The 288,358-nt window shown below is 42.0% G+C and overlaps 2 protein-coding genes across 3 annotated transcripts; both read right to left on the bottom strand.

The window, feature by feature from the left end:
* Window positions 1-3,102: 3,102 nt before the first annotated feature.
* On the bottom strand, window positions 3,103-42,645 carry LOC126457608 (erlin-1-like). Of its 2 annotated transcripts, none has more exons than XM_050094058.1 (8): window positions 42,359-42,645; window positions 40,454-40,574; window positions 21,067-21,147; window positions 5,924-6,032; window positions 5,281-5,387; window positions 4,380-4,531; window positions 4,092-4,273; window positions 3,103-3,844 (listed from the first exon to the last, which is right to left on the bottom strand). In XM_050094058.1, exons 2-8 carry the CDS (start codon window positions 40,559-40,561, stop codon window positions 3,603-3,605), a joined length of 981 nt encoding a protein of 326 aa, XP_049950015.1. In that variant the 5' UTR covers window positions 40,562-40,574; window positions 42,359-42,645; the 3' UTR covers window positions 3,103-3,602. The 2 variants fall into 2 exon arrangements, with proteins under 2 accessions (XP_049950015.1, XP_049950016.1); XM_050094059.1 differs by lacking the exon at window positions 42,359-42,645 and adding an exon at window positions 42,026-42,218.
* A 125,453-nt stretch (window positions 42,646-168,098) lies between these two features.
* Window positions 168,099-287,588, bottom strand: LOC126456250 (SET domain-containing protein SmydA-8-like). The gene is made up of 9 exons (XM_050092002.1): window positions 287,262-287,588; window positions 237,732-237,907; window positions 213,257-213,461; window positions 205,512-205,712; window positions 198,502-198,771; window positions 193,131-193,285; window positions 190,659-190,803; window positions 190,442-190,559; window positions 168,099-171,766 (listed from the first exon to the last, which is right to left on the bottom strand). The coding sequence occupies exons 1-9, from the start codon at window positions 287,268-287,270 to the stop codon at window positions 171,474-171,476; spliced, it is 1,572 nt and encodes a 523-aa protein (XP_049947959.1). The 5' UTR covers window positions 287,271-287,588; the 3' UTR covers window positions 168,099-171,473.
* Between the last annotated feature and the right edge of the window lie 770 nt (window positions 287,589-288,358).

The following is a 288,358-nucleotide window of genomic DNA, read 5'->3' as shown; positions in this document are numbered from 1 at the left end:
TCAATAGTTTACGCCGGGAAAGCCTACAGTCAAATGTACTTATTTTGTTAGTGCATGCCTGCAATAACCAAGCCAAGGCGACAAGTGTCCCTGGGTGGTTATAGGATCGAAGTAAGAGTACAGCTGATTTAAAGAACAAAATGAAACTATCAAAACTCTCTAACATTCTGTATTACTAACTGAAGAACCGAATTTGGAAAGATGAAATTAAGTTTACAGGCACGTATTAGGGTATCTTGGCAAGAGTAAAAATGAAATAAATGTTAAAATTACAGAGTTGCAATCAAGATGTTAACTTTCAAGAGTTACATGACAAGGTACATGAATAGTGCAATATAGTAAAAATATGGTTAATGAATAATTTCTTGATATAAATGACATAAATAAAATGTTAACAATTGACGAAAGAGTAATTTGAAATAGTAAAACAGCAAATCCCAGACACAAAATCGAGGTTGACTATACTACAACAAACCAAAGAATCGGATTTAACAGTTATTCCCCATCTCCTGCCCACTCAGACAGACATGGGGAGAAATTCCATAAAATCTGGGACATGCTCAAGAAAACTAAGTAAGAGAGAAATAAGCAGCAGCTAGTGGGTGGTAGTGGATTGTAAGGTGAGAAATTGCAACTAGGAAATAGAACAAGTTTTTCCAAACAATTTTGCGAGTTCAAACCAGAGGGAGAAGTACACCTGTCATCATTTTTTGAGTGTATTTTCTGGGCCATTGGCTAAACATTGGGATCATTCAAGAAAAATTCCCCTTATTGTGTCATGCATTCTATGTTCTATAGATGTGTTTTATTTACTAAGTGTTGTTGAACAGCATGATAGGAAGTAAAGGCTTAAGACTAGCATACTGCCCAAATCCTGGCAGTAGATATGTTGAGTGCACTGAATCATTAAAGATACGGTACACTTGAAATCCCACTTTTTGGACAGCTTAAAAAAGTTGAAGCCACACTTGGAAAAGTGTACCGAGTTAAAACGGAACTATGCTAAAAAACAGAAAAATTCCCAAAATAATATGTTTTTCTATCTTTTCTACGGACTTAATGAATGTCCCTTATAATGTCTGCAGATTCATAAGTAAGAAAAAAGGGTTGCTCTATGTGACTCCGTAAGTACGCTAGGACATACATTACGAAAGTCCATCACAGGCTTTCTTAAAATGACCATCTCCTTTAGTCAGCTTCTGACTATCCATCACCACCCACGGTAATTCTAAAGGGAACTGCAAGCGAGTGCACTAGTCATAACGAACAACTCACTCACCAGTCAAAATGCATCCATTGACCACCTCCAGCTATCATGAAACGTGTAGGCATTGGGTCGTTTAGATGCCATCAACACAAGGATGTATTACGGGTACCTCAATTTAGGGAAAACCAGCACTGCAACAGCGAACTGCTGCTGGCAGATTGTAATAGCAGATACATCAGCATCAGGCTACTGCAAATCAATTGAACTTCAATGCTGTGCTACAACAACAACAACAACAACAACAACAGGAGAGCAGCAAATCCATCTAGAATGACCTTGTTACGGGATATATGTCACCACCATCCCACGTATCTATGCTCACTGAACAAAGACTAGTGTGGGTGTAAGAACACTGCCGTTGGGCAGTTTAAGCATGTGGAAAGCTCACTTGGACTGACGATTTGTGGTATACATCAGATACATGGCACAGTACAAAACATCAAAAACCATGAGGTGATTCCTCTGTTTGCCAACAGGATGTCATTCAGGTAGGTGGTGTAAGTATCCTCATATGGGAATGTTTGAAAGGGATAAAATGGGGCACCTGGTACCTCTGCCAGTGTCTTTAATTGGAAAACAATACAGGAAATTCTGTGAAATAATGTGTATCTTTTTTCTTACAGCAACCAATTAGTGTCCTGTACCTTCAGCAAAATAAGGCCTCATCTCATTAATCACTATTATAATATTAATAGTGTGCCTTATGGATTACATGTTTATTTTTGTGGTGAGTACTGTTTTAAGAGGTAATGGGGAACATCTGACATTCACACTCCAACAATGGTGTACGTGAAGAGTGAAAATCTCCACTGCATAATCATTTGCAGTAATGTTTTTTAGGTGCACAGCAACTCTGCCAGATGTAATTGTGTTTGGATTATACCACTTTCCTATAGAGACAACTTTCGAATACAAAGGATTTCTTGTTGGGAAAAATTTAACATGGAAGGCGCTATTAAACCATGTTGTTCAGAAATGTGAGGCTACCATCAAAACTGCGATGATGGAATCTGGATTGGGATTGAATATCAACACAGCATATGCTTTATTGGGCTATGATACATCCAGTCACGGATTTCAAGTCTGATGCTACAGACTTATCTGAGACAGCTGCCTTGACAAATGGAAACACAAAGTTGAGAGTGTGTTGCAGAGCTTCCCACCCTAATAATGAATTATTTGTCGAAACATTGATCTTCCAATTTATCTACCTCAGTACCAGTTTTCTTTCAATAAAGAGCTGAGGCAAATCATTCTTTATCTTTTAAATTTGTCCATAAAGCTACCAAGTCACAAGGCAACTATTCCTAATTAAATGTTAAAAATTCCAAATCTTATAATTTTTGTGTAGGGCTTCATCAGAATAACTGTACAATGCATTGGCATTACTCAGCAGCAGTTTAGACTTACAAAAAAAAGTGCATATATTAAAGACTGCAGATTAAGATAGGCTCCAAAATATTCAAACACTTTAGGACTGGAAACTTTCAAAGAGCTAATATTCCTATGTGTTATCTAGTTTAAACACTACTAAAAAGTAAACAGGTCCCTCACGTGTATTACTTTGGCAACTCTTCTTATTCTTCTGTGTCTCTCCATTTCACCAATTATTAGTTTACTATAAAAAGGGCAGGTTTGTTCAAAACATTACTCATTTTTATGTACCAGTACTATTTTTAGTGACAAATCTTCATAATTAGTTCACCGACATCGTCTAAATGCTTCAGACAACTTACCCTCTGAGCCTGTATAACCCAGAAGGGTGTTGAGCAAGTTGCTGAAATAAATTAGTTCCTGGTGATACATATTAATGGTGGTAAATTATACTAAATAGCTACAAAATTTAAAATTATTTTTATTTTTATCAACAAGTTTGTCTATTACTCAAAAACTGAGGAAAAACAGAACAACAATGTATTTTGTGTGATTTCGAAAGGGCAATCAAATGCAGAATGACAAAGAAACAATACAAACTGCCATTCACAACTTTCTAATGACTCAGCTGTTCTGTCAATAAATACTGCATTTACTAAAAAAAAAGGTAATTTATGTGTAAAGGATATAAAACAGAGTATCTATAAATCTCAGAAGGCACAAGAACTTTCACCTACCCTGTTTTAAGAACAGGTTTAACAAATGCTAACAGTCTGAAGCCATAAAGAGTGATATAAAATTTGTTCCTCTCCTGTACTCAAACTCCAGTCACAAACACACACAGAGATTCACACACATTTCAATCTCACAGATATAACTGGGCACAAAAATGTTTAGAAAATTCTCACATGTTGATATGATCAGGAACTATACTCTCTGTTCACAATGTGTTGAAGGCAAATCATTCGTTGGGAACCGTTTTATGAATGTTATCCGTATCATCACTATTCCGGCAGCCACCATGAACAAACATATCAGGAATCTCTGATCCATAATAAATTTTGTTGTTATGACTTATAGAGTCATATTTTTTCAGTTCTAGATATTCTTTTGTTAAGAGTAATTTATTGGCTTCTGCTTGCTTGTGCAGATTGTAAAATTCTGCATCTGCAATACTCTTCTGTTTTGCTAGATGCATTTCATCTGGAAAAAAGAAAAAAAAGGAAAATTTACTGTTTGAGAAGATATTACTCTAAGAGACTTGATTTTTCTACTTGCATCTGTAAAAACAAAGTAAATAATCTCATTATTAGAAACTTTGTGTGCCATGATTGGTTTTCCATTATTGTTTGGAGTAATATGAAGGACAGTCTATGCAATTTATTACTGAAAGAGCTTTTAACAGAAATACAATCTAATAATTGACAGTTTATAACAGAACATAGCAAACCTTCAATCTGCGACATTCTTTGAAGAGATTCTTTTTCCATGATTTTCTGTTCAAACTGAATTTTTGCTACAACTGCTTCTTTTTCTGCATCTATGATAGCTTTCTTCCGCTCTGTCTCTGCATCTTTTTCTACTACTTTTTGACGTTGAACAGCAATTAAAAGTTTAGTCTTTTCTGCTTCCCTGCAAATTAAGCATTTCACATGCAATTTGTATACAATGAAAATTTAATAATTTAATACATAAACATATCTTGTAGTTATAAACTACATTACTTTCACATACGTACATGAGTTCATAATTTTTCCTAATTGCTTCTGGAATTTTTGGCTTGGTAACACGCACAGCTTGAATAAATAACCCAGGTGCCATTTCATTCAAATCTCTCTGTAGAGCAACTTTCAAGTTCTCATCAATTTGATCAAACAGATCAATATATACCTAAAAATAAAACAGAAGAGATACTGCTGAGTAACTTTCATATTACGAAATGCACACAAATACTTCACTGAAGGTGAATTTCGTATTTATTCTTCCATTTGTCAGTTAATAAAAATCTTTCCTATGCTACTGTTTCTCCAAACATGAGACAGTGCATTAGGTACATTGTCATTTAACAATGATCAATAAGCAGCTTCATGGAGTGTAAATACAAATGAATGACATATGATTTAGTATTAGTGTCTAAAATGTTTTCTCACATGATAATCTAAGTACAACAGTACATATGATAAATTGTGTTACTGTTATTGTCTTCAATCCGAAAACTGGTTTTATGCAATTTTCCACATTATTCTACCCCGTGCAAGCCTCTTCGTCTGCGAATACCTACAGCAACCTACATCCTTGCTTTTGTTGATGTTCATCTTGTATCCTCCTTTCTAGACGCTGTCCACTGCATTCAACGGCTCTTCCAAGTTCTTCGCTGTCTTTGACATAACGGTATCGTCATTGGACAACCTCAAAGTTTTGTATGTTCTCCCTGAACTTTACTTCCTTCATTATTTTTTTTCCTTTACGGCTTGTTTAATGTAGAGATTGATATACAAATAGAAAATCCATAAGAGTGCAATCCTTTCGTAGTCTGTTACTTCTTTCTTGCAGCTAAGTGTTAAGTGTGTTTAAGAATTGTGTTAGGTCACAAAAACTGAAGCTTACAAAGGAAAAGCAAACAATCAATAAAAACAAACCTCTTGTAAACTGTGAACACTGCAGAACTGATTCAGTTCATGATGTACTTTATTGAAGATTAACGTCTTATCATAATCAGCAGTGTAATTTTTTACAATATCATATACTGAAAAAGAAAGACAGGAAGAAAACAGTTTAGTTTCATTATGCAAAATTTTTTAAAGGAGTAATGACATCTTAAAAGCACTAAACATTGCTATTCAAATTTAATAGATGTTATTCAGTCTGCTTAAACAAAGGACAAATAATTAGAACAGGGAACTGGATCTTAAACATCAAGATATTTAGTACTGCATAGTGGAACAGGTACAATATGGGACACCAGTGTTTCTGGGCCAAATACCCAGATGGACATTTAACTTACAGGTATAATTGCATACAAGAACTGGAACGCAGACAAACTTGCCAAGTGGGCACATTTGAAGAGTCAATAAATTTGTTCCATGATTATCCTATCTGTTTATTTTTTTTGCAGTACAAATAACTGTCTGGAAAATTTATGTCATTACTGAATTTGAAGAGAAGCAAGAAAATAATTTGAAAAATTTGAAGAGAAGCGGAAAAATAATGTTAGCATTCCACAAACACAGCATTCAAATTCATAAAAAATAAAGGATAGCCATAGTCAGAGGATGTACTTACCACTAGAGGCACTAAGAATATTAACAACTTCTATTCGATCAAAATATATCATGACACCACCACTGGTACCACATGGTACATTTTTTACCTCATCAGTTTGAAGAGTAACCTGCAAAACATCATACTGAATTAACAATCATAACCAGTATAAAGGATTTCTTTCTTAGCAGAAATGTTTACCTACATTCATAGCAAAATAGAATGTCAGCAAAATACACCAAACAACATCACACAAAAAAGGCGGCAAACTGCAGAGCTTCTACTAAAGCCACAACCAGAGGTAGCGGGTGGGACTAAAATGTATCAGTATAGTAAATAGGAAAGAAAAAGTGCTACGATGAGGCAATTGTAAGAGTGGTATAAGGTATCCACAGACATCATTAATGAAATTAGGAATAAAAATATGACTTATAGACAAAAAATACAAAATTATTATTTATGAACAAAGAATGACAGGAATGGTTGTTAAAAATAATTCCCACAAACACAATGCCTAGTGGGTTTGTTTGAACAGCAACCTGGATCCATTATATGAATGTGTATGCACAATGTGAAACATCTAATTACTTCCAGCTCTTTCTGATTCCGAGCTGTTTGAGCAGCAGCTACAAACTAGTAATATGTGGTTGGCAACCGACAGAGATAGTGTGATTTTCCACAAACTGCTTCATATTGCTAGTCTCACGCATGAGCATAGTTACTATTTCATCTCATTCTTTGACTTCTTTACTGCAAGTAATTCTGTTTGTACCTGGTGTAGAGACCTTTAAGTGGACTAATTCTGATATTTTAAATTCATTTTTAGATTTTATTTTGTGTTAAAGGAAAATTCTCCAATAAAGTTCATTTTCTTATGGTAGCCTATAAGAATAGAAACATTTGGGGTATTCAGTTGATGGAAAAGTGAACTTTACCACAGATTTTACACATCCTTGCAGAACTTAACAATATACAAAATTGGCAATGTGCACTGCAAAATTTTACCATCTGTAAGTCAGTGTTCAATTACACAAACTATATCAAGAGTTACGAGTTTCACGTTTCAGGGTCTTGTCTTTGGTTGGCCACACTAGTCTTTCCTCTGCAAAGACTATTTACTTCTGTGTGTAACTCCCCTGCCACTTCATGTATTTTATCTTCACTACCTTCAGGATTCTGACGAGCGTATTCCAGTCAACACTGGCAAAATTTTTATCTACTTTTGGTTATTTTAATTTTAAAGCATTTTTTAATATGTCATTTCTGGTCTGTTCCGTATCAGACTTACAACTGCTTTTAAACTAACTTACTGATACTTCCTGGCAGATTAAAACTGTGTGCCCGACCGAGACTCGAACTCGGGACCTTTGCCTTTCGCGGGCAAGTGCTCTACCAACTGAGCTACCGAAGCACGACTCACGCCCGGTACTCACAGCTTTACTTCTGCCAGTACCTCGTCTCCTACCTTCCAAACTTTACAGAAGCTCTCCTGCGAAACTTGCAGAACTAGCACTCCTGAAAGAAAGGATATTCATTCTGGTAACTTACTGATGATCTAGAAACTTTTAACATAGCTGAGAACTGGATGACAACGCATATTAAAACCGTTTGGAGTGTGGCAGAGGATACTTTGTGTTCCACTGCCATTTCCTCCTTTTCCTGTTCCACTGGTGGACGTTTTGTAAGAAGAACGATTCTTGATAAGCCTCTGTGAGCGCTTTAATCTCTCCAATTTTTACCTTCACAGTATTTTCAAAAGATATATGTAATAGAAAGCACTATACTGGTTACCTCAAGTGAAGGGGGAAAATAATCTGAAATTCACCCCACACCTGTCACAAAATCTTCAAAATGTTTGACATCAATGGACTAAACATTATAAAGTAATTTCTCCTAGACCCACACAGATCGCTACCACCATACTGATAGTCCTCAAAATTTGTGACTGAATTGTTATAGTTATGAAAATACTCTTAATATTCAAAATATAAAAAGTGGGATGCATACAATATACAATTGATGTCACGAATAGCTAGCCTCCTCATTATCTCCCCGCCCCACATTTCTTGCTTTGAATCTTTCTAGTACTTTCATAGCCATTAAAAATTCAGTCACAAATTTTTAGAACTGTCAGTACGGGGTTAGGAAACTATACTGGACTAGGAGAAAGAGAGGTGGTCTCTGGAATAACAACTGAAATGTACTCATATCAAACCACGGAGCATCAGAAGCTTCAAATACTTCAGCAACCAAATTTCAGTCAGATATAAATAAAATACTGTAGCTTCAGACTATATGATGTGATAGCGCGGTAAGTAAAAATTACTGACCGATTTGGATTTCACTTAAGTCGTTATACCAGAGAATGCCTCAATTATTTTATACTTTTTAGACCTATTTAAAAACATGGTGTATTAAAACCGATTTTTATTTAAATAATTATTTGCCTTTAAAAAGCAGACACTAATGTCATTATGTTGGTTCCTTTCCATAGCCTCATTTGGGTTATTACAGAAAGACATAAATTTAACCTTAGTACTTTTTCTCTGTGGAAAGATTTGTTATTGCCTCACAGCATAAATTAAATTTATTTTTTAAAGATTCAAATATGAGTGACACACTGTGTACACAGTGTATCTGTAGCATCTAGTCAGTAATAATAACGAAGAATGTAAGAAAATAAGAATGTGCTTTCTGTATTCATTTGTATTTGATTCAAATAGTCAGTAGGTTTCTGCACTGGGATGCAATGGATGACTAATGCTGCTGGTAACTAAAAGCAAAATAGTCACTATAATTTTCCCAATGAGGCATTATTGTAATATCTTTCAGTTACGTTGTTAATAACCATTACTCATGTCTTTCCGGAGAATACCTAATATAATCAAGATTGCTCTAAGACAAACTTAACAATGGTATTTTGTTTTTCATTTGTGTGCATGTACAATAGGAATTACTGTATTGGAGTTTTCTAATGGCTGTAACCTCTGTGTATCAAACGTAAATTTTTATTTGTAGGACGCACAATGTTTCAAGAACTGAACGTTCATTTCACTGTCCACCAATACATTCTCATACAAAAGAACTGCTCGAAAAACTGAATTATGCAACTAGAAATAAATTTTGCTTCGTGTGTTCATCAACTTATAAGTAACTGCTGCTGCGCATGAGAAACAAATGAATACCTCTGCATGATTTGGAGCGTTCCTTGTGGCACAAGATTGCTAAAATGTTTGAGTAGCATAGAAATCTTTAACTGTTCCTGACCATTTATGCACAGAAGAATCAACTTACAAATGTCAACCGTTATCAGTAATTTGATGCTTGAATAAACACTGTACTTTGAAGGTAATGGAATACACAGGAACAATTTGAGTGTAGCAGCCTACTGTAGATACATCAAGTGACAAGCACAAGTGACTTAGAATAGATGGTAAGCAACTTCAGCAACAAGGATGTCATAGAAGTGTGTACACATCTCCTGCCACATTTCTGAACTATTGTACAGTTTTCGGATATACCACAATTCACACGAAATGCTAATGACTGGCTGCAGGATTTTCTAACTGTAAAGTAAAGTGCACTGTGTTGAACTTCAAAAATAATTAGAACTCTGAAATATCTAAGAAGTAATTCCTTTTTTAAGTGTCTTGTCTACCGTAAACAACAATAGTTTTTTTGGCTGTCACAAATACAGCTACACAGCATAATATGAAGATAATAACAAATTCAAACTGAAGTATCTGGTAGGTTACCAAATCTTATTATAACTCAATTAGTAATTTATATACAGACTGAATGGGTAAGTATTAGAACATGTACAAAGCTTTAAACACCTCAGAAGCAAGAAAGAAACTAGCTGGAAGAGCAGCATAGAAATTAAAAATAAACTAGCAATGGTGAAAGAGGTATTTTATAAGAAAAGGAGAAGTTCCTGCAGCAACATGGACAAAGATTTTGAGGAAAAGGCTAATAAAATGTTTTGTATAGAGTGTCTTCCTGATGCTCAAATGTTGTCATTGAGGAAGGAAGATAGAGCATGGCTTGAGACTTCTGGAATATGGACATGGCAAAGGGTAGAAAGAATAAGTTGGATGGATAAAGTGAAAAATGAAGAGGTACTGAGAAGAGTGGGAGAGCAAACACAATTACTAGGTGTAATAAGAAGGAAACAAAACTGGATTGGACATATATTAAGAAACAAGGAGCTGCTTATAATTTTATAAGAAGTCTTAGAAGTGTACATGTAAGGAGGTGAGAGAGGAAGAGATTTCAGATCCTGGATGATGTGATGCATGGCAACACATATACCAACATTAGTTTCAACTGATGATGATGATGATTATGATGATATTATAATGTCCTTGAAACATTTTAAAATGTGGTATAAGTAAATGGCTAAACATAATGGAACAAATGCATTACATGACAGACAAGACAAACTCTTTAAGTTTTTCTTTTAATGTGGAGCTGGCAAGTTAGCTTGGAGAACTGTAGACAGGTGTGCTACTGATCAGAATTGCTGAAATGGTGGTGAACCAGGCAGAGAAAGCACTATTGTAAATCATTAGTGAATGTCCCAAGAGATTTCTGCAGCAAGTTTCACATGATACTACCAGTTTACAATAGCACAGTGAAGTGGTGCATAAAATTCAAGGATAGTTGTTCAGGTGTTGCAAAACATGAGGGCTGACTGGCCATCAGAACCGGCAGCTGACTGTGTTAGGAACGTCAGTGTGGGAAGTCCCACAATGTCTACCTACTGAGCTAGCACAAAACTGACCATCCCTCAACCAACAACTTGAAAATCCTGTGAGGTGATTTTGAGTTAAGATCACAAATTACAGCTCCTGCAAACCATAAAGCATGACGACAAACTGTACTCTCTGTATTTCTACATTTATATACAGAACCATCATGAAAATGATAACTTCACAAGCAAATTAATCTCCAATGTCAAAGACACTTCATCTTTAGGAAAAGAGCAATCAACACACCATATGCATATGGCAGACAAAGAATTCACGTATTCTGTGTCATGTCCACTAATACAGTCTATGGACCTCCTTCACTGAGACAATAGTCAACGGTGGCATCTGTCTTGACCACTGCAGTTGTGGCTTATACCATAACTTAGAACTGATAGCAGGGCTTTCATGTTTCAACACCATGGTGAGCGTCCATATTTCTACTATTGCATACGAGATTATCTGGATGACATGTTACCACATCTCTGGATATGTCGTGTTGCAGCTCAAGTGGGCACTATAGTCACTGGACTTGACATCGTCCAATATTTTCTAGCAATTTACATCAAGGATACTGTTTATGTTTCACCTGTGCCAAAAAAAACCCCAAGAATTATGAAATTGCGTAACAACAGCAATTCTTAGCATCATTCCTGATATGCTGTGTTGAGTATGGGCAAAACTGCTCCACTGATTAAATGCGTGTCATCTGACAAAGGGTGAACACACAGAATATTTATGAACAGTGTAAAAAAACTGAGGCAATATTATGAAAAGAAAAGTTGCTACTCACTGTACAGCAAAGATGCTGAATCACAGGTAGGAACAAAAAGAGACTGTCACAAATAAGCTTTTGGACAATGAGGTCTCTGTCGAAAATAGGTGCACGCACACCCACGTGCAAGCACACCCACCCATGTGCACTCTCGGGAGCATGTGCACAAATGCAGACAGTCAGCTTGTTGGTTGTCATGCCCACATGGAATGCAGCACAGTGTTTCCAGCTTAGCTTTTAGATCACATGACTAGTTTCACAGGCAGCCCTGCATTTGGTGAAATAGCTGATGTTTGTGACCAGAATGGAGTGGGTGGTGGTGGGAGAATGTATGAGACAGGTCTTGCATCTAGGTCTATTACAGGGATATAAGCCAGGAGGTAAGGGGTTAGGAGTAAGGGTTGTGTAGGGATGGGCAAGTATATTGTGTAGGTTCAGTGGACTACAGAATACCACTGTGGGAGGGGCGTGAAGGCTAGTGGCCACGACATTTCTCATTTCAGGGTGCGACAAGAAGCTGAAACCCTGGAGGAGAATGTAATTCAGTTTCTCCAGTTCTGGGTGGTACTGAGTTACGAGGGGAATGCTCTGTGGCCAGACAGACTTTGGGAGGTGGTGGGAGACTGAAAAGATAAGGCACAGGAGATTTAATTTTTACAAGGTTGGGAAGATAATTACTGTCAGTAAAGGCTTCAGTGAGACCCTTGGTATATTTCTGAAGGGACCGCTTGTCACTGTAGATGCGAAGACCATGGATGGCTAGGCTGTACGGAAGGGACTTCTTGGTATGGAAAAGATGGAAGCTGTCGAAGTGGAGATATTGCTGGTGGTTAGTAGAGTTAATATGGACATAGGTACTAATGTAGCCATCTTTGAGGTCGAGATCATTGAGGAAGGTGGCTTGTTGGGTTGAGTAGGACCAGGTGAAGCAAATGGGGGAGAAGTTGTTGAGGTTCTGGAGGGATGTGGATAAGGTGTCCTCACCCTCAATCCATATCGCAAAAATGTATAAATGAATTTGAACCAGGTGAAGGGTTAGAATTCTGGTTGTTCAGGAAGGCTTCCTATATATGGTCTGTGAATAGCTTGGCACAGGACAGTGCCATGCGAGTGCTCACAGCCATACCCCGGATTTGTTTGTAGATAATGCCTTCAAAGGAGAAGTAACTGTGGGTGAGGATGTAGCTGGTCATGGTGACTACGAAGGGAGTTTTCAGTTTGGATTCTGTCATGCATTGGGAAAGGTAGTGTTGAATAACGGTAAGGCCATGGGCATTAGGGATGTTAGTGTAAAGAGAGATGGCATAAATAGTGACAAGTAGGGCACCATGTGGTAAATGGACAATAACTGCGGAGAGTCAGTGGAGGAAATGGTTGGTGTCTTTTATATAGTAGAGTAGGTTCTGAGTAATAGGTTGAGAGCAGAGATTCTCTCAGTAGGGGAACAGTAACTAGCCAAATGGGGGATCGTGGGTGATTGGGTTCATCAACTTGAGGAAGTACGTAGAAGGTAGGAGTGTGGGAAGTGGTAGGGGTGAGCAGAGAGATGGACTCCGAGGAGAGGTTCTGGGATGGGCCTAAGGTTTTGGGGAGTGACTGGAGGTCCTGCTGAATTTCTAGAACGGGGTCACTGTGACAATGTTATATACTTGTCCATCCCTACACAACCCCTGCTCCCAACCCCTTACCTCCTGGCTCATATTCCTGTAATATGACCTAGATGGAAAACGTGTCTCATACATCCTCCCACCACCACCATCTACTCCAGTTTGGTCACAAACATCACCTACCCCATCAAAGGCAGGGCTACCTGTGAAACCAGTCATGTGATCTACAAGCTAAGCTGCAAACACTGTGCTGCGTTCTATATGGGCATGACAACGGACAAGCTGTCTGTCCACATGAACGGCCAATGACAAACTGTGGCCAAGAAACAACTGGATCACCCACCTGCAAAGCATGTCACCCACCATGACATTCTTCACATCAATGACTACTTCACAGCTTCTGCCATCTGGATCCTTCTCATCAATACCAGCTTTCCTGAATTGTGCACACAGGAACTCTCCCTGCAATATATCCTACGTTTTACCATAACCCTCCTCGACTCAACCTTTGTTAGTCATTGTCTCTCCCATACACCCTCTTCCATGTTCTCATTCCAGCACTACACGGCATTCATTCCACCAAGGTGCCCAGTCTTTTTACTTCTCTCCTTTCTCCCCCCCCCCTCCCCATCTCTACCCTGCCCTCCGTCTAACCTCCCTACTGCACCTAGCTGCCCTACCCTCTCTTCACCTCGTCCCTACACACTCCCCAGCTGCCACTCGCAGTGTGGCTTTAGCAGCCAGAGACTGCAGTTTTGTGTGTGTGTGTGTGTGTGTGTGTGTGTGTGTGTGTGTGTGTGTGTGTGTGTGTGTGTGCGCGCGCGCATATATTTTCAACAAAGGCTTGGACGAAAGCTTATTTGTGACTAATTTTGTTGTGCCTATCTGTTACTCAACATCTCCACTATATGGTGAGTAGCATCTTTTATTTTTACATTCTATCCTGGATTTTCCATTGTTCAAAAAACTGAGAGTTTGTCTTCCACATATTGTATCATTGTTCTCCGCTATTTACCTGTACTGATTTTTTCAAAATTTTCCATGGACTTTATAATTACCCTGTGTAATTTATGTAAGTGAATTTCATTTAACACAAAATTTTTTAAAAATGTCATTGTTTCCCCTGAAGAGGTATGCGGAAGTTGACTTCACGTTGAAATGGCGAGCCATTTTCTCTACTTAAACATGTGTAACTGCACAATAAGCAAAAGTCGCCGACTCCTTTTAGCAACACGTTACTGAGTGTGGTATCTGGCTCTGGTGGTGACCTGTTTTAAATGGATCAATGTACTCTCAGTATAACTGTGACACAACAAGACATGAAACGCCCAGTAGCTGCATGAAAGGGATGGTGTCCCTTGAATATGAAATTTCCATGAGCAGTCTTGCTACAATTCTGGTTGTTTTCTTCAGACTGCTTCACGCAAACACCACACAACTTCCAGGTATATGAGTGTGCAGACTTTCTCGACGAATTTCATATATGAAGTCTTCACGGGTTGTCAGGCGAGTAGCGTCATCTCTTCCAGGTAGTACTCCTCACTGACTACAACAATAACTCATGTTGCACTGTCCCATTGTAATCAAAGAAAACAGTGAGTAGAACCTTCACATATAATTGAACTTTCCCAATTTTTTTCATTTTTGGTTCATCAGGCAGTTTCCTTTGGGATGATTGGGCTATGGTTTCAATGTCATAACCACATACCCTCATTTCATCACCTATTATAACCTTCTTTGCAAGTTCTGGATCGTTGACAATTTCGTTCAGCAATTCCCAAGCAATGTCGATGCAACGTCATTTTTGGTCGAAATTCAACAATTTTGGAACATATTTTGCTGCTACATGTTTCATATTTAAAACATTTGGGGAAAAAAAATTGTTTGGCATGAGCCAAATGATACTCCAACGTCATCAGCAACTTCTCTGGTGGTGATTCAGCAATTGTCCAGAACGACTTTTCTTTACTTCTTCCACATTGTCATCAGTAACTGAGGTGCTAGGGAGGCCAAGGCATTCGTCAACTTCAATGTCTTCTCGAAACTCTTTGAAATATTTATACCATTCACAAACACTTAGTCTTATTCACAGTAGTTTCACCAATAGCCACAGTCATGATTTTGAATGTGGTGCTGCACTGTATTCAATTTTCTAAGCAAAATTTAATGCAAAGTCTTTCATCCACGTTTTTTGAAAGTAAATGTCATCCCGTATCTGCACAGGGTCAGCATGTTAATCTGGATATGGCAATGTTAGTGCTACACTGTGAAACACTGCCCGTGACTAGTGTTATCCCAGAAGGAAGTGTCAGAATGTTTTTGGAAATGTTTGTGTATCATGTACCACAGGTGAACCATGTGTACCAGCCTAGTACAGTATTCCCTTTGTCAAACGTGGAAAACGGCCAAAAGACTGCATCCATGCTAACTGGCGCACCAGCCCTTGTTAATCCGCTGGACAGATTTAAGCTGGTCAGGGATACCTCCTTGAATCCCAGAAGTGACATGCTAACAAATGCAGCTATCTGAGTGGGTTATGGAACTACAATGACTACTTATTAAAACACTATAAGTCACTTTTCCTTCAATACTGGTGACTCATCACCAACTACAACTAAAATGGGATTTTGTCTTAAGATTAAAAACTGAGCAGTAGAGTTCACTTCAAAATTAAGTTACCGTCTATTCTGACAAAAAGTTTAATACTCTAGGGGCCCCAAGAGTGATTTTTGGTGATACTGCTGCAACTGTAAGAACCAATTTATCCTTGATTTATTATATTTGTCCGACATTGGTTTAAGTCGTATATTACATAATTAGACCTCTGATTCATTTGTTAAAAAATATAAAAAAGATAAAAAACTTCTTGGATTGCTGGCAGGACCCACTTGGTACACTACATTAAATATTTTGATTTCTCTTTTTGTTATTTTTCATAATGTTAATGTCATAAATTTTCAAAAATACCCCACAAGCGAATCTCAGACCATTACGTTCTTGAGATGTTGGACGAATGTGATCTCAGGGACCTGAATGATGTCTCGAGTGAACCTGATGAGGACTTCATTTCAGAACAAGATGTTTCAGAACTGGAAGATAACCTTTAAGTGAATTCAGAAGAAAGTGATAAAGCTAATGAAAATTCTGATGAAGGACGCGAGTTTACAGCAAAATCAGGAGGAAAATGAACATGTTCAGTTTTCCCAGTGATTCGCTGTTTCCAATATGACACTGTAAAAGGATTTCCCAGGATCGCACACGCAAGTGATCTTGCTCTCACAATGTCCAAAGATTTCAACAGTTCTTTGATGGCCAAACTGTAGATGCCAGATGCACGTTCACCAATCATGTACTGTTTGGCATTACAATGCAGATAATGCTCTCAACAGAATGATAATTTGGACGGATGTAAATTCTATCAAACAGAGCATCTTTTTGGTGTGCTACTGATGGCTATGTTCTTTGCTGCTGAAAAGAAGCAATTTCTGAAATGTGAAAAACAGATTAAAACATTAGTCTTGGAGTTTTTAAAACATTTGTCTCTCAGTTTTACTGCTGCCATGGCACGGAATCAATTTGCACGTGTTCTTCAGTTTATTAGGTTTGACAATAAAGCAATACATCCATTATGCTTATTTAATTTAAATACAACCTTAGGAATACAAAGAATCTAATCTGAGTAAACTTCTACACCTCTATGTTGAGAAATGCAGGAAAAAGGGGGGGGGGGGGGGTGTTTGGCAGCAAGAAGACACCAGCTTTGTAAACAATATTGACTACTTAGGCTTTTATGTTAAGGGTTAAATATGAATTACCATGCAAATTTCACAGCTCAGACTGCACCTCTGACTGCCATACAGTAATTTATGAAGCCATAAAAATTCGTTGTGTGTTTTCAACCAAGTTATTTCTCTCTAATAGTACAACATACTTGCAAAAAATAATCTTTCAAAATAATACGAAGAACAATGTGTGGGCTTAAGAGTCATAATGACATATCTAGAAAATTTTATATTTTTGACATATCGGCTTTACTACTGTCTTAATGTTAAAGCTGGGAACTGTTGATTGAATGTTAACACTCTCCAAGAACCATGAGATATCACAATTATCAGCAATTTGGATTTGGTGGTAGTAGTGATAGTGTTTCTAATGTACCAAATTTCTTTTGCCTTCATCTCAAAACATGCATTTTGTAGATGACTCTTAATCCCTGAATGTTAAGTACATAAATTACTTTTTTGTACACGGTACTGAATGATTCTCCTGCTACAACCATCTATTGCATGTTGTTATTGTTGTTGTTGTTGTTGTTGTCTTCAGTCCTGAGACTGGTTTGATGCAGCTCTCCATGCTACTCTATCCTGTGCAAGCTGCTTCATCTCCCAGTACCTACTGCAGCCTACATCCTTCTGAATCTGCTTAGTGTATTCATCTCTTGGTCTCCCTCTACGATTTTTACCCTCCACGCTGCCCTCCAGTACTAAATTGGTGATCCCTTGATGCCCCAGAACATGTCCTACCAACCGATCCCTTCTTCTAGTCAAGTTGTACCACAAACTCCTCTTCTCCCCAATTCTATTCAATACCTCATCATTAGTTATGTGATCTACCCATCTAATCTTCAGCATTCTTCTGTAGCACCACATTTCGAAAGCTTCTATTCTCTTCTTGTCTAAACTATTTATCATCCATGTTTCACTTCCATACATGGCTACACTCCATACAAATACTTGCAGAAACGACTTCCTCACACTTAAATCTATACTCGATGTTAACAAATTTCTCTTCTTCAGAAATGCTTTCTTTGCCATTGCCAGTCTACATTTTATATCCTCTCTACTTCGACCATCATCAGTTATTTTACTCCCTAAATAGCAGAACTCCTTTACTACTTTAAGTGTCTCATTTCCTAATCTAATTCCCTCAGCATCACCCAACTTAATTTGTCTACATTCCATTATCCTCGTTTTGCTTTTGTTGACGTTGATCTTATACCCTCCTTTCAAGACACTGTCCAATCAGTTCAACTGCTCTTCCAAGTCCTTTGCTGTGTCTGACAGAATTACAATGTCATCGGCGAACCTCAAAGTTTTTATTTCTTCTCCATGGATTTTAATACCTACTCCGAATTTTTCTTTTGTTTCCTTTATTGCTTGCTCAATATACAGATTGAATAACATCGGGGATAGGCTACAACCCTGTCTCACTCCCTTCGCAACCACTGCTTCCCTTTCATACCCCTCGACTCTTATAACTGCCATCTGTTTTCCGTACAAATTGTAAATAGCCTTTCGCTCCCTGTATTTTACCCCTGCCACCTTCAGAATTTGAAAGAGAGTATTCCAGTCAACATTGTCAAAAGCTTTCTCTAAGTCTACAAATGCTAGAAATGTAGGTTTGCCTTTCCTTAATCTTTCTTCTAAGATAAGTCGTAGGGTCAGTATTGTGCCTCACGTGTTCCAACATTTCTACGGAATCCAAACTGATCTTCCCCGATGTCGGCTTCTACTTTCCATTCGTCTGTAAAGAATTCGCGTTAGTACTTTGCAGCTGTGACTTATTAAACTGATAGTTCGGTAATTTTCACATCTGTCAACACCTGCTTTCTTTGGGATTGGAATTATTATATTTTTCTTGAAGTCTGAGGGAATTTCGCAAGTCTCATACATATTGCTCACCAGATGGTAGAGTTTTGTCAGGACTGGCTCTCCAAAGGCTGTCAGTAGTTCTAATGGAATGTTGTCTACTCCCAGGGCCTTGTTTCGACTTAGGTATTTCAGTGCTCTGTCAAACTCTTCATGCAGTATCATATCTTCCATTTCATCTTCATCTACCTCCTCTTCCATTTCCATAATATTGTCCTCAAGAACATCGCACCTGTATAGACCCTCTATATACTCCTTCCACCTTTCTGCTTTCCCTTCTTTGCTTAGAATTGGATTTCCATCTGAGCTCTTGATATTCATGCAAGTGGTTCTCTTATCTCTAAAGGTCTCTTTAATTTTCCTGTAGGCAGTATCTATCTTACCCCTCATGAGGTAAGCCTCTACATCCTTACATTTGTCCTCTAGCCATCCCTGCTTAGCCATTTTGCACTTCCTGTCGATCTCATTTTTGAGACGTTTGTTTTCCTTTTTGCCTGCTTCACGTACTGCATTTTTGTATTTTCTCCTTTCATCAATTAAATTCAATATCCCTTCTGTTACCCAAGGATTTCTACTAGCCCTCGTCTTTTTACCTACTTGATCCTCTGCTGCCTTCACTATTTCATTCCTCAAAGCTACCCACTCTTCTTCTACTGTATTTCTTTCTCCCATTCCTGTCAATTGTTCCCTTATGCTCTCCCTGAAACTCTGTACAACCTCTGGTTTAGTCAGTTTATCCAGGTCCCATCTCCTTAAATTACCACCTTTTTGCAGTTTCTTCAGATTTAATCTACAGTTCATAACCAATAGATTGTGGCTAGAGTCCACATCTGCCCCTGGAAATGTCTTACAATTTAAAATCTGGTTCCTAAATCTCTGTCTTACCATTATATAATCTACCTGAAACCTTTTAGTGTCTCCAGGGTTCTTCCATGCATACAACCTTCTTTCACGATTCTTGAACCGAGCGTTAGCTGTGATTAAATTATGCTCTGTGCAAAATTCTACCAGGCAGCTTCCTCTTTCATTTCTTAGCCCTAATCCATATTCACTCACAATGTTTCCTTCTCTTCCTTTTCCTACTGTCAAATCCCAGTCACCCATGACTATTAAATTTTTGTCTCCCTTCACTACCTGAATAATTTCTTTTACCTCATCATACATTTCATCAATTTCATCATCATCTGCAGAGCTAGTTGTCATATAAACTTTTACTACTGTAGTAGGTTTGGGCTTCGTGTCTATCTTGGCCACAATAATGCGTTCACTATGCTGTTTTATAGTAGCTTACCCGCACTCCTATTTTTTTTATTCATTATTAAATCTACTCCTGCATTACCCCTATTTGATTTTGTATTTATAACCCTGTATTCACCTGACCAAAAGTCTTGTTCCTCCTGCCACCAAACTTAACTAATTCCCACTATATCTAACTTTAACCTATCTATTTCTATTGCAAATTATTTTAAATGAGTGGAAAATAACATAGTTGGAAAAAAAAGCGACAAGGTTTGCCCACAAGTTAAGGTACTGTTACAATGTTTCGAGTCTCTCTTATAATTAATTATCTGTAGAGACACTGTGCTTACTTGCAGAAAAAAAAAGTTTCATAAAAAATCCACATGACAAATATTTTTTGACAAGTTGGATAGAAGCATACTGCTCTGTGAATTCCTCAATTCCAAATTGTTTAACATGTGGAACAACACTTACACCAATACTCTGCATGAAGAAAGGTGATCCACGACAGCTGGCAGTGCTATTTGCAATTTCCAAGCATGAGGTGCAAAAAGCTGCAGCCAGTACTGTCCAAAAGCCATGACTGCCTACAACAGCAGCAACACTGAGGGATCATTACCAAATCACACAACACATTTTTTTTTTTTTGTAGTATGCATGGGAAACAGATGTGCCAAGCCCATTTTACCTTTTAGGGGTGCAACTAACGCTTTCCTGTCAATTACAGTTGATTATCTATAACATTTAAAAGCCTCCTAGTAAGAGACCCCTCTGGCCACAGAAAATAATTGTTACTTTTGAATCTCTCCTCACATGATTCTACATGATTGATGTGTATGCATTCTTACAAGGGGACATTATGGACTATTCCTATTATTTCAAATGAAATGTATTAATATTTGTTTTTAAAGCCTCTCATTTCAGCTTTGAATACAAAACTAAACATATACATATTAATGCACAATTTATGCCATTAGCAGCTGATAAAATCCATTAAATACACAAATGCAAACAAACTTAAAGTATGTTTGATTAACTTATATTCTGTTAAATTATTTTTGTAGGTGTTTTGAAGATAATTATTTCAAGTGTGGACAATTAAAAAATTAAACAGTTCATAAATTATTGTTTGATGCTTCATGCCTACCTGTACTGCTCGAAACGATGTTATGAATGGTATCATCATATGAAATCCTGGCTGGCTTACATTGCTCAGCAATGCACCACCCTGCAAAATGATGGGTAACCTGCTTAAAATAACAACTACAAAATATTACAACCTAAGTAATGCAGAAGATACAATTAAATATGGTTTGAATCAGAAAATGTACACTGAAGATAAAAATTTAGTTACAAAACAAACAAGAACATGAAAGGCATAAAAAACATGAAATTATTGTGGTATAAACTACAGATGGGGGAAGGCAAAAATACAGAAGAAAGTATAAAAGTAAGAACAGAAGTTTTTAGCAGTAACTCAAGAAAAGCATAAATAAATGCTGACCTGGCAAAGTAACAGGAAAAGTGAGGAATGTGGCAGCAGGGTAACAACTGGAGACCTTTCACACTCAGTGGTGATAGAAAAAGAGTGGCTAAATACCACTTCCCCACCAATGAAGCCCTCTTTATGGAAGAATTTACCTACATCATGGTAGCGTAACAACACATTATTAGCAGGGTAAAAAAGAAAAAAGGGATTATTCATATGCAGAGCAGCCGCTTACAGGATTTACAAGTTGGAAAAAAGAAAGCAGTAAATCACTGTCATTCACCCTAGCAGATGTGAACAAAGCATATTGTCGGCAAAGAAACAATACTGCGTAACAGACAAATTATCGATTTCGCATTTTTCAGTCAGTTTGAAAACAGCTAAGGTCATACGTGCCTGTGTCAGAACCACAGAAAATGAAGATGAAACAAGTTAAAAGCAACTACACTTTAAGCACAATCTACGGAACGAAAGACAGCTAAAAACAGGGACTAGGAGAAAGGTCCATAAAACACGCTGTACAGACAATGGATGTCCTGAACTAAAGATTAAATGTCCTTTGCCCTATTGCTACAAAGGATAAAAAGTTGCTGACAGACAGCAACACAGAAATCATCGGCGGGAATAGATCAACTAGCTGGCAAAATAGGACTGCAGCCTTGGCAGCAGTGCCAGTAGCCTCATTCCCCATTGCTGGGGACCACGGACCCACATAAACATAACAGTGGCTCCATCAAGAGTGAGCATATGGAAGCTATCTTTACTGGACCAGTTGCACTTAAGGGATTGGTGGTGTACAGCACACAGAGGCTCTGAAGGGCACAGAGAGTAGGAGCAAATGACAATTGAAAAGCCTGTGTCACCGTATGTACAGCATGGCTCGATACAGGGCGAAGAGCTGCGCTCCAAATACTGAGCAGTGTTCCAGAAGACAATGCTGAAAATCATAGCAGCAAATGACAAATACAAATCCTCCACTAAGGTCAGTCCGAGAGTCATCAGTGTACACAAAGGTACTACAGCAACATTCTGTGCGAAGGTCGAGAAACTTAGGGCAATAGAGTGAGTCTGGAGTAGTGTCCTTAGAAATGAATGAAATCCAAGGTGAACATGGGCTGCCGCACACAGCCAAGGTGGTGAAGGGTTCACGCCCACTGGGAAAGTGGCAGGTAGCTTGAAATCAAGTTGCTAGAGCAATAGCCGAAAGTGAACTCCAGGAGGTAACACAGAAGAGGGACGCGCACAATACTGGCAGTCAAAGGAGTCATTGAAAGAGGCAGCATAGGATGGGTGGCCAGGCATGGCAGAAACAGCATGCTTATCCACTGAGGAGAACATCACATCGGTATGACGGCAGTAGTTCACAGCTTCTGCATGCACACACACAACCAGGCCAGTGTAAAATGTGCTAGTGGCCAAACGGAGGCAAAGATGGTGGGTTCTATTGAGACAGCATAATATGGACAGACGTGCATATGCAGAAACAAAACATCGGTACTCTATTTTCGAATGGACAAGAGATCGGTAGAAACGGAGGAGGTTGATCTGATCTGCTTCCTAGGAAGTACTGCCGAGGACACACATGACAATAAGGGACCAGGTACAGCAGGCAGTCAGGTAAGAAGTGGGAGGACCAAGAAAGTTTCTTAACAAGCATGAGCCCCAGGAATTTTGTAGTTTCGACAAACGGAAGAGCAACATGTCCAAGATGTAAAGACGATGGAAGCAACCAATTGCGTCACCAGAAACTCATACAAACAGTTTTGTCAGTGGAAAAGTGAAAACCATTGTTGAGGCTCCATGAATAAAGATGACCGAGACAATGCTGAAGATGCTGCACAAAGACAAGACCATGGAGAACTGCAACAGACCGCAAAATTGTTGACAAAAAGAGAGCGAGACATACCTGGTGGGAGCCAGGCCATAATAGAGTTAATGGCGATAGCAAGGAGGACAACACTCAGGATGGAACCATGAGGCACACCGTTTTCCTGGATAAAGATATCTGAGAAGGCAGAACCAACATAGACCATGAAAACTCGGTCTTTTAAAAATTCCTGGAGGAAACAGGGCGGGTTGCCATGAAAGTCCCACATGTAGTAGAGAGTACGGAGGACACCAGTCCTCCAGCAGGTGTCATAGGCTTTCTCCAAATAAAAAAACACGGCCACAGTCTGGTATTTCCGCAGAAAACCATTCATGATATGGGTTGACAAAATGAAGAGATGGCCAACTGCATAACGGCGTGCTCAAATTCACATTGTGCGGTGGTTAGTAAATTGCAAGACTCGAGCCACCATGCCAGCCGGGCATGAATAACACATTCCATCACCTTGCAAACACAGCTTAAGAGAGAAATGGGGCAGTACCTAGAAGGAAGGTGTTTGTCCTTACCCAGCTTAGGTATGGGTATGACCTTGGCTTCACACCAACGTATGGGAAACGTGCCCTCTGCCAAGATGCAATTGTATATGTGAAGGAGAAAGAGCTTGCCCGCAAGAGAAAGGTGCTGCAACATCTGCATGTGAACATTGTTCTTCCTTGGAGCTGAGGATCGGGACGAAGTGAGAGCACGGTTTAGTTCCCTCACAGTAAAAGTGGCAGCAGCACTTACAATTCTGAGAAGATTAAGGGTAGCACCCACACCTCCTCCACTTGTTTCCAATCGAGAAAGGCAGGGTGATAGTGGGTGGAGCTCTAAATCTCTGCAAAATAGCGGCCCAAGGTGTTGGAGACAGCAACAGAGCCGACCGTGACATCATCTGCTACGGTCAGGCCGGAAATTGGGGAATGGATCTTGGTCCTAGAGAGCCATCGGAGGTTGGCCCACACGACAGAAGAGGGAGTGGAACTGTTAAAAGAACTAGTGAATGAAATCCAGCTAGCTTTTTTGATATCCTGAAGAACACGACAACACTATGCATGCAACTGTTTGTAATGAATACAGTTCGACATCATAGGATGACAGTTAAAAATGCGGAGAGCACGTCTCCACGTGCGAACTGTGTCATGATATGCCTCAGTCCATCAAGAGTCTGCGACATGGTGTGGTAATGATGAAGTGCGAGGAATGGAATGTTCTGCGAAGGTAAGGATAATGTTCGTATGGTATTCTACCTGGTCATGGTTGGTTGGTCGGTTTAAAGAGGGGGGCGAGGGAAGGGTCCAAACTGCTAGATCATTGAATTCCACAAGAGAAAGAATTTAAAAAAAACGACACTCACAGCACAAAACTGGGAGACAGGAAAAACGACAAGAACGGCAGAAGGGCAACAAACACTACAGTGAACAAAATGGGGCAGGAAAACCAAAGAGTGACGCAAGAGACAGGCAGAAGAAATTAAAACAAGAGAGCCAATGGCTGGCAGATCATGAGAATAAAAAGGATAAGCCAGTCACTCAGCAACACACTAAAGCCTCCAGAATAAAAGCACTAGGGTGGAGGACACAGAGGGGCAAATGACATGTGCTAAAACTTAAATAGAATGATAAAACCAACTCTCACACATAAAACATAAAACTAAAGCACCCGATGAGGCATCGTCAGCTAAAATTAATGGTAAAGAGTCTAGTAACTAAAGATTTCATTGCAGGGCAGCCGAAGTAAGACAGCGCAACAGAATAGGGCCACTTTCAACCGGGCACCACACCGACACTGAGGTGGGTCTTCACGGTGCAGGAGATAGCTGTGGGTCACCCAAGCAGGGCTAATGCGGAGCCGGCAGGGAACCGTAGAGTCCCTGTGAGAGGCCCTCATGGAGGACTTCCACACATTCATAGTGTCCTTAATGGCATGCAGTTTGTCGTGCATACCAAAGTTATGCCATTCCATCTCCCAAAGACGAAGAACCTTGTGGTGTAATAATGAATGCAGGTCAGTTACGGGGATGCCGATCTCCAGAAGCGGTTTCCATGTAGCCTGTTTGGACAGCCTGTCAGCAAGTTCATTTCCTGGGATTGCGATGTGACCTGGAGTCCAGAGAAACACCACTGAATGACTGGACCATTCCAGGGCACGGACTCCTGGATGGTCGCTACCAAAGGATGGTGAGGGTATCACTGATCGATAGCCTGTAGGCTGCTTAAGGAGTCAGTACAGAAAAGGAACGATTCGCCAGGGCACGAACGGATGTGCTGAAGAGCACGAAATATGACCACCAGCACTGCAGTGAAAACACTGCAGCCATCTGGCCAGGAGTGCTGTTCAATATGTCCTCTATGAACATAGACGAAACCAACGTGACCATCAGCCATCGGTGTAAACCACTTCAGAGTCCTGGGACATATCAAGAATAGAGAGGAAGTGACAAAGGAGAGCTGCGGGATTAACTGAGCCCTCAGGGCCATGCGGAAGGTCCAGACAGAGCTTCGGCCTAGGTTTACACCATGAAGGTGTATGTGAATGGATCTTGAGTAGAGGTGGTAAAGGGAAGACTCCAGTTCAGACAGAAGGGATTGGATGCAAACCGCAATTTTAAGCCCTGACCTGGGCCGCCAATGTGGGAGATGAACCGCCATGGTTGGGAAAAGGAGAAGTAATTTGGATGCTCGTGAGAGCTATGAATGTGTGCAATGTAGCTGGAGAGCAGTTTTGCATGTCTGATCTGCAATGGAGGGTCTCCAGCCTCCACCAGTATGCTGCTCACCAGACTTGTCCTAAAAGCTCTGTCACTAGTCTAACTCCATAATAGTGCACTGGATTGAGTAAACGTAATGCTGAGGGGTACCGCCAAACCATAAGCCAGACTCCCATAGTCAAGGCGGGATTTGACAAGGGCTCTGTAGAGCTGCAGCAGCGCAGAGCAATTTGCATCGCAGTTGGTGTTGCTCACACAGCGGAGGGCACTGAGATGCTGCCAGTACTTCCACTTATGCTGACGCAAATGAGGAAGCCAAGTCAATCGAGCATTGAAAACCAGTTCTAACAATCGATATGTCTCCACTAACGTGAGTGGATCATCATTAAGGTAAAGTTTTGGTTCCAGATGAGTGTTAGAACACCGACAGAAGTGCATGACACGTGACTTTGCAGCTGAAAACTGGAACCCGTGGGCTACAGCCCATGACTACGCCTTGTGGATGGCTCCCTATAGGCGCTGCTCAGCAACACCAGTACTGAAGGAGCAGTACGGAATGCAGAAGTCGTCCACATACAGAGAAGGTGAGACTGACGATCATACAGCTGCTGCTAGACCATTGATAGCCACTAAAAATAAGAGAGAGACTCAATATGGAGCTCTGCAGGACTCCATTCTCCTGGATACGGGGGAACTATGACCCTGACGGAAGCTGCCCTGACATGGAGCCAACACATCTGCTGCCTTACCATACATTCTCACAGCTTACAAAGAATGTGGGTGACTCTGATGGGCCAATAGCTATCCACATCAAGAGGGTTTTTACTAGGTTTGAGCACTGGAATGATGGTGCTCTCCCACCATTGCAATGGAAAGATGCCATCGTACCAGACCCGGTTGAAGATGACGAGATGTCGCTTGTAGTCCAATGAGAGATGTTTCATCATCTAACTGTGGATCCGATCTGGACTAGAGGCTGTGTTGGGGGCAATGTGCAAGGGCGCTGAGGAGCTCCCAGTCTATAAACGCAGCATTATAGGGTTCACTGTGACATTCAGTGAATGGGAAGACTTTCCACTGTCTGAGGGTGCGAAAGGCTGGGGAGTAATTCTCTGATGCAGAGGCTCAAGCATAGAGCTCAGCAAAGTGCTTGGCAACTGCATTGGTGTCCGTAGATAACACACCATTGATGTTAATGCCAGGGACACCTGTCCGTCTGTCACCCAAAAACACGTCTCGTCTTCGTCCAGACTTGGGAAGGGGACGTATGGCACCCAATGGTCAACACATACCTCTCCCAATACTCCTGTTTCCGTCTTTTTATAAGCTCGTGAACGTGGGCACGGATCTGTTTAAAGGCTGTTAGATACTCCAGGGAAGGGTGCCACTTGTGTCACTGTAAAGCCTGCCTACACTCTTTAATGGCCTCAGCAATTTCTGGCAACCACTAAGCTACTATTTTTCACCAGAGCAATTTCAGGCAACCACCAAGGTATTGTCTTTCACCGGGGGCACCCTAAGGAACAAGGGATCGCATTTTCCGTCACAGAAACAATCGTCCTGGTGACTTGCTCAACCACCACATTGATGTTACCATGTGGGGGACATTCAACAGTGACAACAGACATGAAAGCTTCCCAGTCTGCTTTGTTTAAAGTCCATCTGTTTAGGCGTCCATGAGCATGATGCCAGGGGAGTGACAGGAAGGTGGGGAAATGTCACTACTGCACAAGTCATTGTGGGCTCTCCACTGGACAGATGGGTTAAGTCCTGGGCTGAAAATTGATAAATCAATGGTCAAGTAAGTACCATCAGCCACACTGAAATGTGTGGGGGGCCTTAGTATTTAAGAGGTAGAGATCAAACTGAGACAGTAAAATTTCGACTTCTCTACCTCGGCCAGTAAGCATGGTGCCTCCCCACAACGGGTTATGGGTGTTAAAATCTCCCAAAAATAGGAAAGGCTTAGGGAGTTGAATCAGTGCAGCCAATACATTCAGGGGTACTGTGCCATCTGGAGGAAGATATACGTTGCAGACTGTTTTTTCCTGTGTTGTTCTTATCCTGACAGCAACAGCTTCAAAAGGAGTTTGAAGGGGCACAGGTTCACTACATGCCGAGTTCAGGACATAGACGCAAACTCTATCTGACTCCCTATTATATTCTCTACAGTTCTCGTAATATCCCCTACAGCCACGGAGGGCAGGGGGTCCGCATTGCCGGGAACCAGATTTCCTGGAAGGCAATGTAGAAAGCAGGTTTGAAGCTTAACAGTTGCCGCAGCTCAGCCAGGTGGTGGAAAAAACTGCAGCAATTCCACTGGAGGACGATGTTATCGTGAGGCTGGGAAGGTATGAAGTGCGCAAGGAGGCAGGTTATGCCTCAGAGTCACCTGCTGCCACCGACTGAGTATTTGTTTCCATTTCTATTGCGGATGAGGCATCAGTGAGAGCCAGGTCCTCAGGGGAAGCTAAGATCTCCACCTCATCCTGAGACACAGAATTGGTAGGCAGTGGCAGTGTTGGGGCTACCGGAGGGTCCTATGTCTTAGCAGTCTTCTTCTTGGCAGTGTTGAGTCTACTGGAGGGTCCTGTTTCTTAGCAGTCTTCTTCTTGGATTGCTTGCCCTCTTGCTTCTCTTTAGGGTCTTGCTGGAAGGGTTTCTCCGAAGTAGCTTCAGGCATGGAGGAAGACTGAAGCTCTTCACCCAGCAGCGCTTGGCTCCTTTAGCCACTGGCAAGTACCTGCTGTGGCATTAGTGGAGACCTTGGAAGAGAGGATTCCAAGGGACCCCTTCCACACGAGAAGCTGGAGGAGGCTACTGCTTCTCCAACTGGGGGGGGGGGGGGGGGGGGGAGGGGACCAATGTCCCCTGGGTTATGGGGACATTGCTCGTGAAGTAGGTGCTTTGGGAGCAACGGAAGAAGATTTGACCCCTACCGTCAAGGTGGGGGTTGGTGAATCCTGGAGAAAAGGCACAATGGTTTACTATCTGAGAAATTATAAGGGAAAACATCTTTATGCACGAAATGTTTCTCAATACTCTTGGCATTAAAGAATGGACAGTGAGATACTGGCTGGATAATGCCACACATGGGATGAGCCAACATTCCCAAATAAAACAAATGAAGAAGAAAGATGAGAAAAACTTTGTAAAAGAATTTCTGGACTGCCTTCCAAAACTGGCATCACATTAGTGCAGGAACTTAGCTTATTCTCCCCCAAGAAAGACCAGTGCAATTTGTGTTGTAATTACAGGCTTAGAAACTTGAGTGAAGATATTTGAAAACAGCACATACAATGGAAAGATCAGCAAGGTTGCAGAAAGATCTAGTTAAGTAAGAGTCCCAGCACAAGCTCTGCATAATCTACACTATGGACTAACAGGTCATTAGAGTAGCACCACTTTCGCAGGCAAGTGCAATTTATTATACAACAAAATTGACTTTCCATAACTTTATGATGTGTAATTTAGAAAGTCATGATGCAGTGTGTTACTGGTTTGATGAAACACAAGGTAAATTGGTAGCATCAAGTTTTGCCTTATCTATCGTGGACACGCTTTCCAAAACAATTAAGGAAAATCTTGTCCCAGTCATTTTGTATTCTGACGGCTGCACAAATCAGAACAGAAATGAGATATTATCAAAAGCTCTTAAGATCAGCAATTGATTCAAGAGTATTGATTACATAAAAGTTTTTGGAGAAAGGTCACACTCAGATGGAATGTGGCTCCAATGCAAGCTCAAAGGACATGAAGCTTCTCTTCCTACCCAATATGCCTTGATATCTAAAGACGTGAGAAGAAAGCCATGACTTTACGAAGTCCATTACCTAAATTACTCCTTTTTCACTAGCTATGAAAAAAAAAAGGAGCTGCAAAGAATGAGCCTACAGTTATGGACCTGAGGGTGATACAGTATTGTCCAAAAGGTATTATTCACTGCAAGGGCACTTCAATGAGGGGTGGCAAGAAATACCAAGACATCTGAGAAAAATTTCTGGAAAAGTTTGCTTCTTGAAACTACACAAAGAAAGACTGAAAATCAGGAAAGTCATATGGGATCATTTACAACAATTTACAGCCATTGGTTCTAAGGATTTCCATTGCTATTATGACAACATTCCTTACAAATGACCAACTTGATTGCTACTGTTTCAGGAGGGACAGTGCAGTGTAGTTCTTTGTTCGGCAGTTTTTTCTTGAAGAAATCTACAGACATCATCATACCTACATTAACTGTGTGTATATTTAAAGGTTTTTGCATTAAGTCTTTTAATGAAGTCTTTCCATAATGATGATGTTACTGTTGTTTCAGCACCAAAAATATAAAAGTGGTAAGCTGCACAGGAGACTGATAAACCAATACTGCTTAAATAACATTCCTGTTCCACAAATACTAAGACAATTTTGTGTATCTGCCATAATTAAGCTGAGTATTTTCTTTATCTCACTTTTTGTTATGATCAGGAATATCATTGTAGTGTAACAAAACAAATTTCATGTCCATATGAAATGTATAAGGATTTCTAGACAGTTTTTCATCTCTCCTGTAAAATACATGTTTTGTTAGTAACAAGGTACTGTTTTTCACTGATGATGTCTTCTGGCAGGTTACAGCATTTGGCTTATTAAATTACATGACCTGTTGTATAATCCAGAACAGGCTTTCTAACAGAGTCCCGACATAGAGCAGGAGCATGACACTCACTGCTATGACTTTGAGAACATGTGGTGGGGGATGCTACAAGTGGTTGGCGATCTTATATGACACAGCCAACATATCACAAGGCTCCACATGCCAGGACATTTAACTGTTCATAGCAGGCAACAATGGCCATTTGACTGTTCATAGAGTAACAATTCTGTACTAGCTGGAGCACCCTGTTCTAGAATAATATTGCTGTCAAGCATGTTAAAAAGTTTCTGTCGGCACTTAAATATAGCCATTATTTAGTTTCATAATATTTCACATGTCTAAATTTGAAGTTAAATGTTCTTGTTGGGAATAGTAAAAATACTAAAAGTATATTGAGGGAGGTCTTTAAAATACAAACCACAAGTAAAACTCAGATTTTAGATTAAACATTTCTTCCATCTAATGCTCTTCCAAACACTGTAAGAAACAGGTAAGAAATGAAAAATTTAACAATCATTGTGATAATGCAAAGAAAGACAGTAGAATAGGAGAAGCTACTCAGGAAGATAATACAGTCAATCATCTGTGGCTTCAAAGACTTGCATCAGTTCTGCATTACTTGACCTGCAATAGAGCACGCAGGGAAGCACTGTATGGCTTTATAGTTTATTTTGAGAGATGCTTATGGGGTCTGAAGATTTCCCTGGATTTTGTGAATTCAAACTGTTCCACAAGTGCTTCATTGAAAGACTTGATAGCAACTCTTACCAAGTCTTCGAATGAAGCACTTGCAAAATGGTTTGAGTTCACGAAATTCAGGGATACAAGGCACTGTACGCCATTATCGTTTATTTTGAGAGATGCACATTGGGCCTGAAGACGGCATAGCGCAATGCTGAAACTGGTAGTTGTCAAAATAAAATGAAACACCTTAGTTACACGACTACTGAGAATTTCATTGCTACTGACAATTACTTAACCAGCTGATGTCCCTACAGAGAAAGTTTGGAAAGATGTGGATATATGCTTTCACATCCGTGCCACCAGGCTTTCAGATGGCCTCCTTCCGCAGCTTGGGTGTATACTGCTGATATACTTCAGAATAACATTGGGGCAATGGTGACGTCTCTTGCAGATTCATCTTCTGATGAATTCTCAAATTCACTGAAAAGTCCAACAGGTTCCTGCTTCTTTGCAGGAACCTCAGGGACAATCTCTCTGTTTTTGAACTGTGGACACTTCCTTGCAACATAATTGCTAGCTTCTTTCATAACCTCATCTTCCTTGTCACTGCCAAGAAATTTTAAACACCCACACTTAGGATTCAAAAACATTGAAAGTTTGTGCATCATTATTTCAGACGTTTTGCTTAAATAGGATTTTGCTGCAGTCTTTAAAGATGTTATAAACGGAATTTCTCCCTCACTTTTTGAGCAGTTTCACCATCCACAATACACATAGATACAGTGTTGGTGCTTTGGAGGCTTCGAGATCACAGGAGGCATTTTTAAATGGTGTCAGCAAACTTGTTACATCTTCCAACATTTTTTGTCAATGGTGTCAATTAAATTGTCGTGATTTTTCTCGGACAAAATTACGAGAACTTTGAACCACACAAGTTAACTGACTCCTACATGTCTAGTTTGCTATTCCATCACCTGTCCACATCTCCATTCAACAACTTCTGCAGGTTGTTCTGAACACAGATTTTTTTAAAAGTTGTGACAACTTGACAACAATTCATTATCATTGTACATCATTCTTATCATCACTGATAGCTGCTCCAGTCGCATACTCTAGCGGAGTATTGAGGATGTTCGCTGAGCAAGTGTGTGCCATATTGACGAAGTGTTGCTACAAAGGTTGGGTTTCTGTTGGCAACAAACATGACATTTGGTACAATGCTGAGTAAACCAAACAACTTTAATATCTTAATCAGTTCATGTTTAATGTTTTCTCCAGATTTTTTAAATATCACACTCAATTTTTTCGGGTGCACATCACTAACCTCAAGCTTTCCTTATTCAGTTAATGTAATGTAATGTGCAGTCACTCCCATGTAGCTTATTTTATGCTATGAATCACTCCATAGATTGACTGAAAACATTCCCCACCTCCATAGAAACTGCTTTACACATATGGTCAGTGGTTGGTTTCCTTTAAATTTCTTGAAATGGTGGTTGGTTGTGGTAGCAATTCCTTGGCACTCAACATGCCACAACTGGCCCTCACACCAAAAAGGAACTGTGCCATATTGAGAAATCCATTTCCACAGGCAACTTCGAAAGTCAATGTGTCCTCGCTGATAAGATTGATGAGCTTTTTCCGCAGCAGTTATCTTCAAATTCGAAGGTAAATCAGGAAATTTTACGTCTTTATTTAATATTTAAAAAGTAATTATACACTTCTGTCCAGCCTCTCACAAATTTTAGTGAATCTGAAGTTGGAGATTTGTTTCCAGTGTAAGAATACATTTGTTTACATGCAAAACAGGCCACTGTATCTTATTTTCTCCTCGTTACCAAATACACAACCAAATTTCTTCCCAGTCAAAGTTTTCAAATCTGGTTTCTCTTAATAAAGCGATGCACCTTGTTTCAGCTTACATGAAATTATGTCCATGTTGTTAATTTTATTAAAGCACTTGCACTAATGTTTACTCTGAAACAGTCATTATGTGGTCACTCAATGACAAAGAATTAACTGAAGGCAGAGAAACTTGGCAACTCAACACCTCACAAGTAGCCAGTGGCCAGGCTTGTCACTCAGAATGTGCTTCACAAACCACATTAAAGATAATACTGTAGCAATACGTTTTCACTAGCTACAGTTCTCTTGGTGAGAAGGGGAGCAGACAAGGGAGGGCAGCTGAAGTAGTTGTAGCCAGAAAGTGAGAATGGAAACAGACTTCCAATCTGTCTGAGAATGGCCACTCATTTCAAGCTAACGTTACAATAGTCGTACGGTGCCGATTCGTGGAATCTTGTTCAGCGACCATAGGTAACAGTTTGACAAAAGGCATATGATACGACTGATAGTGTCCTTTAATTTTTAGTTAGAAATGAAGTATTATGTGGGATATCCACAGATAATGCAAGGATATCCACAATGAAATGTGTTTTTATCCTAAAGGAACAATTAATGCAGATTTGAGGATCTGTGCAGACCTATCTATGGCTCATGTAGACCCTGGGTATAAACAAACCTACAGCTTCAGGATTATGGTGTGTAAAAATTCAAATGATTCTCTAGAATGGATATTTTATGTTCTCTTAGAAGGGGACCTTACATAGCACCCCTCTTTGATTTTCTTCATACTTGTATCATTTGAATGTCAATGCCTGGACATCACTTTCCTAAAGCAAAATGGTAAAATTTTCGGAGGATTTGAAAAAATCTTTTTTGAAGATTTGACAATCTCCGATTATGGTTAACTACAAAGCACACCACAATAAATAGAACAACAGCCAGTAATGGAGAGGATAGTAATTGCTTTGCCACTGGCTCGAATCTTGCTAGCGACAAACACTTTTTTACTTTGATTTCAGTTCCATATTAGTTAACCGTAAATATAAATTATCATATTGTATCATAATTGAGGAGCATCATTTGAAATCATATAATGTCAAAATAACTAAATTTTCCAGAAGATATTTGAAAACGTGAAGTTGTGTTTGAGATCTACTTCAGGGAACATGAAAAATTGAATTGTATTTGCAATTTTGCTCTCCAAATTTTCAGGAAAACGTATTGGACTTAATATGCTTTGATCAAATATTTTGTAAAACATACAAATATTACACAAAATTACTGAGGTAAATATGTAACTAAGCATTTATTTTTGCTGTTATATAGTAGTATTACCTGATCATACAAAATTAAAGTTTTACAAAAAAATTCTGATGTATAGTGTGTCCGTAAGTTCCTTTTTGCTGCCAATTTACTTTGAATACCATTTTATTACACAATAAATATATTAATTTGTTACAGGCCGCCTCCTTACAAGCTGCCATACAAACTTCTTCCTCACTGCCAATTACGATAGGAAGTGCATCGGTAATGTTAGCAGAGAAATCTTAAGCTTCTATGCTTATCCAATCATCACCAAAATGCTTACCTACTAAATTCTTCACATCAGCTTTGTTCGCTTCATTTGTTCTACAGCATGATGAAATTACTCACTGTTCAGCAACATGGTACTTTTCTTTCTTTTAAGCTGACTCCCATTTTTATTCTGACCTTAACATTTTCATCTTTGACTGACTTGTGTAAAATAATTTGTTTCATGCCACTGATACCATCCATCTTTTTAAAATATTCACAGATTGCTTTGTTGTCCCTCACACTCCAATCCTCATCTAAAATGTGAACTGTCCCTATGGATTTATAAACTCTGGTAATCTTTGGCAGAGGATCAAACTGTGACTTAGACCACTTTGATTTTATCACAATCTTGAGAGAGAAAATGGCAAAAGAACAGGAAAGCTGATGAAATGGAATACTGACAAATTGAAAATACCTGATGAAGTGGAACAATACCACGTAAATGAGGGAAAAGTTCTATGAATATGGTATAGATCTGCATTTCCTATTCATTGATTTCAAACAAGCCTTTGACAGCATAAACTGGCAAGAACTATACAGAGTACTTGAGGAAATTGGTATATGCGCTAAACTAATAAGATTAATCAGAATGACGACAAGAGCAAAAGTAAAGGTTCTTAGCAGAACAAGTGAAAGCTTTGGCTTTATAAAAGGTGTGAAGCAAGGTGATTAGTCTCTCCACTGTCCTATTCAATATAACCCGGAATAGTCTCAGTATAAACCTGCATTGTGTAGTAAATAAAATCAACAAAAGAGGCACCATACTTACGAAAACTAGCCAGATACAGGCATACACTAATGACATTACTATAGCAGGAAGAAATGTCAATACACTCCAAGAAACATACAGGGCAATGGAAACAGAAGACTTAAAAATTGGCCTCATAGTAAATGAAAACAAAACAAAATATATGGTAATGTCACAATCTGAGGCCAGAAGGACCCCTCAAGACACAAACATCAATTGAGAATGCTTCAAAGGACTGTCCTACTTTAATTACTTGGGAACAAATGATAATGATATCATAAAGACTATACGGGATAGAATACAAGTAGGAAAGAGAGCTTACTTTGCAAATATCCAACTTTTGAGAAATAGCTTTGTTACACGAAAACAAAACTCCTGATATATAACTCCCTAATCTTCCCAGTTATCACATAACATGTCAGGGGTATAGACGTTGACAGAACATGACAAACATGTACTAAGAACCTCTGAGTGGAAAATACTACACAACCCCCCCCCCCCCCCTCCCAATAAGGAAAGAAGGCTGGAGAATACACTACAGTGCCGAGTTACATGGTAGGAATATAGGAATACAATTACATGGAAGGGATATAGTGAAATTTGTGAACTCCAAAGGGGATATCCTGGCCAATAAATGCCATATGATCATTTCATTGTGAAATCACATTGAATACAATGGCTAGGACACGCGGAGAGAATGGCAGAAGATCGAATTCCAAAGACAATGATGAAAGATGTGATTCATTCATCTAGGCAAAAACCGAGACCTAGAAGAATGGATTGATGACGTGATAGCAGATCTCACCACTCGGGAGTCAGTGGTTTGAAAAGAGCAGCAAACAACCGAGAAATGTGGAAGAAGCTTGTTGAAGCCAAGGTTCATCCAGGGCAGTAGCACTACTGGAGAAGAAGATGGTAATCTTTGCGTGTCAGTAACTCAGATTTCTTTTGAAAATGTTTTTCCAAAACTCCAAAGATTCTGTCAGCAGTCAAAAGTGAGTGGCCTCGTACTGGAAAAAGATCAGTGTTATGTTCATAAGCTGCTGAGGAGCTTTTTTAAGTAGAGAGGAAGTCCAAGCACATACCACATGATCATTTTTATTTTGCCCTCCACAGTCATCTGCCAAAAGCCTCAAGCTATCATTCTCAACAGGGATTTTAAACTTTTCCAGAAAATCACAGGGACCTCAAGCAATCCCAACAGAACTTCTGCCAACTTTATTTTCTGTCCACACATAGAAGTGTGAATTTTTATTATCTGTGTCTTTTACACAGAGAGTGTGATAGTTTATTTGTTGTGAATGATATGCCTCACTGATCAACATTTTTTGGAAGGACCTGTATCTGCTGCATATCAGGGCATAGGGTTGTTGAATTCTAGGGCTACTCCTTCATAAGTCGATGAAAGTCTCTGCTCTTAATCTAGAAGCACCCAAGTTAGTCAGAATTTGTGACTTAATTTTGGGCAGCTGTAAAAAGTCTACGAGACATTTTAAGGCTGTAGCTACAAGTATCCGAGGTATGTGTTCCAAAACAACAATTTTGAACAACTTACTGATATTTAGTTCTGAAAAAAAAAAAAAAAAAAAAGTACAATTGTTGCTTTTCTCTAACCTTTACGCTAGAGATGAAACTAATAATCTTCTCTCTCTTTGCTGCAAACTTCTCTTTCTTGTGGTCACTCCCTGTGTATTCTTTACATCTTTCACCACCCGTTAACTGAGTTAGCAATAATATTTAGATTACTCTACACAAATCCAAACAGCTCCGCAAAAATTTTTGCATGCACTCGTTCCAAATCTCTATTTACTGGAATGTGATACTTAACGATCATTGCTATACATTTCCTGTCAATTCTGAATGCTTTATTTTTTGGCATTTAGTAGAAAATATGCTAGTATATTACAGCAATGAAAATGACTTTCTCTGTGCTGGAATACTGGTGTGAACAACACAATCACGAGATAACTGTCATTACTGAACACACAGCATTGTTGAGAAAAGTACACTAGTTGTCAGTATAGCCAACTGAGCTGCTTCATGTAGAATAGATGTTGGACACAATATCATTTGAAGCACACACTATAGAAGGCTAAATATGATCTGAAATAAATGCTAGTTTTCAGAGACTATTTACACTGCCAGTGACTCTGATGTGTTACATTCTGACTTCACAGCACAAAAGAATGGTATGGTGGACATAATACAATTTCAAATGGTGCTCCTCAATTTTTTAATAATAATAGTAGCTATTTTTAATTACTGGTCATGTGACAAAATTTTGTACAGACATTTGAAATGGCTCATTGTCAAATGACAAAAAATATATAGCCTATGTAAATCAATAATACAGTTCAATCTCTAAAAACTTAGAAAGTACTTCCTTTTCTATCTTTCACATTTCTGTACCAAATTTTCACTGATTGTGAATTTGTTTTCATGCAATTGGTTATTAAAAACGAAAACATGTCATCTTTTATTAAAATAAAATTCAATATACATTAATTTCTATTTGTTAAGAAATATTGAATTATAAAAAGGGTGCTACTAGTGAGGTTTGAATGACCAGCTATACAATTACAAGATTCCTACAATACCTACCCAGGCCGTTGCTGATTATTTTTAATCAGGTGAAAATGTTTTGTACTTGGTTCAGAAGTCTTCTGATTTTTTCTCAGAGTATGTGTTGCACTGCTCTAGAAAACTGAAGCCCGGGTGCTGAGTTTCAAACCTTTCGGAACACAACTAACATGCATTACCTTCTTATGAAGAAATTAATGTGCATTTTTTTCGGTGGCTTATTCATTATGTCTCTTACACACGTTCTTACAAATGTTTCCATAAAGTTTTGCTGTTGTACGATCATGCATGTGTCTCAGGCAGCAAAAATTTAATTACAACCACACTGTATGTACAAAGCTAACTACTACTCTTGTTTGAAAAGTAATGTTCAATGGTAATACTTTAACAACAAAGTTACTCTACATAGATTTAAAACATCTTATTTGTTTTTGAAAATACCACACTAGATATACAATCTGCATTAGCTTATCAGGCACCGGCATTCTCTATCAATTTTAAAAATTTCAAAATAAATGTGTGGCTCATAGCAATAACAAACCAGCACTGAATATGACATGAATTTGCTTCTTGTTGCAATACTAAAGGAAGCAAAGAGAAAAGCAGACCCACAGTTTTTCACAGCAGAGGAAAGAGCTGGAAACTATGCATACGCACTCGGAAACATGCAGCCACAATGACAAACATTCCCTCGTTACGTGTGTTTATCAAAGTAACTTAGTGGCTGCTCCTAATTCTCCTGTAAACATTAGTTTACTAACAGTTTCATCAGCAAATCTGTAACTTATCAGCTATTGTTACTCTTAAAAATTCCATCATTACCATCATCCATCACTGTTCCATGCCATAGCGCAATAACCTTAAGTACATGAGAAATCATCATAGGAACAACCTTTGAATTTTTGTCACAGAAATTATTAATCCATTTTGACAACAACTTCAAGCATGATACTGTGAGAAAGTCAGCGAAGCACTACTTTACACTGAAATTAGTAGAAAGGAACTGAAGCTGCAATATTCAACACTGATCTTCAACACGTGCATATTCAAATATGGATCGGTATTTATATACTTTCTTAAAATCTGATTTGAGCAACTGGCAAATGTACAGTTATGCGACATATTCTTGTGTGTATGTTACACTCCATCATCAAACATGCAGTGGCAAACAGGGATGCCTGATAACCCATCTACAATAAAGAAGATTCTCGTGTCCGCCAGTGTGCTCGAGGTGGTTGTGATCAAACATCAAATAATACAATAATGGAACAGATTTTTGCAAATTTCCTTATGCAACTCCACACCAACAGTTTCCAAAGCAGACTATAAAGAGTGATTTGTAACAAAATGACTCAGCAAATTCTTTCAATGAATAAGTCAAACTCCTATTTCTTTAGTCTTTCACATTTCTCAAAGCTTTCCCCAACTTCTTCAGTAAACTAAATTTTCTCGAGACTTTTTAGATTTTCCAGGTACATTGCCAACCTACAGAATGAGGAAATAAAATACAACAGAGCTTGATTGCTGGAAAGAACACATGTCAATGTATGAAAAACAAATGAAAGGGAAATCTGAAAAAATAAGAAAGGTACGAACAGGTCACTTACACCATTTTATAAGTTGCTGTTCTTTCCCGACATTTGACAGTAGAAGAATCAACAATTTTCTATATCATTTGATATCACTCGTCAGCATTCATTTCCATTCATCTTCCAGACACACAAGAGCAGTTACAAACTGAGGACTAAACTTTCTTTCAACCATTACTTTATCTGTATTGTATGGCGCTTTTATTTACATGTATGAAACTTGTGTTGATTGTTTCATAATGACAGCAGTTGTATACAGATTTCTCATTTGGAAGACATGTACAAGATATTTGTAAAATAAATTATATTTGCCACAACTGCTCACATTTAACCATGAGTCATTGTGTCCGGGGCCAGTTTAAGGCCCAAGTGACATAACTCGCTACTAGAAGTGGCATACACTGAGGAGTGCCAGAGGTGGCACAATTATACAACTGCTTTACAGTATGTATCACAATTAGTGGCAATATTTAGGGCCACCAAGCTGAGAGGCATCAGGGCCACCTACATGCAAAAAGTACATGATTTATCACAATTGGAACGAAAACTGACATGTGTGAAAGTGTATGAGGGGGAAAGTGGGGAGAAGGTGTCAAAAGATAAAATGCTTGTATGGAAAAATGTTCAAGCCAACCCTGAATGTACTAAAAATATACTAGAATTGGATACTTTATTTGCCATGATGACAATGAATCTACATCAAGTGGAAGCTAGGATGAAAGTAAATGCTGTGGAAACAAGTTGTAAGTAGCTTCCAAGTTTAGTAAATACAGAGCACAGGTTTCACAGTAATAAAAGACAGACTTACTCTGTAGTATACACCAACATGACCTTCTTCCAGCTTATGCAGGGAGAAGTTCACAATAATTATAAGCAGGATCACAAGCCCAGCAACAAATCCTACAGTTTCTGCCATGTCTTCATATGTTCTAGAAACAAATACGAAAAATATAAAGTAGTATAACAGAAGTATTACAGAAAACTTCACTTAAGAATCTAGTAATATTAGAACTCGAAATTTAACAAATACAATTAATTTTGATACAAATGGAAATAAGTAAGGTTTTTATAACACACTCCTTCATTCACCAAGTGAGGGTTGAGAGGTTTTGCACGTATTATAACAAAGAACTGAGCTGTTATCACATGAACAAGACAGTAGAAACTTCTAATGTCATTAAATACCTTGAACTGTGGATACCAGGTAACCTAAAATGGACCGAACATGTGAACTATAAACATAATAAGAGTTGAATATTGTGTGTTGCTGTGTCAAAATTCTAACAGGATGCATAAAACAGCAATTTATAAAAAAATGTGTACTGTGGGCAGATGGAATCATCGTTAAGATTGTTTAAATATGTCAGAGACCACATACATTAATGAGGGAAGACATCTGCTTAATTTAACATAAATCAGGATGAGCACACAAACAACACTAGATACATGGAGAAAGAGAAAAAAAAAAAAGCGCAAAAAATGACCACTGCAAGCAGGAATAATGCTTTGCAACAAATTACTTGCCCATATTAAAACAATATAAAATATTCCAAAACAACTCTAACTATACATTCCAAATAAGTTAAGCAACCTAGTCAATGAAATAAAGCTCTGTAAATTGGTGACATTCCATTAATTATGATATTTTAAATTTTTTGAAATTATTTTTTGTTTCACTGCGAGCAAAACTAAATTCCCCCCCCCCCCCCAATCTCTCTCTCTCTCTCTCTCTCTCTCTCTCTCTCTCTCTCTCTCTCTCTCTCTCTCTCTGTGTGTGTGTGTGTGTGTGTGTGTGTGTGTGTGTGTGTGTGTGTGTTTTTCTGGTAATGGTCAAATACTGGTAGCTATTCAATTAACAGATAATACTCTTTGTAGATCTTCACAAATCACTCTGCCAAAATGCATTCTCTAAGTCCCTAGGAAACTTCCACCCATATATATATGTATATATATTGTATCATATTTCACTGTAGCTATGTAGGTCTATAAAAATATGAAAGAGGCACATGTCATACCAAAATGTGAAGTAGAAATTACATTCCTTTACGATAAGCTGATGGATACAGATGTCTATAAATTTTTACCCAATTGTTGGTCCCTTTATTAGTGTTACTGGATACATCATGGTATAAATAGACGATTTGTAAAAACATCTGTTGTTTAACGGGCTATACAAACAAAGTGCTGTGTCAGACAGTTATGACGGAAACATGTAATACTGTGTATATACGAATTGCTTTCCTGATTCACACAAATTAAATTCATACAGTTGTACACACGTTAAATAAGGAGCATTGTGATCTTCCAAAAAACATTACTAACTGCTTCTGATACGAATGCTGGCACCCAACTGTGAATACTAAAAGCACAATATATTTACCATGTATATAGCTGATGGTCATTAACTCAACCTGACTTTATTTACGTTGTGAAACGGTTGTTGCACAACACAATCCTGATGATGTACAAATCTTCGGCCTTAGAACGGAACTGATTACACATCGGTTTCATTTAACACTTCCAAAGCTATTTTCATTTTACTACCGACATATCTGCACTCCACTGGTCTACTGAATCAACTGATTACGAGTTACTTGAATTTAATTTTCAACCAGTGACGACTGAAGTAGCAGCAATTCTTTGCTGTGTCACTCACCACAGAATCTTTCTTATACAGGAATATTGTAATTACTTAATGTTTTCATGTACTTACCAGTAAAAAAGATTAGTCACAGCAGGTATGGCACTGAAGCAGGTTTTTGGCTGGTGTCACACATACGAATTTATCAGGTACTTGATTTTATTTTGGAATTACGATTTGTGCACGACCTCCAACCTGCCAGCATTCTTGTGGCTGGCAGCAAAAACAACGCTGAAGGCCGATTAACCAATCGATTGTAATTACCGATAACTTAATTGAACCGGCACTGCACTTGTAAGTGCCTGTCTATAATACCCCCACACAAAGATGTTCACCTGCCACTCCCACGGTGTACTCCCCCCCACTTCTCATAACATTACAGCACAGATGGTAATGTGAATAGTACACCATAGTGTATGCTGTTAAGGGTGCCAAAGTTGTTGCTCATTAATTTTAATGCCTGCGGAAACGCGGCTTTAGAGCACGGTACAACATTCGGCAAATACTATTTTAAGTGCATTTATGTGTGGAAACAATCTTTCAAGAAGGATTAAGTGATTATCATGACTCGCTGCGCCACAAAATTTCTACCTAAGCTCTACAGTTTTTTGGTGTATATTGATCCTGAAACAGATCGACAAACAACTGTTCTCTCGATCCCACATATTAGCAGAACGGGTAACAACTACTGGAAAATCAGCTACTGAACTTAGCGGACATTTAAGAAGGAACAGTGCAAATACGCCAATGACTACGTGAATATTGGTGACATGATCCGCCCCAAAGAGTTACGATGTACCTTACTTTCAAATGGTGTTTGATTCTGTAAGTAACAAATTTCTCCAGCAGATTTCAGAAACAAATGCATCAGAGGACTGTCATCTGACATACTGACTGAAGCGTCTTATCTTGAAGGAAGAGTACCGGTAAGAAAAAGCCGCAGAAAACTAAGCGGTAATTCGAGTGCATAGCTATCTGAAGTATTAATTAGTATTGCGAGATGTTACTTAACATTCTGGTCGTATCTCTACAGCAGCCTATAAAGGGGATTGCTTACAAAACACCCGTGGAACCTATTCTATTATATTGCTTAAGCGTGTCATACCAATATATTGTAGGATATTGACCTCATACGATGAAACTCGAGCGTGTCATACGATACTCATATATTGTAGGACTTATACGACGAAAAGCTGTATGGACGGTCGAGTGTTTGTCTGACTCGCGGAAGTGGTAAAAACTTGAATTGTCTAAGGCTTGAGGCCAGAAGCAATCTATTTCAGGAAAGCCTACTTGCAAATTTTCAAGAACCTATATTAAGTGACAAATGTAGATACATATGCCTACTGCTGCCTCTGCGGATCATTCTCGCCAGGATGGCTACATCGACCGTGGTTTTACCGATCCTTTTGGAAGTGCGACCAAGAAGCGTAGGTTTTCCGACCAGAACTTCCCCCATTGCTAATTTACGCCAGTCGTACACCAGCAACGGATGTGTTGTCACCCGTCAATCGTACAGTGCCGACAGCATAGACGCCTCGTAAAATTGTAAGACATTCCAGGCAGCAGTTGACTGTAGAGTGTCTTTGAAGCAGTTCCGTACACATGATGTCGAAAATGGAAAAAAATCGAGTATTGTGCAGTGATTAAATCTTCGTAAAAGAAGCTATTCTCAGCATCACTCCTGACATGCTGCATAACAATTTCACATGACTCTCCTGGAGAAGGACTGTGGCCGCCATACAAATTTAGGAGCCACAAATGAAATTAGGTCGCTGTTAAAACTTTCGTCAGGTGGGCAAGAATGTGACTGCTCAGTTGCAATTTTTAAATGGCATCGGCCCTTACTCCATTCTAAATTCACACACAACCCTTTGGTACACTCTTCACATCTCCAGGCCAACTGGTAGTGATGACTTGCTTGAGAAGAGATGGGTTCCCTTTCGTTGTTGTAATTATTTCCATTATTCACAGTGTGTAGACCTTAATCAGCTTAGGCCTATGAAACTATATGGAGACAAAGGCTGTAGGCGGGAGACTGCTGTGTGCAGATGCAAGCCAAATTGGTGGCATTTCATTCTCAGCTCCAGACTACAGCTTGAGGCTGCAGTGGATGGGCAAAACTGTTGCAGGCTGGCCATAGTGATCCAAAGGATGTCCAGCACGACCCACGAGTCTGCCAATTGGTCTGTACCAGTGGACAGTCCAGTCACTGCTTGCATTGAGGTTGACCCCTCACCCATGGTCAAGTGGGAGGTCGTCTCGGGGTGTGGCAGGTGATGAAAGACTTTCTGGGGACCGATCATAAGGGCTCTCCATTTAGTCTGGCAAACAGGTTCCAGATGCTGTCTATGGCTGACACTGTCCCTCAGACAGATTCAGTCACTTGTCCTGTTTCAGAGAAAACCTCTTGAGTCTGCAAGGTCCAGGCAGTTACAGAGGGTGGGATATGGCTGCTAAGGAGGGGAGGAAAGCCAATGGTCACTTCATGTGCATACCAGATGGATTCATTCCAGACGTGGAATGGGTCTTCCCGGTTGCCATTAAGAGCACAAAGTGCAGCCAACTGCAAGTTGGTGGCTCATGATGGTATCAATGATGATGTTGCTTTGGACCAGAAGAGATTCTCTCTTGTTTCAGGTGGCTATCAGAAGTGGTAAAGGCTGCCAGTTTAGCTTGGAAGATGAAAGCAGAGCTCACGAATTGCAGCAGTCGACAGGACCAACTGTGGACCTCTTGCATAGAGCCAGAGTGGAGGGTCTGAATCAGAGGCTCAGACAGTCCTGTAACTGTGTAGGCCGTGGATTCCTCGACTTGCGTCATAGGGTGATGGGTTTTCAGGTTCAGATAAATAGGTCGAGAGTCCACTACATGCTGTGTGGCGTGGACTGGGAGGTTTTTAGATTAGAGGGCTTATAGAAAACACAAAAAAAGGCTTCAGTATCAAAGGGGGCAGGTCGAACACAGGAAGAACGTAGATGTAGGAACCATTCGTATACACATGGTAACAATCAGCATTGTAGTTGTAAATTGTCATAGTAGTTTTGGGAAAGTACTAGAGTTAATAGAAAGCACCGATGCTCAAACTGTTATCGACACTGGAAGGTGGCTAAAGTTCAGCTGAAATAGAAGGACCTAATGGTATTCAGAGATACAGTTGGCAAAGGTGTGTTTGCTGCTTTTAGAAGTAGTTTATCTTGTAGTGAAATTGAAGAATATAGTTTCTGTTAGTTAATATGGGTAGAGGTCATTTTTGGCGGCTGGAATAAAATACTATTCGAACCTTTTACTCACCTCCCAACTCAGATGATAGAATTTCTGAAAGTTTGATAAACATTTTATTTTCATCTGTTATTACTTCATGTTGTAATTTCATGTACTGACACGTTCCATGACCTTGGAGATTTGTTCCTCAGTTTGGTCCTACGGAACTTAATGTGTAAATAAATAAATAAATAAAATAAAACACGTACCTGACACACACTATTATAGTTGGTGATGACTTCCATTTTTCCCTCGATATATTGGCGAAAATACATGTTTACATCTGGAGGTATGCATAAAACATCTTCCAAAATTGTGCTAAACGCATTCTCTGAAAATTAATTCGGGCATTTAGTTCATGAGTCCTCTTGAATAGTAGACTGTTATGAAAACACACTTGACCTCTTAGCAACAAATAATCTAGAGTTAATAACGAGCATCAAAACGGATATAGCAACGCCCAAAAAATGCAGGCACACCAGAAACCACCGACAAAATGGATGATATGATTTTAAAAGATCGACATAAAAAGGTTTGTGAAATTGCTAATGCTCTAAGGATAGGTGGAGTGCATTACAATCGCTGTTATAAAATGGCATCACGCGACGAGAAGGCACAGTGTGTTTTGTGGTATTACAAGACAATAAGGGAGAGAAGCACTATTATTGTTGCATGGTACCAGGAGTTTAAACAGGCCAGCAGTATGTTGGATGTTCTGTGAATAGGGAAGCCTTCAGTCAGTAAACGAAGTGTCAGATGTGCGCAACAGAAGTACTTCCAAATCTACCCAACATGCATTTCACGAATTAGGAATGCCTAGCGCCACAGTAGGAAGAATTCTACATGTAAGATTCAAATGACAGAACTTCTTGAGTAACTTTTGTGGGTGAGAGTTTGGCACCAGCAAAAATTATCTTTACCGAATTTGTTTTTTCAGATGGGACCACATTCCACGTATCAGGAAAAGTTAACAAGCGCATGTTGTGAGAAACACGCAGTATACAATAATGACATCACAGCATAGTCTGGGAAAATGTTATTCTAGTGGCACCAAATCTAGTGAGAGGACCTGTGTCCAAAAGTACCTGAAAGATCTGACAGCATCGCACTGGCGTATATGCCAGCATTAAAGCAATGTCACTCCACTGTATTGTTACGTTGATTGCCATCATGTGCTGCTGAGACCTACAATTAATTTAGTGCTTAGAAGCACCTGTATTATTCATCAGTCATACGCTGTCGCCTTCCATTCGAGAACCCTCATGTCTCAGGCAATGTTCTCTGAATTATTTATAAAAAAAGACATTATTGGAGTACTACCTTTGCTTTTACAATGTATGTGTATGCAAGTGTTATAAGGTAGCATACTTGTAGAATGCTAGCTGAGCAGTGTATTATTATTTTGCGAACACACTGTGGCGATGTGCAAATGCGTAAAAATGGTGTATGACATGTGTAAATACACCACCTAAAATGTGTAACGAATAATGTATTTTCAAAAACACCTCGACAGTTAAGAACTGATACATCACTACTACCTGAGCAGTCTGCTGAGTGAGGTAACACATTGACACTGCAGGCTCCAACAAGCCAAGACGATGTGTAAATATGCAAAGATAGAAACGAATTTTGATCCCTCCACACACAATGAATTGCAATATCTGTCAGTAAGTACACGCCCATCTTTAATTATTATTATTTGTGGCAGGAAATACGTTTTTGCTAAAAAAAAATGCTAAGCTTGGCAGACAAGCACATAAGAAGACTGACAGTCTGAATGTATTTAATGAGGACTATTCTTGATAACTCACAATACACCCTCAAATTAAATGACACCGGCCTACTAAAGGTTATGCAACAACAACTCTCCACAATGTGAGACCTGAGTTTCTTCTGGCGTATACAACTTTCAAATAACTTCCGGGAATTCAGCCACGTAACACTTTCAGCGACCGCCGATATTTCGGCAGGAGAACACCCCGCCATTTTCAAGGCAAACTGCAACGGACAGGCGGCGTACATGCAAATTTAAAACCTCGGTTCTCGCCTCTCGGACTGAAGCAGGAAAGATAACACACACACTGAACACTAGTGCCACCAAAGATGACCAAAGTCAGAGCTATCGATAGTGAGACTATGAATTCGCAGGTGAGGTAGTATTGACTCTGTCCCTCTGTTTTTTGACAAGGGAGAGAGCCCGATTCCAAACAGAGTTTAAACGGAAACCTCCATCCCTGTTAACGAGGTTGCTCGCTAATTTAATCTCAACTGCCTCCCTAATAACACTGTCCCAATAGCCGGACGTGTATGCCAATATCTCGGTGTTATTATATAACATGAGGCGACCAGTATCCAAGCAATGTTCGGCAATAGCAGATCTACTTGGCTGCTGTAATCATGTGTGACGTTTATGCCCAGTACACCGGTCCTCCACAGTCCTGATAGTTTGACCTACATATTGCATGCCGCAGCTACAAGGAATACGATATACACCCGCCTTACGCAGTCCGAGATCATCCTTAACGGAACTCAAAAGTGCTCTCATTTTAGATGGAGGTTGAAAGACACATTTCACATCGTATTTCCATAAAATACGACCGATCTTGTTGGACGTGTTTCCTACGTAAGGCAAAACGGCAGTAGACTTAGGTGTTGACTCAGAATTATCATCAGTCACCCGATGTACAGTTGGTCGATAGCGTAACACACGTTCAATTTGTCTATCACTATAACCATTTTGACGAAATGTAACTTCAAGATGGAACAGCTCAGCTGGCAAAGTCTCAGCGCCAGAAACGACATGTGCCCTGTGTACCAGGGTACGAAGTACGCCTTCACGCTGAGCCGGATGGTGACAACTATTAGCCTGTAAGTACAAGTCGGTGTGAGTACGTTTCCTGTAGACTGCATGTCCCAATGATCTATCATCCTTCCTCCTAACCAACACGTCAAGAAAGGGAAAGCAACCATCCTCTTTCACCTCCATCGTAAAACGAATGTTCGGGTGGATCGAGTTCAGATGTTCTAGAAAGACATTCAAATTCTCCCTACCATGAGGCCAAACAACGAAGGTAACATCAACGTATCTAAAGAAACAGGTGGGTTTCAAAGGCGCTGACTCCAATGCACGTTCGTCGAAGTCTTCCATAAACAAATTTGCGATCACAGGAGACAACGGACTACCCATCGCAACTCCATCTGTCTGCTCGTAATACTGGTCATTAAATAAAAAGTAAGTGGATGTCAACACATGCCGAAAGAGATTAGTTAATTCCGCACCAAACCTTGCCTCAATTAACCGCAACGAATCAGACAGAGGAACACGAGTGAAGAGAGAGACCATATCGAAACTCACTAAAATATCAGTCATTCAACCTCAGCCCCTCCAAACGACGTAAAAAATCAGCTGAGTTCCTGATATGATGTTCACACCGACCTACTTGTGGACTCAACAGAGAAGCAAGATGCTTGGCTACACGATTATGTCGGAGCGCCGTGTTACTCACTATAGGACGGAAAGGAACCCCTTTCTTGTGAACCTTCGGAAGGCCATATAACCTAGGAGGAAAAGCACTATAGGTGTTAAGACTCTTGATAGTGGCCTGCGACAAACTACTTTTCTTCAGGACGCTGTTGGTCTTTCTCTCAACACTTTTTGTGGGGTCAACATAGATTCTGCGATACGCTGAATCAGATAGTAAACGTTGCATCTTTTGTACATAATCATGTTTATTTAAAAGAATGGTGGCATTGCCCTTGTCCGCAGGTAAAATAACAATACTAGGATCAACTTTGAGAGAGCGTAAAGCAGCTCTGTCTGCTGCTGTTACATTACTCATGGGTATCTACCCCGGGCGGCAATTTCAGGGGGAGGGGGGGGGGGGGAGCACCAAATTAATGTTCTTAAGGAAAATAACCTTGTTTCACAAAGCGCCTAGCATCCAGCCCACGTTGGTCTATCGATTACTCATATGATTTTGAAACGCTTCCCGCCCGGTTTTTGAACAAATTTTAAGTTGAATTCTGAATGAATCATACGTTGATTTTTGAATGCGTGCATAGCGTGCGTGATGTCTCTGGCAGGGGAATCTCCGTTGCATCTAGAAATAAACTTTCCTGCAGACAAAAGGGGACGAAGCTATACGAGCTGAGCGGAATAAAGCCGAATGGGTGAATGCCAATCGCTGTTTATGTGGTTGACTGGGTTTGCGAATGATCAACGTTGTTATACTTACTAGCGAAATCCATAGATTCAGACTACCAGAGTGGAAACAAACGAATATCAGGAATAAACAGGTAAAAAAGATCACGTATTATATTCTCGGTGTATCCAAGAAAATGAAATGTTGACAGAAAATTTTTGGCCAGACCGCTACATTAGTAAGGGCCAGTTGTACAGTTCCAGGCTAGCAGCCAAAGCTCTGTGTACAGAGCAGCAGCTAGCTAAAGCTCTGTATACACCTTTCTGACAGTCAAGCATTAATCGCCTTGCAGAACAATGAAATTATTTTTGTCGGTTTGCTAAAGAAATTTGGCTTTTATTAATCTTTTCCGCTCAGGCAGTCAATTTATTCGAAACGAAGTTTTTAATTCCACACTATTGGCTACTTTCAACTGTTCGCTACATTTCAAGTGTACGTTTTCATCTTCTAGCACATATGGCATTATGCCATAATAAAGAACCAAACATGAGATAATGCAGTACTGGTACTCCAAGAAAATTTACATCCAAAACTGGGCATACGAATGGGTTTGTCCCCCACCCCATAGATCCGGGCCTGTTGCGCAAGCGTGAATCTGGTAGCTTAGCCGCGCCAGTAAAATTTCTGGTTATCATCTGGCTGCCTGCTGCTATTGCTTACACAGCTTCTGTGCGGGAGAATGTACTTCTCGTACATAACTCTACTGCGCATGCGCATGAGATCGCTCACACCTACTCAAACGAACCTGATGTAAGCAGTTGTGACGTCACGCTCATCGGGGGCAATTTGTTGTTATGAAGCATTATATAGTCTTCCCAAGGCCTTTGAAACATTTTACTGTTGGCAGACGCTTGTATGAGCACTGTGTTTTGTTGTTGTATATGGGCGCATTTCCTTTGCAACTTAAGTTTGATTTTCGTCTTTTTTCTCTCGTTCATGTTTTATTGCTACAGTATTATTCTGCAGTAGCGAGATACAGTAATATCCTTTGTTAGAATATTGGTTCTTACCAGTCATAGTTACAAAAATTTAACTGAAAACTAAAACAATGAAAAATTCAAAGAATTCTAAAAAATTCCCGGGTTTTTTTTTCCGGTTTTCTGCCGGATGAAAAAATTCCCGGGTTTGTTCCGGTTCGTGTAAACCCCGTGTTAAATATGTAGTACTACTGTTACTCATCCACAGAACTTGAGACGTCACAAGCAATCAATTGCACAACAGTTCAATGATTCTACTGTTATTATAAAACTGTCCATATGATATGAAAGTCTTAAAATTATAAAATAAGATTCAAAAGTGTAACTGTAAAGAGGTAAAATGTGCATTTTATTCATTTTGATAGATAAGTCAGTTACATTCATTTCAAAAATAAAAATATTTACACTACTGTTACAAAGTATTAGATGCCCTTGATTACAATGGTGTCCTTTTGTTAGTTACACATCACCAAGCTGAAATGTATACGCATTTATTTGTGTGTGTGTGTGTGTGTGTGTCGGGGGGGGGGGGGGGGGGGGCGCAGGAGGCGCTAGTGACAATGACTAGCAACATGTGATCTCATATTGTCGATTATTGTCTCAGAAAGTGTTCTGTGTTATCTGAGCTTACGCGTTCGCTAGCTCTGGTCTGAAAGTATTGCTGGATTTTTAAAAAATTTTCTTCCTATGTTCGTGTGTCCATTTACTGTCACGGTGAAAATTCATGAATTAGCCCCTACAAAGGAAAAGTGCTCCGAGGTTTTACACAACGAAGACCTAAACAGCACTGAGATTGCGTAGAAATTAAAGTGTTCGCTGTCAACTGTGAGTCGAAATCTGCAGAAGCTGATGGCCAAAGTAAATATGGAAAATTTACCACAAACCAAGCACCTATACATTTCTTCATCCTGGGAGGACAGAATAATTCGTCGACGATGTAGGAAAAACAGGGATGCTACTTAAGCTGAGCTGGCAAAAGCATGCAAAGAGGCAATACGAGTATATTCCAGCTCACCAGTTGTTAGGAAAACACACACTGCAATGGGTATGAAGGCAAGAGTTGCCAAGAAGAAGCGATTTTTAACTACTGCAATGAGGAAAAAGAGCCTGGCATGAGCCACACTGCACGTAAACTGGACAAAGGAGCGGCGGAGAATTGTGGTACTTTGAGACTAAAGCTAATTCTCCACGATGAGTGACAGACCACAGCTCGTAATTTGTGAACCCAATGACAGGAGGATCCTTAGTGCCTTGTTCACGAAACAATGAAAAATAATACGATGTTGTGATTTGGTGCCATCTGATGTTCACTGCACATGATGCTTTCTAGGTTGCGCTATGAATTTCCCAACAGGATCTGGCTCCATGGCAAACATAAAAAGGTGAATTTTGGTTATTTTATCTTTGTAATAGAATTTACAAGGTTACTACTGTTACATATCGTCCAAATCTATCATTTTAGATTCGTTCTGTCATGACTGAACTGGGTACCAGAGAACTTCCGTGGCCGGGAAATTCGCCGGTCTTAATCCACTGAGAATTTGTGGCGAATGGATGGGAAAGGGGTTCATAAGAAAAATCCTGCAACAAAACATGAGCTGTCGGAGATGATTGTGAAAGTGTCACCGTGAAATTTACATCAGTACCATCAGAAAAATGATCGACTTCAGAGTGAAGGCTGTTGTAAGGACCAAGAGGGGGGGGGGGGGTCCAACAAAATACTAAATTATTTAAAGTAGTACTGCTGAATAATGCACTTGGGATACACAATATTTTGCGCTATTACCAAATTGAATGGAAATTTCATAAAAATATTTAACTTAGATGTCATCAGTGACATGGCATGTCATTGTACAGATATGTACATACTGTTGACATATTTCGTTGAATTATAATAAAATATTAGAACCAAACTTGTCCATCATTACTATGTTCCTTCAGACTTGTAGACTACCCTTCTTTAATACATATTAGAAATTTCAACGATGATTGGGGTTTAAGACGTTCTGAGCCAAAATTCTAAAAATTCTGTAGTGGTGTGCAATATTTTGGAACAGTAGTGTAGGGTACAAAATTGAAAATTCCTTACTCTAGTGTAAGTATACATGTCGACGGAAATTCCTCATTTCTTATGCAATAGTTTTTTGAGTTTGATTTCTTATTTTATTTAGGATGGATATATTTTTATAGGAATTTGTATCTTATGTTATATCCACTGCAACAGGCTATAAGACCTGTTGGTATTGAAGTATGATGATGGTACTGCCATCTGCGGCCACCTGACCTGCTCTTCTCTGTTCGAGGTGTCTTCTCCTTTCAGAAAGCAGGCTTCGCTACGCTTCTTACGCCTACTCCCCCCCCCCCCCCCCCCCCCCCATCCGTTCTATGATGTGGAACACAATTCTTCCGCTTTCTTTGTTAAGGCCTGTCCATTGTTTACTAACATTCTCCATAATTTTTTCCAAAACCAAACTTCAAAAACATTTCTCAAAGTTACATATTGCAGATTATGTTAAAATAAACATGATTTCGCACCAGGGCACTGGTTAAATCTCTCTACATGGTGGTTCCTCATCAGATCCATTCCGAACTGGGACACTGTGGTAGCTTTTTTTAATGAATCGTGTAGTCTTTCAGCTCAACCATTGTTATCATTTACACCGAGAAAGAAACTGGTATTGGCATGCGTATTCAAATACAGAGATATGTAAACACGCAGAAACGGGCGCTGCCTTCGGCAACGCCTACATATGACAAGTGTCTGGCGCAGTTTTTAGATCGGTTACTTCTGCTGCAACAGAAAGTTATCAAGATTTAAATGAGTTCGAACGTGGTGTTACAGTCAGCGCTTGAGCGATGGAATACAGCATCTTCGAGATACCGATGAAGTGGGGATTTTCCCACCCGACCATTTCACGAGTGTGCCGTGAATATCAGGAATCCGGCAGAACATCAAATCTCCGACAGCGCTGCGGCCAGAAAAAGATCCTGCAAGAACGGAACCAACGACGACTGAAGAGAATCGTTCAACGTGACTGAAGTGCTACTCTTCCGCAAATTGCTGCAGATTTCAACGCTGGGCCATCAAGTGTCAGCGTGCGAACCATTCAACGAAACATCATCGATATGGGTTTTCGGAGCCGAAGGCCCACTTGTGTTCTCTTGATGACTGCACGACACAATGCTTTACGCCTCACCTGGGCCCGTCAACACCGACATTGGACTGTTGATGACTGGAAACATGTTGCCTGGCCGAACGAGTCTCGATTGAAATTGTATCGAGTGGATGGACGTGTATGGGTATGGAAACAACCTCATGAATCCATGGACCCTGCATGTCAGCAGGGGACTGTTCAAGCTGGTGGAGGCTCTGTAATGGTGTGGGGTGTATCCAGTTGGAGTGATAAGGGACCCCTGATACGTCTTGATACTCTCTGACAGGTGACACGTGCATAAGCATCCTGCCTAATCAACTGCATCCATTCATGTCCATTGTCCATTCCGACGGACTTGGGCAATTTCAACAGGACAGTGCGACACCCCACACGTCCAAAATTGCTACAGATTGGCTCAAGGAACACTCTTCTGAGTTTAAACAGTTCCATGTGTGTGTGTGTGTGTGTGTGTGTGTGTGTGTGCGTGTGTGTGTGGTCTGAGGTTTTCGGGCGCTAAACAGCATGGTCATCAGCGCCCAAACGCATAGAAACAGGAACACATGCGGTGAAGGGACGAAGACGGACAGCGAACAAGGAGAACGGCTAAAAGACACAGACCTGACGCTGTTCCAAAACCTCACATACAGAGGCAAAACAAGAGGAAAAGAAACGCACTAAAAAGGAAAGGAAACACAAGGGATCAGAAATCGAAGTGAAACAAGTAGGTAATCGTGACTGGCGGACCTCTTACCTAAAACCTGGGTGAGCCAGTCACCCAGCAGCACATTAAAATCCTCTCCCTAAAATCCGAAGCAAAGCCACCAAACTCACCATACATGAACATTATTGACCATATATGGGATGCCCTGCAACGTGCTGTTCAGAAGAGATCTCCATCCCGTCGTGCTCTTACGGATTTATGGACAGTCCTGCAGGACCCATGGCAGTTCCCTCCAGCACTACTTAGGACATTAGTCGAGTCCATACCACGTCGTGTTGCGACACTTACGCGTGCTCGCGGGTTCCCTACACGATATTAGGCAAGTGTACCAGTTTCTTTGGCTCTTCAGTGTATTTATCAGGACAGCTGTTTAATGAAGTTTGATGCCTTAGACCAGAGGTCGTCAAACTGCAGCCCGCGGGCTGCATGTGGCCCGAATCAAGTATTCGTGCAGTACGCGGTTCACAGCCGTACTTTATAGTAACACTAGTGACTCACCCACGCTTCCCACGGGTAGCATTAAATGTCCACTGCCAAAGACTTTGTCTGTCACAGCGGTAGTTTTGTTTGCAGGGCACTGTGTAGAGTTACGACTAAAAATAGGAGAAGAACATAGGGTAACTGAATGTAACGACTTTCATATAAATTAAACGTCTTAAGCAAACGCCCCTTGTCGGCGTACTGCAGCGCCTAACAGTGCGAGCGGACTCCCCGGCCGCTACCAGATAACAATGCGACCCGTGCATCAAAGGCGGCGCGCCTCCGTGGCAACTCACTTGTCGGGGCGGTCGCGCCAGTCCGCCACGAGCAACATCACTACAGTATTATGTAAATGGAAAGTGGTGGGGACAAGGGAAAGAAAAGGGAAGGAAAGGAACTGTTGACATCAGTTGCATCGGGACTTTATGCGGAATCAGCGCCGACTAACGAAAATGTTTGCCAGACCGGGACTCTAACCCGGGATCTCCTGCTTACTAAGAAGTAATGCTGCGCCATCCGGACACAGCGTTTGTCGCCAATGCATCCTCCCCAGCAGACTCACATTTCCACCTAGCGCCACCTATTCGCAGTCCCCGCCTGCGTCCATGCTCGAAAATTTTTAGGTTCCCGCTGAGGTCGAACGAAATGTGTTTCCGCACTGAAGATTGTCGATCCATTGCCCATCTAGGCCAAGCAATTACATGAATGTGTGATGTGCTTTCTTTTGAACATGCCCAAAAGAAAAGACACTACTCATTCACATAATCCCTACAGTAGTTCCTGAGATTAGGCTGTTCATAGAGACAGAAGCAAGAAGGGAACGTCAATTTTAATATATATAGGAGAGATGAGACGCATATAGCAACTAGAAGCTGAATCAAAACACATACAGACACAAAAATGAGGCGGGGCGTCTTTAATGCATTATCCTGTTGGATATCACCTTTTATCCTGTTGGACATCATCTTTCTATTGCAACAATGGCAAAAGAACAGGTCTAACAATTTTGTGCACGTATCGTGTGCTGCTTAGCGGCCCCTCCAGAAAAACCAAAGATGAACAAGAGTTGCAGCTTATCACATCCCTCACCACAAGGCCCGGGGTGGGGCTAGCATGTCTTGGAGTCCAATACTTGGACGAATGCAGTCTACGAGACAGCGCTCACCAGGTCTACATTGTAAGAGCAAACGCCCATCATTTGCGTGCAGGCAGAATCTGCTTTCATCGCTAAAGACCACGGCGCGTCATTCCATCTTCCAGGTGATCGTCTAATCGCACCAGTATTGAGACGAGCACGACGATGTGGCGTGAGTGGAAGACGGGCTAGAGGTGTGCATGCCCATAGTCACACTGCTAACAAACGGTTCGCAACAGTTCTTGTTGACACGTCTGGGCTCACAAGCCCTCTTATCTGTGTTGTGATACCTGTACGATCTGCTACTGCTGCCCTTACAGTACGACGATCCTGGCGGGCGTCTGTGCTGCGTGGACATCCAGAATCTCGTCTACGGGTGTGGAATGATCATGTCGCCACTGATGCCAGCATCGTTGCACAATTGACGCAGCATGTCCAACTTGGGTGGCAATTCTCTCGCTCCGTAGCCTGTAGGAAGAACTAATGCATCGCCATTGCATGATCGCCTGCTTCCTTCACACGTTTACACCAGAATGAACCACGTGGTATAAATTTTGACACGGATGTAAGATGGACTCGTGAATGCGCAATGAAGAGACGGTCAGCTTCAAATCAGTATATGTTTGTAGCACGGACATGTCAGACACCACTCATATCTAGAATTAGACAGGCGAGACGTCTGATGACAAAGCTTCAGCGTGGATGCGCAAACAACTTCTGAACTCCTACGGGAACCCGATGTTCTTCTCCTATTTTTAGTCATAACTCTACACAGTGCCCTGCAAGCCAAACATCGTCATCGTCATCATCATCATCATCATCATCATCTAGGCTTCTAGTTCATATCTACTGCGGTATCACGCAGTGACTGATGTTATTGACAGGTAAATAGAATAGCTTTGGTGATGAGCTCCCAGTGGAAGCATCTGAGCCCTTTTTTGACGTCAGTTACCTCCGTATTTGTAGTAAGCCCACGATGTTCTGGAATCTGTTTAATATCTTCTAGTAACGAAAGCAGAAATAGTCGATCCAAGTCAGATTCTTAGTTCCTTCTATGCTCGTCCCTCACTACGACACTCTGCTTTAGTACATCAATAAGACTGTCTTCGATAGCTTTCTGCTTCTTTTTGGTAAAAGATGAACGAATTGGTATTCTGCTCCCATCGCTGCTTTCAGCAACGCCTGTTTCATCCAGGCTAGCTTTAGCTGTATTGTTTACTACAGTTTCTTTAAGAAACAGTAACTATTCGAAATATATACACGGGCGTTTACGGGAAGCTGCAAATCCACTTTTAGCACCGGCTCTATATTTTAATTCCCCACTAAAACTAGTCCTAAGGTTCTTACACTTTTGTTGTAGAGATTTACCTGCATAAAATGTCTCATTTAGCACCAATGTGATCAATTTCGGGTGTTCGTATTGTAAACTTAGCCGTGTGTATCGAGTGGGTGGAGTTCTTTAATTGGATACTTTAATTAAAGAGTTTAATTTGAGCCTGTAATATATGATACAAGTAAATAATTACTCACGAAATTGATTATTAAGAAATGCATCAGACTGCTAAATCAAATTATGTCCCAGTGAGCTCAGTTTATTACTCGTAAATAAACAAATTTCACAAGGAACGAATTTAATAATAACTGAAAACAATAAACTAATGACCTGGCAAACTTGAACAAAGGACCTGGAATGATAATTCAAAACTAAAGCGTACCTCAGGGAAACCTGCAGAGGTCGTACTGTGATGCCGTAGATTAGGACATTAAGATAGAAAATACTATGGAAAGATGTACGTATCTACCGCCGGAGTTGAAACGATGTTGAACTTCTACCTGCAAATAAATCTTCGAAATTATGGTTTGAATTATTGAACACTCTTACGAAAACTTTTTTGTCTTTCCTCACACTTCACTTCGCTGCCGTGACTGCGTCTCATCATGCTTAGAATTTGCGAGTTGTGTCTGGAGTGGCTGCGAAATCAGTGATTGACTTACGATCAGTACGAACAACTCGTCTCTGCCTGCATGTAAGTTAAGTGATCCAGAAGAGAGCCCCTCGTCCCAGACGAGCTGGAATTTTGAAGACGAGATCTGGAAGTGAAACGAAGAAGCGTATAAGTTTAAATCTGGAAGAAAAGAGACTTTCTGTAGGAGTCTAAATCTGGAAGAACAGTGACTATCTGCAGAGCGTTTCCGACAAGGAAACTTTGAGCTCTGTGTATTTCGGTGTTGCGAAAGATGGATTTGCAGATTACTAATTCTAGTGAGTGCCAACCAGTAAGATAACGTCTTACAATAACGAGCATCGAAACGGATACAGGGATTAGTGAACACAGGGTTGTCATGGCGATATTGGGTATTGTAACCCCAAAATCCTCCAAAAATAAACGAAAAATACAGCTATTCAAAAAAGCAGATAAAAATTCCCTTGAAGCCTCTCTGAGAGACTATCTCCACTGCTTCCCAATTAACAACATAGTATAGACCACATGTGGCTTGAATTCAGAGAAATAGTATCGACAGCAATTGAGAGACTTACGACAAATACATTAACGTACGACGGAACTGATCGCCCATGGTACACAGAAAAGATCAGAACACTGTTGCAGAAACAACGAAAAAAGAATGCCAAATTTAAACGAATGCAGAATCCCCAAAATTGGCCATCTTTTACAGAAGCTCGAAATTCAGAGCGGACTTCAATGCGAGATGCTTATAATAGCTTCCACAACGCAACTTTATCTCGAAACCTGGCAGGAAATCCTTAGAGATTTTCGTCGTATGTAAAAGTTGCTAGAGGAAAAACACAATCGAAACCTTCTTGTGCGCGACAGCAATCGAAATACTTTCTGTGACAGAGCTGCTAAAGCAGAATTACTAAACACAGCCCACCGAAATTCCTTCACCTAAGAAGACGAAGTAAATATTACGGGATTCGAATGAAGAACAGCTGCCAAGGTGAGCAACTTAGAAGTAGATATCCTAGGAGTAGTGACGCAACTTACATCACTTAATAAAAACAAGTCTTCCGGTCCACTCGGGCATGTGTGTGTGTGTGTGTGTGTGTGTGTGTGTGTGTGTGTGTGTGTTGTCAATAGCGTAAGGTAGTTTAAGTTACATTAAGTAGTGTGTAAGCTTAGGGACCGATGACCTCAGCAGTTTGGTCACATAAGACCTTACCACAAATTTCCAATTTCCTTCCAGTCCAGACTGTATACCAGTGAGGTTCCTTTCTGAGTATGCTGTTGCAATAGCTCCGTACTTAACAATCACCTACAACCGCTCGCTCGACAAATGATCCGTGCCCGAAGGCTAGATAGTTGCACAGGTCACACCAATAATCAAGAAAGGCAATAGGAGTGATACACTAAATTATAGGCTCACATCATTAATGTCGATATGCTGCAGGATTTTGCAATAGCTCGAACATTATGAATTATCTCCAACAGAACGGCCTATTGACACAAAGTCAGTACGGATATAGAAAACACCATTCTTGTGAAACACAACCATCTTTTTACTCTCATGAAGTGTTGAGTGCTTTCGACAAGATATTTCAAATTGATTCCGTACTTCTAGATTTCCAGAAACTTTTTGACACCTTACCTCACAAGCGGCTTGAAATCAAATTGCGTGCTTATGGAATATCGTCCCAGTTATGTGACTGTATTCGTGATTTCCTGCCAGAGAGGCCACAGTTCGTGATAACTGACGGAAAGTCACCGAGTAAAACAAATTATTTCTTGCGTTCCTCAAGATAGCGTCATCGGCCCTCTGCTGTTATTCTCTTTATAAACGGTTTAGGAGACAATCTGAGCAACCGTCTTAGGTTGTTTGCAGATAGTGCTATCGTCTAGTAAAGTCATCAGAAGATCAAAACCAACTGTAAAATGTCTTAGATTAGATATGTGTATGGAGAGAAAATTGGCACTTAACATAATGAAAAGTGTGAGGTCATCCACATGGGTGCTAAAAAGAATACCTTAAACTTCGGTTACACGATAAATCAGTCAACTCTATAGGCCGTAAATTCAACTAAATATCTTCGAATTACAATTACAAAGAACTTAAATTGGAAAGAACACAAAGAAAACGTTGTGGATAAGGCGAACCAAATACTGCGTATTATTGGCAGAACACACAGTAGATGTGACAGAGCTACTAAAGAGACTGATTACATTACGCTTGTCAGTCCTCTTGTGTAGTACTGCTATGCGGTCTGGGATCCTTACTATATAGGATTAAGGAGTACATCGAGAATTCGTAACCGGGCCAAAACGACCTCCTCCCGCCGAGAAGGGCGTGAAGAGGTCGTCCAAGCCGTGGGAAGAGGTTTCAAGGCCCGAAGTTTGTTGTCAGTAAGTGTAGCCCAATCGGCATGCCACAGCAATAAAATGCGCTGACAAATGACCCTGCTAAAATCAGATGAAGGCACACAACAAGAAGCTGTCCGAGGCTGGAGGACCGCAGCCTTGGCCGCGGCATCTACAGCTTCGTTCCCAGGGGATACCGACATGTCCAGGAACCTACATAAAGGTAACCGGAGAACCGTCGTCCCAGCTGCTGAAGAGAGCGTTGGATACGGTGCTGCTGTTCGCCTGCTACGAGTTTCCACTGCACTCTTGGGACTCGCAGACACTCCAGTGCCGTTTCTTACGGAGATATGATGACGAAAGCAGGGATACTTCCTGCTGGGATAAGTTCTAGGTACTAGTTCAATTTTATAGTCAATTTGTATCATTTCATTTTAGATGAACGAGGTGCCCACTACAATGTTATCCGCTTTTCCTGGAGTTTTTCTCTTACAGCCACGTCAAACAAGAGTGCGCAAGATTTACTTTCGTGTCCTTTTACTTTCTGAACAGTGGCTGGTTAAGGCTTGTAGTATATTGCTAAAACGTTCAGTTTATTTGCGAATGTTATTACAAATGCAGACTTTGCGCGCTCCTAACAGATATGCTTTGCGAGTAAGTGAACTAAGAATGCCACGATGACTTAAGACTTTTGTATTCCATGCTGCTAACAGCTTCCACTTGCTGACCGAAAAAGCTAGTAAAACTAAATTTAATTTCATCTCGTAGTTCTGGTGTTTGCTTCGTCTGTTTAAGACTTCATAAGAAAGGTAATGTCTGTATTTAATAGAGAAATAAATGAGTGTCTACCAGATATTTTGGATGCATGATTTAAATTATGTCATCACATAAGTTGAATTAATTAGTGACGCACTTCACTGTTTGCGCAGTTTTGCGAAGAGCCTTCAGCTCCACTGACTGAAAGTTTATCAAAGAGTCTCTAGCTATTAAGCCTAAATTTCTTAAGTGCCTTCTGCTCTACTGGGGTAATAATGTTTTAGCGTTTAGTGTAACGTTTTGTTCTTTATCTGGTGTGTTTTTAACACGATAACACGTCATAATTTAGAACCCGTTGTTTTAATAGTCTGATGCCAAGTTTATTTACATTTAATAGAAAGCTGTAGAAAACATGATCAACCCCAAATAGCCAGAACGTTGTAGGCTTACGTGCACATTACAAACTATAAAACAGATGCATTTCTTTCGCCCATAGTCCAATTTAAGATAACTCAGTTCCACATAAAGTTGAAAAGCTCAGTCCCGAACGAAGTTGGCTGATAAAAATAAAATAAAATCGACAATACTTTTGCGAACGGAAGTAGAGAATGTGTTCCTTCTACTACATAGAGATTTGAATGATATTTATAGTGTACTGAAGGGGAAGGGACTGTCCACTAGATTTCAACTTGTGATGTTGTGGGAATAATAATCATAATATTTTACGCTTTACTTTTTGTTGCCTTGGGAGTGAGACAGGGTTGTTGCCTCTCCCCAATGTTATTCAATCTATATATTGAGCAAGCAGTGAAGGAAACAAAAGAAAAATTCGGAGTAGGTATTAAAATCCATGGAGATGAAATAAAAACTTTAAGATTCGCCGATGACATTGTAATTCTGTCAGAGACGGCAAAGGACTTGGAAGAGCAGTTGAACGGAATGGACAGTGTCTTGAAAGGAGGGTATAAGATGAACATCAACAAAAGCAAAACGAGGATAATGTAATGTAGTCGAATAAAATCGGGTGATGCTGAGGTACTAGATTATGAAATGAGACACTTAAAGTAGTAAAGGAGTTTTGCTATTTGGGGGGCAAAATAACTGATGATGGTCGAGCTAGAGAGGGTATAAAAGACTGGCAATGGCAAGGAAAGCCTTTCTGAAGAAGAGGAATTTGTTAACATCGAGTACAGATTTAAGTGTCAGGAAGTCGTTTCTGAAAGTATTAGTATGGAGTGTAGCCATGTATGGAAGTGAAACATGGACGACAACTAGTTTGGACAAGAAGAGAATAGAAGCTTTCGAAGTGTGGTTCTACAGAAGAATGCTGAAGATTAGCTGGGTAGATCATATAACTAATGAGGAGGTATTGAATAGGATTGGGGAGGAGTTTGTGGCACAACTTGACTAGAAGAAGGGATCGGTTGGTAGGACATGTTCTGAGGCATCACGGGATCACCAATTTAGTATTGGAGGGCAGTGTGGAGGGTAAAAATCGTAGAGGGAGACCAAGAGACGAATACACTAAACAGATACAGAAGGATGTAGGTTGCAGTAGGTACTGGGAGATGATGAAGCTTGCACAGGATAGAGTAGCATGGAGAGCTGCATCAAACCAGTCTCAGGACTGAAGACCACAACAAAAACAACATAGTTTCCGAAAAAATTGCTTGATTATGTTAAAGGGATCGAGAAAAAAAGCGAAGCTGAATTCGACAGAACAGATGTTAAGTATGCCAGTTCTGCAAGGATCGGAGGAGAGGTTCTGTGAAGTTTGGAAGGTAGGAGAAGAAGTACTGGCAGAATTAAAGCTGTGAGGATGAGTCAAGAGTCGTGCTTGTGTAGCTCAGTCGGCTGAACACGATCCCCGAGAAAGACAAAGGTCGGGAGTTCGAGTCGCGGTCCGGCGCACAGTTTTAATCTGCCACGAAGTTTCAAATCAGCGCACACCCCTGCAGAGTGAAAATTTCATTCTAAGAACAGATGTTTATTACTTCTATTTTTAAATCCAGATAGTTGCTGGAAGGCATATTTGTGATCATACGGTTTACGTTCAGTGCCGAAGAAAGGCAGGCAAAGCATCACTCGTATACAAGGGAAGCGCCACGAGCATGAAAAGACATACGTGCAAAAGCACCACACATTCGATACCTACAACAGTTTAGAACAGCGATAAAGAAATGACTAGGGGCAAGTGTGTGGAAATACGTTTGTTGGATCTAAGGCTGTTCAACATTATTAGTCTTTCACAAGTACTAATCGATGTTGGTGTCAGGTACGGGACAGTGAGAGCTCAAGAAATCTTGCCTTCTCCGAGAACCGTCTCGTGATATGTACAAGATATTGCCTAAGTAAAGAAAGCTATTGACCAGGACGAGTTTTCTGTGACTTGTGATCTTTGGACGGACAATTATTGCAAAATACATTATCTGACTGTCACATTTAGTATTACTGTAGACTCTGAGCTCAGATTTGAACTGAGGCACAATGTTCTTCTGACAATGAAATTTCCCGACGTTACAAAAACGAGTGAAAATATTCTTGCAGTGTTACATGGAAAATTCTCTCAAATAGATAGAGCTTCTCTGGAACTAAACAAAGTGACATTTGTGACGGATCAAGGGCCCAACATAAAGAAGGCTCTTCGCAAACGTCTGCCATGCGCAGTAAAATTTATAAACAACGTTACATCACGAAGTTGGAACGAGATGGAATAGCATCTACACTACTGGCCATTGAAATTGCTACACCAAGAAGAAATGCAGATGATAAACGAGTATTCATTGGACAAATACATTATACTAGAACTGACATGTGATTACATTTTCACGCAATTTGGGTGAATAGATCCTGAGAAATCAGTACCCAGAATAACCACCTCTGGCCGTAATAACGGCCTTGATACGCCTGGGCATTGAGTCAAACAGAGCTTGGATAGCGTGTACTGGTACAGCTGCCCATGCAGCTTCAACACGATACCACAGCTCATCAAGAGTAGTGACTGCAGTATTGCGACGAGCCAGTTGCTCGGCCACCATTGACCAGACGTTTTCAATTGGTGAGAGATGTGGAGAATGTGCTGGCCAGAGCAGCAGTCGAACATTTTCTGCATCGAGAAAGGCCCGCACAGGACCTGCAACATGTAGTCGTGCATTATCCTGCTGAAATGTAGGGTTTCGCAGGGATCGAATGAAGGGTAGAGCGACGAGCCGTAACACATCTGAAATGTAACGTCCACTGTTCAAAGTGCCGTCAATGCGAACAAGAGGTGATCGAGACGTGTACAAATTGGCACCCCATCCCATCACGCCGGGTGATACGCCAGCATGGCGATGACGATTACGCACTTCCAATGTGCGTTCATCGCAATGTCGCCAAACACGGATGCGACCATCATGATGCTGTAAACAGAACCTGGATTCATCCGAAAAAATGACGTTTCGCCATTCGTGCACCCAGGTTCGTCGTTGAGTACACCATCGCAGGCGCTCCTGTATGTGATGCAGCGTCAAGGGTAACCGCAGCCATGGTCTCCGAGCTGACAGTCCATGCTGCAGCAAACGTCGTCGAACTGTTCGTGAGATGGTTTTTGTCTTGCAAACGTCCCCATCTGTTGACTCAGGGATCGAGACGTGGCTACACGATCCGTTACAGCCATGCGGATAAGATGCCTGTCATCTCGACTGCTAGTGATACGAGGCCGTTGGGATCCAGCTCGGCGTTCCGTATTACCCTCCTGAACCTAACGACTCCATATTTTGCTAACAGTCATTGGATCTCGACCAACGCGAGCAGCAATGTCGCGATACGATAAACCGCAATCGCGATAGGTTACAATCCGACCTTTAACAAAGTCGGAAACGTGATGCTACGCATTTCTCCTCCTTACACGATGCATCACAACAACATTTCACCAGGCAACGCCGGTCAACTGCTGTCTGTGTATGACAAATCTGTTGGAAACTTTCCTAATGTCAGCACGTTGTAGGTGTCGCCACCGGCGCCAACCTTGTGTGAATGCTCTGAAAAGCTAATCATTTGAATATCACAGCATCTTCTTCCTGTCGGTTAAATTTCGCGTCTGTAGAACGTCATCTTTGTGGCGTAGCAATTTTAATGGCCAGTAGTGTACATGATTTTGGATTCGTTTCATTCACAAAAAATGAAACTGCTAATTTGCTGTTGGAAACGGCAGGAAATATCTTCGTATTAACCCGATATAATGGAAGACGTAATTAAATTCCTTTAACCTTTTAAAGGGATCTCAAATAACCTGGATGGTGAAATAAAACTGACCCTGCCTTTTGTGGTGCCGTGGGCATTTATTTTACTAGATACTTGCCAAAGTGAAGGGGCAACGCAGGAGTTAAATCGCTGAAAGGAGGTGCAGAAAGCTACCTAAAAGAGAAAGGCGTTAACGAACTACAGGATTCTGATTACATGGTTGCAGCTTCATCCATATTTCAAGGAACTCTCAGTACTGACTGAAGAAAGAAAGAAAATATTTATCAAATTATTCGTCAGAAGCTAAACTGTATAGTCGTGAAAGAATAGAAAGAAGATCCCATTCCACTTCCAGTAAAGAAGTTCCGAGGCTCGTGTTCATCAACTTCTAAATGCCAAGATGAACTTGAGAAATATCTGAACGTGGGCATCCCAGGTTATACTTTTCGAACGTTGTGTAGTGGTCGAAGGAAAATACCTGGGCCTTCCCTAAGCTCTTTCAAATGGCGAAAAAACCCTCTACATTCCCGCTAGTAGTGCTGCAAGCAAAAGAAACGTTAGCAGGGCATCCTTAATTGTATCAGAGAAGCGCTGCTGTTCGATCAAGAATGTGTCAGTGACATTATGGTAATTTATAACAATAAGAAGCACAAGGAAATTGTTTTATGAAGACAATAATATCATACGAGATGGAACACAGATAAAATAGCCTCCACTTGTATAATATAAATGCGGTATGCAGGTTTATATTCAGTAGTTTCTGTTACCAACAGATTTTTGCATTGAATACACATAGATGTCACGTACCATGTTATGTTATCTTCAGCCTCTACTTCATTAACTGATTCCATTGATCAGCAATTACACTAGTAATTTTACACTAATTTTTCATTTATGTATAAAGAGTGTTATTTCCCCAACGAAATGACTTAATAAATTGAGTTTATAGTGCGAAAAAGTTTTATTTATTGGCACTTGCTCAACAGACAAATCATGTGACTATTTCCTGCTTGAAGGATTTTCCTAAACAACACTGCGTGAAAACGCAGACATCAAAATAATACGAATGTGCAGTAATGATTCTCAAATGCGTTATATTGTACACGCAGTTTTCATTGCATGCCTTTGATTACCACACTTGGACAATTTCCCTTCTGTTGTGAGTATGACCTAGTCGTCTCACCTGTGAGTGCTTGTGGCTGAGATGGGCCAGACGAGTCGTCTCGCTCATGGGCGCTTGTTTGTGAGACAGGCTATACCAAGTTGTCTCGCTAGTGAGTGCTTGTGACCGAGACAGGCCAGAAAAAGTCGTCTCACTCATGAGCGCTTGTGTCAGAGACGAGCCAGATCGAGTCTCTCGCTCATGAATGCTTGTGGCCGAGATGGGCCAGACTGAGTCTCTCGCTCGTGAGCGCTTGTAGCCGAGACGGGCCAGACCGAGTCATTTCGCCCATGATCACTTGTGGCCACGACAGGCCAGACCGAGTCTGTCGCTCGTGAGCGCTGGTGGCTGAGGCGTGAGAGACCGAGTCATCTCGCTCGTGAGCGGCTGCGCCTGAGATAGGCCAGACCCAAGTGTCTCGCTCGTGAGTGCTTGTGGCCAAGACAGGCCAGAACGAGTCCTCTCACTTGAGAGTGCTTGTTCCCAAGACGGGCCAGACTGAGTCTCTTGCTCTTGAGCGCTTCTGGCCGAGATGGGCCAGACTGTCATCTCGCCCATGAGCGCTTGTGGCAGGGATGGGCCAGACTGAGTCGTCTCGCTCATGAGTGCTTGTGTCTGAGACGGGCCAGACCGAGTTGTCTCGCTCGTGAGCGCTCGTGGCCGAGTCGTCTCCTCGTGAGTGCTTGTACCCAAGATGGGCCAGAGCCAGTTGTCTCGCTTGTGGCCGAGACGGGCCAGAACCAGTCATCTCACTCATCAGCACTTGTGCCCAAGATGGGTTAGACCGAGTCATCTCATGCATGAGTGTTTGGGCTTGAGACGGGCCAGACTGAGTTGTCTTGCTTGTGAGAGCTGTGACCGTGACAAACCTGACCACGTCATCTCACTCGTGAGCGCTTGCAGCCGAGGCAATCCAGACAGAGTCGTCTTGTATCCGAAATGGGCCAGACCGAGTCGTCTTGGTCGTCAGCACTTGCGGCGGAGACGGGCCAGACCAAGTCTTTTTGCTCGTTATCACTTGTGGCTGAGATGGGCCAGACCGAGTTTCTCGCTCGTGAGTGGTTTGCCCAAGACGGGTCAGAGCACGTTGTGTCGCTCGTGAGCGCTTGTGGCCGTGACAGGCCAGACCGAGTCATCTTGCTCGTGTGTGTTTGTGTATCATCTTTCTCAATCACTCAGGGGCAACTGATGTACTTGCACTCCAATGTATTGGATTGTTCATTGAGTACATCTGACATCACGCTACACAAGACATCACGTGACACGAGATACCGATCGTCGTCACTGTATACTGCCTTCCGTCGTTGAAAGTAGTTTATCTTACAATCACCCTATTTCTGGTTATGAGTTTATAACCAAATATTGCTGTGCTGATTACCCTCTACAACACCTATAACTGTGTAACAGGCATTTTGAATCACCCTGTCAGATACGCTTGTCGGATACAAGCAGTGGTGGTTAGATATGGGGGGCGCGCACCCCTCCGTTGCGGGGTTGCCAGCACTGCCACCCGCACCGCCCCCGCCAGTCAGCCCGCACGCTCTTCGTTCGTTTCTTTCGTCAGTAGACTCGACTGGATCGAGTAGTTGTACTTTCCTATGTAGCATGCGCGACCGGGTCATCGTATTTTATACGTTTCTGTCTTACACGTAGAATGTGTAATTAACCAATTTTCCACGAAGAATCGGCGCATAGAATTCATCATTTAAGGAAGACAACCACAACTGTAACTTTTTCATATCATAAGATGGTATTTGTGTTGTACATGTGTATAATCTGTTTAAATAAAACTTTCTTAAACTTTGGATGTGACTTGATTATTTGTTATTACGCTAAAAGTAAAGGTAGCTCAAGATATTTTTAGCGCCCCCTCCTTGAGGAATTTCTGTGTCCGCCACTGGATGCAAGCGATGGACTGCATGCAATTCCGAACAAAATGAAATGTGACTGGTACAAAATAGCTGAAGCTTTCAAAAGTTAAGCTGGGAACCTGGAAGAGAAGATAAACTCATCAGGCGGGAACGGGGTGAATAAGCACAAACTTTGTATGTACTTTGGTTGGTTGGTTTGTGGGATTGAAGGGACCAGACTTCGTATGTACTTTACTGAAAAGGAAGAGCACAATGAATTTCCTTGAAAAGTAAACACATACGAATACGAATCTATTATGCCGATTACAATGAAAAATATACACAAGACTATTATCCTCCGTACTTACATTCTTGTTGGTTATATTTAATTAATCTTTGAGGTGTCACTGCTATTTTCGCGTTTTTTGATGTAAAAACCGAATGTTTAAAAATTTCTTTTCGCGATCAGTATCTCCCCTCTAATCCACTGTATAGCAGTTTTATCAAGCAGCCTGTGACAGGTTTTATCTAAATTTCCCAGTTCAAAACCATACTTTACTGAAATGATCTTCCTTAGTGTAGGCTACTTTGATAAAATTCTTGAAGTTCTTTGCATTTGTCACTGCAGATATCTAGAACTATCTTAGATATAGTAACTATTGAAATGCGAACCAATTACTAAAGTAAGTGTCTCCAACAAGTAAATGTCTAATAACCGGAGCGTAAATACTAGTCTTTTTTCGGGATATGTTGCTCGTCGGTAATCAGTGTTATAATGCTAATTTCCCCTTCCATTGTAATGTGGAGCCAGCGAAATGCATCAACTGGCATATGAGCAAAGTTTTCAGTAATGCTAAAAAAAGGCTGGAGCTTATATTCACTGTTACATGCACTGTTTCCACGCCCTTTATGCTTTCGTATAAATTCAGACACCTATACATACTTCCTTTCCTACGCCATATTCTATGCTTCGTGGCTATGTTATGTAAGATGATCCTATGTGGTGCTTTTAGCTCTCGTTGCCAATGCAGACACCAATATTGACCATTATTTATGGGACAGCGTCCACAAATTGGAGCCAACATTCCGTTGAATTCGTATAGAGCCAACGTAAATGTCCGACACACAGATCGCGGCCGGTGTATTTGCGGTTCCTGAGACATTTCGAAAAAATTCTACTTGGAAATAAATAGGACGACGACGAACGAACGAACGAACAAACAAACTCGGTTTCGAAACGGAAAAAATAGAAAACAAACGGCGTTGGCGCCAATGTGTGGTCGGCGTATCGATACTGGGCCAACATTCTTTGATGTTTGTTCGAAATACCGACAAGCAACCGTGCCTACCCATACTGGGGCGGACGTTGGTTCCAGTTCCATTTCATCGATCCACAGATTGAACGAACACTGTTGGTGCCAAAGCTGGCACCGTGAGTTGACTCGGCAATACGTCAATAAATAAAGAAAGAAATAAAAATAACGCAGCGATCGTAGGACGGGCACGCTATGATCATCATCTCGTACTGTCCTCCATTCTCTCCAGTGAATACGCTTGTTCGTAGGTACAAGCGGATGCCTGCGAATGCACATGCGCTTGTGTTCGCTTCCATTTGCTCCGATGTAAACGAGGCTTATGAATGCAGCCACTGAGGTTACGAGGTACTGTCAGCAACAAATATTTAATAATAAAACTATAAAATCAAGACTATTCGAAATATTTATTTGGAAACGGTAGGAGGGATGTATTAGGTGTACATTTATGGACACTATCCATGGTCAAAATTAGAAAAAAACCATTTTTACTATACATGGCGCCATTACGATATGTGCATATGTCACTACGCATGGAAACATCATGGTACTACCTTACACATACACACACTAATCAATGCACGCCGTTTCGTCACTAACATTTTCCATCTGACAAGCTACGGGTTGGAAGATGATAAAATTACAAATATTGTGTTTGAATGGTCGAAACCACAGTTGTGCTGTTACAAAACGGTGCGTTAAAAAATATACAACTTCCTTTGGTGACATAATTTGTATCTCAAGGGATGCCCCTGCCGGTGTCAGATGCAAAGTAGCTAACATTTCTACATCAATAGTCGTTATTTACAGAGGAACAGCGATTAGTATGTGTTGTATGAAACACCGACTGACTGAATATTCACCATTTCGCAACTAACAGGAAGGCACAGGTACATAAGATACCAAGTTAACCGCTTACATAGCGACAGTCAATACTGCTTCCAATTTTTATATTTATGACCAGTGACCATGATCAGATCCTATAAAAAACTGATCTCACTGTTGATGCATGAGACTATAATACACGGAACAACAGTACATAAACAAAAAGATACCCACAAAACCATTTGTCCCCAGTTTGCTATAAAAATTACAGTAATTATTTCTATAAAGTCGCCTTGTGGCAGTCATTTCTAATAAACCTTTATTCATCCCTATCGCAGTGTTTCACGTTCATAACGGATAAAATCGGTAAAATATCTCTGATATGTCTTGATATTGTTATTTGTATAACTCGTAATCACGTCTGCATAAATTTTCAGCCAACTGCTTAATATTTGGACTGTTCTTATCAGACTTGCTGCTAGCAATTGGAGACAGAGTGCACTACTTCTATACAGATTATTAAGGTGATAGTGTCAGCCATAATATTGTGCAAGTTTAAGTCTTAACATCTTGCAGATCCATTACAAAGATTGAGAGACGCTGAATTCTGCAAAGACTTAAGATTTATATCATATTGTGTCTACCGCTTGAAATTAACACAACAGAGGGAAGAAACCATTTGCATCCTTTGTCTGTGCAGGGCTATTACATAAATTGTTTTGAGAAGAATATGCCTACGAAAGACATTACGTTGATTATAAAGAATCCGCCCCGATTGCAAATAGAAACCGGATGTTGACCTAGGTTTAAAGTAAAACTACAAACTGCCTAAAGAGGCATGGTCCAACATTAATACACAACGCTCAAAAGTGCAAAAGACTCGCACAAAATGTAAAATAAACGGTACGTGTGTACCATGTCAATAGCTGTACTTAGCTCAAACGTCGGAAGCGTGCTTCCTCACCTCATCCAACATTCGGTGGACCGCGGGCTCACACGTAAACAGATGTAGCGCCGGCAGCTATGCTGTCAGAATGTCAGAAAGGAACGCGCATGCGCAAATTGAGAAATCGTCGTCTTCCATGTGACTGGCATAAAGTGTGTTACGAAAGTGATCCGAAGACCGGGTCAAAGGCGCAGGAAGTTAATGCTTGTGATGTATAATGTCCTAGGTCGAGGACGATTTTATAGAATTATAGAACGCGGATAGGCTGAAACTATATATGTGGGATCGCAAATTCCACGGATGGTCGAAACGCATGCACGCAGGACAGTCTAAATACCATCAGCTGGAAGCATGCTAGAAATATGGGGGATGAATAACCCATTTTTCAATTACTTGGGGTCGGTGATAGCATTCCACGCTATATGCGTTCACAGGCCTCACTTGATTAAGCTTCATGGTTCAAGTACCTGATTTTAAGGAACTAGTTCAGCTTTAGGTTCTTTTTACACTATTTTGGTACATATCCGAGAGCACTATTCAAAATGGCCTCTGTCGGTCATTAGATATTAAGGGCGGTGAAAGTGACGTTGTACGTCCTTTCACGCAATTACATTAAGCCTGTCATACTAATTTGACCATTTTTTGGTCAATAGCACTTAGAGTTTAATATAGTAACTTTACACGCTTATCCTAGCGTAGTCATCAAATACTATCACTAGGCAGTTTGTAGTTTTAGTTTGTTCCGAAGAAGGCGTGGTTATCCGCGCCGAAACCTAGGTCAACATCTGGTTTCTACTTGCAGTCAAGGCGGATTCTTTATAATCATTAAATTATTCTCGAATGCTGACGCGCTGCAGTGTTAAAACTTCTCAAAGACATTATGCATTTGATATTCTATTGCTCTCACGGGTTACGAAAGAACTTTGAAAAGACAATCAGAGCAAAGTCTTGGCGAACGCACGTGCTACGTTTGGTAAGGGATATGCAAAGTGTGCAAGTTGGAATGTGTAATATGTTCGCCATCAGAATTCCAGGTAGCGCTATAAAGAATGTTACCCTATAACGGCAGACTCGAGACAAACGTGGGCATGAACACTCTTTCATTAAATAATTTCCGATTATGCTACCTAAACGTTTTAAATTTCGTGACAGTGTTCTAGTTAGATTCTTTTTGCAAATGAAGAAGATGCGACCTTGTCTGAATCAGATGGCGATCTTCCTTATGAGCTGCACAACCTTATGCACTTAACGTTACAGCGGCTTTTAAATTCCTGACCGAGATAAAATCGTTACGTTGAAAACAAGTGAACCAGAACGGGTTTAAAGTAGTTATCAACAATATAATGAAGTCGGACAATTCTGGTGTCTGTGTTGTGCCACAGCTACATATGATTCGCTTCCTACAAAACTTTCACAGCTGAGACAAAAAACTGAATAAAACCGGCTTAACGCAGTTTATCTAGTGATATGCATTTCTGGTTTCTTGATGTCTGTATACTTGCTTATTACTTATATGTGAAAGTCAAGTAAGACTTAAAGAGAAGGAGGCGACGACATTGCTGGTGTTGGTAATATTCGCTTTCTGCAGTACACTGGATTTTCAAATTAAATGGTTGAAATGACTCTGAGCACTATGGGACTTAACATCTGTGGTCACCAGTCCCATAGAACTTAGAACTACTTAAACCTAACCAACCTAAGGACAACACACATCCATGCCCGAGGCAGTATTCGAACCTGCGACCGTAGCGGTCACACGGTTCCAGACTGAAGCCCCTAGAACCGCACGGCGACACAGGCCGGCTTTTCAAATTAATTTCAGGGTTAAGTTACTTGTTTTAAAATAGAGCTGTACATACAAGCGTCTTTTATGTAATTAACAATGTTTCTTAGATATCTCTGAATGACAGCTGACGTTTTGCATGGTTGCATTATTCAGTTATCTTCATCTACATCACGAGATAATGTTGTCACCCATGCTGTGAGTTAATTTCAAAACTGCATCTTGGCTTTACGTATTCGGATCAAAGGTTTCTTGATGTTATGGGCTGGCTCTGAGCACTATGGGACTTAACAGCTGTGGTCATCAGTCCCCTAGAACTTAGAACTACTTATACCTAACAAACCTAAGGACATCACACACATCCATGCCCGAGGCAGGATTCGAACCTGCGACCGCAGCAGTCGCGTGATTCCGGACTGCGCGCCTAGAACCGCGAGACCACCGCGCCCGGCTCTTGATGTTATCTAAATGTTGTTATTCAAATGCAATATAGATGCGTAGGCTTTCTTTGAAGGGAGTTCTAAAGGCTACACTAAGTTTTCTCAGCCTAAAAGTGTCCACCATCGCCGGCCGCTGTGGCTGTGCGGTTCTAGCCGCTTCAGTTTGGAACCGCGTGACCGCTACGGTCGCAGGTTCGAATCTTGCCTCGGGCATGGGGTCTAGTGCAGCAGGGGATACAACCCGTCGGCTTTGAACAATGACGTCACAAGTCGCCAGAGACCATGTATTACAAAGATGAAAGAGCTGAGGAGAATGTTGAGAAACAAAGGAATGCGAGAGAGATAAACATTGATCTTGTCAAAAGCCGAGAGGCGATTCTTCTTAGTGTTGTAGCTCCCTTCAGTAGCTAATAAGTGTTTTTTGGCTTTTAAAAAAAAATCTCACGAGATAGACTAAACTGATCCTACTTTATTAAGCAATAGTGTTTTTTGGCTTTTAAAAAAAATCTCACGAGATAGAATAAACTGATCCTACTTTATTAAGCAATATCTTGTCAGAAGCCGAGAAGCGATTCTTCGTAGTGTTGTAGCTGCCTTCAGTAGCTGATAAGTGTTTTTTGGCTTAAAAAAAAAATCTCACGAGATAGAATAAACTGATCCTACTTTATTAAGCAATCAGTAAAAAAACGAAATGGAAAGATAACAGCAAAAGCTGTTATGTTTTAGTTTAGTTTTTTTATTGATTGCTGAATAAAGTAGGATCAGTTTATTCTATCTCGTGAGATTTTTTTTTAAAAAAGCCAAAAAACACAATCCACATTACCTCAATATCATTACGAAAAATATTAAGTACCGGCCGAATAAAAAACAAACAATTAAGTTAATTAAATCACACGTTTAATGATGTACCGAATATCAAGCGATCGCTTTTAGATTAACATTCAATTATTTTAATGATAGTGCTTATTAGAACACAGAACTGCTTTATTATCTATGCCTCGAAGTGAAGACATTACGATCTATGACTAAGGAATGACGTCATTGTTCAAAGCCGACGGGTTGTATCCCCTGCTGCACTAGACCCCGGGCATGGATGTGTGTGATGTCCTTAGGTTAGTTAGGTTTAAGTAGTTCTAAGTTCTATGGCACTGATGACCACAGATGTTAAGTCCCATAGTGCTCAGAGCCATTTTTGTCCACCATCAAACCAGCAATATTCATGTTCCACGTAACACTACGTGGATTTTCAGCCGAGAAGGCCATCTCATGGTATTTTGAAACAATGAGAATCCCTTGCAAGTGTCTGGGAAAGACTTTACCATACAAATAATCACTCAGACATGTCCTTTTACAGATTGTTGGCCACCAGGAACTGTAGTCGAAAAAAAATCCACCTTCATTTGTACAACGCAAAACTTGTTATCACCCAAACAGGTTTTCTTATAGAGGGAAACAATGCACTGATCCATTCGGAGCCGTAGTCGTCAAGAAACGAAAACTTTTAAATTTCGGACTAGCTGCCTTTTTACAGTAACCGATTCATATACAGACAAGACAGCATTAAATAGTTCTAAGACGTCCATATTACGTACATATATCACAAATCAACAATATAAAGTACGAGGAGTTGTGTGGGGCATAATGTCGACCGTTACATCCTCGATTCTGCTCGTGGTGGTGATTAGCAAACAATAATCTTGAAACATGGAATTACCTGGAGTCGTGACGTCCAGCGACGGTCTGAGGCTCGCCATTTCCGCGAATCATCGTGTATCTGCCCGGCATTCACGTCTAAGTTCGCAGAAGTGTGTGAATAGCAGAAGAATAGGTTTCCAGGCAACGTAATCCAGGCCCAACAAACAAATATTGTCGAAAGACGAATACGTTTAACTCACAGTTTATGTAGAACAGAACAATAAATTGCAAACATGTCGTCCTTGCCGACAGAGGTACAATTGTTGGCCTTAATAATAAGAAAACGTTAGTATAAACATCCCATTTTCAGAGATTACTTCCTGGTTTATAACAAAAGTGCTGATGTTGTCATTTGTTTTCCCTTCCTGAAATAAAATCTTTGGAATTGCTCTTGGCCACACCACATCACACAGTGATCTGTGTATTAGTGATCTCTGGTGGAGGGCACGTGTGTGTTCATAGGGCATGAGCCTGAAAAGCCGAAGGACATTGATAAGCGCTTGAATTTTCGGTAGGTTTTCTCTTTCTCTCTCTCGCTCTCACACAAGCATACATAACTGCATTAATTTGAAAACATGGAAGGCGGCAGCACTGTCAGTAGCACAGGCTTTGGCTAATTGGTGAAGTCGTTTGGAGGGCTACTGTCAATTTCCCGGGTCGCTACTGTTCTGCTGTATTTCTCATCGATTCGTGAACAAGTAGACTTTTATTTTGCTATGAGTTGTCATCGTAGCACATGCTAGCTGTTAATCATATGTAAAAGTAGTCTATCCAATACGAATCGTGGCGTGAAATAGTTAAGTTGCAAACAAAATAGGAAACAAATTACTGGACAAAAACTAAAATATTTGGAAAATAAATATTACTAAATGACTAACGCGTTTCACTGATCACGGTGCTCGGTCCCAGTTGCAGATTGCTTATTTGACGGCTTCAGGATAGCAACAAATATTTTGTTTTCAATATTTCATATAATTATTCGCCTAATCTTTAGGGGATTTGTTTCCCTAACTCAACAAGCAATCAACAATGGAGATGCACTTTGTTAGAGATTTTATCTCAGGGAGCACCCAGTCTCCCATTTCCAACGAAATGAGAAGTAGGCTTTCGGATTCTGTGGGCCTACGAGACCATGCAAAGAATGAGTCGGAGCATTCTGAAACCTACCTTAAACATCAAACATAATAACATAAATTACTTAGCCACTTTTAATATAAACTCACTATTGAAAATAAGATCAAAAAAGGAAAAAAAGTGTAATTATAACACCACTACAAGAAAAAAGATCTATTGATGAACATCCTTTCGATTGGGAAGGATTCAGGGTATTTAAGCGAAAAGCAGGAAATCGAGTTACGGGACACTTTTAATTGTAAACAAAAATATATTAATCTCAATAATGGAATTTAAATCGATTAATGAAAGAATTTCCATACTAACATGTAAATCATCAAACAAATTTTGCACTAGTTTAAATACACTTGCACCAACAAATGTGAAAAATAGAACGCAGAAAGAGCGAACAGGAAATTTTTGGCAAAATATGTCAAACACCCTATACCACATTCCATCCAACATCACAGTATTACTACTTCGAGACTTTAACGCACAAAATGGCAAAGAACGTAAGTGCAGATCAATAGTAGGAAACTTCCCTGCACGTAAATGAACCAATGCAAACGAAAAAGATTCTTTAGCCTATGCAGGCAGCGTAACATAGTACTAAAATGTACATTCTTCAAAACTCTTCCTAGAAAACAAACTACATAGGTGTCACCAAAGTCAATTTGAGGTGAAAAATAACTCGATCACGTTGCTATAAGTAGACACTCTGCGGTGGAGGCACTCTGTGTTAAGAGCTGCCAAGAGCGCCGGTTTAGATTCAGACCACTACGCATCTATCACGAAATTCAAGTGTAGACCAATATTTAGACGAAAGAACCATACCAACTCAGAAAGTTTGGCATACAGAAGTTATCTAGAGCTTTGTGTTCCTTGTTCCATTTTCTGATAACAATTGCTTCTTCTTTCGCGCTAGCAGAAGCTGGAATCGAAGTTGCGCGGCATACATTCGGTAGTTTAATTTTCAACAGAATTTTAAGCCAGCATTTTCTGTCATTTCTTATGTTTCCTGCATAGTAGCCGTTCTTGATCTGGAACTTCATGTTGTTTGTAGCTTAGGAAGTCTCCGTGTATATTTTAAGTTTTGCAATCGATATTGTGTTGTCTCTTTTTTGTGTGCCTATCTTTCATAGATAGTGCCATTGACATCGACCCCAAGAAAAATATTTTCCGCATCTATTACTATAAAAAAGACATGTTGCCTACTCATTACGTTTACTTTATAAGTACTGGAGATGTTCTAAAAACGTGAAACATGTCTGGCGATGAGCTTTTTCATTTCAGTTCTCTTATTACAGAAACGTACAAATATTTGTGACAGTTAATGTTTTTTTTTTGTTTAGTTCACAGTTGGCGCATCTGAGTATTGTTAGTGATGACTTTCTAGTCCCTAAACTCAGTTACAGAAACGCAAATAAGAATCATTGACATATACTTGGGTATTTCGGCGCTCGGCTGACACATCTTTGAGGCATGAACTGTAGTTATTTCCTAGACCGCTCAAGGCCGGTATTCTTCCTGCTACGAGTGCAACTGAAATTTGGCACCAATGCAGGACGTGTTTAGTAACCCTGTGACCGACGAGTTACTTCCTGAATGACACGGAATTAGCCTACGATGTTTACTTGGTATATTCATATTATTTCCATTAAAGCAGCTGAGTGATTTGCACGCACAGTGTGATATAAAGTTATCAGTTTATGGTTTTGAATCCAGGAAAGTCATTTGACGTGTAAATTGCAATTAATTTCGTCTTTTACGTTGTGAGCTTATCTGTTCGAGTTAGCACTCGAGCAAGGAAGGAGAACATGATGCTGCTCTTTTCCGCTATCTGTAAGGTAATGTGGTTGTCTGTAAAATGAGGGCTGCTTTGGTTCCTGGTTCCAGTTTCGCTAAAGGATACATTTTTAATTGTTTCATGACAGAGCTACAAGCAATCAGATCGAAAACCAGTAAGTAAATTTTATTTATGAAACACCACATTTCCGTAATACTTCATTGCGACACAGGACAGCAAGTAAACACAGGCCGTTTCGAAGTCCAGAAAGAGTAATATCTCACGAATTCGTGCTGATACAGGCACATTCCTGTTACAACTAGTATATCCTTTACTGAAATAGACTATCGTCATAAGGATATCGCGGTAATCTGAATTTCATTTGAATTAGTGCATTTCATATTTTAACAGTGTTGTCCGTTGTTCTTTTGAAAATAACAGTAAACGTCAGAGAGAAATGAATTATCAAGAGTATATTCTCTCGCATTATGTAAAACAGCCTGACAACGCTCAGGTAGTTTACCGATTTTACGACTGAAGAATCCTACTGGATCTGAGTTGAAGATGTCGTCAGACCAGGTCCGAAGTGCATTTTCGTCCAGAGATGAATTTTCTATTTTCTTGACAGTTTTTCGACAAGGAGCTTGAAAGGTAAACATTTGAGGGCATGAGATCAGAAGGATAAGGGCGTGAGGGATGACTCCTGGAGAGTTGTTAGTGAAATCGGTAGAGTGCGTTATCGTGTATTATCAAGATGTGATGAAGTTTTGTAGGTCGTTTTTCTTACACTGCGTCCGATACGTGTCTTAGTTGTTGGCAAAAACTAACAGTTGCAGTATACTCTCCGCTGAGGAGGTCTTTGTAATGTACAACACCCTTTTGAGCCACCAGAGGCAAAACATTATGTTCACACTGCCCTTTGCACGAGTATATATCTTTTGTTAGGGCTCAGTCATTAATTCTTCTTAAGAAGTTAATATGGAGACAACACAACTAGTCACCAGTAGGAATACTGCACTGGAAGTTTCGAGCCAACTGATGACGATCATGCAGAAATGCATGAATTGTCAACATCCCACTGATTTTTGTTGTTTTAAATCAGAGCATGCAGTACTACTGCTCCCGACTTCTGAACCTTGTCTGTTGAATGCAAATGTCGCACGACACTCAAATGGTCGCGTTTCATCACGTATGTGTGTTGGCGAGGCTTCCTGAATGTGCAAAATCATTCGTGCCAGTACGATCTTACTTGAAGTAAAAAATCTTTTTCTCACATGTTTTGCCCAAAAGCACCCGTCCAACACAAATAGAAACGTTTAGGGCTGCCTCTGCTGCCTTCACTCCTTTACTAAACCTAAAGCGAACATGTCGCAAATGTTAAGCGTTTTTCCACTTGCCTCCACTTGCCGCTATATTTTATCACATTTTAACAACGTTCATAAGTTTCAGGCACGCAAAATCTAAATCATAATAGCAAGAACTTCAAATAAGAAAATCTCCATTTGTAAATACATTCAGAGCGCCACGCCACATTCACCTGGTCGGAGACTTCTGACTACGTTTGAGTTTCCATCAGTCTGATAACTTAAGCGGATATCCGATTTGGGGAAACTAGAGAATGGAATGGACTCGAACGCATGAGGTTTTGTTTTCAGAGCACAAAGTTTATCACACTTTTTTTTGTTGGTCTCATTTTGTTCGTTTCAGTTAGTTCCATTTGTTCAGGGCGGACGTTCCATAACACCCGTTGAAGTTCATCGTTGGTCCGTTCACTCAGTTCTTTTTATTACAGAGGGCAGCTAACCCTCTGACCGAATACGCTGAGCTGCCATGCCGGTGAAAGCGTCAACACTGAGATCAGAACGCCATACCAGCAGATACGCTTCCATAAGACCGGTTGCACACACGACGGATTTTTCCGCCGCGGTCAGTAGACCGCCGCCGCTCGCAGAACTCCAGTGTTTACACACACGGCGGTAAAATCTCCGTCGTCAGCATCCAGCTTACTGTGTTGCAGGCTATTCGCTTTGCGGTGCGCTTGGGCATCTAAACGAGTCAGGCAGTTTTTTACTGGCAGTGCTCGTTCATGATCAAACCAGTTCACACAAGTTTACTACTTTATTTGAAGTGTTTGCTGCTTTGAAGCATACGGTGTCGTCTGAAATGAACAGAGTGCGAATTATAAGTTTATTGTTATTACGTCGACGAATGAAAAGGAGAAGAAATACTCGATTAATTTGGGTTCATCCAATTAATGAAAGAAGAAGGGAGGCTGGAGCTTTCTACACGTTGTTTGAAGAGTTGAGGCAGGATGACACGAAATTCTTCAATTATTTCAGAATGTCGGTGTCTTCCTTTGACAGGCTCCATGGGCGGTTGAAAGATACTATTCAGCGGAAAAATACCAAAATGAGGAATTGTATTCAGCCTGTAGAAATGCTGGCAATAACACTGAGGTAAGTTTGGAATAATCATTTTCAAACTAGTTTTAAAGTAACGGTATTTACTGATAAAACTCCGAAGAAAGATACAAAATACCTACATTACCAAAACTTTAAATAAATAAACACACATCAGTACACAATATAGTATTAGAAATTGATGTCCATTGTAGTGGACGAATTCGAATTTACTGAAGAACTACTTTCAAAATCTCCTTCAACACTCATAGGAAAATGTTCATAATGTTCAGCTGCAGATTTTTTTTTCTTTGTGGGTTGGGAAGGTGGAGTAGGTAGTTCATCTACGGTAGACACCGACGGAATCGATGGTGGGTCGTAATTTGGGAGATATAGAGCTTGTGAGGGATACAAAGGCAGAGTTCTGAATGCAGAATGCGTTCGCCCCGGCTGGGATACTGGAGTACATAGGGCATTTTGAGTTGAAACTGAGGGAATAGTTGGTGGGGCATAATGTGGGGCATGTGGTGGTTGTGAGTACTGTGAAGTGATAGCAGTGAAATGTTGTTGAGGTGGCAGTGGATTGGTCTGTTGTTGGAGATGGTATGGCGTTGATTGGCTGTGTTGCTGGATATGGGAAACGGATTGTGTGGTGTTACTTTGATAGTGATGAGGCGCAACCTTCTGATTCTTAATATTGGAAATAACTCTAAGAACTTCCATTTGAAACTGTAGCCATTCATTATTATCAGACTTCTCAGTATGTGATAGCAGACTGTGGTAGAAGGACATTTGGGAGTTTGGTTTCTCAGTTTATATTTTTTACAATGCCTTTAAAAGCCTCAAATCTATTTCGTCCATTTTCTTGTACTTCTTTCGATGTTGAGTGGCGGAAAGAGGTTTTTCCTTTGTTCCAATGGTTATTGTTTACTTCACGTTCTGTGTTCAGACGAGGTTGCGAACGGGCATCAGTTTCATCCTTGTTCTTTTCTTCTACGCTTAAACTTTCTGTAGTTGTTTCGTACAATTTTTTTAAAAAACTGGAGTTCGTCATGAAATATGTACTTTCTTTTTTTTTGTAGCTTGTGAGCCACTTCCTTACCTAAAAATGAAAATAATTAACGCCTACATTAGCTACGATATAATACACAATAGTTACTTTACATTACAAAAAAATGTGAATAATAATTCGTTAACTCTTCACATTTTAAATACTTTTTTTTCAGATATTTAGCAAGTGGATGTGCTTTCACCGACCTTCGTTATTCCTTCAGAGTAGGAATCTCAACCGCAAGAGTGATAGTTACAGACGTTTGTCGAGCACTGTGGAATGTTATGCAAAGCGAGTGCATACCTCCCCTTACAAATGAAATGTGGCAGTCAGTAGCAAATGGATATGAGCATGTAGCAAACTTTCCTCATTGCATTGGGGCAGTAGATGGAAAACATATCCGCATTCTGAGTCCAACAGAAAGTGGATCTATGTATTTTAATTATAAAGACTACTACTCAGTTGTGTTAATGAGCATTGCAGATACGAAGTACCGATTTGTTTATGTGCATATTGGTAGCTATGGAAAAGATTGTGACTCAACGATTTTTAAACAAACTCAGCTGTGGAAATCTGTTGAAAGCAGTTCAAAAAATCTACCTGATGAGAAGTGCCTACCAGACACAGAAAGTCCGAAAGTGCCACATTTTTTTGTTGGTGATGCAGCATTTGGGCTACATAAACGTCTGCTAAGGCCTTATTCTGGAACACATTTAACAATCGACACGCGAATCTTCAACTATCGATTGCGCCGAGCAAGATGGTACATAGATTGTGCTTTGGGCATTCTTACTAACAAATGGAGAATACTCCATCGACCATTAAATGTCCAACCACATTTTGCCAATGACATTGTTAAAGCCTGGATTATTCTTCATAATTAAGTTAGGGATAGAGATGGATACATTGTTGAGGATACAACGTCAGTTATAGGGCTGGAAGATATTCAGGCAGAAAATACTGTAAGAGGATGCCTCAAAGCAAACAGTGTGAGACACGTTCCGTGTAAATATTTTGTTTCAAGTGTAGGAAGCGTTTCCTGGCAGAAAACCATGATATAAGGGCATTCCGAACGGCATGATATCGAGAACAGATAACTGTGGAATAGACCGCCTTCACATTGAACACAAGTATTCCAGCACACGACTTATTTTTCGTAATTGTATTACTAGCAGTAAGTTGCAAAAATAATAATACTTTTTTAAAAATGTGACATTGTTACTGTTTTTCAATAATGTTCGTTTTTATAAAATAAAACATTTGTGAATAATAGCCCACCATTGTTGTCACTATAATAAAAAAAATAAATAAATAATGAAGTCAGGAAACGCCTGCAATGTGAAGTGAAGATCCTGTTCCACTGCAAAGAGTGAGCGCTATCACTTCTAGAATCTATAAATCGAGTTTCTTCTAGTACATATACGTGAAAAAGCATGCACTTGCCAAATCATTCCTCTCGCTTTCGTCCAACACATCAGAGTCGCTACGAATTCCCTCGCAAACTTCATGCCAAGCGTTTCTGGTAGCATCTCGGTTGTTGTATATGTCGAGGGTTTTGTCCCACAGAACAGGCCTTTCTTGAATTAATGAAATTAAACTTTCATTATCTATGTCTAGATTATTCATGTCTGAAAGAAGAAACCTGTTAACAACTGTGAACACCACGACTCGACTCTATTCACACTGAACAAAACAGCTGTCGACGGTAGAAAAACCGCTACGTGTGTAAGCGTGCATTTGGTCTAGTGCGCCACTAATTTGGCCGTGGCGGTAGAATGACCGTCGGCGCTAGAGGCAGCCGGCGGTCACACAGTTACCGCCGACGGCAGATTTACCCCTCGTTTTTTCTTCCGCTTAATGTGCAGCTCTGACTTACTCCTGTGCACCACTGCGGGAACGGCGGCGACGGTCAATTGACCGCTGCGGAAAAATCCGCCGTGTGTGCAACCGGCCTAACTGCTCGAGAAGACTGAAAAACTTTCCTCCGTACACTTCTGCCAGAAGGCAGTGTTGCGGGATCGTGCGTATGACCGGACTTAACAGTTCATAGTGGAGGCCGGGAATACTGGCCGCCGTAAGGCTGCGGTCACACTGCCGGCCGGGCCGAGCCGAGCCTGGCCGGGCCGCCGCCCGCTTCGATATCAAACACATGGTTTTGAATTGCGGTGTTCACACTAGCGGCCGGGCCGCGCCGACACGGCGTGAGCCTCCCGGAGCCGAGCCGGCGACTTCCCGAGTGTTTAATATTGCCGGCGCGAGCCGACCGCAGGAGCGAGCCTGTGGAGCAGCACTACAGCTTCTGCAGTACACGCATCACACGTCTCCCTTCTGCTCTCATCACAAGTGTGACTGCACAAGTCTTTTATTTTAAGATGTTACCTCACATTTCACAATCAGTGAGGAAAAATTACGTTTATTATAATGATACATGCGAAATTACTTTTATTTCATTTATTTAATCTACCGTATTTACATGCATTTACAACAATAGCTTGCCAGCGATCGCGGCATTGCCGCCACTGAATAGTTCGCATTTACTTGCAAACGGAGACAGATATGAGTGTCACTGAGGGACGGAAATGTGTCCCTACCAGATGATAATGCATTGTAAAGTCATGCTGTGGCAGCTCCTTATCAGTGGAAATAGAACCACTGAGTCAAAGGGCATTATCTCAAAACTCTTCGCCTATCAATCTGTCTATCTTACAAGGTAATGAAAAGAATTCTGTGAGGTCATCAGTGGCTCCACATGATGAACCATCACCACTGCCAAGCGCTGCATCATGAAGAAAAAAGTTGGAAAATTATGAAGGAGTATTTCTGCGATTCTTTGTTGAAGGCACAGCAAGACATTACCCAAAATGACGAAGCTAATTACTTCCTAATGATTCTCAGGAGTCCCATAAACTCTCTTCCCCTCAGAGGTAAGCGTTTGTGAAATTTAAAATACAAAAGCATGGCTACAATTAATTGGATGTAGTGAATGCTGTACAAAGTTCTACTGCAAACCAAAAAGTGTGTACTAACGAATCTTACCTTATCGTTATACACAATTTTTCTTCTGCTGTTATACTTCTGCGAAAATTTGTGTTCTGTTTAGAAATTTTGTCTTGAATGTTCTGCAGCATATACTGAAATGTATTATGATTCATTTTGTAATTTGAATAAAATTTTTCAGGATAGTTTTTAAGTTCTTCATATAAAGAAAAAAACCCTCCTAAATGTCTGTCGCTATTTATGGGATGAACCCATAACCTCCTAGTTCTTCTGTACTTCAAAACTCGACGAGTTACTGTAGAGTCAAAACAATACCAATAAAAGAGTGAAGACACTGTTCTACACGACAGCACAGACTAGCTAAAGGCGAGCAACTGTTGACTGCAGCTGCGTTTTCTACTGACTTGCTTGTCAGCTGTCGAAGGGTGGGGATCTTTTTAAATTTATTTATTTGGCCTCCGGCCAGCCATTTAGCCAAAGAGTGGGGATTACCTTGACAGTGCAGCGCAGCCCGCCAAGGAAGGAAAAAAAAAAAAAAAACTATGAAGAACAATGAAACGCACATCTGTGCCGATCTACAGTAGTTTCATTAACTCTCCATTATTTTTTCCGTCAAAGTAGACAACGAGACTACAGAATTGCGCTTCAGTTATCTTTTAGCTCGAAATACGAAATGTACATCATACTAATTGTAGGATGTTGATGACAAATAATTGTTTGTCTTTTCTGATGCGACGTGTGGCCAATTATAAAAGCATAGCAGATGATTGTCCAGTAGCCGAGGGAAAAATTCTTATACATTTGGATTTATCTAGAGAATGAGACCATTAAAATAATAAGAGGGACCGGCACTAGGTCTGCGCTGATCACTAGTAATTAGTTTTTTTCTGTCCTGCATTTTATGACTACACTAAACCAAGCTGTAAACGCGCGAACTCCGTGGCTTGCGGACGCGGCACTGACGCCACTGAATAGCTCGCATTACTTGAGACCAGGGACAGATATCAGTATCATTATCATTTCAAAAACTTTTTGGCACTTTTAGATACATTTCATTCCCAACAATGTATGGTCTAAAACGGATCTAACAGTAAGCTACCCGCTACATAACTTTTTCACTACAAGATTTGTAAATCAAGTGCACAACGTTGACAAATAGTATCATTTCACAATGACTGTTAAGAAGTATGGAAAGATAAATGATTCAATACGAAGGTAAGATGTTGCACTGCCACGTGTACAAAAATCAGATTTTTTAGCCGCATACTTTCTTCAAAATCGGTTGGGAAGCGTTACGAAACTAAGAAATCACGCGAAACGAAAAGTAGACTTTTTCTTTTTTCACGACGTAAGTAAAGCTTTTAAGGAAAAAATAAGTTCATAAAACGATGTGGCGAAGTTTTATATACCGCTAAGAATTTTTAAAACATGAAAATCGGAGAAGTGGGTTTTCCCCCATTTAGAAGTCCCGGCTCGGCGCGGCGCGCAATGTGAATGCACTACTCGTCGGCCTGAGCTGGCTACTAGGCACGAGCCGAGCCAGTATGCGTCAGCCCGGCCCGGCCCGGCTGGCAGTGCGAACGCAGCCTATCCTGAATGGCTTAGATTTAAGATGTGACACTGCGTAAGTAAAAATCATAGCTTGAACACAGATGTGACATTTGGCGCCTAAGCTACGACTGCTCCCTAATGTCACGTTCCGAGTAGTCTACATCAGGAAACAGTTTCATGTTAACTTAGCAGTAACATGCTTGATTTCCAATGCTCTAATTGATATGCAAGGCGGTTCGGATCTCGCTGGAGAAACACTACGGTTTGTAAGTTCTTTTCTAGTTTTCCTTATTCGATCTGCAAACGGCCAGAGCAAAATTCAGTGACTAAATCATAAGACCAGCCTGCATTGTGAGGCATCTCTCAGCCTCTATTAAATACACTGTAGGAGTGAGCAGAAGCGTCTGCCTTGGAAATACTGAGTTACTACACAAGAAACGCTCAGAAAAGGCTCCAAGGGACCATTAATGACAGTAATTTGTGTATTGTTTGTCATTTCGGGAGTCATCAAAAATGGTTCAAATGGCTCTGAGCACTATGGGACTCAACTGCTGTGGTCATAAGTCCCCTAGAACTTAGAACTACTTAAACCTAACTAACCTAAGGACATCACACACATCCATGCCCGAGGCAGGATTCGAACCTGCAACCGTAGCGGTCGTGCGGTTCCAGACTGCAGCGCCTTTAACCGCTCGGCCACTCCGGCCTCCTACAAACATGACGGAAGCAATGAACATACTGAGGTCAATCTGGGGGTGACAAACGGATTGAATAGTAGAACTGCAAACTTTTTCACGCCTTTCTTTTTGTATCTGCTTCAAAAGACAGATGTTTACCTTGTAAATATTCATTTTGATTACTGTGTGATATACACTGAAGAGCCAAAGCAACTGGTACACCTGCCTAATATCGCATAGGGCTCTCGCAAGCATGCAGAAATGCCTCATCACTGCGTGGCGTGGACTCGACTAATGTCTGAAGTAGAGCTGGAGGGAACTGACACGATGAATCCTTCAGGGCTGTCCATAAATCCGTAAGAGTATGAGGGGGTGGAGATCTCTCCTGCACAATAATGTTCATGTGTGGGGAGTTTGGTGGCCAGCAGAAGTGTTTAAACTCAGAAGAGAGTTCCTGGAGCCATTCGGTAGCAATTCTGGACGTGTGGGCTGTCGCATTGTTCTGCTGGTATTGCCCAAGTCCGTCGGAATACACAATGGACATGTCGTGTGAGTAGGGCAGACCGTTCGCTGGGTGCAAGTTTCGGCTTGACCCCAGTTCGGCAACTTGAGCGTCGATGGGGATGAAATGATGATGATTAGGACAACACAACACCTAGTCCCTGAGTGGAGAAAATATCCAACCCAGCGGGGAATCGAACCTGGGCCCTTAGGATTGACATTCTGTCACTCTGACCACTCAGCTACCGGGGGCGGACACAATGGACATGAATGGATGGAGGTGATCAGACAGGCTGCTTACGTACGTGTCACCTCTCAGAGTCGTAGCTAGACGTATCAGGGGTCCCATGTCACTCCAACTGCACGCGCCCCACACCATTACAGAGCCTCCACTACCTCGAACAGTCCCCTTCTGACAAGTAGGGTCCATGGATTAATGAGGTTGCTCCATATCCATACACGTCCATCCGCTTGATGCGATTCGAAACAAGACTCGTCAGACCAGGCAACATGTTTCCAGTCATGGACAGTCCAAAATCTGTGTTGACAGGCCTAGACGAGGGCCGACTGGGGTGGCGAGCGCTTCTAGGCTCTTCAGTCCGGAACCGCGCTGCTGCTACGATCGCAGGTTCGAATCCTGCTCGGGCATGGATGTGTGTGATGTCCTTAGGTTAGCTAGGTTTAAGTAGTTCTAAGTTCTAGGGGACTGATGACTAGACCACGGATTTTTAGGTCGTAAAAAAGTGTGTTTTAGGTACCTAAAATAGGCTCCTTCAGTAGTTCAAGTAGGCTACATAAAACCTAAAATAGGCTGTAATAAAAATGATGCAGAGAAAAAAATAAATTAAAATACACAGTGTTGACAGTATGAACATCTTATTAGTCATTAGAGCAAGGAGAATGAATATTTACACAGTTAAAGAGCACAACAATATACAACATTAATGTTGAACTTAACTCCAAATATTTTTGAGTTCCTGCAAGATAAAGATCTTCGTAAAAAAGATGTGGCAACGGTTTAATTAATACATTCGTAGTTTCACATATTCTGACTATAGTTGGCTTCACAATAAATAACCAGAATCTTTTCTAGGTTTTCTAGTGAAAAACTGTGGCGCTTGTCAGTCAGAATCAATTTATACGCTGAAAAAGAACGTTCTACATCAACAGATTTGACAGGGGCGTACTTCATTTTTGGCACATGTTGGACAAAATGGTTCAAATGGCTCTGAGCACTATGGGACTCAACTGCTGAGGTCATTAGTCCCCTAGAACTTAGAACTAGTTAAACCTAACTAACCTAAGGACATCACAAACATCCATGCCCGAGGCAGGATTCGAACCTGCGACCGTAGCGGTCTTGCGGTTCCAGACTGCAGCGCCTTTAACCGCACGGCCACTTCGGCCGGCACATGTTGGACAGGAATACCGCAGTCAGAAGTGCTGGATTTTCCACTAAGTATGTCGGCAGCTGCACACAACTCCTTCACGCCAGTGTTCTTCTGCAAAACCGCTTGCATTTTTGCCCATACTTTTTCCCTTACTTCACCTGGGGCTTCATTCATTTTCATTTAGACTTCTTCAGGCAAAGAAATATTGTCGTAGATAGGTCTCCCTGAGCCTTCTAATTGTGAAATTATTCTTGCTATAAATGTGTAGTGGGCCCTAATGTAAGATAAGTCCCGTTTTAAAGAAGAATCTTTGAGTAACTCCATTGCTGCAGTTACGGATGCAGCATCCTCCGGTATATTTTCAACCACCTTCAGGACAGCTGAGAGATGCGTACTATAGTATTCTGCTGCTATCAGCCACGTGCCCGAGCGGGTGACAACAGGCTCTGGCGGCAATGGGACATCTGGAAGCTGTTCTTTGAATGCCTGTATTCTTGATGGTGCCTTAACAAAAATTTTAATTCATACTTTATTTACTTTAGGAAATTGTAGCCTTACTTGCTCTGCTATGCGGTTGATCCTATGCACTACACAAGTTACGTGCAGCATCAATGGGTAGAATACTTTTAATAGTTGAAACGCTGCTATCATATATGCAGCAGCATCAGAGACGGCCAGAAGCACCTTATTCTCATCCACTCCGTTTGGGTATAGCACCTTAAGCCCATTGTTCACAAACTGTGTTATTGTTTGGTGGTTAGTTTTTGCAAGCTGCTTTGAGTAAACCAAATGAGCCGTGGATGGAGCATCTGGATCTAGTTTGCCAAGAATCAGGTTTGCAATGTAAGAGCCAAGACTGTCAATAGTTTCATCCACAGAAATCCATATACAAGATTCTCCAACATCTTCTCGGATTCTGTGCAATGCAGCATTGTAAGCTGAATCCACATAATTCTTACGTAAAGTTGACTCTGCAGGAATAGACTGATGGAAGTACTTCTCAAGAAAACCTCTGAAAATAGGGTTTTCTAGTTTCCGAAAGGGGATGTGTAAGTAGGCTGTTTATGTTTTCTCTATGTAAGTAGGCTGTTTATGTTTTCTTATTGGCAACATTACGTAGCGCTCAATATGAAAATCACTGGCTGTGCTGTGTGCAGTCTGTGGCTGCTTTGCATTGTTGTAATACTCGCCATTGTAGTGTTAGGCAGCTGGCTGTGAACAGCGCGTAGCGTTGCGCAGTTGGAGGTGAGCCGCCAGCAGTGGTGGATGTGGGGAGAGAGATGGCGGAGTTTTGTAATTTTTCATGAACTGATATATTTATATATGATGATATCAAGGTAAATACATTGTTTGTTCTCTATTAATATCTTTCATTTGCTAACTATCCCTATCAGTAGTTAGTGCCTTCAGTAGTTTGAATCTTTTATTTAGCTGGCAGTAGTGGCGCTCGCTGTATTGCAGTAGCTTGAGCAGCGAAGATTTTTGTGAGGTAAGTGATTTGTGAAAGGTATAGTTTAATGTTTGTCAGGGCCATTCTTTAGTAGGAAATTTTGAAAGTCAGATTGCGTTGCGCTAAAAATATTGTGTGTCAGGTTAAGCACAGTCATGTAAGAATTGTTCAAAAGGGGACGTTTCATATGTCGACCCTTAGCCTAGGATACCTCACTGGAATCTTCTGATTTTTTTCTTGTAGTTTGTGTAATTAGTGTAGCTATTGTTTATTGCTAGCGCGTAATTGTAGAGAAAATCTCCTTTGTAGTTGCAGTCTTTCATTGTTGTACAGTAAAACAGTTTTGGCATGCATGTAGATTTGCACCAAGTATTTCGCAGCTGCAATTAACTAGATATTATTTTCAGTGCTATTTTAATGTGTTCTCTTATTTTTGATCTTCAAATTGTGCTTTTCTTTGTTATCGTGTGAAATACTGTGACAATAATGGCGTGTGAAAAACGTAACACTAGGCTCCAAACTAAACTGAGAAATAATAGTGATGACGAGCGTAGCTTATCAGCGCCGCCGAGTAATGAATTTACTAATGTTCAAAGTAGTAATTTGGTAACTGTGCACAGGGAAATGGAGCGGGCGTCAAACAATGGCGTGGACAGTGAAACAATTAGTGAAGAGGGAAGCATTATCGATCGATCGGTCGGCAATAGCTCGCCTCAGGAAGCCGAAATGACACGACACGATCTCGCAAATACTGTAGATTCAGGTTTTGGATCCTCACCGTTTTCTCAAATAAGTCAAGACACATTTTCTACTTGTCAAAATGTGAATGTTTCCGGTGTAAATTCACTGCCGAAAAGCACTGAGGAACATGTTTCAGACACCAATGCATTGTTATTACAATTAATACAACAAATGGGACAAACACAGCAAAAGCTTCAAAAGTTAGACACAATGGAACAAAATCAGAGACAAACACAGCAAAAGTTAGACACAGTGGAACAAAATCTTCAAAAGTTAGACACAATGGAACAACACCAGAGACAAACACAGCAACAGTTAGACGCAATGGAACAAAATCTTCACACCACGCTTGAACAAACACGTGAAGATTTAACTACTGAGTTACATAACATTGAATCGAAATGTCAAAAAGTCTGTAATGACGTAAAAACACAAATTTGTGAGCATTTTCAACCTATTTTTTCGCGGCATGAAAATGCATTACAGAATCACGAAGCAGCCATAAAAGAACTGCAAGCCATTGTTCATGAAAATCATGAGACCTTGTGGGCTAAAATTGACTCAGTTGCATCTACCGATTCGGTTACGCAACTTGCAATAACTCAGGAAAACTTAAAGGACACAGTAGATACGATTTCAACACAAATGGACACTCTGAAACTTGGTTCAGAAAAACACACTGAGGAAATGTGTTCACTATCGGAGAAAGTAGCCGAACTTTCGGATCAGGTCACTAACTTATCTACAAAGGTAGATGATGATCTGAATGACACAAGACCTGTAGCCTTCACTGACACTGAAGAGTGCGAACAAATTAGGAAATTCAAACAAAATCAGAATCAGATTAATACGCAACACCAAAGAGAAATCCGGGAAGTACAAGATCAGCTGACACAGTTAGTACAAGAATTACGTATTTCAGAGGACACTCGCGCCCCAATACGGGAAGAGGGACATACAAATACGGAACAGACACAAAATAACAACACAGGGCACTTCGGAAATTGTGAAAGAAGTTGGCAAGGTACGCCGAATTTTGAGATGGAACCGCCGAAACGACGTAACTATGACCGAGATGCTACTCGCCGACACGATGATTTTGACTATAAGCTGTTCATTACTACACGTAAATTCAAAACATTTAAGAATTCTGGCAACGACATTCATCCACAAGCATGGCTCCATCAATTCTCTCATTGTTTTCCTCCCAACTGGTCGTTGGAACACAGATTAGAATTTATGTGTGGCTACTTAGAGAATGAACCAGCTGTAAGAATGCGATCGGTAATTCACGATTGCCACAGTGAAGGAGAGTTTTACCATGCCTTCCTCTCAGCATATTGGTCTCAAGCTACACAAGACCGTGTAAAACATAGCATCATGATGATGAAACACTTTGAACAATCTGAATTCTCCAGTCTTGTGAAATATTTTGAAGACATGTTGCATAAGAATCAATATCTTTCAAACCCATACAGCCCCTCAGAACTCATCCGCATTTGCCTACTCAAATTGCCTGAACATTTACGACATATTATTTTGGCAGGACGTTGCAAAGACGACATTGAAGCATTTCAGGGACTGTTACAAGAACTAGAAATTGACACTGACAATCGCGGAACGCGAAACCAGGAACACAACAATTACAGGTCACATCCGTCGCAATTCCGCGATGAAAGAAGTAATAACTTTACACGACAAGGCTATTCTCACAACACAAATCGTGACCAAAACAGACACCACCCGTATGACAACCGTTGGCAGAGTAGTAATAACTACAGGGAAAGATCACCTCTCCGTGGTAATGACTATCACAGAGACAATAAGATAAACAGACAATACGGGAACCAAAATAAATACTATCAAGGGAGACAGAATAACTTTAGACGCAACGGACCAGCGCGCAGTTACGATTCAGGGAGAAATTCTCCACCATGTGACCGACAAGAAAGAAACTATGGAATCTACCGACATGACGACAGACGATATGATCGTAACGACAGACCTGAATTGCATCAGAACTGGCGGGATTCAAACAGAGCAGGGCCCTCTCGTCACGGTGAATTTGTAGAAGTTAGGTCTCCAAATCCCAATAACGACGCGCGCCAACAAAGGAACAGACAATGACTCGCACCGCAGGCAGCCACCTGCGCCGGCTGGCTCAGAGAAAAATAACACAGACGCTAACCTTGAAAAAAGATTTAACATTCCTTACCGACATATAAAACATGACAATTGCTTTTCAGTTGAAACTCTGCGTACTAGAAAGAGTAAAGGTTTACACCACATTTCACATGTAAAACCGTTTATTGACAGATAATCTGCCTTTTAACTTTGTCTTTGCCATAAAACGTTTCACTTCACGTTACTAGTATGCTTTAGAAACTGTTACCATGCAACAATGTTTGAAGTTCAATATCCAGTCTAGAACCTAGGGAATATTTTTAAAACAGAAATTACGAATGCATTGTTATAGTGAACAGACGACACAGTGTTGTATTTGTACAGTCTTGCTTGTTAGTTGCACGATTAGAACATTTACCAGTACTGCTAATGAGATTTTAATGCAACATTTTGGTTTACTTGAAAATACATTCCGGATTTAAAGTACTTTCTGTGAGATACCAGATGAGACAATAGTTAGTTTATGTGACAGCTACACGATTTTATCACGACGCTACTAATGAGTGACAATGTACAATGTTGATTTTGCGGTGTTTCTGTTTTATATCTGCACAGTTTTTCTGTATTATTCTGGAAAGTAAAACATGTTTTAGTAGTAACTTTTATGGTATAGCTACAAGGAGACAGCCTTTTCTGTAGCACAACAATACGTTACAGCACAGTACTTTCTTCATCACGGCAATAAGCGTAATAAGTATGATATCTATACGCAAAGCATTTCACTTTTGTTTATCATGAGGTAAGTACATTGGCTTCTGCAGAACTTAGCTTTCGGAGGACGATAACTACGACACCTCCACACAGATTATGTTGCAACAAGACGCACATTTAGCGCTACAGTACACGTATTTGAGTGATTAATCTTATACTTAAAACACTTATTTTTAAAGATTTTTTAATTACAAAGAAAGTTTTCCGTGATACATTTCATTCCATTGCGGTAATTTGTAACACCTGGGAGTATAATTACATTAATCCTCAGGGGGGTACATGCTTACTTTGTGTACCATGTGTGTGGCAACCACAAGGAACCCTAGCTAATATGGTATTTGCTTATACAACTTTACACATCGGTACCATATTTCTCTAACACACAAATTACACAGCTATCTGATCATTTAACTGGGAGATAAACATGTTTTTTACTACGTCAGTGACACATGTTTACGTAATTACACCGTTGGATAACTTCACACTTACGAAATTGTATTTTGTCTGTACTGTGTGAACTCTTCATATTTTTTTGGAACCATTGTGATACTATGAGAGCTTTGAATGATGTATTTGGTATGGATTCATGATTTTTAAAGTACGTTTGAGGCAGATGACACTTTTGACATGAGCAGAGAATTTTTTTAATTATTGGAGGAAGCTACGACGATTTTGAGATTTGACTGAGGTGTTATGATGTTATTTTTACGACGACGATGTGTATTATGTTGCTGAGGTATGTTTACGATTAATAGGCCGAGGCTATATGAGTTATTTGATTATGCTTCATATTTATAATGACGAAATATTGATGAGTGTCGATGGATACGTATATGTGTAATAAGGTAAGGAGTAATGAATAGTGGGTAGGGACTCTTGACTTGTGAAAAAGGATGTTGGAAACCAAGAATCGTACTTTAAGAGTTATGAAATGTGTGTAAATGCGTGAATGTATCACAATGCCGGCGAAAATTTTTTGGACAACGTTATATTCATAGGATTTTCTTTCTACAGATTTGCAACGCTAATTCTTGACCTGTGAAATATTTTTATATGACTGCCACGGTAGCAGAAACTGCTGTCGTAAATATTTCCGTACGAAAGTTAAGTGACCACCTGCGCGTAATGCGTCGCGGGCACCCAGCTGTGTCAGACGCCTGGAGAAAAAGCCATTATTGCGAGCCCTTTTCAGCGGCACAGGTAGAACAAAAAAAAAGGGGAGGCCATTATCCTCGGAAATATTTTTACATCTGCACACCTGATTACGACAAGCGTCTTTCTACGAGAGTTGAGAGAATTTCTACTAACTTATGAAATGTCACATGACTACTGAATGATATTTTTATACTTTGCTTTTCGTAGTTGCTTATTTCACTTGATATCTGGTTTCAGCTGTGTTGCAGCATTGCTTTTATAAAATAAAATGCATTTGCTAATGTGAACACTTTCTGTCAACAGATCTATTAAATAATTATTTTATGATCCACATTCTTTAAAAAAAGGAGCACTTGGAAAGGAAAGAACAATAAGAAGGAACTAATAACAGTAACACATAATTTTCTTTTCAAGTACTTGGTAATTTCTTTTGTAGAATAAATTGTGATGCATCACTCTAATGTTAAGATGTGACATAGGTATTAGACATGGCCATTTTAGTGTAATATTTTTTCTGCTTGCGCTATGTCATGTTTAGGTATAAGTTGCTGCTGTTTGCCAGGCATAGTGTTATTGAATTTGACTTTTGCTAATTTATACTCTAGCTTGCTTTGCAATTTTCCATTTTTTTCATTGCTGTTTATAATAATTGTTTTACGTGCTGCTGCATTGCCTCGTCCCTTAGTTTAGCATCTGAGCTCAGTAGATTTAAGTTAGCTTAAGAGGGGGTAGACTATATGAGAAACTGACTATGGAGAATAGGTAAAGAATGCATTGCGAAGTTATATAAAAAGGATTTGGGCCCAAATGAGTATTGTACAATCAGAAATAATTATTTTGAAAGAAATATGAACAGAATACAGAAAGCATGCTTGGATAAGATTTTTTTGGTGGAAGCAAAGGTTGAAATAAGACGAAAGATCTATAGAATGAAGTTTTGGGTTGGACTGCAGTACCAAATGTTACACTGAAAACGAACCCTGTCCTTTCCTATTGGTGTTATCCCACTATGTGTGTGTGTACCCTTGTGTATTTGTTTTCTTCCTGTCTCTGTGTAGTTTCATAGAATTTTTTTTCTTTTAATATTAAGCTACATTCACTATGGTGAGGAATACTGTTATCCTCGAATATAATTGGCATTAATAATATGTTATTTACTTTGTAAAGATGTTTAGACATTATTTACTCTGTTTTTGTGTTAATGCTAATGTGTGAAGTTGATGTTTCAAAAGTTATTGTGATCTTTTATGTATGTACTCATGTCATAATTCCTGTAACACTGACGTATATGTCTATTTCTATTCTTTTGTAAAGCCTGTTTTACTACAAATGTTATCTGTATTGTCATGTTCTTTAATGATGTATTTGTACCTTTGTAATTGTATTTTCATGTTGTAAATTTATAAAATTGTAATTGTCACCTGTTCATCTTATTATTAACTTGTTAGTTACATTTCACTGCACACGTTTCTGTTGGTCATAGTATATGGACAATATGTGAGAAGTAGGGACTGATAGTGTTTGCACGTGTGTTAATGATTCAGCAAGGGACTGGATAACAGCATTGCTGGTTCTAAGGACAATTCCAAAAACTTTGTGAGTGCACAAGTGGTGGTTTATGGACTTGCCATATTCTCCGCAAGACTCTTTGATGGTGAATGTGCACCTGCAGAATCGCAACAGATGGCTGCTGGCCATCTCTACAAGGACTACAGTGGGTCTGCATCTTTGATGGCCCACCATTACCATTATCTCTACAAGGACTACAGTGGGTCTGCATCTTTGATGGCCCACCATTACCATTATCTCTACAAGGACTACAGTGGGTCTGCATCTTTGATGGCGCACCATTGCCATTATCTCTACAAGGACTACAGTGGGTCTGCACCTCTGGTGGCCCACCAATACCGTAACCTCTACCAGGACTGCAGTGGGTCTGCTCTGTGATGACCTACCTACCAATATTCTTCAAAACTTCGAATGACTCTGCTGTGGGTTTGCTCCATTGTGGCCCATTACCTGTCAACATGTCAAGAGTCAGCACTGTCTTTCCGTTGGAAGGACAACACTACTTCTTCAAGACTGCATGGAAATCCACTACTTCTGTGTGCCATTTTTTTTTACTAATGAGACAATGTGAAAAAAGACTGTAATTACTATTGTGATGAATGATTAGGACTGTCTTTATGGACTGTGAGAAAATTTTAGCTTTTGACCAACATTGTATCAATAAGTGTGTGCATTGGATATCTTTGTTAGTGTAATTATGAAAAATTTTATCAAATCATTATTGGCCACTGGCCAAAAACATTTGTAAAATTTTTTGTGGGGAGCATGGGGGCTATGTAAGTAGGCTGTTTATGTTTTCTCTATGTAAGTAGGCTGTTTATGTTTTCTTATTGGCAACATTACGTAGCGCTCAATATGAAAATCACTGGCTGTGCTGTGTGCAGTCTGTGGCTGCTTTGCATTGTTGTAATACTCGCCATTGTAGTGTTAGGCAGCTGGCTGTGAACAGCGCGTAGCGTTGCGCAGTTGGAGGTGAGCCGGGGGCTAAGTAAGTAGGCTGTTTATGTTTTCTTATTGGCAACGTTACGTAGCGCTCAATATGAAAATCACTGGCTGTGCTGTGTGCAGTCTGTGGCTGCTTTGCATTGTTGTAATACTCGCCATTGTAGTGTTAGGCAGCTGGCTGTGAACAGCGCGTAGCGTTGCGCAGTTGGAGGTGAGCCGCCAGCAGTGGTGGATGTGGGGAGAGAGATGGCGGAGTTTTGTAATTTTTCATGAACTGATATATTTATATATGATGATATCAAGGTAAATACATTGTTTGTTCTCTATTAATATCTTTCATTTGCTAACTATCCCTATCAGTAGTTAGTGCCTTCAGTAGTTTGAATCTTTTATTTAGCTGGCAGTAGTGGCGCTCGCTGTATTGCAGTAGCTTGAGCAGCGAAGATTTTTGTGAGGTAAGTGATTTGTGAAAGGTATAGTTTAATGTTTGTCAGGGCCATTCTTTAGTAGGAAATTTTGAAAGTCAGATTGCGTTGCGCTAAAAATATTGTGTGTCAGGTTAAGCACAGTCATGTAAAATTGTTGAAAGGGGACGTTTCAGATGTATGCCGCCACAACTGCATGACACAAATCACTGCAGAACTTTTTTTCGGAGGTTCCCCAGATTTATTGGTTAAACGAGTTTGCTTCAATTTTGACTTTCGTTCAACATTAGCTTTAGGTACGATTCCATCTGCATGCTGAGTTAAGTGAGATTTCTTAACACTCGAAACCTAATACGAGAGAAAAGGAAATGCAGTTTAGAATCGCATATAAAGAGTATTTCGTATTACTAAAGGAAAGCGATAAAAAAGAATCCTAAGTGACAGGAAAATAAGAAGTCTAAGAAAAACATCAACTAACCTCCTTGTTGCATGCTTGGCAGAAAATAATTTTCCATCTGTTGTATAATGCGGAAAATCTTGCAGCCACTGCCTTATATGAGTAGACTTTGAACTAGCTGTTCTCGGCATGGCGTAGTATTCTCACACAGAAACTAGAATCTATTTTGCACTTAGAACGTCAGTAAACACTTAACACGTCGGTCGTTACACACTGTACTGATTTGTTTTAGCTGGGAAAAAGTGAACGATGACCTGTGGTTTTTTTTTTTTCCTTTTACTGCGGTGCATGGGAGCGGTAGGGGAAGTACCGTACTTGTTGCTGGACATATGGCACCTGACAGATGGCCGCCCCTTCTGAACAAACGAATGGAATCTACCGGTGCTTCAGATGAAAACATCTCACTAGTGGCAAATTATTTTTCGAACCGGAAAATTCACGTATAATACCTTTCACGAAACAAGAGTAGTTTGATAGGAATGCCAGTAGACAGCAGCGAGAAAATGCGCGAAGGGCAGTAATTTAGCTACAGAGGGCGTCTGCGATTAACATTGTGATTTTTTAATCCGTGCTCAGCTTAAGGCCTATGAAACCGTTTCTTTGCGAAAATACACAGCTGGCCAGAATCCTACGAAAGAAATATTTTCAAATATAACATTTAGTACTCCCACGTTCGATTGTAATGCGTAACTCAAATCCTTGATCGGTTCCCATTCACTCACCGAAGTTAAGCAATGTCGCGCTCGGCGCGTACTTGGATGGATGACCATTCAACCGTGCCGAGTGCTGTTGGTAGTAAGGCAAGCAAAGGAATTGTAAACAGCCTCTAACGACCTTCGCCTTCGACGAGACGTAAAGCCCTAAGTTTACTTCCTTTTTCTAATCTTTGAAAACACAAGAACTCTATGTCAGATTAACGAAATAAGTACTTTTTTGGATTTTGAAGCCGAAATAGGCAAAATTAGACGTCAACGTCGAAATACGCAATTTTAGGTCCTATAGAACTAACGGTATTCAGTTTAGTTAGTCATGTAATGCATAAGTACCAACTTATATGCAAATTGGAACTTAGGAAAAAAAATAGGTTTTAACCTAAAGATCCGCGATCTATTTTTTACATATGAATAATAAAACCCCTATAAAGAGTATTTGGTATTAACAGGGATAACGATATAAAAAAAGAAAAAAGGACCGAAGTGTTAGGCAAATAGGAAACATGAGTGCATATCAACTAGCCATCTTGCTGCACGCTGGGCAGAAAATATTTTTTTCCATCTGACGTATAGTGTGGAAAAAATTGGAGCCACTGTCTTATATGATGAAATAGGCCCTTTTTAGGATATTAAAGCCGAAATAGGCAAAAATAGGCACTAACGTCGAAATAGGCTTTTTTAGGTCCTATAGAATTAACGCTATTAAGTGTAAATAGTCATGAAACGCATAAGTACAAATTTTTATGCAAATAGGAACTCAGGAACAAAATAGGTTTTTACCGAGAATCCGCTGTCTACTGATGACCTCAGAAGTTAAGCCCCATAGTGCTCAGAGCTATTTTGAACCTAGACGAGGCGTAAACCTCTGTATCGTACAGTCATCAAGCGTACACAAATGGGCCTTCAGCTCTGAAAGCCCACATCAATGATGTTTGGATTAATGGTTGGCACACTGACACGTGCTGATGGCCCAGAATTGAAATCTACGACAATTTGCAGAAGGGTTGCACTTCTGTCATTTTGAACAATTCTCTTCAGTCGTCGTTGGTCCTGTTCTTGCAGGGTCTTTTTCCAGCTGAAGCACTATCAAAGATTTGAAGTTTTACCGGATTCCTGATATTCACAGTACACTCGTGAAATGGTCGGGCGAAAAAATTCCCACTTCATCGATACCTCGGAGATGCTGTATCCTATCGCTCGTGTGCCGATTGTAACACCGCATTCAAACTCACTTCAGGCTTGATAACCTGCCATTGTAGCAGCGTCGGCCGCTGTGTCCGAGCGGTTCTGGCGCTGCAGTCCGGAACCGCGGGACTTCTACGGTCGCAGGTTCGAATCCTGCCTCGGGCATGGGTGTGTGTGTGATGTCCTTAGGTTAGTTAGGTTTAAGTAGTTCTAAGTTCTAGGGGACTTATGACCTAAGATGTTGAGTCCCATAGTGCTCAGAGCCATTTGAACCATTTTGAACTTTAATTACATCAAACTTCCGTCATAAGATAGATATGATAAGTGTATAATAGTAGTAGGGAGTTGGGGTTACGAGGACACTTTTGATAACAAATTGATATACAAATTAATTTAATTAGTCAAATAATCACCAAAGCCCCCCCCCCCCCCCGGCACCGAAGACGCCCACCCCACCCCTGGATGACGTCACATGTTTTTCTCAGTCTGTACGTGTGCACCCGACCCCTCCCCCGTCTCCACCCTCCTCATCTCTCAACCTTCCCTACTGGTGGGAATTTCAAATTTTGCCTGGAATTTCGAATTTTGGCGGGAGTTTCGAAATTTTGGCAAGAATTTCTTTGTCCCGGGGTTGTGTTGACACTCGACCCTAATTGCAGGGGCGGGGGGGGGGGGTGTTTAGCTTCAAAACGCTCTTTGTCTCATTCTGCTGCGAGGTGCTGGAGACTCAGGACGTGCGTTTCCGTCAACCCCGTTTTGAGTTTATGTAACACGGCACAATGGATCATTCTGTAGAGCAACGGTACGCTATCAAATTTTGCGTTAAACTTGGGAAACCCTCCACCGAAACGTTTCCATTACTCCAGCATGCCTTTGGGACTGATTGCTTGTCCAAATCACAAGTTTTCCGATGGCACAAGTCGTTCATGGAGGGCCAGGAGAAGATCACCGACGAACCTCGCAGTGGACTGCCATCAACCGCACGAGTCGACGAAAACGTGACGCGTGTGTGCGATTGTTTGAACTCTGACAGACGGCTGAGCCTTCAATAGATAGCACAAACTCTAAACATGTCAAAACAACCATTTTCCGCATTGTGACAGAAGATTTGAATATGAGTAAGGTGTGTGCCAAACTCGTCCTAAAAGTGTTGACCAACGAACATAAGCACATGTGAGTACTTCGGTGCCGAGAAATGTTGGAAATGTGTGAAAATGATCCCCATTTTTTAAACTCAGTTATCACTGGTGATGATTCGTGGATTTTTGAGTACGACCCTGAGACAAAAAGGCACAGTTCAGAGTGGCACACCCCACCGTCGCCCCGACCCAAGAAGGCACACACAAGCAAGTCCAGGATCAAAACCTTGCTCATTGTCTTCTTTGACGTCAGAGGCATTGTCCACCACGAATTCGTACCCACCGGGACTACAGTGAACTCAGCTTTCTACTTGGAAGTGCTCAAAAGACTGAAAAGAAGGGTCTCGCACTGCCAAAGCGACATCAAGGACATGTGGAAAGTTCACCACGACAACGCGCCGAGTCACAGCGCCTTCATTGTCAACGACTTCCTGGCCAGGACCAAGGCCCCATTGTTTCCCCAGCCTCCCTACAGTTCTGACCTGGCTCCTGCTGACTTTTTTTTGTTTCCTCAGTTAAAAGGAGTCATGAAAGGAAAACATTGGGATACGATTGAAAGCATCCAGGCGCACGTTACATCACCTCTAAAGGACATTCCGGAAAAGGCATTCCAGGATGCCTTCCAGGCATGGAAACACCGCCTCCAGAACTGTATCGACGCAAGAGGGTGCTATTTTGAAAATTTTTGATTATTTGTACGAATATATTCAATAAATGATTTTTTATGAATTTGGTTGCGTTACTTATGGAATGCACCTTGTAATTCAAGAGGATGTAGCTGTTTAGTACACCATGACAGGTCCTCTTTTAGCAGTACAATTTCATATCATACTAGCGTTTTCGAAACAGATCTTCAGAGCCTGTCTCGCCCTGTGTAGATGGGAGACTGAAATTTCGTTAAAAGATATTGCTGCAGTGAAAAAAAAGGAAACACCTGTCAAGAATCATTCCATTGTGCCCTAGCCATCTCCTCCACCCACCAGCTGGCACGTCACTGATATCAATTAGATAGGCTAAGTAATAAGAGTCAGATTGCATGGCGAGTAATTTTTGTTTTCAGAAGTTAGATTACACTCACCAAGTAGGTCAAAGGGGAATCCATGGAGGAAAAACGATGTTCTTTTCACGGAACCCTATTGGGAAATAACATCTGAAGGTCACAACAGAGGGATTCTACAGCACACAACATACATTTCACGAAAGGAGCGTGCCATTAAAAACACGATCATAATACCTGTGCTACCATCACCCTGCATAAAAAAGCAGTCTCGAGTCTACAGGCACACATGAGTCGCTGATAGTGTTACGCTTTCTGGTAGAAATTCTGTCTGCGATTTGGAATCAAGTCTATCCATTCATTCGCATATTTACGTTGGCTCCTGTAGAGACGTCTTTTAATGATTGCAGCCACTGATGAACAATTTTCGTGCCACTCTCCTATCTCATAACGAGTCACCTTTATTCGAACCTATCTGGTAAGGATCCCACACGCCAAGAACTCTAGCGCTGTTTTTTAGGCAGCCCTACTGCATCTTGTAGCTGCTCTTAAGTCTGTGCCCCACCCTCCCTGCAACTTCGTCCATGTGATCGTCCTAATTTAAGTCGGACTTGAACGGAAGTCGAAGAGCGCTATATCTAAGACTTTCTGCACCCTGTGGGGAAACACGACGAGCTGAGTTAATGCGACACGAGCGCGTTTTGACCACTCGGTGGAAATGGGAACATGTTGTAGCAATGCCAACTGTGTACAATGTGAAAGGCAAGCGCCAAACGAAAGTAATAGAAGAGATAGTACGAGCAGTTATGGTGGTGTTTCTTGTTGGGAAAATTAGGAAGACTCCACATCATACATGGTATGAAGGAAGGACGAAGATTTTGCTACTGCATTGCAACATCTCCAAACTACGTACAGGTATTGCAGTCGTAAGGAGATCTGTATCTCTCAAGGTGCTTTCTTGTCTATCACCTAAAATATGTAGCGATCCTATTAAATACACAGGTATTGGTTCATTGGAGCAGGTGTTCGTGATCGAAGTCACTTCCACAGACCGGTGTAAAGTTTTATCACCTGTACTGTAGAGTGACCATAAGTAGTAGGGCAAGGTTCGGATCACCCCACTCTCCATTGTTGCCAGATTTATTCAAGATGGCGGCGATGGCGTCATCCAAGATGGCGGCATGTTGACTTGGCAACAGCGCATGGCGTCATCCAAGATGGCGGACTTTGGCGGGAAAATAGGCCAATTGTGCATGTCCACTAACCAAACTTCAAGAAAAAATGGTGGGAAGTTTGAACTTTGGCGAGAAAATAGACTAATTGTGCTGCGTCCACTAACCTAACCTCAAGAAAAAATGGCGGGAAGTTTGAATTCCAACAGGATAATACATGCAAAGCTGTACTTGTCTTTATTATTATTGATTATCATTTATTAACATTTATTATCCATTATTATTATTTATTATCATTTATTATTATTTATTATTATTGACCTGCTTCCACTAGAAAATTCCATACAAATTCAAATTCCAATACGATAATGGCTGCAAAACCTTACTTTTTTTAATTATTATTCATTATCATTTATTGTCATTTATTATCATTTAATGTCATTCATTATCATTTATTATTATTATTATTATTATTTATTATTATAGGCCTACCTCCACTAGAAAATTGCGCCAAATTCAAATTCCATCACGATTATGTCTCGCAAACTGTACTTCTATTTATTATTATCATTTATTATTTATTCAAGATGTCCGATTTTCTCGGCGAGAAAGCCATTTTCCTTACATCCATAACAAAAATCTATCACAAGTTCAAATCCCAACACCATAATTGATCACACATACGAGCTTTCTCCGTCACTTATCTTTTTTTTCACTGGTAGCCTATCATAATCACGTCAAATAATAAACTGCACTTATAGTAACGTAAGTCACGTCCTTTGATTTTGCAGGGGGGAAGGGACTGATGACTTTATTTCAAGCAGTACAGTCATCACTTGTTCTCCAACACAGTCAGCACACACATCTTTCATATCGCAGTGCAATCACCATGACGTCCACACTCCAACTGAATTAGTTCAAATCCTCGCCACCCCCTGGCCAGCACGCGGAGACACTGCCGACGCCTGTCACGTGAGGCGGCCGGCCACTCGCGCTGGGGGCGAGCCCAGCGATCGCTCCCACGTCGTAAACATGTTTTCGCTGGACACGCTGGAACTTGCCGAGTTTGACGTCACAGCGGTCCCTTGTCCGCTCACCACGTGTATTCGTCGCCTCTGCACGTTTCCCGCCAAAATTGTTTGCCTCGGAGCTGAATCACACAACGGTCGGCCATTCCCTGCCGCACTTTTGGCGCGAAAGTTGTTTTCCTGAGCACGTTCAAACCTGTCGATGCCGACCGCTCACCGTTCACCACGTGTCCTTGTGCAAGCGAGAACGCAGTGCTACACTTTTGGCGGCAAAGTTCGCTCGACAGTGGAATGCGCCATGACTATATAACAGCACGTTTGGTCCGCACTTGAACGCTCGCTAATTGAATCTCTCCCGCGCGCGCGTAATAACTGTACAATCGCTGCGCCGCCGCCCCGCATTCGTCACACACCCTCCATACACGCGACGGACATAGTACTTAATTCCATTTCGTTTTTAATCATATTAAATAGTTCAATTTAGAATTTTATATACGTATGCAAAGGTGTTCGACTACCTAATTTCAACTACTTTTCGAGGGCCAGAAGCCACCTCTCCCTAGGAACCAGCGCCGAGTTTGAATTCTGGCAGTAAAGAAAGGTCACTTCTGCTTTCTCTACCAACCTAACAAAATTTGTTGGAAAGAAAGGGCACTTGTACGAACCTCAGCTGCCGACCGCCACTTCCTCCTAGGAACCAGCGCCAAGTTTGAAATCTGCCAGTAAACAAAGCTCAGTTGCGCTCCCGCCACCAACCTAAGAAAATTGTTGCAAACGAAGCTCATCACCACTAAACTAAGCCACCAGCGCTCAACCTCTTCCTACACGTTTTGGGTAAAAGGACTCACCCTGCACTAGGCCCATGGATGGAGGATCCAATTTACTTTATTTAGGAATGGAGTATATGTATCAAACCGATATGTTCCACACCATACAGACCTGCAAAACACTCCTACATAACTCATTTATAATGCTAATTGTAAACGGTTAAAAATAACTCTTAGCACAGCCTACAGACATGCGAACTGCTCGTAAATAATACAAAACATTTACGTCCAAATAGCCAAACAACTGCTAATTTTCGGAAATAATTTCAGTCCATAGGCTGATGGAAGGAGGAAAGAGTGCATTTTATTTATTTGGGACGTATCTTTTTCAAACTTTTGCTTCTCATAGGTTTCGATATGTAAGGCTGACCTAAGCCATGTTCTGAACTCCAGTAGTGCACTACACTTGGCAACACACCAAGATATTCATTCCAATCCAGATCTGTAAGTCCTATAAAGATAAATTTGTCCAGTTATTTGTCGACTCACTCACAGTCTGACCATATTGCCGTTATTGCGCAGACTGCACTGTGCTGCTCGGGGAAGTAAGGAAGGACTGCACTCTATTTTAAGCCCTGAGGAACGCTACCAAACAACTGTATGGAGGTGATGACCTCTACATTTAATCCCATGCTCCACAGCAACAAGTAGCAGATATCCAGTGTTCCACCAAGGCTCCCTCCATCCCAACCAAGTTGTGTTAGTCAATCATTATGCAGTAATCATCAGCGTACCCAGTGGACAGCCGGTACAGGAAAGACACCATTCATATGGAACGATGTGGTGTATAACACACACCGCAGTTGGGAGCGAGATCAATTTTACCCAGAAGTCGAAGAGAACTACTATACATCTACCACATTCTGCAACCTGTGTAGAAACAGAGTGCGTTGTGTTAATGCTATAGGACAGTGTTTCGACCACTGGGTGGAAATGGGAACATGTTGCCATAGCTCCGCCACCCGTTTACAATGTGTAAGGTCAGCGCCAAACGATGCCTCTCCTGCAACACGATGTAGTATAGAAGACAGTACGAACAGTTACGGTGGTGTTTCTTATTGGGATAATGATGAAGACTCAACATCATATAGGTACTGCAGTCCAAAGCAGATCTGCGTCCCTCAGTGTCCATTCACGTCTATCACTCAAACATTCTATTATAGGTATTCTGTACCAACCAACAGAGAAAAATTACGAGCTATAAAAGCTCCACTAACTTCTTCTGATAGATTTTTACCGCATCTCTCTCTTCCAATATATCGAAAACGAATACCATGTACTTGCCGGTATCGAGCAAGCATATACACAGACATACAGAAAACAGAGCAAACGCTCTCCGAATGTGGAGGTGACTGGATACAGTCGCGTACAGCGCTATATTACGCCTCCCGATCACTGCATTTGGGCTAGGTGTTGGCAGCTGTGCTACATTTACAGGCAATTTTAGAACACAGAACGAGATATTATGTCGTGACCGCATGGATAGATCTGACCTAAAATCGATAGAATTGCCAAAAATGACGAGAGAATAGATATAAATTGACAAAATATACACCGAAATGCTGTGAAATTGAGGAAGTACTTGTTTATCTTCTGGTTCGCGCCGAACAATTTGTAGGTACATGGGAGCAAGTATGCGGCAGCAGGAGGAATCTGGGAAAACGTTGACTTCGAAACGAAGGGAATCGGGGAGGTAGTCAATTTCTTTCCATCGAAACAGTATTACACTGTATGTCTGTTGAGGTACCAGTGATACAAGCGAGTTGACTACTGTATTTGATGCTTTTCAGGAGGATAGATAACCATTCACCTCTAAGCTTACTTGCATCTGCGTTAAAGGATAATAGAGAGTGGATGGGGTGATCGATTGAGATACAGCTGTAACGAGGTACGATTTAATGGTTGACTGAGTCATTTTAGAGAAGGGGAAGTTGCTGGAGGTCAATTTTTTTCCAGTGTTCTGCCCGGATGCATCAGTCACGTGGCATAGCCTGCGTTCTACTCGTATACAGCGACGTGTTCTGTGTGCTATTCAAAGCACTGACTACTTGCCATCGTTAACGGTAAACCTGTCGGTCATCAGAGGACTTCCATCTCATGTGTGATGAAACTTGACTCATTCCTCTAAACGAACTCTGATTTATGTGATTTATTCCATCCCCCCTATCGCATCTTGAGTGTAAAATCGAGAGTTCAGCGTCATTACTAAGTTAGCGATAGGAGCTTTAGAGGCGTTGCAATCCCCCTTGTACACATTTGCCCAACAGATGTGCTGCTCATAGAGTTAGTGATGGAATCACTTGTAATTTTCACATGTCGGACGCTGCTGCTATGAGTTTATTTGCTTCCCTGTAGGATGTGTCCTCTACTACTAACGATCATTTTATATAGGTCTTATTCAGGCATTGTATAATTTCTGAACGGTGTTCGGATGTGAACAGTGGACACTATACGTCTCTGGAAAGCTATATTGTGCTCGTATCATGCAGAACAAGTGTTTTACGGTTCGATAACATAGTTTTTCGTAGGGAAACCGGGAAGGAGGATGTATGTCATGCGCTTGAAATATATTTCTCACAAAGGAATATTAACAACGCTACATTCGATACGTCTGATAAGTCGGAAACGCAGGTGATCTAACATTATAGGCCTGTTTTAAGCGCGGAACGTTGTAGCCTTAGGAGTGCGTGTGTTTATGTTCTCTCTTACCAATATCTTCCAGGTACCGATCCTGGACTCTAGGACAGTACTTTAGAGTAGATAGCTTGGTTGATTTACGTAAAAATGCGTCGAACTCCATCCATCTGGAGCTCCATCGCCTATGAAAATTATTCCTTTCTTGTTCTTCTTAACTGTCTGCTATTACATCACGGCACTTTGAAGTCTGTTACTATACATCGATAAGGAGTGCTAAGCTCCTCAACATGGACGCATCTCGAGATGGGTGAGGACTCGGAATGCTCCTCCATTCGCTCACGAGAGGTGGAGTGTAGCGGTCTTCTTCTTGTCGGTTGCAGTTTAATTCGGTAATGGTGCTGCAGGGCGGGTTGGTCAATGACAGTGTGAGGAGGGTCTTTTACCCTAAGACAGCGAGAATGCTCTGTGACTCTCATACACAGAGAGATAGATCGTAAATTAAAAACTATGCTCGAGGTGATAGAAATATGTGGAGTGTTGTCTCTGATGATTTATGTGTTCGAGAATTAACATTGAATAGCTGTACTGCACAGTCATCTACCCATGTTCGCACTGATACTCGCAAAGTGGAGAAGGGGTGGTTTAGCTATGATAATGAAATTGGGGAAACATGCTATCACATCACTGGCCGGTGTTGAAGTTACTGTAAAATAGTTCGCACTATCACCTGCGATGCTCATTATTAGAGTCTTTTCCATCCCATCCGTGCACTGGCTACCACATAATGATTGACTGGTATTGCTTGTTTGAGATGAGGAAAAAGTTTTGGTGGATAGAGAGCAACTTCTGGGGTGGATAGCACCGAAACAGTGATCGCGTATTGAGTGCAATGTGAGGAATGAGTCGAAAGTGAACGCATGGTCATCAGCTATTCTGTCAGTGGGAGAGACGAGCCTAAATGAAGAGCTTGTGAATCGTCTTTGGACTGTAGTTTGGAGACCTACGCCAACACGGCAAAACTCTTCCAGATTGCTTATGTTGTAATTGTCTTTTATTAAAAATCAATCCACGTGTGGCGTGTTATGCTATCCGCAGTAAGAATTGGTTTACACCATGCAACGTGTAGTTTCCTGCGAAAGGCCGTGTATCAGAACTTCTTAATGTCAGTTTAGAACCTAACACAGGCCTCAAAGTCGTGGCAGAAAAACGAAATGTTTGGCATTGTACAAAAGCGTGTTAGAAAACAGTGTTTGAACCAGGATCATAAGGAGCGTCTCTTGCGACTTAGTATAGTCGGTGGGATACGATCATTCGCCTAGAGTACAGGTGATCAAACTTTAAAGCGGCCTCTGTGGTGCCTGTATATTTAATAGGTGGCAGTAGCAGCAGCAGTTTGAGGTGTAAATTCGGTGAGAGACTTGGTATACCGTTAGGAATGCTTGGATAGCTGCACACTGCGATATTCTGGGGTGAGAATTACGAAATCTCTTTCTCTGCACTGGACCGCACCGCAGCTTTGCGTCATTGCACCAGCATCGATGCCTATGTGACTTCTAAATCGGATGAGCTTTTACAGTTCGTAATTTTTCTATGTTGGGGGCTAGAGAATAACGATGATAGCATGTTGGGCTGATTTATTTGAATGGACTCAGATCTGTAGTACTTGTATGTAGTTTGGGGACGTAGCACATTGCGCGCATTTCCGCCAAATGGTCAAAACACTGTCCTATTGCACTAACTAGGATCGTTCTGTTTCTAAACGGGTTGCAGAAGGTGGTGGGTATGGTTTTCTTTGAGTTCTGCTCAGTTCCGATTTAAATTGAAACGATCACATGTGGAAAGCTGCAGAAATGGGAGCAGTTGCAAGATGCGTAGGGGTGACTAAAACCACATTGCAATTTTATTGTAGCAGACAGGTTCGAGGAAGGTGACTCGTTTCGAGATATGAGAGCTAGAAATATGATTCACTTGTGGATGTGATCCGATGTAGGTATGTGTTTGACTGGAAAGACCTGATTCCCAATGATGGACATCATTTCTAGCGGATAGCGTAACACTAGAGATCTGAAAAAGCTAGTGTACATTTCATATGACCTCAATCGCCCCATATAGCAGATCCTCTGACATGGTATCGAGACAGTCGTAAGGAGGGTATGGATTAGACTTGGGGTACTGTGATAACAAAGGGAAGAGTTTGTCAAGTCATAAGGAAGGTACAGATATTCCCATTTCCAGAACCACTGCCGACAGTGGGGTGTATTTCCGATACTTCGGTCATTGTCGAATGCCATTTACTTGAGCCCGCGATCCTAAGATTTAATTGTAAGTATAATGATAAAGAATATATGTGACCGGTTTTCTGGGATATTCCGTGTATGCATTGCTATGGTGGTACTGATTCACATTTCCCATTAACGGCAGCAGCTATCCAGATGCAGAGGTCTGTTGGAGTGTAGGAATGTATCAGAGTTAACTTTGCCCTCGTCTAGACGACTGGATAGCGAGCTGATATTTAGGATGTGTTGGACGGCTTTCATGATCAAGCGGAAATTTGAGAAGACTGGGCGTTTGCGCTGGACCATTATTTTGTTCCATGCAAATTGTTCGGTTGACTGCTTGTGCACATTTCGCGCCTTTATTTAGCTGAGAGAAGATCGATTGTGTCTTGTGTGGAAGACACGTTTGCATGTTCTCTAGACATTGGAAAGACCTTAGTTGGCTTGTAAATTATAGGGATGATTTGGAATATGTTACATGGCCGACTTCGGCATTCCAGAGTGGAAATATCAGTTTCCTCCATCTGTTTCTAGTTACTCAGTGGTTTACAGAATGCTGCACCTCCCTAAAACTTGGGGTTTGTAGAGAAATAATTTCCAGTCTACATCTTGGGAATTATGTTGCGCTAGCGATCGGTAGGATGCTGCCTAGTGCTTGATATCGAAAAGTACCACGAAAATGGTCTAATATTATGGCGAAAATACGTGTGTTCTTGTAATCCCCGAGTCTGAAGATGTCTGTAGAAAAGCGAGCAGGTTCGGAGGAGAAACAGTAACGCATTTGTGCCGAGGGGAAACGATCTAGAATTTGTAGAGGAGTTCTAAGAGCGACTTCTGTCCGCTGAGAGTGCTCTGATGTAAAAGGGATGATTTTGTATGGCGCTGAATGTCACGTCTGTAGCAAGAAAGAAAAGGCTGACGTGCTTTCTTAGGACTGGGGAGCATCGTGACGTATAGCCTGTGTGAGTGCAGGCATACCATAATTTTTTTGGGTGCCGTACGGATATAGAAGATAACTGCACTGTTTGTGTAAAATGTGTATATATTACATTTGAAAGTTACTGTGGCTTATCTTGTGTAAAATGTGTATATATTGCATTGTAAAGTTACTGTGGTTTATCTTGTGTAAAATGTGTATATATTGCATTGTAAAGTTAGTATGGTTTATGTTGTGGCATGACTATAGAGGATGACTGTGTGACCTATCACGAGGGACGTATAGATTCAGCACATTGATAACCACGAGAGACTTTTTAATGTGGAAAATTACGTGTGCTACAGATAATGAAATTGGTTCCAGAAGCACCGCCGTCAAGAGGAGACATTAACTCTACAACGATCAGCGTCAGACTGTAGCAGCAATCGTAATATTTAATTGTAGTTACACTGGTAGATATGTTCCTGGCTTCCAATATCCTTGTGAGTCTAGTATGTATTTGATGATCTATAGACAACTTTACTGGTTTAATTGTCAATGCACTTTAGTGATCTGTGCAATATAATTTTACCGCTGAAAGTCTGAGAAAGAAATAATTTTACCACTGAAAATCTGAGAAAGAAGAGGCGGACAGTGCTTCTATACCGGCGGCATCAGTAATTCGATGGGTAAATTCGATTAGAGCCAATCATAATGCTCGATTCATCACATCCATTGTGCTAGGATGTAGGAGCCTCTACGTAGTGGTGAGAACATTCGTGTATGTTGAGAGCAGGAAGGGTAGCACATTAGGTCCGCGAGGAAGACTACATTCGGCGTTATTTTCGTAAACAGGTTCTGTTAGGGTAAGAATTTTCATGCATACAAGCTGGGACATCAAGAAAGCGAGTGTTAACTATTTCTGGGACACTATACAATTCCCGAGAGGCCGTCTTGGCTGTTACTTTCTACAAAGCCATGTGACGTAAGAATAAGACTGAGAACATTTTACATGGCAAGTCGCCATGTGGACGTTTCACAGTGAGGCAAGGTGTGAGCCACGCTGGGGCGGGTATGCACAGCTGAACACGTCACTCTTGGTCCGTTTCAAACGCTAAGGGGAAAGCAGCCTGTGCTATTCTGTCATCAGCGGTAAAGACAAGTGATGCCTTGAGGTGTCTCGAGTATGAGACAGACATGAATACACTTGGAGTTCTGTGATGTCGGTATAACTGTGACTGTATACTCGGAAATAGAGACAACTTTTCCCTGCGTCCGGCGGCATGTTGCGGCTGTGATGGTGCGTGCGGTCTTGAACGGATGTCTGTGTGTGCTTTGACATGTGACAACCGCGTCACTTCGTGGGAGCAGTGGCGTGCGGTGAATGTGTGTCTGTTGCATTATTTTGTGAGTGGGCCTGTAGGCTGTGCTATGCGCTATTTGGACAGTTTACGAGTTGATTTTGTGTCTGCACATCAGTGTACTGCATTATTTAGGAATCGTTTACAGGTCTGTACTGAAATTATTTCGGAAAACTAGGGGTTGTTTGCGTGTCTGCAGACTGTGTATTGTGCCCTCAAGCACATCAGGGCTAGTGTTTTGTGTCAGTGTGATAAATATACTCATTCCATAAATAAATTGTTTCATAGTAAATAGAGTACACTCCTTCCTTACTCTATACAGCAGCCCAGTGCAGGTTGAGTCATTTTCGCGCCATTTTCCCCCTACAGGCCACCATCTGGGAGTTGGTCACTGGAGGGATGACAGTACCCTCTGGTGGCAGTAAAGTGTACTAGGTCAGTTGGAGTCTAGATCTCATGGTGGAGACATTGCTTGAAAAATAATAAAGACTTATGTCCATCATAGGCAGAGTCGTTTTCCCACCATTTTGTCCCACCATCTTGGATGACTGTGCAGTTTAGTGCACTCTACTACACATTAGTGTATGTTAGACCGTCAACATTGCTTGGTAAGGGGACGTGGGGGTCGGTTGAGGATCATGGTGGAGACTTTAACTATTTCCTTCCAAGTCCAGGTGGGCGTGGCATTAGTGAAAATTCATTCCAATTCCACGGTAGCAATCTCTGGTGGTATCAATATGTACTAGGCCTCGTGGTGAACACAATGTATGCCGCCATCTTGAATAACGGTAGTCGTATCATCAGATGACATTACAGATGACAGCGTCCACTGGTGCCGATACTGTGTACTAAGTCAGTTCGAGTCTGGAGCTCTTGGTGAACACAGTGTTTGCCGCCATCTTGGATAACGGTAATTGCGTCATCACCTGACGTCACGGTAGTGCCCTCTGGCGGTGGTGATGTGTACAAAGTCAATTGGGCTCTGGTCCTCTTGGTGAACTTCTTGGCTTACATTACAGATGAGTGCACCCTCTGGTGGTAGAGATGTGTACTATGTCAGTTGGAGTGTGGACCTCATGGTGAACACACTGGATGGCCATACTGCATGGAATTGTTTAAATATAGACTTACATCCAAGTCCATTTCCGACGAATCCTTAGGAAGTGGCAGCTGGGTGACGGAGGTTAGTCCAAGTGCCTTTTCTTTCATGGTCAGTTGACTTAGGTTAGTGGAGGTAGGCCAAGTGATCTATCTCCGCGCGATTTTCTTTGCTTAGTAGAGATAACAGGGGTGTGATGCATGATCATGTTGGAATTCAAACATGGCGCCAGTTCATAAGAGGAGGTGACGCTCGGGGGAATTTGGTTAGTGGAGGTACGCCAAGTGAGCTATCTTCCCACGATATTCTTTGCCTAGTACAGATAACTGGGGTGTGGTGCATTATTCCGTTGGAATTTGAACTTCCCGCCATTTTTTTCTGGAGGTGGGGGGGGGGGGGGGGCGCCACTTTCCCGCCAAAATTCAAACTTGCTCCTCTCTTCAACACCAGCATCTTGTCAGTTGAATGCATTTCCCACCAAAAAGAATAAAGATTGTACCTTACACCCCTGCCTTTATTCCACCAGTATGTAGGTGAAGAGTAGAGTTTGAATGTGTCTGTCACTAGTTTATAGTGGTATTGCGAAATTTTTCCCCAGCAGGATAACACAAGTTGTACGGTGTCGCCAATTTTTGAGTTGTATTGCTCTTTCATGCCACCCTTGTGTAGCGCTATGTGTATAGTTGTGTAATTAGGCCCAAGCTTTGTGGTTAATTACGTAATTAGGATCGATCTTTGTGTCAATTCCCCGACCAAAATAAATAAAGTTCACTAACCTAACCTTCCTCTCCCACATCTGGATAGTTTCTGTGTGTTGGGCTTTCCATCCAATAGAACCATGGTTTGAATCTCGGAAAGAGCACCACAATTTTTTAATTTCCTGTCAAATCCAAGTGCTTCTGGTGGTTTAGTTGTGTTAGGAGGGTGCACTTCGGCTTTTCGCTTAGCAGGACCAGGGTTTGAGTCCCAGAAAGGGCACCACCAATTTTAATTTCCCATCAATTTACAGGTGGGGTGGGATATGAGCAGAGCCCTGAGATGAAGAAGTTCCTGCCAAAATTCGAAATGCCCACCAATAGTGTAGGGGAGGGTGGAGAGGGGGGAGGGGTCTGGGGCACACGTGCAGGCTGAGAAAAACATGTGACATAATCCGGGGGTGGGAGTGGGTGTGTTCAGTGGTGGGAGCATTAGTGCGTGTGAGTGGTGGCAGGCATGATTAATTGATCAATTTAATTAATTTTCATACCGATTTGATTTTAAAAGTGTCCTTGTAACCCCAACTCCCACCTACATATAATTCAACTGCATTTTCTGATGCATTTCAATCATGGTGGTAGAATACATGCTTCAAAGATTGTAAAGCCATTTTCACATGAGCTATTTCCACATGAAACTGCGTTCGTGGAATTCAGAATCACACGGACTGTCTACATTTCCGTCGAAGAGCATTGCACTGCTTTCACTTGGCATATCTTTTCTTTTTCATGGAAAAGGTGTGACATCACAAATCAAATCATACCATTTCAGAAGTGCGGAATATGCAATTGGTAGAATGGCATAGTTGTTAAGGCGGTCAATTTCTAACCTGCAGGTGGGGGGCTGGAATCCTGTCATTTCAATAAATTTTAATTCATGGTGACAACTATTAGTTTAGGATGACAATGAAGAACATCAAGTATCCACAATTTTAAAGTATTCATAAGTATATAACTGAGGATGTAATGGAATCAAACTCTCGACTCTATCGCTACACTGTCGATCTTGCATCACTTTTCGTCTTTACGTGTTGCGATTTCTGTTTGGCATTAAAAGAAATTGTCCTGGTGTAATCTGTCGCCAGCACACGAGTCGGCAAAGATGAAGGGCGAAGATCGATTAGTAGACACTGGATCAAGTGTGCCTATCACGAGAGAGGCCAGAGGCACACCCACAAGCAACATGCCGCCAACTCCCCCTCGACAGCACGTATTTAGGCCGCCGCCACTGACCAGACGGCCTCAATCACTCATACGCTCTCTCACTCACTCACTCACTCACTTACTTACTCACCCAGTTTGGCGTCTATCAGTTTACTCGCAGAGCGGGTTTAGTTCATCACAGCCTACGACAGTACATAGCAGCCGGATTAGTGACTATAGCAATTGTTGATGAGCTTGTATCACAAACATGCACTCTATTCAAGCTAAGTAAAGTATCCAGTTCATGTCAATAGAGAACGATATTAATCCACGTGTGCATTCGTGTTGTAGAAAGAGGATACCGGCCACCCATGACAACATGCTCTCCCTTGCCTCCTTGAGGAACAAGACCCTACAGAAATGATATATCCTTTGTGCTTGCGTCGGTATTGGCGTCCTGCCTGCATTTAAATAAAGAGAACTCAAATTCATATGATGCTTTTTCTTGTCGTAAAAAAACTAAATACTTTCTCTTTGATGCCTTCATCGGCTTTGACGTCATGCACCATGTTATAAAAAAAAATTAGTTTCATGTTTGTCTTAGTCTTTTTGATCAATGGTCGTAAAATAATTTAAAATCAATAGTCTATTGAATGACTGAAATGAGTGAAATGACAGCCTAGTTTTTATGTATAATCTGTTCCTCTAATTTTTTTTTAAAAAAAAGATAAGAGTAATAAATTTTCCTCTTTTTCGAGGCAAAACAAAACGTCGTTCGTTATAAACAAAATTTTTCCTTAACAACACAATAATTGAGTACCGTGACCAGTTTCTGTCCTCCTCTTCAACTGCGTTTCGCCGCTGGGGAGTAGAGGCAGCAAGTTTCCGGAGGAATCTATTATCTGTGACAACTCTTTCCATGCGACATGAACTGCTTCAGACAGCAGTGGCCTGGATGTCGATACTGCTCGTCTACACTTAATAATTTTCTCCATCTCTGCCCACAGGTGCTCTATGGGACTGCGGTCAGCACCTTTGAAAGGCCAGTACGTTCAATTGAAACCAGTGTTTTACACAGTTCGCAGCGTGGACAGTAGAACGGCCATGCTGGAAGATTATTCTGCCTCCAGAAAATTTCTGACAAGCAGAAGGAAGCACTACGTTATCCAGTATTTCTCAGCAGTAACGACTAAAAAATGGATGGTCCACTTGCCAGAGAACGCCGCAACCACTTGCTGTGTGACGGCCACATCTTTGTCTCTGATGGACACACTTGCTGTCGAATTTTGCTTCACTTGGTAGATGTACATGGACTGAAGCATTTGATGCAGTAGAAAACACCTTCTCGTCCGTTAATATAGTTCGCTCCCAATACAAAAGCGTACTGGGCAGTAATAAGGAGTTATTTAGTTCTTTCCATTTCTAGCGAAAGTTTTCCACGTTAATATTGGACATCTCTAATTATTATTTCTGTACGTCTGTGAGAAGTTTAACCCTGCAACATTTTGTTGCTCCTTCAACATTTCCTTAACCACCTGCTTTCGTCCGTACCTTCCTTTCTCGTCGGGACGACGACGAATGGTCGAGCTACTCACACTTAGCTGGAGGATGCTTCTAATTTCTGTGCTGGTCCTGCAAGGGTCTTCTTCACGGTAATGAAGTATTCTATTGCCTTGATTCTCCGTGGTAGTCCGTGGAAGGCCAGAACGAAGACGACTGCTGACGTGGCTTTCCTCCGCCACCCTCTTCATCCAGAGATGTATCGTAGATTTGCTGTATCCTAGGGTATGGGAATATCGCTGATACAGTACCATCTTCATAAACCGCCAGAATGCTACCTTTATCAACTTCCTTGTGCTGTGACGTTTCGCAAGTAAGAACCTACTAACAAGTCAGGGGGAAATGAAGTACAAGGTGGCGAGCACTTCCTTCGCCTCAGAAGTCAAACTCATTCCTGATTACGTGCTTTGAAAAAAGATTTAATAAATTAGTTCTTTTTGAGTATAGTTTAGAGCATCATGTAAATGTATTTTGTCTCTAAACATCATACGTAGTAATAATGGCTCCGTTTTCAGAGATTAAAGGTAAAATTTAGATTTACGTTGTGGCGCAGGTCATGATGTTCCAGCTAATCGTATTTTAGTCAACTGTGCTACCTCACAAATTACATACAGTACAGGAGTCTGTAACAAGTCTTCATACAGCAGTTGAATTGTTGTTTGAGGATGAACTCGGCCTTCGTTTGTTAACCGTTATGTATTTTTAGCATTATCATACCTTCAGATGTTAAACTGGGTTTCAACTAATGATTTACACTCCTGGAAATTGAAATAAGAACACCGTGAATTCATTGTCCCAGGAAGGGGAAACTTTATTGACACATTCCTGGGGTCAGATACATCACATGATCACACTGACAGAACCACAGGCACATAGACACAGGCAACAGAGCATGCACAATGTCGGCACTAGTACAGTGTATATCCACCTTTCGCAGCAATGCAGGCTGCTATTCTCCCATGGAGACGATCATAGAGATGCTGGATGTAGTCCTGTGGAACGGCTTGCCATGCCATTTCCACCTGGCGCCTCAGTTGGACCAGCGTTCGTGCTGGACGTGCAGACCGCGTGAGACGACGCTTCATCCAGTCCCAAACATGCTCAATGGGGGACAGATCCGGAGATCTTGCTGGCCAGGGTAGTTGACTTACACCTTCTAGAGCACGTTGGGTGGCACGGGATACATGCGGACGTGCATTGTCCTGTTGGAACAGCAAGTTCCCTTGCCGGTCTAGGAATGGTAGAACGATGGGTTCGATGACGGTTTGGATGTACCGTGCACTATTCAGTGTCCCCTCGACGATCACCAGTGGTGTACGGCCAGTGTAGGAGATCGCTCCCCACACCATGATGCCGGGTGTTGGCCCTGTGTGCCTCGGTCGTATGCAGTCCTGATTGTGGCGCTCACCTGCACGGCGCCAAACACGCATACGACCATCATTGGCACCAAGGCAGAAGCGACTCTCATCGCTGAAGACGACACGTCTCCGTTCGTCCCTCCATTCACGCCTGTCGCGACACCACTGGAGGCGGGCTGCACGATGTTGGGGCGTGAGCGGAAGACGGCCTAACGGTGTGCGGGACCGTAGCCCAGCTTCATGGAGACGGTTGCGAATGGTCCTCGCCGATACCCCAGGAGCAACAGTGTCCCTAATTTGCTGGGAAGTGGCGGTGCGGTCCCCTAGGGCACTGCGTAGGATCCTACGGTCTTGGCGTGCATCCGTGCGTCGCTGCGGTCCGGTCCCAGGTCGACGGGCACGTGCACCTTCCGCCGACCACTGGCGACAACATCGATGTACTGTGGAGACTTCACGCCCCACGTGTTGAGCAATTCGGCGGTACGTCCACCCGGCCTCCCGCATGCCCACTATACGCCCTCGCTCAAAGTCCGTCAACTGCACATACGGTTCACGTCCACGCTGTCGCGGCATGCTACCAGTGTTAAAGACTGCGATGGAGCTCCGTATGCCACGGCAAACTGGCTGACACTGACGGCGGCGGTGCACAAATGCTGCGCAGCTAGCGCCATTCGACGGCCAACACCGCGGTTCCTGGTGTGTCCGCTGTGCCGTGCGTGTGATCATTGCTTGTACAGCCCTCTCGCAGTGTCCGGAGCAAGTATGGTGGGTCTGACACACCGGTGTCAATGTGTTCTTTTTTCCATTTCCAAGAGTGTACACAAGTACAGGAACACAACGCCTGATACCTCTTAGGCAAACTACACTGAAGAGCCAAAGAAACTGGTACACCTGCCTAAGATCGTGCAGGGCCCCCGCGAGTTTGCCGGATTGCCGCAACACGACGTGGCATGGACTCGACTAATGTCAGAAGTAGTGATGGAGGGAGCTGTCACCATGAATCCTGCAGGGCTGTCCATAAATCGTAACAGTACGAGGGGGTGGAGTTCTCTTCTCAACAGCATGTTGCAAGGCATCCCATATGTGCTCAATAATGTTCGTGTCTGGGGAGTTTGGTGGCTAGCGGAAGTGTTCAGACTCAGCAGAGTGTTCCTAGAGCCACTCTGTAGCAATTCTGGACATGTTGAGTGTCACCTGTCAGAGTCGTAGCTAAACGTATCAGGGGCTCATATCACTCCAACTGCACACGCCTCACACCATTACAGAGCCTCCACCAGTTTGAACAGTCCCCTGCTGACATGCAGGGTCCATGGATTCATGAGGTTGTCTCTACAGCCGTACACGTCCATCCGCTAGATACAATCTGAAACGATATTCTTCCGACCAGGCAACTTGTTTCCAGTCATCAACAGTCCAATGTCGGTGTTGACGGGCCCAGGCAGGGCGTAAAGCTTTGTGTCGTGCAGTTGTCAAGAGTACACGAGTGGGCCTTCGGCTCCGAAAGCCTATATCGATGATGTTTCGCTGAATGGTGCGCATGCGCACGCTGGCACTTGCTGATGATCCAGTATTGAAATCTGCAGCAGTTTGCGGAAGGGTTGCACTTCTGTCACGTTGAACGATTCTCTTCAGTCGTCGATGGTCCTGTTCTTGTAGAATCTTTTTTCGACCGCAGCGATGTCGGAGATTTGACGTTTCACCGGATTCCTGATATTCACGGTACACTCGTGAAATGGTCGTACAGGAGAATCCCTACTTCATCGCTACCTCGGCGATGTTGCGTCCCATCGCTTGTGCGTCAACTATAGCACCACGTTCAAACTCACTTAAATCTTGATAACCGGCCATTGTAGCAGCAGTAAGAGATCCAACATGAGTGCCAGACACTTGTTGTCTTATATATATATATATATATATAATCCTGGACTACTGAGAATCAGTTTATTGCAACGGAAAACAATTGATCTTCTGCAATATTTTCTTCCTCGTACTACTTGAAATAGGTGACGTCAACCAAGTCATCTAGAGAGAGAATGATCATGACATTTAACAAAAGACATTAACATCCTCTGACTTTGAAAGTAGCGTTTACCGCCAGTTTTAGCATTTTACAAGCGTCGTTGCTAAGCGCAAGTAGAAGTAATGCAACGCAGGTTTTGTTATGAAGTAACGTCTTCATCAGTTGCTGTAATTTTAATGTAATTTACGAATAATTAGAGATGTCCGATATTAACTTGGAAAACATGCGCTAGAAATGGAAAGAACTAATTAAGCGCTTGTTACGGTCCCATTACCAAAGAACACCGCAATCATTTGCTGCGAACTAAATATTTACCCGTTTTTTGGCAACTGATTCGAAAAAGGACCAGTAGCATTACATGGTTCCTTCAAGCACGCGTGTAGCAGCAGCGGAATGGGCATTTTCGAAAATATTTTTTCTCACTTTTTGATCAGTTAGACTATGTTGATCTCGAAGATGTTATTTATTTTCATCCCCCATAAAAACTTATTAATACATCGAGAGAAAAATTTTTTTTAATAAAAAATGTTTTTATCTCATTTTTTGACCGGACCACGAATATGTTATTTGCAAACACCATTCAAGCTAAATCGTAGCACATGAAAGCACTCGGATAAAATCGCCTCATTCAGTTTACATTTAAGTCAAATAACAGTGTAGTTAAGTGTTAATTCGGTATTTGTTATGTGCGTTTGTTCAACTAACTCGTAATGTCTAGAATTTTCCTTGATTTGACCGAATTTCGTGTGGTAAATTTGTTCGACGTTTACCGTGATAGTGATTCAGCTATTGAATGGGCTTTCGGTCATGGTTTGCTGAAACGTGTGAGATTCTGTGAAGATGGCAATGCCTTGGCGGTGCGAATAAAATGTTCTTAGAACGCAAGTAATTTGCCGACGGTCGTATTTGGCGCTGCTCTGTAAGACGCATTTGCAGAAAGAAAATTTCAATTCGCAAAGATTATTTTTTTACGGGTAGTCATTTGTCTATCGAATGCATTATCAAAATGACTAACTTCTGGAGCTTCGAACTCGATAAACAGGAATTTTTGATGCGTGAACTGCAAATCTCGGCTAATACGGCTGTGGATTGGAAACAGTTCTGCAGAGACATTTGCCACGAGTATTTCGTGCAAGAGCCGATTGTTTTAGGCGGTCAAGGGCGTACAGTTGAGATCGATGAAAGCTGTTTTGTGCGTCGAAAATACAATAGAGGTCACAAGGTTAAGGAACAGTGGGTATTCGGCGGATACGACACTAAGACCAGAGAAGCTTCCTCGTTCCTGTAGTTCGAAGAGATGCTGCAACTTTGCTGCCGATTCTACAACAATATGTGCGTCCTAGGACCATTATTGTTTCTGATTTGTGGGGAGCCTATAACACAGTCCAGAATCTAGGTTATCAGCATTTGACTGTTAATCATTCAATGCATTTCGTTGATCCAATTACTCACGCAACTACTAATCATATTGAAAGCGTATGGTAGAGAGCAAAATAGAAAAACAAGCGCATGTTTGGAACTGATCACAATATGCTGTCCAAATATCTGGCTGAGTTTCTATGGCGGCAACGCTTTGGATCAAACCCATTTCACAATTTGATTGATCACATCAGGCGCGTTTATCCGAATGCTGCGATTTAGCTTGCTGCAAGTTAACTTGATAAGTGCCGCAGAATGAAGAAGTTAATAGCAGTATCGTGTCTAACTTGTAAGCTAAGCGCATCCTACACTATGCCACAATCACGAAGGTAGCGAAGGAGAAGGTAACAGGGCTCTTAATTTTTTTAACTTCAGATTATGAAGAATTTGGTACAGGACTGGGACTCGAATTCGGATCTCCTGTTTCGCTGTATCTGACCTACGCAGAACGATATAGTTCGAGCATTTCGTTGTTTTCTCCAATACTGCAAATACCTCTAGGTCACCACGAAAGGCACATATGTGGGCTTGAATCATAGTCCAGCACAAAAATATTCATGGTTTCGTTTCAAGCCCTAGCGCACGCACGTCGAACTACTAGTGATAAACAATTTTCATTTTTAATGTCTCTTCATGAGTTGTCAACAATAACGATAGGTGCCGTTATTTCTAGTCAAACATGCACGCATCCCACTACTGGTGAGCAAACAATTCGTATATAAAAAACAACGGCGCTCAGCACCCGGTTCGATTCCCGACCAGGCAAAAAGCTAAATCCTCTATTCCAATTTAAACGTTTCCTTGCTGGTGAAAAAATTCTATGTGGGACATTTGTTTTTACTTAGTTAACAATCTGGTTACGTGCTGGGTTCGTGGCTTCGTCACAAAAATTTACATCATGGCGCTTTGTTTTAAACACTTGCGAACGTTGTTACTTGAAATTATATAAAACGTTTTTCGTGGTTAGTTACTAGGGAGATAAGGGTCTTGATAGAATTCCGGGCAGAGCATAAAAATTTTCAAGTTCAGATTTGCTAACTGATACTCGTGAAAAGACTGATATTTCACGACTCTTTATGTCCAGTCACCAATGACGAACGTTTCTGAGATTCGAGTCTCTCTTAGGCACGAAAGGTTTGCTTCGTTAGAATGGCTGTAGGTTCTTGTTTTCAATACGCATCCAAAACAAAAAAGTTCGTCATGTCGTTTAAAGTTCTAAGATATGCACAAATAATTGCTCAGTCATGGTTAGTTCAAAATTCATTTTATGACAAACCACTCGTTTCAGGAACGTCGTTTCACAGGTGTGGGAAAATCTTCTGAAGAGCAAAAATACTTCCAATTGTCATAAAACTTTAGGAGTTCACATATAGTCTCAAAATCTCTTGTTCAAAAACATATTTAATTTTGCTTAAAGACTGTTGGAATGACTTATGTTAAATCTAACGAGTGTGATAGTGATTTTGAAATGTTCCTTACCGTAATAAAATTAAGTTTAGAAGCGTTAAAAATCTGTGTGGTGCGTTTTTTAGTATTTCGAATATCGTGGTGTCGGATTACATCTGGACTGATTACCTAAAACGACAGTTTTCTCTAGTGATCTCTTGTGGTATCCATTTTGTATTGTCAAACGACTGTACTGCAAAGCGGTCACAGGACCTGTAAGACAGCTACGTTACATGGGCTGCATGCAAATCAGACGAAACGCAGTTCGGGTCGTTCAGATACTTTTGGGTATGATAGTACATTGAAACAGAAGGTCTTATACCATGGAACGTGTGGTATCTGCAAATGAACTGAGTTGCTTTAATGTACGAAGAATTTTACCTGTCCTGAAAATGGAAATTTGGTTGGTTACCAATAGGTTCTATTTCGAAATGTATTTAACTTGTAACTTGTTTTTGATGTGCTTTTACTTAATTTTTTTCACTAACTGATTATTGATGTGTGGCAGAGTAATTATGCAATATATATATACTATTAAATATAGTATTGAGACGACTTTTTCGATTGCAACACTTTTAAATTGCTATGGAACATTTGTTCCTAGGTTGTTGTGTTGTTGTGGTCTTCAGTCCTGAGACTGGTTTGATGCAGCTTTCCATGCTACTCTATCCTGTGCAAGCTTCTTCATCTCCCAGTACCTACTGCAACCCACATCCTTCTGAATCTGCTTATTGTATTCATCTCTTGGTCTCCCTCTACGATTTTTACCCTCCGACCAATTTGTACCTTGGTACATTTTATTCCAGGTTTGGAAAATTCAGAGGTTTGAGGACTAATTTTTGTAATTTTGGGAAAAGACTGCAGCACACAAAAACTGTGTGCCGTCATTTAAAAATGCAATAGGAAAGTTTATTAAACGTCTATTATAAGGCTGACTAGAGATGAAACTGTGGAAATTGTTCCAAGGTACAACACTCTCCCCTACCTTATTTATCGATCTATGCTGCATCTCTTGACATTGCACGACAACCGAATGTACAATAAAGTGAAGTGGAATTAATTTTCTTTTTATTTACACTTCAAGTTCCGTAGGACCAAATTGAGGAGCAAACCTCCAAAGTCATGGAACGTGTCAGTACATGAAATTACAACGTAAAAGTAATAACAGATAAAAATAAAATGTTTATGAACCCAAAAAAGTCAATCCATAAGTTTAAGTAAACGCTATCAGCAATACAATAATAATCAACTTAATTTTACAAGGAACTCCTCGACAGAATAGGAGTGACCCATGAGGAAACTTTTCAGTTTCAATTTGAAACACGTGGATAACTGCTAAGACTTTTTAATTCTAGTGGTAGCGTATTGAAAATGGATGCATCAGTATACTGCACACCTTTCTCCACAAGAGCTAAGGAAATCCGATCCAAATGCAGGTCTGATTTCTGCCGAGTATTAACTGAGCGAAAGCTGCTTATTCTTGTGAACAAGCTAATATTATCAACAGGAAATGACAGTAAGGAATATATATATTGAGAGGCCAATGTCAAAATATCCAGACTCGTGAACAGGGGTCGAAAAGAGGTTCGTAAACTTACACCACTTATTGCCCGAACCGCCCGTTTCTGAGTCAAAAATATCCTTTTACAATGGGAAGAGTTACCCCAAAATATAATACCATATGCCATAAGCGAATGAAAATAAGCAAAGTAGACTAATTTTCGTGTCGAACGATCACTCACTTCAGACACCGTTCGAATAGTAGAAATGGCAGCATTAAGTCTTTGAACAAGATCCTGAACATGGGCTTTTCACGACAGTTTACTATCTATCTGAACAACTAGAAATTTGAACTGTTCAGTTTCACTAATCATATGCCCATTCTGTGAAATTAAAACGTCAGATTTTGTTGAATTGTGTATTAGAAACTGTAAAAACCGAGTCTTACTATGATTTACTGTTAGTTTATTTTCTACAGCCTATGAACTTATGTCATGAAATGCACTATTTGAAACCGAGCCAATGTTGCACACAACATCCTTGACTACCAAGCTAGTGTCATCAGCAGACAGAAATATTTCGGAGTTAACCGTAATACTAGAGGGCATATCATTTATATAAATAAGGAACAGGAGTGGCCCCAACACTGATCCATGGGGCACCCCCCCACTTGACTGTACTCCACTCAGACCCAACATCACTGCCATTCTCAACACTGCGAATAATGACTTTTTGCTGTCTGCTGCTAAAGTGAGAAGCGAACCAATTGTGAGCTACTCCCCGTATTCAGTAATGGTCCAACTTCTGGAGCAATATTTTGTGATCAGCACAATCATACGCCTTAGTTAAATCAAAAAACATACCTAGCGTTCGAAACCTTTTGTTTAATTCATCCAGTACCTCACGAAGGAAATAGAATACAGAATTTTTAGTTGTTAAACGACTTCTAAAGCCGAATTGTAAATTTGATAGCAAATCATGTGATATGAAATGATCAATTATCCTTACATCCACAGCCTTTTCAGCAACTTTAGTGAACACTGATGGCATAGAAATAGTACTAAAATTGTCTACATTATCCCATTCTCCCTTTTTATAAAGTGGCTTTACTACTGAGTACTTTAATGGTTCAGGAAACTGACCCTTCCTAAAGGAAAAATTACATATATGGCTAAATACAGAGGTAACATTTTCAGCACAGTAATTTAATATTCTGCTAGGCACTCCATCATATCCATGAGGGTCCTTAGTCTTGAGTGATTTAATTATTGACTCAATATCCCCCTTGTCTGTATCACAGAGGAGCATTTCAGATATGAATCTCGTAAAAGCATTTGCCAAGAGAGTTATTTGATTCCCCGTAGAAACTAAATTTTTATTCAATTCACCAGCAATGTTCAGAAAATGATTGTTAAATACTGTATTTGTATCTGATTTATCAGTAACAGAAATATTTTAATCTTATTATCAGTCTACGACCTTTCAGCATGCTGGAGTGACTTTGGTCAGCAACTACTGTCAGTCAATAGAACGAAAAACCAGTCCAAGCCGCAAATATTTTATTTTTTGTTTGATGACTAGTTTCGGGACGAGACCCGTTTTCAAATCAACATAACAAAGTCGAAAATGGCAATTCCGAAGATGTCAAAAAATGTGTAATCTAAATTCACAATGCATATAGGTAACTCATACAGTAACTTTTCTTTTACTTCTTCGGAAATGCCATTTTCGACTTTGTTATGTTGATGTCGAAGTGGGTGTCGGCTCAAAACTAGTTATCGAATGAAAAATAAAACATTTGCAAGTTGGAATGGTTTTTCGTTCTTTTGGTTTGATCAGCTGTCAGTATCCGGATCATGCTTGGGATTTGAATGTTGGAATTTTTGGCACTGGTTTTGATACACTTCAATTTTCTTCTTCACCAGAGAACTGGAACATCCGATGCGATAGATTCACGTTGGCGCAGAGTCGGAAAGTAATGTATTTTGCGTTCAGGTAACTCTTCAAGGTCGCAATATTATAGTTACGAGAGAAACGAAGTACGAGGATCTTGGTCAGCTGAGGTTCTACGTCCAATTTATGTGGATATCGCTGGACGATTCTTATGGTTTACCTCGTCTGCCACGTTTAGATAGGCAGAAGATTTCGATTAATTTGTGCATGATTAAGGACTATTTACTGATTCATTTGCTATAAATCGTATACAACTGATTAGGGCACTGTCTGAAGCAATGGGCGATCTTATCTTTACAGTACGAATATGTACAGTACTTCGTTAGAAGGCGACTGCTTAACCAGAATAATTCCTTACTTCACTTGCTGTTCCAATTAATTTATAACTTCATAACTGTCTTTGGAGAATAGGACGTAATTTATTTAATATTTCTCTGAGGTTTCCAGCCCAATATAATCTGATACTGATTAAGCTTTGTACATTCATGTATGGCACTATTCGGTACATCTTCTACGTTCCCTATATATAGTTCAATTTTTTTCTGCTAAAGCCTTAGCGACACCGAAGATCCTCAGATTTGGCATCATTTGAGGTTGCAGAACCTGCTTATAGTATCGGAATCAAAGAGTGTGTTGCAACCCATCAAAGACCCGACGTGGTACAGTGATCTGAACTTCCAAAATTATGCGAGAATCGCAACAAAACAAAAGAAAAGGAATGGAAATCTTCTTTACATGGGAATCTCCTTTCATCCAAGGCGCTATACCAACCAACGGTGCTGGCGACCTGGTTTCTGCCAACACGGTATCAACAAGAATCTATGCAATGAAGTCGTCGAGATGACAAGAGTGTTGGAAGACCAACCTGTAGCACATAGCGTTGACGGTCGACGCAGACTGGTCTACGTTGCACTGCTCAAGTATCGGCCAGTTCTGCAGACATTACTGTATGTTTCAGAACAGGTATGCAGACAAGATGGCGGTCATCCCATGTTGTACTCGAATGCTGTTTGTCGCTGCTTACCACAGTATTCAGCCCATCGGTCTCTCACAAACTAAGCTGTCATAGCAGCATAGCCTAGATGAACCGAAACATCACGCTATGCCAGCTTATTACTGCCCATTTCGAACTCATTTACACACTGATACACCAATGTTTGATGACAGTGAGACAACCTGTCACTTTTTTCCACGTTTCCACTTCATTCAGCTGAGACTGACGTTTTACGGATCTTCTGACACCAAAAGTAGGTGGTGCTAACGTGGATACTCTCTCTCCAGTAGCAACCACTTTTTGCGTGTGAAGCAGTACTGCTTCCAATCCCTCCATCCTAAGCTGGTTTTACTTTGCCCTTTTTTCACTTTTGTTTTCATGCTCATGTTATCTCTGACTTACGCAAGTATATATCGAATAACCAGTTATTTTTATGTTCCGAATAACTCAAACCTAGAATTTTAATATCAATTCAGATGTCAATTTTTATGTCACATTATGTACTGAAAATTATACGCAGCGTCTTCATTTTGTAACGCAAGAAATTTACGCTGTTTTAAATGACTACATGGAAAATATAATGATGGATTGATGTATCAAGAATTGTAAAACATATATTTTGCGTGAAAATTCGGATCCGGGCACTATTGGCGTGTAAGATGGCCACTGTTGGACTAAGAATGCACATCAGTTTACTCTCGCTAATGTGGCATTGAGAGATAGATACAGCTCTTTCTGATACTAGTTATTTTAATGATAACAATTCCGTGTCGCTCAATGGCCTGGTGCAAGTCTTTTAACTGGATGCCACTTCGGATACTTGCTCGTCCTTAACCTAGCTCAGTAAAGGGAACCTACAGATTAACCTACAATCCGAACCACATGTCGTGCTTGGAGAGTCTTCACTGCACTGACAGGTTAGAGCAAGGTTAAAGACACAGTGCATATTTCGTGGTTCGACCGGTCTTCCGTCTCGCGACCTTTCGGTTTCCTGGCACGTGCTTTATCACTAGATCACAAGGCCAGACATTTCACAGATAATGAGCCTGCGACTGGATTATTGTCTTCACCATATCTGTGATCGAAGCTTACTGAAGAAAGCTGAGCAGATGCTGGGCTACATCTTTGAGAAGCAGAAGTGCCGCGTTGTAAGTGTTTAAACATGCGAGCTACGAATATAGACTGCTTTGGTGAAACAATATATTACAGATATCTCAAAATGCATTATTTTTGCGACGATTTATTGCCAGGGAATGTGACGGCGCTAGAAAAAAGTTTTCTGCTATTTTAGTCTAGAGAGTATGAACCAACACGTAGGCCATACCAGCTACTACACGCAAAATTCGAGACTTGGTTTCAGCTGCTGTTAATCGCAAAAAGTGTAATGCAGTGGAATACCACGCTAGACAAAACACTGAATAACGTGGCAGCAGAACTGTCTCCTCCTATGCAAAATATTCCGTTTTCGAAAAGTTATAATTATAGCAATAATTTTTTTAATTGGCATTGTAAAAAGTTCTCAGTTTCATCACATGAAGTTCCGGATTATACCGTATTTTCTATTGTGTGAATAAAAACGTTGCCACGTATTTCGTTTTTAAAGAATTGTAGATGGCTTCTTCTCTTTTATCTCTGGGTGTCATGAGCCTTTTGCAATTTTTCGGCTCAACACTGAGCTACATTACTGGCACACATAAATTACTCCGAAAGACGTTGAAGTGAACTCTCGAAGGGAGAAGCAGGGCACTCTAAAACATACTTCATGTGGTGTACGTGCAATGAATGTTATAAAATATGCTTTATACATGGAGCTGATAACATTTACAAAGGATGTACAATATGCTTCAAATTTTGACGTGACCGCATTGACAAAGAATGTCATATAATACGCGTCATGTTTCGGATCTGAGTGTATTCACAAAAGATGTTGTACGATATGTTTTATGTTTCGGACCTCATCACATGTTGAACAATATGCTTCATGTTTCTAGCTTGACACATTGACAGAGGCTGTCATAAAATATGCTCTGTCTTGGACCTGGTTACATTCACAAATAATGGCGTAAAATAAAGTTTATGTATTAGACCTTATGCCATTCACAAAGGATGTTGTACAAATTCCTCATGTTTTGGTCCTGACAACATTCAGAAATGATGTTGTAAAATATGCTTGTCTTGGGATTGATCACATTCAAAAGGATGCCGTCCTCATCGTTCAGGACTCATTTTTCAAGGTTGGACTTCACCATAGCCGATTTTGCATTCTCGAGATCTTGCATGACAGATTACCGTCACTGCGCTCTTTGATTTAAATGGGCACTAGCTTGGAGGTTATATACCAACTGTAACATGAGAGTCTTCCCTGATTCTAGTCATTATAGAACGCTGAATGTGTTCTCTTTTCTGTATGTAACATGTCCCTCGTCGAACGTCTGCTTGAATTTATCGTCGTATTCATGTGTTGTTCATCACATTCTTGGAGCAGAGGTATCTGTTACTTTGTACAGCTTTTCCAAAGATGTTGCCTCATGCAGCCTGTTATTGTTGTGGTATGCATAACTCTGAATTACTTTTAAGTTTTTTGCTTGGAATAAGTTGTTCAAGCTGGGCCAACATATTCAGATTTGGAAAAATTACAAATTTTTGGCTGTCATTATGAGAACAGAGCTGTTTGCATCTAATTCGCTGCACACTTGTGTCAACGATGCACGTTAAAACTTTCTGTTATTTCCATCATTGAAAATTAATTAATATACTGGTTTGAGTAATATAGCGTTAATATCATTTGCATACTAGTTTCATGATCCAGTTTGTACAGACACTGGAATACTATGTAGTACATCTTAGAAATTAAATAATTCTATCAAAATGGTAACCTGAATTAACCTCTGTTACATAATGCACCAAAGAAAAAGAATAGTTAATGAGGAAATTAAATCAGAAGGTACAGTGTTACATTATACACTCCTGGAAATGGAAAAAAGAACACATTGACACCGATGTGTCAGACCCACCATACTTGCTCCGGACACTGCGAGAGGGCTGTACAAGCAATGATCACACGCACGGCACAGCGGACACACCAGGAACCGCGGTGTTGGCCGTCGAATGGCGCTAGCTGCGCAGCATTTGTGCACCGCCGCCGTCAGTGTCAGCCAGTTTGCCGTGGCATACGGAGCTCCATCGCAGTCTAACACTGGTAGCATGCCGCGACAGCGTGGACGTGAACCGTATGTGCAGTTGACGGACTTTGAGCGAGGGCGTATAGTGGGCATGCGGGAGGCCGGGTGGACGTACCGGCGAATTGCTCAACACGTGGGGCGTGAGGTCTCCACAGTACATCGGTGTTGTCGCCAGTGGTCGGCGGAAGGTGCCCGTGCCCGTCGACCTGGGACCGGACCGCAGCGACGCACGGATGCACGCCAAGACCGTAGGATCCTACGCAGTGCCCTAGGGGACCGCACCGCCACTTCCCAGCAAATTAGGGACACTGTTGCTCCTGGGGTATCGGCGAGGACCATTCGCAACCGTCTCCATGAAGCTGGGCTACGGTCCCGCACACCGTTAGGCCGTCTTCCGCTCACGCCCCAACATCGTGCAGCCCGCCTCCAGTGGTGTCGCGACAGGCGTGAATGGAGGGACGAATGGAGACGTGTCGTCTTCAGCGATGAGAGTCGCTTCTGCCTTGGTGCCAATGATGGTCGTATGCGTGTTTGGCGCCGTGCAGGTGAGCGCCACAATCAGGACTGCATACGACCGAGGCACACAGGGCCAACACCCGGCACCGTGGTGTGGGGAGCGATCTCCTACACTGGCCGTACACCACTGGTGATCGTCGAGGGGACACTGAATAGTGCACGGTACATCCAAACCGTCATCGAACCCATCGTTCTACCATTCCTAGACCGGCAAGGGAACTTGCTGTTCCAACAGGACAATGCACGTCCGCATGTATCCCGTGCCACCCAACGTGCTCTAGAAGGTGTAAGTCAACTACCCTGGCCAGCAAGATCTCCGGATCTGTTCCCCATTGAGCATGTTTGGGACTGGATGAAGCGTCGTCTCACGCGGTCTGCACGTCCAGCACGAACGCTGGTCCAACTGAGGCGCCAGGTGGAAATGGCATGGCAAGCCGTTCCGCAGGACTACATCCAGCATCTCTACGATCGTCTCCATGGGTGAATAGCAGCCTGCATTGCTGCGAAAGGTGGATATACACTGTACTAGTGCCGACATTGCGCATGCTCTGTTGCCTGTGTCTATGTGCCTGTGGTTCTGTCAGTGTGATCATGTGATGTATCTGACCCCAGGAATGTGTCAATAAAGTTTCCCCTTCCTGGGACAATGAATTCACGGTGTTCTTATTTCAATTTCCAGGAGTGTATTAGAGGAATCACTGGACTTAGCAAATTTGTTGAAAATGTTTCTTCATGGGAGCATTATTTCTAGAAAAAGTTCCTAAAATGGAAATAATTAAATATTGATAGAAAACAACGAAAACGACATACATTGAAGGAAATCTGAGACTAAATATCTACATTTATGTAGAAAGTTTCTTTAGAATTCTATGAATTATACACATGAAAAACTATAAAAACATGAAGTAGAATGCATAATATAACAAATCGTCAATTTGGAAGATCTTAAAACAGTAAGCTAATGCTCACGAGTTTTCTTGATTGAGTGACAACTGGCTACGTTGAAAGAATGAATCATAGATTGTACCTTATACGAAGGTCAAACGTTCAGAAACCTTGCATATTATATTTGAGCTATTCTGAGATATAAATATTTTCTGTGCCACAGACAAATATTTACAAGTTTGGAATTCTTTTTTATCTGTTAAACAATATGGCTTTTTAACAACATATTCTTGACATGTTCCACTTAACTATCTATATTTCTACTGTTTGTGTGTACAGTATGTTATCGATTTCAGAGTTGTAATATATTGTACATATAAAATATAAATAAAGGCAGATAACGAGCATCTCAAAAATGTATTATTAATAAATATAATTGATTGCAGAGGAACTAGTTCTTCAGCCTAATGTGCTCATGATCAACAGGGGTTGAAAATAATGGAGCGATGGCGTATGGAACAAAGACCCAATTATTCTCCTTAAGTAAACAAACTGGCCAATTACCTACTATTTATAGTCAATATGGTGGCAAATTAGCACATTTATGCTCATGTTTACTCAATTGTTCAGTTGATTTTAGCCAAAAGTGATAATTAAATCATAAAGGTGGTAATTTATGACCTGGAAAACAGCAACATCCCTCCCTCACTTCTGCAATGTGCTCCTATTGGTCCAGCACTCATCCTCCCCCCCCCCCCTGCCCGCCTTCCAAACCACACCAATGTTTCCAGCCTCCTGAGGTGGGACTTGCCATTCTTAGTTTGTACCTTACTATAGCAACACGATGAAACATCTGCAATTTCCAGCACAATAATGCACTCTAACGCTATTGACCGATATTTTTAAGGACTACAGATGTAAATATAGAACTTAACGCCACAAAAAATAAGCACTTACCACTTTGTCACTCCAATATTAAAGTAAACAATGTCCCTGCACAAGAATACAGGACCTATGCCACAGCACATAGCATGCAATCACACGTAAGAGTGTTTGACAAATTATTGTCACACTGCACTGAAAATACACTCTTGCTACTTTGACACTGTCAGACTATGGTAAATAACACTGGTGTAGGTTAGCTATGCACTTTATTATATGTCTTTCACACACAACGGCACTGCTCTAGGGTGGGGACCATGAGGGTGGCGGAGAGGGACAGCCTTGTGGCGGCAGCTACTGGAGTGAACCCAATGTGGGCAGGGCAGACCACTGCCAGTCTCCACATACACTCCCACCCTCCTTTTCAGACACCTGAGCAAACACACAGACCCATCAGCTCACACTCTCACAGTAGCAGGCTACAGTTCTTTCTCTGCATGATATGCATGTAATCCATAGTGCTTAAAGATATGGTGTTGGTATGGCACAGTCAGTATGGTACTCGAAAACAGAAAAAGGGAATGGCTCCCATTACCAGCTGGTTGAGCTAAACTGGTCACACATTTTATATGGGAAAAAGAAGACGAATCAAAAACAATTTATTTTATTCAGTCCATTTTCTTACAACCTCCACAGTGCAGTTTAATAGGGTGGGGGCTACCAACCTCACCATCTCTATACTACTGAAAATGCTTGTCACAATAGCCATACTCAGAAAAAACTTATCACTCTGGAACACTGTTGGTAGCTTGCCAAATTAGGGTAATATTACAGAAAGCAAGCAGCAATTCCTTAGGATAGAAATAGTAATCGATTGCATTCAAATAATAGCACTCACCCACAAGTTTTATGATTACCTGATATCTTTAGTGGAAACAGAAGGCAATCTTCTATATTTGAGAGTCTAGTATTCTTTTAGAGCACTTTATTGCCTAGATAACAAGTTTTGTTACATAGATAACCAGTTTTAGCCAGTTCAGTGGCCATCTTCAGATTCATAATCTCAAAGTTTCCAACATATTATACATTGTATAGAGTACTAAGCACTCCCACACAGCTGAAGAATCCCATATGTATGATGATCTTGCACTTTATGAGATAATAACCACAAGCAATATAACATGCCATCCTGCATGGCAGTTGAAGTTGCCCCACTGACAGGAAAAGGCAAACTGCCGGTGTGAGAGTGCTTAGCGCTCTATATAATGTCTAATAACCTGCAATTTCTGGGAGTGTTAATTTGAAAATAGCCATTGAACTGAATGAAACTGGTTTTGTATGTAGCAGAACTTGTGATCTAGGCAATAAAATGCTCTAAAAGGATAGTACACATCATCATATCGAATCCATAATCCTCTAGTTGCAACATCATCATAATTTGCTTCAGAGTATTTGGATTGGCTGGACTAAACAGATTTCCTGAAAACACCAATGTCCTGCAATCGTTGTTCTCCGTTAATAGCATCTTAATTTGGTACTTCGGTACCGAAAACTTGCGGTATACACTCGTCACTTTTGTGTAAATTAATGACTAGTTCCATCACCTTTTTCTTTCGGATTGTGCTCTTGTGCATTGCGTCATGTAATGAACTCAATGTGGAGATCTCTCCGTGCTTTTTCTTACACACACTCACACACACACACACACACTCACACACACACACACACACACACACACACACACACACACACACACACACACACACACACATATATATATATATATATATATATATATATATATATATATGGATCACCACCTGCTACAGATAAAGACACGCCTAGTCCCTAAGAGGAATGCTGTCCTCCGACTGATAGTGCAACCAATCGGCCGCATGTTGGCGAGGGATTCGTCTTCATGGTCGACAATTCGCATCCCCATCGTGCACATTTTGTGAATGATTTCCTTCAAGATAACGATATCGTTCGACTAGAGTGGCAGCATGTTATTCAGACATGAACCCTATCGCCATGCCTGGGATAGATTGAAAAGGGCTGATTATGGACGGCGTGACCCATCAACCACTCTGAGGGATCTACGCCGAATCGCAGTTGAGGAGTGGAGCAATCTGGACCACCAATACCTTGATGAAGTTGTCTATAGTATGCCACGACGAATACAGGCATACTTCAGTGCAAGAGGTTATGCTACTGGGTATTAGACGTGCTGGTGTGCACAGCAATCAGGACCACCACCTCCGAAGAATCAAAGCCTTAGTTGACTCGAAAAGTGAAGAACACATGCTTGTTGTCAGTAATGTAATGGTGCAGTTCTTCTGGTGGACGTAAATTACGGTATGAGTTGAAGTAGTACACATTCCCGATTTTTTTAACATATGCAACCCAATGACTCCCAGATACTCCTGCAACATTCAGGATTCAGAATGCTACATTATTTACACCTCTCTTTCGGGACTGTAACCTCAAAGCACTCAACGGAATCTTGGAATGCAGAATTTTTTGACGAATTTAAGTAGATGGGTATTTCTAAGTGATCTGCCGGGTAGCATGGCTATGAGTTTTTTTTCCCCTTATGAACAGCTCAAGCCCTTTCCTGTATGGTTTATAAAGGCACATTTGCATGCCGAGCGTGAGTTTCCTCGGAAACGCGAAATACTAATTAAATAAATGATCAGTGACAAATAAATAAAGCCTATGGCACACAACTGCAGCGCTGTGTCGCTGATAAAACAAAAGCACAATTACGTTACTCTTATGTTTGATGAAGAAAGGGAGAGCTCTGGTAGAAGTGGTGCGAGAAGCACGTATTTTTTTATTGTCTGGCACACCGCCATATTTCATGTTATACAAGAATACTGCGAGTTGCAACCACACTAGGCACTCGATTCTGTAAAGAATAATATTTAGAAAAGTAAGTAGGATTATGAATTGCAGGCTTATTCATCGAATATATCTGATTTAACTAACTGTGTAACTTTTTTATGTTTAGTAGACAATCACCTCTGTACGACATATTGGCATGGCTGGCAAATTATTGTAATATTGAGATTTAGATTATGAGTCCGCACCTACCGCAGCAGTCTTTGGAAACGATTTAATTACGAAGTCCGATTATTCAGTTTTATTTCACGGTCAACTACGAGTAACATTGCCTTTACGAAAAAGCCATTGTCAAGCGTGTGATAACGAATAATTAAACGTCCATGTTCCAGATAAGCAAATACAATTGCAATCACAATCACCATCATACAGATAGAATAATTAACATATTTAAAATAACATTTTTTATTCATTTTATTTATTTTATATTGGCGACCGTGACAGGACTTGTTATTTTGTCATTTGTTACATTGTTCTCTTTGTTTCATGTAAAAAATCAACTTTCTGGACCTGGACCTCAATGTATGAGAGATAACAAAATCTGAAGATATTTTCCAATTCTGAAATTTTGCGGGAAGACGCAATGAAACTTCCAGCAAAATAAGGTAAGACGCAGCATCTTTGCATTAGCAGGCTTGACCAGACGTATAATTCAGTGTATTAGCTTTTCAGTAAATTCTGTAGTGTTTCTTTTCCGCATAACAGTTTCAGTGATAAATTCGCATCCCCATCGTGCACATTTTGTGAATGATTTCCTTCAAGATAACGATATCGTTCGACTAGAGTGGCAGCATGTTATTCAGACATGAACCCTATCGCCATGCCTGGGATAGATTGAAAAGGGCTGATTATGGACGGCGTGACCCATCAACCACTCTGAGGGATCTACGCCGAATCGCAGTTGAGGAGTGGAGCAATCTGGACCACCAATACCTTGATGAAGTTGTCTATAGTATGCCACGACGAATACAGGCATACTTCAGTGCAAGAGGTTATGCTACTGGGTATTAGACGTGCTGGTGTGCACAGCAATCAGGACCACCACCTCCGAAGAATCAAAGCCTTAGTTGACTCGAAAAGTGAAGAACACATGCTTGTTGTCAGTAATGTAATGGTGCAGTTCTTCTGGTGGACGTAAATTACGGTATGAGTTGAAGTAGTACACATTCCCGATTTTTTTAACATATGCAACCCAATGACTCCCAGATACTCCTGCAACATTCAGGATTCAGAATGCTACATTATTTACACCTCTCTTTCGGGACTGTAACCTCAAAGCACTCAACGGAATCTTGGAATGCAGAATTTTTTGACGAATTTAAGTAGATGGGTATTTCTAAGTGATCTGCCGGGTAGCATGGCTATGAGTTTTTTTTCCCCTTATGAACAGCTCAAGCCCTTTCCTGTATGGTTTATAAAGGCACATTTGCATGCCGAGCGTGAGTTTCCTCGGAAACGCGAAATACTAATTAAATAAATGATCAGTGACAAATAAATAAAGCCTATGGCACACAACTGCAGCGCTGTGTCGCTGATAAAACAAAAGCACAATTACGTTACTCTTATGTTTGATGAAGAAAGGGAGAGCTCTGGTAGAAGTGGTGCGAGAAGCACGTATTTTTTTATTGTCTGGCACACCGCCATATTTCATGTTATACAAGAATACTGCGAGTTGCAACCACACTAGGCACTCGATTCTGTAAAGAATAATATTTAGAAAAGTAAGTAGGATTATGAATTGCAGGCTTATTCATCGAATATATCTGATTTAACTAACTGTGTAACTTTTTTATGTTTAGTAGACAATCACCTCTGTACGACATATTGGCATGGCTGGCAAATTATTGTAATATTGAGATTTAGATTATGAGTCCGCACCTACCGCAGCAGTCTTTGGAAACGATTTAATTACGAAGTCCGATTATTCAGTTTTATTTCACGGTCAACTACGAGTAACATTGCCTTTACGAAAAAGCCATTGTCAAGCGTGTGATAACGAATAATTAAACGTCCATGTTCCAGATAAGCAAATACAATTGCAATCACAATCACCATCATACAGATAGAATAATTAACATATTTAAAATAACATTTTTTATTCATTTTATTTATTTTATATTGGCGACCGTGACAGGACTTGTTATTTTGTCATTTGTTACATTGTTCTCTTTGTTTCATGTAAAAAATCAACTTTCTGGACCTGGACCTCAATGTATGAGAGATAACAAAATCTGAAGATATTTTCCAATTCTGAAATTTTGCGGGAAGACGCAATGAAACTTCCAGCAAAATAAGGTAAGACGCAGCATCTTTGCATTAGCAGGCTTGACCAGACGTATAATTCAGTGTATTAGCTTTTCAGTAAATTCTGTAGTGTTTCTTTTCCGCATAACAGTTTCAGTGATAAATTTCATTCTCAGTACTTTTACCTAAACAATAACGTATGCAACAATACCAATACACGAGTGTACAATATGGCCGACTTCTGTACGATATCATGTAACATGGCCAGCAGCCATTACCAATAATCTCAAATTCAGTTTATATTTTTAAATTAACAGACAGCCATTGTTGCTACGAGCGATTCATGCTCAACTACATTTTATTTTAAAATCAGTGTCAAAAATTTTCTTGAAACATATATCACGTGTGGCATGGTAATAACTAGAAAACAATACGCAAAAATGGAACAGCAAGGACGTACTATTCAGACGCAATCCGACTCGGACGTGAGACAAGTGTTAGAAAATGACTTTACGACAGCAACCGGTAGTGACGATTCATCAAACATTGACGCAAGTGTTGACGAAAATTTTGACAATAGGCCGTCCACTACAAAAATTTCAAAATCTCAATCAGAGCCCATGTTAATGCATGACGTCACGTCTAATGACGCGGCGGGGGCAGAGACCTTGCAAACGGTAAACATTGCCGACATGTTACAAATGCTAGTGAAACAAAACGCAGAAAATATGGCAACCATAAGGAAACAGAACGCCGAAAACATGGCAACCTTAAAGGCACAATTAGAGACACAAAATGAACAGTTAAAAACACAAAATGACGAAATCAAATCTGATCTCATAGCAATCAAGATAGGTAATGACACTTTGTGTAAACGTGTGGAACTTATAGACGCCACACTGACCAAACAGATGACCGAACTCAGTACTAAATTTTCCCAGCTTAATACGAGACAAGAAAAGACTACAACTGACGTAGCACTTTTACAGACACATGTAAAAAACCTTAATGTCACGTGTGAAGTTCTTACTGAACAAATTCAAACATATCCTTCAGTACATGACAACCTTGAAAAACGAATTACTGACGTACAGAATAAATTTGACAATGTTGAACAACACCTGACTGACATCTTACAATCAGATGCCACAGCTCATTTTCAAAATATTAATAAAGAATTTCATGATTGGGTTGAGAACAAAGACAAACATTTTGATAGATTCTTACGTGAAAATTTACCAACAATTGTGCACGACTCCGTAGCGCAATACATTACTAATAACAAACAGCTGATCAGTGACGCAGTACAATCCGTCACTGCACCCATGAGACAATTCACCGATCAACTACAGTCTGAATGTAACGAAAATATCAGTCAAAATGTACAGTTCAGAAACCAATATACATTCGAGTATGATACACACATTCCGCACACGACAAATACACAAGAACAAAACACACCACGACTACAACACATACCACGATGTGGAAACACAAACACAAGCTATTATCATGGTAAACCACAGCAACATTATCGTAATTACTCGCCAGCTGAACATACCAGTAATTACAGTGGAATAAATCCACATCACAATGCGAAGGAAGATGAAAGCTTAATGAAACACAGGCAATTTCAGATTTTTATCCCAGAAAAACGAACCATTCATCCGGTGATTTTTCTTAAATCTTTTAGTAACGCATTTCCACGCACTTGGAGTGACCGGAAAAAGATTTCATATATTGTCGGTTACATCCAAGGCGATGCAGCTGTCTGGGCATACAGTCAAGCTGACGTATGTACCACGTACAGTGAGTTTGAGCGTGCTTTTCTGAACAAATTCTGGTCGCAATCCGTCCAGGAGCGACTCAGAAGACAAATTTTAGAACCTGAAACTTTTAACAGTAAAAATGGTAACTTACGCAGATATTTTGAAAAATACTTGAACATGGGACACTTTTTAGACGAACCAGTCGCAACGCGTGATATACTCCGAGCGTTGAAGGCCAAATTGCCTTTCAACATTAAGGATTCGGTTGACATGTTACTTGAAGATCAGCGCTTCGCGCGGCAAAACAGCAGCCACAATGTTTACACTAGTGGTATGCAAAACATGCAGGCTTGCCAACACAATTCTGGCGCGCCCACAGTTGGATACGCGGTACAACAAAAACAGCAAACTCACATGCCGTCTCAGTACGGAAATCAAAATCAACACGCGTATTCCAATACAAACAATAGTTACAACAGTAATAACATTTCATGCGGCAATCCATACAAAAGGCACCGCGGTAATAACTACAACGGTAACAACGGATACAAAGGTAATAGCCGGCCGAAGTGGCCGTGCGGTTAAAGGCGCTGCAGTCTGGAAACCGCGAGACCGCTACGGTCGCAGGTTCGAATCCTGCCTCGGGCATGGATGTTTGTGATGTCCTTAGGTTAGTTAGGTTTAACTAGTTCTAAGTTCTAGGGGACTAATGACCTCAGCAGTTGAGTCCCATAGTGCTCAGAGCCATTTGAACCATTTGAACAAAGGTAATAACAAAAACACAAACAGAAATGGAAATAATAATAACTACGAGCCAAGACAGCATCAAGGTTGGACTCGTAACGATCAGTACTTTCATTCAAACTCTGCTTTACCACAGCAGCCACCAGGACAAAATTGGAGCATACCTTACGACCGACAGGTAAGTTATAATGCGCAACAGCAACAACAACCGCAAAAGTTTGGAGATCATAATAGGCAATATCCGAATGTGAATATAATAGAAATGACACCTGATGCACAACCTCAATCTGTGTCAGTACCTAGTACAAATGCTAATCCAACAAACTAGAAACAGTCACTACTTTGCCCCAGGTCGTGGCTGAAGAATTCTTGCGGGGCGACTTCAATGTTAATCAGTTATTTGACACCACACTTGAACAACAGAATAATGATATGCCGAGTAATTCTAAACAAAAACTACCTGTTTTATTTATAAGATACAACCACAATAACAATATATCAGATGAACTTTTACAAGACAGTACACAATGTCGTTTAAACACAAATGAAATTGTTTTAGCATCTACTACTGGTGTAGTAGGTGGGATTCCAACTACTATTATCCTAGATACAGGTGCAGCTGTGAGCGTTTTGTCTTTTAATTTCTATAAAAAGATGTGTGAATTGGAACCTGTGCCTGAGTTTCCTGCCCAAAACTGTAAAATAACTACTGCACTAGGTAATAAGTCATGTAGGGTTACGAAGCAAGTTTTTGTAAACGTTAAAATAGGTAATGGAACCGTACAATGGCCATTCCTGGTTGTACAAAACCTTGTGACAAATTGCATATTAGGAATAGATATTACGAGCGAGAAGGACTGCATTATAGACTTCTCCAAAGGTAAATGTATTTTAAATGATAAAGGCAGTGTAATTATTATTGATTTGGACAGGAGAACTCTAAAGCATGACAAACACTGTACAGGGTACAAGGTTCAGTTAGTACTTGACAAAGACATTCAAGACATGCAAACACACTCATCTGACACAGAGATAATGGACTTGAAAACATTGCTTGATCATAAGATAAGTGAAGCTACAGCTCTCAGTGTACATGAACGTATAAAACTACAGGAAGTGTTATCCAAATATTTACAAGTTTTTACCAAACGATTAGGTGTTATCAACACGTATGTGTACAAGATTGAAGTTAAGCCTCACAAGATCTTCTACCATAAGACATATAACGTACCGTTATCTCAACGACCTGCTGTGTGGCAAGAATTAAAACAAATGTTAGACTGGAAGGTCATTGAACCATCCACTTCACCTTATTGTAGTCCTCTACTTGTTGTCAAAAAATCAAATGGAAGCATTAGGTTAGTGTTAGACGCACGAGCTATTAATGAAGTAATTTTACCGGTTCACACAAAACCTGAAAATTTAGAAGAGCAATTACAGAAATTTCTAGATGCAAAATATTTTTCCACAATAGATCTCGCTAATTCGTTTTGGCAGGTGGGTATCACTCCTGATTCTCGGAAATATACTGCATTTATGTTCGGGGGGCGAACCTTTCAGTTTTGTGTTCTACCCTTCGGACTGAATGTCAGCTCGGGGGTATTCATTACAGCCCTGGATACCGTGCTTGGCGACGATTTAGTTGAGACAGTCACACACTATGTAGATGATATACTGATAGCTACACAATCTTGGAATGAACACGTTGACACTCTTCAAAGAATTTTAGAAAAATTTGCACAAGCTGGAGTCACAGCCAACCTAAGAAAATCAAAATTTGGTTGCAGAGAGATAAAGTATTTAGGACATATCATTAATTCACAGGGCATACGTCCGGATCCCAGTAAATTAGATGCTATCAGAAACTTTCCTAGCCCTCGAACTAAAAAGCAGTTAAAATCATTCCTTGGGCTATGTTCATTTTTCAGACGTTTTTTGCCACAACCACTTTTGAACAGTAAACATCTGCTAAATCTACTCAGAAAGAATCAAGTTTGGATCTGGTCGGAACAGTGCCAGAATGACTTTAATACAATTAAACATGCTTTAGTGAATGCTAACATATTGAGCCATCCAAATTTCAATTTAGATTTTTGTATGACTTGTGACGCTTCACGTACTGGCTTGGGGTGTTGCTTATTTCAAGTTGTAAAGAATAAAGAGGAGGAACAGATAAGAATTATTGGGTTTGCGAGTCGCACTCTAACTGAATGTGAGCGTACATACTCCACTACTGAGTTAGAAACACTTTCCATAGTATGGGCATTCAAGAAATTCAATTATTATTTATTTGGAAAACATACGGTAATTTACACCGATCACCAGGCCCTGACATTTTTGTTAACTTGTAAACTTGTACATCCTAGACTATCACGATGGGCAGTTACACTTCAGAACTACTCTTTTGAAATTAAGTACATAAGAGGTAAGGACAACACCATTGCAGACACTTTGTCTAGACTTCCACAAGGTATGAATGATACCAACAGTGACTTAGAAAATATAAATGACTACAGGATTCTCTTAATGCAAGACAAGCAGTATCACCAATATTATATTGATATGTGCAGAAACATGGCTGGATTACAAAAATCTGATCCTCACTGGTATAAGATAATAACATTACTGGTAGAAAAACACAATCATCCTTTGACTAAGTATTACAAGTTACACAATGATGTGTTATTTTACCGCCGACATCCAAATGCTACTAACTGGTGTGTATGCATTCCCAAAGAGTCTGAACGTAATCTAATTTGGCACACACACTTAGTTTGGGGTCATTATGGGACGAAAAAGTGTTTGGCAAAGCTCAGCACATACTGTTATTTTAGCAATATGAGAAGAAAAATTTACAGGGAACTGAAAACATGTGTCATATGTCAAAAATCAAAACCTCAGAATTTATCCACAAAAACAGATTTACATTCTATTTTACCTAGTAAACCCCTGGAAATTCTGTGTACTGACATCAGTGGACCGCACCCAGCAAGCTCTGGAGGCGTCAAATATACGAGGGTCGGTCAAAAAGTAATGCCTCCCATTTTTTTTCTACTTAAAGAAATTAAGTTAAGTGAAAAATTTGAATTTGGCGCCATTCCTCAAACCTTCTTCTGCAATCCACTGCAGTAGTAACTTTCTGTGTCAACAGATGGCAGAACAGCAGAAGTTTGTAAGATGGCCGACATCGATGTTCGTTTGAGACAGCGTTGTGTGATTGAATTCTTGAATGCAGAAGGTGAAACGCCCATACGCATTCATGAAAGACTGAAGAAGGTGTATGGTGTTGTGACAGTGGATGTCAGCACTGTTAGACGATGGGTTCGTCGTTGTAAGGAAGCTGAAGGGCAAACACCGTTGACTGACGAAAAGCGGAGCGGCAGGCCGGTGAGTGCAGTGACTCCACACAACATTCAGCAAGTTGATGACATCATTCGTGGTGACCGTCAGGTGACTGCAGATGAAGTGTGTCGCATTATTTCTCTTAGTAAAGGCAGTGTGATCACGATTATTAAACAATTGGGGTACTCAAAAGTTTGTGCACGGTGGGTTCCAAGAATGTTAACCGATCAGAATAAAGAGGCAAGGAAAACAATAGCCTCCCAACACTTGCAGCGCTTCCGTTTGGAGGGAGATGAGTTTCTGAAAAAAATTGTGACCGGGGACGAAACATGGGTGCATTTTTTTGAACCCGAATCAAAGAGGCAGTCAATGGAGTGGCGTCACACAAGCTCGCCGAGGAAGAAAAAATTCAAAACTGTGCGATCGGCAGGGAAAGTTATGGCAACAGTTTTCTGGGATACAGAGGGTGTGATTCTGGTTGATTTTTTGGAGCAGGGATGCACAATAAATTCTGTTCAATACGTCACAACCCTCAACAAACTTAAAGCACGTCTTCAGCGAGTTCGCCCAACAAAATCAATGGCAGATGTTCTTCTTTTGCATGACAATGCAAGACCACACACCAGTCGTCACACCTCTGACGAGATTGTCAAAATTGGATGGGAAGTTTTGCCTCATCCCCCATACAGCCCTGACCTGGCACCATCAGACTTCCATCTGTTCGGGCCACTAAAAGAAGCTCATCGTGGGATTCATTTTGAAGATGAGGAGGCTGTCAAAACATCCGTGCGTCAATGGCTTAGGAAGCAGAGCTGTGATTTTTACCGTGCTGGGATACATGCCCTTTTTCAAAGATGGACCAAAACTGTAGAGATGGGCGGAGATTACATTGAAAAATGACAAAATGATCCTCAATGTTGTGGTTTTCAACCTATGTAATTGCATTTAAATTTCCTGACAATTAAACGTAGAAAAAAAAATAGGAGGCATTACTTTTTGACTGACCCTCGTATCTTAGCTTTTTACGATATATTTTCTAAACATGTAAAACTTTATGCTTTAAAATCCGCCACTGCAAATGCTATAATACGAAGATTCTCAAGTGATTACCTGACGCACGTGGGAAAACCTAAAGCAATTCTATCAGATAATGCAGCATACTACTCTGGGTACAAATGGAGAAATTTCTTGAAGGACAATAACATCAAAAGTATATTTATTTCGAGGTTTAGTCCACAATGTAACGCGACTGAGAGACTTTTCCGAGAATTAAACCGTTTCATGAGGACCTATGTTTCATCAAAACATACTAATTGGGTGTCCTACCTAAGTCTTTTCGAAGACGTTCACAATAACTTAAATATTGACGATACGAATTACACACCTAACGAGATCATGTTCAATTGCAAACAGAACGATCAGTGGATAGAACCATTACCTAAGTTGTCAGACAAGGAAATCACACCTGAACAGAAAATAAAAGAAGTATTGACTACATTGACACATCACGCACAAATACGAAACAAACATCGCAGAAACATAATAAAAAGAAAACAAAAATTCGAGGTAGGAATGCTTGTACTACTTCGTACTCATCATAAATCTGTAGCACTCAAACGATGCAACGCTAAGTGGCGTCTGCTATATGAAGGACCTTATATAATTCTTAACATACCGCATCCTGGTGCGTATCTGTTACAACATCCTAGAACTAACAAAATTATTGGGCTATACGCACACCGAGATCTTAGAGCATTTCATGCTGAATAATGTCAAGGTCATACCCATCAAAATATTGCTATGCAACTCGAAAACTCTGTTGTTACAACACAGATAATAAGTAGTATAGAAATTTTCATTTCAGCGGTTCCAGCGACGCAGTTGAAGACAGAAGAACTCTTCTTTCAGCGCGCGCCTCCACCTGAAAGACGGAATATTAAAGTAAAATTTATGATTACGTAGCAGTGGATGACATATTAATTTTTCACGGAACATTTGTTACTGAAGGTACCACTGACTTGGTGTGACACCTGACGAACTGACAGACGTCATCTGTGAAGCGATCTTTTACTTTGAGAAATAGATTAGACGCACATCTCTCAACACGAAAAGCATCTATCAGTAGTCAAGGCCACACAGACACTCTACACACACGCACAAAACGCGAGGAATCGAACATTTTCTCTCTCTTACTATTTTGAATATTTATTGAGTAGTGAAAACGCCTGGTCTTGCCTACTGATGTAATGAATGTTGTGTCTAACCTATCTTAATTTCAGATGACATCACAAAAAACATCGATAATATCCCAGCAAAACCGCTAAAGAGGATGTAAATATCTGCAATTCATGTAATCAAATGTGACACAATGTAATAACCTATAGCGATGTAATGATGATGTAAACATGTTTATGTGCAACTATATTATGTTTATGCTAAGAAAATATGTGACGTGTGTATGTATAATTACTTATTTTTTTAACTGATGTATAGTGTAACTGTTACTATGTAAAAATTTGAACAAAACGAGTGCCAAAAAGACATTGCATAGTGAACCACTGTTCACGGACATTAACGAGCATTACTAACTTTGCAACTACGCGGAAACCTATGTGAAAGAAACTGTTAATGCCATTCATTATGCAGCGTATCAATGTAAACGCGATGAACGATTTCCTTGATTAATAACTACGAACATTTAGGTGAGCTATATTCAGCAAAAAACTGAAAATGTGAAGTGCATAATTCGTGCATCGTCTAGTGACATTACTACAGTACCCAACTTCAAGATGTTAACTGGATTAAATGGACACAAAGTGCCTGTCCAGAAAACAACACGACGGGTGGAAGAATTTTGGTTGGAACTTCAGGGAATGAAATGTTCTCGAAATGTGACGGACACTCTTACCTGGACTGTCCAAGGATCGACGCCAGCTATGTGCCGTCCGAGGTTCTGCAACCAAGCTTCCACGGAATGTAAAAAACGAACTGCATGTGGAACAATTACTCGACGGGTCACGTCTGATCTGTAATAAGCAATGCTTTTAGTCACAACCAACTGCATCACTACGACTATAATGGAAATGAGAAATGGACACGCTTATGTATTAATCACGTTGTTATACAACGATGTTACTGTGATCAAAAAACTTTACCACGACGATACTAACCTGTAAAAAATTATTGTGCAGCGGATGAATATGAACTGTAATAACGACACGATGTGTATAGGTCAACGCACCTGAAAAATACGGACATTTTTCTTTGAAGTATTTCAAAACAATACTATGTAACTAAGAACATTCAACAATCTAAGTTGTATTGTGTTATAACAAATATTGTAAATTTAAAACTAAGTTACCTGTCATAGAATGTAGTCTTCATATGTAATCTTGGTTGAATATTTTCTTTGTGCAACGACTGAAAAACGCGCGCACACGAACAATATGAACTGCAATACTGTGCCGCGTGATCTAACTGTACGATATAACGGCAGTGCCGCAGTTACACAGACGCTTCTGCGCATGCGCGCACTCTATCTGCCAACATTAGAACTTTTACGGCGCACCCGCGTCATTCATATTTTGTATATAATGTGTATAATGTGTAATGTAAGTCATGTAAATAGTTGTAGATAACTTAGATTTTCTTGTGCCTTTAGGTGAATTGCTCGCCTGCAGGTGTGTCCTTTCGCCTCGCAATTCAGGGGGCAATATAAAGGCACATTTGCATGCCGAGCGTGAGTTTCCTCGGAAACGCGAAATACTAATTAAATAAATGATCAGTGACAAATAAATAAAGCCTATGGCACACAACTGCAGCGCTGTGTCGCTGATAAAACAAAAGCACAATTACGTTACTCTTATGTTTGATGAAGAAAGGGAGAGCTCTGGTAGAAGTGGTGCGAGAAGCACGTATTTTTTTATTGTCTGGCACACCGCCATATTTCATGTTATAGAAGAATACTGCGAGTTGCAACCACACTAGGCACTCGATTCTGTAAAGAATAATATTTAGAAAAGTAAGTAGGATTATGAATTGCAGGCTTATTCATTGAATATATCTGATTTAACTAACTGTGTAACTTTTTTATGTTTAGTAGACAATCACCTCTGTACGACGTATTGGCATGGCTGGCAAATTATTGTAATATTGAGATTTAGATTATGAGTCCGCACCTACCGCAGCAGTCTTTGGAAACGATTTAATTACGAAGTCCGATTATTCAGTTTTATTTCACGGTCAACTACGAGTAACATTGCCTTTACGAAAAAGCCATTGTCAAGCGTGTGATAACGAATAATTAAACGTCCACGTTCCAGATAAGCAAATACAATTGCAATCACAATCACCATCATACAGATAGAATAATTAACATATTTAAAATAACATTTTTTATTCATTTTATTTATTTTATAGGTTTTAAACAGAGTGCTTTCCCCATAGCAACATATTCCATAAGTGTGTTGTCTTTTTCCTTTCTGGAGTTGCTGTAGCACACTCCGTGTTATCTTCGTCATCCATGCTGTGGACGCACTGCCTCTGGCCAAATAGCCAACAGCTGGAATTAAAATTAGGGTAATTCCACCTGATGCTTTAGGTACTGATAGAATCCTAGGTGTTTTGTTCCAAATTCTTCTTCTTATTCCTTTCTGCTTCAGACCCTGTATACCTTTTTCCACACAAAATTTATCATGGCACCCAATTTTAGTTAGACATGAATTGCTTTATTAACTGGAAATGTTGCAATATGTTGGCCTCTGCCTGTGTACCTTTTTCCACACATTTTCTTGGTTTTATCAGCTAAAATTCCATCTGTGGCATGATGTTCTGCTACACCACATATACGGAGGAACAGTTACCCTGTATACCTCGCTGTATGGTGGTACAACGTGCAATGTGTGGTTCCCATGAGCAGTAAAAAGGACGGAAATTATATTTATATTGATCTCTATTCCAATTTTCTGTACAGGTTCTGGAACTCTAGGAACCAAGGTGATGTAAAACTTTTTTTGATGTGTGTATTTTCAACACAGACTTGTGTATTTTTAAATGGACATCCCCTATTATTTCGTATGCAATCAATAGCATGAAAAATCGCAAAAATAATATCGTTGGTTGTATCGCAATACGTCAATTACATCCCGAGAAATTGAGAAAGCGAAGTTGACGCTTGAAATAAATGAAGCGCACAGCTAGCGCACGTCCTGAGACTCAAGCGTGCACCTCACGCTGCCTGTGTGAGGGGCTCGCTCACACAATGGGAAGCTATGCACAATCCACAAAAATAAACAAGTAACACGACCAACGCAAAGTTACGTTTTTCAAATTGTAAATCTATGTTTATTCTAGCGAAATGATAACTAGGGCTACAATTAGAGATAACACACTTGAATTCACTTTGCTGAACACATTTACTGTAGCCCTGTCGCCCAAAGACACTGTATTGCTGTGCATTGCATCCGGCAAAGAAAATAGACCCACATCTTGACCAATGAAACTGTGTCACGTCAACATACGTCCGAAGTGCCCTCCGTTTGCATCAATACACGTTTGCAGACGGTTGACGAGAGAGTGTTGCACAGATTGTAGAGTTTCTACAGATATTGCCGAACACGCCCCAGTAATACGATGTTGCATATCCTCTATTGCCGTTGTGGGTTCTTGATACACTCTGTCTCTCACTGCGCCCCAGAGAAAGCAGTCTAAAGGCGTCAAGTCGGGGGACCGTGCTGGCCATCGCGCAGTACCTCCCCGCCCCATCCTCCTATTTGGAAATGTCGCATCCAGAACGTCTCTGGCAACTTTTGCATTGTGTGCGGGACATCCATCATGTTGAAACCGCATTGACTGACGAGTTTCCAATCCTAGATCTTCCATGAGGAGCGCTAGTGTATGTTGAAGAAATGATGCATTTCGCTGTTCATTCAATGTTCCACGGTAAAAATACCGCACCAAACATTGACACCCCTCTGTCGTTGATGAGCAACTTGGTGAATCCAGTGGGGATTTTTCACGGACCAGTAGAGCATGTTCCGCGGATTCACATTACCATGATTTGTAAATGAAGCCTCGTCTGTAAACAACATATTGCTTAGGAATACTGGATTACCTTGCAACTGCTGAAGTACAAAACGACAGACTGCAATGCGGGATTCAAAGTCAAATGGTTAAAATGGTTCAAATGGCTCCGAGCACTATGGGACTTAACATCTGTGATCATCAGTCCCCTAGAACTTAGAGCTACTTAAACCTAACTAACCTAAGGACATCACACACATCCAATCAATATAAATATCATTTCCGTCCTTTTTACTGCTCATGGAAACCACACATTGCACGTTGTACCACCATACAGCGAGGAGCGAGGTATACAGGGTGTCTGTTCCTCCGTATATGTGGTGTAGCAGAACATCATGCCACAGATGGAATTTTAGCTGATAAAGCCAAGAAAATGTGTGGAAAAAGGTACACATATTGCAACATTTGCAGTTAATAAAGCGATTCATGCCTAACTAAAATTGGGTGCCATGATAAATTTTGTGTGAAACAATGTACACAGGCTCTGAAGCAGAAAGGAATAAGAAGAAGAATTTGGAACAAAACACCTAGGATTCTATCAGTACCTAAAGCATCAGGTGGAATTACCCTAATTTTAATTCCAGCTGTTGGCTATTTGGCCAGAGGCAGTGCGTCCACAGCATGGATGACGAAGATAACACGGAGTGTGCTGCAGCAACTCCAGAAAGGAAAAAGACAACACACTTATGGAATCTGTTGCTATGGGGAAAGCACTGTGTTTAAAACCACACAGGAAAGGGCTTGAGCTGTTCACAAGGAAAAAAAACTCATAGCCATGCTACCCGGCAGAGCACTTAGAAATACCCATCTACTTAAATTCGTCAAAAAATTCTGCATTCCAAGATTCCGTTGAGTGCTTTGAGGTTACAGTCCCGAAAGAGAGGTGTAAATAATGTAGCATTCTGAATCCTGAATGTTGCAGGAGTATCTGGGAGTCATTGGGTTGCATATGTTAAAGATCGGGATTAATGTGTACGACTTCAACTCATATGGTAATTTATGTCAACCAGAAGAATTGTACTACTTCAACTCACATGGTAATTTATGTCCGCCAGAAGAATTGCACCATTACATTACTGACAACAAGCATGCGTTCTTCAATTTTCGAGGCAACCAAGACTTTGATTCATATCTCTGTGGGAATTTCTTTGTAAAGTTTCTCCTGACGACCGCATAATAAGAAACAGCATGCACATCAGTGCTTCAGTTGATGTGTAGGTGTGCTGTTGAACATTTTAACTTTGAAACAACGATTCTTAGTATTAAATCTGAATTACTTCCAACCGACGACCTAAGTACTGGATTTCTTTGATCGACCTTGAAACATACAACAACTTTCTGAATATCACTGGGGTAAACAATATACTACATCTAGGAAGCGGTAAAGTTCTGGAAATACCTCACGGCTCGTATGAGACCGACGACCTAAATGCTTATGTAAAACGATTTGTAAAAGGTTTTCAGTTACATGCAAACATTACCATGCTTAAAAGAGAGATAAAAACCAAGGAACAGACAAGAGACTTTATCTGGAAAGGTTCAACAGGACCACTACTTGCTTTCTGAATCGGCAAAACCTGTGGATTTATTACCGGTATGCACAACCCATGTTGAGTGTAATACTATGATGGATTCATACCTGCATGTCTAGCTAATACACATTATCTACAAGTTCTACCCTACAGTAGGACCAGGATATAACATTGTTCAGGTGCAACATAACCCCATATATCATCCAGTGGATGTCCAGACATCAGACTATCTCAGATCAGTATTCTGGATACGGACAGAAATTAAATCGATTTTCGTGGTGAGTAGATAGTTATATGTTTCCGCCTGAAGCAATATGAGCGAGAAGTATAAAGCTAACTGACAGTCGTCAGTACACTACTTCCCATTGCCAGCACACTTCAGTACCATCAGACATTTACAAGTTTCTCGAAGCGATAGACTTGAAGCGACGCACTGACACTGCTCAGTATAACAGCTCCAGTTCCATTGTGATCAACAAATCGTCTCTCATGAAGATATTTCTCACAAGCCTGTTCATTCAGCGATGTTCAATAATAACGATGAAATTTGAATTCCGATTCAACACGAGGATGCACTGACAGTTCCAAGTAACAGTTTTTTTAATCTAGAAGGGCAGCTTTAAAGAAGGATGGAGATCCTACATTTTTAAAGAAGTCTGGAGACCCTACACTGACTTCGTGATTCACGTGTAACGTCTTCCTATTTCAAGAAATAAGATATGAACTAAACGCCATCGAAATCAACTGCACTTGCAATGTGGAAACCACATCAACCTCAAAACGTACATTTGCGCATCTATTTCTGACGTGAATCCTATACAGAATGCAATATATGTTAAAAAATGACGAAATTCCTCCAGCTGTATTAAGGTGCTGGTTTTATTGGCAACTAGTTTCAATGTTGTAACACCTTAATACAGCTGGAGGAATTTCGTCATTTTTTAACATATATTATACCAGCTGACGTCCCAAGTCGTCCGTTTCAATTATGGGTATACGAAGAATGCAGTATGGTTCATAGACAGGTCGAAAAGTCAGTATGACCAGTTTAGCGTATGTTTAACACTTGTGATGCCTATCGGATTCTTTCAAGATGCGACAAGTACTCATGAACCCAAATCAAGAATTTATTTTAGTGGGAAGTGCGATAGATAATAACTCACACTTTCAGAGAGAACCTCATGCTGAAGAGAAAAAAAACAGTGCTGGAGTAGGTCGTGTGGAAGATGCAGCACGGTTAAGTATTGGATGCAGAGTGCCTGCGATTACGATTACTGAAGGTATTGAATTCCTCTGTTCTGCTGGCATTATCCTTACATTCATCTGAACTGTTCGAATATACAGCTCTCCTAACCATATTAAGACTGAGTTGAACTGCAAAAACAGCTGTTCAAGTAGGTTTGTTATACTGACACTGCAGACCAAAATCAAAGGAAACTTAAAGAAAGATTCGAGCCTATTCGACAAATGTAAGGTAACAAATGTTAAAGTGTTTTTAAATGGTGAATATACCCAAGTGATAACTTACAGCTGAAATGGAGTAATACACCGTACTGCTTATTATACGACATGTATTCGAAGTTTGGTCCCTCCTACCGTGAGGGGGATGATGAATCTGGATGCATACTGAACCCACAGAGATTTAAAGAATTAGCACATAAATTGATATTTGTATAGAATTTAAGTAATCGGATAATTGTCCTAAAGAAAGTGCTGTGTACGTATTGTAGCTGCATGATCGGGTGGTGAGATACTGTCCACTGACTGGAATGGTGTAACGAGCAGTATAGATTAATGACTGATGCATCACATCTACGATATTTTGCGATGGGCCTCAGAGAGCGAGCGTTATTGCTGATACTCAAGACTTTGACGACAAATTCAGACAGTTCATGTTCCAGTATGTGATATTTCTCACTTTTACAGACGCTAGACATTTATTAACTACATCCTCTGTGAGTCTTAAGGTTTCTAAACCATTCAGAACCATTAACTATACTAAAACTTGGAGGATATTGTGGCTGACGCAAAATCACCATTCAAAGAACTAGGACGCACCTGGCTTGCCTCTCGAACATATGTTGACGACGTTTCGAAATTTTGCTCACATCGATAGTGTCGTTTACGACAAAGGCGTGTTGAGACATATTGGATGAGGGAAATAATCAAGTGCACTTCAAGCCTTGATCTCAAGTCATATGGCTGCACAGCAGTCTGCCAACTCAAAAGATGTACGAAGGAGAAGGTGAAGGAAAACCAATGCTTTTTTTCTGCTTCAAATAATGTGAAAATACTTTTGAGTTAGGTGACACACAAATGATTTTTTTAAAAACTAAATAACGCGTTTGATTTATCCTATTATCCCTCGTACACTAACAGATTTCGACGATGAGTATGTAACCTCAACCACATACGCTCCCTATGGTTTCGTTCCAGAACTGGAGACAGAATATCAAACAGTTCTTGAATACATTTTTCGAAGCATTGTCGGTCAAGTACATTACGTCCCACGTTCTGACATGACCTGCTGGCAAGCATATGACCAAACAATCATTTGATGAACTGTATTACGTTCATCCACAAATGGAACATGTTGTTGATCTATATCCATTACCAGCGCTGCTCCTTGCCTCGTTTGCGACCCCTGTCTTTCCGTTGGCAGTACGCCGCGCTGGGTAGCCGTGCATGTGTTTAGGACGGTGAGCTTAGGGCGTTCTGTTTATTGTAGGTGTACAGACTGTTGGTGTGGCACAAGCAGTTTGAGGCGTGCTGAGCGCTGCTCTCTGTACGGCCTTCACGTTTCACAGCATCTGCATTTCGAAAAGGAGATACGCATACTGAGACGCTCTGAGTAACATCAGTACATGCACTGGATTTATCACCTCTAGCAGAGCCAAGTGTAAATATAACTAGTGTATTCGTTAAGATTATTAGCTCAGCGAAGCATTAAAGAAGGGCCAGTTGTATGTAAAAATATAACAGTACCTGCCTTAAGAACCTGTCGTATCCTACAGTGCCAAGGTGCATGCTTGTATAAATATGAGACCCAAACGGTGTGCTTTGTGGAGCATCATCTACTCTGGTTGATGGTGTTTGTGTATGTATCTGGTACAAACATTTGTTATACACCACACAGGACCCTGCTCTGTCTGTATAAATGAGCTCTTGTAGACGTCTGCGACAAATTTTTTTATATATACAGCGCAGTACTCTGCTGTTGGTGTACTGTGGAGCTGCATCTGCTTGGGTAGATGTTGTGTGGCACAAATGTTTATCATACAGCGTACAGTATTCTACTGTGGGTGTATCAGTGCCAGCTGCATCTGCTCCCAGCAGCTGGTATTTGTCTGGTACAAAAATTTATTGCACTGTCTAGTCACATTAATATGACCACCCCCAACTGTCGAAAGCCTGAATAACCACCTTTTGCAGCTCTGGCTGATGCAAGATGGGCAGGAAGAGAGTCAGTGCAGATCTGGAAGATACCGATGGGAATATGGAGCCACACTGATTCAAGCACTGTGGCCAGATATGTTGGGTTTCTAGCTTGAAGATCCATGGCAAGAACAGCCCGATAGAGGTAGTCGCACAGATTCTCGATTGGCTTTAAATTCGGAGAGTTTGGTGGTCAAGGGAGTGCAGTAAACTAATCCTGGTGCTCTTCAAATCACACACATACGCTGCAAGCTTTGCGGCACATTGGATTGTTCTGCCAATAGACGCCATTGTGACAAGGAAAAGCAAACTGCATATGGAGCATGAAATACAATTCAGTTGAAACGCCCACCTGTCGCCTTTCAGTGGACGTCCAGTTGTGGTATTGGTGTGCAGATTTCAGCCTTTGTCACTGATGGACAGCAGTCAGAATGGATGCATGAGCCTGGCTCCTGCTGCAGGGGACCATGTGCAGCAACATTTGCTGAAGGATTATTGAGAACAATTTTGTGTAAATATATAACATTATATTTTCATCTGGGCAGTCAGTTGCTCAACAGTTGCATGACTGTTCGCTCATGCACATCTCTGCAGTCATCATTCAGCTCTGTCGTCTATGGCTTAAGTTGCACCACAGTTGCCACGGCGCTGGTTTTGGATAGCACCATTTTGCCATGCATGGTATACCTTAACCATGGGGGTACTCGAACAGTTTACAAATTTAGCCATTTCAGGAATGGTTCCACCCTTAGTCTGGAAGCCAATGATCATGTCTTTTTGGGTGTCAGATAAATTTCTCCATTTCTGCAATACAATGATGACTGCACTGTTTTGCATGGCTTCTCAACACGCTTTATACATCCTACACTGCTAGTGCTCCTACCCGCCACCTGTGAGTGGTAACTGCACATTGACATCGAACGTAGGTGGTGGTCACATTAATGTGACTGGACCATGCATTCAGTGCGTGTGACTTGATTGTGGAGGAGCGACTGTTGTGCTGGACGTTGTTTGGGCCAGATACATCTGCTCCCTGACACATTTGTCTGGTACATAAATTTATTATATGGCATACGACTTATTCTGTAAAAGCAGGTCCATGCTTGCAGATGACTTGCGCATGTGTCTGGTCTGTATTACATCACCATGCAGTTCAATGTCTGTGAAGCAAAAATTCCTGTTTCAGCCTACAGAAACATTGGCATACCCCATTCAGACTGGTTGAAAAAATATGATGAAAGCGTCCTCTGCTCTGACTGGTCAAGAATTATAGTGTTAGGGGAATTCTGTTTTTTAGATCTGACCTCAACACAGATGCTAACTTCCCCCACCAATGGACTATTAACAAGCCACATTGTGGGGCCGCATTTTAGTCCTGATCAGACATCTACCAGAACCACTTTGAGTGATGTTGTGTCAGTAGCCTACTTGTTCTTCCTCTGATGGCGAGGCAGGCAAGCGAGCTTGCTTTGATAGTGGCATGCATCTTGAACCTTGTGTGTGTCTATTTGCTCGTTCATTGCTATATAGCCGAAATCTAATTATGACTATATTTTCTCTTGTTGTAGATGGCAGTAGCATACTGTCGCCATTAACACATCTGTATCCCCCACAGGCGCACATGTATCAGGCATGTGGACAGCGCCCATAACCCGTTTAGTGCAGCTTCTCGATTCACTAAAATGTGTTTTTTCGTATGCTACACGGCAACTGGCTGTAGGATGGCTGAAGTACTTGATATTTTGTCCACTAGTTGCAGCAGGAGTCGATTTACAAGTGTGTTTTTACTGATCAAGTTGTAGGAACATCAGACATTAGCTGTTGGACCTGTCATGAAGAATAGGAAGGGCCTACCTATAAGCTTCAATACAAGGAAGTTAAAGCAAAATGTAATTTTTTTGAGGCAGGGAGCATGTTTTTTGAGGTAGGGAAACGTTATGTATATTTCCTCTCCACAAAACATCAGGCAACCACCAAAGAGGTTTGTATAAATTCAAAAGGAGGGTTTATGAAAACAATAAAGCCAAACATTGCCATAGGTTATAACGTGAACAAGACTGGTGTAGGTCATGTCAGTCAGCTTTACAGCTACTATTCATTTGCAAGAAAAACAATGAATAGATGAAAAACATTCGTTCACATTTTCCTAATATATTCCATGAATGGTTTTGTTTTGTACAAGGATGCCATAAGCAAAACACATATCTAACTTAGTTTATAAAAAAAAGTTTGCATGAACTTGGTAGCTGTTGGAGGAGAAATTTGATCATTGGAATCAACACCAATCAGTAGCCTAGATAGAAATTTTGGTCGCCGTTTCCGGATAAAATACTACCCACTGCCAGCAAAATATCGCCACATGCTATTGCAAAGCTTGCTTTGACAAGGAAAGAAAAAGACTGGCATATTAATAAGGGGAGGAAGCAGATGGTGGTACGAGAACTGCAATGTTGAACTTTGTGTTCCACAAAGTTTTCAAGACTACTGTTTGGAAGTAAATCACCTGTAAATGACATCTAATTGTTTTTGTCATAAAATATGAAGTAAATATGCACTTGTGAATTTACCTTTTTGTTTTGAATTTTGCTTTTAATCTTTGCAAGTAATTGTAAAACTTTTTCTGGGGGTGAGTTTTTACATGTTTTTGGCAACGCTAATACACCAGTACTGATGTGAACATACGTACAGTATAAGCAAGCATATCTCCTAATCTATAAAGTATGGGCTTTGAAATGATGCTAGATGTGTGCTTCTAAGATACTTGACTAATGTATAATTATTTATTAAATTTTCTAGATAATCAGTAGTTCACCTAAGCAATCGAAGACGAGAGATAGCCGTGATGAATGTGATAATGGCAAGTGACATGCTCAGTTTCCTGTTATCTGACTCTCCTTGGAGGGGAGAAAGCTAGTTTGGACCTGTAGCTCCAGAATCGCAAACAGGAGATTTTTGCGATGGTGAGTGCACGTTCTTATATTTATCTTTATGTATGTGAATATTACTACGATTATCTGACATATATCTTCTTCTTCTTTGTAGATCTTTCCAGAGATATTGCTGGAGCAAACGCAGCTGAAGTTGAGCCCAGGCCTCCTCTGGTTATACACTCCCAGCTCATGGTCACCCCACAAGCTGATGCCTGGTGTGTCGGCAGTCTGCCGGCTCCATAACATGGTGAGTGCTAACACAGTCCTTTCTGTTCTTCTGTGTTTGAGTTTTTCTTATGTATGGTACTTATACGATAGCGCCTGTTTTCTTTTTTATACCCCATGTAGATCATGCTGTGGAGCCATTCCCAGCACTGAGTTCCCAGGACTGGACTCAGACTATCAATGAGCACTTACATGTGTGGTGATTGTTACTACTACAAATGCATGCATTACTTATGAGTGCTTATATTTCCGTCCAGAGCCTGTTCATACTCAGAATGATCCATCCCAGTCCATGAAGCCATTTTTGTGCACTGACTCGCAGGATTGGGCGCCCGAAATAGATTATTGCATTTGTATGCAGCAATAATTCATTCTAATTCTACAATAATAATAAGTCACACTTTTTTATTAATATTTATTGCTTACTGGGTGTTTCTTTTTTTTTTTTTTTTTTTTTTTTTTTTTTTTTTTTTTTTTTTTTTTTTTTTTTTAGGTGCTGTTGACAAAAATGCGGCCATGGGGGAATGGGTCAAGGGTGCAGCAGTGGAGACTGGGCAGAACATTCTGTCTCAGTTCATGACCTTATTGTCCTCCGTGAGTTCAGGGATGGATCCACCCCATCATAGACAAATGGATCTTCTGTTTCTACAATAAATTTTCACTCTGATATTCAATCCCTATGAGATGTTTCTTTGTTTCTAGTGGTACTCAGTAACAATAATGGGGTGAGGGGTAATAATGATGATGATCTTAAGATGCTGCTATGAGGTGGCTCACAAATACATGGTGCTGATACAAGGGCTATATTCGACACAGATGACTGTATGAGTAAGTACTAGAAATCATTATTATTGATCTATGTTTTTTTCCTGAAATCTCTGCACATACAAGATACTTATCATTGTCATATTTCTTGCAGAATATTTGAGGTAGCCACCCAGAGATGGACATGAGTCAGCATCAACACTGCCCCCTATCCCACTGGTGATGTGCCTGGTGCTATAACTCTATCCAGGCCCCTCATTGATGGATTCTGCCACAGGCATGGCAATCGATGGCACCACCACATGACCCTCATAGATGAAGTCTGTATCCAGGTCCATTATGGATGGAGAACTCCCAAAATGAAGGCTCATCTAGGGCAAATTCACCTCGACTGGGACTGTCATGGGTGCACTCCCCAGTACAGAACCAACATGGTTGCAGTTCCTGTGTGCTAGGGCATCATAAATGTGCACTCACCATCTATGACGCCATCTATGGTTGCTGTCACCTCGCCCAAGACCGTCGTCGTTGTAGCCTCTGTTATGACACAGTCTACACTAGCAGCAGCCTCTTCCCTCTGATTGGAACTGGACCAGGTCAGTCGCACAACAGCATTACACTACTCTTTGTTTGCTATAACTGCAGGTGCATGTAGGGATAGGGTCTTGTATACTCAGATAGATAACTCTACTGAGGGCTACACAGACCATGGCTTTTCCCTTAACACAAGTGTACGTGTTCTAGAAAGGCAGCTTCCTAACACCTAAGAGAGTCATGGTATTCTGCCATTAAATACAGTGCAGTACTATGCTGTGAACTAATGTACTCCCGTAACCCTACGAGAATACAGTGTGGAGGAGAAAGGCGCCACCCATATTTGCGGGGGGGGGGGGACTGGGGTGATATTATGGGGCTACTTAATTATGGAGTGATTGTGTCATGCCATTTCGAGTGCCATACTGGGACAGTTTTCCCAAATATAGGGAAGAGGGTCTTGTAAGACACTCAACCAAATATGTTTCTTGGATGTCTGTACCCATTTTTGGTCCATTAAATGAGGGGGGGGGGAGGTCTAGATATATAACTTCTGATGGATACCGCAGCTAAATAGGCATGTATTGCTGTCCATAATCGCAAAGACGAATTCTGCTTAGTCAGTACTGGCTTGTGAAAGAAATTATATTGAACATCTCGAGCATCCAGCGGCATAGCAAACAGAAAATATTTGTGCATTTGTTAACTCTGATCGCATCTCATTCCCCATTAAAATTCAGGATATGCAAAATTTGAGAGACAGAACTTGTGTTAATTAGGTCATGCTCATAGCGTGAGGAAAGAGGAAAGCAAGCCAGAAGAGCACAACGTGCAGGAAAAGAAAGAAGTGAAGCATTAAGTTGTCAGTCCCCTCTACCTTTCCAAAACGGCCACTCCGGCCGGCTCCAAGGGTGAGAAATAGTATTACATACAGGTTAAGAACATATCATACTTACTTTCCGCACAACAGAGTAAACACAATGATACAATGTATTATTGCTCTAGATACCTCAACTCTTTCATCGTGAGTGAGCGTCTAGAAAAGCACCTAACTGATTGCTCCATCCAGGAATCAGTATGTGTGGAAATCCTGATTCTGGAAAACAAGTATTTGAAGTTTAAGTATTTCCACCAGCAACATCATTGCCCCTTCATGGTATATGACGATTTCGAATGCCTATTCGCTCATATGGTGCACTGTGAGGGAGATCTCTTTGCCTCACATACAACGTTCACAGAACGACACATAGTATATTTGTCAGCATATTGAATGTACTCATATGAATCAAGTCACAATCATTTCAAATCATACGTTGGGGAATATCCTGCAAGCTGCTTGCTCACTGAGCTCGAAAGACTTGCATGGCATGTTCATCACATTTACAACACCAATATTCTCATGACCAGTTCGTGGGAGAATGATGTCTAATTCCCGCAGAGCAGCAAACAATGCATGCATCTTAAATTACTAAGTACCATGACACATAGCTGTCTTCTTCCACAGTTTGAATAGGTATAATTATCATTTCACCACTGAGCACTTGGGTGATTTCGGTTTGTGCGACGATCAGCTTAGCGTCCTGTCTAAGACCATCGAGAACTACATTTCGTTCTTCAATCAGACAACGCAAAGCATTAACTTATGGTTCCGGGACTCATCTTGGTTTATGCAAGCACCACTTCAGAAGCTTGCTGAGACAGTACATCAGGAGAACATATCTTGCTGGAGCTGCATTTCCTGCTGATGCAAAGTTTCAGCTTATGATGAAGAAGGGAGTCTTTCCTTATCAGTACCTGGATTCGATGGAGAGACTCAACAAAACCACATTATCCAACATAGCTGCATTCACCAGTAACCTTACTGGCATTGACGAAACGGATGCAGAATATGAGCATGTGGTGAAAGTTGGCCAAGAAAGCAACATCTATGATTTAGGGGAGTATACAAAGCTATCTATGGGCATGGATGTACGAATACATGCAGATATATTCGTGAAATTCCAAAATGTATGCACAGTGACGTAAACTCTGAATACTGCGTTCTATTGCATTGTGCCAGGGCTTTGATGGGATGCTGTGTTGAAAAGGGTATGAGTCGACATTGTATTATTGACTGCTGTTGACATGCTACTGTTTTTCGAACGTGAGGTTCACAGAGGACTTTGATAATGTGTCCATATGTGTGTCAACATGAATAACCTATGAATAGAAGTGACAGTTCAAAGTATCTAGGGATGGGACTTACATCATTATACAGGTACACCATGCAACAATATCTGCCTATTGGAGAGATTTTACGGCTATCCAATGGACGGATACACAGATTTGATGATTTCATGGGTGTGGAAATCGATTCTCGAGAAGAGGTTTCATGGAGGTAGACCTGGCACATCCTAAGAGTCTGCAAGATGTACACAGCGATTTTGCCGCCACGTCTGGAGTTCCTACTCCCATGCAGCGGTTCCATCACCAAGCTGAGGATGATGCTGTGGGAAAACAGAAGTACAATATGAACTGTAGGAACCTCCAGCAGTGTCACAGCTTGGAAATGCAACTAATTACAATCAACTGCAGCATCTCCTTCAAGCAGTCACCCTGGTAGAAGGAGTATATTGATGGCTAAGGTTTCGATAAAGTTCACGAAGTATATTAGGTTGATATTTATGTACTGGACCTTTCCAAACTCCACATGCACCGATTTCTCTATGACTCTGGTCCATATCTACTTTTTACGGTTACAGAGTGTTTCATCTACCAGGTGAAATACATTGATCCATGTGAAGTAATTAGATACAGTCTGGAAGAGTTTGATACGTCTTGATATGTGGCCAATATTACACCTGAAAACCAGCAGGTTATTGGCCTGATAAAAGACAAGGCGAATGATTTGGAGACTGTGGAGTTTGTGTATCTTAGATCCAAAATGTATGTGTGCCTTACAGAAAAAGGTGTCACCTAAAGGCAGGTGAAGGGTGTGTGTCATACTGCCTCACTGGCTCCCTTAATTAATGGTTACTTGGAGTGAATGCTACCTGGTGATGATTTTTCTTCTCTACATACGGTGCACGAAAAGAGCTTTCTATTGTGAGACCAAGAGGTGTATATAATGTAAACTGTTTAGCAACTTAAAATCATTCTGACTCATCATGATGATAAAAATTAATGTGTGCAGCATGGACAGAGACTCTCCCATACTCACGCTATTCACCTGAGTGTGTGAATGGGTATTTATTTGTAAATAATGTATGTGTGTATGCATGAGTGTATGCGGAATAATTGAATCAATCACTTGTCATAGTATATAGGTGTGTATGTTATATGCCTGCATGCAGAGGCAACGGAAAAAGCATGCGAAGTTCAGAAGAATGCGAAATCCCAAAGATTGGCTAAAATTTACAGACGCGCGAAATTTGGCACGGACTTCAATGCGAGATGCCTTTAATAGGTTCCACAACGAAACATTGTCTCGAAATTTGGTAGAAAATCCGAAGAAATTCTGGTCGTATGTAAAGTACACAAGCGGCAAGACGCAGTCAATACCTTCGCTGCGCAGTGCCGATGGTACTGTTACCGACGACTGTGCCGCTAAAGCGGAGTTATTGAACGCAGTTTTCCGAAATTCCTTCACCAGGGAAGGCGAATGGAATATTCCAGAATTTGAAACACGAACAGCTGCTAGCATGAGTTTCTTAGAACCTTACGGGTTGCGAAGCAACTCAAATCGCTTGATACGGGCAAGTCTTCAGGTCCAGATTGTATACCGATTTGGTTCCTTTCAGATTACGCTGATACAATAGCTCCCTACTTAGCAATCATATACTACCGCTCGCTCACCGATAGATCTGTACCTACACATTGGAAAATTGCGCAGGTCGCACCAGTGTTTAAGAAGGGTAGTAGGAGTAATCCATCGAACTACAGACCTGTATCATTGACGTCGGTTTGCAGTAGGGTTTTGGAGCATATACTGTACTCAAACATTATGAATCACCTCGAAGGGAACGATCTATTGATACGTAATCAGCATGGTTTCAGAAAACATCGTTCTTGTGCAACGCAGCTAGCTCTTTATTCGCACGAAGTAATGGCCGCTATCGACAGGGGATCTCAAGTTGATTCTGTATTTATAGATTTCCGGAAAGCTTTTGACACCGTTCCTTACAAGCGACTTCTAATCAAGCTGCGGGCCTATGGGGTATCGTCTCAGTTGTGCGACTGGATTCGTGATTTCCTGTCAGGAAGGTCGCAGTTCGTAGTAATAGACGGCAAATCATCGAGTAAAACTGAAGTGGTATCAGGTGTTCCCCAGGGAAGCGTCCTGGGACCTCTGCTGGTCCTGATCTATATAAATGACCTGGGTGACAATCTGAGCAGTTCTCTTAGGTTGTTCGCAGATGATGTTGTAATTTATCGTCTAGTAAGGTCATCCGAAGACCACTATCAGTTGCAAAGCGATTTAGAAAAGATTGCTGTATGGTGTGGCAGGTGGCAGTTGACGCTAAGTAACGAAAAGTGTGAGGTGATCCACATGAGTTCCAAAAGAAATCCGTTGAAATTCGATTACTCGATAAATAGTACAATTCTCAACGCTGTCAATTCAACTAAGTACCTGGGTGTTAAAATTACGAACAACTTCAGTTGAAAAGACCACATAGATAATATCGTGGGGAAGGCGAGCCAAAGGTTGCATTTCATTGGCAGGACACTTAGAAGATGCAACAGGTCCACTAAAGAGACAGCTTACACTACACTCGTTCGTCCTCTGTTAGAATATTGCTGCGCGGTGTGGGATCGATCCTTACCAGGTGGGATTGACGGAGGACATCGAAAGGGTGCAAAAAAGGGCAGCTCGTTTTGTATTATCACGTAATAGGGGAGAGAGTGTGGCAGATATGATACGCGAGTTGGGATGGAAGTCATTAAAGCAAAGACGTTTTTCGTCGCGGCGAGATCTATTTACGAAATTTCAGTCACCAACTTTCTCTTCCGAATGCGAAAATATTTTGTTGAGCCCAACCTACATAGGTAGGAATGATCATCAAAATAAAATAAGAGAAATCAGAGCTCGAACAGATAGGTTTAGGTGTTCGTTTTTCCCGCGCGCTGTTCGGGAGTGGAATGGTAGGGAGATAGTATCATTGTGGTTCGATGAACCCTCTGCCAAGCACTTAAATGTGAATTGCAGAGCAATCATGTAGATGTAGATGTATGGGGTTGGCAGGACACCATGTGTGCATGAAAATTGTATATAATATATGTGTACTATGTACATGTTTGAGTATGTGAATGTATATGTCTATGTATGTGTTGTATATACACTGTTGAGTCACATTTATGTACCTACCTGTCTAAAGGCTGAGTAATCAACTTCTGCAGCACATACTGCTGAGAGACGGGCAAGAATAGAGTCAGTGAAGTTCTGGAAGGCACCAACAGGGATGTGGAGCCATGCAAACTTCAGTGCTATGGACAGTTACACTATGTTTCTCCGTTGAGAATACATGGCATGAACAGCCAACTCAGTTTGTCCCACAGTTCTTGATTGGGTTTAAACCTGGGAAGTTTGGCGGCCAGGGGAGTAGGGTAAACTCATCCTGGTGCTTTTCAGACCATGCACATACACTCTGAGTTGTGTGACACACTGTGTTGTCCTACTGACAGATGCCACCATGCCAAGAAGAACGAACTGCTTGTATGGGTGTACATGGTCCAAAAGGCTAGATGCATAACTGTGTTGATCCATTGTGCCTTCCAGAATGACAAGATAACCCAGGGAATGCCGTCCAGCATGAATCCTTCCAACGGTTGTTGCGTGATGTCCACTTTCAGAAGTTCCATTCTGTGCACACCAATGGCTATCTATCCGATGGAACATAAAATGTGATTCATCTGGAAAGGTCACCTGCCACCATTCAGTGGACGTCCAGTTGCGGTACTGGCAACCAAATTACAACTTTCATCGGTGATGAACAGCAGTCAGGATGGTTTCATGAACCAGACGCACGCCCTGTTGCCCTTTATATGGCAACATTCGGTCAACTGTCATTGAGGAGACACTGTTGGTAGTCCCTTGGTTCATGTGGGTGGTCAGTTGCACGTCATTCACCCCTGTCATTTATGGCCTTTGGTGCACCACAGTTGTCTCAGCGCCGGCTTTGGATAACACCATTTTGCCTTGCATGTATATTTTAATCATGATTCCGGAAATGCTTCCAGTCTTGGCCTCAAAGTCAATGACCATGTTGTTTTGGACGTCAGATAAATCACCTTGTTTCCACATTATGACAGCGACTGCACTGTTTTCTGCATCTCCTGAACATGCCTTATACACCCTCCACTGCTAGTGCTGCCAGCTGCCGTCTGTGACTACTTATTGCTCGTTGACGTGGAACATAGGCAATGGTCACATTAATGTGACTGGTGTGTGTAGTTTATTTTATTCCCTCCTGCTAGCTGTCCCAGTATTATTAATGTAGATATGTATATATTTTTCTATTCATCTCCGATTTTAAAATACCAAGTCTGTTGTCAAAGATGAAGAAACTGATAACTGCAATAAAACATATACACCGAGGTGAGGAAAGTCGTGGGATAGCGACATACACTTATACAGACAGTGTTAGTATTGTGAACACAAAGTATAAAATACAGTGCATTGACGGAGCTGTCATTTTTACTTAGGCGATTTATGTGAAAAAGTTTACAACGTGATTATGGCTGCACAACAGGAATTAACAGATTGTGAATGTGGAATGGTAGTTAGAGCTAGACGTGTGGGACATTCGATTTCAGAAACCTTAAGAGAATTCAATATTCTGAGATCCACAGTGTCAAGAGTGTGTTGAGAGAACCACATTCCAGGCATTACTTCTCACCACAGACAGTGCAATGACTGACAGACATCACTTAATGACCGAGAACAGTGACGTTTGCATAGAGTTATCAGTGCTAACAGAAAAGCAACACTGCATGCAATGATCCCAGAAATCAATGTGGGATGTACAATGAATGTACCCATTAGGACAGCACGGCGAAATTTGGCATTAATGCGGTATGGCAGCAGAAAGTCGACGCGAATGCCTGTGCTAACAGTGCAACATCGCCTGCAGCACCTCTCCTGGGCTTGGGGCCATACCAGTTGGTCCCTAGACGGCCGGAAAAACGTGGCCTGCTCAGATTAGTCCCAATTTTAGTTGGTAAGAGCCTGATGGTAGGGTTTGAGTGTGGTGTAGACCCCATAAAGCCATGGACCCAAGTTGTCAACAAGGCACTGTGCAAGCTGGTGGTGGCTCCATAATTGTGTGGGCTGTGTTTACATGAAATGGACTGGGTCCTCTGGTCCCACTGAACCGATCATTGACTGGAAATGGTTATGTTCAGCTCCTTGGAGACCATTTGCAGCCATTAATGGAGTTGATGTTCCCAAACAACTATGGAATCGTTATGGATGACAATGTGCCATGTCACCAGGCCACAACTGTTCGCAACTGGTTTAAAGTGCATTCTCGACATTTCAAGCGAATGATTTGGCCTCCCAGGTCGCCTACATGAATCCCATCAAACATTTACGAAAAATAATCAGGTGGTCAGTTCGTGCACAAAATCCTGCTCCGGCAACACTTTCGCAGTTATGGATGGCTGTAGAGGCAGCATGGTTCAATATTTCTGCAGCAGATTGCCAACGACTTGTTGAGTCCATATCATGTTGATATGCTGCATTACGCTGGTCAAAATAAGGTTCAACTCGATATTAGGAGATAGCCCATAACTTTTTTCACCTCAGTGTAAACCAAAAAGAACATCTTGATACTGCATCACCTATCTCAAAAAGATTTTCTCCAATAGTACATCAGAAAAAATGACATTTACTTTAGACCAGCGTGGGAAATGTAGTAGTAGTGAGAAGAAAGTTTCTAGTCATTAAAGACTGTGAAATGGACTGTGTAATGTTTTTTTTCTAATCGTTAGTGTATAGTCATGAAAACATAAAATAAAACAAAATATATCTTAGTAATTTATAGTCGATGTTATGTATCTCTTTACAAAAGAATTGCTGTATATCTATCGAATAAAGTAGAAATCATCAAATATATGTAATTTTCTCTCGATCTTTTTATCTACAAAAATGTATCCTATTTACTGGGCAGTCAAAATGCTCATAAAAGTGCATAGCTGTTATGGAGCTTAGAGTCAGTTGGTAATTGAGGCACCCATTTATTTGTCTTAGTGCAAGTAAGCTATTGGTTGAGATACAAAGGCACTGCATATTTACTTGAAATAAAGTACAGGTCAATTATTTTCTCTTTTCATTTCAGATAACTTTGTGGAGAAAGTGAAGATAAGTAAGCATTGACACATTCTTTGCCCACGTTAGGTAGCAGTGATGCACCATATATGCTGCATACAGCATCACAACACGTATCAAAGTTTTTTGTGAGCATATCCTAGAAGTGTTCTCATTAGTCTGCTTTGAAAGTGCATATCAAACATTGCTAAAAAAAATTTGTACACATAATCTCACCACCAGACACGATCATTCATTGAACACTGGATGGCAGAACCAGCACACACCGAGTTTCTGAATGTTACCTGCTGTAAATGGGTGTACTCTAACCTATCCTCATCATCTTAAATTTTAATTGCTTTTTGATAGTCACTGACAAACACTGTGTGACAGCCCAATAAGACAGGGAATGCAGTTTGATTATTGAACAGAGAAGCTGCCTGTGAGAAATTCTCACAAATTACCACTACTTATTTGATGAAGGCCTAACATTCTAACCACTAAATTGAGGATTTTGGAACACTGTTAGAGTACTGAACTCATGACAGAGGACGTGCGCAGCTACACGTATACTACCACTCACATTTAGACTAAACATAACTGCGAGTAGAAACACTTTAATATATGAGGTGTGCCATTGTAACTGCACAGGTGGTGATGTCTACATCAATGATGTTGCTAATTAACACATGGTCAGAGAAGATGTTCTCTTATATCGCCCTGAAATGTGTCGCTTGCAGACCACTGCTGCTGTTACAGCTGCTGCGCTGGAGCCTCAAAGTTGAACGAAACAGGTGGTGGAAGCCTGAAGGTCAACAAATCTGGTAAGTGCTGTGGAAAATCGAATGACTGCCATAAGCTGGGCTTGTTGAATGTATTATCATTGGGAGTCTACTCCAACACAGAAAATATAAAAATTACTATAATATTACCAATTGACAAATAATAATAACAATAATAATAATGTAATAATGAGAGAGAGAGAGAGAGAGAGAGAGAGAGAGAGAGAGAGAGAGAGAGAGAGATGAAGAATTAATAATTACATTTGAATGAAACAGTTTTCTTCCACTTATTCTCCTTGGAGATGGAGGATGATCTCTGAAGCTTCATGGTGTTGCTGTTGCTTGAGCAATGTACAGACCAAGAATGCCTAGCCCCCCTCTCATGATTCTGGGGACACTAAGGACGGCACGATGGGTGCTGGACCAATAGGAGCACACTGCATAAGTGGAGGAAGGGAGATGCCATTTTTTAAATCATGCATTACCATCTTTATGATGAGAGTTAAAACTTTTGGCTAGAAGCATACAGACACCTGGGTAAGCATGAGCACAAGTACGCTACTCAACTGCCATCTTGGCTACAAACTATGACAATTGTAATGATAGTTATGACAGTAATTATAAAGACAGTTATTGTCCATTAAGTAAGACCGAAATAAACAAAACTAGGGCTCAAGTGAGCAGTTTGTCTACATAAGAAAGCCAGGGCAACTGACCAGTTTGTTTACTTAAAAAGAACGGTTCAAAATGGCTCTGAGCACTATGGGACTTAACATCTGAGGTGATCAGTCCTCTAGAACTTAGAACTACTTAAACCTAACTAACCTAATGACATCACACACATCCATGCCCGAGGCAGGATTCGAACCTGCGACCATAGCTGTCGCGCGGTTCCAGACTGTAGCGCCTAGAGCCGCTCGGCCACACCGGCCGGCTAAGAAGAACGATGGAGATCTTCATCCCCATACTCTAATAGCTCTGCTATAGTTGAACCCTAATCGTCCACAATTTCTTCTGTTCATAACATCTTTGCAGTAAATGTCGAATTGTTTGTATAGTAAACATGTGTACTGCATTCTGACGATTATGATCTTCCCCACAGAAAAGGCATCAGAAGTAAAAGGGGAAGGAGCAGCCTATTTCAGTCATCATCAAATACACAAATTTTCACTGTCATCCTCCATTCCCTGCCTCTATCAATAAATCACACTCATTTAACGCTAAACGCAAATGGCCTGGAATATTCCATCTACAAAGTTATGCAAGCACTGTCTTTTCGCCCATTACTTTGTCAAAAATGTATCTTGTGATGCTTGAATGAAGGAAAACTGTGGCCACTAGAGTAAACTACCTTAGAAATCAATTTCTTGATAACAGAGGTCAGCTATTTTATGGGCCACATTCAATGTTTGCCAGCCTCTCGTCAGCATACCATACTGTCAGGTTAGATGCATCTTTTTCTTTATATTCTTAACCTGGCCTGAGATATTATCTTCAGCAAGATAATGGATCTTCTCTTCATTCCCAAACTGTATCATAAGGGTTTCAGAAACACTCCACAGCCATGAGGGTGTTTGTGTGGTGCCCTCGGATCATCTAAGCTGAATCTTGTTGAGCACAATACTGGCTCCATCAAGCGATATGTGACCCTGTTGGACTCAGCTCTGACCAGTCTGCATGAGTTGTGGGCAGCTGTTGGCAGTTGCAGATCAAGTTGAATCTTCAGTATAATTAGTGCCTTGAGGAGTATGGTGCACTGTGTCAACGCCACCATTGAGACTACATGTTACAAGTTCATAACGAATTTTCCACTCTGAAGTGGAGTATTCGCTGGAATGAAATTTTACTGTGGAATAAAACCGAGTTCCAGTTGGAGATTCGATCTGGTACCTTGGCCTTTTGGGGGACATATGAACAATCGAAATATGCTAAGCCCATCTAGAGGCTCTAATCTGCAAGTATCTCTGCACTGCTCTTTCAGTTACCTCTTAAAATTCTCCTAAAGGAGGTTTATCTGAAAATAATGGCTTTGCCACGCTCTGAGAGCTTCGTACAAGTGACAGCTCCACTTTTCAACAGAGTGTGCATTTTAATGAAACTTTCTGACAGTTACAACTTCATCATGATCTTTGTAATGAAAGACTAATATAGAGAACTGAGCCCTCCCCTCTGGTACACTCTTATAATTTGGCAAGAATCCGCAAGTTTGCTAGTGGGGTTGGCATTCACCTAATTTAAGCAACAAAGTCTCCCCGCAAAAACTTATCAGTATGGAGGCGGTACGCAGCCAGATGCTGCCCATTGAGCGGCAGCTACTTGTGGCGGCGCCTGTCCTTGCGCTGCGGGTGTTTCGGTTGCGGCTGCGCCTCCCTCCTCAGGTCGTGGATCTCTTCGCGCAAGTCGCGCAGCTCTAGCATGGCGGCGCGCGCCAGCCGGCCCTCTGGGGAGAGGGCGGGCTCAAACAGCAGCGCCGCCAGCGCGTCCTTGAGCGCGCCCTCCGCCTCCTCCAGCCGCTCCACCAGCTGCTGCATGGTCAACTCCCCGGCTGCGTGCTCGCGCCGAGCCAGCTCCGCCAGAGATCCTTGCAGCTCGTACAGTGCGATGCCTACAACATCGAGCATGCCACTCAGCACAGCTGTTTCCTCTGCTCGAAGCCACAATTCAGGTTTCACTGGACGAATAAATACCCAATAATTAGTTCCATCCAGTTTTCTCAGAGAAACTCCAAGTGATGTTGGAAGGTAAGTGAAATGACTTTTTCATCAAATTCATTATCCAATCACAAATATCTGGACACCCATATGTAATGCGAATCTGGCTACTAGATGTCACGAGAGAGTATTGAGTTGGCGGTAGAGAAGCACTAACAGCCCAATGGCCTGGCCAGAAGAGCTCAGTGACTTCAAATGTGGACTAGTCGTTGGACATCACCTGCCTAATAAGTCCATTAGGTTCATTTTAATCCTTCTAAATCTGCCCAAGTCTACTGTTGGTGATGTGACTATGAAGTGGAAATGTGAGGTAACAACCACAACTAAACCAATACCAGATCGATCACAAGTGCTGACGGACAGGGTCTGTCAGGTATTGTGAAGGTGGTTATGAAGAATCGGATGAAATCAGCAGAAGGAATCACTCACGAGTTCCAAAGTGCTACTAGCATATCAGTTAGCACAACGACTGTGTGTAGGGCGTTAAAAAGAAAGGGCACAATGGTCAAGCAGCTCCTATATTTCTGCCGCCAATGCTAAGTGACGGTTCAGTAGGTGTAGAGAGCGACGCCACAGGACAGTGGCCATCCATGGCTGGAGACGGGTGGTTTGAAGTCATGAATCAAGCTATAACGTGTGGCAATCCAGTGAAAGTGTTTGGCTTTGGCAAATGTCTGGAGCATGTTACCTGACACCATGTGTAGAGCCTACAGTGAAATACAGAGGAGGTGGTATTATGTATGCGGGTGTTTTTCATGGGTACGGTGTAGTACCCTGATTGTGCTCAAGAAAATGCTAAATGCCTGCTCAGAGTCTTGACCTCAACCAAATGGCACATCTGTTGGGTGAGACAATCGATTTCCCTCCGCACACCAGAGTCCTTCATCATTACCTACTCTGGTTTACACTCTTGAGGGAGAAAGAGGCTGCAATTTTTCCACAAATATTCAGAAACATCACTAAGCTGTCCACAGCAGAGTGCAAGCAGTAACACAGGCGAAGGGTGAGAACACATATTAGCGTCCACTAATGGACAGGGTATTTAGCAGCTGACAATAGCTTAATGCCCAGTATTCCAGCTAGGAAAGCAGGATAGTGAGCCAGACATGCATCGACTCTGCTTCACGCATCAGTGGGTGATGATACAGCAGATAGAGAAATCCGAGAGCAGTTTTAGGAGGTTATCGCAGATTTGTGCTAGTGCCCTATTCCCACCTCAGACACGCTCCACAAATGGTGAAAATTAATGTAATATACTCGTACGTGATTCACAGACAGATCGTGCATATGCTATTCCTGTCTTAGTGCAGGGGCGACAGGAAAGGTCGCTGTGCGCTGAGTAACAATGAAAATAGTTGCTAAATATCGCATGAAGACTGTCCATTGTTGTAGGACCCTACCGTGACAGAGCAAAAGGTAAAGAATAACAATAATCAATAGTTGAGACGTTGCTCACTGTCATACGATAAAGGAAGACACAGTCCACATTTGTGCCAAGTTGCTACTGTGTGAGAAACGTGTGCTGCAACCTGGATTCCAGCTTTCTGCAACCAGTCCAGTACCGGTATCAGTTACACTATCCGAGCCAGCCTAACGAAACAATTCTAACTTGCCACCAGTTATTCTTCATACCTTCCTAACTCCACACAGGCTGAGACAGCAGATACGCCAAATACAGTGCATCACATTTCTTATTTGCTAAACTTATTCATCGAACTGCTGAAGAGATAAAAATGTTCTCCTCAAAACAGTTGCAGTCACTTGGGCCTACAGAAACACAATGGGGCAATGCATAAATGAAGACAGACCTTTTACTTCTTCGAAAGTATGGAAACATTCAGCATGTCTCGATAGACTGTGTCGCCTATAAAAGGGGGTTCAACAAATCAAAACGGATATTCTTGTCTCATTACTGTAGAGATGATTGTTTTCTGAATTACCGGTAAAACAATAGCGTTGTCTTTTGTTTTTGCTTGTACTCTGGAATTACTGGGTGTGTTCTTAGGCAACAGTACCTCCGCGATCGTTATAATGTTGTGTTTATCTAGTACCATATCAGACACTGAAGGCTTACAAAAGAGGGGTGGTACTTTCTTCACATAATCGTTAATCTGCTACTATAAGAATCCATACACATATGCGAAAATTCCATCTGACCAACAAAGTAGTGGAACAAAAAATAAAACTACCGTTATAATGGGAGCATTAAAGAGGATTCTTACTGCTAACAAGAAGAAGGAAGGAAAGAAGACTAGAATGCCACAAATTTTTGGGTGCACGTACTGATGAAAACTTGAGCTGGAAGAAACATATTACTGTATTCTCAGACGAAGTTCAGCTTCTGTTGCTCTTCGTATAATTGCTAGTCTTGGAAACAATATTTTGCATATTTCCACTCAATAGCGTCTTACGCAGTAATTTTCAGGGAAAGCTCACAACTTAGAAAGAAGGTGTTGATAGCACAAAACAGAGCAGTAAGAATAATATATGGTGTTCATCTGCGGTCTTGATGTTGGTACCTCTTCAAGGAGTTACATATTTTAATTGCACCATCACAAAGCATTTATCCGCTAATACATTCGTATTAAATAATCCATCACAATTTAAGAAGAACAGTGATGTCCATACTTACAACCGTTGAGGAAAAAATGACCTTTATCAACCATTATAAAAGCACTGAGTTGCTCAGAAAGGAGTTCGATATGCAGCAAACAATTTTTTTATTATTTCCCCAGTAGCATAAAATGTCTGACAGGTAACAAAATAAGTTTTAAATGTAACCTAATATCATTTCTTCTGGGAGACTCCTGCTATTCCATCGACCATTTTCTATTTAATAAAACTACTCGCCTATGAAAAAATATATAAATTTTTTTAAAAATATTGTTTTTAAATATAGTTACGTGAAAAGAACTAAAAAATAGCGTGTTGATTAATGTTGAGACTAATCATATACACATACTCTGCAACCTATTCCACATCATTTAGATAAACGAACCATCCAACTCATCTCTGAAACATGTAACTAACCACCTAACTAAATGAAAAATGTTCGAATGTGTGTGAATTTCTAAGGGCCCAAACTGCTTAGGTCATCGGTCCCTAGACTTACACACTACTTGAACTAACTTAAGCTAAGAACAACACACACACCCATGCCCGAGGGAGGACTCGAACCTCCGGCGGGAGGGAACTAAATGAAAAATTAGAGTCAGAGCACAAGCGCGAATTAGGGAAGGATTGGGAAGGATATCGGCCGTGTCCTCCTGAACCAACTACCCAGCAATTTGTCTTAAGCAGTGCAGGGGAATCACAGAAAACATAAGTCTGGATAGCCAGACGGCGATTTGAGCCATAGTCCTCCCGAATTTGGGTGCAGAGAGCTAATCAATGCGCCACCCCGCACGGTTAAGAAGAGGACCAGAGCTGCAGAGTGACTACTAATATTAATATGGGTCTCGAGAACAGTCCGATGGAGACTGTCAAATGATAACATTCGTAGCAGAACTGCTGTCGGCTCGCTTCTTTTAAATTGGATGAATGTAAAGCCACGCTATGAAATTAGAACTTAGTCAATCGGTTTATAGGAAGATGTAATGTGGTCTTCTGCATCTACTATAACGTTGGTGTTAATGAAGTGAAGTAGTGTAGTGGTAAGGCACTGGACTCGTATTCGGGAGGATGGTGATTCAAATCCAAATTTAGGTTTCCTTTAAATCGTTTACGGCGTATGCCAGGATGGTTTCTTTGAAACGCAGAGCCAATTTCCTCCTGCAACCTCCCATAATCTGATCTTGTACACCACCTTGAAAGTACTCGTCGACTACGGTACGTTAAACCCACTTCTGCTTTAAAGTTGCTCCATTGCCACAGGATGTGTTTATTGGAAACACTAGAAGCAGCGTACACGCAGGACTGCTTGCAGCTGTAACCCAGGCTAGAGATTCTGTAATGGTTTTGGCAGTCGTTTTCGTTGGATCTCGTAGGCAGATATGCACTGATGAGCCGAAACGTAATGACCACTGCTCACCGCGAGAGTGAATGCCACCTGATGACGTTGCAAGGGAGTGACGTGGTATGGAATATGTCTAAGCGAAACAGAGACGAATGAGCACTCGTTCTAGCGATGATACGGGCCGCAAATGAGGTAATCCACTAACATCAAAAACTTTCACAAAGGGCAGGTTGTTAGGGTCTGGTGCCTGGAAACGAGTATCTCGGAATCGGTGAATCCGGTCGGGAGGAACTATAGAAACTGTTTTAAGGACGGTGAAATCACGAGCAGCCGACAAAGTGTTGGATGTCCATGCCTGCTCACAGAACGTGGAGGTTGGAGGTTTGCCCGCTCTGTACATCAGGGTAGGCAGATTTGACGACAGCGTACAATACCGGTGCACGCACAGCTGTTTCACAGCACGCCGTTCAGCGCAGATTGTTGAACATGGGCTCCGTAGCAGACAACCTCCACGTGTTTCCGTCTTGCCCCAACGACTTCGTCATTACGATTGCAGTGGGCACGAGATCATCTAGATTGGACCGTCGACCAATATAAACATGTCACCTGGTCAGGAGAACCATGTTTACTGTTCCACCAGCTCGACGGTCTACATCTACATGGATACTCTGCAAATCACATTTAATTGGCTGGCAGAGGGTTCATGGAACCACCTTCACAATTCTCTATTATTACAATCTCGTATAGGGCGCGGAAAGAATGAACACCTATATCTTTCCGTACGAGTTCTGATTTCCCATATTTTATCGTGGTGATCGTTTCTCCATACGTAGGTCGGTGTCAACAAAATATTTTCGCCTTCGGAGGAGAAAGCTGGTGATGGGAATTTCGTGAGAAGATTCCGTCTCAAAGAAAAACGCCTTTCTTTTAATGATGTCCAGCCCAAATCCTGTATCATTTCTGTGACACTCTCTCCCATATTTCGCGATAATACAAAAATTGCTGCCCTTCTTCGAGCTCTCTCGATGTACTCCATCAGTCCTATCTGGTAAGGATCCCACACAGCGCAGCAGTATTCTAAAAGGGGACGGACAAGCATAGTGTAGGTAGTCTCCTTAGTAGACTTCTTACATTTTCTAAGTGTCCTGCCAATAAAACGGAGTCTTTGGCTAGCCTTTCCCACAACATTTTCTATGTATTCCTTCCAATTTAAGTTGTGCGTAATTGTAATACCTAGGTATTTAGTTGAATTTACGTCCTTTAGATCAGACTGATTTACCGTGTAACCGAAGTTGAACGAATTCCTTTTAGCACTCATGTGGATGACCTCACACTTTTCGTTATTTAGGGTCAACTGCCACTTTTCGCACCATTCAGATATCTTTTCTAAATCGTTTTGCAATTTGTTTTGATCTTCAGATGATTTTATTAGTCGATAAACGACAGCGTCATCTGCAAATAACCCAAGACGGCTGCTGAGATTGTCTCCCAAATCGTTTACATAGATAAGGAACAGCAAAGGGCCTATAACACTACCTTGGGGAACGCCAGAAATCACTTCTGTTTTATTCGATGACTTTCCGTCAATTACTACGAACTGTGCCCTCTCTGACAGGAAATCGCAAATCCAGTCACATAACTGAGACGATATTCCATAAGCACGCAATTTCACTACGAGCCGCTTGTGTGGTACAGTGTCGAAAGCCTTCCGGAAATCCAGAAACACGGAATGCATCGGAGGTCCCTTGTCAATAGCACTCAAAATTTCATATGAACAAGGAGCTAGTTGTGTTTCACAAGAACGATGTTTTCTAAACCCATGTTGACTGTGTGTCAATAGACAGTTTTCTTTGAGGCAATTCATAATGTTCGAACATAATACATGTTCCAAAATCCTGCTGCATATCGACATTAACGATATGGGCCTGTAATTAAGTGTGTTACTACCTTTCTTGAATATTGGTGTGACCTGTGCAACTTTCCAGTCTTTGGGTACGGATCTTTCGTCGAGCGAACGGCTGTATATGATTGTTAAGAATGGAGCTAATGCATCAGGATACTTCGAAAGAAACCTAATTGGTATACAGTCTGGACCAGAAGACTTGCTTTTATTAAGTGATTTAAGCTGCTTCACTACTCCGAGCATATTTACTTCTACGTCACTCATGTTGGTAGCTGTTCTCGATTCGAATTCTGGAATATTTACTTCGTCTTCTTTTGTGAAGCCATTTCGAAAATCTATGTTTAGTAAATCTGCTTTGGCAGCACTGTCTTCGATAGTAACTCCATTGCTATCGCGCAGAGAAGGCATTGATTGTTTCTTGCCGCTAACATACTTCACATACGACCAGAATCTCTTTGGATTTTCTGCCAGGTTTCGAGACAATGTTTCGTTGTGGAAACTGTTATAAGCATCTCGCATTGAAGTGCGCGCTAAATTCCGAGCTTCTGTAAAAGATAGCCAATCTTGGGCATTTTGTGTCTGTTTAAATTTGGCATATTTGTTTCGTTGTTTCTGCAATAGTGTTCTAACTCGTTTTGTATACCAAGGAGGATCAGCTCCGTCGTTTGTTAATTTATTTGGTATAAATCTCTCAATTGCTGCCGATACTATTTCGTTGAATTCAATCCACATCTGGTCTACACTTATGTTATTAATTTGAAATGAGCGGAGATTGTCTCTCAGGAAGGCGTCAAGTGAATTTTTATCTGATTTTTTGAATAGGTACATTTTTCATTTATTTTTGGAGGATTTAGGGATTACAATATTCGATCTCGCTACGACTACCCTGTGTTCACTAATCCCTGTATCGGTTTTGATGCTCGTTATTAACTCAGGATTATTTGTTGCTAAGAAGTTAAGTGTGTTTTCACAACCGTTTACTATCCGCGTGGGCTCATGAACTAACTGCTCGAAATAATTTTCAGAGAATGCGTGTCCAACTACGCTGTTATCAAGGTGTTTGGCTGCTCGAAACAGACACAGACGCAGGCCCGTGGGGAGAGTCTTCCAGCAGGATAACGGTTCGTATCACAAGATCAGAACCGTGCTATACTGATTTGAGGAACATGACTGTGAAGTCATGCTGATGCATTGGCAACCAAATCAGCCGGATTGGACTTATCTAGGAAGTTAACAGGCTCCAGTACCATCCCACAGACCGCTAGAAACTAAACTCAGCCCGAACAGACCATGAATGTGTTACGTTATCGATCGGCCGTCGTGTCATACTCAGCCCACAGACATCACTGGATGCGGATATGGAGGGGCATGTGGTCAGCACACAGCTCTCCCGGTCGTATGTCAGTTTACGCGATCGGCGCCGCTAGTTCTCAGTCAAGTAGCTCCTCAGTTTGCCTCACAAGGCCTGAGTGCACCACGCTTGCCAACAGCGCTCGGCAGACCGAATGGTCACCCATCCAAGTGCTAGCCCAGTCCGACAGCGCTCAACTTCGGTGATCTGACGTGAACTAGTGTTATCACTGCAGCAAGGCCGTTGGCCCTCTCACAGACCACTGAGCAGTAATTTAAGGGAGTTGTGTCACCTATGCATAGAAACCTGGAGCCACATGCCCCTAAAACCTACCATTCACCAGCGACTTACCGAACCCATGCCACGTAGAATCGCCGCCGGTATGTTGCATTCCAAAGGTGGGCCAAAACGCTGGAGAGCAAGTGGTCATTACGTTTTGGTGTTTCAGTGTATGTGGAAATCACTGGTGCGGATCATAAATCCATTTTAGGTGACCATATTGATCTAGTAGCATAGGCGTTGTTTTCAGGCGAGAGTAAGTCATAATACGTCCACTTATATGACTGGAAATATAAAATGTGGGTTCACTGAGCGTGTGGATGATACGAAACGTATTCCCTGGCTGCACATTCACTAGAGTTGAATGTGATGTTGCCATACTCCTTCCTCCTTCTGCAAAGTTAAAAGAATGTTGACTCCTATTGTACGCATGGTTTGTCCTACATGCACACAAATTTACTGCACGACATTTACATCATGCTGAGAAAAAGCATTATTTTAATATCTGACCTAGATCAACCACCTACACCCCCATATACAGAGTGTGTCGGGTCTGAGTGAAGATACTGTGGTCACTGGCACCGCAATATGTACCCACTTCAGTGTGTTACTTGTTTTTTTTCTCCTCGTCTAACAGTCTTCCTGGAAACACGTAACGTAATTTTCTACCTGATGTTTTCTGCATGATCGTAGCTGCACAACTAAGTGGACTACGCCTGTCAATATAGACTAACAGTTTTGTATCCATACATCCACACTTCAACACTGACCTGCTGCCCTGGGGAAAATAAGCATTAATGGCTTGCTCTTGCTACATCCACTTTGAGGTGCTAACCAACCTAAAACCATACTACTCTTAATAGCTATAATTATTAGTCTGCAAATGAAGTAAATACTTATGTAGTGTTGTTCAGTACACTGTTCTCAGTCACCAGTAAAAATATCTGCAGTTATGCCCGTAACACCCTGTACATTAAATTGTATTCCAGTTTGACTGTAAGATAAGGTTAATTATTCGTCACTGCCGGCCGCTGTGGCCAAGCGGGTCTAGGCGCTTCAGTCCGGAACCGCGCTGCTGCTACTGTCGCAGGTTCGAATCCTGCCTCGGGCATGGATGTGTGTGATGTCTTTAGGTTAGTTAGGTTGAAGTAGTTATAAGTCCAGGGGACTGATGACCTCAGATGTTAAGTCCCATAGTGCTTAGAGCCATTTGAACAATCTTCGTCACTGCTACACCTTTGATCTGAGCTCTGTAATTGTCTGCTATCATTCGGACTCCCTAATGTAGCTAGTGGAACAAAATATATATCGGCAGAAATCTCTACTCATCTTCCCGCCTTGTTTCTTACAATATGGTCGTATCACGAAAGAAAAAAAATCCCGGGATAATAAGTTACAAAATAGAGAGTCGAGCAATAGCACAGAAACAAATACTTTACATCCCATAGACAGAAATACGTTCATTTGGCCAAAAGTTTCTCAGTTTGCAACTAGCCCTCTACGAGGTGCATTCAAGTTCTAAGGCCTCCGGTTTTTTTTCTAATTAACTACTCACCCGAAATCGATGAAACTGGCGTTACTTCTCGACGTAATCGCCCTGCAGACGTACACATTTTTCACAACGCTGACGCCATGATTCCATGGCAGCGGCGAAGGCTTCTTTAGGAGTCTGTTTTGACCACTGGAAAATCGCTGTGGCAATAGCAGCCACGGAGAGTGTCTTTCGTTGTTGGAAAAAGCCAAAAGTCACTAGGAGCCAGGTCAGGTGAGTAGGCAGCATGAGGAATCACTTCAAAGTTGTTATCACGAAGAAACTGTTGCGTAACGTTAGCTCGATGTGTGGGTGCGTTGTCTTGGTGAAACAGCACACGCGCAGCCCTTCCCGGATGTTTTTGTTGCAGTGCAGGAAGGAATTTGTTCTTCAAAACATTTTCGTAGGATGCACCTGTTACCGTAGTGCCCTTTGGAATGCAATGGGTAAGTATTACGCCCTCGCTGTCCCAGAACATGGACACCATCATTTATTCAGCACTGGCGGTTACCCGAAATTTTTTTGGTGGTGGTGAATCTGTGTGCTTCCATTGAGCTGACTGGCGCTTTGTTTCTGGATTGAAAAATGGCATCCACGTCTCATCCATTGTCACAACCGACGAAAAGAAAGTCCCATTCATGCTGTCGTTGCGCATCAACATTGCTTGGCAACATGCCACACGGGCAGCCATGTGGTCGTCCGTCAGCATTCGTGGCACCCACCTGGATGACACTTTTCGCATTTTCAGGTCGTCATGCAAGACTGTGTGCACAGAGCCCACAGAAATGCCAACTCTGGAGGCGATCTGTTCAACAGTCATTCGGGGATCCCCCAAAACAATTCTCTCCACTTTCTCAATAATGTCGTCAGACTGGCTTGTGCGAGCCCGAGGTTGTTTCGGCTTGTTGTCACACAATGTTTTGCCTTCATTAAACTGTCGCACCCACGAACGCACTTTCGACACATCCATAACTCCATCACCACATATCTCCTTCAACTGTCGATGAATTTCAATTGGTTTCACACCACGCAAATTCAGAAAACGAATGATTGCACGCTGTTCAAGTAAGCAAAACGTCGCCATTTTAAGTATTTAAAACAGTTCTCATTCTCGCCGCTGGCGGTAAAATTCCATCTGCCGTACGGTGCTGCCATCTCTGGGACGTATTGGCAATGAACGCGGCCTCATTTTAAAACAATGTGCATGTTTCTATCTCTTTCCAGTCTGGAGAAAAAAAATCGGAGGCTTTAGAACTTGAATGCACCTCGTAATGTAACACAGGGCTGCCATTGAACAGTGTCACATACCTGGAATAAGTCACCGTGTGCACATTCTTAGATAGAAATGCCGAAATAACTATCACCTTTACTGCTCATCCTCCTTAGTTTTACGATATTTTCCATACATTATTTGATTCTTTGTCTCCAAAGAGGAACTGATTCAATGGGATTCCTCTTCCGTAGACAGAAGTGGTTGCTATGATCTCACTTACCCACTCTGTGGCGGTCTCTTGCAGCATTCTTCAAGTACGTAAAATCATTTCTCAAGTCGAAACCTAGACTGTAAAATTAACTGATATGAAGGGTTTTTCCCTGCAGCACTGAACATGTGTGTTACATGGTTAGAACATCTGAAGTATTGATCACCTGTACCTTTGCAAGGAGTAGTATAGAATTTTGTTCATCACCTTCTAATATTCGTACGCATCGTTTCCCGAGAGGATTCGGACTTACTTGTATGCCGTAGAGAATGTTATTGGGTACTGAAATTGCTTTGTAAGATCGCTGAACTTATTTCAGTGTCAATAGTGTTTTTGGTAGGGTAAGCTCCTGATTACAACTGCAGAAACAGGGATGAAAAAAATATATGGCAAACATTGGCTTAGGAAAAGAGGCATGATGACAAGGCATGTTTTAAGCCTTGAGGAAATAGTTTCTATGCTTACAGAGTGAGCTGCAGCAAGCGAAAACTGTAGGAGAAGAGAGAGAGGAATAAATATAACAGATAACTGAGTAACTGGACTTAATTGCTATCCTGAAATGAAGGGATTCCAGTCTACATCAATATATCTACCGAAACAACAATTATTTTATGTACACAAAACCATGAACTCTTTCAAGCGAAATATATTTCGTGTTTGTAGTATATACCAAAAGTACAGCACATGCTGGATACTGGCGGATTTCTGGTAACACTCGGCTTTTAAATTGAATAATGGTTAATTCTTTGGCTGATAGGCAATGAAAATGGAAGCTTCCATGTGGAAACTGACACCAACAAACCCCACACTGCCGTAGCGAGAAAAGAAATTCGTTTTTCAAGGTATATAGTAAAAACATAAGGCGATATCTTAAAACGGCGGCTTCCAAGAATTCGGCCCGTGAGCCGTCCCTGGCTCACGAGCCATAGTGCTCACTGCATACTTCCCCCAGCGTCACGCCACACTGTCTGACTGTGAAAAGGGGAAGAGGAGGAAACTGCGATCACGCCACATTTAGATGGCAATGCAGTTGCAATGCAGAAGACTTGGTTTCATATTTCGTGTTTATCAACAACACCGATTTCAAACGAAACAAATTTTCAGTAGTACTTAATTATCTATGGCACATTAAAAACGTAATACAACTTTTATCTGGTATAAACTGTCAGCATCCAGACAAATACAGACAGTTTCACAGAGTTTCGTACTCAGGTTGCCACGTAATCGTGAATAATTTAGTTTCATAATCGAGAAACGGCCTTTTAGGAACATACGTTGATCAAAATATTTTATCACAATTGCAAACTCAGTATGGAAACGTGGAAACTCTTCCTGAGAAAAAAAATGTAGACATCCTGGACGGTTCTAGCATAAAAGGATTTGTCTTTAAAACGGGAATTACACTACAGAATAGTCAATTCCATCTGCACAGGCGCTACGGTCGCAGGTTCGAATCCTGCCTCGGGCATGGATGTGTGTGATGTCATTAGGTTAGTTAGGTTTAAGTAGTTCTAAGTCTAGGGCACCGATGACCACAGATGTTACGTCCCATAGTGCTCAGAGCCATTTGAACCATCTGCACAGGCACAGATATGCTTTCAACTGAAACGGCAAACATCCTAGAAAACAGATGTTTGGCATTGTCCTTAAAACGTTTAGAGAACTATCCTTGTATTTCTTTCAATGCCCCAACGCATGCTTCAAAACTCCCACTTTCTTTAACGCCAGCGGGCTTAAGGAACTGGACTGTGTTTTTTGTCAGAGTCTGTCACTTCTACAATGCCATTTTCTTCTTAAATGCATCCTCATCAAATCAGAAACAAGTTGTTTCTTATCTTGTAATGTCTTACTGTGGAAGTTTACAGTCAACTCTACCTAAAAATGTGACGTCTGCAATCAATTCCGGATGTTCTAATTTTCGTACGTGTCCTCCTTTTCCTTCATAAATTCAGCAACGGAGGGTTTTAAATACAAAAATCGTTCCAAACATGGCCCTTGACTTAACCAACTTACGTTGCAGTAATGTATGAAGTCTCCACAGTCTTCGTTCAGTTTCATCGAAAATTGTTGCAGCTGACAGAGGACCAACGCATGCGACTTCAGAAATTTTATTATTCGTACGACTAATTTCTTCAAGCGCCTGAAACTTTAGCAGAAAGTGCTACTTGATGTATAGAACAGTGAATCCTGTCTGTTGAGCTTCGCAATACTTTGCTCTTTTATTGCCAACTACACTGCAAACCGGGAGAAACTGATACACCTGCCTAATATCGTGTAGGGCCTCCGCGAGCAAGGAGAAGTGCCGCAACACGGCATGGCATGAACTCGACTAATGTCTGAAGCAGTTCTGGAGGGAATTGACTCCATGAATCCTGTAGGGATATCCATAAATCAATAAGAGTACGAGGGGGTGGAGATCTGAACAGCACGTTGCAAGACATCACAGATATCCTCAATAATGTTCCTGTCTGGGAAGTCTGGTGGCCAGCGGAAGCGTTTAAACTCAGAAGGGAGATTCCTGGAGCCACCCTGTAGCAATTCTGGACGAGCGGGATGTTGCATTGTCCTGCTAGAATTGACCAAGTCCGTGGGAATGCACAATGCACATGAATGGATGCAGGTGATCAGGCAGGATGCTTACGTATGTTTCAAGTGTGAGAGTTGTATCTAGCCGTATCAGCGGTCCCATATCACGCCAACTACACACGCCCCACGCCATTACAAAGCCTCCACCAGCTTTAACAGTCCCCTGCTGACATGCAGAGCCCATGGATTCATGAGGTTGTCTCGATACCCGTACTCGTCTATCCGCTCGATACAATTTGAAACGAGACTCGTCCGATCAGGCAACATGATTCCAGTCATCAACAGTCCAATGTCGGTGTTGACGGGCCCAGGCGCAGCGTAAAGCTTTGTGTCGTGCTGTCATCAAGGGTTCACGAGTGGACCTTCGACTCCGAAAGCCCATATCGATGATGTATCGTTGAATGGTTCCAACACTGACAGTTGTTGACTGCCCAACACTGAAATCTGCAGCAATTTGCCCAAGGTTTTCAAATCCGTCACGCTGGACGTTTCTCTTCAGTCGTCGTTGGTCCCGTTGTTGCAGGATCTTTTTCCGGCCGCAGCGATTTCGGAAATTTGATGTTTTACCGGAGTCCTCATGTTCATGGTACGGCCAGCCGATGTGGCCGAGCGGTTCAAGGCGCTTCAGTCTGGAGCCGCGCGACCGCTACGGTCGTAGGTTCGAATCCTGCCTCGGGCATGGATGTTTGTGATGTTCTTAGGTTAGTTAGGTTTAAGTAGTCCTAAGTTTTAGGGGACTGATGACCTCAGAAGTTAAGTCCCATAGTGCTCAGAGCCATTTAGTTCATGGTACACTCGTGAAGTGGTCGTACGGGAAAATCCCCACTTCATCGCCGCCACGGAGATGCTGTGTCCCATCGTTCGTGCGCAGACTATAACATCACATTCATACCCACTTGAATCTTGATAGCCTGCCATTGTAGTAGCAGTAACCGATCTAACAACTGCGCCAGACACTTGTTCTCTTATATAGGCTTTGCCGACCGCAGCGCCGTATTCTGCCTGTTTGCGTATCTCTGTATTTAAATACGCATACCTATACCAGTTTCTTTGGCGCTTCACTGTAAATCTTTGAAGTTGTAGCGGGACTTTGAATTTCACCGCGCTACACTCGTTCCCTCAGATATAAATTATACCGTCGCAGCGGTATGAGCGCTCGACGGCAGAAAAAATATATAAGAAAATGAAGGTACTAAAATTGTAACTCTTTTTGTTATCTATCCGTCTTTTGTCTCTTGAGAGCGGAAGCTTAACTTACTTATTAGCTAGTCTTGGTCGGATTAAGACGAAAAAAAAAACTTATTGATGTGCCGACGTATTGTGGAATGAAATTTGGAGCATGGAAGCAGCAACGTAAAATACATTGCATTTAATATCAAGATGGTTTTTGTATACATTAGTAATTCCTGGACAATGAAATTTATTGCAAAATTTCGGAGCAGCTACGACTTTTCATGCAGAAATGAAGTAGGAGATTTTTGAAGACCTGGACGCCGCACGAAAGAAGACATGTTAACATGGTAAAGGATGAACTCTTATCTACGCCATTTCCCCCTGTTAATCACATTTTGTTATTCTCTGTTCTCTTTCAAATAATTTTTGTAGTGGAAATAAGTTTGACTTTTGCTCAGATACGCCACAAGGACCAGCCCAACAATAGCTTTTCCGAATCACGAAGTCCGATAACTTTTCTGTAAAACGAAGTCCGATTTACACTTCATTCTTTCCCTTTTTCACTGTCATTAAAGATTTTAAAACCCCCTTTTTATTCACCATTTTTTCCCACATTTTCAATCCTTTCTTTTCTTCTCTTCTCTTTTTCTTTTTTATTAACCGCAACAAAGTCTTTCTGCTTGGTATTGTAACATCGCTTCATAACAAATTTCCAGTATGTAATTGCGTAATAGATACCGAGACTTCTCATATCTCTCTTCTGTCGTTTCCATTCATTTTTAAAGGTTTGTGACGGAAGATCGGTACACTGCCTCTTTTTGTGCAAACAGCCACTGGACCTGTGAATCTCTTTTATGCCACGAAAAAACAATGAATGGTCAACAGTCCTGACACCACTATTCTGGCAGACTATGGAGAGTAGTACTAACTGAAAAAAAGCTGCACTGCAATATCGCATAATTTTGCAGCGGGTACTTCTGAGAAGGACCGGGAAAAGCCGAGACGGGCCGAGCCTCGGCCGCACGTGGCCCAGCCATCGTGTCTGGCACTCCGTAGCCGGCATTGCATTAAAGTGTTTGCTATTTTCTTGTGACAGAGAGGCAGCTGGCAATACTGTGTAACTACTGCGTGCCTCATTTGAAGACAAGTCTGAAAATGCTCTAAGACTTGTTAATGGGAATAATCAAACGTTTCATAAGTAACTAGTCACTCAGTTATTTGTATTTACACCCAATAAAGGTACAGTCACGATGTTCCAAAATATCCATTTTGCTACGTTAGTCTAAAGAATTAGCACACAAACCGCAGTCCACACATACAAAAATTTCATAACACCGATTCTGGAGTATGCGGCAGCACCCTGGGAGGCATACACGCCCAAATAGCAAACAGACCATGCAGCACAGAGAGGAGACTCCTGAGCAGTATCGCTGAACTCCCCAGCATCACACCTAGCAATGAGGTCCACCAAATAACCAAGATAGAACCTGGCTGGTCAACATTCGAGCGCGGTATGGCAGACACATACTGAATAAAAGGCATGACATGGAAGACCTCATCTCCAGCAACCATAGAACTCGACGAAAACTAAAATAAATACATCATTCCAGCTCAGTAACACTGAACATTGCAAACACATACCCAGACCTAGCCCCAATCCTAGAACCACACACAGCCAACTCCACAACCCATCCTCACCTAGACGAGAGAACACACAACTGAAGCACATACACACAAGCACATGCATGCACCACGCCACACACACACACACACACACACACACACACACACACACACACGGACGCACACGCACAAACACACATATGCAACACTACAACAAACACACGAACAAGAACTCTCAAGGAGCTATTTCCAGCTCTAACAAATTGAATATCATAAATAAAAAATTGTAAACAGTATATAACAGCCTATACTTCAACAAGATGAACATCAACAAAAGCAAAACGAGGATCCTGGAATGTAGTCGAATTAAGTCGGGTGATGCTGAGGGAATTAGATTGGGAAATGAGACGCTTAAAGTAGTAAATGAGTTTTGCTATTTGGGGAGCAAAATAACTGATGATGGTCGAAGTAGGGAGGATATAAAACGTAGACTGGCAATGGCAAGGAAAGCGTTTCTGAAGAATAGGAATTTGTTAACATCGAGTATAGATTTAAGTGTCAGGAAGTCGTTTCTGAAAGTATTTGTATGGAGTGGAGCCATATATGGAAGTGAAACATGGACGATAAATAGTTTGGACAGGAAGAGAATAGAAGCTTTAGAAATGTGGTGCTACAGAAGAATGATGAAGATTAGATGGGTAGATCACGTAACTAATGAGAAGGTATTGAACAGAATAGGGGACAAGAGGAGTTTGTGGCACAACTTGACAAGAAGAAGGGACCGGTTGGTAGGGCATGTTCTGAGGTATCAAGGGATCACAAATTTAGCATTGGAGGGCAGCGTGGAGGGTAAAAATGTATAGGGAGACCAAGAGATAAATATATTAAGCAGATTCAGAAGGATGTAGGTTGCAGTAAGTACTGGAAGATGAAGAAGCTTGCACAGGATAGAGTAGCATGGAGAGTTGCATCAAACCAGTCTCAGGACTGAAGACCACAACAACAACAACAACATACTTCAACCAGTACTATCCACCCCTTACTAGGAATAAGTTTAGCCCAAACTACCCTGCTCCTGTCGCTCTCCCCCCTTTCCATACATTATCTGTGAATTATCATACTTAAATTATAGAAAATGTATAACATTAAAAAACCAAAAATATTTCTAAGTACACTACTGACCAATAAAATTGATACACCAAGAATAAATGCAGATGATAAACGGGTATTCATTGGACAAATATATTATACTAGAACTGATATGTGATTACATTTTCACGCAATTTGGTTGCATAGATCCTGAGAAATCAGTACCCAGAACAACCACCTCTGGCCGTAATAACGGGCTTGATACGCCTGGGCATTGAGTCGAAAAGAGCTTGGATGGCGTGTACAGGTACAGCTGCCCATGCAGCTTCAACACGATACCACAGTTCATCAAGAGTAGTGACTGCCGTATTGTGACGAACCAGTTGTTCGGCCACCATTGACCAGACGTTTTCAATTGGTGAGAGATCTGGAGAATGTCGAACATTTTCTGTATCCAGAAAGGCCCGTACAGGACCTGCAACATGCGGTCGAGCATTATCCTGCTGAAATGTAGGGTTTCGCAGGGATCGAATGAAGGGTAGAGCCACTGGTCGTAACACATCTGAAATGTAACGTCCACTGTTGAAAGTGCCGTCAATGCGGAGAAGAGGTGACCGAGACGTGTAAGCAATGGCACCCCATACCATCACGCCGGGTGATAGGCCAGTATGGCGATGACGAATACACGCTTCCAGTGTGCGTTCACCACGATGTCGCCAAACACGGATGCGACCATCATGATGCTGTCAACAGAACCTGGATTCATCCGAGAAAATGACGTTTTGTCATTCATGCACCCATGTTCGTCGTTGAGTACAGCATCGCAGGCGCTCCTGTCTGTGATAAGATGCCTGTCATTTCGACTGCTAGTGATACGAGGCCGTTTGGATTCAGCACGGTGTTCCGTATTACCCTCCTGAACCCACCGATTCCATATTCTGCTAACAGTCATTGGATCTCGACCAACGCCAGCAGCAGTGTCGCGATACGATAAACCGCAATCGCGATAGGCTACAATGCGACCTTTATCAATGTCGGAAACGTGATGGTAGGCATTTCTCCTCCTTACACGAGGCACCATAACAACGTTTCACCAGGCAACGCCGGTCAACTGCTGTTTGTGTATGAGAAATCGGCTGGAGACTTTCCTCATGTCAGCACGTTGTAGGTGTCGCCACCGGCGCCAACCTTGTGTGAATGCTCTGAAAAGCTAATCATTTGCATATCACAGCATCTTCTTCCTGTCGGTTAAATTTCGCGTCTGTAGCACGTCATCTTCGTGGTGTAGCAATTTTAATGACCGGTAGTGTAATATTACTGTACGATGCAAAATAGTCAGGAATGAACAGTGTCAATGCACAAGTTTCACAATGAATGATACAAATTGTAATACCAAAATGAAAGATTCAAATGTATTGTCAACATGAAATGTGCACTGCATTGCATTAAATAAATAAATGTAAATTAAAAATAAAATGTAAAACTCAATGGCTGATAGGGTATACAGGCAAGCCCTCGAACGCCCTCCCTCCTCCATGAGAGAAGGGAATGAAAAGTGAAAGAAAAAGTTGTTTTATTTCGATCAGAGTGTAGCTGACCCCTGAGCCTGGAGATGCCGGGCTCGACGACGGCGAGCAGCGGCAGCAGCCCGCGGCACAGCTGCACCTGGCGGGCGAGCAGCTTGCGCGGCAGCTGAGCGCCGGTGGCGGCGGCGGCGATGGCGGCGGCGCGGTAGCGGCCGGCCAGGTGGTGTCGCAGCTGCAGCAGCAGCGCGTGGTCCGGCGCCAGGCTGCGGCCCAGCCGGCGCAGCGCCGCCTCCAGCACGCGCGCGCCGCCGCTCTCGTCCTCCGCCTCCGCCGCCTCCAGCGCCGCCTCCACGGCGTCGCGCGCGCACCACAGCGCGCAGCGAGCCATGCCGCCGCAGAACGACCGCCCGCAGTCGCAGCAGCGCCACACGTTCCTGCACAGGCGGCGCTGCCAGCTTCTTTCCCTCAGAGGGAGGCACGATGGAGGAAACTCAAGCCCGTTTTACACGGGACAAGTGACACGATAAAGAAAGTCGTCATCAACTAGAGCGGTCCAACTACAAAAACGCGTTTGGACTCGTCTGCTGTAGGTGTCTACTGCTTTTGCTGTCAACTTCCAGCAATGAACCGACAGCTTAAATTCACTTTTCGTGTCTATCAAGTATGTCCTTTTGTAATCATCACTGTATTTATACGAGCTCTCTATAAAAGCTACAAATCATGGACAAACCAATGGAAATGTTGCTTTTCTGTTGCTAATGTTAATTTACTACATTAACTCACGTTTTTCCCTTCGTGGAAGACATACACTATGTGACCAAAAGTATCCGGAGACCTGGTTGAGAATGACTTACAAGATTGTGGCGCCCTCCATCGGTAATGCTGGAATTCAGTATTGCGTTGGCCTTCCCTTAGCCTTAATGGGAGCTTCCACTCTCGGAGGCATAGGCTCAGTCAGGTGCAGGAAGGTTTCTTCGGGAATGGCTGCACTAACGAGAGATATCGATGTCAGTCGCTGAAGCCTGACACGAAGTCGGCGTTCCAAAACATCCCGAAGCTGTTCTGTATGAATCAGGTCAGGACTCTGTGCAGGCCAGTCCATTACAGGGATGTTATTGTCGTGTAACCACTCCGCCACAGGCCGTGCGTTGTGATCAGGTGCTCGATCGTGTTGAAAGATGCAATCTTCATCTTCGAATTGCTCTTCAACAGTGAGAAGCAAGAAGGTGCTTAAAACATCAATGTAGGCCTGCGGTGTGATAGTGCCACGCAAAACAACAAGGGGTGCAAGCCCCCTCTATGAAAAACACGACCACTCCATAACACCACTGCCTCCGAATTTTACTGTTGGCACTACACACGCTGGCAGATGACGTTCACTGGGCATTCGTAATACCCACACACTGCCATCGGATCGCCACACTGTGTACTGTGATTCGTCACTCCACACAACGTTTTTTCACTGTTCAGTCGTCCAATGTTTGCGCTCCTTACACCAAGCGAGGCGGCGTTTGGCATTTACCAGTGTGGTGTGTGGCTTATGAGCAGCCGCTCGACCGTGAAATCCAAGTTTTCTCACCCCCCGCCTAACTGTCATAGTCCTTGCAGTGGATCCTGATTCAGTTTGCAATTCCTGCGTGATAGTCTAGACAGATGTCTGCCTATTACACACTACAATCCTCTTCAACTGTTGGCGGACTCTGTCAGTAACAGACGAGGTCGGCCTGCACGCTTTTGTGCTGTACGTGCCCCTTCATGTTTCCACTTCAGTATCAAATCGGAAACAGTGGGCCTATGGATGTTTAGGAGTGTGGAAATCTCGCGTACAGACGTATGACACAAGTGACACTCAGTCCCTGCCCACATTCGAAGTCCGTGAGTTCCGCGGAGTGCCCCATTCTGCTCTCTCACTATGTCCAATGACTACTGAGGTCGCTGATATGGAGCACCTTTCAGTAGATGGCAGCACAAAGCACCTAGTATGAAAAACGTTTCGTATGTTTTGGGCGGTGTCCGGATACTTTTGATCACATAGTGTATTAAGGCTCATGCGCGAGTGAATAAGAACATATTTTTGAAGAACAGTTCCTGATAATATCCGGATCGTTGGTCTACATTCACTGTCTCATACAAGAGTCTTACGTTTAAATTGCAGTGAATTCTTAAAGCAGATGTTCTGTCCGTTAACTGGTCATGATACTGGGGAACTACAATGTTCCGCTCAGCAGGAGAGACAGTTCACAAAGAACTTCGCGTTGTTTTTCTGTTCCGTTACTCACTCGTTCGTCTGAGCATGAGCGAAGCACTTTCATACCCGCGAGAGTAGGACCCGTCGTATTCCATAGAACAGTGACCGTACGCGTGAATCTTTTGCAAGTGGCCCCGACTACACGGCAGAGGCCGTAGGAACCTGTGCGTCATGGGTAATCTTGCAAGCTCACACATTCCGTGTAAAACAGGCTTAACAAATACAGTCTGCAGTTTGTTCAGAGAGCCATAATATACATTTCAAATTAAAACCACGAGTCATCGTTGTGATGGTCAAGCCCCTGAATTAAGGAAAATTAACCAAGCATATAAATAATATTTGTCTGGATGATTGTCTGTTGGAAGACCTAGACCGTGTTTCTCTGAGAACATCAGCGAAGATATGAAAATATAAGTGGGAAATGAAATTGTCAGACAGTACTATTTGGCAGAGGATTGTAAAATCAGCAGCTGGAGTGTCAGTAGCTTGCGGCCGGCCGCCGCGCGCACTCACGGCTGGTCCTGCAGGGCGCAGACGAGTCCCTTCCGGCAGCGGGGGCAGCGCAGCGAGCTGAGGTGGGTGCCCAGCTCGGTGGGGTCTCGGCAGCGCGCGCAGCCGCACTCGAAGTACTTGCCCTCCAGCAGGTGCTCGCGCCGCTCCGCCGTGCCCTGCCCCGCGCCACAAAAAAGTGTGACATGGTACACAGTTTGTGACGTGGCTATGCAAACAATAAACACATTCCCAAACAACTCTTCTGTAAGCAATCATCTGTTGAGTTGTGACTCTCAAAATACACCTTAAGACAAAAGGAAACGATGCATCACCTAGGAGTTATGCAAATTGATCACGAACTGATTTTACACAGCTATCGACGGTAAATACAAAATTGTATACTTTGGTGGTCGATGGATGAATGTGTGACGCTGCAGCGCTATTTCACTGTGCAGCTGGCAATGATGGTAAACAGGGGACACGTCGATACCAGGGCATAAAGTCTTCTCGAATTTCATTCCGTATTACTATCTGGACAGCAATTATACCTCAAAGACAGTCGCCTGAACAATATATGCAGATGTCAGCATTTGAGAGAGATGCTATTTTGTCAAAAACTGACATGGTGAGACCGTGGCTGCGTACAGTTAATGTAGGTTAATTCTTACAAAGAAGAAAACAGCAACCAGCTATTATTAATACTGCTACTTATTTAGGTAAATAGCGCCGTCACCGGTTTCGAACTGGCGAGTTCATCATCAGACGGCTGTTCTCATGGTTTTCAAGATACACTTTACATTATCGCCCGTTCCCGATTTTTATTATTCCACTGTGGCGAAGTATTTTTGGTGTGTTGTTACCCTACGATAGAAAGACAGTGTTAGAAGTGCCCTGTGTGCAAATAACTAACATCCAAACGATGAAATACAGCGTAAATAACTAACCTCACATATTTATTTACGCTGTATTTCATCGTTTCTCGTTGCACGGGGATCTTCTCACGAAAATTCAATCACCAACTTTCTCATCTCAATGCGAAAATATTTTGTTGGCGCCGACCTACATAGGGAGAAACGAACGTCATAATAAAATAATGAAAATCAGAGCTCGCAGGGGAAGATATAGGTGTTCGTTTCTTTCGCGCGCTGTTCGAGAATGAAATAATAGGGAATTATTGTGAAGACGGTTCTAAGAGTCCTCTGCCAGGCATTCAAGAGTGATTTTCAAAGTATCCATGTAGATATAGATGTAGATGAGCGAAAAAGGTTTACAGTTTAACATGTCATTGACAACTTCAGATTATGAAAGGATGGGAAAAATATCGGAGGAGCCGTTTTCACAGGAAATCATGGAAAACCCAAATATGGATGCACAGATGAGGATCTGAACTGTCAACCTCCTGAATGGGACTCCGGTGTGTTACTTTACTCGGTCGTAGTACGATGTTCAAAGCAGGACTTCGTGGCATGACGAGAAACCATGAAGTTGCAGCTACTAGACCAATTTTGTGGAGACGAAAGAACTGTTCTAAAACGTAACGGAACATAACTGAGCGAAGTGGCTTAGTGGTTAGCACACTGGGCTCGCATTCGGGAGGATGACGGTCCAAACCCGTGTCCGGCCATCCTGTATTAGATTTCCCGTGATTTCCCTAAATCGCTTCAGACAAATGCCGGGATGGTTCCTTTCAAAGAGCGTGGCCGACTTCTTCCCCATCCTTCCCTAATACGATGAGACGGATGACCTCGCTGTTTGGTCCCCTCCTCCAACTCAACCAACCAACCAACCAGGTAACATATCTCCTGCAAGAATGGACTCCACCAAAAGAGGCAGTGGAGTGGTAGGTAAGGAAATAGTGCGTGTCTTAAAACTATATTCCAAAAGAACTATATCTACAAATATTCTATTAATTCTGCCATCAGTGAAGGCACACCAAGTACTGAAACGCAAGTAAGCAATGAATACGTAAGGTAACCCGCGTTGCCAAAGGAGAAGGTTAACTTATAAGCAAGACTGTCATCCTGGTCTCCGGTCTTCTTGTGGGCAGTGTCAGCACAGTGCGCCACGACGAAATTACATCACTCGGTCGGTGTTCAGGAACGACATTACGGCACCCATACAGGTGCAGTGAGCGTATATGGATCATGGTGTAGTCGTTCGAGTTTCTGTGCCACTATTGCCATGTATTAAAGGAGGCCGCAGCCACACTATATTCCAATCTAGCATCTCGCATTAACTGTGAAGGGTGGTGAGAGCCAAATGACTGTTATCAGCCGTGTATCTCAGTCCTTGTGATTTGCGTCATTAAAAGTATCTAATTAGTGCAGCCGCTCAGTGCTGTATCTATCTAACACCAATCCAGTAGTAACAGTAACAAAATCTGGTATACTGTACCACTGCAAGCTTGTGTTTGCAAGAGTGATTACACTAATCGTTCTCTGGTATGTTATTTTGGTACAATGATGTGTAGCAGAAAGGGGATACCACTCTAATGTAATTGTTGACTGCGCTGGCTTCCTTGTTTTCGTGCCAGGTGTTATGTACAGGAAGAATTGTCACTAGCAAAAGCTTATTTAAACGTTCTGGCAAATAGTGTCAAAGTAATTTTAGAAGCAAAACATCACCATTCCTTTCTTGCCTTCTTGCCCCGTGCATTCCTTCTGAATATACTAAAAGGAAGCGCACGTGGAGGTTATGCTAGCCTTTGACACTGGAACAGGTAGACAGCGTGAAGCGACAGTCGGCGGACCAGCAGGGAGGCACCGCAGCTCAAGGTGAGCTGCTGCTTTGCTCCACACAGTTCAGACGCCAGCAAGTTTTGCTCTCACGAGACCGTACATGTTATACACTTGAACACGAGACAATGAGGCGTTAGCACGAGTTGAAATTGTTTACTAGACGCCGCTGTTGGAATAAATGCTGCCAGTGGAGCCAAGTTTTGTTGAAAGAATCATCATCGCCACTAAAACACCCGACCTTAATCCCATCGAAAACGTTTGGGACTATTTTCAACAGTGGGTGAAATTAGCAATAATCATTCCCGCAAGTTGGTAGCCCTACAGGATTTAATCATCAATTAGTTGCTTCAGATGGACTTGGCATACCTGATAAAACTGGGAGGAGGAAGAAGGGGAGAAGTGGTCTCTCTTCCTTGCTAAGAGAGGCTATCATCAAAGCTGGACGGACAGAGTGAGAAGAAGTCTGCGACTGTTTACTGATGACGTCGTGGTGTAGGCGAAGGTGTCGTCGGTGACTGACTATACGAGGATACAGAACGACTTAGGTAGAATTTCTGTTTGGTGTGAGAGATGACAGCTTATTTTAGATGTAGAGGAATGTAAGTCAATGCAGATGGGAAAGAAAAAAAAATCCTGAAACAAACACAATCACCAACCAACAAACATTGAAACTGACTTACACATCCTTAAAGCTAGTAGCAGCTTATACCAAAAATTAACTATGGAAGAAAACTATCGCATCCAAAATATCAATAGCCCAAGGAAAGAAAGTACTAAATGAATACACATCACTGTGCAATAATACCCTCTTTGCTACAATTGAAGAACTATACAAATAACATCTGCCCCAGTCCTGAATATGCGCGCGCGCACACGCGCACACACACACACACACACACACACACACACACAAACCAAACACCACAAACGCCAAATACACTTCAAATTTGCGCGCCTCGCCCAACCAAAGACGCTACGAAACAAATGAATACCACACAGTCACAACAACACGTAATGGCGGCGAAAACTCTGCCCATGTTTTGAAAAATAGGAGAAAGTGCGTTGTCAACCAACTATAGGTCATGAAATCAGCCTGTTCACCTCGTCAACGACATATGAGAAAACACTACAACATCAGAACCGTGAGTTAGACACATAAAACGTCATATATACTCATTTCCGTTTGTAAATGCATAATAAACAGAGAAATAAAAATTACGTTTTGCTGTTTACAGATGAGAAATTGTAGATTGTGTAGCAGTCTAGCTACCAACATAAATATCCAAAAGCATCATGTAAGGTATGTATACTAATGCAAAAATCCACGCTTTTGCCAGTTAAGCTATAACTAGAACATTAGACATAATGTTATAAACAACACATAGTGCATCAGGTCGTTAATACATATCTCATCTGTTAACTGTGAACAATTTTACAACAAATTTACAACAATTTTACAACAATTATTCATTCACAATCGCAAATATTATGTACCAGACGTTCTGCTAAATGTTAATATGTAGCAATAATTTTACAGCAAGAAAATAAAAAATAACCCACTGAAGATAGCACAAAAAGTGCTGAAACATGTCTGGGTAAAATAAAACTGAAAAGGTGTCTTGCAAACGGCGGAATTCCTCGTCCTATTTCCATAGCAAGCACGGACATGAGAAGACCTGCAACCATCACAAGATGATTAATCCCGAAACGTTTGAATGCAGTGTTAGTAATGTGATGCTCGACACATTCATGTCGACTGCATATCCAGGCGGAACGTTGGAAAGCAGTACAAAATGGAACAAACACGAGAGATAGATAGTAAGAAAACCGTTTATTGGGAGAATTCTAGGACAGTGTAGTTCCTCTATTAAGGTGACCTGTTCTTGAGTACTGCTCCATTGTTTGGGATCCACACTAGATTGGTTTAAAGAGAGACGCCGTAGCAATTCATACGCGTGCAGGTAGATTTGTTATCGGTAGGTTCGATCAACACACGAACATTGAGTAGATGCTCCGTGATCTGTAATGGGAATCCCTGGTGGGAAAACGACATTCTTCTCGCGAAATGCTACTGAGAAAATTTAGAGAACCGGCATTTGCAGTTGATTTCAGGAAGATTCAGATTGGCTTCAAATGGTTCAAATGGCTCTGACCACTATGGGACTTAACATCTATGGTCATCAGTCCCCTAGAACTTAGAACTACTTAAACCTAACTAACCTAAGGACAGCACACGACACCCAGCCATCACGAGGCAGAGAAAATCCCTGACCCCGCCGGGAATCGAACCCGGGAACCCGTGCGTGGGAAGCGAGAACGCTACCGCACGATCACGAGATGCGGGCGGATTCAGATTCACCAACGTAAATTCTGCATAGGGACCACGAAGACAAAATAAGCGGAATAAGCGCTCGTACGGAGGCAAATAGACAGTGGCTTTCCCTGGTTCCATCTGCGAGTGGAACAGGAAAGGGAATGGCCGTAGTGGACAAGCTACCATCCGCCGTGCAGTATATAGTGGCTTGCGCAGTACGTATGTAAATGTAGATGTAGAGGGTTCATATGATATTAAAGCGTAGTCTGCTAGGGGTGACTAATTTTGTGTCCGGAGTGCTTTACTAAGAAGAGAACAAGGACGAGTGTGTGAGACCGACCTGCAGGACGTTGGTGTAGTTGAAGCACACAGCGGCGCCCTTGGGGATGGGCAGCGCGGCGTGCACCGTCATAACGAAGTTGTCGTCGACGGCGAGGTGCGTGTTGGCGACGCAGTCGTGCGCCATGAGCGCGGCGCGCGCGTACACGGCGCGCAGCTGGTCGTGGCCGCCGTGGGGCGCGCGCACCTCGAAGCTGTTCACGTCCAGCACGCCGCACACGCGCTGGCACGTCTCCTCGCTCTCGCGCAGCAGGCCCGCCTCCTTCAGCGGCTGCCGGCACCAGCAAACAGACGTGTGCTTTGCTCCGATTCCTTGAAACTCAGCGTGTCAAAATGGTTCAAATGGCTCTAAGTACTATGGCACTTAACATCTGAGGTCATCAGTCCCCTAGACTTAGAACTACTTCAACTTAACTAACCTAAGGACGAGCCCGCCCGGTTAGTCGAGCGGTCTAACGCGGGAAGGTGAGCCTCGTCCTCGGCTCGAATCCGCTCGGCGGACTTGTGTCGAGGTCCGGTGAGCCGGCCAGTCTGTGGATGGTTTTTAGGCGGTTTTCCATCTGCCTCGGCGAATGCAGGCTGGTTGCCCTTATTCCGCCTCAGCTACACTATGTTGGCGATTTCTGCGCAAACAAGTTCTCCACGTACGCGTACACCACCATTACTCTGTAAGCTTATTTATCCATCACTGACATAGAAAACCGCAAACCTGGTAGTTCAGGTACATGTAAAGCTTATTGGGATACGGTAAATGCTAGCTGCAATGAAGTCGATAATTCGATTGTAATACTGGCATTTTAATTTGATATTCCCCACAACTGAAAAAATTTACAAAAAAAAAATGTGAATTTCTTTGTCCACCCATACACTCCTGAGAATGGCACATTAACAATTTGCAATTACGCGCCCCTATTACCGGCAGCTACGTTGATAAATACTCGGCACTTCGCAAGGATAATTACCAGATCAAGAATATTAGGTAAGTTGTGGGAAGTGGTTAAGCGTTTTTGAAAATCTCGCTTCTGAGCACACAAAGAGCTCTAACCGCAGAACTCTGCACGAAACACGCGTTGGTGCAGTGCTGCGATACAGACCATGTATCTCCCTTCGGAGACGATGGCCAAGACGCCGTCTCCAAGTCCGTACCGCTCGATGGCTGAAGGCGAAGGCATCTCTCTCCACAATTCTCCCGTCTCCACGCGTACGAAAACGCAGCGGAAGAATACTCAGTTTCGGCCAATATCGAATGCTCTATCATCGCCGAAATCCTTCCAACGGCATTTCTGAGATCTACCCAATGATCGAGTAGGTCGTAACGCCCCAAACGAAATTCTCGTCTTCGCCACGTGTTGCCCAGCACAGTGGCTCCGGATGCCGGGCTATCCCCAAAAGCGACGTATTGTCCCGCTTTTGCGATGACCGCTACCTGCCGCCCACGGCGGCCCGGCAAGCTACGGCCATCTGCGGACTTTATATTCCACAATTCTCAACTTCCGACACTTTTCACCAAGGCTTTAAGTTAGTGGCTCCATCATGCAGACATGCAGGGAATACTGCTCGAGAGTGCCTCATATTTATCATAATTCAATAGAGTCATGATCTGATGTCCTTGCCAGTCACTTCATTATTAATACTGATGTTGGCTAATGTTGGTAAGCTAACGTGTAAGTGCCCATGTCCTGGCACCTTACAACTCTACCAGGGAAACATAGGGGTTACACTCGTCTGGTGTGAGACGTTCCCTGAAGGGGTCCACCGGGGGCCGAACGGCAAAATAACCCTGGCTTCGGTGTGGGGCGGCTGGGGCGGCGGAGGGGTGAAGTGGACTGCGGTAGTCGTCGTGGGGTTGTGGACCACTGCAGCTGCCGCGGGAACGGAGCCTCTTCGTCGTTTCTAGGTCCCCGGTTAACACACAACATACAACATACAATCTATGGACATCAAACACACCCATGCCCGAGGCAGGATTCGAACCTGCGACCGTAGCAGCAGCGCCGTTCTGGACTGAAGCACCTAGAACCGCTAGGCAACAACGGCAGGCAAACTCAGTATGTCACTTCAGCGGAAGAACATTTATACACTGAAGCGCCAAAAAACTAGTATAGGCATGCGTATTCAAATACAGAGATACATGAAGAGGCAGAAAACAGCGGTGCGTTCAGCAGCGCCTATATAAGACAAGAAGTGTCTGTCGCGGTTGATTCATCGGTTACTGCTGCTACAGTGGCAGGTTATCAAGATTTAAGAGAGTTTGAACGTGGTGTTTCAGTCGCTGCCCGAGCGATGGGACGCAGCATTTCCGAGGTAGTGGAGAAGTGGGGATTTTCCCGTACGACCATTTCACGGTAAAACATCAAATCTCCGAAATCGCTGTGGCCGGAAACAGATCTTACAGAAACGGCACAACGACGATTGAAAACAATTGTTCACCGTGGCAGACGTGCAACCCTTCCGCAGATTGCTGCAGATTTCAATGCTGGGCCATCAACAAGTGTCAGCGTGCGAAGCATTCGACGAAACATCATCGATATGGGCTTTCGGAGCCGAAGGTCCACTCCTGAACCCTTGATGACAGCATGACACAAAGCTTTACGCTTCGCCTGGGCCAGTCAACACCGAAATTGGACTGTTGATGACTGGAAACATGTTGCCTGGTCGGACGACTCTCGTTTCAAATTGTATGTAGCGGATGGACGCGTGCGGCTATGGAGACAACCTCCATTGATCCTGGATGTCAGTGGTGGACTGCTCAAGCTTGTGTAGGCTTTGTAATGGTATGGGACGTCTGCAGTTGGAGTGATATGGGACCCCTGATACGTCTAGAAGCGACTCTGACAGGTGACACGTACGTAAACGTACTGTCTGATCACTGCATCCATTCATGTCCGTTATGCATTCCAACGGACTTGGGTAATTCCAGCAGGACAATGCGACACTCCACATGTCCAGAATTGCTACAGATCTGCTCCAGGAACACTCTTCTGAGTTTAAATAGTTCCGCTGGCCACCAAACTCTCCACACATGAACAATATTAAGCATATCCGGAATGCCTTGCAAAGTGCTGATCAGAACAGATCTCCAACAGCTTGTACTCTTGCGGATTTATAGACAGCCCTGCAGGATTCATGGTGTCAATTCCCTCCAGCACTACTTCAGACATTAGTCGAGTCCATGCCGTGTTGTGTTACGGCAGTTCTGCGTGCTCGCAGGACGCCTACACGATATTAGGCACTTGTACCAGTTTCTTTGGCTGTTCAGTGTAGGAAGATGGTTGAAAAAGTATGGTCGCAAGTCCTCTGCGAGAAAACGATTATTCAGGAAATAAAAGAGGAACACAAAGTCAATAAGAAACTAGTACGCACAGTGCCGAACAAAAAAAGTGAAGCACGCGGAAGACATGGTCGGATATGAATGTAACTTCGTTCGTTCCTCTGTGACAGGTAGGACGGCCACCGGAGCACATTAGTATTGTTCGTGTTTAGTGTTGCTACCAGGCCTGGTAGAGTACATAAGAGGCGTGGGCAGCATCAGGTGTTGAGTGTTCGCTGAGAAGGACACTTACTCGTATTAGCCAACGTTATCAGTACCTGACAGAGTTTGAAAGGGACAGTTCTCTGTGTTCATTTCGCCGGATAGCGATATCCATATTTGTGGGGCATTCAGGTGTGACGGTGGCCCGATGTTAGACTGCGTGGGAAATCGTTGTCAAAGCCGCTCTCGACTATGGCTCATCCCCACAATGGAGCTTCGCCGTATTGTGCACGAAGTCCATTTTAACCCCTTCTCATCTGCGCCACAGACCTTAGAATAAGTAACGGACGTCGTGGATCATTCTGTGTCACGCCACACAACTCGTCGGAGACTAGCAACACCAGGACTAGGGAATTTACATCCCATGCCTAGGCTACTATTGAGACCACAGCGAAAACAGCTGCCTTTGGACTACTACCGTGAAGGAGAGATATAGACTGCAGATGAATGGTATCGCACTATGTTTACCGACGAATTGCAGTTCTGCACTACTCTGGATGACCAACGTCAGATGGAGGCCAGGGTAAACTGAGGCAACACCCTCAGGAGTCTTAATTGTCTTTCACTGAAACTGAAACTGAGCCAGTGCAACACACTTTACCTATTTTGGGGAAACCTGTTTTGTCCACTGTCAGAAGGAGGCAAACGCAAAAGGGTAGGCCTATTAATCATCGACAGTTAAAACATATGGCGACTGGTGATACCCCTTAGGGAAATGGCAGCAAGGGACAAGAAAGGACACCAAGTATACTCAGTGTGTATGGCTGGGGGCCTCATTCAACATGTTGAAGAGGCTATTCCAGCAGCCATTGAGGAAACAGGGTGCAACCAACTGCAGATTGTGGCACGCATTGGTACAAATGATGCCTGTTGAGAGGACTACCTTTGCACATGGAGTTTCAACAAAGCTCACAACTAGGGAGAGGTCCCGCTCATCCAGTGTTCAGGGTTTTGGAGAGGACAGCAGCGTTACTCCTGACGACATGTGTGCAGAGCCATTAGGCACGAATCCTGGTCATGGCTGCTAGTAATTGAGGGAGCTCTGACGTCCCAAGTGTACGTCACAGATATCCTGAGGCCTCACGTTTTTCGTCTCATGAGCAGTATTATGGTGGTACTTTTCGGCAGGTCAAAGCTCGTTCACACACGGCACATTTCTATATAAACTTTCTGCGTGATGCTGAGGCACTCTAACGGCCAGCAAGATCCTCAGATCTGTCTCCAATAAAACATGTGTCGGACCACTGTAGTCTCAACTCCGTCCCAGTCCCAGTATCCAGGATACCAGACACTAGTTACAGCAGTTGTGGGCCAGCTTGCTCCAGGAAGGGATACACTGTCTTAGTGACACTGTTGCCAACTGAATAACTGGATGCATCCAAGACAGATGGTGCGCAACACCATACAGACAAGTGACGAACACTGCAAAGATGATTGTAAATTTGATTCCATTTTTTAATCACTGAAATGACATCACATACTCTCTTAACCTGTGAACTTTCGTTTCGTTTTGGCCTCCGCTTACGAGTGCTTCACTTTTTTGATCAGGCAGCTTACTGAATTTCCACATAGTCGTCACAGTTATCTAAACATTTTCCTGCACCATTAAATTAATCTGGCAATACCAGCAAAAAAGAAACGAGGGGCAGATATAGAAGCCACCTAACAATAGCCTCCTGTATGTTGGCGTCGGTTCTGAACTGGCGACTGGCCAGATACACTATATGACCCAAAATATCTGGACACTCGTATGTAACGCAGAACTGAAAACTAGATGACGTGAGAGGTGGATCTGTCAGTATAAAAGGAAGCAGGGAGCATTACGTTGTCATCAGAAAAGTAGTAGCAGCAGAACAGGTGGGTGATGAGACCAGATAAAGTCAGAAGTTCCATGATACTGTTTGCAGACAATTCTGAAATCTATAGGAAATTGCAACGCCAGAAGACCAAAATTTGACCACGAGACCACGGCCTCACTACGTACATTTTCGAATAGATCTACACTTCTGGCCATTAAAATTGATACACCAAGAAGAAATGCAGATGATAAACGGGTATTCATTGGACAAATATATTAAACTAGATCTGACATGTGATTACATTTTCACGCAATTTGGGTGCATAGATCCTGAGAAATCAGTACCCAGAACAACCACCTCTGACCGTAATAACGGCCTTGATGTGCCTGGGCATTGAGTCAAACAGAGCTTGGATGGCGTATACAGGTACGGCAGCCCATGCGGCTTCAACACGATACCACAGTTCATTAACAGTAGTGACTGGCGTATTGCGACGAAACAGTTGCTCGGCCACCATTGAGCAGACGTTTCAATTGGTGAGAGATCTGGAGAATGTACTGGCCAGGGCAGCAGTCGAACATTCTCTGTATCCGGAAAGGCCCGCACAGGACCCGCAAAATGCCGTCGTGCATTATCCTGTTGAAATGTAGGGTTTCGCAGGGATCGAATGAAGGGTAGAGCCACGTGTCGCAACACATCTGAAATGTAACGTCCACTGTTCAAAGTGTCGTCAATGCGAACAAGAGGTGACCGAGACGTGTAACCAATGGCACCCCATACCATCACGCCTGGTGATACGCCAGTATGGCGATGACGAATACACGCTTCCAATGTGCGTTCACCGCGATGTCGTAAAAACACGGATGCGACCATCATGATGCTGTAAACAGAACCTGGATTCATCCGAAAAAACGACATTTTGCCATTCGTGCACCCAGGTTCGTCGTTGAGTACACCATCGCAGCGTCAAGGGTAACCGCAGCCACGGTCTCGGAGCTGATGGTGCATGCTGCTGCAAACGTCGTCGAACTGTTCGTGCAGATGGTTGTTGTCTTGCAAACGTCCCCTCAGGGATCGAGACGTGGCTGCACGATTCGTTACAACCATGCGGATAAGGTGCCTGTCATCTCGACTGCTAGTGATACGAGGCCGTTGGGATCCAGCACGGCGTTCCGTATTACCCTCCTGAACCCACCGATTCCATATTTTACTAACAGTCATTGGATCTCGACCAACGCGAGCAGAAATGTCTCGATACGATAAACCGCAATCGCGATAGGCTACAATCCAACCCTTATCAAAGACGGAAACGTGATGGTACGCATTTCTCCTCCTTACACGAGACATCACAACAACGTTTCACCAGGCAATGCCTGTCAATTGCTGTTTGTGTATGAGAAATCGGTTGGAAACTTTCCTCGTGTCAGCACGTTGTAGGTGTCATCACCGGCGCCAACCTTGTGTGAATGCTCTGAGAAGCTAAACGTTTGCGTATCACAGTATGTTCTTCCTGTCGGTTAAATTTCGCGTCTGTAGCACATCATTTTCGCGGTGTAGCAACTTTAATGGCCAGTGGTGTGTGTAACTCTAGTTATGCAGAGAGGAAGAGAATAGATTAGTATCGGACTGAAGACCACAATAACAGACACAACATAGACCACGTAGACCGTAGTTGCTGACCTGCACGACGGTGGCGTCGTTGTGGCTCCAGACGGCGGTGCCGGGCCCGCGCCGCTCGGCGTGCGCCTCGAGCTGCAGCAGCTGGCGCCAGTTGTCTGGTCGGGCGGCCGCCAGCAGCAGGCAGCGCAGCGGCAGCACCGCCTCCACCCCCGCACGCAGCAGCCGCGCCCCCGCCTCGCCGGCCTCCCGCAGCGCGCAGCACTGCACGCAACCATCACACCACACCACATACAGCGCCCTGGCAGCACGAGGAAATAATGGCGCAGTGCCCTGCGCGATGCTAAGCTATAATTTCTGAACTCGCGAATGTAAGCACCTTACGCAAAGGGGAGGAGAGGACAGTGACGCAAGGTTGCTGATCGCCAGACTTTGTGCCGATGTCGTGGATTATATTCCAAACTTTTCTGCAGCGTGTCACGAAGTGATGGCATGTGATTCTGTCGATGTTGATCCGTCCATTGGATGGGAACGTTAAGCTCGGTGGCCCCCTCGATTCTATCTGAGTGTAGCAGGCAATGTGCCGGCACCAGGTTTCACCCTCCGCTTCTCCTTTCATCGTTCAAAATAAACATGACACCACACTACACACACCAAATACAGTCATCTACACTTAGCGCATAACACTCAAACATACAACTCTCTCACTTCGCGAACGAAAGGTGCTATTGTCCGCTAAAGATAGAATGTCTTCTCAATTACGTGCTTGAACCGGTCCTTCTGGGTCTCCCAGACAAGAATGTGCGACTTTACTTCTTTACTTTTGCAGAATGAGGATGCGGTCTCATAAGCGTATATGTTTGGCCGCACCGGTAAGTCAGCTAAATTACTGGGAACTAGCAGAAAATCTTGCCAAGTACTATTAAAATAAGCGGTATGTTTCAAATTTTTATCAGAAGCTGCAAGCAGTTATTCTTTGACAGCTACATTAATTGAACTGCGCCACATGCTCCATTAAAATAGGTATAGGAAAGTGCTTCAGCCTGTGGCTGACAGGCAACGAAAATGAAAGCTGCAAGGTGGATGCTAGTACCAATAGCGTCCATACTGCCGCAGTAATCTAAAAATTGGTTTTTCGACACAACTTACCATACCCTGAGGTGACAAAAGTCGTCGGGTATCTCCTAATATCGTGTCGGACCTCCTCTTGGCCGGCGTAGTGCAGCAATTAGACGTCACGTGAAAGTCCCATGCAGAAATAATGAGCCGTGCCGCCTCTATAGTCATCCATAATTGCTAAAGTGTTGTCGGTGCATGATTTTGTGCACGAACTGACCTCCCGATTATGTTCCACAAATGTCCGATGGGATTCATGTCGGACGATCTCAGTGGCCAAATCATTCGTTCGAAATGTCCAGAATATTCCTGAATCCAGTCACGAACAATTGTGGACGGTAACATGGCGCACTGTCATCCACAATAATGCCCTCCTTCTTTGGGAACGTCAAGTCGACGAATGGCTGCAAATGGTCTCCAAGCAGCCAAACATAGCCATTTTCAGTCAATTATCGGTTCAACTGGACCATAGGGTCCAGTCCATTGCATGGAGTAACCACCAGATTGCACTGCGTCTTGTTGACAACTTGGGTCCATGGCTTCGTGGGGTCTGCGCCATACTTGAACCCGACCACCGGCTCTTAGCAACTGAAATCGGGACTCTTCGGACTTGGCACCTGTTTGTTTTTCAGTCGTCTAGGTCCAACCAGAATAGTCACGAACCCAAGAAAGCAGCGGCAGGCGATATCCTGATGTTAATATAGGTACTCGTGGCGGTCGTCTGGTACCACAGCCAGTTAATGGCACATTTCGCTATACTGTCCTAACGGTTACTTTCGTCGTACGTCCTACACTGATTTCTCCGGTTATCTCACGCAGTGTTGCTTGTCTGTTAGCACTGATAACTCTACGCAAACGCCGCTTTTCTCGGTCGTTAAGTGAAGACCGGGGTGAGATGTAACGCCTGAAATTTTGTATTCTCGGTACATTCTTGATACTGTGGATATTGAGATACTGAATTCCCTAACGATTTCCGAAACTGAATATACCAAGCGTCTGGCTCAAACTACCATTTCGAGTTTAAGGTCTGTTAATATCCGTCGTGCTGCCATAATCACATCGGAAACCTTTTCACGTGAATCACCAGAGTACAAATGACAGCTCCGCCAATGCACTGTTCTTTTATACCTTGTGTACGCGATACTCGATACTACTGCCATCTGTATTTGTGCATATCGCTATCCCATGACTTTTGTCAGTGTATAACTAGAACCCAAGACTATACATGAAAGCCTTTTTCCATCTTGTCACACTAAAGCAGGCTCGAGTACGTAGGAGATTGCTAAAAATATGAATATTTATACTTCTACATGTCTCCTCTGACAATGAGGTTGAGAAACCTCAAAAGCTACTTCAAGAAATAATGAAACACTTCATAAGTGACTGATAGCAATTACGTGTAATCATATCCGAGGGTACACTATGTGATCAAAAATATCCGGACACCCCAAAAACATACGTTTGGCACATTAGGTGCATTGTGTTGCCAGCTACTGCCAGGTACTCCATATCTGCGACCTCAGTACTCATTAGACATCGTGAGAGAGCAGAATGGGGCGCTCCGCGGAACTCACGGACTTCGAACGTGGTCAGGTGACTGGGTGTCGCTTGTGTCATATGTATGTACTTGAGATTTCAACACTCCTAAATATCCCTAGATCCACCGTTTCCGATGTGGTACTGAAGTGGAAACGTGAAACGTGAAGGGACACGTACAGCACAAAAGCGTACAGGCAGACCTCGTCTGTTGGCTGACAGAGACCGCCGACAGTTGAAGAGGTCGTAATGTGTAATAGACAGACATCTATCCAGACCATCACACAAGAATTCCAAATTGCATCAGGAAACGCTGCAAGTACTAAGACAGTCAGGCGGGAGATGACAAAACTTGGATTTCATGGTCGAGCGGCTGCTCATAAGCCACACACCACACTGGTAAATGCCAAACGACGCCTCGTTTGGTGTAAGTAGCGTAAACATTGGACGACTGAACAGTGAAAAAACGTTGTGTGGAGTGACGAATCACAGTACACAGTGTGGCGATCCGATGGCAGTGTGTGGGTATGACGAATGCCCAGTGAACGTCATCTGCCAGCGTGTGTAGTGCCAACAGTAAAATTCGGAGGCAGTGGTGTTATGGTGTGGTCGTGTTTTTCATGGAGGGGTCTTTCACTCCTTATTGTTTAGCGTGGCACTATCACATAACAGGCCTACATTGATGTTTTAAACACCTTCTTGCTTCCTACTGTTGAAGAGCAATTCGGGAATGGCGACTGCATCTTTCAACACGATCGAGCACCTGTTCATAGCGCACGGCCTGTGGCGGAGTCGTTACACGACAATAACATCCCTGTACCGAACTGGCCTGCACAGAGTCCTGACCTGGATCTTATAGAACACCTTTGGGATGTTTTGGAACGCCGACTTCGTGCCAGGCCTCATCGACCGACATCGATACCTCTCCTCAGTACACCACTCCGTGAAGAATGGGCTGCCATTCCCCAAGAAACCTTCCAGCACCTAATTGAACGTATGCCTGCGAGAATGGGAGCCGTCTTCAAGGCTGAGGGTGGGCCAACATCATATTGAATTCCAGCATTACCGATGATGGAAGCCACGAACTTGTTAAGTCATTTTCTGCGAGGTGTCCGGATACTTTTGATTACGTAGTGTAAGTACTGTGTAGTGACGAATCACTGTCCTGTAAGAAACTAAACTGTGGCCGCAACTTCCATCAAGGGACTGACAGTTTCTAAAAAGCTGTTCCGACCGGCTATATCCATGGAGCCACAATCAGGTCCCTGCCAATCACTCACACTAAAGCCACAATGTGGGAGTCCAGCTGAGAAACTAACTTTCTGTTAGAAACCCTCAAGCCTGCCCTACGCTCAAATGGCTCTGAGCATTATGCGACTTAACTTCTGAGGTCATCAGGCGCCTATAACTTAGAACTAATGAAACCTAACTAACCTAAGGACACCACACACATCCATGCCCGAGACAGGATTCGAACCTGCGACCGTAGCGGTCGCTCGGTTCCAGACTGTAGCGCCCAGAACCGCACGGCCACTCCGGCCGGCCCTGCCCTACGCTCAACCAGTTCAGGTCATCGCACATAATTTCTTCTTACTGCAGTAGATAGTATAGTAGCTAATACATTTCAATCACTGTCGTAACCTCCATCGCACGTAGTGAGTTTGACCTGAAATAAAACTGCGTTTGCCATTATACGACTTTATTACGAGATGCACTGCCACTAAAATACTATCTGCACGTGTTTCTGTAGGGTTTGTCAAGAGATTGAAGGATTCATTTCTGATATTACTCAGACCTCAAGTAGCCCTTCATTGCGATGAGATGTGTCTTCATATCGACCCAAAAAGTGACTGAGCCACCTCCTTACCGAGTCCGTAGGACTGTATGCCTGGGACGCGCATTGGTGCCTGATAACCTCCAAACTCTTCTATGATGATCATCAGGCGTCAAATGAATCCTGTACTCGACGACAAAGAGAACCCGACTCCAGTGATCCCGGTTCCACTCCCTGTGTCCTCTCGCCCACCTCTACAACGGTGCTGTTGTTTGTGGTGCACTTCTACATGCCTGTCTTGGTCAACACGACCCAGTTGCCTTCAAAAAGTGCCACGCGATTCAGATGCATCCTTTCCGGGGCACCTATGAACCATATTCTGTAGCTTGCGGTGATCAGCTGGTGTCGGCTGCTAACGAGAGTCGTAAAGCCTATATGCAGTGCTGTAGGTCTCGCAATAGCGACTGAGTGTTCGAATTGACGTCACTGTGCTGTACGCCAGTGCAGCAGCAACGTCCCGTACTGAGAACCCTTACGTACGCAAGCCGCACTGGGCCGTGCACTGTTGTGGAACACCGCCCTGTGCTGAACTACACTGAGAGTTGAAGTTTACTTTCACTACTTTGACAAACACAAACGTCCTAATATTCTGCAAAATTATGTTTATTCGGTCACGAACCGGCTGTCGGCTTCTCAGATTATCTTCAGGTGACAACTGAATGTCACAAACAAAGATAAACATGATATGCAACTTACACAGATACTATTTCTACAGAAGCTACAAAAATGACAATGTGTTTATCTAGGGCGTGCTGCGGCTTGCGTTGGTGCCGTTGCTAGGTTGGCATCATTTAGTTGGTATAGTTATGGTTGTCGTCTTCTTCTTGTGTTCATTGGCGCCACTCCGTTTGCAAGCATTGTCTGTCCACTAGTGGCAGGAGCGGCGGTTATCGATATCTAGTAACGGTGGTACTATCTTTGGGGCGACGTTGTGTTGTTTCCGTGTCGTGTGAGTCGGCAGTCCGGTTGGGGACAGAAGAGCAGCCAGATCCGCGCAGCGCGAGAACACGCCGGGACCACTGGCGGAACCCATACACTGCTGGATGGAAGGGCTGTAGTCGCGAGGAGTACAACCTCGTTGTCAACTGGGCCCAGGAAGTTTAAGGTGAGTGGACCTTAATTCAAGTAGTGAAACCTCCACTATTTTGAGATCTCGCCATTTGCTTGCGGGTTGCTGCTCGCAGTGTCGCCAAGACAATGAACAATGAGTGGGGCGTTTGGGGAAGGCGAACCTAATTAGCCTTCCTTCACTTCTTATTATTAATTGTTGCATTCTATATGTTATTATTTGTGAAGTTTAACGAGTGGTATTTTTCCTGCCTAGTGGCCGCTAACACCCCAGTTACGTGCCCTGGAGCTTAGTGTATGTTGCGGCAGTGTACTCTTCCTCGCCTTGCCGCTGCTGTCCGGTAAGGCGTGTAGTTCCACAGCTTCCTTGATATGTGGGCCAGGTGGTGTTTTTTTTCTCCTACACTGGCAGTAGTGTTTCCTTTCTCCTTCCGGACGCTCTGCCGGCCGCGGTGGTCTCGTGGTTCTAGGCGCGCAGTCCGGAACCGTGCGACTGCTACGGTCGCAGGTTCGAATCCTGCCTCGGGCATGGATGTGTGTGATGTCCTTAGGTTAGTTAGGTTTAAGTAGTTCTAAGTTCTAGGGGACTGATGACCACAGCAGTTGAGTCCCATAGCGCTCAGAGCCATTTGAACCGGATGCTCTAAACACCGGAGTCTGAAGACGTAGTGCTGACTGCCGGTTCAAGCTTGGATGTGTTATTTCATCGTTGCATTGGTCATCGGACGTTAGGTAGATTAGGGAAATGATTATTGGTCATGCGTTTAAACTCTTGGCTGCCTGTCTCATCGGTTGCGAAATTTGAGGGACTTTCCCGGGTCGATCCTTGGAGCAACGTCTGCGCCCCCCCTCCCCCCTCCCCCTTGGTTTGGTCAGATTTCATGATTTTTTTTTTAATTAATAACTGTAATTCCAAGTTTGAAGATGTTTAACTGGTTCTTAAAGGATTGCTATTCAGGCCTTCAGTCGTGAAACAGTTTTTAAACTATTACTGTTGTGGCCTTCAGCCGAGAAATAGTTTGAATTTGTTGTCATTAAGGCCTTCAGCCGTGGATCACTTGTTAATTTATTGTCACCTTTTATTTGTTGTTGTTTCCAAATAAAGTGTACGTGATTGAGAAATAAACTAACCAACAGTAATTGATTACGGCCCCGTCCATAATCATAACCCAATCCTGCCTTCCTTGGTACCAGGTCTCACATGACAATAGTTACATGAACTTGCATGAACTAAGAAAGGGGTAAATAAAGTTTTTATGTGGAGATACATTTAAAAAATGACGAGAAATAAGATGAATTTACGGTTTGAATGTAGTATTTTTAACATGTGGAGTTAAAAAGAATGGGGTACAACGGTCGAGGAGCTCCTCATTAGCCACACAATTCTGTACTCACTACCAAGAGACACTTGAAATGTTGTAAAGATCGACGCCACTGGACAGTGGATGACTGGAAACGGGCGATTTGGAGGAATGAATCACGCTATTACCCGTTGCCATCCGATTCAAGTATTACAGTTTGGCAAATGCCTGCAGAACGCTAACTGCCATGATGTGTAGTGCAAACGGTGAAATACAGAGGAAGTGGTGTTACGGTACGGGGTGTTTTTTCTCGGTTAGGGTGTGGTCCCATTACTACGCTTGAGAAGATAAATACGGAATGATATGGAAACATTCTACAGCATTCTGAACAGCGCACAGTAGAGGAACAGTGCGGAGACAATGATTGTATCAGCATGACGATGAGCCCTGTCATAAAGCAGGATGTTGGGATGCAATGGTTTGTGGACAATAACACTCCTGGCAGGTCTGTCAGGAGTCCCGACCTGAACGCAGCGCAACGACTTTGGGATGAGCCAGAACGTCGACTCGGCTCCCGACGCCAGCGTCCAACCTCACTACTTTCTCTGGCTGCTGCTCTCGAGGAAGAAAGGGTTGTCATTCCTCCATCGACATTCAGGTACTTCATTGAAAGTGTCCTCAGCGGAGTTCATTCCGTTATAAAGGCGAAGGCTGGACACGCCTCATATTAATATTTGCTATTAGGTCTCCGGATACTTTTGATTAGGTAGTGTATTTGTGTAGAAACAAACGAGAAGCGTCCACAGTAGTGCGTACAGACGGTATTTTGTTTCTGTTTTTTTGACGTGAAGTAATTCGGCTCTACATTTCCAGATGTTTGCCTTAGTGGTCAAAGGGGAAGATGTATCCTTGTTCCTCATGTTGGAGCACTGAGTGTTTAAGTGAGCGCTCACCTCGGATTCATCGTGCTGGCAGGAGCCGCCGGGGCAGAGCGGCGCGGCCGAGCACCGGGGGCAGGTGGGGGGCGGCGCGGGCAGCCGCCTCCAGCAGCCCAGGCACAGCGGCGAGCGGCCGCCCCCGGCGCGGGGGCCCACCGCCACCGGCTGCTCCTTCAGCAGCAGCTCCCCCGCCTTGAGGTCGCGCGTCGCCACCAGGTACCTGTCGGCAATCAACCTGTTTGGTGCTTACGGTATGGTGATAAGCTGCAGTGCGTTTCATTCTCTACTCCGTGGGCTAGAGCGAGCTGCCCGTGTTCCGACTCGTTGTAAAGCTGACTTCTTTTGAGTCAAATACAAGGTGGGTTGGTGGTGGGACAGGGGAGATCCCAGTTGGGAATATTTGGGAGATGATTCACAGTTTCATTTGCCATACAATTGAGAGTCCCTAACTTTAGTCGGAACTGGGTATTGCAGTTATCTGTAAGTTTTTTGAAATAATCCAGGTGAGGCGTAGCGCCGTATAACGATCCTGCCTTGGAGGCGGTTAAGTGGCAGATCTGTCTCAGAGCTGGATAGTGACAGATGGTGAAGCGAAACTGGACGCGCACGTAGCTTATATATCAGCCGATAGAGGACAGTATTGGATAGGGGACTGATTTAGTTTCGATTGTGCCCACTAGAGTGCACTAAGAATGTTTTTCATAAACTGTTCTAGTATTTGCATAAAGTGTTATTATGTCTTTTTGTGTATGTAAAATGTTATAAGTGTGTTTTAACAGTATGAATGATGCGTGAGTGTGGTTTAAGGTTTATTATGAATATAACTGTTTAACGAGTTATGTAGTGGGATATAGTGTGGGAACATTTCGAAGAAGTATGAATATGGACAAAGGGGATTTTTGTAGAATAGATCTGTAAAATAAGTTTATGGTAAAGGGAAAGTTAATTCAGGTATAAATAACAATAGTAAATCACTTTATGCATAAGCAAAACTTCAGCATATTAGATAATTACGTCGGTAAAAAGTGCAGTCGTTAGGTTTACTATTTTGCGATTGGTTATTGATGAAAAGCGCGAATTGACGCGGGAGAATGTTGTTTTGCTATTGGCTGTTGAGTAAACTGACCAATGGTAAAGCAATATTCTTCGCTCGCCTTTCTCTGCTGGTAGAGAAGACTTAGAGTATTCTAGAGAAGAGTCGGAGCCTAGCCATGAAACAGTTCGGACGTGTGCAGTAGTAGTTCCGATGGAAACGATAAGTTGCCCGATCTAGCAGTGTTTCTTACATCAAAAGTGTGGTAAAGTGACGGCATAATTATTCTGATGAGCGTGTAGAAATTTCGGAATTTTTAAGTGAATTTTGTGACGAGAAAAAGACATATATTCCACGTGGCGTATTGAGCAGGTCGGTGGCTAAAAGCTGTGACTGCATTTGGTACCGACAGACTTAATATTTGGCGAGCATTATCAATCAAAAACAATCAGTATTTTTGAAGCTGTTACGTTTTCAGGAAGTGCAACACCATAAACTTGCTAAAGTGAGTGAAAGGGATTGTGAGTGACTTTGTTAAGGCTAGCACGGACTTGGCAGTGATACTTGTTCACTTAAGTTTCAGATTATATTAATTGAGGACAACATTTCCAACCTTTCATTTCGTGTGAAAACTTTCTCCCGAAACGTAGATTAGTGACTTCAATTGCAGCCTGGTTCACGTCGAAGTACAGTAGGTTTCGCTCGGCTTTCCTACTGATGATCTGCTGAGACAATGTTCACAGGTAGGCGCACGTCCGTCGTAAAGGGACGGAAAGAACCGCGCCGCCGCACAGGGTGTCGGAGACGAAACGCCCTAGTTTGAAATGTCTGTAACAATGTATTCGATACGTAAAGAAGATACATACAACAATGGATGCACAAATTTTGAAGTTTTGTTTGTTCACCCTCACACTGCTACATAAGTCCAAAGAGCGGCACAGAGTATGGATAATCGGTATTCGGTTTGTTTCCAGGCATTCTTTGTCGTCTGTCGCATGTCTGTCTCATTTGTAGCTCTAATCCTCCGACAAAGGTGTTCCCGAGTTGTCACTCTGATACGGTGCACCCTATCCTTAAAATACCCCCACAGGAAGAAATCCAGAGCAGTAGAGTCAGGCGCTCGGGTTGGCCATCGGATTGGACCACCTCTCCCAATGCATCTTTGTGGCAATCCGTTACTTAATGCTTTATGAACTTCCGCATGCCAATGTGGAGGTGCCCCATCCTGCTGGAAGAGCAGGTGTGGATGTCGATGTCTTACTTGAGGGAACACAAAATTAACTAACATAACATGATAAGAACGACCAATGATAGTTGTCTCTGCAAAGAGAAAAGGTCTAATAACTTCATCCTCCTGGCCACATCACACGCTTGTCATTTTGGCTTTCTCGTTGATACTGAATGGCGTCATGAGGATGTTCGCTATCCCATCTTCGGGCAGCTTTGTGGACTCGTGTAGCACTTCGTGGATAGTTGATATTAGGTCATCGAACTCACATGACACCATACGAACGGACTTCTTTCAAAGGTATCTGAAGTGCGACTAACAGTCTCCTCTGACGCACTTGGCGATGTACCACCACGCCTTCTAGCAACAGATCCTGTCTCTGGAAACGTTTTCCTCGCCTTTTTCTCTTGGTATCGGGACAATTTCTGTGGAACTCTGCACTGAAACGTCGTTGAGTTGCATTAATGATCCCCAGTTCCGCTTTTTCAGCATTCGTTGTCATTTTCAGTTGTTTAAAAAATTTCCAATTTCTTTGCTTTTCAGCTTCTAAAATAAAATTCCACAGACACTCTACTAGTTAACAAAACTATTAGGGTTCCTTATTATGTTCAGTATAAGTGTTTCTGGCCGTTTTGCCAGAAATAATAAGAAGGCCTGATGCTCGTCTGAGTATCTGTTATGTATTGGACCGAAGTTGGTGAATTGCTTGACGCGTGGGGTGCGCCTATCTGTAGAAACTCTGATGAGATGATCAGAAGTGGCATCAACAAGTGCACGCGGGTTACCGTGCCGGCTGCGCAGTCATCGGGCGAGGAGGAGGCTTTGCTGGAGCACGAGGTCGTCCAGCTGTTTGTCAACGAAGTAATCCGAGAGACGATTTATTGTGAACTTGGACACTGTTTTGCCGGTCGCTGTGGCCGAGCGGTTCTAGGCGCTTCAGTCTGGACCCGCGCTAACCTTAGGTTAGTTAGGTTTAAGTAGTTCTAAGTCTAGGGGACTGATGACCTCAGAGTTTAGGTCCCATAGTGCTTAGAGCCATCTGACACTGGTTTGAATAGGAAGACGGCAGCCCTTCGTTTAGATTTGTTAATGGAAGATTCGTCTAGATACCTTTGTATAATAAAAAAAATGCAAGAAGGAAAAGGTCACTCCTTTTGTGTCCCTATTAGCACTCTTGTCCGAAGTCTCGAAGATAGACTGAATGTTCGCTAACGTCTCGTCTCACTGGAAATCACAGTTTGCACACACTCTGGCGTTCTCATGCTCGGGTAGTAAGGTGAAAAAAATTGAAGACAGCAAAGTGTAGTGGCCTCTGACGACCATACAATGGTCACCTCATGACCATCAGAGATGAAATGGTTGCCTGTATCGCCAACACATGTATTGCCCTTTCATTTTCCTCAAAGTAAAGTTCAAGACGAAAAATAATTTGGCGACATTTAAGTGGAGAGAAACTATGTCATTACAAGGGATGTATAATAAGCGATGCCTTCAGTCACAAATATCGTGTTTTCTTATAATACACGATGCACCTTGGCCACTTTGGGTCTATCGTAGCGTGTAATTAGATTACTATGTATCCAATCTCTTGTTTTAAGCGAGGTGACGCCTGAAAAATGTTCGTTCATGTTACGAGAAAATCTGCAGATCGTCAATCAAGAAATACACGGTAAGAAAAGTTTCATAGGAGGGTTAACTCTTAGTATACCATATCCGTGAATAATTTTGATGGATGCGTGAACTGGGTATGCCTTGAATTATCGAGAAGTGCCGTTGTCCATAATAAATGGCACCCCCCGTCAAGAAATGTTTCTTCCTGCCTCTACGGTTAATTCCTCATAAATTCCCTTTTAGGCTCCTTTGTTTCTTTGCTTTCTTCGGTTCGCGATTTTCAACATTTAATGCTGAATTTTATCGTAACAGGAACGAGAGGACTGATGTAAGGATCTAATTACATCTGATGATAGATTTTCAGGGGCCGAAATGCATCGTGTAATACAGTGAAGAACGGATATTTGAAAATGAAGGCGTTGCATGTTATACTTCCGGTGTGATGAATGCACTCAGGGCAGCAACTACTATTGAGGACAAAATTAGCTTACGTCTTTATGTCCCTTGTAAAACATCAATTATTATTATTATTATTACTATTATTATTATTATTATTATTATTATTATTATCATTATTAATGTCTTTCAAATGAACTGCAAAGTGGCTAGATCTGAATCCAACATTTATTTACGGTGATTTAGAAACTAACATTTTGTAATATGTGTTCTGAGGCTTTCCCGGAATTTATGCCGATGCAGCACCTGATGATAGCGGAACGGTTATTCGCCAAAATACCATGGGCATACGACGATCGTATCCGGCCGAACATCCGAAAACCCTTCAAATAACATTTTCTAGTTTGTGTAGGTAGTAGCACTTGTATGCACGAAAATGTGAGAGGGATAATGGTAGGTGTTCTGGTTACTAATTCTAATTAGTTACCTGGAACCATGCTTACAATACATTTGTTCGGAGAGGGTGACTGTATTCATCTATGTCCTTCAAATCCATTGATGCTGACTTTCGACTTTTGCTTGACTGCCTTCGCTGTTGGTAAGTGAATCTGAACATGCTGTTCGATCGAGCGCTAGTGCGACATTATTAAGTAACCATTCTTTCTATATTAATAGCCACTTTTCTGTGCAGATGTTTCATCATAAAGTGCATTTGTAACTGGGACTTATTTCCATGCATCATGGCAATTACTTTAAGATTCGCAATAATACTGAAACGCATCAATATTTCAGAGTATGGACGGCAAAGCCGAATGTGATGGTTAATGAAGTATTGTCTTCAGTATAACCGTTATTATAACACCTATATCAAGTTCCTTGCGTGTTTAGGCAGTATTCTTCGATATTTGAGCCTTTGAAGACTTTTTTTACATCTTTTATTTTTTACTCAAAGCAGTACAAGCGCATCGACTAGTCATCGAGTCCACAGTGCATAACATGCCACTACGGACACCGTAGGGAAAGGAAGTTTCAGTTTAACAGCTCGTCGATGTCTAGGTATTCCTAGCTGGAAAAGTATGATGGAAGAAACTATCCGTAATATGAGTGAGGAAACAGCCCGATACAGTGATTTAGGGACACCACACAGTAGCCGGACGGACTTCGAGTCCCACTCCTCACGAGAATGAAACCAGTGCGGCACCTCCCATGCTTAAAGATAAACAAACTGATAAATAAAAATTTTGTCAACTGTACGTTTGCAGATCGTGGCTTTGAAATTCGAAGAGATATTTGAAATATGGTGGTATTAAATAAGTTGAAACTAGTGTGAACATAGAAAGTGACAAATGAGTCATTAGGACACTTGAGGAAAGGGTCTAAAAGTCTTAAAGAACTTGGGCATGGGGGAGCCAGCAGAGTTTTTAAAATTATTGAAAATTGGCAGTTGGCTCTATACTCGTCTATATTCTGCAGATCACATTACTGTGTGTTGCCGAAGTTACTTCCACTATTAAATGTTTCCCTGAGACATTTAAGTGTCTTTTTATTATGTACGATAATTATCTAAGCAGACGAACTGAATTAAAATTTGTGCTGCGGCCGGGACTCGAACCCGGGTCTTCTTGCTTCCACTATTTTTAGCATTTCACGCCTTTTCTGTTCCACTCGCGAATTCTTCTAAGTTTCTAAACTACCTCATAGAACGTGAAGAGAACGCGGGATCTGTAATGCATTGTAAAGGAGCCAATGCCTGAAGACGCAACGTGTCCATGATGCGTAAAACAGCGCGTGGAAGAACGACAGTAACTGCTATTATTCTGCTTATTCCTGTATTTGTACCCACCTAACTACGTCAAACTAAGCCTCTCTCGGCGTGTTGTAGTAGGATACGTCACCAGTGGAAAGGAGCTGTTGTGTGTTTATGTGACATGTGACTACTGTATGTTTCATGTATGTGTCTTAGCACACAGGAGAGTGGAACACATTGTTCTACTACTTTGTTTTGGTATGTTGCGCGTATTTTTTATCTACATTTCCTAGGGCTCAGTAACGGAAAATTAGAAATACATTGTACATAGAAAGATTTTGCTCTGCGCACTTTATTAAACGTAAAAATGTAGAAAAGTTTCACTGCATTCACTACAGTATTTTTGTGTGTCATTCGTACTCTGACTGGTTTGATGCGGTCCGCCATGAATTCCTCTCCTGCACTAACCTCTTCGTCTCAGAGTAGTACTTGCATCCTCCGTCCTCAATTATTTGTTGGATGTATTTCAATCTCTGTCTTCCTCTACAGTTTTTACCGTTTACAGATTCCCCTCGTACACTTATGTCTTAACACGTGCCCAATCATCCTGCGCTTCCTACTTGTCACTCTTTTTCTTATGATCTTGTAGTGGGAGATTCTGCAGAGAACCTGCTGTTACTTATCGTTTCAACCTACACAGTTTTCAACATTCTTCTGTAGCACCTCATCTCAAGCACTACGATTCTCATCTCTTCCTGTTTTCACACTGTCCATGATTCACTATTTTGTATCCTGCCTGGAGGGCGGTGCGTGGGTCTGCTCCTGTAAACTGAAGGGTTGCCGAATGTAGGAAGTGAGTAGGAGCAGGAAAAGGTAAAACACGTTGGTACTGCGTGTCAAATTACAGATGTTTACTATTGGCAAAAACAAGTTAATAAACGGTTACATTACTTTGCAATGAGGTGCGAAGTCTTAGGCCCGTCGTAAGTAGAGCTGAAGCGAAGTGTCCCGGCCGTCAGCTCTTGATCAAAGGGCTGAGTGTGGAGCGCAGCTCGTAGAGCTCCACAGCGCCGGCTAGAGGGCGCTGTCGTCGGTGTCTGTCGTTGTGCCAACTTAAGAACTTTCACCTACGCTGTGGCATCGTAGCTATCGATACCACACACTATCATACAAAGCTGTGCTCCAAACGAACATTCTCAGAAATTTCTTCCTCAAATTAGCGGCTAAGTTTGATACCAGCAGACTTCTCTTGACCGGGAATGCCTTCTTTTTCTATGCTAATCTGCTTTTATGTCCTCCTTGCTTCGACTATCATGGGTTATTATGCTTCCAAAGTAGAAGAATTTCTTAACTTCTTCTACTTCGTGATCCCAAATTTTGATGTTAAGTTTCTTGCTATTCTCATTTCTGCTACTTCTCATTACTTTGTCTTCTTCCAGTTTACTCTCAGTCCTTATTCTGCACTCATTAGACCGTTTACTCTATTCACCAGATCCTGTAATTCTTCTTCGCTTTCCTTGAGGGAAGCTTACCTCTATTTTTCTCAGGATTTCGAAAATTTTCACCATTTTATATTGTCGAACGCGTTTTATAAGCTCATAAATCCTACGAGCTCGTCTTGATTTTCTTTAGTCTTGCTTCCATTTTCAAGCACAATGTCAACCTGCCTTTCTGATGCTGTTACTTTTCCTAAACCCAAACTAACCGTCATCTAACAGATCCTCAATTTTCCTTTCCATTCTTCTGTATATAATTCTTGTCAGCAGCTTTGATGCATGTACTATTAAGCTAAATGCAGGAAAGTTCTCGCACTTATCTGCTCTCACTATCTTCGGAACTGTGTGGATGATATTTTCCCGAGAGTCTGATGGTACGTCACTAGTCTCATAGATTCTACACACCAACTTGAATAATTGTTTGATTTTCACTTCCCGCAATGATTTTATAAATTCCGATGGAATGTTATCTGACCATCTTACTTATTTGATCTCCTGTCTTCCAGAGGTCATTCAAATTCTGATTCTAATACTGGAATCCCTATGTCTTCCATGTCGACTCAAATTTCTTCTTCTACCACGTCATCAGCAAGTCCCCTACCCTCTCATAGAGGCCTTCAGCGTATTCTTTCCACCGATCCCCACCATTTTCTGCGTTTGTCACTGCAATTATCATTGGACTCATAATGTTGGGTTTTAATTTCACCGAATATTGTTTTGAGTTTCCTATATGCTGAGTTAAACCTTCCTACAATTATTTCTTTTTCAATTTTTTTCACATTTTTCCTGCAGCCATTTCGCCTTGGCTGCCCTCCGCTTTCTATTTATTTCATTCCTAATTGATTTATTATATAGCTGCATTCCTCTCCTTTAAACAGTTTTGTACTTCTTTCGTCTATCCATTGAAGTATTTCGTTTGCTACCCAAGATTTCTTCGGAGTTATATTCCTTGCTTTTATGTTTGTCCGCCCAATATCTTGCGATTGCCCTTTTTTAGAGATGTCCACTCATCCTCAACTGAACTCCCTACTTTGATATTCCTTATCGCAGTATCCACATCCTTAGCGAACTCTGAACGCGTCTCACCATTCCTCAGTACTTCAGTATCCCGCTTCCTACCACACTGATTGTTCCGGACGATTCACTTGAATTTCAGTTTACTCTGCATCGTTGCTAAATTGTGATGAGTTTATATTTCCACCTGGATACGCCTTACAACCCAATACTGATTTCGGAGTCTCTGTCTGAGCATAATGTAATCCAACTGGGATGTTCCCGTATCTTTTGACCTTTTCCGAGTATATCCCCCGCCCGTGATTCTTAAACAGAATATTCGCTGTTACACTATCATCTGAAATTTATTTCAGAGTTCAACTAGTCTTTCTCCTCTCTCATTCCTACTGTCAGACCCAAATTATTCCGTAACCCTTTCTTCAACTCCTTCCCCTACAACAGCATTTCAATCCCCCATGAATATACTGAATTATCCGTTCTATATCCTCATACGCTTTCTCTATCTCCTTATCCTGAGCTTGCGACGTTGTCATATGTACCTGAACTATCGTTGTCGACGTTGGTCTGTTGTCGAATCTGATGAGAACAATGCTATCACTGAACTGTTCACAGTAACTCACCCCTGTCCTACTTTCCTATTCATAACAGTATTAATAAAGCAATATTACCTGACGAAATGTGTGCGTATCAGATATGAAACAGCGGAGAAAAACGTGTAGGGATGGACGGGTGACTGGCGTTCAACGTCCGGTCGACAAGAAGGTCATAAAGGAAGAAGCACAAACTCCTTTTCGCAAAGGGGACAAGCCGTGTCCTGTATCAGCCTTTTTTAAGCGAGTTATGGAATCCAAACCCAACTGCCTGGGTGGTATTTAACTGTCACGAATGCGAGCACATTATTGGAAGTACAAACAAATGTCAGTGTCAATTCACTGATAAGATTAAGTTGGTCTGGGAAAGAAATTGGGTTTGAAGTGTTTGTGTGGCCTCCATTGGAGTATGTGGGATACATGTAAATGATACCCTTCGAAGAAGCAATCTGTTTCAGTGTAGTTACTAGAAAGCTACACCAAATATTCACAGGTATACCACTTGAAACAAGAGTAAAGGAAATATACTGTTGATTATTGAAAAATGATGCTCCTTAAGTAAATTCGCATTCACTTTTTTGTATCATTGTCAAAACCAAGCTGCAAAACCGTCGAGTTGCAGTTCGTTTTTACCTTGAGATGAATCAGTCTCAGTGTCGTGGAGAATTTCGTCAGTGAACATTCTGTTAAATACGTGACTGTCTGTCTGCGGTTGGCACTTTAAACGATATATCACGAGCAAACAAAACTTGAGACTATAGGGTTATAGAAAAGTCAAGAATTACGAAGTTTTCATCGTATAGGCTGCGTTTTAGCTGAGATGCAGGAAAAATACACTCCTGGAAATTGAAATAAGAACACCGTGAATTCATTGTCCCAGGAAGGGGAAACTTTATTGACACATTCCTGGGGTCAGATACATCACATGATCACACTGACAGAACCACAGGCACATAGACACAGGCAACAGAGCATGCACAATGTCGGCACTAGTACAGTGTATATCCACCTTTCGCAGCAATGCAGGCTGCTATTCTCCCATGGAGACGATCGTAGAGATGCTGGATGTAGTCCTGTGGAACGGCTTGCCATGCCATTTCCACCTGGCGCCTCAGTTGGACCAGCGTTCGTGCTGGACGTGCAGACCGCGTGAGACGACGCTTCATCCAGTCCCAAACATGCTCAATGGGGGACAGATCCGGAGATCTTGCTGGCCAGGGTAGTTGACTTACACCTTCTAGGGCATGTTCGGTGCCACGGGATACATGCGGACGTGCATTGTCCTGTTGGAACAGCAAGTTCCCTTGCCGGTCTAGGAATGGTAGAACGATGGGTTCGATGACGGTTTGGATGTACCGTGCACTATTCAGTGTCCCCTCGACGATCACCAGTGGTGTACGGCCAGTGTAGGAGATCGCTCCCCACACCATGATGCCGGGTGTTGGCCCTGTGTGCCTCGGTCGTATGCAGTCCTGATTGTGGCGCTCAATTGCACGGCGCCAAACATGCATACGACCATCATTGGCACCAAGGCAGAAGCGACTCTCATCGCTGAAGACGACACGTCTCCATTCGTCCCTCCATTCACGCCTGTCGCGACACCACTGGAGGCGGGCTGCACGATGTTGGGGCGTGAGCGGAAGACGGCCTAACGGTGTGCGGGACCGTAGCCCAGCTTCATGGAGACGGTTGCGAATGGTCCTCGCCGATACCCCAGGAGCAACAGTGTCCCTAATTTGCTGGGAAGTGGCGGTGCGGTCCCCTACGGCACTGCGTAGGATCCTACGGTCTTGGCGTGCATCCGTGCGTCGCTGCGGTCCGGTCCCAGGTCGATGGGCACGTGCACCTTCCGCCGACCACTGGCGACAACATCGATGTACTGTGGAGACCTCACGCCCCACGTGTTGAGCAATTCGGCGGTACGTCCACCCGGCCTCCCGCATGCCCACCATACGCCCTCGCTCAAAGTCCGTCAACTGCACATACGGTTCACGTCCACGCTGTCGCGGCATGCTACCAGTGTTAAAGACTGCGATGGAGCTCCGTATGCCACGGCAAACTGGCTGACACTGACGGCGGCGGTGCACAAATGCTGCGCAGCTAGCGCCATTCGACGGCCAACACCGCGGTTCCTGGTGTGTCCGCTGTGCCGTGCGTGTGATCATTGCTTGTACAGCCCTCTCGCAGTGTCCGGAGCAAGTATGGTGGGTCTGACACACCGGTGTCAATGTGTTCTTTTTTCCATTTCCAGGAGTGTAGTTTATCGATATGTACCTTAACTGTGAGAGTGTACCAAAATTAGCAGCTTGCCTTTGATTCTCGATCCACAGTCTCAATCTGGGAAATTAAAATACTGATGAGATATAAAATAGTAATAAAACTGTCCCGGCGGAGGTTCGAGTCCTCCCTCGGGCATGGGTGTGTGTGTGTCTATCCTTAGGATAATTTAGGTTAAGTAGTGTGTAAGCTTAGGGACTGATAACCTTAGCAGATAAGTCCCATAAGATTTCACACACATAAGTAACAAAACCGATAACGCCTGCTTGCGATAGATGCATATTAATGATAATATTCAAGATCGAGAGCTTACGAACAGTTATGAATTCATGCAAAGCATGCGCAAAGGATTCCATCAATTTTCTCACAGGCCGTTATAAAAGAGCAAAAAATTACATATGGTGTGACTGTAAAACTGAAACCACGATGTGCTCATATGCGCAAGAGATCAAAGTGGTATCGATAAAAACAGACTCTGCTTACGGTCTCTCAAGCTTTAGTATCTGTCATTTTTATCTTCCAAGTGGCTCTGAGCACTATGGGACTTAACATCTATGGTCATCAGTCCTCTAGAACTTAGAACTACTTAAACCTAAGTAACCTAAGGACATCACACACATCCATGCCCGAGACAGGATTCGAACCTGCGACCGTAGCGGTCACGCGGTTCCAGACTGAAGCGCCTAGAACCGCACGGCCACACCGGCCGGCGATCATTTTTATCTTCCAGGAACTCTGAAAATAGAAATGTTATTGTTGTCGGACCACATCTCAAGGTATCTACTGTTTCGCTAATGTATTGTAACAGAATAACAGAAATCAGAGCTTGCACGGGAAGATTCAAGTGTTCGTTATTCCCGCGAATTGTTAGAGACTGGAACGACAGAGAAATAGTTTGAAGATGGTTCGGTGAAACCTCTATTAGGCACTTGATTTCGCATTACAGAGTAGTCATGTAGATGAACACTTATCATTCGGAACATTATGACCACCGACCTACTGTCGATATAGCCCCATCCAAGCGGCAGTAGCGTCACCTGGCGATAAATGACTGCTAGTCCGACACGCGCACGGGGCACATAGTATCAGTGAGCGAGCTGTCCATGTGTGGAATGGGGACGGCACGCGATCTACCTGAGTTTGACAGAGGGGAGACTGTGACGGCTCGGAGGCTCGGGACGAGCATTTCGGAAGCTGAACGACTTGTCGGGTGTTCGAGAAGGGCTGTGGTGAGTGTGTTCAACACGTGGCGAAACCAGTATGAAACCACGTCGTGGGGTTGGGCCGCCGCCCCTCGTTACAGATGTCGGACGTCATACGCCGGTCAGACTGGTAAAAGAGGACAGGCGGCGAACTCTGGCGGAAATAACGTCAGACTTTAATGCTGGGCAAAGTAAAAGTGTGTCAGAATACACAGCGCATCAAACACTCCTAACGATGGGCCTCCATAGCTGATTACCCACGCGTGTGCCAATGTTAACACCACGACGTCGGCAACTACGACTGAAATGGGTACGGGACATCGGCACTGGACGTTGGCTCAGTGGCAGAGCGTTGTATTGTTTGATGAATCCCGATATCTTCTTCATCATGCCCATGGGAGGGCGCGAATCCGTCGTTTTCCAGGGGAACAGCTCGTTGATACCTGTGCTGCAGGACGGAGACAAGCTGGCAGCGGCTCCGTTGTGTTCTGGGGAACATTCACGTGGGCATCCGTGGCTCTAGTGGAGCTCGTGCACTGATTCTAGACCACAGACACCCCTTCATGACGAATCATGTTTCCCGACAGCAGTGGCATTTTTCGACAAGATAATGCGGCATATCACAAGGCGAGGAATGTGACGGAGTGGTTCGAAGAATACAGTGCCGAGTTCCAATTGATGTACTGGCCCCCTAACTCTTCAGACGTGAAACGGATGGGACACATCTGGGATGTGACGGAACGTGGCGTCAGAGCTCATCACCCCCTCCCCGGAATTTTTGGGAATTAGCTGACTCGTTTGTGCAGATGTGGTGCCATCTTCCTCCAGTGACTTACCAAGACATCACTGCTTCCACACCATTATGCGTCATGCCTGTTAGCTGTGCCAAAGGTGAACATACCGGCTATTAGGTAGGTAGTCATAATGTTCTGGCTGTTAAGTGTAGATGTAGATGTAAAAACTCACAGAGAAATATAGTTTTATCCCGTAACATCATTGGCTTTGACAACATACGGACCTGTTTATATTCCTTGGAGTTCATCCTTGGATTTTAGCTCACAATGTAAAACATCTTGATACAAAAAACAGTGTTAATTAAAAGAAGCGTCGGTTGTTATGCGCTTGGAAATGTTGTTAGTATGCATATGCTTTGTATCTAAGTGTATGTGATCAGCAGTAGTAGAGGCTCGACTGTCCGCAACAAATGCAAACAACGTTCACCCTCTCGAGGAAACAGTACGACCATTATGGACAACGTAATTGGAATTTGCTAGAAGTTCTGTTGAACCATACACTTGCTAACAGCGCAGCGACTGCCCACTACTGTGCAAAACCAGTAGTCACATACCGTCTGTAATCAAAAAGATGCTAGATGCTTTCATATTCTTTCGTAACACGTAAATCAGAAGCGACACTGATTTCAAAATAGTGTCTAGGCTCATAAAAGCAAATATCCCTATTGTCAAAACGAGCTGTAAGATATTTTCTACAGTGAACTAGGATGTTAAAACTGCACGTAGATGGACTGGTGGCGCAGTACGCAGATACTTGTCATATGGATCATACTACGAAATTAAATGTCTGTTTTAATATAATTTTCACTTGTTATCAGCTTAACAATTAACATGTCAGCAGTAACTTGATTCCTTTGGAGAATTATCTGTGTTCTCCCTTCTCTCTCTCTTCTCTCTCTCTCTCTCTCTCTCTCTCTCTCTCTCTCTTTGTGTGTGTGTGTGTGTGTGTGTGTGTGTGTGTGTCTACGTGCACGTGAGTGTGTGTGTATATACGGCTATTGCTATTTGCGACGGGATTCATTATGTTCCGTCGACATCTGGATCGTGTTGACCTCGTTATTCGTCCTTTCGGTCTGGTGTCCGTGAACGCGAGCACATACGAGCAGCGGTGTTGGGAGAAAGAGAAACAGAAAGAGCGGAGAAATTCAAGAGAGGGAGAGAATGAGGTGGGGGGGGGGGGTTGCGAAGGGGGGGGGGGGAGGAGGAGACAGGTGGGAGAGTTCCATCATCATCCATGCCGCAATTTATGCCTAAAATTATCTGATTCTATTCTCTATGTAAGCACCAGTTCGCTCCGAGGCTCTTCCTTTGCTGTCCTGTGTTCCTTCACACTCGGGATCCTGATTTAACTTTTTTGTGGTTACCATGAGACGGAAAACGGCCAATTTCCTCCTACATCGCCATCTATCCAACTTAGCCAACTAATCAGGTGCATTGTCTCTAATCGCCACATTGTCGACGAGCCGCTCAGTTCTCAATTTCCTTCCATCCTGCCCACGTGCTGAAGGTGAAGTTTTCAATTCCACATCAAACTTCAACAGTCGCCTGTCTTCCTTACTCTAATTTGATCCTCGCTATGCTCTTGTCTGCTAAATCTAAGTCCCGGAGGACCCCTTGACGGCGATCTGGCGTCATGTCGTCCTCTGCCACATGATGTCATTTTGATGTTGTATGGAGGAGCATCGCCTCAGCCTTTGTCAGCTTTTCAAACCTCGTAGCCGCTATTTCTGCTTCAGATAGCTTCCTCAGTTTGGCAGAACAAGGAATTAAATCAGAGTCATCCGCATGGCATACAGACGCGCTGTCCACTCAACTGGGAAGGGCCTCTTCGCTAGCGATTTTAAATTTTGCAGTTAAACCCAGAAAAACGTATAACGACAGAGAATCGAAACCTGAAAGACTGAGACACTAATTACCTCAGCAAGTTACACATTCAGTGCGTCGTCTTTATACGCATCCATCATAAAAGAAAAAGTTTATCAGTTGCACCAAAAACGGTGAGGCAAAGAATACACTTTGTTGAAGAAAACAGAAGAGGGTTACGATCTTACTGAAGCAACGAAAAGTCTCAACATAAAAGATGCAATTTACACACTTGCTCAAGCTTGGGAACAACTTAACGAAACCGGGAAACACAAATCATGGAGGAAATTTTGTCCAAGTCTAAACCAAGAGAAGAACTTCGAGAAACTCTTGAGCCAGACACTGCAGGATTTGCAAATTCTTCAGAGTGATATCCAGCCTGCACAGAACGTGACGTTGCTGCTGTTACCAACGAAGAACTTGAAGATGATCAGATCATCGATCTTGTTTTGCAACAGTATAGTGCTTAGCAGGAGGAGTCAGATGATAAATAAAACGGAGACGACCAAAAGATCAGACAGTCTGCAGCGAAGGATGCATTCCAGAATGCCCACAGATACTTGGAGCAACATCCAACGCTACCATCTATGGACATATTGTGGGCAAAGAAGGGGCACATGCAGTCGCAAAGTCAAGGTTTAAGAAATTTGTTGAGTGCTTAAGTTTCCTGTTTTCCATTCTCTTTATTAGAAATGTAATTTTATACTTAATCCTATTTTGTTACATTATTTTGAGTTCTTTAAATGCCTTGTTTCGTTTTTCTCTTATTATCCGACCCTTTTAGCGTTGCGATCATCCCCTGGTCCCAGAAGTGACGGTTAATCGAGGTTATACTGAATATGCGAACGTAGGCTTCTACTGACCTTGCCAATTTCTATAAAAGTAGCATCGCCACTGCTGGCACGATAAATTACGATTTGCTTCCAAGGCCAAAAGAAAAATAATACGAAATAAAATTTCAAGGAAAAGTACTACTGATTGTCTTTACAAACAGATAATATTTTCGGTGAGTTCTTTTTTAATGAGTTTTGGATTAAGTTTCCGAACTACAACTAGGACTATAAATTACGCCTTATTGCAGACTTTCGAGAGCGACGCTTACGACAACGGAGGAAATATGTTAATCCACTGAAAATTTGAGTTGTAGAATTATTCTAAACCGTCTGCCTCTAAAAGCGAACAGAATACGTTAGGCAGCAAGATCAGACTCTTCACTTTATTAAAAGCAAATAAACCTTAATACGACAGGTTAAGAGCAGTAAAAATGTTGAGAATAAGTAAACAAATTTCAAGAGTATTGTACGGTGGGTCTTTGATACGTATATGTCGAGCCAAGATGCGAGAGATGAGAAAGCACCGCCGTCGTTTCTTTTCTTTATAATAACCGTTTTAGAAAACTACTCCGAATGCAAAGAGAACACCACTACTGATTTAATGTTACCAAAAGCCTTGTTGAACACAAAAACCGAATGAAACCAAAATGAGCGTAAGGGTAGCCGTGCTTTAAGCGTTCAACGAATTCGAAAGTAATATTGTATCTATGACATGAGAAAATTTTTTAAGAAATACGAAATTACGTTTTCCACCATCGTTTCACTGAGAAAGATCATACTATGGTACATCCTTTCAATTATCAGAGCGTTGTCGAACACATTCCCACAATTATAGGACTATATCGCTGATGCCAGCTTGTTATAGAATTTTGGAATACATTTTATGCTTCCTGGAGACTGGAAGTTTCCTCTGTCGGTGTCAAGGTGGATTCCAAAAGAAACAATCCTGTGAAACTCACATCTCTGTCTGTCCACGAGACCTACAAGGCAGCAGATACCAGCGCCCACGATCACGCCGTGCGTTTCGACTTCGAAAAGACATTCGATACTGTTCCGTTGTGACACTTCGTGAACAAAACACGAGCGTGCCGAATATCAGACAAGCTTTGTGACTGGAGTGAAGAGCTCCTGACAAATACAACACACCATGTCTGTCTTACAGAAGAGGAATCTTCAGTCCTAAAAGTGACTTCAGGCATACCACACAGGATCACTTCTATCGTGACCTGAAGGCCTGTGCGTCATCTACAGGCGTTGCGAGCGCTCGTCACCTATCTGCTTTAAGGTATTCGCTGAAAATTAAGGTGGTTGTGTGGCCTATGGTAGGTATGCTTGTATCGGACTGTGCTAATTGAGGAAGTCTTGGGAAAAAGGAAAATTTCAAGGAACCAACACTGAATTTATTTTATCCATATTCTGCAGCTTCAAATGTTACTGTATTCAGTGCACTGGAAGTGTAAATTGAAAAGCGCCTTCAGCCACAATTTTTCACCGAGCGAGGTGGCGCAGTGGTTAGCACACTGGACTCGCATTCGGGAGGACGACGGTTCAATCCCGTCTCCAGCCATCCTGATTTAGGTTTTCCGTGATTTCCCTAAATCGTTTCAGGCAAATGCCGGGATGGTTCCTTTGAAAGGGCACGGCCGATTTCCTTCCCAATCCTTCCCTAACCCGAGCTTGCGCTCCGTCTCTAATGACCTCGTTGTCGACGGGACGTTAAACACTAACCACCACCACCACCACCACAATTTTTCGTGTTTTATTGAGTACACGACACATTTCTGACCCTGTGGTTCCATCATCAGGTGTAATGTATCTTAATACATGCATTATTTTTTTCTCTTGAATGAGATGCAATGCATATTCCTGTCATGAAAGGGTTTGATGTTAGGTTATGTATTTTGTTAAGTCAAACGCGGAAAGTAAGTGCGAAATAGTGGAAAAGATGAACAGAGTAAACTTATCACATAATCCATGAAAAGCGTTTTTAACGTTTTAGCACCGTTATACGTTCTTTTCTCCATGATTGTGCTAAAACGTTAAAAAGACTTTTCTTGAATTATGTGATAAGTTTACTCTGTTCATCTTTCCCACTATTTCGCACATATTCTCTGCGTCTGACTTAACGAAATTCATAAGCTAACACCAAACCTTTTCATGACAGGAGTATGTATTTCACCTCATCCACGAGAAAAATAGTGTATTAAGACAAATTACACCTGATGATGGATCCACAGGGTCCGAAATGCATCGTGTACTTAATAACACACGAAAAGTTGTGACTGAAGGTGTTATTTAATTCATACTTCCAGTGTACCAACACTGAAGTTCAATAGCTATATCTTTTCTTCTTCTGAGCATAAGTATATATTCAAGAAGTACATAGGCGGTGCAAAAAATTCATGTGCTACGAGAGGTATAATGCTACCAATGCTAAGAGCGCAGAGGCGAGATATGAAAATGAAGAATTCTGCACCACTGGTCGAAAATCGAGTGTCGCAGTTTCGGAGCATCCATGACGCAGAGAAAGCTTTCTTTTCTAGACCAAAACAGCATGGCTTTTCATAGGCAAAGATGTCTAATCTCCACGTTCCATGAGTTGGAAACAGACGGCCATTTCCTCGTGACTGATTTCCCAGAGAACCACGAAACTATTCGAAGTGTGCTCAAAAAAATGGTTCAAATGGCTCTGAGCACTATGGGACTTAACATCTGAGGTCATCAGTCCCCTAGAACTTAGAACTACTTAAACCTAACTAACCTAAGAACATCACACACATCAATGGCCGAGGCGGGATTCGAACCTGCGACCGTAGCGATCGCGCGGTTCCAGACTGAAGGGCCTAGAACCGCTCGGTCACATCGGCCGGCAAGTGTGCTCATTTCGCCTCGCGTGTCGACACGCGCTAGGGTTCCTTGTCTATTTTGGTATAAATAATATTAACAATTGTCGCTTGTGCGTCGTTTGCTGGTGGCGAGACTGACTGTTGGCACTTCCCCTTTACCAGAGTGGGGATCTCCTGCTTGAATGTCTTTGCTCACAGATCCCGAGCCCAGAAATCTGCTGGGTTACGAGTTCACACGAGAGAAGCTAGCAACCTCATACTTACAACAAGTCTGATACAACTGTGTAGCTGCGAACCTCGACATGACCCGTTGAGACCCATCGTCTTAATGTAATACCTGTCTCCAGCGACAGTGACCTGGTGACCCATCCAGGCAGTTACAGAGATGAATTTGCACTCGCGAAGACCATAGAGAAAACGTTTGCGTTTCTACTGTTAGTCCACCCGTATCAGTTAGTAGTTCTGGTTTCGGTTCCCAGTTTCATCCACATTAACACTGGCGGCTGTATTCACAGACCATGCCTTTACTGTCCATGATATAAAATGATTGAAAAAAAAAGTGAAGCACCCAGAAGGGATGTGGAAGCGAAATGAAACTTCATAAGTTTGGAGGATGTGTGACATTGTTTCAGTGATTACAAAAGCGAGTCAAATTTGCACTATGAGCTCGCTTATCAGTATAACGTTGGAATCCCACCGGCCTGAATGCATGCACTGATTCGGTTGAGGAAAGTGTCATAAAGCCATCGTCCCCTCGCATGAGGGAAGCTAGCCCACAACTGTTGAAACTAGTCGTTGATATGCCGGATACTGGCGCTGGGATGGTGTTGATGTCTGAGCTGGTACCACATACGTTCTTTCGGGGACAGATGAGGGGACCTTGCTAGCCACTAGAGGGGCTCATTATCACGCAGACCGTTCGTAGAGATACGTGAGATGTGTGGACGAGCGTTATCCTGTTGAAAAATAACACCACAATACTGTCGGATGAGGGCGAGCACCTGAGGATGCAGGGTGTCCGTGGCATACCATTTTATCGTCAGAGTTCCCTCAATCACTTCTAGCTGTGACCTAAGTCATACGCGATGGCTCTCCACACCACGACGCCTCTGCGCCTCTCCAAAGCATTAGAAGAATGTGACCTCCCCCCGGGTTGCTGTCATATTCGCCAAATATGGGCATCCGGGGTAGTACAAAACCACGATTCACCGCTAAACAGAAGGTGACACCATTCATCAGCAGTGCATGCTTCCCAGTGATGGCACTACTACAAACGACAGCTGACGCACGGGACGGTAATTTCGTAGCCTGACCGATGCTAGTCTCCGACTGACGCTGCAAAATGACACCGTATGTTGCGGGGAGTACTGTAGTTGTTCTCGGACGGAAAACGCAGATGTGATCATGTTACGATGTGGGTGGTGCACAATATGGCAGTTCTCCCTTGTGGTGGTCAGGTGTGGTTGACCGGAACCTTGACGACGAGCATGTCTGCCCTCGCGTTTCCATGCAGTCCAACTTCGGGCCAGTGTAACATCCGAATGTTCTACAGATATGGATGCTGCGCTATTTGACTAGTCGGCCGAACGGAGACTCGCAATGAGACCCGTTTCAAACTCTCTCAGGTTCTGATTACGCTGTATTACACGAGTACACCGCATCTCCGTATCTTTCACAATGGTCATTCAACATCTGGTGCTGTTCACACCCCTTATGTATCCTAGCAGTCCTATTAACAACATGAGCCGTGCGTGGCTCGTGTTCCCGCCATCATGTATTTTACAGCCTGTTTTTAATGTACTTCCACCTCACTACATTAATTTAAATTACTACTGTCACTGAGTTGCTGCTTGGCCTGACCGTGATCGGCGCTAGCAGCGCGTATCGGTATATCCCCTCTCGTACTATCTTTGCTCGACTGCTATTACTTCCCGGTCGTTGTTTGTCGTAAGTCAGTTCGGGTCGCGAGTTCGGGTTCAAAATGGTTCAAATGGCTCTGAGCACTATGCGACTTAACTTCTGAGGTCATCAGCCGCCTAGAACGTAGAACTACTTAAACCTAACTAACCTAAGGACATCACACACATCCATGCCCGAGGCAGGATTCGAACCTGCGACCGTAGCGGTCGCCCGGTCCCAGATTGTAGCGCCTAGAACCGCACGGCCACTCCGGCCGGCGCGAGTTCGGGTGTGCCAGTCAGTTGGAAGGCGTGTGGAGCGCAGTCCGGACCTGCCAGTCGGGGAGCTGCAGTGCGGCACTAGTGCAGTCGCGTTGGAGCACCTGTGGGGTCTGCGTCGACATGGCTCGCCCGACCATTGCCGCCAAGCGTCACTTGAGCCGGCCCACGGTCTTGGTGGATCGTCGGTCGGTCGTCCTACCAGACGACTCGTTTAGGCTCGCCGATCGTTCATGAGTCGGCTGTGTGTCTGCATCGACTCCCGAATTGTCTTCATGTGCGTTTAGTGTTAGGTATCATTCAGGTCTTCGTGCAAGTGTTTGTCAGGTTGTGTGTGTAGTTGGCGTTACTTCCACTGACGACTATTTTAGATGTTGTCGGCATTCTGAGAGCAGTCGGTCGGTTGCTGCGGACCACGGAATTTATCTCCGCGCGGTGCAGTCGGCTGGGTCCGCTGGCGATCCCTGCGCAGTGTCGGAGCGTGTGTGGAGCTGTCCGGTCGCTACGAGCCTCGTAGCTCACCGACCCAGGACGTCAAAGTTGAGTGGTGGTTTCAGCTACTCAAGCCACGTCCGTTCATGTTGTGCGGTTCGTTTCGGTGGTTCGCTGTTGGGGAGGTTTTCCTGTTAGCAACACCGAGTGTTTCTATTGCTGAAATTTAGCCGCCATGCGGTACAATGAGCTATATCGGTTGACTACAATTCGAATGCACCAGCGGAATTTTCTGCCTTGTGGCCGTTAGTGTTTTGGTTACCTGTCCTGGCCACTGACGTAAATTCAGGCAGTGTTCCTTTTGGGTAAAGGTAACTATATTATCGTATTTCAAATTCAAGTGTATCAGCGGAATTTTCTGCCTTGGGGCCATTAGTGTTTCAGTTACCTGCCCTGGCCACTAACGTAATTTCAGGCAGCGTTATTTCCTCACCTCTTGTCACAGTTTAACATGGTGTGTAGTTTTGACAGCTAATACATATTTCATTGTGAATAATCACGTTCGTAGCTTTTTGTGTTTGAGTTCTCATGTACCGATTGGTGGCAAGCAAGTCGTTTTGTCGGTCGGTCGGTGGCTGTCCCCTGGTTGGGTTCCGACGGATCAAGTGTATTTGGGCTCACCACCTGTCTCACCTAAGTGAACGAGGGCAGACCGACCTCATTTTAACTGCATTTTTATCTTGTTGCTTTTTAAAGTTTCTTGTTTGGAGGCCTTCAGCGGTGAAATACTTGCTTTTTGAAATTCGTAGTTCTAAAGGTTAGGCGATGTACCGTTTTGGTTTAAAGGTGTTATTAAATTACAATAAATTACAACCTTATTTGGTCCTTTCCACAATCCTAATCACCTGTTCTGCCCAGAGGGTTTAGCGGGCGTTTCACAACACTAAACTCGAACACTCTGGTAGCCGTTCGGCCTATCACGGAGAATTGCAGTTCTAATCATTTACGTCCACGTCGATGGTGTATACATGTACAGAGTTACATTGCCGTCCGATCATGTCTTGTGGGGTGCTTCACATTCTTGTCAGGCAGTGTATGTAAATGACCTAGTGGATGACACTCCGTGACGCTGTTGATAGATTATGCTGCTATATGCAGATAAGTCGCAGAGCTAGGAAATTGTAGCGAAATGGAGCCCGACCTGCAGAGGATCTGCAGGCCGGAGTGGCCGAGCGGTTCTAGGTGCTACAGTCTGAAACCGCGCGACCGCTACGGTCGCAGGTTCGAATCCTGCTTCGGGCGTGGATGTGTGTGATGTCCTTAGGTTAGTTAGGTTTAAGTAGTTCCAAGTTCTAGGGGACTGATGACCTCAGAAGTTAATTCCCATAGTGCTCACAGCCATTTGAACCATTTTGCAGAGTATCTACTCTTCGTGTTGGGATTGGTAGTTAACGCTCGACATATACAAATATAACGTTTTGTGTGTAAACAGGCATAGTTTATTTCCTATGGTAACACACTTGCCGATGAACCAGTAGAAACGATCAGATCCATTAAATATGCGTGCAGCTACGGAGGAGGTACCTTATGAAACTGTCTTTCGACCACTACTTGAGTACTGCTCCACAGGTGAAGACCCTTACCGGTTGGAGAGTGATAGACAAGACAGAGAAGATTAAAAGAAGATCCGGACATCTCCTCACGAACTCGTTTAGTAAGAGCGGAACCATCATGGAGTTGCTCATCCAACTCTCATGGCAGACGGTACAGAGAGGTGCTGTGCGTACGTTCCTAGAAGAGTCAACCAATATATTGTTTCAACCTAAATATATAGAAAGACAATAAAGCAAAAGTGGCAGACGAAATGCACTGCGTTAAGGCTAGTGGAGTATAAGTGTAGATCAGTAAAGGCACATTTTTTTCTGTTTTCTTATTGCTGTGATTATGATTACGTTCTGGGCTGTAGTGAAGTTATCTATACATCTATCTACATCCATACTCCGCAAGCCACCTGACGGTGTGTGGCGGAGGGTACCTTCAGTACAACCGCGGGACTGCTACGGTCGCAGGTTCGAATCCTGCCTCGGGCATGGGTGTGTGTGATGTACTTAGGTTAGTTAGGTTTAAGTAGTTCTAAGTTCTAGGGGACTTATGACCTAAGATGTTGAGTCCCATAGTGCTCAGAGCCACTTGAACCTTCAGTACCTCTATCGGTTTTCCCTTCTATTCCAGTCTCGTATTGTTAGTGGAAAGAAACATTGTCGGTATGCCTCTGTGTAGGTTCTAATCTCTCTGACTGTATCCTCATGGTCTCTTCGCGAGATACACGTAGGAGGGAGCAATATACTGCTTGACTCCTCGGTGAAGGTATGTCCTCGAAACTTCAACAAAAGCCCGTACCGAGCTACTGAGCGTCTCTCTTGCAGAGTCTTCCGCTGGAGTTTATCTATCATCTCCGTAACGCTTTCGCGATTACCAAATGATCCTGCAACGAAACGCGTTGCTCTCATTTGGATCTTCTCTATCTCTTCTATCAACCCTATCTGGTACGGTTACCACAGCGGTGAGCAGTATTCAAGCAGTGCAGTTACATTCAGCGAGACGGCACAGTGTGTAAAATTTTGGACTCACACTGGACAACAGAAAGGTCTAAAGACCCGTCGTAGCATCATGATTTAGATTTTCCGCGTTTCATTAAAACTTTATATCTACTGCCGCTGTGATAACTTTGAAACGTCCACCCGCCAATTTTCATTCCTTCGCCAGGCAATCCCAACTTGTACTACGAATACCTCAACATTGACGGTACACTAAACTCTAATCTTCTTCGCTTCCTTCCTGGGCATTCCTCTTACTTCGATTATAGTTTTGGTAGATTATTAAACATTTATTTGCAGTTGAGTAGAGCTCGGCTGCTGCCTCAGCCGCAGCGCGCGCCGCCGGTGGCTGACCTGCCGAGCTGCGGCGACGTGGCGACTCGCAGCGGCGAGCAGGCAGCGCGGTGCAGCGGCCAGTGCTGCCTCTGGTGCTGCGGCCCGCAGTACGACGTCTGCTCGCACAGCGCGCACGCCTCCTGCGCGGGCACGCCGCACACCGCGCACGCGCTCCGCTCCTCGCCACCCTCTTCCTGCACGCACGACACAGTCACCCTTTTTTTTCACCCTTTATTACGCGAAACTTATTCTCCACAAATCAGGAGATCTGCGATCTGCAATGATGTCAGTGTTATGGAGTATAGTTATGTGCAATACAGCAGAATACCTTATGGAATACTGTATACTATGGAATACAATATAGTTCTAGTAATTCCAATCCCAAAGAAAGCAGGTGTTGACATGTGAAAATTACCGAATGTCAGCTTAATAAGTCACAGCTGCAAAATACTAACACGAATTCCTTACAGACGAAAGGAAAAACTAGTAGAAGCTGACCTCGGGGAAAATCAATTTTGATTCCGTAGAAATGTTGGAACACGTGAGGCAATACTGACCCTACGACTTATCTTAGACGAAAGATTAAGGAAAGGCAAACCTACGTTTCTAGCATTTGTAGACTTAGACAAAGCTTTTGACAATGTTGATTGGAATACTCTCTTTCAAATTCTGATGGTGACAGGGGTAAAATACAGGGAGCGAAAGGCTATTTACAATTTGTACACAAATCAGATGGCATTTATAAGAGTCGAGGGGCATGAAAGGGAAGCAGTGGTTGGGAAGGGAGTGAGACAGGGTTGTAGCCTCTCCCCGATGTTATTCAGCAAGCAATTATTGAGCAAACAGTAAAGGAAACAAAAGAAAAATTCGGAGTAGGTATGAAAATCCATGGAGAAGAAATAAAAACTTTGAGGGTCGCCGATGACATTGTAATTCTGTCAGAGACAGCAAAGGACTTGGAGTCGACAGTATCTTGAAAGGGGGATATAAGATGAACATCAACAAAAGCAAAACGAGGATAATGGAATGTAGTCGAATTAAGTCGGGTGATGATGAGGTAATTAGATTAGGAAATGAGACACTTAAAGTAGTAAAGGAGTTTTGCTATTTGGGGAGCAAAACAACTGATGATGGTCGAAGTAGAGAGGATATAAAATGTAGACTGGCAATGGCAAGGAAAGCGTTTCTGAAGAAGAAAAATTTGTTAACATCGAGTATAGATTTAAATGTCAGGAAGTCGTTTCTGAAAGTATTTGTATGGAGTGTAGCCGTGTATGGAAGTGAAACGTGGACGATAGATAATTCAGACAAGAAGAGAATAGAAGCTTTCGAAACGTGGTGCTACAGAAGAATGCTGAAGATTAGATGCGTAGATCACATAACTAATGAAGAGGTATTGAATAGAATTGGGGAGAAGAGGAGCTAGTGGCACAACTTGACTAGAAGAAGGGACCGGTTGGTAGGACATGTTCTGAGACATCGAGGGATCACCAATTTAGAATTGGAGGGCAGCGTGGAGGGTAAAAATCGTAGAGGGAGACCAAGAGATGAATACACTAAGCAGATTCAGAAGGATGTAGGCTGCAGTAGGTACTGGGAGATGAAGAAGCTTGCACAGGACAGAGTAGCATGGAGAGCTGCATCAAACCAGTCTCAGGACTGAAGACCACAACAACAACAACAACAACAACAACAACAACAACTATTGCGCTAATAAGAAATGCACTGTTACCAACAACGTTAGGTTCGGCGCCATACGAGGTGCGACAGTAAACTAATGAGACTGATGTGAAAAAAAAGTTGCTTATCGTTTTAGTCAAGTTTAGTGTTGTCTCCTTCTGACTGCGTACACTTTTTCCAGCGCTTCTGCCATTGATGGTAACATTTCTAGAACTCGTCTTCTGTAATATGCTCCAAGACCCTCGTCACAGCTTTTTGGACATCTTGTATTGTTTGAAAATGGTGTCCCTTGACCGTCGTAGCCGAGCGGTTCTAGGCGCTTCAGTTTGGAACCGCGCTGCTGTTGCGGTCGCAGGTTCGAATCCTGCCTCGGGTATGGATGTGTGTGATGTCCGTAGGTTAGTTAGGTTTAATTAGTTCTATGTCTAGGGGACTGATGACTTCAGATTTTAAGTCCCATAGTCCTCAGAGTCATTTAAACCATTAGACCGCCGTTTTGACTCTTGCAAATAGAGAAAAGGCGCACGGAGCGATGTTTGGTGAATAAGGTGGCTGTGATAGTATCGAAATTTGTTTTGAGGTTAAAAATTGCTGTACTGACAGAGCAGAATCCAATTATCAGCAATGTTGGCACAGACACGAAGAACTCTTTTACGAAGTCTTTCTAAAATTTGTTTGTAGTAATATTGGTTACCTGTTTGTCCAGGAGGCACCCACTCTTTATAAACAATTCCCTTGGAATCGAAGAAACACATAAGCATGCATTTCACTTTTGACTTTGACATGCGAGCTGTTTTTGGTCTGGGTGATCCCTTCGAGCACCATCGCGAAATTCGGCTTTTTGTCTCTGGACCGTACCGAAAAAACTAACTTTCATCACCAGTGATAACACGGCTCAACAATTCTGGATTGATTTCCGTTTGCTCTAACAGATCGGCTGCCACATTTTTCCGTGTTTCTCGCTGTTGTGGTGTGAGATTTTTGGGGACCATTTTTGCACAAATCTTTCTCATACCAAGGTCTTCAGTTATTGTTAGACGAACCGTTTCTCGATTGATGTTCAGTTCTTCTGCAATCATTTTCACGGATAATCTTCCATCAGATCGTACGAGTTCATGCACCCTGGCCAAGTTGACTTCCGTCTGTGAGGTTGATGGTCGTCCACTGCTGTCTTCATCTTCAACATTCATTCTGCCTTCACTAACCATTTTCTGCCAAGGAAAAACTTGAGCTCTTGACATAACCTCCTCTCTAAAAGCCTTCTGAAGCTTACCGTAAGTTGTCGTCGCGTTCTCACGCAATTTAAAGCAAAAAGAAATGTCATAAGGTTGCGCAGTATTATGCGGTTCCATTTCCGTGACGAGAGACACAAACACGTGTTAACGTATAACAGCATAACTCACGACTGAGCACTTGCATCGATTTGCAACTAGAAGCAGCTTATAGACCAAGGACAAAGATACTGTCCCTACGCAAGCCAGCAGGGTTGCCACATCTTGCAAAGAAAATCAGTCTCATTACTTTATTGGTGCACCTCATAGAAGCAGTTCCCCAACAAAAATTTGTTTCTTTTTTTCACTTTCACTTAATCCTCTGCAACACATTTAATATGCCTTGCTAGATTATTGAATATGTACAGGAGTTTGGCAAAAATATGGAAACATCGCGAGAAATGCTTGCTTGAACGTACGTACAACTGATAGCCAAGCCTATAGGTTGCCCCGTTGTATCAGATCACTAGAGATCGGATTATATGCATTTGCATGTTGCATATGCATTTGCATATTTGGCCCCTTGTCACCGATTATTGCGTATTATAACTAAAAATTTATGACGATGCATATTTTCGCTCTATGTTTACAATATTTTAAAAAATTAGACGGGCGATCTCTAGCTCGATTTAGTTTTCATGTCTCACATATAGACCGCGACCTAGGACTGCCTGCAGTTGCTAACCGAGAGGCCACTGCCTAGCGAAATCATTACAGATGAGGGACAGGAATAGGCAGACATAGTCAATGATGATCATCCGCCCCCCCCCCCCCCCCTCCCCTGTTAATCCCATCCTCTGTCATACCGTACACGTCGGCACGTCCATTGTTTCAGTTTAGTTTTCTATTTACTTGTCCAGTGCTGTACCGGTTTACGACGTGTAGTGCGCCATGCCGCCCATAAAAGAAACGTCGTGTCATGGATAGCTGACCATACTAGAACGTTTACATATGACGGAATTGTTTTACATTGCAGAGTTTGCGAGAAAAACGTTTCGTCCAACAACAAAAAAGTTCAAATAGACCAGAATGTCAAGACAACTCCTCATATAGCAGGAATGCAGAAGAAAGGACTACGACAACAACTTCTGACTACAGAAAGTTGCAGTAGCAAGTCTTTGTCCAAAGGTAACCAAAAAAGTTGATTTAACGTGGATCTATGTGAAGCATTCATTGCAAGCAATATTCCTCTTCGCAAACCTACGAACCCTATTCTCAGAGGCTTCCTACTCAAATACTGCATAAATCAAAATGTACGAGATGAATCAACATTGCGTAAAAATTGCGTACCGACAATTTACGTAAATGTTCTGGAAGAAATACGCAATGAACTCAAGGTCAGCATTATCTGGATTTCAGTTGACGAAACTACAGACACTTGTGGTCATTACATGGAAAATTTAATTGTTGGTGCTTTAAAAGAAGAGCCTTCTTCTTCCTATTTAGCGGCCTGCAAAGATCTTGAAAAAGTAAATCATTCTAAGATCGCCAGATTTGTAAATGAGGGTATTAAAAATATTTGTAGAATCTTCTGCAGATGAATAGGTCTTTGTGTTTATTTCAGATGCTGCTCCCTATATGATCAAAGCAAGAAAAGCACTCAGAGAATTTTATCCCAATTTGATTCATGGGACGTGTTTTGCACAGGGAGTACATCGCTCTTGTTGAAGAAGTTCGTTCCACGTTTGTCATTGTAAATAAACTGATTTCATCCGCAAAGAAAGTGTTTCTAAAGGCTCCTCCTCGTATCAAGAGCTACAAAGAAAAACTACCAAATGTGCCTTCATCTCTCGAACCAGTGGTAACTCGTTGGAGTACGTGGGTCGAAGCTGTGTTGTTTTACAGTGAACATTTCGAGGTCGTTGGAGGGGTAGTAAACGACTTCGATAGTGCAGAGGCTTTGGCAGTTTGCCAGTGCAAGGAAGCTTTTAATGATTCCTGTATTAAAAAAGACATTGCTGTTTGTGGTTGAATGAATCTATTCAACTGATGAATAAAATTATTCTAGCAAATTCCCCATTGCCGGAGACATTCCCAAGAAAACGTAAAGGAAAGCTCGAAAACATTTTAAACAATAACCCAGTTTTATTAATGGTACAGTTGAACTTTTACCAGAAACAATAAGTGCTAACATAGCACCAAAATTCAAATACTGCAGTTACCACAGTTGATGTAGAACGGTCCTTTTCTGCTTATAAAAATGTTTTGAGTGATCGAAGACACAATTTTACTACCGAACGTTTGGTCGTTTTAGTTTGCAATAGTAGAAAAATATAAAATAAATTGTAAATGATGCTTTGGTCCAATAGTATTAATTAAAAGTTTATGCTGTTTAAAAAATTCATGATTGTATGTTGTTTTTCAAATAAAATATTACGGAGATTTTGACCGTGCCCCTCTGCTTGCGATATATCTCAGAGTTAGTCCTGTACATATCGATTGTTTCGCTGCGACTCTCTGCCATCGCGTCCCCTTGTTAACGACAACAATTACAAAGAAGGAACAATTCTTGAAACACGGTATGCGTCCCCGTTTTGTGAATTTTTAGAAAATAATCCCAGATAGGCCCCCTTCCTGACTTCTGCCAGAAAGTGTTCAGAAAATAATATCAGCGCTCTAAATGTACCGACTTTTCGCGCGACCGGCGCTCTTCTACGTAACTAATATGCACAGGTTTGACCTTGAGATGTAATGCACGCAGTAACTATCTGTTTTTTATTGTTTGATCTTGCATATTTCGACACTCTTCATGCATTTTTAAGCATTTTCATACATATTTTAATGTTTATGATGCATATATCCGGTCTCTACTGTCCGCACCCGGTAGTATAGGGGTCAGCGCGACAGAATCTTAATCCTAAGGACCCAGGTTCGATTCTCGGCTGGGTCGGAGTTTATCTCCGCTCAGGGACTGGGTGTTGTGTTGTCCTAATCATCATTATTCCATCCCCATCGACGCGCAAGTCGCCGGAGTGGCGTCAAATCGAAAGGCTTGCACCCGGCGAATGGTCTACCCTCACGAGAGGCCCTAGTCACACGACATTTTTTATTTTTATCCGGTCTCTACTGATTACGAATGGCACCCGTGCAACGTCGTCAATGCGTTGCAAGTATCAGTCGTGCTCAGAACAGTGTTCTGCGTAGTTGTGAGTACATCGTGTGGGAGCTTAGTGAATTCGAGCTTGGGCAGATTCTTGGTGCTCGTGTGGTGTGTGCTTCCGTAACCTAGGGAGCCGAAGAGTTTGGCGTTTCAACAGACACCCTATCGAAGATCTATGCCGTATACTTGGAAAGAGGTAAACATCATTCTCTAAGTCACAACGCGGACGGAAGTGTGTATTGAGTTATCGTGACAGACAGTCATTGATGGGGATTGTGACTGAAAATAAGATGGTGACAGCTGTAAAGTCGCTGCAGAACTAATTGTTGCACTCGCGAACCCTGTCAGTATCAGAGTACAACGAAGGGAGCTCCATGAGCAGCAAGTTGTAGGATGAACTGGAATTCCAAAACCATTCACCAGTGTGATGCAAATGCTCGTTAACAGGAAAACGTGGTGGCGAAGCCATAAACCCTGGACTATGGAGCAATGGAAGAAAGTGATTTGAACAGATGAGTCGTGCTTCACACTATTTCCAACCTCTGGTCGAGTTTACATCCCAAGAGTGAAGCTTTGCCGTGGATCGGTGGCGATGTGGCAGCCTTATTGTGGTATAATATGGCCGCCATGACTACTCTGCAAGGTCGCTTTACTGCCAAGGGTAATGTGACAATTGAAGCTGATCAGATTCTTTCCGTGCTACAACGTCTGTTCCCTGGTGGTTATATTGCGTCCAAAGACGATAGGGACCTCGCCTTCCAGGACTGGTTTTGTGAGCACGAGAATGAAATGTGACATCTGACCTGGCCACTAGAGTCACGAGACCTCAACATTAGTTTGCGGTCTGCTTAGGAGAGAAGGGTGCGTCATCGCTACCCATGTCCATCGTCGTTAACTAAACTTGCCACTATTTCGCAGGAGGTATGGCGTACGTTTCCCTTGAAAACCATAGAGGACCTGTGTTTATTCGTTCCGAGACGACTGGGAGCTGTTTTGAATGCGAACTGAATGTCCTACACCGTGCTGGGCATGGTAACGTTTTCTGTTTTTTGTGTCCCGTATTTTCGCCCATACCCAGTATGTATTCATGCAAAGAGTCCCTCGCTGTTCTAATGTAGAGCTCGTGAAGTCTTTGTAGAAGTTACTGTCAATAAATAGCACAAAATCGTAATACGAGTCGATGACCATAGAAGCACCACATTGTTCCATCTTGATCGCTTTTTATTTTTACCGACTACACAACTTCAATGCACTGCGGCCTCAGACATCACCATTTCAACAATATTTTTTTTCTATATGAAAAATGTATGTTTTTCTTAAAAGTGCTCCGCTTATTTCTTTCTTATCTGGCAGATTTCTGGTGGTGGCTTAAGCTGATATGCGATAACGGTGTGTAATCGAACAAGATGGAGCATGACATTGATTATTGTTGGTTTTGTAAGGGGAATGCGTGACCTAGAACGCTCGGAACAGCACGAAAATATGATAAATATAAATCGCTCATCTCAGAAACATTAGTATAACCCATTGCCATTCATACTGTGCGTCTTACAACGACAGGCCTTTGACTGGTCCCCTGCTCAAGCTCTAAGAGAGAGAAACTTTGGTACTGCAAAGTAACAAAATGTCGTTGCAACAGGACACGTTTTCAAATGACGTCAAGTATTGCTGTATTTCTCTCCGGCTAAAATAATTACGCTATCTGAATAACAAACTTGTTCTACCGTTCTGATTGTGTTGCACAGCTATTCACTGTTCAAAGAGCAAGTGTAGAATTTCAATGAAGTGGTCAAAGCAAAGTGGAACGGAACAATATACACATCTGACTACAGTCGCTTTTTCACATTCAGCGTCACTTTTGCATCCAAACTGTCCAATATCAAACGCCACATTAATTACGCGATGTGTCATACCATTCTTTTTCGGATGAGCGATTTATATTCTAAGCACATTTTCGTACGGGTCTGAGCGTTCGAGGTCACCCTCTTGCCTTGTTAGTATTTTTATTCTTGCTGTGCGCTTATTTGTTTTATTTGTCAAAAGAGAAATATCGACAGTGACAGACGACACTAATGGACATCAGCTTCATAGTGGGCACCGCAACCATAAATTTGTTGACTGAAGGCGTCATTTTTTCACTCAGTCTGTAGCACTGCACAGCTACTTCCCGCCTTTCGTGTACCGACCGTTTGTAAACTGTCGCGAACGATCTTACAAGGTGCAGTCAAATGAAAACGAGACAGATGGAAAAAATAAAGCAAACCATCTATTATTTCAAAAGTAATCGGCGTAACTGTTAATGCTCTTATCCCATTGTGTCAATGCCTTCGTGGAAAAATATTTGGGATTGCCGACGTAACGATGATTGTATCCAGGAGTGCACCTCTTCTTCCGAAGGAAATCGACATCCACGAATGTCTTTCTTGAGGGCTCCACAAATATAGAAATCGTGTAGAAAGGGATCGGGCTGTGTGGAAAATGTATAAAAAAGGCATCCCAACGAAACTTCTGCGGCATAATCAAAGCGAACAACAATGGTGACATGAGGACGGACCCAAGGAAGCGGGTAACGGAGGGCTTTAACAAAAGTTGTGCTTTTCGTTTAACGATTACATTAAATAATCATTACCTGCACTATGATTTTCAGGTGCTTTCAGGTATTTTAAAATACCATGTAGTGATACAGTCCACGGTAACCTTGGACCCTGATAACAAGTAAACAAATATTCCCAATATTATTATTAGAACTTAAATACTTGGTGACCAGTCTCTGAAAGGCTATTAAAATATATTTATTTATAAATGACCTTAATTTCTTTATTTCCACTGCAGAAGATCACGAAGGAAGATTGGATACTCAATCGAGAAGCAGATAATGAACCTCAGTAATAACGTTATTGAATGAGACGACGAACGTGTACTCAGAGAAACTGAAAACGACGAGAGTTTGAACAATGAAAGATAGAAAAAGGAGAACAAAAAGAATTTCAAACTGATTTGGTAAATGAATCCTGCATTCAGATGTAAATTGCCTATATGCATGCAGCTATTCAAAAAGACATACTTTCAGTTTTAGCTTATGTTAGTGAAGCATGGACGTAAAACATTCTAAAACTGAGAACACCAAAATGTCGTTAAAAAAAGGAGTTGTAAGTATCGATAAGGAGAAGGAGACGGGTAAATGGTAAGGCAGACAAGAAGGGTATCATTGCGCCAGAGAAACTGACGAAATTTGGTCCAAGAAAAATATTTTGTTGGGTTTCTTGTGATAAGAAACGACCTGGATGGCGACATAATGAAAGATGGCAAGTAGCAGACGAGTATTACATGAAGGCAAGGCATTGCGTGAGGGTAATAATAGGTGGCCTGGAACAGGTTTTCATCTTGTATTGGAATAAATGCCTGACGATGAACGAATATAGTGAACTTGGCGTCTAACCCACTCTAATGCTCCCTTACCACGGCCACATATGCTCTACCATCACACACCATTGTTAGTGTTCAGAGTAACGGCCGTCTACTGCACATACAACATAGGTACTAGACAAGAAGGATAATACTGATATGTTTCCATAACAATCTGGAGTGGTGCTTCCAGCGTCTGTTGATGGATGCGACTTGACGTGATCGAGAATACGCACAAAAATGAAGGTGATCCCGCTCATGAACAATTCAGTTAAGATCCGGAGAGTTTGCGAATATTAAAGCCTCAGTAGTGCTCCTCCAACAATCGAGGAGGGTGTATCATGTCGTTGATAGGTCATCTCCTTCCCAAGGAAAATAATCAACACGGAAGTATGCGCGTTATAGACAAGGGAGAACGCTTAACACGGATGAACGTCACTATCGAGAAATCATTATCTCGTAGCCAAATCTGTGGGGATGCCTTCCACATAGATTAATAATATTCCTAGAAAATATCAAGAAAACACTCGTCCAGCAATAAAGTTAATTGTTCCCCACTCCCCTCCACCTCCTTCGCCGTACCTATTATTTCTTCGTTAGTGGTTGCAAAGTGTTTGTTCTCACGTGTTTTTGCGTCGGACACACTGAGGTTCATCTGTCTTGTAAACGAGAAAAAATGATAATTTTGAGATAGGCCTACACTGCACTTTGCCAATATCAGTAATCCAGTTTGGACACTGTCAAGCCAAATAATATACGAGAATCTTCGAGTGGGTGAATTTACAAACAAAGGTCATGTCACCGAATAGCAGTTTTGGAATTACAGCTGCGTGGTTTATGTACTGCTTAAGGTCCACTCTGTCAGTGTTCTTGGCTCCCTTTGCTATTGTGTAGACAAATTTAAACTCGTAAACAGAAAGGCGAAGCATTTGATTGTCGTCCAGTTTTTGTGTTTACAATCACCCGACACGGTTCCGCCCACGTGCTGTTATATTTATGCATCACTTTCCTATACGCTGGCACCATCTAGTGGCACCTGGGAGTATCTAAGTTACGACATACCAAAGTTTGGGTTGCAGCCCATGAATGTGGACACACACACAGACTCGAGCGGTTCGTCCGACTTGTAAAGGGATATTAATGCCGAATGGGAGAGACTTTTGACAGCTGACGGCCCTCTACGACAGCTGTTCTCCACGCAGACCACATGAAAACAATTGTCAAAATGACTAATCTCTAAAAACCTGAGCGTGTAGCAATTTGTGGAGTTATGCAATAGAATGATTACAGAGGCTGAATTGTAGGTGAAGCAGATAACAGACTTTTATTAAATGGTAGGCAGAGATGGGCAAATTATTTATTAAAAATGTTTAAATTCAAAATGCAAATATTTGGTTATTTGTTCTACGAGGCGTGATTTTTAAGCAAGTACCGTTTTGAAATTAAAAAAGAAGTGCTAAGATAACTCGATAATTTTATTTTTACATGAAAGCCTGTACCTTAATCTACTTTTCTACGTAATTTCCATCAATATTGAGGCACTTGTTATAACGTTGTACCAGTTTTTGAATACCCTCCTCATAGAAGTCTGCCGCCTGACTTGTTAACCACTGCATCACCAGTGTTTTGACTTCGTCATCGTCTTGAAGACGCTGACCGCCGAGGTGTTTCTTCAAGTGCAGGAACAGATAGTAGTCACTGGGCGCAAGATCGGGGCTGTGCGGAGGATGATCTAGAGTTTCCCATCGAAAAGATGTGACAAGATCTTTGGTCTGATTCGCCACATGCGGACGGGCATTGTCTTGCAGCAAAACGATGCCCTTGCTCAACTTTCACGGACTGTTGCTTTGATTCTGGTGTGACGTAGGCCACCCATTTTCCATCGCCCGTAACAATTTGGCTTAAGAAATCATCACCGTCGTTGTGGTACCGCTCAAGGGAAGTCAATGCACTGTCTAAACGTTTGGTTTTGTGCACATCCGTCAACATTTTCGGTACCCAACGTGCGCACAATTTGCGGTAATTCAAGTGCTCAGTCACAATGCCATAGAAAATACTACGAGAAACATTAGGAAAGTCATCACGCAAGGAGGAAATCGTAAAGCGTCTGTTTTCTCTCACCTTATTGTCCACTTCCTGCACCAGACTTTCGTTAACGACCGAAGGACGCCCACGCCGTTGTTCATCATAGACATCTGTGCGGCCATCTTTAAATGTTCACACTCACTTACTTACCATTCCATTCTCCGCGAACTGCACAGATCTCACAATGAATATCGATCGGTTTTAGGACTTTAGCACTAAGAAATCTTATAACAGCCCTTAATTCACAGTCGGCTGGACTCACGATCATAGAGGGTATCTTAAACACTCGGTACACAACGCAAACAAGGAAGAATCAGACTGTAATGGCGTCAGTGCGTAGATTAAGGTACAGGCTTTCATGTAAAAATGAAAGTATTGAGATATCTTAGCATGTCTTTTTTTAATTTCAAAACGGTATTTACTTAAAAAACACGCCTCGTACTTCGGATGTAACTACAAAATGGTTTTAAATAAAAGTATTTAAATACAAAATGCAAATTGCGTAATTTCAAAGTACCTTTTTTCAAATAAAATACCTGTAGTTGGTAAACATTTTACACGCCATTTATTTCGCTGACTTTAACAACAATAACTATTCAAATCTTTCATCTTTCGTGTTCCACCTATGTGGCCTCATCATCATTCCACCAAAGGAAAATAGTTATTCAGTAGGAGCAGAACATGGTAAACAAGTATTATATCTCAGGAAAAGTTTTTCTACAGTTGAATATCTGTTCAACGATTCTAAACTACTGTCAATATCTTTTAAATATTGTAGTGTTTCTAGGTCTGTTGCAGTATGGGCACTATCACTGACTACAGCAGAATCAGGGTCCTCAACAAACATATAATAAGATTCAACCTTTCCTTTTTTTATCTTCCTGTCTTCTCCTCCTTCTTCTTCTTCTTTCATCTTCCGCACTTATGACGTAACTGTTCATTAAGGTATTCCCTTATACCTTCCGGCACCCATTCACTTTGAAAAAAGGATAAGATGCGGATGCTAATTGCTCCCTTTGCCTTTGGCTCCCCTAATTTATAGATTGCCTCAAAACGCCCATTAAGACCTTTTATCAGAACACCGCAGTGCTTAGGATTATTCATTTGCAAGCTGCTTAGACTTCTTTGCATTCTCAGTTAATTCTGGCAAAAGACATCCATAGTAGGTGTCTTTGTCCTCTTCTAAACTACTGATGTCGTCACTAGTAGGTTTTGAGTAGCTCATGTATTCATTAAAACTGTATTTCAGTTTCTTTAAAACCTGCTGATCCCAGTTCCATCAAAGTTTCATTTGCAGAATCTTTGACTGTGAGTGGATCTTGAATAGAATTGTAGTACAAATTCCATTATGCTGGACATGGATATGATGGGGATTTTCCAGTTGATTCTAAATAGGTTTCACAAGCTTTAGGAGACACTGAACACAGATTCCAAAATGCTTGATTTTTTGACATGGCTGCATGATAAAGTTTTATGTATGAATTACTTTGGGATCCGGCCTTATCCATATTCTCTATGCTGTCAAATGAAGTGTGTGTGTGGCGCACCTTTCATGATTGGGCAGCTACAACTCTTCAGAACCGTCAGATGTCGCCGGAAATTCTCTTAGGCTCAACACAGCATCATCATCATCATCATCATCATCATCAACAACAACAACTTTATCATGCACAGCTTAAATGTTTGGAATATGAGCTGAATCTCTTTCACTTGTTCCTGTATCCGAAACTTTTTCGTATATTTTAAAAGCTTTGACCCATTGTCAGTAATAGTTCTCACGATTTTTGTCAGCCTTACATCAGGTTCGGAACGAGTGTGCACAATCTGTCCAGCTATTTTATTTTAACTGTGTGTTTACTTGAACCCCCTGCAAGCCAGAGGTAAACCTTTTCGTTCAGATGTTTCACAATCAGTCGAATGGGGCGTTACACCCGCATAGCTTCTCTTAGTGTCGATCGAGTACCAGCGGTACATACAATATTGACCTTTCTGAAAGTTCCATTTGCTTCCTCTACATATTCTATGTATTGTTCTGCAATGTTTTATTATATTTTCCGGCACATAATTTTTAGTGGGACGCTGTGCACCTTCAATTAAAGCCTTAAACGATTTATTCAAATCTTCGTCTGCACTGACATCGTTAGTACAACAGTAGTATCGAAATTATCGCTGGACAATAAAAACTATCGATATTAATCTTACAGACGATATGAAAAAGAAGTTTTTCAACTAATGTGTAGATATAGACACTGGTTACAAAGGTATAGTCATCACTGTAACATTGAATGGACCCTCTTAGGTTTGCCTGTGAGTAATCTCATAATCATACAAAAATGCAATATTGACCTCACTCCCTCCTTCCTTCACTTCCTTTCGAAATCGCTAGGCGATATCTGATGGTTTCGGTAGGTTTTACATTAAAGAAACAATAATAGTGAACATATGATGCGTACTCAATTTTTCCTACCTTTTCTAATAATTAGGGTCATGGTTATACCTGTCCATCGTGGGTCATGGTTATACCTGTTCATCGTGGAAATATTTTTGCTTAAACAAATTGCTCATTAAATGAATGAAAACTAAAAAGTATAACAAAAATTCATGAGAAGCATTCTTCATTTTACAAATATAAAATTTAGCCATGCCCGAGGCAGGATTCGAACCTGCGACTGGAGCGCCTAGAACCGCACGGCCACAACGGTCGGCCTATTTTGCATATTGTATTTGCATTTCAGATACCTGTGTTTCACAGAATCCACATATCTAATGGTAGGGTACTGGGAAAATGAAGCCGGTCTACAAGGAGACAAAACGCTGCCCTATCCAGTCTTAGGATTTGTTCAAGAGTAGGGGCTCACACCAAATAGGATTACCAGGTACTATTGAACGTATACAAAGAAGGACAGAATGAATTGTCACAGGTTTGTTTGATTCATAGGACAGAGTCGCGGAAATACTGAAAAACTGAACTGGTATACTCTGAGAGGCATCAATTATCTCGAGAAAGCCTACTTACAAATTTTCAGGAACCAGTATTTAGTGAAGAATGAGGGCCCGCGAATACTATCTTCGGGCCAGTGATGAAATGTACGAAAGGGATTCCGCTAGGTACAGGGAGGTCCAACACAACGAACGTATCAACGGTCTTCGGCACAACACGCAACCGCTCTTTGTGCACGGTCACTGATTTGTGCTCAACATCCAGACCTATTTTGCAGTGACCAGAAGCGAAGTGAAACAAAGTAATATAAACCCGTAGCTTTACATAATACCCGTCCTCCCGAGGAAATTTCAAGTGCGCATTTAAACTTTGCGGCGATGGCGACGCCACCTTGATTTTCTCGACTCTTTTTATGTATTTAGTACAATGTTATGTAACAATTGTTGCATGACTAGAGAATGCACACAGTAGCAGCTGTTTTAGTGGTGACGTGTCGATGTGCTGGAACGCCTGCGTTTCGATTTTATGTAATCTCCTTCAGCGACGCTGTTGATTTACGAGGTGGATTTCTTACTCTGACACACATAGTTCTGTCAAGGTCATAAGCAGAACAAGTTTCCACGTTAATGAGTCTTTGTGGAAGAGCGGTGTGCGTTTATGAAACTGTTTAGTGTCGATCAGATAATAACTTCAATTTTACACCGTTCACATTTGCTGTCTTACTATCAGGCAAATGCTCAATCTGTGAGACTGATCATTTCTGTCTGTTGGGGCCCGATAGAGTTACCTTTCCGATAGTCAACAGTTGTTCTGCATTTCATTTTTAAAAAATATCCGCATTTTCATTTATTGTTCAACTCTTCACGAAACGATGTAAATATCGGTTTAGATCATATATATTATATGATCCTTGCAAAATGTATAAATTTCTGTCACTGTTGATGTTGGCGCACGTACCTGCCAAACGGTTATATTCCTAACAAAGTTGCATATTACGTGCTAGTTTGTAAAGGCAACTACACACCAGGCTTGGATCTGTCGTTGGGAGGAATGAATCGCTTAATACCGATGAGCTTCCTTTTGATGTCAGTGTGAATGACATGACAGCAACGGAATGGTGAATTTATAAACATAAGATGTTAGTATACATTCTGTTTCCTGTGTGCTGCTGCAGAGAAGCGGCACAAGAGCTTCAGGAATGAATATGTATTCCATAAAATTGTCGTTGAACTGAAATATACCAGTATGACGTCCCCTGGTACATAATGAGGTTGGTTGGCTGGTTGATCTGGGGGAGGGAAGCAAACAGCGAGGTCATCGGTCCCATCTGATTAGCGAAGGATAGGGAAGGAAGTTGGTCGTGTCCTTTCAAAGGAACCATCCCGGCATTTGCCTGAAGCGGTTTAGGGAAATCAGGGGAAACCCTAAATTAGGATGGCCGGAGGCGGGTTTGAACCGTCGTCCTCCCGAATGCAAGTCCAGTGTTAATGAGGAACATAACGAGAATTCAGAACATGTAAGAACCAAAGCAATCATTACTTACGTTGAAATTACAAACATAGGGACATGAATCGTGAAAAAGGGAATACGAACGTCTAAAAATGAAACTGAGACAAAGTGCATGGTGGCAGAGCGGAAGTAGCTAGGGGAGAAGAAAAAGCTGTAAAAGCACGCATAACTATAGGAAATATAAATGCGTCGTACAGGAAAATTAAAGAAATCTTTGGAGAAAAGAGAACTAGCTACACACATCAAAAAAAGTTTTGCATCACCCCGGTTGCCAGAACTCCGGAAGATAGACGTTGACTGTGGATATTGTGTCACAGACACAGTTTCTTTGACTGTTCAGAGATGTCACTGAACCCGCCCAAAGATGTAAACAACCATACATGAACAGTACCCATTAGATGGAGGGGTCCGACAGCCTATCAGTTCCAGTCATTCCACCACGAAGGAGGTACACGGCTCGTGTTGTCTGTAGCTCAACCATGCTTAGACGGCCAATACCACGGTTCGATCGCGTCCGCAATGTTACTTTGTGCCAGGAAGGGCTCTCAACAGGGGAAGTGACCAGGCATCTCGGAGTGAACCAAAGCGATGTTATTCGGACATGCAGGAGATGACCCTCGCTCAGGCCGCCCAAGGGCTACTACTGCAGTGGATGACCGCTACCTACGAGTATGGATTATGGATCTGAGGAACCCTGAAAGCAACGCCACCATGTTGAATAATGCTTTTTGTGCAGCCACAGGACGTCGTGTTACGACTCAAATCATGCGCAATAGGCTGCATGATTCGCAACTTCACTCCCGACGGCCTTGGCGAGGTCCACCTTTGCAACCACGATACCATGCAGTGCTGTAAGGATGGGCCCTGCTACACGCCGAATGGACCGCTCAGGATTGGCATTACGTTCTCTTCACCGATGAGTGTCGCATATGCCTTCAACCAGACAATCGTCGGAGACGTATTTGGAGGCACCCGGTCAGGCTGAACGCCTTAGACACACTGTCCAGCGAGTGCAGACGGGTGGAGGTTCCCTGCTGTATTGCAGTGGCATTATATGGGGCCGACGTACGCCGCAGATGGTCAAGGAAGGCGCCGTAATGGCTGTACGATACATGAATGCCATCCTCCGACCGATAGTGCAACCGTATCGGCAGCATATCGGCGAGGCATTCGACTTGATGGACGACAATTCGCGTCACCATCGTGAACATCTTGTGAATGACTTCCTCTAGGATAACGACACCGCTCGACTAGAGTGGCCAGCATGTTTTCCAGACATGAACCTTATCCAGCATACATGGGATAGATTGAAAAGGGCTGTTTATGGACGACGTGACCCCCCGACCAGTCTGAGGGATCTACGTCGAATCGCCGTTGAGGAGTGGGACAATCTGGACCAACAGTGCCTTGATGAACTTGTAGATAGGTTGGCATGACGAATACAGGCATGCACCAATGCAGGAGGACGTGCTACTTGATATTAGAGGTACCGGTGTGTACAACAATCTAGACCACCACCTCTGAAGGTCTCGCTGTATGGTTGTACAATTTGCAGTGTGGGGGTTTCTGGAGGAATAAAAAGGGCGGAAATGATGTTTATGTTGATATCTATTGCAGTTTTCTATACAGGTTCCGAAACTCTCTGAACCGAGGTGACGCAAACTTTTTTTATGTGTGTACATGAAAATGAAAACTCCAGATGGCAAGCCAGTACTAAGCCAAGAATGAAGGTGGAGGTTGAGACATGCCTCTCTGGGAGTGGAGGCGAAGAGATTCGGTGTGTACCACATGGAAGTGCGGAAGGGGGCAGTTTGGAGTCGAGTCATATAGAAGGCATAGACGGCAGTGGTGGAGTCTCAAGTGGGTACTCGGACCCTGACGAGGCCGTGTCAGGGGAATTACATCACTTAACCGAAGCTGACGAGCGCATGAAATGTGGCGAATAGGCTCGACCACTGGTAACATACCTTATGTGTGGTTCAAATGGCTCTGAGCAAAAAAATGGTTCAAATGGCTCTGAGCAGTAAGCGACTTAACTTCTGAGGTCATCAGTCACCTAGAACTTAGAACTACTTAAACCTAACTAACCTAAGGACATCACACACATCCATGCCCGAGGCAGGATTCGAACCTGCGACCGTAGCGGTCGCTCGGTTCCAGACTGTAGCGCCTAGAAACGCACGGCCACTCCGGCCGGCTACCTTATGTGTGTGTGTGTGTGTGTGTGTGTGTGTGTGTGTGTGTGTGTGTGTGCGTTTCTTTATGGGTAACTGTTTCCCACCATCTTCCCTTTTTCTGTTCCGATCACCCACTGATTCTTTTTTCTTTTTTGTATACATAACTTGAAAGTACACAGCTCTACTACCCCTGTGAAAGCAATAAAAGTGACAGGAAAGTTTCGAGAAAGAGAGACTCATTAGTTATGTTTTTTCCCCATGCTGCTGTCCTTAACCGTAGAAGTGTCTTGATACGTATGTATGTTGCGGTGTCAACGTTCATAGACCAGCTTCACGCTAGCAGTCCACCACCGCAAAGATGCTGCATGTCAATGTAGCGTCATGGGCGGCGCCGACACGGACGAGGCTGAAGCACACCTCCCAAAGTCAGTCGCGAAGCGCCGCTGCTGCGTAGCGGTTTTCGTATACGGCCGCATGGTACAAGAAAGGGGTTTCCAGTGGGTGGAGTCGTCGTATCCTCGCGACCGGGTGAGGCCTGGAAGGAGGAGGACATCGCAGTGGAAACGGCTGTTCTGCATGCTCTTGACGACGACCCTAGTGTTAGTACAAGACATGTAGCTGCAACACTGAATGCCGGCCGGAGTGGCCGTGCGGTTATAGGCGCTACAGTCTGGAACCGCGTGACCGCTACAGTCGCAGGTTCGAATCCTGCCTCGGGCATGGTTGTGTGTGATATCCTTAGGTTAGTTAGGTTTAAGTAGTTCTAAGTTCTAGGAGACTGATGACCACAGTAGTTAAGTCCCATAGTGCTCAGAGCCATTTTTTTTTTTTTGCAACACTGAATGTTGACTACATGACTGTCTGGTGAGTGTTACACGAGGACCAGCTGTATCCCCACCATTTAAATGCAGGAGGATCTGCAACAAATTGGCGCATGGTGCAGGGAATGGCAACTCAATCCTAATGCAGACAAGTGTAATATGCTGCGAATACATAGAAAGAAAAATCCTGTATCATTTAGCTACAATACAGCAGTTCAGCAACTGGAAACAGTTAATTCCACAAATTATCTGGGAGTACGCATTAGGAGTGATTTAAAATGGAATGATCATATAAAGTTGATCGTCGGTAAAGCAGATGCCAGACTGAGATTCGTTGGAAGAATCCTAAGGAAATGCAATGCGAAAACAAAAGAAGTAGGTTATAGTACACTTGTTCGCCCACTGCTGGAATACTGCTCACCGCTGTGGGAACCGTACCAGATAGGGTTGATAGAAGAGATAGAGAAGATCCAACGGAGAGCAGCGCGCTTCGTTACGGGATCATTTAGTAATCGCGAAAGCGTTACGGAGATGATAGATAAACTCCAGTGGAAGACTCTGCAAGAGGGACGCTCAGTAGCACAGTACGGGCTTTTGTTGAAGTTTCGAGAACACACCTTCACCGACGAGTCAAGCAGTATATTGCTCCCTCCTACGTATATCTCCCGAGGAGACCATGAGGATAAAATCAGAGAGATTAGAGCCCACACAGAGGCATACCGACAATCTTTCTTTCCACGAACAATACGAGACTGGAATAGAAGGGAGAACCGATAGAGGTACTGAAAGTACCCTCCGCCACACACCGTCAGGTGGCTTGCGGAGTATGGATGTAGATGTAGATTTACAGCGGGAGCAGGTACTATCAGCAGCTGATCATCCTGCACGGGTACTCTTCTGTGAATGGTTTATTCAACGAAGAGTGAACGCTAATTTTAGTGCAACGGTACTGTTCACAGATGAAGCGACACTTCAAAGAGATCAGACTGAACATATTCAACATCTCCTGTGAAAAAGACCACTATGTGGTATGCTGGTGCATTCTGTTCGTCTGTGTTTCCCATGATTAATGAGATGGAGAAAATGAGTTGTAATATGGAAACAAAGCGTTTCCAGACCCCAGGTTCATATAACATAATTTCTTCTTCTACTTGAGAGGAAAGTGTCCTGCAGTTTGTGCCGTAATTTTTCTTACACCCCGTGTTTTCGTGACTGCTATGCGCCGATTCGTTTTCTTTATTCAAAGTATCACATCACAATCTTTTTATTTCTGAACTGATTTTTAAACTATCGCCATTCAATTTCTTTTTATTATTGTGGTACTCGATACGTATTTTAACTTATGTTGTAAGATAGATAAATTCGTTATAAGAGAAAGACGTAAAGCCAGTAAAACAAGTGGTGGTGGCGATAGTGTTGAATCACCGACAGTGAAAAGAGCGACAGCCAAAGAAGTAGAGTGCCATACAGAGGCAACACCCCGACCAGAGTGAAGCAAATCGAACAAGCCTTCGCCAGGTTTTCGGAAGTCAAAAGAAAGGGGCGTAGTACGTGATAGTGTGTAAGAAAATTACGAAATTGTGTCTCTTACCGTTTATTAACAATATTTACTCTGTGTATGGCACACTAATACTTTATATACGCCGTCTCTTGAGAGTGTCAGCAGCTTTCATTTAAATCCTGTAATCCCAGATGGTCACAGGCCGAGCATGTACAAGTAAAAGATACGGTCTGTAAAATTTAGTTTAGGATACATTTTCGTCTGTTTTAGTACAACCTTTTCTACACAAAAATTTCAAAGAATAACATTCATTTCAGAGACGAACGTTGTATAGCAAGATTACGTTAATTTCGATTTATCGTATCATTCATTTCACATTCAAAGCAAAAACTCTTTTGCACTGAGCACCGTGTCAACGCCCCACAAAGCGTGTATTGGAACCATGCAAGCAGTCGAATATACAATGAAGTTATTGGTTGATCGTAAGTTTATTGAAATGACAGTCTTTCTCATGAAAAGATTACCCTGCTTACATATAGTTACATATAGAGCCAAATTTTGCAAAGTTACGTAGCAGAGACCCCTTACATTTTTCGTAGTTTATTTTTTTTACCGAAACACTTGGAGACTTGCCCATTATCTAATACACGTTTTCTGAATTTATCTTACAGTTTTACTTTTTATGACGAAACGTGCGTTAAATACGGAAAAGTGCAGTTAGATAAGGATGAACGTAAACGTTGGGCTTTCCTACAGGTCAGCCTCTCCACAACAAGGTGTGGGAGCGGAATGGGGGAGGGCATCCAATACCGCACTTTAGCCCCATGACTACCCTTCTACATTTAGAATTCTAAGATTCAGTTGCAGATTAATTTACACTTTGCACGTTACACCTTATCCACATGATTGTCGGTCATAATTTAAAATGTGTAACTACCCGTTGTAATTCCGAAATTTGTAAAATGACAAACCATATATAAAATCATACCAGCGTTGCCAACCTTTCAGCGTTACTGGATCGCATAATTGCATCGAAATTAGCGTACATTTCGTCAAGGGGTCGTAACATAACTACATTATACAAAATCCGTTTTTGGATGTCCAGCCTGGAATTTTTGTTGCAGGTGGCCTATCCAGCGGCGTTAAGGGGCAAAAAAAGCTCATTTTCAATATTTCGCGTGATTATTGATCAAATTTTAAAAAAAATTAGCATGCTACTGTGATCTACTCATTAAGAGTATTAACACGATAAGATAGGATTAAAATTAGAAACTAAGTATTTGTCTTTAAGCTGATGGCACTCAAATATACGAACTTTGTTCATCCACTACTCGAAAATGGCAACACTTAGCAGTTTCCAACAAACTTTGCATACAGCTTCAAACCTTTACGAAATTCTTCCTTGCTGACAGCACCTACAAAATGGTGGAAGGAAAAAAGTTAACCGCTTACTACATTTTTGCTGTTCGTGGGGTCAAACTTCGGCACCTGCCATGACGTTTTAATCTTTCACTTCTTTACTACTAATGCTATTTCTAACACACTTTGCGGACAGTTCATACTTAAGTCATTGAATGTACCTGCAAAATTATATCACTGTACGGCACATACTTCAGGGGGGTATGACGTGGTAGACTCTTAGACGTATCAAAAGCTAATTTCTGCTTACATTGGCTTGCAGTAAAACATCAACGTCAGGCGTGACGTTTAAATTTATCATTTCTTTTACTATTAATGCCATTCGCCACACATTTTGCAAATACATAGTATCACTGAATGCACCTGCAACTTAATAACACTGTACAGCCAATAGATAAGGAGATATGACATCAGAAACAATGAGATGCGTAAAAAACGCACTTATGCTTAAAATGGAGCGCAAATTATTTATCCTATAATCATCCAGTATTTCGCAATGAAAGCACTTAGCGACTTCAAGCATAATTTCAGTCCTTTTCTAAACTTCTCTCACTTACATGCTTATCGTCTAGGATAACGGAATTAGAGTGCTATAATGATAGTTGCAGTGCATTGGGGAGAAATCGTGGCCGGCCCCGGCCGGGGTTTTATACTGGTACTACATAAAAATAGCAGCGTCCGTTTATTTCACGTTAACTTCTCCACATTTTAACGCTATTGAGTTTTAAGTTTTTCGTTAGGATATAATTTATAAAAATTAAATATGTTTCGCAAAAAACATACTGTCGGTCCATGTAGCAAAGCAACATTTCCTTGTACCCTTCTACCATCTTTTCATGTAAGTCAATAATAACAACCACTATCGAAATACTTATATAAATCAGTGAATTTCGATAAAATGTACGTCAAAAATAAATAAAATAATTTTAAAAAATGTTCATTGAGAGATTGATGAATTTCTTTTGCCGCGACCAGCCTCTTCTTAAGGTATTTAATCAAAATGTTGACGCAAAGCATTCAACTGTTCTAAAATTCTCACTACAACAGCCTGCAAAAATAGCCATCTTGTCTGCGATGGATGCAACAGTTTATGAATTTTGATATCTAACAACTTTTCAAATCTAGCACTGCTTTAAAATGGTTATGAATGTCCCTAGCTAGGTCTTCACAACGTCTGGGAAGACATTTACAAGATTCACTGGCACATATGTGAAGCAAGTCGCATATACATTTGAGAATAATTAGTCCAGGATATTTTTCTTTTAACCTAGCAACAGAGTTTCTTGACTCCATCATAGAATTACAAACATCAGAAGCAAATCCTATAATATTGTTTCCAGAAACATTACACTCAGCAAATGAAAGCATTAGATTAGGATAAAGATTTTTACGTGTTGCACCTTCGTTAGCCTTATTACATTCACTCTGCTGAAAAATTCCACAAAGATTCCAGAATTTACTTTCAGTTTTATTTGTGTCTTTATCAAAACATCTAACCACGGCACACGTCGTTTCCACAGGGCCTACGTCTGACTGACTCAACAGTAAGAACACTGAATTTTGTTTGTCTCAGTTTTCTGCAAGTCCGTTCTTATGGCTCTCTCCTATCACGATCTTTACGACCTGAGAACGTTTAAGGTAGCGTCGGCTATTTTAGAATCAGGAAAGCAATTCTCAACTCCGCCACCCAGGTGATCTACAGCACAGAAAGGAAGATTGTGTTCTGCCACGAATCCTGCCGGTTTAATTTCAGCAATGTGAGCCTGATTATTTAAAGACACTTCAGTAGCAGCTGATTTCACAAGTCTACTAAAAATCGTCTGGCTTTTAGATGACACCACCTTCACCTTTTTGAAATGATTTTCGCTTTTAGAATGTTTCTTAACACATCCTGATCCAGACACAAAAATTATGTTACAGATTCTGTATCTAGCCCTTTCTGAGTTTGATTTATCAGCGCACAACCAACCTTTAAATTCGGGATTAGATCCCCAGACTTTTCTATATTTTTGTTTTCGCCTCTTATGTTTAAACGCGGCCGTTGTACATTTATTGGGAGTACTAGGACCACTTTCACTGTCTTCTCTGTCGATGGACACAGTTTTGCACTGTTTAACACATTATAAATCGCTCACTGCCCTCACCTGAGCCAACAAGTTAATAGTAATCGTTTTCGATTATAAAAGAGCACTGCGTAGTATGCAAAGCAGTCAATATGGCGAATTCCCCAAGGGCTTCATCTCGGGGAATAACTTAAGCTGACTTATGCAACTGCAGCGTAGTGAAACTGGGGAATCGCGCAGCTGGACAGACTGGCATGTAGGCTGCTCAAATCGTATTTGTAAAAAAAATTGACAAAAGCTAAACAAATCATATAAATTAAAATAATAAAAAAGCTGAAATCTTAACAATAATAAGCGTTTCATAAGACTGTACAATATACGTTCGATCTGAAGCGTGGATCGTATGTTAATGCAAAATGTTATATTAAAGTACATGTATAATATGATCCAGATCGTACGATTGGCAACGCTAAACCATACCAAGATTGATTCACAGAGTAATTTGTACTTTGCGTAAAAAGACCTCCTATTATAATTTGAAACAATAATGTAAAGCAAATATATGACCACAGGGAATTAAAGATATTTTTGCCTGTAATCCATACTTCCTAATGCGAAATCATTTAGTTTTCAGAAAGCAACAAATACAGTTATTGGAGTAACGCCTATTACAACTGTCAAAAACTGAATCATACAAAAAAGATGTAACTGACCATACCATTTTTAATCAGAAAAAAAATTACGATTTTATGATCCTGACGTTTTGGAAATGTTGCAGAGTATGATGCAGGCCTTTGTTAGCTTCTCCATCGTCACACAATTGTCGGAATACATGCTTAGAAGAACTTGGATGAAACAAGCTTTATTAGACAAGTAAACAAATAGATCACCGTACACAAAACACAGCACAGTTACAGGACACAATATGTGACTATCAAATGACTGACACTAGAGTTGTCATTGCACTATACAGTTTCAGCTCTCTGATAAAATAATGTACAATAGTAAGTATCACTTGCTCATGAGCTCTTACGGCCTTGTGTTCCCCTGGTCTGACACAACAAGTATTCCCGTCGATGATGAGTTCATGCAGGGTGTAACTAAATTCCCTTTACAGACTTTGAGGGTAGGTTCCTTACACCAAAACAAAAAACAAGTCTAGTAAACATGGGCTCTAAAATGCATACCTTAAGAGCTACGAGGAATTGTTCATTTTTGATACTGCGAAAAACATCTCTTCTACAAGAAGCTCTTTACTTTCCGTATTTTGGAAGGAGGCAGTAAGGACCAAAACAAAAAATATCAAGTAAACATGTGCTCTAACATTAATGTCTTACGAGCTATGAGCACGTGTTCAATAGAAGAGATGTGTTTCACAGTAGCGAAGATGAGCAAGTGCTCATAGCCCTTACGTTATGCATTTTAGAACCCGTATTTACTAAACATTTTGTTTTTGTTTCGATGCAAGGAATCTGTCGTCAACATCTATTAAGAGAATTTAGGTCCGCCCAATACAGGACCCCACATACGGCGGTATGTTGCTGACAGTGTGCCAACAGTCTCTGCAGAAATGCCGCCCGTAATCGGGCGCCGCTCTCATCGATCCCGCCACGCAGAAATTATTTGCCAAGCAATTGAAACCGATATTTGGAACGCCACTTTGCTGGAGAATTCTGTTATGGAAAATGAACTATGCAACAAACACTGGCAACTGATCTGCGTATGCCGCCTAATACTCGTATTTAAGGGAAAAAAGGCAAGCACTGAAAATTATTAAATTTGTTTTGGATTTTGGAACGCTTTTCTTGGGAAGTGTAATCTATTTATTAAGGAAGTGTTCAACCTAAATTATCTGACGCTTCCATAAAAACTTAGTGACAGTGTCTACAATTTTGTGACTTCCTTTGATCATTTCGTTATTTGCTTACAGAATATTTTCCGCATTTCAGTGATCCTTTTTTCTTGACAGATTATTTTTTTAAATATGTTCATGGTAGTTTTTACCTTTTTGTTGGAAAACATTATTTCTTCTTGAAAATGCATGCGTTGGAAACACTATACTGCTATTCTAGAAGTGGCTGGTTAAAAGCCCTGTCTAACCATCCAAATTTCGTTTTTCTGTGGTTTCCCTAAATTGCTTATGGAATATGTCTGAACAGTTCCTTTGAATGGGCGCGGCCGACTTCGTTCCCCAGTTCGAGCTTGTGTTTCGTATCTAATGACATCGTCATGGACGGGACATTAGACCATAATCGTTCTTTCTTCTTTGATAATACATATATTTTTCTTCTCTGATGGTTTTGCTTACAATATTACAACTAAATCTTTAATGTGATTTATCCGTGTAACCATCGATTTACCTTGATGTTTACGCTGCGTGACATTCTCATTCTACTTCACCTGATAAAAAAAGTAAAGAGCCCAAAAGTGGTGAGGGAAATGAAATAAATTCTTCGTTACACCCAAGCGTACAGCCACCAGATAAGACTTTTTTATAGTAAATTTACTTTTGTACATTAATTTAAACTGTGTTTTAGTAAACATACTTGAACTTTAAAGAAAGTGGTTCCCCTGTTATTTCATCATAATCATACACCTATATAGGGTTCCTTCCTGGTGTTTGATGAATCCGAGTATCCTATTTTACAAACTTATGAAGTGCCAAGTTAATATAAAGAGGCACCATTTAAATTGTTTTTGTGTTTTCTTAACAACTGCAAAATGTTATAGTAAAAGTTTGCTTAAGTAAAATTCAATCGGAGTGTAGCCAAGTTACTACAATCTGGTAAATGACTATGTATAGTCAGTTCAAAGAATAATACCTTTTGAAAGTAAATTCCAGGGTGAAAGGTTTTCTTGAAGTGAAATGATCAGTATAAAAAGTGTGTACTTTAGTATTTAAATATTTTAGTATTTAAGTATTTTATTATAGAAAATGCTTTTCTATAGATCCCCCCTGGCCAATTTTTTTTACCTTCCTTGACGTTACCTACTGGGATTTTTTGCTTTTAAAAACGTAATGTATAAGGGTATAGCAGTCAAAAAGAAATTCCAGTGTCTGCACCAATATTTTTTACATGGAGTAATACTTAATTTGAAGGACCAAATTAAACAGTAGGAAGAAAGTAGGCAAAATTAATACGTCTGCTTTTCCAAATACTTCACTGTTTCATCGCCTCGATAGGCTGACGAACTTTAGTAAATGTTTTAAGCCACTAAATCAAGTTGGAGCCACGTTGTCCTAGCTTCAGTATAATATTATTCCTACTGCGTTTCTATTTAACCGCTGGGTAAAACCTTAGGAAAAGAATTGAATAGTCTGATTTTCTTATCCGTTAGACACAACACACGGTCAAATCCTGTTGAAAGGGTAACTCTATTGATTAGCTTTTCCTATTAACAGGGCCATCGTCCCATAGTGTACTTTATTTGCAAAGTAAACTGAAATTTACTAAGAGGGTTATACTTGGCTTTTCCCGTAACACTACTATTTGTTCTGTTGGAATATACACTACCGGCCATTAAAATTGCTACACCACGAAGATGACGTGATACAGACGCGAAATTTAATCGACAGGAAGAAGATGCTGTGATATGCAAATGATTACCTTTTCAGAGCATTCACACTAGGTTGGCGCCGGTGGCGACACCTACAGCGTGCTAACAGGAGGAAAGTTTCCAACCGATTTCTCATACACAAACAGCAGTTGACCGGCATTGCCTGGTGAAACGTTGTTGTGATGCCTCGTGTAAGGAGGAGAAATGCATACCATCACGTTTCCGACTTTGATAAAGGTCGGATTGTAGCTTATCGCGATTGCGGTTTATCGTATCGCGACACTGCTGCTCGCGATGGTCGAGATCCAATGACTGTTAGCAGAATATGGAATCGGTGGGTTCAGGAGGGTAATACGGAACGCCGTGCTGGATCCCAACGGCCTCGTATCACTAGCAGTAGAGATGACAGGCATCTTATCCGCATGGCTGTAACGGATCGTGCAGCCACGTCTCGATCCCTGAGTCAACAGATGGGGACGTTTGCAAGACGACAACCATCTGCACCAACAGTTCGACAACGTTTGCAGCAGCATGGACTATCAGCTCGGAGACCATGGCTGCGGTTACCCTCGACGCTACATCACAGACAGGAGCGCCTGCGATGGTGTACTCAATGACGAACTTGGGTACACGAATGGCGAAACGTCATTTTTTTCGGATGAATCCAGGTTCATGATGGTCGCACCCGTGTTTGGTGACATCACGGTGAACACACACTGGAAGCGTGTATTTGTCATCGCCATACTGGCGAATCACCCGTCGTGATGGTATGGGGTGCCATTGGTTACACGTCTCGGTCACCTCATGTTCGCATTGACGGCACTTTGAACAGTGGACGTTACATTTCAGATGTGTTACGACCCGTGGTTGTACCCTTCATTCGATCCCTGCGAAACCCTACATTTCAGCAGGACAATGCGCGACCGCATGCTGCAGGTCCTGTAAGGGCCTTTCTGGATACAGGAAATGTTCGACGGCTGCCCTGGCCAGCACATTCTCCAGATCTCTCACCAATTGAAAACGTCTGGTTAATGGTGGCCGAGCAACTGGCTCGTTACAATACGCCAGTCACTACTCTTGATGAATTGTGGTATCGTGTTGAAGCTGCATGGGCATCACGCCATCCAAGCTGTGTTTGACTCAATGCCCAGGCGTATCAAGGCTCTTATAACGGCCAGAGGTGGTTGTTCTAGGTACTGATTTCTCAGGATCTATGCACCCAAATTGCGTGAAAATGTAATCACATGTCAGTTCTAGTATAATATACTTGTCCGATGAATACCCGTTTATCATCTGCATTTCTTCTTGGTGTAGCAATTGTAATGGCCAGTAGTGTAGTATACGTGACAACAAGGGACAGGTTTTTTTGTTGTTTAGGTAAAAGTATACTAAATTACAATAGTAGTGGTAGGGTTATAAGTCGTGACCTGAAATCATACCGAATGGCTCCCCACACCATGACGCCATGAGTAACACCACTGGACCTCTCCAAAACATTTATAGAGTGGGGCCTATCAGATGTCAACAAGGACACAGCATGAAAACATTTTATACGCGTCTCATGTATTTTATTTGTAACTATGGAGCGCCTTTCGCACAGCTATTCTCTTATTGTACGACGAGAGACGATATTAAGGATTATCGTCTCCCTAAGTTGTGTCCCACTAATGCGATCAATCGAAGAAGTGGACTGACTCTGTCAAATTTTTTCTGCACAAATGATCTGAAGATGGAGATTAATTTCACTGAAGGTAGTATTCATTGAGTATTTTTGAGCGATCTAGGAGAATAAACTGCTGCAATAAGAATGACAACCGTCTTTATATTCGGATATCGCGTCTAACACAGCTGACAATATCAGGAAATCGTCATAAATTAAATTGTAACTTGTTTATTTTTTTCACGCCATTGTGTGCTCCACTCACGACGTATGCTCCGCTGTAATCCTGCCCCCAACATTTGCTCACATCTCGACCTTTTCGTTCTCTGCATTCAGTTCACTGACTTTTGATTCCTAATGCAGACTGATCTTTGATATAGATAAAGGACATAAGAGATTTTTATATGTTTATCTTTTTATTTTTAAAATTTTCTTTTTCTTTATTTTGGGTGCCTGGGTGCCTTTCGTCATCGAGGGTCCCAGTTGTCCCAGCCTAGTTACGCCACTGTTATTGACTTCAGATAGCGGAGTACCAACTAGGCTATCACGTGTGGCTGCTATGTATGATAGTAACCAGTTATTTTCTACCAAGCGGATGCTGATCTGTCAGAGAACGAAGGCAGCTTCAGGTTCCTGGAGGCGTTGCTAAAAGTTGCGACCTTATGCTCATAAAAGGTTTCAGTACCATGAGATGTGTACATCTCTACGATAAAGTTAGAGCCCATTAAGGCTCGCAGTTTTTGCGAAAGATGTGCACTATATTCAAATTTATTACATTTAATGATATGGCAAATAGCACAGAGTCTTTGGAACTTGCACTTTAAGGACTGTTTTGTTTCTCCCGAGGTGACTGCAGATACTGCTATTGCACTCTGTTAATGCGAATATCAAAGTTGTTTGTTACATCTGCAACGCTAGAATGTTTATATGGCTTTCTGCTAGGCAGGAGGTAATGGAAATGGAAATTCCGTGTGGCTAGGGCCTCCCGTCGGGTAGACCTTTCGTCTGGTGCAAGTCTTTCGAGTTGACGCCACTTCGGCAACTTGCGTGTCGATGAGGATGAAATGATGATGATAAGGACAGCGTAACACCGAGTCTCTGAGCGGATAAAATCTCTGACCCAGCCGGGAATCGAACCCGGGCCGTTAGGATTGACAGTTCATCGCGCTGACCACTCAGCTACCAGGGGCGGACAGGCAGAAGGTGACAATACGGTAAAACGACGATAGGTTATGCAATCAAGAGGGTATTTATTTTTAGAAGGAAAGGATAAAGCCTCTTAAGGCTTGCTTTTTCTGTCACAAACAGGAATACTCATTTTTCCCCAGTTACTATAGTTGGAGGTTTACCTTTACTCATTTGCTATCGATGCATTTCCAACAACATTTTTTACTTTACTGAAGAATTATGAAATAAACATTCATAGACGAAATGGGACCATATAATACAATCCTTGGGTGCAATGGCTTAATAAAAGTGTCTAGCCAGCTTTAATGTTCGTGAGTGTTGCCCTGAGGGCGGCCACACATCCGTCGCGTCGTCCTATTTCTATTCTTATATTTTCTGATAGTTTATTGAATTACACGTAGAATATGGCTAGGGGAAAATAAACATCATCAACAAATCTTGCCTGCAGCGTACTAAACGAAATGTGTATTGTACATGTGCCTTAATGGTGTGCGTGCAACGACAACTTTATTTGATTTCTCTTTTAACTGCTGTTCAGTGTTCGAGTTATAAGTGCTGTACTTTTTGAAAATAATTTGGTGTTCCACGAAAATCATCAAAGGTCCTTTAGTCTCAATAAGAAAATTTTAGGAATGTACGAATTTTCTAGAATTTATTGTCGTCAACATCACGCTCCAGCTTAGAGTAGTAAACTTTTCTTAGTCCACGAGGAAACAAAGAAATTTTACAGATCCTTACGAAAACCTTCTAACACTTTTAGAGGCGACTGATTTGTCGCACATCCTTGCAGGTCTTGCCTCTACGAGCGCGTAAAACGGACTGAACCTGGCCAATATGACTACAGTCCTTTAACACCCATGAATTTGCTGTTGCACATTTCAAAATGTTGAAATGTGTGTGAATTTCTTTAGGACCAAACTGCTGAGGTCATAGGTCCGTAGACTTACTCGCTACTTAAACCAACTTATGCTAAGAACAACATACACACCCATGCCCGAGGGAGGACTCGAACCTCTGGCAGGATGGGTCACACAATCCGTGACATGGCGCCTTAAACCGCGCGGCCATTCCGCGCAGCTGCACAACTCACAATATGCATTTGTTGTTCATATTACTATTAAAAACTACACATTTAAATATGGCGCACAACTCTTGCTTACAGGCTAATACCTCTGATACGTTGCAATCTGTCAGCTTCATTGCGACTCACATGTAAATCTTGCGTGTGGCCTCTGATCTGCGTGTAGTCTCAGTGTGCCTTGTATATGCATACCATTATGATTAATCAGTTATTACGAAGAATTGCACATCTATAGATTGATTGTAAGATATATTGTCCCATGCTAATTCTATTCTTATTGTGTTACAAATTACTTTTCACTCGCATGAGGCTTTTAATAATAGGAATCAATATTTCTACTGATGATTCAAACTGTACCTATTTTATGTGAATCTGGCATCGTCTTTCGATAGCGGTGGCCAGTGTCTGTCAGTGGACTCTTTATTTGTTACCAATACTAGAGACATTTAGAAGTTATTAATTTTTAAATATAAAAGTTACATCTACATCGGCCAATTCAAGTTGTTCAGAGTTTCAATGACGCATTACCATGCATCAGACACATATGCGACCGTTGCTCCATACGCGGTTTCTTTCAGCGTCTAGTTATCGTACAGAAACGCAGAAACGAGTGATGATACATGGCTCTAAGCACTACGGGACTTAACATCTGAGGTCATCAGTCCCCTAGACTTAGAACTACTTAAACCTAACTAACCTAAGGACATCCCACACAACCATGCCCGAGGCAGGATTCGAACCCGCGACCCTAGCAACAGCGCGGTTCCGGACCGAAGCGCCTAGAACCGCTCGGTCACAGCGGCCGGCAGAGTGATGGTAATTATGTTGGTCACAGACTGAGTCTTCTCACAGTCTATTTCACAGTTTCTTGTCGTGACGAAAGAGAATCTTGTTTTCTGCCTTCAGTACTCGGGCTGCTGTTGACCCTTACTGACATCCTATTGAACCAATTAAAGTTGTTGCTCCACGAGTCGCTCGAAGGAAGCGGAAAGATTGATAGTATGAGATCCAAGACAGGACACGAGACGAATAATTCCCAGTTACAGATCATGTCGTCATAGCGGCGAAATAAGTAATTTTAATAGAAATACATCCGTATGATCGTCATTGGAAATATTTCTGCTAAATTTGTTCTACTGTCGCAAATGGTGCCAGCACATGAGAGTGCAATGTACAAAACATAAATGGAAAGACATATTTTTATTTTTTAGTACAGGCTTGCACTAAATATTTATTTATTGGTAGTGAGACAAGTTACACGATGATAAACACAAAACAACAGAACAAATATCATGTCTGCAAAAACCACAAAACAATATCTCTGAAAAATCAGACTTAATCACTGACTTTCCACGAAACAAAAGTTCCATTGCTAATATGTCGCAACGCTGGATTAGCAAATGTCGAAAAGGCTGTCAAAAATAATTTTATCAGGATATCGCAAATAGAAGTATACACAAATAACGTGATCATAACATAATAAAAAGACAGCCGACATTATTTACACTTCAGGACGCAACATGGATCACCTTAACCGGCTAAGACGTAAGCATACACGTAGACTGACATAGACGTAAGGAACAATATGATACCTCACTTTTTTGTGATATGGGTCCTTTTTTAAAAAGTTGTCATCTTGCTTTCAGCTGTCAGAATTTTATCTCACGATAACAATTTCGTCATTAAGAGATTTTCAAGCATTTACAAAACACAATACAACGTAACGAGAACAACTTATAGAGGGATCAACAGTAGGTACAACCAATTTTGTAGTTTGTTGACATTCATATACTGTATTTACAAGATTTCGAAGTATAGGTTTATGTTAGGCAGAGAGAACAACGTAATTTTCGCTTATATTTGTGTACTCTCTGAATCTGGTGGAACCTGTTTGCCCCACACAGAAATTTTCACATTCATCACATTTGGATTTATGAATCCCGGAGTGTATAAATAGCTTTGTTTCGTGGGATCTGTGCCTGATTATTATTGTCCCTACTTTGCTATTCGTGCAGTACCTGATTCGTACATTACTTTTACGAAAATTATCGGCTATTCTATATGATATGGCACCATAATAAAGTAAATCAGTGCATTTCGTTTTTTCTGGTTCTGCTTCTCCTGTTAATGTTATTTCTTTATCGATATTGTTGCTTTTGTTATGTAATTTAGTAGTACACGTTTTATCTACCTTATCAGCACTGTAGCTGTTGTTTAGTGCTAAATGTTTTATTATACACAACTTTTCGGTAATTTCTTTCTGTTATAATGGGAGGTTAATGATTCTGTTGGTCAAACAGTGAAAAAAGGCTTTCTTATGCATTTCTGGGTGGCACCAAATGTTGTAGATTATGCTGTCAGAGCAGGTTGGTTTCCGAAATATTCCGAATTTGTGGGCAACATTGCCATTCTTTATTATCATATCTAGAAATTAATTGACTGTTGATTTTTCTAACTCCACAGTAAAAACAGTTTTTGGACGTACACTGTTATATTGTGGAAGCATACCATCGATTTCAGCAACTGTGTCATTGAAAAGAACAAGAGCATCCTCTAAATACTTTTTGTAATATAAAATCTGACTAGACGTACCAGTAAATTTTTCAAAGAACTGGTTCTCTATATGATTTATAGAAACATCTGCCAGTGTGCTAGCAACACAGCTGCCCATAGCAACACCGTTTGGTTGTGAGTACATACTCATCTTTAAAATAGTTGAAAGATAAGATCAACTGTAGCAACTCAATAATTTCCTGTTTCAGCTACTCCAATTTTTTTGTGTTTGAGTAGGTTCTGTTTTTGAAATGTCAATGATTTCTATTATTGGAATATTATTAAATAGATTTACTATATCAAATGGAACAAATTTTCCTTTTTTAGGTATGGGGTATTTCTTTAATTTGGGTAGCTACATCAATGGCATTTTAAACTTGTAGTCTGTTTCAAAAGTATGATATTTTTTATCATAGTATTACGTTTCTTACTAATTCTGTATGGATGACTACCAATACAATTCTTTACAGGGCATATCGGATATATGATATTATGGACCTTAGGTTGAGCACGGAGTGTGGGTGTTCGTGGGTTCATGACCAAACATTCATTGTCTTCCCTCTTTGTTTGGATGAAATTACACTTTTTAAAGTGCTCCTGATTAAAGCATTGAATCTGTTAGTAGGATCTCTATTCAGTTTCTTCATTTTATTAGTAGCAATAAAATTATGTACCTCAATAACATAATCATTCCCATTTATAATAAACACACGAGTGTCCTTATCTCCTTTCTGGAAAATAGCTTTATTTGTTGTTAATTTCACATATGGTAAAATTATCTTTGATCTTATTAGTGTTCCTCTCTTTGTTGGGTTTTATTTGTTCTGCAATAATACTAGCAACTGTGTTAGTAATTCCGTTTTCTTCATGGACCGGTAACTGGCACATATCTAGAGCTCTTCTGTGTTAGCAATAATGTTTTTTACAGCACTATCGTTCATGGTTGGTGCTGCATTGTACTTTAACCCTTTATCTAAAATATTCATGTCAGCTATAGGTAGGGCGGTATTAGTTAGCTTGGCTTTAAAAATTTGAAATTGCATTCAGCGTGATCAAATCCAAAAGTAGTATTACTTGCCTGCAGGTACCTTAATTTGTCCAGCTTACAAGCATGTCTTGTCCCCACTTCACTACTAATAATTTGTTTGCATTCGTGAATTAATTCATAAACGGAGTCGAACCGTAGCGGACTACTTTCTCTTCCTGATGTCGTATGGCACAGATACAGTTTTCTATTGAACTCTTGCTTATGTTTAAGTCTGTCACGTATTTCATATTTTATCCAGAGTCGTTCACTACATGATTTTTACAATGTTTTGCAACACTACGTTTCGAATTTATCAGAACACAAACATATTTGGGAATCACTTTGTGCTTCAGACATTGTCTATTGGAATTAATACCTTACATGAGTTTCACAATTCTTTGATGTACATATTATGTCGTTATGCCTGCCTAACGTAAACCTGTATGTCAGAATCTTGTAAATAGGGTGTATGGATGTCAACAACCTATAAGATTGGTTGTACCTACCGTTAACACCTCTGCAAATTGTTTTCATTACGTTGTATTGTGTTTTGTAAATGCTTGAAAATTGCTTAATGCCGAAATTGCAGTCGTAAAATAAAATTCTGACAGTTGAAAGCAAGATGACACCCTTCCAGAAATATTTTACCTACTACGAAATCTTCGCAGTAAGCTTTATAATGGCAAAATGGGCTCGTCTGTAACTTGTATCAATACAAGTAAATAAATAAATAGTGCGACTCTACCAAAAAATAAAAATATGTCGTTCTTCGACCTCAAGTATGCTGCGGGCCCACTAGAAAAGAAACAAATAATAGACGTATAATATTCCACAGTTGGCTCACCCGTATAATATGAGTCACTACCTATTTTTCCTGTAGTAGAGTAAATTAACGTCAGTTTATCACTACTTTTTGTTAGTGTTATTAAACAAGAAACCATTGTACAGCACACGAAGTGCTACAACTTATAAAAGTAAAGAAAGAATCGTCAACGAAGCGAAGCCGATGTTCGGCACTATTTAAATTAGAGTGTTGCCCGTCGATATTATTCGCTCCATTCTCCAGTTCAGATATAATATTTAACTTGTCAATAATTCGAATATACGAGACAGCTTGCTGCAGCGGATTGCACACCAGTGACAGAGCAAATACGTTGGAAATTTCAGTGCATACCATGTTCAGAACAACAACAATTTATTTGTAGCTTGTTCTCAGAGATATGCGATAACATATTATCACACGCTTTTACGCCGTATTTTTTTTTTTTTTTTTTTTTTTTTTTTTTTTTTTTTTTTTTTTTTTTTTTTTTTTGCTGTGTGCGTAGGCAATTCGCAAATATGTAATACGAGTTGGGGATAAGACATTCCGGCGTGGAGAGCAGTGAATGTGTGCGACATTAAGAGCAATTATTTTCATCATGACACAAAATGTCTGTAAATATATAGTATCGTTTGGCCAACAGGGATAAATCATATGAATTTGAATAGTATATAGTTATTCAATGAACGATGAAAGAAACTGATTCGTCTCGTACTCTTCAGGATCTTTAAGTAGATAGTAGTCAACTCACACCGACTAACCTTTTCCACGATGACAGTTTGTGGTATATTGTTTTTCGTGCAAGGCCGTAAGCCATTTATTTCTGATGGTCACGGGCGATTCCGATGAAAGGATGAGGAAAGATTATCACCCAAATGTCAACTTCCTCTCTTTATTATTTCGTCATTTTGCTGTAAAGTGTTCAGGATTCTCTTTTGTAATCCATTAGGTGATGAGAATTCTTCGTGCTTATGGTAGTATAGTCAGCTGCCCTTTGAAGACGCCAAGAAACTTTACTCATACAGTGGAAAGACACCTGAAATTGCTTACACGCCTGCAGTGGAACTCGATAAGTGTTCGGACATTCAACTATTACTGAGAAGGAGAGAGGCTGTATGTTGAAGTAAACTTCTTATGTACCCCAGGGAAGTCAACAGTGTCTTTGCTGTTCATGTTATACACTAATGACTCAACAGATAGCATTAATTGCAGTTTCAGGCTTTTCAAAGATTATACAGTTATATCTGACGAAATTATGTCCGGTCAAAGTTGCAGATGTACTAGACTAAATAGTTGCAGTTTTGCTTTTACCATTATGAATAATTTTTAACCTTGGAGCAGTGGGAACCAGTAAGAGAAAAGTGAAGCAACCTGAAGACTTGGTCGGATGTCAGTGTCAAAGAGTACACACCATCGGCAGGAATGTAATGTGCAGCAAGGGCATCGTAACCCCTTCAGATCTGCTACTGACATCCGAGAACATGAAATGGAATCTCTGCGACATTCTGTGTCAATCCGCACCATTTGTCGGAGACCAGCAGAAGTGAATGAGGGAATTACAATCCCATGCGTAGGCTGCCATTAACACCACAACACAAAAGACTGTTTTGTAGTGATGCCGTACGGGTAAGCACGGACTGCTGGTGAATGGCTTCGTGTTGTGTTCAGTGGTGAACCACTGTTCTGCTCTGCCCGGATAATCATCTTCGGCGAGTATGACGAAGACTTGGGAAGAGGCCCCAGTCTTCCAAAAGGCTCCAGTCTTCCAATGTTTTGGACAGGCACAGCGGTGTTCTCCTGGCGTCACGACGGGGGGAGTCATTGGGTGTGACTTCATGTCACGGGATGGTAGTGACTGAGAAAACTCTGACGGCACGACGATACGTCACAGACTTCCTTCCTTACGTATTGCCTCTCATGCGGCAATATCGTGGTGCCATTTTTCAACAGGGCAATACTCCACACTTGACATGTTTCTTTGTAAACTGTCTGCATGATTTTGAGGTAGTCCTATAGAGGTAGGGCTCAAAGTGAATAGAGACAAAACAGAGTTCATGCAATTAGGAAGAAGACAAGAGCAGATAGAATTTCTTGAGATAGATGACAAGAGGTTCAAGAGAGTAAACCAATTCAAATACTTGGGATCGTGGTTTACCACGGACAATAACATAAAAAGGGCATCAAGGAAAGAATAGCAGTGGGAACGAAATGCATGAATACCCTCAGAGAGACGCTTGTCTCTAAATCGATCTCAGTGAACACGAAGATGAAAATCTACAACACAGTGGTATGCGCAGCAATAATGTACGGTTCAGAAATATGGAGCGTGACTAAGCGAGAAAGAGAAAAACTATTAATATTTGAAAGAAGACTAATGAGGAAGATATGGGGACCAGTATTAGATAATGGAGAATGGAGGAGGATGAAAAACGAGGAATTCTACCTTCTGATGCGACAACCAACTATCCTGCAGAAGATAAAGAGCAAAAGAATACAATGGGTGGGCCATGTAGCCCGTATGCAGGATGGAAAACAGGCGAAGATGGCACTAGCGGGGAAACCAAAAACCAAACGCCCCATTGGACGACCAAGGCAGCGCTTGATGGACGACCTGGCAAAGGACCTAGCAGCCCTGTGAATTGAAGACATCTGGTGGAACCGGGCACAAAACAGGAAGGAATGGAGGCAGGGCCTGTGATCGCTGAATATATATTTATCTACCTATTGAGGACAGGATCCCATATCTGTCCCTGATGGAACCAGGGACCAGCTCGCACGTCAGTTCCGTCCCAGTGTCAGCGACCAGAATATCGAGAACCAGTTGCTACAGTTTTGGGCCAGTTTGCCTCTAGAGAGAGTAAAATGGCTTCATAACACCATTCCGAACCGAATCAGTGCATGCCTCCATGCCACAGGGGATGCAACGTCGTACTTATAACTGGGGTCATACCGTCAAGTTATTTATAAGTTTGACTCGATATTGTAATCACTGATACAACATCACATACCCTCTCAGCCCGAGGAGTTTATTTTGCTCCCTCTCAATTTGTGCTACACTTACATTGCCTGGCGCGTGTTTGAGTGTATCAAAGTGTGCGTATATGAATAGGAACGACCTTCTACGCTGAGTTGTAGATATAGCAAATGATAGTATACTGGGGAACTCCAGACGTATAGAAAGAGGTTGCATACGAAACACTTGTATGACTTATCCTAGAACGCTGGTCGAGTGTATGGCATCCACTTGAGACTGGACAAGAAGAAACATCGAGTGCATGCAAAGTAGGGAGAAGCTATGGTCACTGGCCTTTTTGAATGGCGAGACAGTTTAACGTGAATATTAATGAATCTTAATAGGTGGTCACACAAAGGAAAACACCACACACCTCGTGAAAACATACTCGGAAAACTTCAGGAGTTGTTTTTCATGGCAGAAACTACGAATATTCCTGAACACCCTGTGTAAGTATCTCGTACAGAGATCGCGCTGATAAAATCAGGCATTCGCAGAGAGGCGTACAACCTGTCATTCCTCCTACTCCCCATACGTGAATGGAACGAGAAGGGATTCTAACATATGGCACAATAAAAAATGCCATCTGCCACACACTACACAGTGTTTCGCAGAGTGCAGATGTAGACGTGGATATTTCGCATGTATGAGCCGTTATGCTATTTTGGATGCATAACCTTTTCTTGCTGACTGACTGGGCAGTTCGTAAAGCTCTGCAGATGACATGCATTGATCAAAAGTATGCGGTCATCTACTGGCAGATATTAATATAGGTTTTGTCCACTCTTCGCCTTTTGGTGGCTTGAACTCTGCTGGGCACAGTTTCAATGAGGTGTCTGAAAGTGTGTGGAGGAATGACCGGCCATTCTTCCGTAAGAACCAAGGCCAGAGGAGATACTGATGTTGAACGCTGTGTTCATTAGCGAAGTCGACTTTCTAGCTCATCCCAAAAGCGTTCCATTGGGTTCAGCTCGGAACTCCCGGCAGACAGTCCATTTCACGATAGTCTCACAGATGCTGCTTTATGACAAGGTGCACTGTCATGTTGTTGTTGTTGTTGTGGTCTTCAGTCCTGAGACTGGTTTGATGCAGCTCTCCATGCTACTCTATCCTGTGCAAGCTTCTTCATCTCCCAGTACCTATTGCAACCTACATCCTTCTGAATCTGTTTAGTGTATTCATCTCTTGGTCTCCTTCTACGATTTTTATCCTCCAAGCTGCCCTCCCATACTAAATTGGTGATCCCTTGATGCCTCAGAATATGCCCTACCAACCTATCCCTTCTTCTAGTCAAGTTGTGCCACAAATTTCTCTTCTCTCCAATTCTATTCAATACCTCCTCATTAGTTATGTGATCTAGCCATCTAATCTCCAGCATTCTTCTGTAGCACCAAATTTCAAAAGCTTCTATTCTATTCTTGTCTACACTATTTATCGTCCACGTTTCACTTCCATACATGGCTACACTCCATACAAATACTTTCAGAAACGACTTTCTGACACTTAAATCTATACTCGATGTTAACAAATTTCTCTTCTTCCGAAAAGCTTTCCTTGCCATTGCCAGTCTACATTTTATATCCTCTCTACTTCGACCATCATCAGTTATTTTGCTCCCCAAATAGCAAAACTCATTTACTACTTTAAGCGCCTCATTTCCTAATCTAATTCCCGCAGCATCGCCCGATTTAACTCGACTGCATTCCATTATCCTCGTTTTGCTTTTGTTGATGTTCATCTTATACCCTCCTTTCCAGGTCCTTTGCTGTCTCTGACAGAATTACAATGTCGTCGGCGAACCTCAAAAGTTTTATTTCTTCTCAATGGATTTTAATTCCTACTCCGAATTTTTCTTTCGTTTCCTTTACTGCTTGCTCAATATACAGATTGAATAACATCGGGGATAGGCTGCAACCCTGTCTCACTCCCTTCCCAACCACTGCTTCCCTTTCATGCCCTCGACTCTTATAACTGCCACCTGGTTTCTGTACAAATTGTAAATAGCCTTTCGTCCCTGTATTTTACCCCTGCCACCTTCAGAATTTGAGTCATACTGATACAAAAAATCACTGTCTTCGAACTGCTTTTGCATCGTACTCAGTACACAATGCTCCAAAATTTGCTCATATACTGCCGCATTTAGCGTTTTCTTAAACTCAATAACGGGAACAACAACCTAACCACGAAAAACAGCCCCATATTGTAACCCCACCTCTTCCTTACTTCGCTGTAGGTATTACACATATGATAGATAACGTTCTCTAGGCATTCGTCGGACTCAAACTCTTCCATCGGATTGCCATAGAGTATAGCGTAGGTCATCATTCCTCTCACTGGTAGCACTTTAGAACTCACGTGTTATTCTTTCCGCTGATTTCATGCTCTTATTGACAACCACCATCCGCGATGCTCGACAGTCCTGTCCGTCGGTACGTGCGGTCTGTCTGGCCCTGGTTTAGCTGCAGCTGTTCCTTTGCATTTTCACAATCACATCACAAACAGCCGATTTGAGCACCTTTAGAAAGGCTGAAAAATCCCTGATGTATCCGTTACTCAGTTGACATCTAATGACCACTCAACGTTGTAAGTCACTGAACTACCCTGACCGACCGTTTCTGCTGTTTACTGCCTCATACTGACAACGTAATACTCCCCACCTCCTTTTACAGTGGTGGATCCGCCTCTCATACATCTACAAGTCAGTTCCGCGTTGTCTAAGAGTGCTCGGATACTTGTGAGCAGAAAATTTGTAATTCATATTTTTTGGATATCTTGAGGTGTCAGGTATTCTGCCTGATATCAGCGTTGTTGTTGCACGATATTTCTACAGTGTGACTCGTGACAGGGCGTAGCTGTGACTGTTCGTCGAGTGGAACGGTTACGTTATTTAAGTATTTAATGGATTTTATTCCGACAAGGTTTCATGATAAAATAAAATTTCACAACTGCTACATAGCTGTTGCGCCATGGAAATTAGTATATATTTCTTATGACAAAAGTTTTTGTCAGCTCATCTTCGGTCGTAAGCGTAGTTAATACAGTCACTTGAAGCAATGTGCGGACTAAGTAGTAAGAGAGCATTTTAGGTGATTTTTCTTTGTTAATTGTCATCTTCAAATTTATTTTTGAAAACAATGTTTGCGGAATCTCTGGAGACAAAAAATTGACAATATGAACTGAAGCGCCAAAGTGGTATAGGCATGCGTATTCAAATACAGAGACATGTAAACAAGCAGAATACGGCGCTGCGGTCGGCAACGGATATGTGAAACAACAAGTGACTGGCGAACTTCTTAGATCGGTTACTGCTGCTATAATGGCAGGTTATCGAGATTTAAGTGAGTCTGAACGTGGTGTTACAGTCGGCACCGGAGCGATGGGTCAGAGCATTTCCGAGGTAGCGATGAAGTGCGGATTTTCCTGTACGACCATTTCACGAGTGTACCGTGAATATCAGGAATCCGGTAAAACATCAGGTATCCGACATCGTGCGGCCGGAAAAAGATCCTGAAAGAACGGGACAAAGGACGACTGAGGAGAATCGTTCAACGTGACAAAAGTGCAATCCTTCCGCATATTGCTGCAGATTTCAATGCTGGACCATCAGCAAGTGTCAGCGTGTGAACCATTCAACGAACCATCATCGATATGGGCTTTCGGATCCGAAGTCCAACTCATGTATCCTTGATGACTGCACGACACAAAGGTTTACGCCCCGGCTGGGCCCGTCAACACCACATTGGACTGTTGATGACTGCAAACATGTTGCCTGATCGGACGAGTCTCGTTTCAAATTGTATCGAGTGGATGGACATGTACGGGTGTGGAGACAACCTCATGAATCCGTGGACGCTGTATGTCAGCAGGGAACTGTTCAAGTTGGTGGAGGCTCTGTAATGGTGTGAGGTGTGTGCAGTTGGAGTGATACGGGACCCCTGATACGTCTAGATACGACTCTGACAGGTGACACGTACGTAAGCATCCTGTCTGATTACTGGCATCCATTCATGTCTATTGTGGATTTCGACAGATTTGGGCAATTCCAGCACGACAATGCGACACACCGCCCGTCCAGAATTGTTACAGAGTTGCACCAGGAACACTCTTCTGAGTTTAAACACTTCCGATGGCCGCCAAACTCCCCAGATATGAACATTATTGAGCATATCTGTGATGCCTTGCAACGTACTGTTCAGAAGAGATCTCCACCCCGTCGCACTCTTACGGATTTACGGACAGTCCTGCAGGATTCATGGCGTCAGCTCCCTTCAGCACTACTTCAGACATTAGTCGAGTCCATGTCACGTCGTGTTGCGGAACTTCTGTGTGCTCGCGGGGGCCCTACACGATATTAGCCAGGTGTAACAGTTTCTTTTGCTCTTTAGTGTATTTCCCACAAGTCTCATCGAACGTTTCTGTAATTTTAATTGTTCAAGATATTCGACTTCTTTAATTAACTTAATTTTTTTATTCTTCTTTTCAAATTGGAGTACCTATCTCTCCTTATACATCATACAGAAAAATCGACGCATTTAGTGTCTTTCAACCACTCGAAGATTTCCAGTGAATTTTTCGACAAGTCTGCAGCACACAGCTTCACTCAACTTTCTGCATGAGTTTATTTAGAGAAATCGTGGCGTGAACGATTTCTACATTCCCCACAGCCCTTCCCTGATTAGTATGACCTTATGGCAATAGGAAGTGCATCTGGCCAAAAAAAAAAAAAAAAAGTAATTACCAAACCAGCTTGAGTAAGTACGCAATATCGTGGTTATCGGTCCATATTACGACTTCCAAGAGGAATGTGATTTAGCTGTTTAATACTTAGAAATCGATGTCATAATATCTTCGATAAAAACCCATCACTTCACTCTCATCCTATCTCGATACAGACACACACTCACTTGCCTGCGCACGTGTTTTGACACAGCTAATGCATCTTACTCTTAAAATACACTGTTATAATACAAACACGCTAACTGAAGGAGTCCGAACCTTTAGTATCTCGTATCACGTGGAATCTTTTTTTGTTCGTTGAAAGGAAAGTCAAAGAGTTGCAACACTAACTGAAGTAAGTCAATGGCAGGCAAGGAATTGGCCGTAGAGAGAGAGAGAGAGAGAGAGAGAGAGAGAGAGAGAGAGAGACAGAGCGATCGAGAATGGACGATTACTTTCTATGGCTCTGCTATCTCATCTGGCGTGGCAAGCTCGGTCGCAGAGATTCAAGTACTATATGCACGTAAATGTCCAGAACACGTGAAATGTTGAACAATGCACTCGTGGGAATGGAAATTAGCCTATATTTCTACATTACACAGAAATTAAACCAAATGGTTTGATCACAAATTTATTGAAAAAAATCAGGAATTAAATTTCTGTCTTTAAATGTTTATAAATGCAGCGGCGTCTTTCAAAATTTCTAAATTACTGCGTTCCTGCATAAGTTTCTTTTTTCTCACGAGGATGAGAATTTAATTCCTGCATGTGCTGCAATATTATCAGTCAAAAAGCGCCAAATTTAACTTTACATATATTGTCAGTTTCGAATTCATTTATATTCATTATTCTTTAATAATGCCAACAACTGAATTTTGCTCTTTTAACGTCAACGTATTTTGGTGATGTGGCCGCGAGTATGATTACGCCATCGAACAAACGCAACCAAGCCCCTGTTGTGATTTACACGAATAACGTTACTCACAAGGAAATAAATGTGTGTCTTCATTTGCGAATTAGGATATTACGGAAGTTTCACAACTGTTTCCAACGCAGACAACGATCGTTTTAAGATGCAGATATCTTCACACATCTCTAGGCGACGAGGACTCTTCAAGTTCTCTCGTTTACCCAGCGACGTAGCATGTGGAATGAGCTACTAGAAGTCACACTGACAGTCAATCCCATCACATACCCGCTTTTGAAGCGAGGGAATGTCCCAACGCGATTCTTTTTACCGTTCCACTGAACAAAACACAAGTTTGCAAAATTTGAAAAAATTAAAAAAGGTCAAATATTTTGTGAAATGATATGCCTAAAAAGAAGTAGTGAAGCTTATTACAGAAACATTTGACTCTCGTTTGAATTGTGCTCGAAATCGTGCACAGCAAATGAGATGAGAATGTTAAGTTCAATGTTTAACACAAAATTGTAAAGAGTACTAGATGATATTTGCTGCACATGACTTTGAGCATTATTCAAAGGCGCGTAAAATGTTTCTATACACTATTTTATTTCTTACTTTTAGACTACTCATTTCCATAAACATTTGATCCTTTTTAATTTTTTTAATTTTCAAGTCTTTCTGAAAAATATAATATATTTAAATATCAATATGTTTTCTATTTTTTCTTAATTACACTGATTGTAGTAGTACATCTCTCACTGGTCAGTTTGATACTCCAATTGTGTATTGCTCACTTTTCGTTTCACTATGAAAATTTCGGACAAAAATCCTTTGTGTAATTTCTAGGGAGTCTTGTTTTCGTTCTGCTCAGTTGTTCGACCAAACAGAATGAGATCGTCTGAGAAATAGCTCCTCTGGGAGTGACGTAAGGCTACTCTGCGTTACCTCTGGTATGAACCAATGACTTACAACGGGGAATTGCCGTTCCGTTAGGTGCCGTTATGAAGCCACCACATGAGGCAGTCGTAGGCTCAAGAACCTTGATATAATTGGTTAAAAGAGTTAATAAAGTTTGAATTTTTACGTTCCGTTGACGATGAAGTTATTAGCGACGTAGCAAAAGCGTGGATTGGACAAGAATTCAACCGTGGCCTTAAATGTAACCACCTGGCATTCACGTGGAGTGATTTTGCAAAACAACGAAAAACGTAAATTTGGATAGTTAGACTGTTATTTGGACTCACTTGTCTTGTTATCCACGGTCAGGACTCGTCGCCTACATGCTCCTAGTATATTCTGTTGGTCTGTGGCCTATGGAAGTTTGTGTGCTTAAATTCTTTGTATGAATTCAGTGGACTCTTTGTCCACATTTGGTGGTGTATTGGGTATCGTTGATGCCTCTAGCCCTCCTGCTCGGATTAGAGATATTCTTCGCTCGGGAACTGGCTGTTGTGTTATCCTCATCTTCATTTCACTGTCATCGACAAGCAAGTCACCGAAGTGGCGACAGGTAAAAAGACTTGCACTAGGTGGCCGAAATACCCCAGGCGGGGTCTCCCTCCGGTAACGCCATACCATCATTACATTTCATTTTATTGAGCTCTCTGATACGTAATATTTCATCTGCATTATCTACTTTCTTGCGCATAAATACCTCTTGCAACGAAATAAGAAGTTCACAGTGGATGTTATTCAAAACTACCGGACCTAGAGAGCAGAAAATTTGAAAATTTGTGGTAAGGTCTTACGGGACCAAATTGCTGAGGTCATCGGTCCCTAAGCCTACAAACAACTTAATCTAACTTAAACTGACTTACGCTATGGACAACACACACACCCATGCCCTAGGGAGGACTCGAACCTCAGACGGGGGCAGCCGTAACAAGGCGCTTCTAGACAGCGCGGCTACCCCGCGCGGCTAGAAAGCAGAAATTTAGTTGATGTTTACAGCAACATTAAAATATGGTATGTATTTGCTAAAGAAAATTACACATACTAAGGAATTTTTGTGATCTGAAGTTCTAAGAATCGTAATTGCTATGCAATGAGCCTATAAAATTCATTATCCAGGGCACCTTTCTGCCCACCTTAACAGTTATTCGGAATTTTTTGAAAGCTCACTGCATATGTATTCAGTAGCTGATAAGTTAACACTACTTTCATTTGTTCTCATGGTACTGCAGTTGCTTTCTATCTGCTTTAAAAGCCGCGTGCGTTAGCATGCCGCTTCCGGAATTCGAGGAGACGCTTCGGTCCCGGATAGAATCCACTCAGTGGATTATCGACAAGGGCTGGTATGCAAGCCAGCCTGAACGTGGTTTTTAGGCAATTTCCCACATGTGAGTAGATGAATAGCTGTCTGGCATCCACATCCCGCCTCACTTACACCATCCGCAATCATTTCTATCTATATCTACATGGATACTCTGCAAATCACATTGAAGTTCCTGGGAGAGGGTTCATCGAACCACAATCACAATTTTCTATTATTCCAATCTCGTAAAGCGTGAGGAAAGGACGATCACCTATTTTCGAAAAAAAGTTCTAACACTTTCACATGGATAACACTAGTCGCATACACAAGGGGCGGCGACTGATGACCTCAGATGTTGAGTCCCATAGTGCTCAAAGCCATTTGAGCCATACACAAGGGGCGCACGATTTCCGTCCCGTGGCAGGAGGGGTGGGGGGGGGGGGGGGGGGAAGGGGGAGGTAGCGACAGGAAGGAGGACATCCGGCAACCCTCTCCTAACACATTGCCAGATACAGATTAACACACCCTCCCCGTGACGACACATGGGATAAGGACAGGAAAAAAAGATACTTTAAATTACAGCCCAAACACCCGAGTGTCGCAGAGATTCGATGTAATGAAATAAAGACCAACTTACTGGAATTTAAGTGGCAAGATATAATTTTCTTGGTTAGTTGTTGTCGATGCGTCATTGTGCGTAGACAACCATGCGTCAAAAATAAATAAATAAACAAAAATGAAAAAAAGTCTTAAGTCACTGAAATCCTGCAAGAAACTATGACCCATAATCTGCTGCAATTTCGTGTGCGACTTACGCGTTCTACACGATATACGTAACTAATAATAAAGAAACATTTTCATAATCGTTCGCTATTTAAGTCAGTACAATCAAGTCTCACTGCTAAAGGCTAAAGTCCTTTCCACCTGCGGGAAATGCTAAATACATGTCGCAGTTCTTTAATTCAAATCACGCAATAGAAAATCTGTAACTAAGTACACAAAACCTCAGACACATTGCCTCTAATTCTCACACATTTTTTTGAAAAAAAAATTATTTACCCCTAACGAATGTAAAAAGGCAAGTGCAAAATTTCATCTTGGATGCTTTTTGCAAAACAACATTAAGCAGACTCAGAGATCCAACAGAGCATCATGACTGAAAAACGACTAGGTTCAGTTTCGATTCTGATATTTCTAATAATGTGCAGAAATCATGTTTAATCCAACTGATCAATTTCTAAAGCAAAATTTTAAAATCAAGGAAAAAAGTAGAACTGAGACATCATTCCAGAAAGACGTTTACGAGGGAATCTGTGTTGTTTTCTGAATGTACGTTTCAAACGGAAATTAATTTTCGCTGTTATTTTGTGTTATAAAAATGTTTAGAGAAAGGACATTCATTGTACGGAATTGCATCGTATTTTTTTCATTTGTTTTTGTTTTTTGCTATAGTTTTGAGAGTTAATTTTGCGAAAGAGCTATGCAACATAAAATTAAGGTTTTTTTTTCCTGGTCTTTGGAATAATTTCTTTTGCCACGTGCTTGGCTATAGTACGAGTCATTAATGCATAGATCACAGAAAATTGATTAAAATAGTGCGAGAAACACGAGATTGAACATGGCATATGAATGTTAGTACTACATTTTCGTGAAGAGCCTATTCAACTTAATTTTTTTAAAAAAAATTGCACTTCTTTGAACGTATCTTTTAGTCTCCAGAAAATGAAACCAGAAGAATTTTGCCCCAGTTTTTGAGCAATAATGAAGAAAGTGCTATCTAAATTCAAATCTTATGTCTGTATAGTATTCACTGAGTGAATGTTGCAGTTGCTTTTGAAAATGTCCACATTATTAACCACAAAACCCATGAAGGAATACATGTAAAGGAATAGCGCATACAACACACCTTAAGATCGCAGACTGACTCCGCAAATGGTTCTGAATACCGTTTTAAACGCTTATAAAATTCTTCAGAAATGAATAGATATACCTCAGATTAATATTCCTTTGCTTTTCAAGGTCGAAGATACCGAAGGCGTTAAGAGCAGCAGCGCTCAGTTAAAGAATGCTTTTTCTTTACTGGTTGCATGATCAACTTGTTGGCACGTTTGGCGAAATGGGCGTAATGCGGCAACTACCTAACGAAGGAGGAAAAAAACGCTTTTTCATCGAGTCTGAGGTCTTCGTGTAAGAAAATCAAAAGTACGGGCAAGTGTTCAGAAGCTGTAAGATTTGATTTGTGCACTTTTTGCATCTAAAAGACTAGATTGCAGCATATTGTTGATTAGTTATTCAGTGTGTTATTTATTACATGTAGGCGGAACACCTATGTAAAACTATTACGTCTAACAACAGATTGTTTATAATTTAGCGAGATATGCGATACAGAGAAATGACGTACTTCCGGCTTTTTTTTTTTTTTTTTTTTTTTTTTTTTTTTTTTTTTTTTAAGAACGTACGTTAATTTTGAAGAAACACTGATCGTACTACGTGCTCACATGAGTTTCACACTATCGAAATTGGTTCCACTTGTCGAACACATCTTGCGGTGGCCATAGACTACAACCTGCTCAGTATCCTCAGCTATGATTTGCGAGGTCTTCTTCGAAATATTACTGGTGTATGTAAATGGGATATCCTATAATATTATTTACGCTTCGTGTTAACATAGCCATCACAAAAGGCATCAGCGTTAAAGACAGTTTTTAGAATCGAATTGACATATAGCGACGAGGAACGGTGAGCGAAACATAGTTCACAAACGACCAATGCTAAACTACTTCCGTCGCAAAGACTCACCTCGCTCATGTTAGTCGTGTGCGCTGCTACAGAAGACAATTAGTTCCAAGCGTGGCACACTAACTCGGCTATGTATGTGCGATTAACAGAATAAAGGACTGTGTCTCACTTCTGTCAGGTAGAATTCGTAACTGTGGTAAATTCTGGTGTCACTTGTCGCTCAAGGGAATTACCACACGGTTCCGCGGAGGGCGGACGTGATTCATTATCCGTCCACTGTGCGGCGCAGCTGTCGGAGTGGCCGTCGAGGGCGGTGCGTCGCGATCCGCAAGTGTTTGGCAAGGGGCCTCCCCTGTCCCCTGTGTGCAGGCACCCCCCGCGGCGCCCAGGTGGAAGGCGACTGGAGGGCCTGCAGACGCGCCGTGTTGCGTAACCCCGCCGCTGTTCTGCCGCCGCCCCCTTCCGCCTCGCACGTCAGCCGGCAGCGGCGCCGCCCGCGAAACTCCGCTGCCGCTATTTCCGTTGACTGTAAAATTAGCGCGCCGGCTCCATTATCTGGCCCGGGAAACAGCAGGCCGGGAGTGCTCGGCCGGCATCCACTCTTGGCTCTCACAGCACCCGTCTCTTCACTACCCGTGTAACGGAGCCTCACCTCCGACCCGAAAAGGTCCAAACTTTCGATCGAATTGCACCTCCAACTCCGGCTGCAATAGTTCTGAAACAGTGGCTCCGAAGTCCAAGGCTCAAAGTTAAAACCTCAAATTTCCAAATCCAGAAACGAAAAATAGCAAAAGCAACATACACTTTGACAAAAATCATGGGATACCTTTTAATATCGTGTCGGACCTCCTTTTGCCCGGCTTAGTACAGCAACTTACGTGACATGTACTTAACAAGTCGTTGCAAGTCCCCTCCACAAATATTAAGCCACGCTACCTCTACAGCCGTCCATAATTGCGAAAGCATTGCCGGTGCAGGATTTTGTGCACGAACTGACCCGTCTATTTTGTCCCATATACACTCCTGGAAATGGAAAAAAGAACACATTGCCACCGGTGTGTCAGACCCACCATACTTGCTCCGGACACTGCGAGAGGGCTGTACAAGCAATGATCACACGCACGGCACAGCGGACACACCAGGAACCGCGGTGTTGG

This window comes from Schistocerca serialis, chromosome 2 (genome assembly GCF_023864345.2).
Source record: "Schistocerca serialis cubense isolate TAMUIC-IGC-003099 chromosome 2, iqSchSeri2.2, whole genome shotgun sequence".
NCBI lineage: Eukaryota > Metazoa > Arthropoda > Insecta > Orthoptera > Acrididae > Schistocerca > Schistocerca serialis.
This window is presented reverse-complemented; position numbering and strand designations above follow the sequence as displayed.

Excerpts from the sequence above, each read along its gene's own strand:
- LOC126456250 (XM_050092002.1), bottom strand. Across the intron at positions 190,804-193,130 it reads TGCGCCCTGCAGGACCAGCC|GAACGTGTGGCGCTGCTGCG; the intron begins GTGAGTGCGCGC and ends CCGCCTGTGCAG. Across the intron at positions 190,560-190,658 it reads GCGGCGCGCGCGTGCTGGAG|GCCGCCGCCGCCACCGGCGC; the intron begins GCGGCGCTGCGC and ends GCCGCCGCCATC.
- LOC126457608 (XM_050094058.1), bottom strand. The coding sequence starts at position 40,561 with ATGGCAGAAACTGTAGGATTTGTTGCTGGGCTTGTGATCCTGCTTATA. Across the intron at positions 5,388-5,923 it reads TATTCTTAGTGCCTCTAGTG|TATATGATATTGTAAAAAAT; the intron begins GTAAGTACATCC and ends TTTCTTTTTCAG. Across the intron at positions 3,845-4,091 it reads AAGAATGTCGCAGATTGAAG|ATGAAATGCATCTAGCAAAA; the intron begins GTTTGCTATGTT and ends TCTTTTTTCCAG.